Genomic DNA, 288,358 nt, shown 5'->3' on the forward strand with positions numbered 1-288,358 from the left:
TCTTCATTAAATTACTAATTTTTCTTAACCTCTGTGCCACACACAGCCCCGTATGTATATAAACCATTGGGACGGAGGGAGTAAGTGTTGTGTTTGGTTGGGTTGAATGGAATGGAATTAGTAAAATTATTTGAAACAAGTAGAGATAGGAGGGAAGTTTTGAAATAAATTTAAGTGAGTGCAAAATTGCTATGATGAGATTTGAGAAGAAATTAGGGGTAGGAGAGAATAGAGCTTTTTATCTCAAATTGAAGATATGATCTCTAGCACTTAATGTAAGAAATGGAAGGAATGAAATTTGTTAACAATTCCCCGTAATATAGTTCATTTATCATTCTATTTCTTCCGGAATTATTCACCTCAATCAAAAGTGTTTTTACCTTGACTCAATAAAATTCTTGAGATTAATATTATGCGATTAATCTCTCGCGATGTTTTGATTCGATTTATAAAATTTGATTAATTATTATAATTTTTTAAGATAGTTATTATAACTTTTTTAAACAATATATTATATAATAAATTAAAATGATATCTCAAATATTATTATAATATTATAAAATATCCGTAATCCGATTAATCTTTATGATTAATGCATATATCATCCCATTAATTATCTTCAATTACCATCTCCGCCGATTAATCCTAGTTCCCCATTTCTTACAATTATACTTATAAATATCAATATATTTCTTATTAACGTCATCTATTTTACTTATATTAAATTAATTTTAAAAAAATAACATAAAATTTAAATTTATAATCGGAATTGCAACTCAGTTGGCTGAATTATAACAAATTTCTTAACCAGCCCTAGAAAAATCCATTAATTATATAATCTGTCACCACTTTTTAGCTAAAGCTAGAAGATTACTGTATGTAATTAATGAAGGAAACTATCTTAGCAAAATTTGAGAGGTAACCAAAAATGAAATGGGCAATGGGTAATAGGAAAAAGTTGTCACTAGTAAATCAATTATTAGATTAAAATAAATAAAGCGCATGCCATCACAAATGAATCCAAGGAGTATGATTCCGCCTTAGCCGCCACTTCGCTGTACATCAAATCCAATCAAAGAAAGGAAGCTCTTGCATCAATCATTTCTAAAAAGGTTAAACACTGTTATCTATCGACTATCGTCACATTATATGAGCAGGTGCTATATGGTCCCAAGTCCCAACTCCCACTCCCATTGTCCCTCATGTATATGTTCATGTCTGCCCAAGGGTAAGCATGAAAAACCGAAACCGCAAAAAAAACCTAAAAAATTTGAAAAATCACACCGAAAAAAATCAAACCGCAAATAAAACCGAAAATAACCGAGATAAAAAACCGAAATTAATGGTGCGGTTTTATTTTCGGTTTTATACTAAAATCGCACCGAAATTAACCGAACCGAAATATATACTCCCTCCGTCCCACCCATTTCTTTACACTTTCTTTTTTGGGGTGTCCCATCCAATTCTTTACATTTCAAAACTTACCAAAAATAGTCAATAGGTCCCACCACTTGTCCACTTTTTTTTTCTTTTCACACTACTTTTACTCCACTATCTACTTTTTATACATTAAAAATCAATGGGTCCCACCACTTTACCTACTTTTCTTCCTCTTTTCCATTATTTTATACATATTTCTTAACCTCCGTGCCCAACCCATTCGATAAGAAATGGGTGGGACGGAGGGAGTATATATTAATAGTAATAAAGCATTTTAGTCATTTTAAAACTTCACATCTAATTTTATATGGAGGTTCTTCTTCGTACTTGCATACTTGGTGAGTCACTTAAATAACCGGGCACCCAAATATTTGGAGGAGCGCTTGATCGAAAACTAGGGCTATTGTGATTTGCCACAAAGCAGAAATATTTCTGCTGTTAATCTGCTGATCAAATTTTATTATGAAACCTATTCTACTTTTTTTATTTATGTACTTTTTGAACATTTTTTATTTGAATTTCATGATTAGTTGATTTTGGGTAATTTTATTGACTTGACATCATCTAATTTCTTGTCAAAATACGTATGTTTTAGTTTTTATTGTGTATTAAGGTTTTTTTAGATGAAAGTATGTAATGTTTCCTATATCCTCATATAGAAACAATAGTAAATAGTAACCGAACATATTGTACATGTTCATGAAAATTTTATATATTTTTTAAAAAATTCATTATGCACAAGAGTAGCAAATAATAGTGGAAAAACCGAAAAAAAACCGCAACCGACTAATGGTTAACCGCAACCGAAAAACCATTTTAATTGGTGTGGTTACGGTTAATGATGATTAACCGAACCAAACCGCATTCATCAGTTTGGTAACGGTTAATGTCCGGAACCGCACCAAACCGCACCATGCACACCCCTATGTCTGCCATCACATTTCTAAACAATTACTCTCTTTGTTCCTCTAAATTCCTTACCATTTCCTCTTTTGGACATCCCATTCATTTTTTTCATTACAAAACTTTTCTAAAATAGCTAATGGGTCTCACCACTTTTCCACTTTTTCTTCCTTTTCACACTACTTTTACTCCACTATTTTTTTATATATTAAAAATCAATGAGTCCTACCACTTCACACACTTTTCTTTCTCTTTTCCGCTACTTTATACATATTTGTTAACTTCCGTACCCAAACTCAATGTAAAGAATTGAGGTGACGGAAGTAGTAGTAACTACATCTAGCTAGCTTCTACTATTGTACGCAATATTAAAAATCAATGAGTCCCACCGCTTCACTCACTTTTCTTTCTCTATTCTGCTACTTTATACATACTTCTTAACCTTCGTGCTCAAACTCAATGTAAAGAATTGAGGGAACGGAGGGAGTAGTAACCGCATCTAGCTGGTACTATTGTACGCACTTTTTAAAAAAAAATATTCATTCCATTTTTTATTTGACCTGTTGACTTTTGACACATATTTTTAGGTGAGTTGATTAAATAACGAAAATTAATGTTTTTGGTTGAATTTTTTCTAAGTAAAAATTTTGTTTATGGAAGTATATTTTTATTCAATAAGAGAAATTTAAAAAATAATATTTTTAACATATCCGGTCAAAACACTTGAAAGTCAAAGTATCAAACGAAAAAACAGAAGGAATATGATATTAATTTTGATTAATCATCATTTCATAACTTGACGAATTCATTAAATTTTTAATTATTAAACTTACTATCTAGTTATATTTTAATTGATTTCATAAATTTTTATCAAGTATCTTCATTAGTTCAATCTGATTAATACTCCCTCCGTCCCTCCCATTTCTTATCCAATGGGTTGGGCACGGAGGTTAAGAAAAATGTATAAAGTAGTGGAAAAGGGAAAGAAAAGTGGGTGAAGTGGTGGGACCCACTGATTTTTAATGTATAAAAAGAAGATAGTGGAGTAAAGGTAGTGTGAAAAGGAAAGAAAAGTGGAGAAGTGGTGGGATCCATTGACTATTTTTGGTAAGTTTTGAAATGTAAATAATTGGATGGGACACCCAAAAAAAGAAAGTGTAAAGAAATGGAAGGGACGGGGGAGTACTTTTTACAACACTTATCATAGTCTTTAATTTGTCCATGATCAGGCAACACTTGTATTTAACCTCTGAGAGCATCTATAAGAGTCTTCTTGTTGGCTCCTAAATATAATATAAAAAATGTGGCTCTTAGTAATTTAGGACAAAATTAAGAGTGTAAACACCAACAATACTCTCTACATCTCTTCTCTATTTCATATTTTTTTCATATATTGGGCTCCACTATAACAAAAGAGAAGGAAAGATGGAGGTGAATTGGAGGGAAGGATTTTTTTATTGTGAAAAAATAAGTTAGGAGCCATGTGGTGGCTCTTAACTTTGAGGAGAGAGGAGAGAGAAACAAGAGGCTCTTAGAGCAAGTCCAAGAGATGCCCTTTATGATGTCTTAGATCATAATTTAGGGCATTTGATAAAAAGACTTGATCCAACAATGTCCTAGTGATGCCTTATATCACTAGGACAAGCTATTCAAGCCTTATTTTTGAGGCACATCTTTGCTTGCCCTATCCTATATTTTATAGTAAAATATTACACACCCTCTCTTTCTCTCTCTTCTTTTTATTGTCCTTTAATGATGAAAGAAAACTTTTAATAATAAAATATTAAATATGTAATGAGGATAAGGCACATTGTTGGAGTTGAAATTAGTTAAGTATGTCCTAAATCACTAAGACATAATCTTAAGAGTCTCTTGAAGCAACATTTTTCCTCTCCCTCCTCAAATCTCAAGTTAGGAGCCTAAATGAAGAGCCTCTTGGAGATGCTCTAAGAACGAAATTTGTTAGAATTAGAGAGTTGGTGCATGGTTAAATATTCATTCCATTTTTTATTTGACATGTTGATTTTTGACAGATATTTTTAGGTGAGTTGATTAAATAGTAAAAATTAATGTTTTTGGTTGAATTTTTTCTAAGTAAAAATTTTGTTTATGGAAGTATATTTTTATTCAACAAAAAAAAATTTAGAAAATAATATTTTTAACACATCCGGTCAAAACACTTAAAAATATGGGTCGAAAGTCAAAGCATCAAACGAAAAAACAGAAGGAATATGATATTAATTTTGATTAATCATTATTTCATAACTTGACGTATTAATTAAATTTTTAATTATTAAACTTACTATCTAGTTATATTTTAATTGATTTCATAAATTTTTATCAAGTATCTTCATTAGTGCAATCTGATTAATACTTTTTACAACACTTGTCATAGTCTTTAATTTGTCCATGATCAGGCAACACTTGTATTTAACCTCTAAGAACGAAATTTGTTAGAATTAGAGAGTTGGTGCATGGTTGGTCAACACGTGAAAAACGTGGACAAAGGACCAAAAAAATTGCTACAGTCGTTTGTTGGCGTGAAGTCAACATTTGTTTGCTACTCCTATTGCCTACCGCAAGTCTGCAACATGTCAAGTGTCAGATACATTGTGCCTCTCTCGTAGATCAGCAGTGGAGTTAAAACTGTATTGTGTGCCTCTGATTTGGTTTCGCCTGGTTGATCTGTATGTGTACTTGCGTTTTAGGCGGCGAATAGATATTGGCTAGTTTTTCACAGCCTCCAAGGGGAGAGTAAAAATCAGAAAACCCAACACTCTATAAAATAAAATAATGATATATTTTGTTTAATACTTCCTTCGTCCTTCGCACGTATTTTAATATTTTTATAAAATATATTTTAAATTATATTCACTTTTTTCTTTTAATAAAAATCTAATTTTTGAATTTTATATAAACACGAAAGTTTAAAAAAAAGTTATGAAGCTTTACCATTTTTTGCTAAATATGTAATTATACTTCATATGCATCTTAAAATATGTGTCAAACAGTTCAAACTTTTATAAAGAAATAAAATTTAGTGAGAGAATATCTAAAATAAGATATATAGTGTTTTGTAATTGTCGTATCATTAAAAAAATGAAAACGAGAAGAAATTGATAAAAAGAGGAGACGTATTAAGAAGGAAAATATTATATTTTTTACGTAATCATAAAAATAGTATTTTTAGATAAATATATAACAAAATATTTGAATGATGTCTAATTTACAACTAAAAATCGTTTTTTACTTAAATTATAGAAATAATCACAAAATTTTTTATATTATCATTGACCTTACCTAAAAACGCCTCTTCGGACAACAATGTACATGTCGTTGATAATTTTGTCAATTAGCTTCCCTTTTTCACCACAGAATTCATGTCCCGTCTAAAAAAGTAGAAGCACCTTTTAGAATTTATAAATATTATCTTTTTTCTGATAGCTTCTACTACTTTTTCAAACACTTTCAATGATTTATAAATATTAATCTTATGCTCCTTTCTCAAACACTTTCATTACTCTATAAAAATTAACCTGCTTTTGAAATCCAGTCCATTTATTTATTTTTTTAAAAAAAATCACTTTTTTAAAATTTATCCAAACTACCCCCAATAACTTAACTACACAAATTTTTATATATTTAAAGCACACTTATTAACGGAGGAATCTGGTGATAACAAGATTCGGGCATGGTTGCTGGAATTAGTGGTGGTTGATGACAAGATCGAAGAAGTATTCGTTCTTTCAAGGGTTGTGTCTTATCCCCAAATGATATGCCTACGTACCTTATTTATAGGGATCAAGCGAGACTTAGTTCTTGGGGAACAAGTAACCTAATCAAAATATGCTTCTCATTCCTTGACTCCAATGATGGGCCACCGCCTTAGATTAGACGGATATGGACCTCCGAAACCCAACCTCTTCCAAGGAGTATGGTACTAGGTGGGATGACTAGCTCTAGCCCACGTACCTTCCCAAAATAAAACAATAATAATAAGGCTTGGGAACCATATATGGTTGGCCCTTCCAGTATCAGGCGAGAACTGAGCGTTCCAGACGAGGTCCGATCACTAAGGGCGAGGACTCACCCTGGGCAAGGACTCAATCGAAGACCTGGGCTACTAGATACTGGGCTGCGAGGCTCGACCCATGTCGAGGGCAAGGACACATGTCGGGCGAGGGTCTACATCGGGCGAAGACCCTATTGAAGACTGATGTTGCTTCACACTGGACCTCAGGCTTCGAGCCAAGCTGAGGGCTGAGGGCGAGGGTCTACATCGGGCGAGGACCCTATTGAAGACCTTCATGTTTATATCGCGAGATTTACGCAATCATCATCCGAGTTGATATTTTGCCGTAACAACTACCCCCCAAGCCCTTGAAGCATAAGTGCGAAAGGGTTTAAAGAAGCTTCAAGCGAGGATGATGTTTAGTGCTCGCCCTCTGTTGCTCATCATATATAAAAATTTTCGTCCTGGGTCATAGATTCCTAGAAAAATAGTGAAAAAATCGTACCAGTTTCCTAAAAGACGCGACTGGAATTGGAGCTTCGCGCCTCGAAGCACGAGAAAACTGTCCAATCGTGAGCTGCCGTGTGTTCTTGAAAGTTGTTCCCCATTCGCTTTTTCCCACTCCTATATAAAGCAAACTTTTCAGGTACGCATCTCTGCTTCCATTTTTCTCTACTATTTTCTTTCTACTTCACTTTGTTGATTCATAATTTGTATCATACGCTAGCCCCTTTAGGATTTAACATCTCCACATAACTAACAATCGTATCTCTAAAAATGATATTGTTGCGGGCGAGGACTCGTAGACGTCAATGACTGGGTCGAGGACTCTAAGTCATCGTCCTGGGCGAGGATTCCGTTATGTTGTCGCCTTCATATCCAACTTATCTCTTTTTATTTCCTCCTTTTACTTTGTAGACTGGCCCCATTGATCCAACTCTTCACCATCTTTCTTTTAGATGACGAACTCCCAACAGTCACTTCCGAACAACGATGTCCAGGCCGACTTATGGTCGCCTCTTGAAGTCAACCCTGGTGCGGGCGAAGAATTAAACCAAGCATAGTTAAAGGCCCATCAATGCGAGGTTGATATTCCGAACCAACAAAATCCTATCGAAATTAGAAGCAGTGCGTCGGGCGACGAAGAAAGTTTTTATAAACCACAGAAGGATAATGATTCTTTCGATGCTTTTCTCAAGGAACTGGATGAACCTGAACCCTCCTCTCGCCCAAGATTGGGCATAGGTAAAGGAAAATAGTTGCAAGTATGTCGAAATATTTACCACAACTTAGTCGAAGGCGAGGATGATATGGAAGGAGATGAAGGTTCGGAGGGCGATGACTCTGAGGAAGGGGGTTCTTCTGCGAGTAGCGAGGACGATGTAACAACTATCTCTGCTTTGCCCATTAGATATGTGATGGAATGTCCTTCGCCTCCCACCAATCCGTATGTTCCAGAGACATACGACCACGACTATGACTTTGATTTCCAGGAAAATCTCCCTGAGAAAGAAAGGAATTGACTTCTCCATGCTCATCAGACACTAACCTGTGCAGGCCTCTCCTCACAGATTTCTTCAGACGAGATGTGGATGATTGAGTATTACAACCTTCAGGGTAGATGGTATAGACCTCGTCGTTTCATGAGAATGCACAGATTTAACTTCGACGGTCTTCCATGTCCTCGCATGGTATTAACTAACAAACTTGTAGAGCTTGGTTTTGGGAGGCCTATGCACCCTTAGTTGTTTGAGTGGAAGTGATAAGTGGATTTTATATCCACTTGGAAGCCTTCGTTTTGACTTAAATGGATGATTTGGCCTCAAGCTTTTGATATTTTTGATATGTTTTAGTGTAATGTTGTGCAGGTTTCTTTGGAGGAGAACGAAGAGGAGATTCATAGCTTTCAGTGAAAAAAAACGGCGAAGCAATCGGATGCGCGAGTCAAAAGTTATGGACAAAGAAGTGGGCTGCGGAATTGGGGCACCCGCCCCAAATCTGGGGCACCCGCCCCAAACTGGCAGCGAAAATTAAGCCATTGGGCCGTTTCTGATCCGTTGCAAGGCCCGTTCGCTGGGGAAGTTTAAGAAAGGCTTTGGGGGATTAAAAACATAACCTAGAATCATTCCAAGGAGCACGTGACGGCTACGGAGAAGATCAAGATCGAATTTCATAGCTTTTACTTTTGTAATTCTTCGAAGTAGGCGTAACTTTGGATGCTCGTCTCGGATTTGTTTCGAAACTCTTAAATTACTCTTTTGATATTGTTTAGACTATTCCGTACCATGTTACATTCGAACCCATGATGATGAGAAGTTCGATTATGAACTAATCATTGTCATGGGATTTTAGCGGATTTATCGATGAATTTCAGTAGTTAATTTGCCTTGTTCATATGTGATGGTTTGATTTCCTCGTATTGGTTGTGCTTATTCGTCTTGGATGCGTAGCTAACATCTAAGATTGCTTGTTAATCTTTATTGAAGCGACAGTGAATATATTGATTTAGAACTTGCCATGCGAGCATAGGTTTCGTGTTCGATAACATGACTTGTGATGTGATTTTACCCATCTTGCATCGCCCTATGTAATCTTGATAGATAACTTGCTCTTCAACCATTATGTTTTCAAATTCTATAGACATATAGGGTCTAAGCATAATTGGTGTCTGTTTACCTTCTATCTTAGTTGTGGATGTGTAGCAGTATGGTGCACGTATAACGACAGTTAGCGTGTATCAGTCTCGTGTTATCTGATTAGTTATCAACCATTACAATCGAATAAGGTAGAACTCTGAATGAAGTTGTTAATGAAGCTAGAATCCCATGTTTTATTCTCATTAGTAAATCGTATTCTCTTAGTTGATAATTCTTAGTTTCATAATTCAATTAGGATTAGTTAAGTAGAAAACCAGAACCCAATTTGATACTTGTCCAAGCATTGAATAATAATCATACATTGGTGCATAAGTGCATATTTCTGAATACACCAGTCTCTGTGGGTACGAACTTGAATAATATTCTATATTACTTGTGACCACGTACACTTGCGTGATTTTGTGCGAACAAGTTTTTGGCGCCGCTGCCGGGGACTCGGTGTTTACTTTAGTTTATGTGCTTGTCATTAGTGGTCGTTAAAGTTCAGTGACTTGGATTCTTTTCTCACTTTAGTTCGTTGTGTGTGTTTCAGGTACTTAAGGGACGTGTATGCGAACACGTTCTCAGGCTCGTAAGGAAGCATTAATTAAGGAAGAATTGGAAGAGATTGATACGATGGGTGATCAACCACCAGCTGTGAATATTCCTAAGGCTCTGAAGGCTTTCTCTGAGCCTAAAATCAATGACATTCAATCGAGCATTGTCAGGCCAGCAATTCAGGCCAACACTTTCGAGATCAAACCGAGCACTATTCAGATGGTACAGAACTCAGTGCAGTTTGGGGGTTCTCCGACTGAGGATCCTAATACTCATATTCGGGACTTCATTGAGATCTGCGACACTTTCAAGTTCAATGGTGTTACGGACGATGCCATCAGATTGAGGTTGTTCCCATTTTCTCTGAGGGATAAGGCGAAAGGATGGTTGCATTCTCTTCCTGCAGGATCTATAACGACATGGGAGGATCTGGCTCAGAAATTTCTTACTAAGTTCTTCCCTATGGCTAAAACCGCTGCAATCAGGAATGCTATCACTCAATTCTCTCAGTTGTCTGGTGAAACTTTATGTGAAGCTTGGGAGCGCTACAAGGAGATGCTTCGAAAGTGCCCACATCATGGGATGCCTGATTGGATGGTGATAAATTGTTTTTACAATGGGTTGGGTCCTCAATCGAGGCCAATGCTCGATGCTGCATCAGGCGGAGCTCTATGGGCTAAGAGCTATGATGAGGCTTATGAGTTGATCGAGATGATGGCTGCTAATGAATATCAGAATCCTACTCAGCGTCTTCATCAGGGCAAAGCAGCAGGAATTCTAGATGTTGATGCTACTACAGCCATAGCTGCTCAGCTTAAGGCTCTTACTATGAAGGTGGATTCTTTGGCAAATCTAGGAAATCAGCAGCCACCTTCAGTCTGCGAGCTCTGTGCTGGAGCACATTCTTCGGATCAGTGTGCTATATCGAGCGAATCTGCTCAGTTTGTGAGCAACTTTCAGAGGTCGCAACAGCCAGCTCCGGCCACTTATCATCCCAATAATCGGAATCATCCGAATTTCAGCTGGAGCAATAATCAGAACTACATGCCTCAACAGCAGCAACAGTTTCAGCAGCAAGGAGCTAGACCTTTTAACCCTTCTGGTTTTCAACAACAGTTTGCACCGAGGCAGCAATTCCATCCACCTGGATTCCAGCAACAAAATCATGGGGTGGCTGGACAGTCTTCCAATGAAAGATCAGAATTGGAAGAATTAAGACTAATGGTGAAAAGCCAATCGGTGTCAATCAAGACTTTGGAGAATCAGATTGGACAAATTGCTAATGCGTTGATTAATAGACCACAAGGAACTCTTCCTAGTGATACTGAGGCCAATCCGGGCAAGAAGGAAGTGAAGGAACAGGTACAGGCTGTCACCTTGAGATCCGGAAAGGTTACGAAGGATAAAGATTCAGCAACAGAGCGAAACAAGGAAGAGAGTGATCAACAGGTTGAAACACCCGTGCTCTCATCTGAGTCTGATAGTGGAAAAACTGTTGTTGAGGCTGACAAGAATAAGGTCAACGAGGAAGCAAGCAAGGATTCAACAGAAAAGTCTAGCCCGAAAACTGATACTGGGGTCAAGCAAGTATATCCACCTCCACCTTTTCCGAAGAGACTGCAAAAACATAAGCTCGACAAACAATTCGCTAAGTTTCTAGAAGTTTTCAAGAAATTACAAATCAACATACCTTTTGCGGAAGCTCTAGAACAAATGCCGAGTTATGCTAAATTCATGAAAGGTATTCTATCGCGGAAACTCAAACTTGAGGAATTGGAGACTGTGGCTTTGACCGAGGAGTGTAGTGCTGTGTTGCAGCAGAAATTGCCCCCGAAGCTGAAAGATCCGGGAAGTTTCACAATCCCGTGTACTATTGGGCAATTGTCCTTCGACAAGTGCTTGTGTGACGTGGGAGCTAGCATTAATCTGATGCCATTATCTGTCTTCAAGAAACTTGGTCTGCCGGAGCCGAAACCTACAAACATGTACTTACAACTGGCTGATCGGTCTATCACATACCCGAGAGGTATAGTGGAAGACGTCTTGGTTAAAGTGGATAAGCTCATCTTCCCTGCTGATTTTGTCATTCTAGACTTCGAGGAGGATAAGAAGATTCCCATTATCTTGGGAAGGCCTTTCTTAGCTACAGGCCAAACTTTGATCGATGTGCAAAAAGGAGAGCTTACAATGAGAGTTCAAGATCAGAGTGTCACTTTTAAGGTGTTCAACGCAATGAAATTTCCAACCGACGAAGAAGAATGCTTTAAGGTGGAGCCACTAGAAGCTGTTCAAAATTCTGAGATGGAGCAAAAGCTAAGGCCAGGTACCTTAGAGAGAGTCTTATCACGGGATTCTGATTTCGAAGATGAAGGAGGAGCAGAGCTTAAGAATTTTAAGGAGCATCTTAAACCATCTATTGAAGAAGCTCCCAATCTCGAACTCAAACTACCACCGGATCTCTCAAGTGATGTGCAGTTTAGAAGGTTGTCACGGCGCATAGATGACATGCATGACATTCACCACCGTTTTGCAAAGGATTTGACTCAGGCTCTTGGGAGTGCTTTTCGAGCTATTGGTGTGGAGGTTGATTGGCCAGTGTTTGGAGATGGCATGATATATTCACCACCTGATCCTCCACCCGAGGAGGGTGATCCTCCCGACTTCTAGGTACATTCGATCCTTTTTATCACCTTCAATGAGGACATTGAATATTTTAAGTTTGGGGGTGGTAATCTAAGGACTAGTAGTAGTGTGTGTTCATATAGGTTGCATGTTGCATATAGTTTAGCATATTATCTCATAGTGTTTGCATATTAGTTCATTTTCGTTTTCGTTTTTTTTATGCTTATATGCTTGTGTTTAGTATGTGTTAGTAGTTTCATATAGTTGCATTTGCATGAATCTTGAAGTTGTTTCCCAAGTTGATGTCCTATGATGAGTTTATGTGCATAATTTCTTGGCTAATAGTTTCGATCATATGTGATGCATTGTTACTTGAAAGCTGCTTGTGTGGAAATTGTAATTACACTTATGCTCTAGAGATAGGACTTAGACTAACTTATTTCTTGAGTCCTTGCGTTGAGTCGGGCGTAGAGTTTGGAGTATTCCCTTTTTGAACTTAGAGTTTGTAAATCTTAAGTTTGGGGGAGTTAAGGGATGAATATGCCTTTCTAAAAAAAAGAAGAAAAAAAAAAGAGAACAAAAAGAGAACAAAAAAAAAAGAAATATATCAGGTACTCCTTTGAGATCAATGGGTAAATTGCAATGTCATGTGAAAGGGACGATCCATGTACTTGTGCTGGTATTAAGTGCAAATGTATTAGAATAAGCAATTTCTTGGTGACCTTTCACAACCTTTGATTACTGGAGAATTACTTGATTAAAAAAAAAAAGAGAGAAAAAAAAAGAAGAGAAAAGCGAAGTCGAATGGCGGTCGTGACTCACTTACACTGAGAAGCGTCCCAACCTTAGACTTAGCAAGAAAAGAAGAAAAAAAAATAGAAAAAAAAATAGGAGAGGCATAGGAATTCTTTAGTGATCCTAAGTGGTAGTTGACTCTTTAGTAAAGAAGTGTTTAAGCCTGATTCTGATTAACGGCTCATAGTGAGGACTCTGTTGAAGTTTGATAGTCTTTGTTTTGTTTCGCTAGAGAGCATGTTAGCACACACGATGCACTTCACATTAGTAGTGGAAGAGGACATGGCTAATGTGTGAAAGAGATGAAGGCCGAGAATGTTGCATATTTTGAGGATGTTATGTTAACAAGGATTACACTTCATGATTCACTTAGATGTAGGCATTTAGTTGCATTCATGCATTGCATTATTAGAAATTGTGTGTGTGTCTATGCTTGAGGACAAGCATCGGTTTAAGTTTGGGGGTGTGATAAGTGGATTTTATATCCACTTGGAAGCCTTCGTTTTGACTTAAATGGATGATTTGGCCTCAAGCTTTTGATATTTTTGATATGTTTTAGTGTAATGTTGTGCAGGTTTCTTTGGAGGAGAACGAAGAGGAGATTCATAGCTTTCAGTGAAAAAAAACGGCGAAGCAATCGGATGCGCGAGTCAAAAGTTATGGACAAAGAAGTGGGCTGCGGAATTGGGGCACCCGCCCCAAATCTGGGGCACCCGCCCCAAACTGGCAGCGAAAATTAAGCCATTGGGCCGTTTCTGATCCGTTGCAAGGCCCGTTCGCTGGGGAAGTTTAAGAAAGGCTTTGGGGGATTAAAAACATAACCTAGAATCATTCCAAGGAGCACGTGACGGCTACGGAGAAGATCAAGATCGAATTTCATAGCTTTTACTTTTGTAATTCTTCGAAGTAGGCGTAACTTTGGATGCTCGTCTCGGATTTGTTTCGAAACTCTTAAATTACTCTTTTGATATTGTTTAGACTATTCCGTACCATGTTACATTCGAACCCATGATGATGAGAAGTTCGATTATGAACTAATCATTGTCATGGGATTTTAGCGGATTTATCGATGAATTTCAGTAGTTAATTTGCCTTGTTCATATGTGATGGTTTGATTTCCTCGTATTGGTTGTGCTTATTCGTCTTGGATGCGTAGCTAACATCTAAGATTGCTTGTTAATCTTTATTGAAGCGACAGTGAATATATTGATTTAGAACTTGCCATGCGAGCATAGGTTTCGTGTTCGATAACATGACTTGTGATGTGATTTTACCCATCTTGCATCGCCCTATGTAATCTTGATAGATAACTTGCTCTTCAACCATTATGTTTTCAAATTCTATAGACATATAGGGTCTAAGCATAATTGGTGTCTGTTTACCTTCTATCTTAGTTGTGGATGTGTAGCAGTATGGTGCACGTATAACGACAGTTAGCGTGTATCAGTCTCGTGTTATCTGATTAGTTATCAACCATTACAATCGAATAAGGTAGAACTCTGAATGAAGTTGTTAATGAAGCTAGAATCCCATGTTTTATTCTCATTAGTAAATCGTATTCTCTTAGTTGATAATTCTTAGTTTCATAATTCAATTAGGATTAGTTAAGTAGAAAACCAGAACCCAATTTGATACTTGTCCAAGCATTGAATAATAATCATACATTGGTGCATAAGTGCATATTTCTGAATACACCAGTCTCTGTGGGTACGAACTTGAATAATATTCTATATTACTTGTGACCACGTACACTTGCGTGATTTTGTGCGAACAGGAAGGCGAGGACTACAACCTCGGGCGAGGTCCTTTCATTATACTTGACCAAACTTCTCGCCGAGGAAGGACTCTGGGCGAGGACTTTCTCCGAGTCACCGAAACGGTCAGCTATTATCTCGAAAAGCGACCTTTCCTGAAAACGAAGCTGGAATACAAAAAGTCGCAATTTCTCTATAAATGGTACTTTTTCACAGTCTATATTTTATTCTTCAAAATTATCATCCTTGCATAACTTTGTAATCATGTCTATTGAGGATCTCTTCGTCGAGTTCGATCGTGCTGTGGAGTCCGACCATCCACCTCTCATGCCAGACCCCAACCCTGTTCCCTCTTCTCCTCGCTCGTCTGTTGCCGAGCTCCAAGTGTTGATCACCGAGCTTTAAGCGAGGATTAGGATATTGGAGAGGCGCAATGCTCTCCTTGAGCTGAAAGTGGATGAGCTTTATGAGATCATTCGCGAGCTGAAAGCAGAGAACTCTTTTCTTAGGGATAAGACTGATAATGACTACTAAGTCGCCCACTTGTAATCTTCACCCTATTATGGTTTTTATTAATAAAATATTATCGTTATGTACTTTTTTGCTTTTGTCTTCGATTCATGTCTTTTCAATGGACAATTAGATGTCACTATCATATTGTGATTGTTGTCGATCATAATCGTCTAAACCAAGTATATATAACTAATAAAATACTGAAAGTTTAATACTTAAATCCCAGGCATTCAAGAAGGTAGGTCGTCGCCCTCCACCTTACTTGGAGAACAAAAAACAATCTCTGAGACAATAAGGACCTCGTCTACTTCATCCCGGGCATCCAAGAAGGTGGGTCGTCGCCCTTCACCTTATTTGGGGTAAAACAAATAACCTTTGGGACAGTAGGGACCTCGTCTACTTAAATCCCAGGCATCAAAGAAGGTGGGTCGTCTCCCTTCGCCTTACTTGGGGTAAAACAAACAACCTCTGGGATAGTAGGGACCTTGTCTACTTAAATCCTAGGCATCCAAGCATGTTTTCCGTCTATTTACTCCGACGCCCGTATTTATTCTCACGCTGGAGGCGCTGCAGGGCTCAAACCCCCCTCTAGTGTTGTTTTGCAGGCTCCCATCCAGTTTCAACACCACCAGACACCCGTACACGGCAGAGGAGGCACCGAAACGGAATCTGCAGTTATTACTATGAGAGATAAATATTAGCTGATAAAATAGTGCAAAAGATACATAAAATAACAACTTTTGTCTAACAACTGTTGTGTTAATGGTTCCATTTTACATGTGTTCCCTCCATACTTTCAATATCTCGATATTTTAACAGAATTGATCCAAAAATTCAGTTAAAAAAATTAATATATATAATATGATCATGGCAAGTCTCCTATCAATATATCCAGATTTTAAAAAAGATTATCAACTTGAAAAGATTACGTTTTTTACGATCTACCGTGGTACGTGTGACTTTAGACGGGGCGACTTGCGAGAATTTATGATTCAGGGGCCGTTTGGGTGAGTTTAAAATAAGTGTTTCTTGCTTATAATAAAAAAGTGGAATAGAAGTTAGAAGCAAGTTAGGACTTATAAGTGATTAAAGTGTTTGAGAAATAAGTAGAAGTCCTGAAATAAAAACTAGCATTCCTAGTTTTTTATAAGTACCTTTTGACTTTTTACATAAACAGTACTAAATAAGTACTTCTAACTTATAAACCCAGAAGCCGGCTTTTAAGCTGTCGCCAAACTGCCTCTCAGTCTTATATATGTAATTTTACGTGTCCTCGACTGATTTGAAAGAGTCGGGCACACAGTTCATTCGTTAACATGAGCGACCAAGCCAGCTTCAGCTCACATGTAGACTTCGGATCAGGACTGCGTCAATAATCCTACATAGTAGACTTCATATAATAAAACAAATTAGAAAATGAGTATTAGGCTGCGTGAATAAATTATAGGAAGACGTTCTTTCAAGTTACCACTAATTTTAAATTAATTTGTGTAGTATGATTAGTTTAATAGTCATTTGATTTCCATTTCTAAATAAAAACAATAGAAGTCTTTATGCTTTGTTTATGGCTGGGTAATATCATATTTGAAGCTAATTTGTGGAGATAAAATACAATAATAAACGCAAAAGTTGCTCGAACAAATCAAATATGTATCCCCAAATAATTAGTTGAATTATCTCTCTCTAGCTATGAACTTGAAAATTGATTTTTATCAATAATAATTTTACTCGATTTATATGTTCATTTACGAAGACAAATATTATTCTGTTATTCACGATATAATTTTATCACAATCGGTTTTTAATAATCGGTGAATGTTACATATGTTGAAAAGAAAAGTCAATGGTCCCTTGCTCCGTCTAAAAAATCACGAGACATCACATTTTACAATTCACAAATACGTGTCTTCGAAATATTGTTTTTATTCTCATGATCATACAGAGTCTCGGCGAGATGTTCGGTTATGATTGAAATAAAAAAAAAAATACAAATCTAAGGAGTGGTTTATACTCCTGCTGTCAGTCTCAATTTTTTAGATCGAGAAACAAATACTCGACACACAATTTTTTTTTTTTTGATAAAAAAAATGATCTTATAAAATATATTTTGATATATTATACTGATTTCTTTTATTTTGTTAATAAAAATTTAATATTTAAATTTCTATAAAAAAAACTTTTAAACATAATTTATCACAAATTATGTTTTATATATATCTTAAAATAGATACCGAATCATGAAAAAAACTCTTAAAAAATGGGAGGGATAAGGACGTATGACAGTGTTTATTTACTCTGACCAAGTTAATTAGATGTACGTATTTCTTAGAGGTGGAATCTAAGAATTGAATCGAATAATCAGAATTCATACCGAGATTTGACTCGTTAAAAAGAATGATCATATTCAAGTAAAAACAAACAAATTGAATTTTAGTTTGTGAAAACAAATTTATATAAGATTGAATTTTAATCCTTGTAAGGGGCACTAAATGTTTATAACTTCCTTGAATATTCTTTGACCACTTCAAAATTCTAATTGAAAAGTACGGACAAATTTTCGTTGGAAACTCTTTAAGTTGACACAACATTATTACAGTAATAGTTTATTCAACAGAAAAACACCATTAATAGTGAGAACGTTGTTTTAAATATGAAGTTCAATTAATTTTTATCATCATTTAAAATACCTCACAAGTTAATGGGCGGAATCACCGGATACCACCCTGTCCGGGATAACATATTATAAAAAAGGGATTTTCTATGGTGCCCAAGGGCACACAATAGTCTCTAACTTCAATAAAAATTTATTTTCTTATAAGATCTTGTTGAGTGGAGTATCTTATTATTAAGGTTGTGTTCATCGTTTTGGGATGTCAGTGTATTCATCTTTTTAAGATGTCAGTTATGTTTTTTATTCTTGTGTGTCTTCGTATGTGTTTCCGTTATCATTCTAAAAAAGATTTATACGGTATTTCAGGAGATCTATCAGACTCGCATCGATTTTGGAACGATAGTGCATACTGCAAAAATTCACATTTCATAATAAAAAATTGTTCATATTATGGGGGTATTTGGTACTCCACTGTTTGACTGATGGGTCTGAATATTGGGATATAGATGATGCTTATGTGACGTGCAATTGTGATGTTACTAGTTTCATAACTGAATGTAGGTTGGATTGCTCGAGATATCATTGTAATATCATTTAAATTAAAGAATATGAATATATTAACGATCTGAAAATAAAATGATTATTTATTTAGTTCGTTTGTTATTTTATAATCAGATTGTAGTTGAGAGTTTGAGGATTTGTCCAAATTGATTTTCAATATATGTTTTGTTAAATGTTTCGTGCTTATAAAATCATTTGTTTGTAAAAAAAAATGGATCAAAATTGTGTGGCATCTTGCCTGCACTAAATAAAAAGATTAAAATATTTGTCCATATTTAGAACGTGATAGTGGTGCAAAGTGCACTACTGCAATATGAATATAGGCATGGCAGTCCCTCCATGATATGTCTCGTGATTTAGAGAATACAGATTATTGTAAATTATATGTAGCGACAGGATATTTTTAAAAACTATTTTTTATTTATCTTAATTAAAATTTAGCGTTTGAATTTTTATTGAAAAATTATTTTTAAAAATAATTAATAAAAATTTTCACTAATAAATTTTAAAATCGATATATAGAATCAAAATGGATAAATATGCCGAAATAAAAACACACATAACTATAACTATAACGTAGCAATATTTTACCTGTTTTTAAAGAAAAAATTCGGTGTCTTAGAAATATTTCTGTAACTCATATTGGTATCCAGTCTTCCAGATAGAGATGGCGGCCAAGATACCTTGACTATTATAGAGTTTTCTAGAAGCGGTACCGTTAAATATCTCCTAACATTTCCGTGATATCCAAGGCTCCTAATAATTTCTTTCCATTACAAAAATTATAAAAAATCAAAAAATACTCTATAAAATAAAATCCGAATCATAAATTCTTGAATGAAAACGTCACTGTCAACGTACGTGTTAATGTCTGTTTGGTACTTGTAATAATCTCATCACAAACTCCACTCACTTTACATGTAATAAACAAACACACCTTAACAAAAAATTCTAAATTTGTCATTTTTACCGCCACGGTCAATATTTTTTCACCTTCTCACCAAAATCCATGCATATATAGACACATATATACATATAGTGAGAGAAAGTGAAAAAATAGGAGAGAGAGTAGGAGACGGAGAGGGAGACTTTGTCCTTTTCAATTCACATTCTTTGATTTTTCCTCGCAACATTTTTGCACTTCCAATGTTTTTTTAATTTTTACTTAATTTTTCTTCTTTTTTTTTTTACTGCAACTAAAGACACATACACATGGGCATGGCACAGACAGTGAGGCACAAAAAATTATGATTTAAATATTTATTTTTATTATAATATTATTTTCTCTTTCTGACTAGCTGTAGGAATCTCAATTTTTCACGTTCCAGAATAAAAAATCTAGAAAACCAGTTTGGTTTCTTGGTACAGAGTAGTAGTTGAATTTTGAAAATTTCATAATTTTGAGTCAAATGTGAGAGAGAGTTAGAGAGAGATCTATTGGACAGGTCTTTGGTCAAAGCTTTTGTGCCTAGAAAAAAAAATTATATACTTGAACAACAATCTTGATTGCATTTTATGTGTTTATAGTTATATAAGCATAAAGAATTCACCTTTTTGTTGAGATAATCATTTTTCTAATCTTGATTATTGGTGCCTTGTTTGTCATTGTATATTCTTTTAGCTTTTTGTTTGAATCTACTTGCCCTCTTCTTATTCTATAGCCCTCATAGTTTTCTGCACATATATACATACATGTGTGTGTATTCTCAATTATTCATTTCTTGATTTTTTTTCCAAGTTTCTGGGGCTTTGAGCTTTGAGCTTATTGGTTGTAATTCTTTCTGGGGTTTTGTTTTTTGCTTTTAGTGTAATTCTTTATTGTATATTTTGGAGGTTTGTTTTAGGCATTTGGGCATTCCTCAGGCTTGTTTTTCTTGAAGTAGCTGCACCTTTGAGTGCAAAGATTCAATCTTTTTGGTTTTTCTTGAGGCGGGCTTGCACTTTTGAGTGCAAAGATTGAATCTTTTTGGTGTTTCTTGAGGTGGGCTTGTTGAAATTGTTTGGTTAAATTGCAGTTGGAGTAGTGATTTTTAGACCAATGACTGGGAGGAGGAGAAAGATACATTTTAGTAAGATCTACACATTTAGATGTGGAAAATCTAGTGTCAAAGATGATCATCATCAGATTGGAGGGCCTGGATATTCAAGAGTAGTGTATTGTAATGAACCTAAGAGCTTTGAGGCTTCTTTAACTGAATATGCAGATAATTATGTTAAGTCTACAAAGTATACTCCTGCAACTTTCTTGCCAAAATCTTTGTTTGAGCAGTTCAGGAGAGTGGCAAATTTTTTCTTTCTTGTTACTGCAATCTTGTCATTCACAAAAATTGCTCCTTATTCTGCTGTGAGTTCTGTTTTGCCTCTGGTTATTGTTATTGGGGCAACCATGATCAAGGAAGGTGTTGAAGATTATCGACGAAAACGACAGGTATATTATTGATAAGTTTTTCATTTAGTGATCTTTGTTTTGCACTTTTTTAACTCCATGGCCTAGTTTAAGTTATTGCTTGCATATGAAAGAAAATTTATTGCTTTACATGTTTCGGTTGATTGTTAAGATTTGGCTGTTTAAAATGGTTGTTTATTTGAATAGCTCATTTTAGTTTTAGGTAGTTTGATAGCATTTATGTTGGTTGACTGTGCCTTAATACATGTAGATCCTGGAAAATTTAAGGAGCTTTTACAATATTTGGTGTTCAATTTCACATCTGTATTTGGTGTCTGATGACTTTAAGTTTCCTGACGTTAGAAGTTCTGATACCAAATATTAAACTGTGCCTTCCTGGTTTCCGGAATCTGGTTGTAAAGTCGTATTTGTCAAGCTAGCACAATATTAAAACTATGTTCATAATCTTTTTTATAGCAAGACATTAACTTGACAGCATAATTGAGTATGTGGAAACCTCTTTCAGGATGATGAGGTGAACAGCAGAAAGGTTAATGTACATCAGGGTGATGGAACCTTCAAACAGTGTGAATGGAAAGAGCTAAAAGTAGGTGATGTGGTTAAAGTGCAGAAGGATGAATTCTTTCCAGCTGACCTACTCTTACTTTCTTCTAGTTATGATGATGCAATCTGCTACGTTGAGACCATGAACCTTGATGGAGAAACAAATTTAAAACTAAAACAGGCGTTGGAGGTAACTTCTTCGCTTCACGAGGAATCGAGCTTTAAGGATTTTAAGGCTGTTGTTAAATGTGAAGATCCAAATGCAAATTTGTATACTTTTGTTGGAAGTATGGAGTTGGAAGAACAAAACCATCCCCTTGAACCTCAGCAGCTTCTTCTTAGAGACTCTAAACTTAGAAATACAGAATACATTTATGGAGTTGTTATCTTCACTGGCCATGAGACAAAGGTAATTCAAAACTCTACTGACCCCCCTTCGAAGAGAAGCAAAATTGAGAAGAAAATGGACAAAATTATATATTTTTTGTTCGGCGTCTTGTTCGTAATGGCATTTATTGGATCAATTGTCTTTGGAATTGTTACGAAAGATGACCTCCATGGCGAACGCATGAAAAGGTGGTATCTAAGACCTGATAATGCTAACATATTTTTTGATCCCGACCGAGCTCCATTGGCTGCAATTTATCACTTCCTGACTGCCCTGATGCTTTATAGTTACTTGATTCCAATTTCACTGTACGTGTCAATAGAAATTGTCAAAGTTCTTCAAAGCATTTTCATCAATCAAGATATTGAAATGTACCATGAGGAAACTGACACACCAGCTCATGCCCGCACCTCTAATCTAAATGAGGAACTTGGCCAAATTGACACGATACTTTCAGACAAAACAGGAACACTAACTTGCAATTCCATGGAATTTATCAAATGCTCTGTGGCAGGAACACCATATGGTCGAGGTGTCACTGAAGTTGAGAGGGCAATGGCCAAAAGATATGGAACAGCTCTATTAGGAACCAAGGATAAGAAGAATGATACTGTGGAGAATGATACAAAACCCCATATCAAAGGCTATAATTTTGAAGATGAAAGGATCACAGACGGAAATTGGGTTCATGAACCTCATTCAGAAGTCATACAGAAATTCTTGCGTCTATTGGCTATCTGCCACACAGCAATTCCTGATGTGGATGAAAATACTGGAAAGGTCACATATGAAGCTGAGTCGCCGGATGAAGCATCATTTGTCATTGCTGCCTCAGAACTTGGTTTTGAGTTTTATAAAAGGACACAAACAACTGTTTCAATTAATGAGTTTGATCCTGTGTCTCATACAAAAGTTCAAAGGTCAGTAGTATGTAGTGCTCAAAAGTCCAATTATGGTCTTTTGTGTTTTTATACAGTATACTCTATATATTGTATAAGATGAACAACCTTATATACTGCTTTGGTCACAATTTAAAAAGAAAATAAGCTGAATATATATTTTATTACTGTATTATGTATTTATGTGTCATAAAGACCTTACGCGTTGTAACTATTTGTTTGCAGGGATTATGACCTTTTGAATGTTTTAGAATTCAACAGTACGAGAAAGCGGATGTCTGTTATTGTGAGAAATGAAGAAGGACAACTATTGCTACTCTGCAAAGGTGCAGACAGGTTAGTGAAACTTGCTCTGCTTTTGTTAGATCAGTATAGCTTTTTCCCTGTATTGGCTGTGTTCTACTTTTAGTGGTAACATCCAGTTGACCTTTTTTTTAATTCTTTATTTCTTATGTCTTGTCAGCGTCATGCTTGAAAGGCTCGCGAAAAGTGGAAGGCAATTTGAAAATGAAACGAGGGAGCATGTGGATGAGTATGCTGATGCCGGCTTAAGAACATTACTGCTTGCTTATCGTGAACTCACTGAAGAAGAATACAAAGAATTTGATGAGAAATTTAAAGCGGCCAAGAATTCAGTAAGTGCAGATCGAGAGACACTGATTGATGATGCCACAGAGCTGGTTGAGAAGGACTTGATTCTTCTTGGTGCAACAGCAGTTGAGGACAAACTCCAACAAGGGGTGAGCAAAAAAGTCACTTACAGTGAAAAAGCAAAAAAAAATATGCAACTTCTTTTAATAACCAGAATTTATAGTCATCCCATCTTCTCTTCTGCATGGCAGGTCCCCGAATGTATTGACAAGCTTGCTCAAGCAGGAATAAAAATATGGGTTTTGACTGGAGATAAGATGGAGACCGCAATTAATATTGGGTAGGATTTTCTTGTTATAGTTCTTACATAATAATGTAACCTAGACTCTGCTCTTGTAATGCACTCTAATTTATAAATATACATTCTTCAGGTTTGCTTGCAGTTTGCTTAGACAAGGAATGAAGCAGATAATTGTTACCTTGGAGACACCAGAGATTAAACAATTAGAGAAAGTGGGAGAAAAGGGCCCAATAGCTGAGGTATAATTCATATATGGATCGTATTACAGTGAACAATTTAAAATAGGGATTGAGTTAATTGCTCGAATAAACAAAGTGACCCAGGGACTTAGGGAGTCATCAAGAAGAAGAGTCTATGACTCTATGTTCTTCATACACTTTTAGTTTAGAAATTTTGTTTTTGATATTAATCATCTATTTTATGGAAATAGAATGTTGTGATGTTGATGACATGTCCTCTTTTTAGGCCTCAAAGAAGAGTATCCTCCAACAGATAAGTGAAGGAAAGGATCTGATCGCGTCATCAGGCAATGAGGCATTTGCTCTGATCATTGATGGTAAATCACTTGTGTATGCTCTGGAAGACGACCTGAAGAAAATGTTCTTAGATCTTGCAGTTGCGTGTTCCTCAGTTATTTGCTGTCGCTCGTCACCTAAACAGAAGGCACTGGTAAGTGTTCTTATTCTTAAGTCTGTCTTCTGCTCCTTGGTTAGATTTCTCTAGTTTTGTTATAATAGAAAAGGTCTCTAGTTCTCTACTTCCTTTTGTGACTGTCAATGTTTCTTTACTACTCTATTATATGCTCTATTTAGGGTGTTGCTAATTATGTAGTGATCATTATACATAAAAACGTGCTCAGCTTCATGTATGATGAAATCTATACCATTTACTTACAAACAACTTTCAAGTTTACTTTTGTCTACCAGTCGAACTTAAAGTAGTACTTTTTAAATATAATGCAGGTTACTAGACTTGTAAAAGAAGAAACCGGAAAGACAACACTGGCAATTGGTGATGGAGCAAATGATGTGGGTATGCTTCAAGAGGCTGATATCGGAGTCGGAATCAGTGGAGTTGAAGGAATGCAGGTGCTTAAATGATTGTTAAACATACTTCTCATAATTAGTTATTTTTCATGTAATTAATTTTAAGCTATTATTTGTTTCTGTCCATTTTATCAGGCGGTGATGTCAAGTGATATTTCCATTGCTCAGTTTAAATATCTGGAACGCTTACTACTGGTGCATGGGCATTGGTGTTACCGAAGGATCTCATCAATGGTAATGACTATTCTAGACTTTATAGTCTTGTATATAGGCTTTAAATTTTGTTAATCCCAAGCAAGTTTGATGAAAATTAAGGTTTAATTATTAGAATGACAAATTTTGAAAAGAAATCCTCGAATATAAGCATGCGCAACTGATGATAGATGTAATCAAAATAGCAAACTTGTGTAATCTTTTAGGTTTGATATAATTAATGGCATATCCAACATGCAATACTAAAGCAAGACTTTTATGTCTGCAGATATGCTACTTTTTCTACAAAAACGTCGCGTTTGGTTTCACTCTCTTCTTCTATGAGGCATATGCCTCATTTACTGCCCAACCTGCATACAATGATTGGTTTCTGTCCCTCTACAATGTTTTCTTCACATCACTTCCCGTGATTGCTATGGGAGTTTTTGACCAGGATGTATCAGCTAGATTTTGTCTCAAGGTATTGTTTTAAAATTTCTCTAGAATGTATGATAACTATTTTGGCATCCATTTTAGTTTTCAGCTAGCTAAATGTCTCTAAAACTGTTTATATTCCAGATGATGTAATTAGTTCCTTCACATACATTCTTAATATTATTGTTTTTTGTGTCAGTTCTCTCTATTGTATCAAGAAGGTGTGCAAAATGTGCTTTTTAGCTGGCGAAGAATAATTGGCTGGATGCTCAATGGAGTTTGCAGTGCTGTTATAATATTCTTCCTCTGCACAAGAGCACTAGATGTCCAAGCCTTTAAAAAAGATGGGAAAACTGCAGGGTTGGATGTATTAGGGCCGACAATGTACACATGTGTAGTCTGGGTAGTTAACTGTCAAATGGCCCTTTCCATCAGTTACTTCACCTTGATTCAGCATATCTTCATCTGGGGCGGAATTTGTCTCTGGTATCTTTTCCTCCTGGCATATGGGGCCTTGCCACCGAGCTATTCAACAAATGCTTATAAAGTCTTCACTGAAGCCCTCGCTCCATCAGCCTCCTACTGGTTCATCACTCTATGTGTTGTGATCGCAGCATTGATACCTTACTTTTCATACAAATCTATTCAAATGCGGTTCTTCCCTATGTACCACGGCATGATACAGTGGATAAGACATGAAGGGCGTTCAGAGGACCCCGACTACTGCAACATGGTCAGACAAAGATCAATTAGACATACAACAGTAGGTTTTACAGCTCGGTCTATGGCCAGAACAAATCCTTTAACTGGCAGCATTCATTATCAGACATCGACCGCAAGGACTAATCCTTTAACAGGCAGCAACCATGGCCAGAGATGACGCGTTGTGTCCAGTTTTCGATTACCAACTCAAAGGGAATGAACTGGAGATCTGCCCCATGCACATGATTAAATGAGGGAATGCTCCACAGATTACAAGTACCTGAAATCTGTACAGCAGCATAAGATAAATGTACATTATGTTATATTGTCAGATAGAGGCCGCAAAATCTTGTCATTTCGCTTTGTAAATTTTTTTGGTTATATTTGTCTTGTCGCCATAATACTTTGTGGTGAAAGATGTAAAAGTTTTGTTGTAAATTACATTACGAATTCAGATTTTCTTAAAAACAATGATCATATTTATCATATACTCATGTATTCGACAACAATTGAGGGTAAAATATTTAAGCAATTAAACAAGTGCAGATCTCTGGTGCAAGTTAATTTAAATTTTAATTTGGCATAAAAAAGAAGGAAATAACCAAAAAAGGATCTCGAATTTATTCTCAAATTTCATGGTATCGGTGTCAATCAAATATTGAATCAAACCTTTTGACCGGATGCATTAAGATGGGCTTTTTGTGTAATATCAAGAGAAAAAGCCTCCAAAAATTACTATTTTAAGATAAATGGGTCAGTGTCATTAATCTGAAAAAATATTTCTAATTGTCACTTCAAAACATGATTTCACGTTTTGATTGAGACAGACATAACTTCAAGTTACGTTTTTGTAAACATGACATAAAATTATGTTTTGAATTGATTTTTTTGGGTACTTTTAGTGATAATAGAGACATTTTGATTCAAAACACGATTTCACATTTTGATTTCTGAGAAAAACAGGAGTTCAAGTTACGTTTTTGTAAACATAACATGAAATTTGTTTTGAATTCATATTTTGAGTACTTTTAGTGATAATAGAGATATTTTGATACTAAACAGTGATTTTTGAGACTGACATCCAGATATTAACATCATTAAGCAAAATAAATAAAACAATATTAAGACGGACAATACATACTCTCTCATCATCTGCGCGCAATCATTCGAGAATTTCAGGATCAAATTGTTTTGGGGCCTATGGCACTACTATAAATCTCATTTGGTGGAGGGGTGAAGTGAAAGGTGGGAATTGGGATATTTGAATACTTTAACCAAATCAGACAGAGAGAAAGAAAAAAGAATAGTAAGCATCCAAAAGCAGCAAAAGAAAGAGACAAACTGAGGCAACATTCACTTAGCACAAACTTGTGGAAAAACTCGTAAAAGCTTTGAATTGGATGCTCATATATGTTTATTTTCCACCGGGGCCGTTTAGATGTCGCGTTCTCTTGTTCCCTCTCCCATCCTTCAATAATTGAGCGCTTTTGCCGTACCTAGTGCACATGGTCTCCGCATTAACAAAAGCATACTCAAAAATCGTTTACGATTCGAACTCAACTGTTGACCCTCATTATCATTATATCCGATGTTAATGTCTAAGTGTCAGGATCGAAAAAATGGTTCCAAATATCATTTTACATCATATAAAATTTAGCGTTTTGAATATTCACCAAATATCATAACAGAAAGCTAGTTTATGTAGGATTTGGTTAGGTTAACCTTAACAAAACGCTAAACAGCAATGTAACCGAGAACAAATAAATAGTTGAAACGTGTTTTTTCCATTCATTCAGTCAGTAATATGGTCAAGAACAAAATCGGAGAAATAATCAAATTTACAACGTCGATGATCACGATAACAATAACAATTAACAACTACCAGACAGACTAATAGCTAAGACACAGTTATGCCGAGAAAATCAATAGCAGATTTTCCCATAATCGATGTAAACTCATTGAAACTAATCACCCCATCCCCATTCGCATCCGCTTCCCTCATCATTTCCGACAATTCGCGATACGTCAAGGGATGTCCCATTTTAGCCATCTGTTTCGCGAGCTCAGCAGCTGTAATAAACCCATTTCCATCACGATCAAACGATCGAAAAACCTCCATCAGCTGATCCTCGCTGATCATGACTTCCTCGTCGACATCAGGCATAATGGCCTCCACCAATTCTTCGAACTCTATTAAACCGTTCCCATTTCCATCCATGTTGGTTAACAATGCATGAATCTGATCACCCTTAGGCCTTAACCCTATGGACCGGAGCAGCGCCGCCAGCTCCAGCTGAGTCAAGCTGCCATCGGAGTCCATGTCGAAGCGCGTGAAAATTTCCTTGAGCTGGTTTACTTGCTCATTGCCTATTGCCATGATGGTGGAACAAAGAACAGTTCAAGAAATGAAATGCAAATAAAATGAAATGAAATTTAGTTGAAAAATATGAAATGTAGGGGGTGTATTGATTAGTACAAGAGTGGGATGAATGTGAATATGGGATGACTTGGTCTTAGTCATTGAAATTTATACTTGAGATTGACCTGTTCTAAGGAAGATTGCCGGAAGATTCATGGGGTTGAATTGTAAATGATTTTGATTGGATTATACAGTTGTTATTACATGGGATTAGGTGGCATTAAGAAGTAGTACAGGATGTGTTACTAATAATTTAAGGAATATTGTGCTTTTTAGCTAGGTTGTTGGGGAGAAATATAACGACAATTCGAAGAATTATTTACTATAAAAGCTTGGAGTTGAATGACTATTTTTATTTGCTAAATATATATTCTTAAATGTTTTCCTAAAATAGGGAAATGCACATACACTGCAATTCGGCGTCTGAATCAACTGAATGGAATGGAATGGAATAAAATGAGTAAAAATACTTGAAACTAATAGAGATAGGAAGAAAGTTTTGAATTTTTTTTGAGGGAGTGCAAAATTGCTATGATGAGATTTGAGAAGAAATTGAGGATGAGAGAGAATGGAGCATTCCATCTCAAATTGAAGGTGTGATATCTAGCACATGATGTAAGGAATGGAACGGAGAAAATAATGAAATTTCTTAACAATTCTCTATAATATAGTTCATTTTTCATTCCATTCCTTCCGGAATCATTCACCTCAACCAAACACAACATAAGTTTAATACTTGCCCCTCCCTCTTCTCAATTATATGAATCTTTTCGACATTTTTCAGTGAATATTAATATTAATATTCTTAATATTTATTATTTAAATATATGCAGAAAAATAATTAATCATTACTTTCAATTATTGAATCTGGATTTGGAGATATACATCATGATATAGGAGTAATGCTAAGTGCTCCAAATTTTATTATAGCAGACATATGACTAATAAAGCCATCATAATAGATTTGAATTTTTTTTTTTTTGAAAATACTTATTGAGGTATCTGGCATTTTTCATATTATAAACCAAAGCAGGGGATAAACCTGATTGAACTATTAATTGAATTATTCTTGTCAATTATTAGTGGTTGACTTGGTACTTAAACTTATAACAAAATTCTTCTTTATTGAACTCAAATAGGATACTAACATTTTCAAGTGGTTATTTGATTAGGACCTGTGGTTGTGTTGGTCAACAACCAAAAAAGAAAAACAAAAGAGAAAAGAGAAAAGAGGACCTGTGGTTGTAGGTGGTGACTGTTGTGGCAAATGTTGGTTCTCATGCAAAATACTAAGTGAAATGAGGATGTGAGCAAAATATGAAGTTGCTAGAATGCTAGTGCTAAGTTTATATGTAATCATGTTGTATTGCAATTTAGGGAGTTGAAGATTTGTACAACAAAAGCTGGGAAGCTCTCTTCCAAGTTGTCCCCCTTCCAAAAGCTTCCGAATGCAAACTCACCATTTCCAGACATGTCCTCCAAGGCCTTCTCGATTTCGTCCATGCAGTTACCACAACATTCCTCTGACAAAATGCTTTCGAATTTAATCCTAAACGACCCTGAGTGGCTTCTGAGGACCTCGTCGATGCTGAATCCACTCAACTGTCTTGTGATCGTGTTTGCTTCTTTCTTACTGTTCCTCAGCTTCTTGACGTACTGTTTGGCCTTTCGGATTAGCTTATAAGGAAGTTAGAGCAAGATGAACACGACAATCTGTAAAACCAAGCACTGGCAGCAACAGGATATGACAATACAGTCTGCAGCTATCATGTTCAAGTCTTCCATGGCTTGTTTAACGTCGTCTTGACAAAGGCAAATACAGAAAACATGTCATATCCTGCGGAGAAATGGATTCCTGGATTTTAGCAAGCGCGAAGCAATGCAAGTTAGAAACTTGTCAAGCTTCTAAAATCTAAACTAACCAAATCTGCGTGTGTGTTATTATAAATCCCAAAGCCAACATCCCAGGACATTTAACTAATGAAAGAAGAGTAGAGTACAAGAAAACATCAGCTGTCACCATTGTCTATGGCTTGCAGTTAACCTTATAAAGATACCTTGAGATCTTTTTATGATGTCTTGCAGCTCTGACTTTCCAAGAAAGATACCATGCGTATTAAAGTCTCTATCTGCCCTTTGCTTGTTTCCTTTTCATAAGCAACCAGCTAGCTCGGCTCCTGTTGAGATCATGCATTCAACTTCGGACTACTGCCATCTTAAACATGTCAGCAGCTACCCGGTTTTCAGACTTGACCAGGAAGAAAACAAGTAAAAGAAGCAAGAATTGACTAATATTACAAAATGTAAGGATCTGTCATAGTGTCATGACATAGGAAAACTGATTAATTGAATAAAAAGAACACCATATGCATTGTTGTAATCGAAATTTACACCAGTTTAATTACAGGAAGAATGAACTGGGACAAAGAATGATGCATGTAAACCGAACTAAAAAATGTAATCAAGTGCTGGAACATCAATCTCAATATTTGATCTGATCTAGTTCAGTCTAAAGAATATTATACCTCTCAGCTGAGTTTTCTTCTGAGCTTAAATGCAAAATAACTCAGTCTATGCCCTTTCAGGAATATAATTGAGCTAGGTCATATGTACTCTGTCCTACGAAAAATTCCAGCTACTACTAAAAGAATCTGTACTGTGATCTTTACTAGAAACTTGCATTCTCTGGAAAAATCTAATTTCAGCAGATTTAAATCCGGAGTTAAATATTTCACTTTCACCAACTTTCATCCCATTGCTCAGATCTGAAGCAGCCATACTATCAAACTCTCGCACGACCTACAAAGCACATACTAACTAGAATAAGAACATCCACACTTATTGAATATATGAATGGGAAAGTCTATAGGCATGCACACCATGTGATATGTAAAATTAACAGTGGGGCACTTGTGGCAGGAATGCAGGGTCAAAATAGCGGACAACAAACTGTACCTGCCCCATTCGTGGTCTCTTTGCAGCTGCATGTCGAACGCATGCTGCAGCAACTTCTACTAATTTAAACATTTCATGGTCAACATAGTCATTTCCAAGTCCTGGGTCAGCTAAACCTCTTAAATCCCCGTTGTCAAGTGCAGCACTAAGTAAAGGCCGAGCCTGAAAGGACAAAATTAAGAATTAAGGATTTATGGTAACAACTAATTTGTCTAGGAAGTTGAAATTAAGGGTTTTATAGAGTAGAATATGAAGTTAAATTCAGAAACATTACCCATTCAACTAAACTCTCGTTTCCTGAGGGTTGAGTTGCATCTACAGGCTTGCGTCCCGTAATGAGCTCCAGAAGCACAACACCAAAAGAGTAGACATCTGATTTCTCAGTCAACATTCCACTTGCAGCATATTCAGGTGCCATGTAGCTGAAATTAAATTTGATCATAAGCCTTTTACTTGGCACATATACAACTCCTGTACTGGCATGATATCAACTGCATGCTTTTATTTCATTGTTAGTTAAGCACCCATTATACATAGACAACATACCCAAAGGTCCCAATAACACGTGTTGTTACATGTGTTACATCCCAAGCTAGCTTAGCAAGCCCAAAATCAGACACCTGTAGATCAAGGAGAAACTATTAAATTACAAAATTTTAAATACTTATGAATGTGAAGAATTATGAAATTTGGAAAGGCAGCATACCTGTGCTTCAAAACTGTTATCTAAAAGAATATTTGATGATTTAATATCTCGATGTATAATGCGAGGATGGCCTGTGTACCAAAAATGATCATGCTATTAGCAATTGTTAAAATCTTCACTGCCCTTTATCTGCTTAGTTATTGATAACAAATAAGTGTCTATAGGATATTGGTCAGGTATGTTGTCACGATATAATCATTATACACTCTTTGAATTTAATGTTCTTGAAATAACTAAAAAAGGCAAGTTTCAATAATAAAACAATTGTAGCAACAATAATATGCAAAACAGTGACATCCTGCCCTGTTCAATACTGATAATTTTGTTTGTAAAGATAAAAGAAGCATTTAAAAGGTCTTCATGCAAATTTCAACATTATGTAGCCGTCAAATGAAGTAAATATAGATAAGGTTTGCAGCGAATTACAATCTTCATGGAGATAGGCGATTCCACGAGCTGCACCAGCAGCCACCTTTACTCGTTTTGTCCATTCCATTACTGGCCTACCTTCCTCTACAAAAGGTAAATGAATAAAATTTTGCAAAAAACAGGCTATTTAACATTTTCCCGCATCATAGCAATAGACACAAAATTTACCTTGAAGGTGAAAGTAAAGGTTATTGTTAGGGACATAATCATAGACGAGCAGCCTTTGATTTTCGGAAATGCAGTAACCAACTAGTGAAACCAGATGGCGGTGATGTACGCGACTTATAATTTCAACTTCAGCTTTAAATTCTCGTTCACCTTGTCCTCCCCCAACATTTAACTGCTTCACTGCTATCTCCCTTCCATCCACTAGGTATCCTTTGTAGACACACCCAAATCCACCTTCACCTAGTAGATTGTGTGGTGAAAACCCATTGGTAGCATCCACAATTTCTGCATAAGTAAACCAAGGCCTTGAATTTCCCAGTCTGCTAGACTCTGTTGGTGAATACACGACCTCATTGCCCATATAACTTCCACTGTGAGTTTCATTTGTTGGCACCTTTAATAAGGCGGAATCTGGGAACATCACAAACCAAACTGCTCAGTTTGAAGCAATCGATTAACCCAGAATCTTATGTACCTGATTTGCAATTAAGTCACAAATCATGATTTATATTTTCATATTCTTTTACCACTGGATCATTAAAATTCTAGGGGTACATTGCTGCCTAAAAAGCATAAAATGGTTAAGAAATGAGAAAAAAGTAACAGTCAAGTACCTGACTTTGGCGAACAGCTGAATGAGGTTGGTATAATGTGATCGCCCTTCATGAGAGAGAAATTTCTCTTCCTCTTTCTTATACAAAAAACAGCTGCTGCAATCAGGCTAATCAGTATGAGACCTAACACCAAAACAATGGCTACTGTACCGCCAGTGCCAATGCCGGCACTTTCTGTGGACTTCAACTTTGCTGATGTATTGGTAACCGGATTGATTGATGGCGGAGGAGATACATTAAGATTATATTTTGGGGATGGCGGAGGAGATACTTTGAGAGAAATATTTGAGGACACTGAAGAATCCGGAGGTGCTGAATGAGGGCTTTTAACAGGAGGTGGGGGCGAAGGACTTGAAATTTTAGGACGTTTAGTTTGCGCTGGTGGTGAATTTTCTGGAGGCAGGGAAGGTGGGCTTTGTGAATTATTTGAATGTTTGACAGGTTTTTGTGATGGACTTGGTGGAGGTTCTGGTGATGGCGATTTTACTGAAGGTGTTGGTTTGCTTGGTGAAACCGGTAAAGGTGATGGAGGGCTTGGGGGTGAAGCAACAAGAGGGACTGATGGAGGTAGTGGGGAAGTAGTCGGGGAAGTTGATCTAGGAGGTGTTTCAGAATTAGGTAATGGTGGTGGTGAAATTTCTGATGGGGGTGGGACATTACCTAAATGAGGTGGAGGGGCTGAAGTTACAGAGTTTTGTGGTGGTGCTGGTGGTGAAGTTATAGTTTGTTCTGGTGGTGGTGAAGTTAAAGGCTGTTCTGGTGGTGGTGTAGCTATAGGCTGTTCTGGTGGTGGTGTAGCTATAGGCTGTTCCGGTGGTGGTGTAGCTATAGGCTGTTCCGGTGGTGGTGTAGCTATAGGCTGTTCCGGTGGTGGTGTAGCTATAGGCTGTTCCGGTGGTGGTGTAGCTATAGGCTGTTCTGGTGGTGGTGATGTTATAGATTGCTCTGGTGGTGGTACAGGTTTTGATGGTTTCGGTGGTGGTGAAGCTCTAGATTGTGGTGGTGGTGTTGCAGCTACAGATTGTTCTGGAGGGGGAGATGGTAGTGAGCCTGGTGGAAGAGCTGTCGAATTTACGGAAGTAGGGGCTTGAGGTGGATTGTTTGGAGTTGCAGCTGGGGAAGTTGCACTGGGATCAGGCAAGGGAAATGAAGGGGCTGGTGGAGACAATTTAAGAGGTTGCGGAGAAGTGGTAGACACTGGTGGAACAGCAGATGGTTGAGGATTTGGAGATGTTGATGTTGCCATTAATCAGTAAAATACCCAAAAGCATCAAGATTCAGGTATTGCAATTCTACATCACCAGTATTCACAAAAGACTGTCCGAACTTACAAAAGTAAACATTTTTTGACCAAAACCCAAGATCACTAATTGCAAAACAACATCAAAAATTCTAAACTGCAAAGTTCTTGATAGCACTCCCAAGATTTACAAACGATTGTTTGACCCTACAGAATCAAACATTTTGAGCAAAACCCAAGATCACAATTGGAAAGCAACATCCAAAATCCAAACTTGCAAAATTCTTATCCGGACTCCCAAAATCTACAAAAGACTGTTTGAACCTGCAAAATTGACCATTTTGAGCAAAACCCAAGATCACTAATTGCAATGCAACATCTAATTTCCGAAATTCATAATACCACTCCCCAACTTTAAGTGAAACACAACATCATTAACCATGCATTCATCATTCATTAACCCATATTTACAATTTAATCTAATTACTAATTATATGCAATGAATTTCATCATTAAAATGTGCAGATAGTTCATTAGCATTTCAAGAATTTGGCAATGAAGATAAGCACAACTGAGGAAAAAGAAGATATGTTGACAAAAATGCTACCTTTTTGTTGATGAGTCTCTAACATTAGCAATTCCTTGACAGAGAGTGTTGAGGCAGACCAGAAGAAACTTGTTGAATCATTGAAACTCAACAAAGGGCTGTCAAGAAATGCAAAACTAAAGTGATAACAAGAGAATAAAGTCTTTTGTTGTAACATGTAAAAACCAGCTATATTTTTTTATGTTTAATGGGTCTACTGGTTTTGTTGACTAGCAGTGTAGCCTGTAGAGTGTGCTAGCATGAAGACATAATAAATGACTCCTAAATACTTGCAGTTTAACAAGTTTTGAGTTTTAGTTGAGCAATGTAGAAGCTTTTGTCTGATTGCATGTTTGCTAGCAATACTTTTATTGTTGTTTTAGCCTTGTTGGTGCATGTTGGACTTTTTTTGGCTTTCTTGTTTGTGTGTAAATATTTAAATGAGCTTACTGCACTTTGCAACCCTCTACTTTGCTCGAAAAACATTTTGGTACATAGACTTCTAAACGTGTCAGTTCGCCCTCCAAACTTCTAATCCGTTAGCAGTTTGCCCCATTCCGTTAAATTTTCCGTTAACTTTGATGTTAAAAATAGTTTACAGCAGTTTGCACCCCTAACTTTATATTTCGTTTTAGTTTGCATCCTTGAAACACTTTTTCATTAAAATCAATCATATTTCGTTAAAAACAGAATCAAGTATATTTTAATTTAATAGTTTGTATCTATAAAAAGAATTTTTATAATACAATAATATCAAAAAAAATAATATGCTTAAGTTTGCTAATTAACTAATTGAATAACTGAGCAAAAATATTTGAAGCAAAAAATCGTCACTAAAAGTACGAAATAAAGACTAAACTTTATTTTATTATATTATTTGACAATGCAGACTAAAATTTATCTGTTCTAATACTTTTCGGATGAGCCAGAGTCGAACCTGGGGTCTCCCGGGACATCAGAGGATAAACCCACCACTTGAGTTATCTAATTGTAGTCTCGTGTACATTTTCTCAAATCGTCTTTTTAGTGACTCAAGTGGTGGGTTTATCCTCTGTTGTCCCGGAAGACCCCAGGTTCGACTCTGGCTCATCCGAAAAGTATTAGAACAGATAAATTTTAGTCTGCATTGTCAAATAATATAATAAAATAAAGTTTAGTCTTTATTTCGTACTTTTAGTGACGATTTTTTGCTTCAAATATTTTGCTCAGTTATTCAATTAGTTAATTAGCAAACTTAAGCATATTATTTTTTTTGATATTATTGTATTATAAAAATTCTTTTTATAGATACAAACTATTAAATTAAAATATACTTGATTCTGTTTTTAACGAAATATGATTGATTTTAATGAAAAAGTGTTTCAAGGATGCAAACTAAAACGAAATATAAAGTTAGGGGTGCAAACTGCTGTAAACTATTTTTAACATCAAAGTTAACGGAAAATTTAACGGAATGGGGCAAACTGCTAACGGATTAGAAGTTTGGAGGGCGAACTGACACGTTTAGAAGTCTATGTACCAAAGTGTTTTTCGAGCAAAGTAGAGGGTTGCAAAGTGCAGTAAGCTCTATTTAAATTCATAATGCAATAAGATGATAAATAGAACTATCATATATATACACATTCCCTTTTAAATAAATATACACACACAAGTAGAGCAGGAGGAGAGGTATTGCAGATTTTTTTGAATGGTAGTGGGAGGGACCAAATGTTATATAATGGACATCAAAAGTTGCCATCTCCCATTATATGCAACATGCCTACTCCAGTACTCTCGTAATCACATTTAGTGGGTGTTTGGCAACCCATTTTAAGCCGGACTTATCGGCTTATAAGTTAAAAGCACTTATTCATACCGTTTGTGTAAAAAGTCAAGAAGCACTTATAAAAAGCTAGGAATGCTAGCTTTTGTTTCAGGATTTCTACTTATTTCCCGAACACTTTAATTACTTATAAGTCTTATCTTGCTTCTAACTTCTACTCCACTTATTTATTTCAAGCAATAAGCACTTATTTTAATCTCACCCAAACGGTCCCTTAATTTCCGAGTATCCATTCTAATAATTCTCGTGATGAACATGATTCGAAGAAAATAATATTCATTTTTCTTATTTTTGCGATAAATGATAACTGAATCTTGAACGTGTGACCAGGTAAATCCGTTTGTTATAAACGAATAAGAAACAAATGTATTATGAACTTGATTTTAGACATGCATTTGGGAATTTGTAATTGAATTGGACTAAATTTAGGAGCACCGTCTTGGCGACTTGGAAAGTGATCTTTTTCTTATGTTACTGGTGAGAGAATTGGGGTGGAGAGTGGAGTGGTGTTAATCATCTGAGAAACATGGGGGAGCCCACCTCTCCACTTAAAACACAATTTTCAGAATCCGTGACTTCTCTGTTTTTATTTATTTATAAAAGGTACATAAATGTAAAAAAATAAGCCTTTTTTAATAAATTTTTAGCCGGACGCCGGTATGAATTATTTTACAATGAGATAAGAGTTTTTCATACTATGAAGTGTTAAATTATGTACTTGATATTATAAAAAGTTGAATCGGATTTAATTGATAAATATATAAAATAAAAATTAATTGAATTGTTCGGAGATTAATCAAATTAAAAAATTAATATAATAATTTATGAAAAAAATTAAATATTGATTTTTATGATAATATATATAATTCCGCCGATATTATCAAGAACTAGTTTTTTAACCCGTGCCGTTTTAAATTATTTTTTCAATATATCTCATATTTTTTTGTTCATCTTTTCTAAATTAAGATTATTTGTATTATAAACGTAATTTAAATGTAATATTTGTTTGTATTTGAAGTCGTATATCATGTGTATGTTAGGTTGTCCCTGCTTCCGGCTTCCTTTTATAAGAAAGTCAGTTTCTACTTTTATTGACCCGTTTGTGTAAAAAGTTAGCACATATAAGAAATCGAAAATTCCATCTTTTTATCAGGACTTCTACTTTCTATTAAACACTTTAATAAACTTATAAGTCTAGACTTACTTCTCACTAATAGTTCACTTTTTTTTTAAAGAAAGAAATCACTTTTTTTAAGTTTATCCAAATGACCCCTATGTTGATGTATATATGTACACATATCCTCACTATAATAATATTTATTAAAATATAATTACAAAAAGTATACACTATTTAAAAATTTTATTATATAATTAAAATACCACTCACCTAAAATTATTGAAAATTTGTTACAAAAAATGAGATTCTTGCCGAATTAGAATCCTACTTCATTACGAACTCCTTATAGTACAAACATACAAACATATATAGTAATTAGCAGTTTTTAATTTAACAAATACATCCATCCATCACCACCACCACCCACTAGCACCACCGCCGAATACCAGTCATCTCTCTCTCTCTCTCTCTCTCTCTCGTTCTCTCCCCCTCTTCCTCTCCTTCGCCCCCGCCACCATTGATGGTTGTTCATCTTCTCCGACCTGTGCTATACACACGCACCCAATATCACCACTGCTTTTCTCCTCTCCCTCAATCGTGTTTCTGGCATTGCAGGCCGCGTTGGCGTAGCGGCTGCCGCCGACCGCACTGCACCACCATGCGGCCCTCCCCTCCCCTTATCTCTCCATCAAACCCCCCTCCTTAACTCGTGGATGGTGGATTTAATGATTATGTTCAAACATTAAGTGATTCTGTTCAACACATTTTGTAATTATTTCTACGTTTGTATTATAAGGAGTTTGTATTTGAGCACTTGATTATATATATATATATATATATATATATATATATATATATATGTGTGTGTGTGTGTGTGTGTCTACGAGTTTGTTCCGTAGCTGCTGGTAATTAATACATATCTGAATAATAATAAACTACTTTGATCATATTATTTATCGCAGGATGTTGGAGCTGATTCACTACCAAAGTCTGGTGGTGTTAGGAATATGTGATGCTTGATGATACAAAGTCATTTTATTCTGTACTTGGAATAAAATTCAATGTAGCTGATCAATGGCTAGCATGCTTATGCAGTAGCAATTGATCATATTCACCCATCAACGGCTGATGTGGTACTGTAACAAAGCCATAGTACCTAGCAATTGATAGGTTAATATTATGATCTTTTAGATTAACAATTGATCTATCAATGGATGAGCAGATAGGGTGATATAATTGTAAATATTTGAAGTCATGTAATCCACTCAAATGAAGTGAAGATCGATGGCTAGTCAAGAAGCATCGATGGCAAAATAAAACACACTATCAATCGCTACCTCAATTTCATCAATGGCTAGTCAAGTCAAGCTATGAATCGGTAACTCAAAGATCTATCAATGGCTGAATTCTTCTAGCAGTTGATGACTACCAATTGACAACAACAAGTCAAGTAAAGGACAAAAAGCACATGGGTTGATGTGAAAGGTGTTGCACCAGTTTTGGAAGCTAAACCAAAAGCAGATTACTCGAATATTGAGGACCTTGAAGCCTACCATTTCTGGCAAAGCAACAAGGATTTCAAGCTGCCATCTGCACAGTCAAGTCCAAGAAATTCTTTATTTGTATTTGACAGAAAAGGAGTAGGACAATGCTTTTGCAGACTATCCTAGTTTGTATTAGTATATATTCACATTGTAATTTTCATTTCAATGTATCCAAACACTTAGAATGAAGAGCAAAGCAATAGAGATAGCAAGAAAAATATTGTAATCTTCTGCTCTTCATTCTTTTGTTAGCAGCCAAGAAATCCTTACTTGGAAGGTTCTTAATATAAAAAATCTCTTAGGTGGATCAAGCAATCCACCTGAAATTTTCAAGATCCTTGTTTTTTTAATTTCTGTTTTCGCTTTAAATATCTCTTGAGTTTTGAATATGATCTGTTAAGCAAAAATTAGTTGAAAATTTTTGTAGATTGTATTCAACCTTTTGTAGATTGTATTCAACCCCCCTTCTACAATGTAACTTATTGTTTTCATTGTCAAATCTCAAGTTTCTAAACTCCTTGCCCAAAGAATGGAAGCCTATGACTGTTGCTTTGAGGCAAGCTCGGAATTTTAATGAATACTCTCTTGACAAACTCTATGGTTTTCTTAAAACTTATGAGCTTGAGATTCAGCAAGATGAGGAACTGAAAAAGAACTCCATGAAGGAAAAGACTGTGGCCCTTGTAGCTGAAAAAGAAGAAAAAGAGGAGAAGGCATTAAAATCTGCTATTGCTGGTAAATCTTCATCAAGCAGCAATGTTTGTGAAGGAAAGAATGAAGCTGGGAAAAACAAGGGCAAAATCATTGATGACAATGATGAATCCTCAACTCAAGAAGAGCTTGATGATCTTGATGAGCATCTAGCTTTTCTTGCCAGAAAATTCTCCAAACTCATGTTTAAGAGAAATGTTGCTAGCTCTAGACCTTTCAATAGAGGAAATCAATCAAAACCATCTGGCATGGTTGATAGATCAAAATTCAAGTGTTTCAGCTGTGGTCTAGCTGGGCACTTCTCTAATGAATGCAGAAGGCCTCCTGCTGAGAAAAAGGGGTCTTCATATGAAAATGTGGACTACATAAAGAAATATTTTGATCTACTCAAGCAGAACAAATAAAGGACATTTATAACTGAGGATGGTGATTGGGCAGCTGATGGAGAGGACTCTGACAATGAAGAACATGTCAATTTGGCCTTGATGGCAATTGGAGATGAAGTTGATTCTATCTCAACTAGCAATGGACAGGTAAAAACCACCAAAACATCTGATGGTAACTGAAAAAGATGTGTTCATTGAAGATTTGCAGAGGGAGATAAACAGGTTAGTAGAGAAGCAAAAGAAGAAATAGTTATGTGAGTTATGGAAAAAGATCTAAATTCAATATGCTCAGTGTGGAGGAGCACTCCATCTGTTCATTGTAATTATTCTTATCTTTTGTACTTTAACCTTTACAATCTTTATTTTATCTTTAAATTTTTATTTGTTTAGTGTTTTGTTATCATCAAGCACACCAGATTTATATATGAAATTCTTACAGATATAAATAGGGGGAGATTGTTAGGAATATGTGATGCTTGATGATACAAAGTCATTTTATTCTGTACTTAGAATAAAATTCAATGTAGTTGATCAATGGTTAGCATGCTTATGCAGTAGCAATTGATGAGATTCACCCATCAACGGCTGATGTGGTACTGTAACAAAGCTGTAGTACCTTAGCAATTGATAGGTTAATATTATGATCTTTTAGATTAGAAGTTGATCTATCAATGGATGAGTAGATAGGGTGACATAATTGTAAATATTTGAAGTCATGTAATCTACTCAAGTGAAGTGCAGATAGATGGCTAGTCAAGAAGCATCGATGGCTAAATAAAACACACTATCAATCACTACATCAATTTCATCAATGGCTAGTCAAGTCAAGCTATCAATCGGTAACTCAAAGAACTATCAACGGCTGAATTCTTCTAGCAGTTGATGACTACCAATTGATAGCAACAAGTCAAGTAAAGGACAAAAAGCACATGGGTTGATGTAAAAGGTGTTGCACTAGTTTTGGAAGCTAAACCAAAAGCAGTTTAGTCAAATATTGAGGACCTCGAAGCCTACAATTTCTGGCAAAGCAACAAGAATTTTAAGCTGCCATCTGCACAGTCAAGTCCAAGAAATTCTTTATTTTTATTTGACATAAAAGGAATAGGACAATGCTTTTGCAGACTACCCTAGTTTGTATTAGTATATATTCACATTGTAATTTTCATATCAATGTATCCAAACACTTAGAACTGAAGAGGAAAGTAATAGAGAAAGCAAGAATAATATTGTAAGCTTCTGCTCTTCATTCTTTTGTAAGCAACCAAGTAATTCTTACTTGAAAGGTTCTTAATATGAAAAATCTCTCGAGTGGATCAAACAATCCACCTGAAACTTTCAAGATCCTTGTTCTTTTAATTTCTGTTTTAGCTTTAAATATCTCTTGAGTTTTTAAGCAAAAATTAGTTGAAAATTTTTGTAGATTGTATTCAACCCCCCCTTCTACAATTTAACTTATTGTTTGCATTTAGGGATGGGCATTTACCCCGCCCCGCTCGACCCCGATCCGATCCCCGCCCCGAACTTCGGGGAATTTTTCGGGGTCGGGGCGGGGAGCGGGGAAAATTTTATAAAAAATTCGGGGATCGGGGCGGGGTCGGGGTTTCGTGTCTCCCCGCTCCGATACCCGACCCCGATTGTATATATATGTAAAAAAATAATTTTTTATATGTAAATAATAATATATTTATAAATATTATACTAAATATATTATTAAAAACATATATCTTTTATAATATTATTAAAATTAAAAAAAATCTTAATTTTATTGATTGATTATTATTATATTGTAATATAATATATTTAATAATTTTAAAATTGTCGTTTATTTATATTATAAATCAATTTTAATATGATTTGATGTTAAAAATATGAGATAATAATATTTTATCAATATATTATGAGTTAATAGTTTGTTTTTTATTGTAAAAGTATATTATATATTATAAAATTATTATTTTTATTAAAAACTAAAATTCTCCGAATCCCCGCGGGATCCCCGTTCCCCGTTCGGGGCGGGGATCAGGGAGGAAAAAAATCCCCGTTCGGAGTTCGGGGCGGGGTCGGGGATGGGCATTGAATTCGGGGATCGGGGGCGGGGATAGCACTCCCCGACCCCGAAGTGCCCCCGTGCCCATCCCTATTTGCATTGTCGAATAACAGGTGAGTTGAAAGAAACTTGTAAAAGGAGGCTTTTAGAGAATTAAATGCAAATGAAGTTAATAGATACGGTTGAAACTGAAAATGATGTTGATAAGTATTTACTTGAAGAACCTATCAATTCAATGATGTCTTCGTTTGATATACTACTTTGATGGAAGGAAAATTCGAGCAGGTATAAAATTTTATCGTTGATTGCTAGGGATGTGCTTGTTGTTCCTGTATTTACTGTGGCGTTTGAATCAGCATTTAGTACTAGTGGTTGAATATTAAATTATTTTCGAAGTTCTTTTAGTTCAAAAATGTTGGAAGTGCTTGTGTGCACTCAGAGTTGGTTGAAGGGGCGTCATGATAGGAAGAAATCTTCTGATTTTTTAGATGAAATCAATTCATACGCATTTCTTTTCTAGAAGAAGGTAAATGAATCTAGTAAAACTAATTGTAAATGTTCTTCTTTTCATATGTTAATCTATTTTCATGTTTTTTTTAATCAATTTATAAGTAACCTGGACAATGACAAAAGTAGTGGTGCAACAAATGACACAATGAAGGCAATCATTAATGTTATTGATGATTGAAATTATGTCATCGTGATTTTATTTAAGCTACAAAGCTGCTGTTAACTTAACTTAAACTAATTTATGTTTTTGATTCTAAGAACTTGTTGAAATATTTTGGCTAGACTTAATGGACTTGTATGAATTGTTAAGTATACTTGGATGTTGTGGCGGTATGTATTTCCTCTAATTAAGAGTTTTGTTATCTTAAACTGATGTGTATTTTTGTTTCGAGTTTTAATTTTGATTGGTAACATAAACCCAATTAACCTAAACCGACTCGAACCAACCCGACCTATAGATTGTAGGGTTGGGTTAGACATATTTTTGGATGATTAGTTTAAATTTTTTATAAAGCCATTAAATTGAGTTGGGTCTTTTTTTATCTCCAACCCGACTGACACAACCGGTGTTCAACCCTGTTTAGATTGTCCAAATTTGAATCCGAGATCATTTCATTCGAATACCAGGATATTTGAAGTCCGGATCTTAGCCGAAACTGAATATGACCCAATATCGTATTATTTATTTTCAAACCGGATAGTTCATGATCCATATTGAAAATGAGCCGAATATGATCCAGTAACATTAAATATAATTTTTATTTCAATTATTCAAATAATTATCATTTAATCTAAATAAACATAATACTATAAAAGTATAATAATTATAAATTAAAAGTCATAATTATATCACGTATGTAGAATTTATTAAATATATATGGAAATAATATGCATTATCATGAAGATTTGAACTTAAACAAAGAAATTAAAATTTTATAAAATGATGATTATTTACTTACAAATGTAATGCGTTAAAAATATAATATGTATTATCAGTTCGAATCGAATATAAACCATGAAACATATTCGGATAGAATCTTATTATGAAAAATAAATTGAAACATAGTGTGGGCAAGTATATAGATGCTCATATTTCATTCAGGTTTAATTTTTCCACCAGATCTGAATCGTATTCAAAATGAATATGATATATGTATCATATTTTAAAGCCGGAGCTGAACAAGCCGACACACCAAAAAGTAAGATACAGCCCTGATACACAGGGTGTTCTCTACGCTCCTTCTGCAAGATAACTTTATGGTTCTCAGGATCAAGATGCTTCAAGACCTTTAAAGGATTAAAAATTCTATTGAGCGTCGCATAGAAGATGCCCGGAAATATTGTTTTAGGATGTGGATATTTGATTGGATACAAACTACAATTTCTTACCCGCAGTATATATTGATCAAATACCAGGAGTATTTATCATTAGAAAAAGAAATCAATGATCTGTTTTTAAGTGGTCAAACTTATTGGCTAACTGTTGGCTGCAGAGGATATCAAGGATTTAAATGTTGGTGAAGGTATATGTTTCTGAACATATAAGTTGATGCAACCGACCATGATCCACGAAGAAAGAAAAACTTTGTTCAAGGATAAAGACTGGGAGGAGCAAGGAGGTATACTCATGCAAGTAAAACCTTTAGCTATCTATGATCACATTGCCAAATGAAGACAAAATAGAAAATATATGTAAATGCAAAGAATAAGTTGCTGATCCCCAATTACTCCATTCCATCACTAATTAATCTCCTCAAAAACTGATCTACTTAAAGGCACTCAAGGCCTATAACCATCCATCAGATAATATGGTATTCCCATTGAAATAGCTCAGTTTGATAATGATGGTTCTAGCAACTTTCATATAGAACATTTGTAAAAACCCAAAGAAAGAGCTAAATCAAAAAAACTCTACAAGAGTGAGTTTACAACCCTCTACTGGAACATACAGGCCTACTCCAGATGGGTACCTCGATTTTCAGCACCTCTTCTTTGTTTGTCTTAAATAAACAGTTGGAACTTCGTTTTCACCACATACGACTACCCCTGAAGGTAATCATCACAATCAACACCCCTATAATCTGCAAACAAATCAAGCACATGCATCAATATTTATGAAGTAAGTCGTCCATAACAAGAGCAACAGTAACAACAAGTAAATTGGTGGTATCTCTCTAGAAAGAAACCCAATTAACGTTATGCCTACATCCCAAGGAATCACAGAATATATTGTTTGAATATTATCATCTTACTTTACAAACTTTTAATTGTTTATTGAACTCTTTTAGAACCAACTGGTCATATTTATTCCAAGACAGTTTTTCAAGTGACTTGAACATTTTTAGGTCATGTTTACGTACCAGCAAGTATCAAGTAGTGTCTAGTCGGTGTGGTTGTTCCATATATTCACTGGTAGGGAGCAAATAAGATTGATGAGTTGTGACCACCAAATCCGAAAGAATTAGATAGTGCCACCTTGACCTTGAGTTTCTCTTTCTTCGGTCCAACCAGCACATTCATGTCCTGATTTGATGGTTAGCTATCGTCAGATACATGCATGCTATAAAGTATAAATAATATCTTACAATAAACAAGTAACATATATTAATAAAATAAATGATATATCTCAAAGATATATTAACTATTCAGGCACTTCATCAATCAACAATAATGGTGTAGAGATATGAGCAAATGGTGTAGCTGAGAGTTACAAGCCAGTAAGCCAATTCCAAAATCACATATAGAAACAATTTACTGTAGTTTCAAAACATACCATTCCCCACTTATTCTAATCAGCAATTTTTCTATTATGTAGAAAGGAATGGCCCTACTAGTAAAGAACTAAAGATACATAAAATCTACCAGCTAACCAATTTTAATGGCAAGCAGTGATAGTAACACACAATTCAAAGAAAATTATATATATGTATATGTATATATATATATTTCAACTATCAGCATAACATTATGTGGAAAAAAACATACCACTCTTTCATCAGGGCTGTCTAGATTGATATTTGGATGAACCCACCCTGTTCGAATTGCCTACAAGGACATACAAATCACGTCAATGATCAACTAAAAACATAGTGATACAATTTCTCATCAGTTACAGTTATTTTATTCAACAATACACCACATGTAGCGAAGAACAGACCTGAATCCAAAAAATGTGAAAGCAACATTGCCAGTGATTCTCTTAGCCAACTACCATAAATTCAGATAATTACATGCATGCAAGTGAACCACAAGCAGAAATGTGGTGGTGTTACAGAAATATTCAGGATTTTGTGCCAATAATTTAATTTGGAAAATGTTGAATGACAACTCACATGTTCTGGTCAAGCAGAAACTTTTATTTGATATGTCGAATCCATTTAAATAAGTAAAGAACACCAGAACATTGTTTATAGGTATGAACTATTAAGCCTTTCTTTTCTATCAGTAGATAAAGAGAACACATATAGTTGAAACAACAAAAAATAAATGAAAGTCGATTGGTAGATAGAGCACAAATTTTTTTATCGAATACTGGAGTGTATAGTTCATTAAAAGTGAATTACGGTTCACACAGCAGGGATAACAGAAAGAGGCTTTCAAGGAGTCCCTAAGCCGGGGTTCAAATGAACAGCTATCTAGGAAGGTAATCTACTTTTATAAAGTGATCCAAGCTATATGCTTGACAAATCAATAGGGTAAAGTACAATTTAAAAGCACTTGTGTATACTTCTCTTGCAAAAACCTATCCACTGGTCTTATCTTTCCATACATATCAGAATTCTTGCAAACATACAGAGAAGTTTCACCAGCTAAGTGCAAAAGGACGTCCAAGTTATAATCTAAAGTAAAAAGTCTGGACTCTGGAAACACTACGAGGAATTGTAGCAATTTATCATTCAGTCTGCTTACCAGAATTATATATTATGATAAAGAATAAATTTGCATATACTTCTGGCATCCAAGTGATTCTCCTTTTAGGGGAAAAATGAAGTAATAAAAATACTTAATTGCAAATCAGCTAAAATAACAAGTGCAGGTTATATGATGAATATTTATTAAGCAGTTCAAACAGGTTACAAATTAAAAGTAGGTCCAGCTTAAGTAAAAAAAACAACAGATGAAACAGATATATATCCTTTCCTAATTTACAGTATGTAACAGAGATAAAATTTGCATAATATACCTGAACGGTGGCAACAGCCTCAACAGCACCAGCTGCTCCTAGCAGATGACCGATCATAGATTTTGTGGAGTTAACTCGTAACTGCATAGCATAAGATCTCGCTTAACCTTAAGATATTACTTTTTACTGCATCGAAAATACAATAGGTAATGGGTACTAACATTAGCCCTTAAAGATGGCAATCTGTAAACAGAAAACCCAAAGTAACTTTGTGTATATCCCGACCCTATCTGTATATTAATTTTTCTTAAAATTTTATGCTTACTATTACAGGATAAATTAAAAGTAAAGTAAATTACTGTTGAAAGGTAATATTGGACAAAAGGGGATGTAATGTGTGCGATTGACATTCGTCAAGGTCCTGATTTAAATTTTTTTAATTTGAAGTTATATGTGTACAAATTGCCATACACTAAGGGCCAAATATGTTAATGACCCCGACTAAATTATCGTTAAAATAAACCTCTTTATTGTGGCCAAAACAGTGAAGGAGAGCCTGATACTCTTTCAAGTCCCCAGCTTGTGTAGATGTAGCATGTGCATTGATGTAGTTCACATCTTCTCTGGATACTCCAGATTGAGCCAAAGCTTTCTCTATGCATAGGATAACACCTGCCCCTGATCATGAAACATTAGGAAAGAGAATAAGCCCACTTATTATTCATTCTTTTCATCTCAACGTTCGGGCACACAGCATAAAGGAAAGAAATATTCCGCTATCCTTCTATTGATCGAAAAAAAAGAAAAATGCATTAATGTTTACTTAATGTCCTTACCCTTTGACTTCCTTGCAGAAATACCATATTGGTAACCTTTTTAGGCTTATAACACGACTTATCTATTGTAAAAAAGAAAATCTTTAATTTCTCCACAAAAACATCAAATTATATGCCACTTATTCATATAAAGAGCATGGCACATTGCTACAATTGAAGAAAATATATATGTACATTAACGTAATTACATTTGATGACAAAAAAATCCTTATGAAGGCAATATGGTATTCCCAGCTCATATCGTACACTTTCTAGATATAATAATGGGACACATAGAAATTCTGGAAAAAAAACTGGACATTTACCATCAGGATGAGGTTCTGTCATGTGATATGCATCACAAGTAAAGCTTCCACCAAGAAATTCTGCATAAATTGTAGCACCTCTAGCCTATTTATTGATAACAAAAGACATAATCAATATATGTGTCACTTAAAGTTACAATCATCTGGACAAGAGAACATCAAATTTATTTATTACAAATTAAGTAATTACAATTTCAGGTACCTTCGCATGCTCAAGTTCTTCAAGAAGCAAAACTCCAGCTCCTTCTCCCATAACGAAACCATCACGATTCTGGTATACCAAAACCATTTATTGAGTACTAGTCGATATTAATTGTGCATGATGCATATCAATATAAGAGATAATGCACGATGTATGAGGTTTAGAGTGGAATCATTCATCAACAATCATAAGAATCTTAAAGACTTGAACTTTGGTGCAACTATTGTATCATGTGCATAGACACTGATCAAGTAGAAAATTGGAACAAAACAAGTTCCTAGCAAAGCCTGAGACCTTTTATTTAATAATGAAACACTAACTGGAACAAAAAGATATGAAGATGAGGCAAAATATCTTAAACATTACATTATCCCAAGGACGAGAGGCTTTAGTTGGATCATTGTTTCTCTGGGAAAGTGCTCTGCATGCAACAAAACCACCCAATCCTGCACCAACATACATAGTAAGACACTACATCTTAAATCGTCCAGTCTAAAGTTAAAACTTAGACCCGCATGAGGAAAGCAGATTTGACCTACCAATAGGTATGATAACTGCATCTGAACCTCCACAAAGCATCAAATCCTGCATGTTTAAGTATCATAATACACATTAATGTAAACTCTGATTTAAGATATTCATATGGTTCAAGAGACGGCAATAATTTTCATATAAGGAAGAAATATTATTCATTACATTCAAAATAGAAAATTGATACGTACAGCTTCCCCTCTTATGATGTGGTTCGCTGCATTTAATATGCAGAAGTTGCTTGTGGCACAAGCAGTAGAGATTGAATAGTTTGGACCCATCCACCCCTGCAGTTCAACAGAACGGACACATTTATCGAAATTGATCAAGAACTTTAATGACTGTTATATGCTGCAAGCTTGCAACAACAAATTAGGCTCACCAGGTCCATAGCAAGCATAGCAGATCCCATATTTGTAGTTGCAAATGGAACACAAAAAGGATTCATCTTTTTGTATGATATCCTTAAAGCTTCTATAGCATCATTGAAGACCTGCTCAAATAAAGTTTATACAAGCAAGATAATATAACTATACATGTCACACCAGTGATAAGTAGTCACGTATAATGCAATACTGCCAAAAAGAGTCGGTCTTTTCCACGATTTTAACTGCTTTACAAGATTTTTAGGTTTGGATAATATTGTCCAAGCAACAAGACTAGCAAGTGACATCAATTACTTCCATATTATTTGTAAGAAATTTGAGTCTGTCTAGCTCTCTTGCTCACCAGATTAATCAAACCATATATGAAAAGTAGCTACATTTCATGATAAATTATTTGTAGGGTTTCGGTAATAGAAAAGGAAACTGTACCTTCATTCCACCCATGGCTGAGCCAATCAAAACTCCGCATTTAGTTTTATCCATTTGCTCCATAAAGTCCTCGGTAATGCCACTATCTGCCAATGCTTTTTTCCCTGCTGTTAACATGTACAACATAAATTTGTCCATCCTCTTGGACAATTTCGGTGCAACCCATCCTTCGGTCGAAAAGGACTTGATCTCTCCAGCAATTTTCTGTAATTAATATGTTACTGTCAGCATTCTAACATTAAGATCTTAACAATAGAAGAGCAAGTAAAAATATATACTCACAGTCGGATAGTTGGAAATATCAAAACCCTCTATCTCACTAATGCCACTGACACCTTCAAGCAGATTGTTGTAAAAGACATCTGGATCATGACCAATTGAAGTCTCCACACCCATTCCAGTCACAACAACTCGCCTGTGTTTTATAGGAGGCTTCTTCTTTATAGCACCCTCCATTGAAGGTTGCACAGCTACCGCCATTGCTTCACCTTGCATATTAAACACACCAAAATACTCAGTACTTGAGGTATAAATATATAGAGCAGTAAAGTAAGCAATTTTACTGCAGGTACAATTATATAATATATCTATGATAGAACAATGTGTTTTCAGATATTTATAATGCAAATGCGAAAAGTAGATCTCAAAATGAAATTTACCAAATATGCGCTATGCAAAGCAAAAGTATTCTATTGCCAAATGTATAACCATGCAGCCTATTTCCATTGCCAGAATAAGGGCAATGATAGAGGATAAGTGGGACCAACAATATGCTGGAGTTCTTTTTAGCACGTGATATCCTCTCACACAATTTAAAAGGTCGGCTTTGAATGTACAAGTTTCATTCCGGTTTCTTTTTCCACAAGATTTATAGGATCAAACAATTCATATGTAATAACAGAAAATGAACAATGTGACAAAATCAATTATTCCATTCCCGCAAACATTGTACTTAATTGCCCCTCTTAACCATTATACAGAACGACAAAACCCATTATTCCTTTCCCATAAGCAAAAAAGTTGATTGCTCAAATAACTTAATGACCCCACTTAAACACTATATGTTCTTGTTCCTAAAGCCCAAAAAATTCATTATGTTAGCCCTACCAATCAGTTACACTGTATTCCAGAAAAGCAGAAATGTAGCAACTACGTAAAAAAAATTAGTCATAATAACTAAACACATCTCACCTTTACCATACACTCAAGCATGTAATATATATTAACTAACACACGTCGAATACTGCATGCACTGGTAGAACCCTTAACAGAAGACAAAGCACTACTACTCAACAACCATCAATCCAGCATATACAAATTCACACCACTCAATGAACTTGATTCGATGGGAGAAGGTTACAAGGCCAAAAGATCAGGGAGGATTAGGATTGACCACATTAAAAATGAAAAACATGGCTCTCATTGCAAAGTGGCTGTGGAGATGTAGGCGAGAAAGAAGTAGAGGATGGAACACGCTTCTGGTGGATAAGTATGGCGCTGACATTTGGTTTCATCCGACGAAGATCAAAGTAAATTCGAGCTCGTCATACTTAATGAGGAGCCTGATAAACATTCATGTTGACACCGAAATCGGGCAATGGATTGGTGATGATCAATTCAACTGGAAAGTTGGTAATGGGGCCACAATAATGTTCTGGGAAGACAGATGGAGTATCATTCATGACAACAAGCCGCTGAAAGATATCTTTGCTAATCTGTATAGCTTGTCCAATTTAAAACTTCAAACACTTTCGAGAGTTCTGGAGCTTTGGAACCATGACTGCCATGCAGACTCGTTATGGATGCGGGGACTGGATAATCTTTTAGAACTTGATTTAGGTAAACTAACCTCAGAACTCAGTTCAGTTTCGTTGAAATGCATCGATGATCAGCTGATATGGCAACCCAGTACGGGTCACTTTTCCACTAGAAAATGCATTCAAATAATGCAGACTGCACCAGAAAATCATACAGAGTTGATCTGGAAGAAAATATGGTCCTCTAAAATCCCACCGAAGGTCACAATATTTATATGGAAGCTGAATTGGGGTATCCTTCCGACCAGAGTTTTTTTAAAGCGAAGAAACATGATCCAGATCACAAGGTGTCCAAGGTGCAATACGGCTGATGAAACAATAGACCACATTGTCTGGACATGTAAGTGGGCGATCAAAGTGTGGTGCTTTATAAAACACTGGTGATCAGAATCTCATTTACGACCACTCACAACTGGCTTTTCACTAAAACGCTTATTAGACCTCATGCAGGGCCCGATCTCGCATCAGACATGGAAGTGTGTTGTTGCGGCGACGCTCTGGACACTATGGCTGGATAGAAATGAATTGATTTTCAGCAAAAGTAACCAATCTCAGGATGTTTTGAGAGCTCTAATAATGCTTCGAGTAAAGCAGTGAGGGAAGGCTTCAGGTATTTTGTGTTTTGGAAATGACCCGCTGTGGATGGCCAATCCCAAAGGTGCATTAAGGGTTTATTATAACAGGCTATCAACTGAATATTGGAAATATAGAGAGAGTTCTTTTGATTTAGTTTGTGCTGTGGATGGAGCATGGGGAAGTTTTTGCTCAGGAGCAGTAGGTGGATACATATAAAACAAATCTGGTGATCTTGTTTATGTCTTTTCAGGCCCAATAAAAGTGTCAAATGCTCTATCTGCAGAAATAGAAGCAATTCTTCATGTTGTCCGCATGATTCTGTCTAGACAACTGAAACCTGGGAAGATTTTGATATGCTCTGATTCTTGTTGAGGCACTTGAATCAGTAAGAGAAGGTCTTCCGTCCTATCTGCCTGTGAAGGATTGGATCCAGGGTCTAAAAGAAATGGTAAACTCCACCTTCTTTCTGCACTATGTACAAAGGGAGCTTAACGAATCTGCGGATCATCTAGCAAAATCAGGCTTATCTAGGGGATGGTTCGCTGATTTCTGGGCCTGCCAAAGCCCAATGGGGTTGCTACAGTTGTGATGAGTATCATAGAGGACAATAGTACCATTCTTCGGCGTAGTTCAAAACTCCTACAGCATCTATTTAGACATGAACATTAAGTTCTACTGGTTATCATCATCCGGCTGATATCTTGTGTAAATGTGGGCAGGTCTCTATTTTCAAAAAGAAGCTTTTTGAGACCAGCACTAATATTAACAGTATATCAGCAAGGCGGAGGTAGTAAGTTAGGTTTTCAGTTAGAATGTTTTTAGGTGGTTCAGACGTAGATGAGGATGTATGCTTCCAGTGTTTTATTCCTAGTTGCTCTGGGAATCCTATATAATATTTATGGTTTAGCAAAAAAAAAAAACTAACAGTATCTAAAATCAGCCTACTTAAATATTACTCTAGTAAAATATATTAACAACCTCAACCTAATATTAAGTAGAATCATACAGGTCAGCAATTTGCTTAAAAAACAATATTCACAGATTCAGAAAACAAATAACAAGCATAAACATAACGAACTATCACACATAAATCAACTCAAACAAGAGCAAACATAATCAAACAGCTCTAATTCAGAAAACAAGTTCAACTAACACGAAATAAAAATGTAACTAATAATATCTATAACAACACACAAGACACAATCAAATAGCTCAAATTGAACACACACACACTATCTGACAACATAATCAAACAGCTCAAATTCAACACACACACGGACAATTTGAAAACCTAATCAAACAGCTCAAATTCAACACACAGACAGACACACATTATTCGAAGCCGTAATTAAACCGCTCAAATTCAGAAATATTCAGGAAAAAAAAAAAGCACAATCACATAAGTTCGAGATTTCGTGCAAATTAACTAATCCGAGAAAAATATGTGCTAACTAACAAAATCTACAACAATGCACAAAAACACAATCAAACACAGCTCAAACTCAACACACACCGGACCAAGAAGCAGCAGGTTGAATCCGCCTGCGCCGCGGAACATCTCGAGATCCAAAAATCGAATCGCCAAACAGAAAATCAGACGAAGACAATCCTCTCGAACTATAAAACTCATTACACGGCTCGAACGAACTCATTAAACCCTGAATACTCGAAGATCCACACCACGCCGGTATCAACGAGCTCGCCAATTGCGCCCTGCCGCCGCCGCCGGATAAAAGCCGCCGGCGACGACTGGAGCCCCGCCGGCCCGATAAAATCGGGGACTGCTGGTCATTCTCGCAAGTCACTGATATACATGCCCCTACGAACCATGTGCAGAACATAGAAGACGTCGCCGCCGCCATATCTCACTGAGTCGCTACTGTGTTTATGTATACGTAGATTATATAGGTAGATTGTGTGTATATGTTGTGTATAGGCGGGGGCGATATAAAATTGGGGGAATAATAATCTAGAGTAGAGGAGAGAGAGAGAGAGAGATTACTTGGATCTTGTTTTTTTTGTTCAAATCTCTCTGTTTATAAAACGCTTGTGAGTGTATCAAATATTTTACAAAAATCTGATTCGTCCATCACAGATATGTGTGTGTTGTGACTTGTGAAGTTGTGAGTGAAACTGGAGAGCATCTTGACCAGAGAAGCGTAGTCACTGTACTAGCGTATCATTTTTTCAGGGAAATTATGAATGCTATTAATTGGCTTCTCTAAATCGTACCATTTTTTGTTTTTGATTTACAAGTGATACGACTTAGTTTATAATCCGTTAACGATATTATCATTCCGTCCGTCAAAACATTAAAAACATTAGTTGATCGTATTTATTTCGTATTTTTCATTTAAAAAACACATAAAATGATATCCGTATTTTTTCTTTGTGTTCTTGAGTTCTTGAAGATTAAACAACTTTTTGATCATGTTGCCGGTGTCCGTTTTAAGAGTATGAGTATCCAGATCGAATTTTGAGACGAGCTCTATCTATTTTGATCATCAATTTCATGATACAACATCCTTTGAAATTAGCACAGGCTAATTCGATGTTATGTTTACATCTGTCCGCATCTTGTTTCGAGGAATGGTGAGGCCGAGACGTATCAGACAGGGCCTGGGATGGTTTTCGATTTATTGGGAGGCCAAAGATAAGCAACAATGGGATTTATAATCATAGTTTGGTTTATACTAAACATGATGTTTATTACAGTTTTGAGTTGCTCAACAGCTCGGTTTATTCAAGATTTGTGTTGAATCAGAGTGGGGAAGGGCAGCGTTGGACATGGGTTGATCGGAACCATAAATGGGAGCTTTTTCTAAAATTACCAACTGATAATTGTGATACATTTAAACGTTGTGATCCTTGTTTAATGACAGCTTGAGTCTTCAGGAATGTCAAACAGTGTGCTTGAATAACTGCTCTTGTATGGCTTATTCAATTCTTCCTTGCCATTTTGGTTTCCAAAAGATGTTGTATCATGAAATTGATGATCAAAATAGATAGAGTTCGTATCAAGTTTCGATTTGGTTACTCATACTCTTAAAATGGACACCGGCAACATGATCAAAAAGTTGTTTAATCTTCAAGAACTCAAGAAAAAAAAATACGGATATCAGTTGTATTTTATGTGTGTTTTTAAAGGAAAATACGAAATAAATACGTTCAACTAACATTTTTAACGTTTTGATGGACGGAATGTTAGTATCATTAACGGATCATAAACTGAGTGGTACCACCTATAAGTCAAAAACACGAAATAGTACCATTTAAAGAAGCCAATTACACAATGGTACCATTCATAATTTCCCTTCTCATATTGAGGTACCAGCATCGAGATTAAATCCTTAAAAAGACAAAATGAGAAAAATGAGCTACAATTATACAAGTGACACAAAATGAAACTAAAAGCGGATCGTTATCTCTATCCGGATGTCTTCGATTGGAACAACAGGATCCTCACGAGCAATTGGTGTATTAGGATCCTCACCAAAATCTATTATCGGCCGATAATATTGATCATCAAATTGAGATTGACCAACTTCGTACTGAGGTGCACTGGGCCCGACATCATATTGTGTACTCTCGAAAGGAGCACTAGTAGCGAAATTTGTTTGATGTTGAGCTTGTTCATAGGCTTCATACTCTCTAAAGTATTCACTCTCAAACGGTTGACTTTCAGACTCCGTAGTCCTTCTTGCCTTCCATTTAGGAGGCACATTTTTTAAGTCGGGCCTCTCAGAGGTCGGTCCAAAAGTCTCTAGCATGAGCTCGTCATAACCCCTCACAAATGTTGGTAATATGGAATCATGGAAAACCGGGGGCATCATATGCAGACAGAGCTCACTCATACCTCGAGCAGTCGTGATGATCTATACAAAAAATATCAAAAGGCCACCATTAATCAACATATACACAATGCAATAAACTCAAAATGGTAATACGGTATTTTAACATACCAAATCTATCGCCTTGGACACCTCGCATTTGTTTCGGGGTTGTTGGTACACGGCCGGATCTTTCGTGGCCCTCGATGGTGGCACAATCTTCAATTTAGTGATATTGTAGTACTAATCCATATAGGTTTCCAGCGAAATCTCATTCTCTGTTGGTTCCACAATACCAACTCCATTCTAGACAAATCTATTCCACATGTCTACATACTGCTGATAGTAGCGAGGATCCACTTTCATGAAAGTATTTTCATTTCGAAACCTCATAGCTTGCATGTCTGTAGGGGGATTTGGCGGTATACACAAGCACAACTGCATGTTAAATTGCCTTGGAACCCTTTCTAGGAGTTGGTACTCTACATCCTCAAAAAAATGAGTGGTACGCGAGCAATGCCGGCAATCAGAGCTCTTTCGAAATGCTCATCATGCCTCTGAAACGTTCATATGGCATCGAACGCAGCCAATCCAAATTAAAATTATCGAACATAACTCTGTATGCATCGATATGGTGATGAATGTTGTAGCACTTTGACTTTCCTGCAGAGACCGGAGTATCCGCCCATGCTAATGCCCTAGGCCATATGTTCCTCGTACGTGATGCTAGCAAAAATCGTTCGGCATAACCGTTTTTGGCTTTGCAAACATCCCAAATCCCCATTGCTACAATAGGTAGACTTGATAGTCATGTAATATCCATTGGTTGAGATGAGCTGTACTCTGACCAATTGTCAGTTTTTCCCTTAGGATCCCGTTCTAAATTGATGTGCTTATGTGATTAGCTTGGCCATAGAGCACAGACTCATCAACTGGACCACAATGATCATTCGACATGTCCACAAATCAAATTAGATCATGTCATTATTTTCAACGTCAACAAACCACCAATTCTAAAATCAAGTGTTCAACATTCTACAATATTAAACTCCAAATCAAACTAAAAATATCCAACTTTACCAAAATCTACACTATCAAACTCAAAATCCAAATAAAATTGAACTAAAAGATTCAACTTTACCAAAATCTACACTATCAAACCCAAAATCAAACTCAATATCCAACTTTTCCAAAATCTACACTATCATACTAAAAAAATCCAACAAAAAATTGAACTCTAAAATTCAACTTTACCAAATTCTATAATATTAAACTCCAAATCAAAATAAAAATCCAACTTTTTCAAAATCTACACTATCATACTCAAAATCCAACAAAAAATTGAACTAAAAAATTCAACTTTACCAAAATCTACACTATCAAACCCAAAATCAAACTCAAAAACCAACTTTTCCAAAATCTACACTATCATACTCAAAATCCAACAAAAAATTGAACTAAAAAATTCAACTTTACCAAATTCTACAATATTAAACTCCAAATCAAACTAAAAATCCAAATTTTTCCAAAATATACACTATCAAACCCAAAATCAAACTCAAAATTAAACTAAATATTTCAACTTCACCAAATTTCACGTTCTTCGACCGAAAAACCCAACATCGAACAGAAAATCAAGCTAAAAAACTCAAACTTTACATACATCGATGTATATAAACATTCATAAAACAAAATTAAATCTTACATACAAGAAAACACAGACCTATACATACACAAATACGCACATATACATACAAATCGGAGATAATACTCACTAGATTGCGCATAAATCGGCTTCAATTAGCTTGAAATTGGTAGAAATCGCCTCAAGTTCGTGTTTTTGGTATGTGGTTTGGGTTTGTGGTAACTGATTTTGGGGTGTTTTTGTTTGATATCCACAATACGCTATACAATAAAAACGAACATGGTTCCGTTAAAAAAAACTGATATGTTGTATTGTATAACGTAAGAACAAAAGGAAAAGCGGGGGAGGGTTCTGCTAATTGGGCTTACGCTATATGATATAGCGTATACGCTATTTTAAATTGCAATCCTGGCCATCCGTTGCTGAATGGACGGTTATAAAGTAAGTTGGACATATTTTAATAGTTATCCACCTTTGGTTGTGGAACATCCCCCATATTTATATATATGTATATACATACATAGTATATATATATACTACGTATGTGTGTGTGTGTGTGTGTATAAGTATATATATATAGGCTCATGATCAAATAGAAACCACTCTTAAAATAAAAACTGAAAACCAATTCCTTTATGCTCCCTAACAACTCCACCTTATCTCTTTCATCAACCTCACTTTATCTCTCTCCTCTCCTTCCACCTCTATTATCACATCTCTGTCCACACACTTCTATCAACACTATCACCCATGTCATGGTTTCTGATTTCACCATCATCATCACCACCTGTTGCTGATATGCTTACAAAATCCGTTAATATTCTGATATATAATTTAGTGATATCAGCTATACATTTTAGTGGTATTCGCTTTAAAAATTAGTGTTATTCGTTGTAGAAATTAGTGATATTCGTAAAAATCTCCAGAAATTGATGCAAACTTCCAGATCTGTTTTTATTTGTTGATTTTGGTGATGATGGCGGGGATGAAGATGGAGGTGGTGGACATGAAGGGAGCGGGGGCATGGAGGATGCGGGGGTGAGGGTTGAGATGGTGGAGGTTGGAGTTATGGCGGAGGTAGGGGCTGAGATAGCGCGCGGATGAAAGTGGTGGTGGTAATAGTGTCAAGGTGGAGGTGATGATGGCAGAGGTCGAGATGAAGGTGGTGGAAGACGTGGAGGTGGGGTGGACGTTGGTGGTAGAGACGGTGGAGGCGGAAGGGAGGGATGGTGGACATGAACGGGATGGTAGGAGGCGACAAATGTGGGGGGAGCGGCGGACATGGTATTGCCTGAAGTGGAGGCGTCGCCGGAGAAGATGGAGGTGGAGGTGGTGTTGTTGCAAGATTTAGTGATATTGTGTTTAGAATTTAGTGATATTGCAGCTGGGTTTTTAGTTTCTAGAATAAGAGGGTTTGTATTGGAGTAGTACTATATATACGGTCCTACTCCAATGGAAACTAAATAGAAACCAATACGATTAAGTAGAAAGATGCGGGTTTTGGGTCCGGGGATGGATCCCGAGATGGGCCTAGACGGGATCTAAGTGGGGCCTAATAGGGTCGGTCAGGGTCTAGTGGGACCATGGTGGGGCGAAAGTTTGGCTCTTTAAGACTATCGGGAGCCTGTCCAGGGCCTGTGAGGGTGAGAGTGGCCTCTAGGTGGGTGATGACATATAGGGGGTGGGTGATGACATATAGGTGGTGAGTGATGTCATTTAGATATAGTTTCTCTTGGTTTCCATTTTAGTTTTTTTAAGTGGTTTCCATTTGAGCAATTGCCTACACACACACACAATACCCTCACTATACCTCTATAATATTTTTATTATACCCTTAGGGGCACTTTGAGGGTAATTATAAGTTTTAATTTTTAATTATTATATTATTATTTTATTATATTTATTTGGACAAAATAATAATTTTTCACCTGAATAATTGAGATAAAAACAGTATTTAGGGGGTGTTTGGAAGTTAGCTTTTTGAGATGAAATTAGCTTTTTGGATCAAATTAGATGTTTGACCAAATGAAAAAGCTAATGTTGGTGTTTGGTAGTTAGCTTATTGAAATAGCTTTTTGGATCCAAAAAGCTAATTTTGAAAAAGCTACTAGGATGAGCTTTTTCAATTAGATGATTGGCAATGTGTCTGCGTAAAGTACAAACAGCTAATTCAATCAGCTATTTACCAAACACTTTCTTCCAAAACAGCTCATTTTAATCAGCTAGTCAAAACAGCTAATTCAATCAGCTAGTCAAAACAGCTAATTCAATCAGCTACCGCTAACAGCTAACAACTAACTTCCAAACAGGGTCTTGGATCATATTCGATGGATCATGAACTATTCGGTCATGAAAAAGAAATTACAATACTGACTCATATTCAATTCAGATCCGGACTCCAAATACCTGTGTCCGGTTTATGTCCGAATAATATGATCCCGGATTCAAATATGGACAACCCAAAAATAATATGATTCGATATCTATAAGGTCTTGTAGGCTGTGAACTTTGACAGTCTTATAAAATGTGATATAGTATATCGTTATAATAGTAGACTCTTGATAAGTTTTTTCATCAAAATGAGCTATGTACATAATATTTCATGTATAAACTCTTCCGATAATTTTTTTTGACTAATATAGTATAATATTCAAATATTATAAACTTTATTTGTTCTACGCAGATTCGACACTAGATTTTGTTATAGTATTTTACATTTATTACTAAGAGTGTTCATCACATATTCACCTCAGTTTATATTTATAAAATTATAAATTAAATATATTATACAAAAATTAAATTAAAATCAAAATACATAATTTTAAAATAAATATTTATTATAAACTACGAGCTCGTGCATCGCACGGGATTTTATGCTAGTTATTGGTTAAATTAGAACCGCAAGATATTATGTAAAAATTTGTTAGACATTATGTTTTAATTGTATTGGTTATATTGATTGCTTATAACTTAAAAGTAATATGTTTATTAATATTTAGATTGTTAAAATAAAATATATCAGTTTGATATGATAATAAATGATGTGTAATTTTTCTACAAATTTCTTACATGCCTGTATAGGTTCCACAAATATAATCATTCATAGGAAGTTGACTAAAATTATAGAAAAGAGGTTAGTATGGTTGAAGTCTTAATTTTTCCATGAGATTTACTATATTTTTTATTTTTGATGGGCTGACTCACTTTTTAACTAACGGTTTTTTATAATTGGAGATGCTCTTACATTCTAAAAGAATATCTAAATGAAATTTTTTATTAGTGTAATTAATGTAAATATAAAAATGTCAACATCATTAATATTATTTTATTATTTAATCACCAATTAATATGTAATCAGTGTCATTTTTTTAATTATTCTGTCGAATGTGAGTTCAGTTTTGTTTTTGTTTTTTGAAAGTAGTGAGTTCAGTTTTTTAATTATTTTTCTGTAATCATTTTACAACGGTGACATTTTTCTTTGAAGAAAATTGGAAAGTAGGGCCATGCTTAATCTTTTGGCACTCGAGGAGTATAATTAAGTTCTTCCTCTGTCCCACCAGGTTCTTTACGTTATTTTTTGGCACGCATTTTGAGACTCCTATAAATTATAGTTTCATAATATTTTTTAATTTTTTTTTCTCAAATAAAAATTTAACGTTTAAAATTTTATTCAAAAAAAAAATAAATTAAAAAAACGTTATTGGACTATATACAGTGAACCTAAACTAGCTGACGGGGCCGAGGCATTACTTCACAGTCAATTTTGGAGTTCTTAACATTGGTCAAACCCACTCCACCATAGGTCAAGCCCGCCAGAAACACAAACGTTTATTTGCTTTTTCTGAAAGAGAATAAACTATACACAATTTTCTCCAAATTTAAAATATTAGTCTTGAAAAAATTATTAAATTATATCTCATTATAGCATATGCATGCATGTCGTGTGTATCTGTGGTATATGCTGCCAAGTCTTGTTTGTTTGTTTGGGTAAGACATCTCCATCTCTCCACGGCCTACAACATCAACTTTTCATATAACTACACGGCAACCCCACACCAAACTGGCGTTATTTACAAAGTTGGATTAGGCATCCAAGGTCTTTTTTTGTGTACACCACTTCTTTAACCATTATAATGAAACAATCTTAATTTTTGTCGTGCACTGTAGTCGTATTATGTTTGCTTAATTAAATCGCTAAACACATGTGAGGACATCACGTCTCGGAACACAAAATCATACCAAATCGATGAAATCTGCCTTCTACCTTAAGAAATCTACCTTAAGAAATCTGATGCCAGCTATTGTTATAATATGAAATCAAGAAATATATTTCGATGTTACAATAACTTTCATGCTCTAAATATATAATTTTAAGATAGAATGAAAAAGATGAAAAAATACAAAGACAAGTACAAAAAATTAAATTAAAATTATGTTTATATTTATGCTCCAAATTCCTACTTGCATTGGCGACCTGACAATTATAACTACATCTAGACTTGATTTTATATTTAAAATCAAGTATAACATTTTTCTATTATAGCATCTCATATATATAACATTATGCTGGAGTACAAAGTTTTATAAGTAATGTTATATTATAAAACACAACCTGCTTTAGCAGTGTATTGAGCTTGTTCAAATCAATTTAGAAAAAAACACCAACTCGTATACATAATTAGATTTTATGAAGTTCATATTTAAGTTAAAGTATTAGGATCTTAATTATAATTTTATACTTTAATCATAAATAATATCTTGGATCATCCAAATTTATATATAATTTATCATTTATAAATAGAATTTTGAACATAATTATCAATTAAGTATGTTGTTGGATATTTACAAAAAATTGTAGAAAAAATAATTTAAAATTAAACGATTAGATTATATTTTGTACAATTTTGGACGCTAATATTCCAATATTTTGTGGACTCCATCAAACTTGAACATATAGAGTTCCACCGCGTTCTAATATAGAGTTTCACAATACATCATTATAAATTTTATTATAAATTCGATTATAGAATACATATAAAATATGATTTGAATATAGAATAAAAGGACATTTATATGTTATAAATAATTTATCACTTAAAATGTGTTCCGAATTATTGTTCACAACTGAATAATTATAAATAATTATTGTTCTGTTATGGAATAATGTTGAAATATTTTTTTTAAAAAGTTGTATAATTTTGTTTAGTAATATATTACAGAACTTTTTTTTTTTTGAGAATAATATATTACAGAACTTAATTTAATATATATTTACACTAAAGTATATTCGTAATAATTTATAATACCTCTCAGAACGGATTTGTGATTCATCATTCATAATACAAACATATTTAAATATACCAATAACTAAACATATTTAAATATACCAATAACTAAGGCTGTGTTCACTTAGAAGGAATAGAATGAAGGGAGAATAGAATGGATTTTGTATTATAAATTGTGAGTGATTAGTGAAATTATTTATAATTTTCATTTCTTCAATCATTCCATTCTAATTTATTTAACTAAAAATCTTACGAAAGATCATTTCATTTGTTCTATCATTTTTTCCATCAGCATATCATCTTCATGAAAAGTTTTAACTCACTCATATTTAATTATTATTGCCTCATACTTTTTTCATTTTCTTAAAATTTCTCCATACATTTTCATTCAATTCTCCGCTCATTTCATTCAATTCAAGTGAACGCAGCATAAATGCTAATGACATGCATGATATAATGCAAATGTCATAATTGCTTGTCCAAATATGTTTTCGGACACCATAAGATTTGTATGAATTTTTTGTGTGTGATATATTGTAATATGTCAAATGAAAGAATTGTATATGTACTAATAGATTGTGTGACACCATGTGTAATTTCAACGTGTAGTTAACAAAAACGCATCTGTGAAGCTGTTATGGAGTAAGGTCGTTTAAGTCGAAAACAAGTACTACAGGACAACTACCACTTCATATCTACCAACATAAGTAGTACTCCCTCTGTCTCTTTAAGCTTTTCCTATTTGAAATGTCGGGATTGTTCATGACATGAGACAAATGCTTAATTTACGTCAAATTTATAAGACCAAATATAGTCATGAGTGATCTTGTTGGATTCGTATTTACGAGTATTTTAATATAATAAAGTTTTTTTATTTAATACTAATATGAAATTAAAGATATAAACGATAAAAAACGTGTGTTGGCAAACGTGTCCAAGGCAAACAGGAAAAGTAATAAGGGACGGAGGGAGTATACTAAAAAGACAACTGAAATAAACCTCAGGTTCCGTATTAAATATACCGTTCGATCGCTCTCGTCTTGCATACAAATCAACATCACACTCCACGTAAATGAACTCACATTACAGAATATGCGAATTTTCAGCTTAAATTTTGCATATGAAAATTGCTTAAATAATTGACAAAATTTAAAAAAATCAAACAAAATTACATCCATCACAAGAGTCCACTTCAAGCTTGGCATGCTGTAGTGGAGCGTACAATCCCCGTATAATATTTTTGTATTAATTAGATTAGATATATTATATTTAAACAGTGATTTTGATGAACCACAAATCTTCTTTATCGGTATTATAAAAAAAGGGAATCAGATTTAATCGATGAATTCACAGAACAATGATTAATCCGGGATTAATTGGATTGACCAGAAATTAATAGGATGATTAATTGAAGATTCAGATATTTAATCGGTTCGACGAGCTATGTAACATGGATTAATCGGTGATTAATCGTGATCAGTCACCGACTTTTATTAGAATATATCTTATAATCATATCAAGCATAATCAATTTATTAATATCCACTTATTACGATATTTGATATTAGGGGCTAAATCCAGAAATTAATCTAAGACCAGCTGGTCTTAAAAATTAAGGGAATGAATTTGTTCGAATTTTGCGAACTTATCCCCAACTTGAAAACAATTTTGCGATAGAATGCCATTTGCAAAAACCAAGTATAGGCCAACAATGTGTTGGTGTGGTGGTAGAGCTCTTGTATCCCTTTGCGGGAGGTCGGGAGTTCGGGAGTTCGACTGTAATCAATTAGCAAAAAAAAAAGAAAAAACCAAGGCTAGGAGATGAAAAACTGAAGACAAATCATAAAAAGGAAAGAGTCAATTATAAACTTGTGCAGATAGTACCTGCTATTCTACCAATCTTCAAACACATTGCATAAATGCGAAAGAGATAGGCAACTACCATTGCCATTCTCAACTACCTTCACCTCACCTCCCTAGTACTATTTCTTTATAGCAAGATTTTCTAGAAATTGAAAGTAAAGAAAGATCTAACTGAATGCCATAACATTCTAATGTTCATTAAATGGTTCATTTCTATGTGTTAAGAAATCAACAATAATTGCGGTTATAGACAGTACATCATAATAGATAGGCCCAGTGAACCCAGATTTAAGGGTTTATGCAGTTGCAAATATTTATTTGGATGCCTAGGTTACTACAGCGATGCATTCGTGTTGGAAAAAGAATGACCCTCTTCCAGACATCTCGAGATTTTAGGAGAATTTGTCTTTTAATAACATGTGTTTATTTCACCTTAAAATGCAGAAAAGAATCTAGAAATATACTTGATAGCTCACATTTGTTTCAAAATTCAGACTCGCAAGTCGCAGCATTTTGCAGAAAAAATTCCTCTCATAAAACGGAAAGCAGAAACACGGACTCTCTGTCTGCTTGTGGTTGTGATTAGGCTGCTGGTCAGGACAGAAGCTAAACAACTCTAACCAAGGGTAACATTCTGTTCAAGGATCCAGAAGCCTGGTCTGTTTTTTTTTTTTTTTTAATAAGTATCAATTCAATAATAAAAAGCCATACGGCATCTACAAAAATGTCGCGTCGAACAAACCATAAAACAAAAACAATAGCTGATTAACCCATTCTTGTTGGAGATACAATCACACCATTTGTTGGAGATGATATATCATATATTTACATGTACCCGCTTCACCATATCCAGTTGGAACTAATCCGGTTTGAGCTATCGACCATAATTGCGATCCCATAAAAACTCTTATCACCAAATCAAACACCATACTCTCACAAACAAAGGAGAGAAATACCAAAACTCTCACAAAGGAGAGAAATACCAAAACTCTCACTAAGGAGAGACTACAACGAAACTGAAATTGCAAATTAAATTAAAATTACAAAATAAAAGCAAACTTTAGATCCAGAAAACAAACCACAAAAATAAGAGAAACCGGACCCCTCTAAACCGTATAGCCATCCATTTGATCAGAGAAGACAAAAATCCGGATACTCCGATGGTCTGTTATCTCGTGTTTGTTAAAGCAATGATTTATTTCAAAAATTCTCTCAAGTTTGAATGATTATCAGCTACATGCCTACATAAATCTCTACAAAGCAACTCAACTCCATAAAATTACTGTATTAAAAGGAATCAGGTAGTATGTCATGCATGATCGAATCTTGAAGTTTCGATGTTTAAGGTTGAAACACTCTGCATCAGGCGTAACGATTACAAAAGAATAGATACTTACAAACTCCGAGTCCAAAAGAAATATCTGTGAATACATTGTTATCTTCAGTAAACTGCTGGTTGCTTAATTCCTCTAGATTACTATAGAGGAACTCGCATAGAACATATGGCGCAAGTCAATCTCTAATGTGAAAGCAATGGTTAGGGCTTTGTATTTGAGCCTGCATTCCTGATTTATTGAAAGACTTCAGTAAGAAACTATAAGAGACAGAATGAAGTCAGTAAATCATCTAATATTATGTAAAAACTATACATACTCTAAATGACTAGCAAGAATGAGCAAGTTCCAACCCTACCTAAACGAATCATAGACGTTGCCCTCAGGCCTCAGCAGTATTGTAGCCTAAGTGATAACCTCTTCTCTCGGTAACAAGAGGTTGATGGCAAGGGCGGACCCAGAATCATTTACTTATCCAGGCTAATTGCAAAGAGACATTTATACTAAATTTAGTAAAGAAACATGACTTATTTAGTTTATAAACTAAAAAATTGATGGAGAGAGTCTACAGATATGTAGGAGTAAAAGATATCTGCCATTGATCTTTGCTAATGAAAAAAGCTGTATGATGAGTAAGATAAAAGATGCAGAAGTTCAACTCTGTAAAGACCACGGAAAACATGCAAAAATCTGATGCTATAATAGTTATCTGACATAATAAAGCAGCTGGGTACTTCATACTTGACTGGTTTACAGGTGTGGAAACTCGTATGTGGCGGAATCTTGTTCAGAGCCTCTGATCTCATATTTCAGAGACGAGTTGGAACAACTTGGAATGCATGAGCATAAAACTCAAAAACAACAAATGCTTCTTTGTTCATAACTCCTAAAAGGGAGAGGGAAGTGACTGGCCTGGGTAGAATTGAGAGATTAATGATAATTGATAACCGTCTTTCAGTCCTCTTGTCAACAATTCATGATTCTATTATCCTCAAACCCACAAATTAAACAAGAACACTGGGTGAAACCATTCCCAGTACCATCATATAAGCTTCTCGTTATATCAATTCAAAACTATTACGAGTCTGCAGTTCCCTCGGAGAACAATCTTTCAATTGTGCCATGTACGTTACAAAAAATTCTACAATCACAACACTCAGCTATATGTCTATATCAATATATGTAATTATGTACTAGCCATAAACATGTTACATTTCCTCAAGAATAAACCTAAAACATTCGCTTCCAAATAATACTTGAAAAACAGAGAAAAAATTATTGATAGCAGAAACATAAGCATTCTTCTCTGCTCTACTGATATTGCAATACATAATCTAATCTTATGGGGGTAACATATTCAGTAATTGAATGTCATGGGCAATATAAATATCTTCGTTTCAGCAATAAAATTAAAAGAAACGCATAGAAAATCCATTGGATTCATCTAAAAGTTCAACAAATAACCACAAAGTGTCCCAACACTCTGATGGATAAGGCATTTAATTTTCATCCCCACTGATATCAGATGCTAGATCTGTCTCTGAAAAGGCGAATCTTAGGTAGAATTGTCAGAATCATAATAACTTAATTATATATAAATTCAAGTATCCGAGTCTGACATTAAACTTTCTTGATACCTAAAAAAAATAATTTTTCTCTGAGTGAGTAATTTATGAATGAAGATTGTCATTTTCTTAGCTGCATCATGTTGTACATCAAAATGCTCTACCCAGCGATGTCGTAGGCAAGGTCACTAAAATCACATAATTTTATTGATGTAATCATTATTAGACCATGAAGGCTCAGATGCATCAAATCTTCAAACAAACCGACACAAACACAAACATTAGCAGAAATTACCTAAACCACAAGGAAAAGGACCAATCGAATACTCAGCTCAAGAAGTTCAAAAAATCAGCTATGGACTTCACCAAAGCAAATTTATCAAAATTAACTCCAAAGTAATGCTTCTCCCATTTAGTAGCCTGGAGATTACTTGTACTTCCTGTTGGATTATTTTGATCCATCCATAGATCCATATAGTTCACATTTGCACTCCTAGGAATGCAGTAACTGATAGTTTTCATAATATATATGGGTTAATTATGAAATAGGACAGTCACTCCATACCAATATATATCATCCGGCTCACTCTCAAATTTTCGGTCTTGTTTAAAATATTGATTATTAACTGATACAGCCTGTTAAGTTTTTGAAAAGAAAATGTTAAAACATACAGGTACCGTTAAAGTCATCTACGTGTACAGTGACAAGGCAAAAAATTTATGGTGATTGGGCAACAATTGTAAAAGTCAAACAAGTCGATTAACAATTTAAAACATAACAAAATCAAAGATAAAAGATAAAAGAAACTACACTAAATGTAAATGATGTAAACCCCTTTGTGAGAGCTCTGAGAATCAAAGCCCTAACCCTTTGAGAGAGATCAGAGAATCGAAGCGGAGAAACGATTTGGGTGTGTAACAGCAATCCACTGCGAGGTGAGTTGAAAGGTATATTTTTTTCACCTTTATGATATATACATTTCATATCATAGGGCATGTATATATGTGTGTTGTGTTGTAATCGTATATTTACATTATTTTGCTTTCAGTGTGGTTAAATTTGATGTTTATGTGCACCATCGGGGGTATTTTGCACACCCACCCAATGGGACTGTCGGGTATGTTTGGGGTGTAGTTGATAACTTAGTGGAAGATACAGAGACCCTGGATTTTAGTGATTTAGAGCATTATACAGTTGCATTTGACTAATATCGTAAAAATTCCTTTATTTGTTATCAATGTGATGGTCATAGCTTTGAAAAAATGTTGGGGTTTTGTATGATGATAATTGCATTATGGAGATGATAGAATTCAGTAAGCCATATGGTAGTATATATTTGTATGTTGATCACTTTGATTTGGAAGATTTTGAAATAGAGCAGGAAATAAGATACGAGAAAAAGAACAGAGTATAGTGATGATAGTAGTGCGGATGGCCCTGATTTGTGGAAGATTTCGAGGATGAGGGGACTGATACTGAGGTTGAGGTAGCGAATGAAGGTGATGTAGAATTTGACGAGGATGGGAATGATGGTGAGTTGGTAGAAAATATGAAAGGTATGAAGATGAGAAAAGCTGTAGAGGCAAATAAAGTGAATGCTGCTTTGAGGAAGTCTATGGTTGAAAGAAGGAGATGATGGAAGTGGGGAGTCTGCATATCTTAGTGATGAAATGAGGTCACTGGCATCTTCAAGGGAAGATGAGCCAGTTAGGAAGGGCTAGAAAGAGCCATCGTCAACAAATAATAATAATAAAAAAATGCGGTGTATAATCCTAACAAATGTACAAATGGTACTAAGTTCAATCCAGGAATGAGGTTTGGCTCAATGGATGAATTTAGAAAGGCTGTTAGAGACCATGGAATTTCTGAGAGGAGAGTAATTTTGTTCAATCACAATGAAGTGGCAGGTGTCAAGTAGTTTGTGAGAAGAACTGCCCATTTTATATATAATGCAGAAAACTTAAAAATCATGAGACTGTTGACAATGAGGACATTGGTTGATCAACACATATGCACCAAGTCTTATAAAAACAAGTTAGCTTCGGTTAAGTATCTCACTGAGGTACATGGAGAGAGCATTAGAAAGAAGACTAACTTAGAAGATAAAGAACATGGTTGACACAATCAAGAATGATTTAGAACTAGAAGTGCTTAAGATAACAGTTATAAGGGTGAGAAAAGTAGCTGTTGAGGGTGTTTTTGACCGTTTGAAGGAACATTACTTTAGCGTGACGGATTTTGGCCATCAAGTCCTTAATAATCCATAAAACAGAGTTTTTGTAAGTACTACAAGGATTAATGAGAGTGATCTTAACAAGTTTAAGAGAATCTGTATTTGTTACTATGCACTCAAGGAGGGCTGAAAGCTTGGGTGTAAACCAGTGCTCGGGTGAGATGGGTGTTTTTTTAAGACAATTGTGGTGGTCAATTATTGTCAGCTGTTGGAAGGGATGATAATAACCAAATGTACCCAGTTGCATATGCAGTTGTAGAATTTGAAAATGGTTGGTTCGTTGAGCTACTGAAGGATAACTTCAATCTAGGGGATTGCAAGTAGGGGTGAGCATTCGGTTCAGTTAACCGAAAATCGAACCGATTAACCGAAAAAAATTCGATTTAGTTTTCGGTAAGCAAATTCTTCGATTTTGATTTTTCGTTTTTCAATTTTTTAACCGCGGTTAAGTGAAATATTTATACTTCTGCAGAATATTTATATTTTCATGAGAAGCATAGAGTAAACTTCTCCATATTTCGAATGTAAACTCTTGATGCATTTGAAAGTTTGTTATTTGGATGTTTTAAATTTGTAATTTAATAAGTATAAATTTGAATATTCTGAATTTTTTGCTTTAATTTCAAATTTTTTATATTTATGGTTAAATCTCGGTTTTATAATTCGATTTTTGGGAATAATTAAAATATTATTTTCGGTTCGGTTACAAAACCGAATTTATTTCGGTTCGGTTTTTGGTAGGCATTTTTCTGACATTTTGGTTTTGATTAGCTGAATTTTAATTTGGTTTTGTTCGGTTTTTACCGAATGCACACCCCTAATCGCAAGGGCTATACTATAATATTTGATCAACAAAGGTATGAGCTAACTTACTATATAATGTCAATTTATGCATTGACTCTAGGGATGAATGATGTAATTTTTAATAATTTTTAATAAGGACTTGAATTAGGGAATATTTTCCTAATGTAGAACTTAGAAACTGCGGAAGACATTGTGCTCCAATTTTAGAATGAGAAAAAGATTATGCTCTAACTGTTATTTGATATGTTTTCGTTCAAAGATTGAATAATGAGGTATATCTTCTATGCAGGTTCAAAGCTAATTTGCTTAGAAACCTGTTTTGGTCAATTTCAACAGCTACACATCCTGTAGCTTATTAGAAGGCCATGAAAAAAATGGAAAGAGCAAGCAAACCAGCCTACCAATATTTGATGACTAAAGACCCCAAGTCATGGTGTAAGGCCTTCTTTACCACACATTCAAACACTAAAAATGTGGAAAATAATATGTTAGAGTCATTCACTGCTTGGATTATTAATGAAAGGTTACATATCTTCAATTGATCATTTATTTGTTGTTTTGATATATGTTTTGATATGCTTTGTAGACACCCTTACTTGACTTGTCAGGTATATGCCTTTACCCGATATGCTTCAGGAGATTCATTTTAAGTAATGAATAGAATTACTGAATTAAGAAGAATAGAGAGAATACGGAACTGAATGAGTTGCAAACTTGTCCAAAGATTAAGGGAAAACTTGATCTTTCTGTGACAAAATCAAGAGATTGGAGGGCAACTTGGGATGGATTGAGGACATTTGTGGTATGGTTTCTATTTGATATATTTATTTGTTCTAATAATTGTTATTTTATTTGTGCTAACTATTTATGGAATTTTTCAGGTGAAAAATGGTATTGGGACCTTGATAGGTGACTTGACAGAAATAAAGACTGCAGGGTGTTTGACTTGACTAGTATTCCATTTGAACATGTAGTAGCAACATATAATAGACACAAAGGAGCACAGATCTAATCTTCAATATGTATATAATTAATCACCTTGAACGCATATATAATCTTGTATATGTATATAATTCATCACCTTTTATCATTTCTCCCAAATCATGGCTTATCAAATTAGATTATTTGGTGCTCAGTGTGAAACAAAACTACTAATTTCTACAATGTCACTATATTATTATAGATGATTAAAAAGACACGAAATGCATAACCAAAATTTTCATATAAGGTTGATATCATTTCAGTTACTTACGAGGTACCATACAAAGCTTAATCAATCATGATTAAATTTAAATATGTCTGAAAAGTGAAAACAGATTAAACACAGTAAATTCGGAAGCTAAGTTATGAGTAGATCCTAGCCCCTCAGAGTGGAGAAACGTATGTGTAAAGATCTTTTGGAGGAGAAGAGTATACAAGGAGTAAAACAATACAGGTAAATATCGATAATAAAAATGAAATTAATAAAACAGTAAACAAAGCAAAGAATAAAGTTTTAATAGATATATTGCACAGTTTTAATAGATAAATGGCACATATAAGACAAAGCAAATAGACAGTACAATATCTAGGATGAAAATATAATCCAAGAAAACCGAATACTCCCTGTGGTACTTTGTCCATCTCCAAACGAGAGGGCCCACTACTCCAAATCATCGATCCCATGGGTTCCTAACTAAGATATAGGCCCTCAACCAGATTTAAAACTTCAGTCTAGCCTCACATTTTCAACCCACATCCTGACCGATGTGTACATTTAACTCTTACTGTACATTAACGTTACCAAATTTTTTACACAGGATACTTAAACCCAGGATCTTTTTCCTTCCTATTCTAACCAATAGGGGTAATGCATGGATCAATATATTGACGATACAAGAAAGGAACACCATCAACAGATTTTACAGAAATACAAGAATAAAGAATGGAAATCCGCATCATAAAAACCTTGACTTTACACTCAAATTATAACTTCATGCTCCAGTTCAACTAATCAATGTGTCCGACTTGCATGTTTTTTATCTGCTCAATACAAGCTCAAGAGCTTTGACTTGTGGCTGGGTCAAGCTCTGCATTAACAAGTAATTGGTTGGAAGTCGGACAAAATTATGCATATATCTATCAGAAAATTTAAAAATTGCAAGCCTACTGAATAAAAATACTACTCATATACCTGGCATAGATGATCAAAATATGGTTTGTCACTATGAGAGAACTTCACGATAAAATCCACTAGATAGCTTGTTAGATTAATCTGCCATGATTCAGTATAAAGGTCAAATACTCAAATCTATATGGAAGATTTGTCCACAATATTTATTATTTAATAAAGCTTCGGGGTCTAAAGAAGACACCTTATTTAAAGGATCAGCACTACTTAGCAATTCATCCTCGAAACCATCATCTTGGTCCTTTTAACAATGGCAGGGACAATAATGAATATTAGCTATAAATTTTTCCAGATATAAACATAAGACGAACATCGTCCGAGTGTATTAAAAGGATATATTATTTCTGCACACCTCATCAAAGGATTTTGCCATTGACTCAAGATAGCTGTTTTTGACTCTACCAGATATGTTGGCACCTGCCGAATATAGCATATTTTGATTGGTTTCAGTATCTTCGGCCTCAACTTCTTCCCATTCATCATCCTGAAACACAAATTGCTTTAGATTTAAGACATCCTTATCAATTGGTCAACTATTGTCATGAGCATTGAGAATCAGCAAGTACCTCGTCAGCACCAGCTACAAACTGTTCTCTCATCTCAATAAGTGTATCAGCCAGGATAGCAAGTATCTGCCATCCCCATGAAATAGTTTTTAGCCAGGCAGTTTTTAGAGCTAACTAAGCTCAGGTCTATCATATTACATATACATTCTCATCAATGGTATCCATATCTTTTTATGCTAGCTAATTTACAATTATTTTTTTTACATTCCTAATATTTCCCATCTTATATAAGAGTGCTGATGAAATTTTTAAAAGCAGTAGAGAGTAGAGACATATTTCCAGTCAAGCACAAAAGAAAGCAGGCATAAAAAAAAATGGAGTATATAGATGAAGAAAAATCATCAATAGAAGGAAAACAGGAATAATGGAAATTGCAAGTTTATTATTTAAACAGGGAAAATTACTGTGGCACAAGCACTGCACAGCATGTTGGCCGGACCTAATATGGACCAAATATAGCTATTCTTGGATAATGGTCTGTGCCTGTAATTCATATGACACAGACATGTAGGAGGTTAGTACATACCTTTGCAGGGAGAGGCATAATTGTCCACTGATCTGGAGCTAGTTTAGCTTTAGAGCGAGTGGTTATTCCTGAAGTGGACTTCATGATTTAAAGGAAACATTTTAATTGCTTGAAAGGAATCCAATACATGCCAAGTGCACAAGCAAATGAAACCACACCTTAATCAGATGTCCTTGAACATTAACTATTTCCAAATTTGCATGCCTGGTTGATAACAGTAAAGCCAAAGCAGTGGTGGTAACTATTATTTGGTATGCCCCCTGTATTTCTCCTGTATTAAGCAGTACTGAGACGATTATAATATTTCTTATATAGACATATTTTATGTATCTATGGTATATATACAACCAGACAGTCAACAGTTTAGGAAACCGATACTCATAAATATCGTTTCTTTCTTCTTTTTTAAAAGTTATCAAGCAACAACTACACAAATAAACTTTTGAGCAATGAGGTAGTTACTGCACTACTTCAGTAAGCAGATTTAGCATTTAAGAGATGGTAGAATAAAAATAAAAAATAACTGATAAATATACCCGTTTTGTGATTAACTATGAAACACCAAGTCACCAAGCACTAGAATGCCTAATTAAACTCATATAAACAACAATCAGCAAAAAATCAGTTGTATCATGAAAAAGTGATGGCCACTAGAATATTTATGTGTGAAACAGGATACTAAGAAGCAAGTTATCGAGGACACAGAATAAATAAAAATAACGATTTCATGAACAATGCTTGCCTTGCTGCTTTGACCATTCGGACATCACATATGCAAAAGCATTATAATGGCCCTCAACTGGGACTGAGATCATTAGATCAATAAATTGCTCCACTTGTGGTACACTTATATGAACCTGCAGAAATAGGGAAAGTTAAATATCGATTTTCTTAAATGCTTTAACATCCTATTGCAGATAGAAAGAAGGTTGGTACAAAATCCAGATCATTGTTCTTTTTCCGAAGAAGTCTCTTGTAAAGACCAAGTGTCTTCAAATTATTACTCTTACCACAGAACAAGTGGCAAGCCTAAAATAATAATCGGATAAGACAAAAAAAAATAAATTAAAATAGTACATAATGTACGGTAAATTACCTGTCCTCCTAAAACCTCAAGTTGGAGGAACTAACATGTTCATATTATATATTCTAACACTCCCCTTACTCGAAAGCCCATATTTGGGGTAAAGATACGATGTTATGATACCACTTTCCCAAGACCTCAAGGTGTCAGGAGTTAACTGGATGATTTATTATATTCTAACATGTATGATGTTCCGTTTTTATCAAATTAAGAATGGGATATCAGTGCTTCACGACAATTTAAGTTTAAATAACAGGAATTGAAGCTATCACAAAAAGTTGATAATATACCAGTCTAGCAAATATAAGTATTAATGAGCTTTTCAATCCTGCAATTTGACAAGATTGCATGCGCCTAACAAGAGCAGCTACCAGGTCTCTAATGTGCTGTGCCATTTGTGATGGCAGATGTAAAATTAGTTGCAGAATGTAACTTGCAACAAAGAGCGACCCTGAGCTTTCCAGATCAGGGTTGAGAAGCCTGCACAATCATATGTTGTCCTTGTTGATAAGCCAATAAATAACAATCAATATAAATTAAGAGATATATATTATAAACTGCAAAAATGATAATAAAAAACCTTGCTACTTATATTAGATTAAAATAGACTACTGTAAAAAAATCCATAAGATGAAATCCAAAAACGTCCTACAAAATTATGCATTCCAAACTTACAGAAAGAAGATCCAAGAATACCACCTCCTTGACATTAAATGCCAAGAAATGTTATATAAATACACACACACACACACACACACACACATAGGGATAGGATCAAATAAAAACTTTTTTAAGTTACAAACTTACAAACTTTTTTTTGAATTTTTTATTATTCTCCCATCGTGTTAATCCTTAGTTATAGAAAGTATCCATGTTGAAATTTCTTGAAAAAACATCAGAATTTTTATAAATTACGCATAAATAAATCGTGCATTCAACATATTTGTAACTCGTTAAATATAGGAAATGATACCAATTATATGTACAATAATATGACACTGAATGAGTGAGCGGCCAAAGCAAGTGTTGGATTCTGCTATTTAATTATGGCCAAACTCCACATCAAGCTTGAAAATTTCTTGATCCTAAATTCGGGTCTCGTAATTTAGAAAGACACACACAACATGAATCTACATCATTAACTTTTCTCAGAAAACGGAAAGAGTCAGAAAGACAGAAATCACCTTGAAGCTACATCAAGCAAACTCTTCATGGTAAATACCGGGTCACCTCCCCAAGAAAGCAAATCTTCTTTTCCGCAATACAAGAAGGCAGCTAAGCACTGAGTTGCATTCTGCCATCATTACAGGAACATAATGAATAATTACAATATAAAAAAAATATTCAATAATCACATCCCTGCCGTGAATTTAACAAATCTGTACACAGTACAAACAATAACCTGCATTTCACTATGGTCGTCACTTTGTAGGACTATGCGTACCACAGGATCAAAGGAAACATCATAAACTGCTTTGACAACATCACTAGGGGCATTCTGATGCATTTTACAGAAAATATTAATTAGTTCAAACTGAGAAAACAAGAAAGACGGCCATAAATATATCTAGAAACAAACATGGGTGTGAACTCCAATTATAAAAAAGCTAAGACATTGTATCTAGAAACACACGTAAGTGTGAACAACAGTTATGGTAAGTCTGAGTCACTGTTTAGCAATAAGAAAAGTGCAAATTCTAACTCACCTTCAACAACATTGCCACAAGGTCAAGTGAACCAGCAACCAAACCATCAGGTTGTTGTTGAGGCTGAAACAATGTCAACCAAATGCATTACAGACAACCCACTTTAAAAGAGATAGATTCAATCAAATTTGAGTAATATGAGAAACCATACACGATTAAGGATTGGTCCAATATAAGGCAAAATTCGAGAAACCAGGGGATGTATACATCCAGGAGCATTTTTTATTGCCTGGAAAAAAGAAAGATTAAACAAGTATTTAGTTCAATGAAACACAGAATATATAGTACCCCATTGAAAACCATGACTGCATATATACACAGAGATCCACGCAATCTCCCTCAAAAAGTAAAATAATCCAAACAATCTATTTAACTGAATATTTATAAACCGCCAGGTGGCGAGTATAGTAGTTCTTATAGGAAGATTACTTCATGAAGAAAAGAATAAACCTACGAGTAGAAGCAACAGAAAAGAATTATGAAGCTATCCCGAAATATAGCCAACTATATAAAATCTAAATGAAATATTTGTGTACACTGTTTTCCTTATAATTAAAATTTTGGAAATTATTAATGGTACCATTGTGGTATTGGCTTCTATGAATGGTACCATTTCGTGTTTTTGACTTACAAGCGGTACCACTCAGTTTATGATCCGTTAACGGTACTACCATTCCGTCCATTAAAAACGTTAGTTGACCATATTTATTTCGTATTTTCCTTTAAAAAACACAAAAAATACAACTGATATCCGTATTTTTTCTTTGCGTTCTTGAGTTCTTCAGCCCGGGATATGATGGTCTGGTGAAGGCCACAACAGCAGCAAGGCAGCACTTCAGCCCAGACCAACAAAGACAACTGGTCATTCAGGCCCTTGATAAAGCTTTCCTAAGCCCATCCTCTCTTTAGTGAGTTTCTTTTGGTCGCCAACCATCCTCATCTCTCTTTCTCTCCCCCCCCCCCCCCCCTTTTTCTCTCCCCCTCTCCCTCCCTCTCTCTACGTCTGTGCACGTAGACTAGCGGCTCGTTGGAAATAAAAGGGCCTGAGCAGTGGTATTGAGGCTACTGTGGGTGCTTGTGTTTATATATCAGTTGTGTTGTTTAATGTAATCGTGAAAGGTTAGATAGAGCTCGTCTGAAGCTTCGATTTGGTTACTCATACTCTTAAAACGGACACCGGCAACATGATCAAAAAGTTGTTTAATCTTCAAGAACTCAAGAACACAAAGAAAAAATACGGATATCAGTTGTATTTTTTTTTTAAAGAAAAATACGATATAAATACAGTCAACCAACGTTTTTAACGTTTTAATGGACGGAATGGTAGTATCGTTAACGGATCATAACCTGAGTGGTACCGCCTGTAAGTCAAAAACACAAAATGGTACCATTCATAAAAGCCATACCACAATGGTACCATTAATAATTTCCCTTCAAATTTTTGTTGCATTCAACAGAAACTATGAGGCAACAGTATGTGTAAACACTTTCTTGCAGATCTTAAAGCACAAAAAGAAATGTGAGAGCGGCATGTGAGGGCCTAAGGGGATATCTAAAAACTTAAAGACTGATATTATCGACAATTTCTATATTATGATCACCTCCAGTATCTCAAGAGCATCAATGCTAACGAAAGGGTCTGAAACATGCAAAGCCCACATGCCAAGGATGACAGGAGAGATAAGTGGCTCAATCGATGAGAACTCTGTTGACTCATGGCCTACAAGAATGAAAAGAGAGAAAAAAAAGGTAAATAGCAAGTAATGGCAATAAGCTAATAACTCGTGCAGCAAAAAACTAAGACAATGATATACAAAGAAAGATTATATTATCCAATACCGACCTGCCTCCACTCCAGCTTGCAGTGTTTCAAGTACCAGATGCATTGTTTCATCAGATGCCTAGGAAGCAGAGCAAGAGTTCAACAATTATCCCAAACAATAAGATGAAAATGAATAACAGCTATATCAAGGTGCCACACTAACCTGCTTGAGAAGATCTATAAGTGATGAAAATAGATTCACAAAATGAGGCAGAATAGTTACAATATTTGCATCAGGCAATAGCTGTGTAAGTGCTCGACAAGCACCTACTTTGACAGGAGGGGGCCTACAAGGATAGCATTAACTTATGAAGACTTGAACGACTTCCAATCCTACAAAACATAGTATTGAGATAGACACTTACACATCGAGGCCGATTGTCTTGATAGCAGCATAAAGGAACTGCTCAACAATATCATTATTGATCTGGAAAAATGGGTGGAAGATTTGAAAAAGTTTCTCAATACAACTTGATGGAAGAATAATTTAAGATGCTTACCACAGTTGAGAAGTTAGCAACAGTTGAAAACATGCGAGCATAGAGAAATGGATATTCATGTACCCCTGCATAGAAAACAATAAGTACTCCTCAAGGAGTTAACAATGTGAACATCTTAGTGGAACCAAAAAGAGCACCTGTTGCCATGTCCTCTGAAAGTATTTGCTCTAAGAGGTTCCCTAAAGTGCATCCCGGAAGCAGAGAAATCTGTACAGAATGACATTCACTAAGATTTTCAGAGACAACAAAACTTAATATACACCCTTCAAAAAGGGGAAAACTACTGTAAACTACGCTACCAATATTCAAAATTGAAGCTCACTATATCATAAAAATATTAATGCTTATAAAGATATTATCAATAAATGTCACACCTCTTGTTCAGACAGTGAAGTCAAAGCCAGAAGATTTGCCTCTCTCATCTGAAAAATACTTTTGGATGAGACAGAATAGAAATAATTCATGCTCATAAAAGATTGTCTATGTCAAGTAATCTAATACAAATCCAAGTGAGAGCTATATAAACTTACCGTGAACAAATGAGTCACTACCTTACTCCCCTCCTATTTATTATATCAATTTGGTATCTGTCCAATTATAAGCATTTTTGGGTTTCTAATTAAAGACCTTTATTCAAATTTGGGCTATGATAAAGTTTACTCCGCCACTAAGCTTTCAGACTTCAATTTCTCACCTTGTACACTATTAAAATCATTGAAGACTCAAAGTAAAGATATGACTATGCTACTTCAGTATTGTGATTGCTTGTTTTAAGGCACTATCAACAGCTTGAATAGAGAATAAATCATGTTGAGAAGTGTCCTTTTAAAGATTCAGGACACGCCAACAAGTCAACAACATAACCTAACGTTCAGGTTCTAAGATGATGTTTGTAAAATTAGTTTAATCTCGGTTCCTTTTGTGGATAAAGATGCCTGACGTCATCAGTAAAATGCGAAAAGTTTGAAAAAGCTATTTGGCCCGCATTAATGTTCTTATTTTATCTTTTAACTTACTCTCCACCAGCCAGAAGAACCAGAAGCCTTCTCCTGTTGAGATTCAACAAAGCGTTTTCTAGCTGCTTCCACTATAGCATGAATTCCCTCTGTACCACATGAGCTAATAATTTCTTCCAGTAAAAGGGAACCTGCAAAAAAGATATAAAAGCATTAGACATGTATATTTGCCATAAAAGCAACAGTAACCATCGGATAGAGGCAAGATATCCTGGTTATGACATGCATCTTACAGTGAGAAAACAAAAAAGGTTTTATCACTTATTAGTAAACTAAAATACTAGCTTCTTTCGTCAAAAAAAATAAAAAATACTAGCTTCTGGAGATACAATAAAACATACCACCTTATCTACTATGTCTTTCTAGTACTCCATTAAACCAAAACAAATCAAACAGGATTGTGGCCGAACTCATGTTAACTCTAATCCCACCTCAAGATAGCATTTAAATATTAAAAGGAGTTTATATCAAACTGGCCGCTCCTTGCACTCAAATGTCTCACTTGACTTGCTGTTCTCAACCGGAGCTCATTTAAACCACTTAATTACTATACATATCACTCCAATACATTGCTCGAAAAATAACTAAAAATATGATAAAATGGAGGCCATATGCTGATGTGGCACTTCAAGTATTACTATTTGACAGAGAAAACATAAATATAACAATTAATCTAGAGCACCAAGTGTCAGTTCTGTCACTTTTTCCGTTTTTTTAAGAAATTTAATTGAATATATATGTGGTGATTTAAGTGGTTTAAACAAGCTCCCATTGAGAACGGTGAGTTAAGTGAGACATTAGAGTGCAATGAGCGGCCATTTAATATAAACCCCAACATAAAATAAAATACCCTCAACTTTTGATAAATGCAAATACAGATAGTGTAAAAAAGCACTTCAACAACGTAGCCAAATTCCTTTTTGCTGCAACATTGTGACCCATAACCCACATAATACTCTGTGAATGTGAACAATCAAAGTGATATGGACTAATAGATAAAGCATAAACATGAAAATGTCAATGTCACATATCAAGAGATGGGAAAGATTCGATAAATGTCAAATAAATTCCAGGACAAAATAACATGAATTGCATAACCAAAGGAATCTCAAACGAAGGTAGAACAGATTTTGAACCGCAGACCTACTTTTGGAAAGATTAAAGTCATGCATTTACTTACCAGAAACACGGCAACTATAGGTATTTTCATCCTCATCTGCAACATACTGGTTCGCATCAAGTGACCAAGTATGAACCTGGAAAAGGGTATGACATTCATATGCTTTTAAATGGCATACCACATATTTGATGAAAACAGAAATGATATAAACATATGATCTATACCTGTTGTTCAGTCATTTGAAGAAAAGCTATAGTGTAATACACCAATTCACTGATATTGTTTCCAAGAATCTAGACAATATTTGTCATTATAAGTATTATTACATATATACGCCTGTAATGACAATATTAGATAAAAATCACTTGAGCAATTACTTCATTCAGTAGAAATTCAGAGACATACCTTTACAAATCTTGGACTACCCACAATGGTCAAGAGGAACTCAAATAACTGCATGATAAGGTCCTCAACAGTATAAGAACAGAACCCTAAGCAAAAAAACAGAAACAATTGTCGATTGCTAATGGCCAAAGCCATGCCAAAGCCATGAGTAACGCAACAAATTTTCTGCGTCAGTGGCAGGAGCATATAACCTCCAAGGTTATTTGAAGAGCTAGAAACGATAAAAATTTTCTAATATTTTATGCCTGTAATCTTAACAAATTTTATTCACAGAGGCAACTACACTGACCAAATAGAAGATTAATATCTTAAAAAAATCGACCCACCTGAATAATGAATGACTCGAGGCTTTTCTCAGCTCCATCAGAGTCATAACGCCCATCATAGGAATCATCTAAACCTTCAAGTGCTGATCGTTCATACACTCTAAGTGAGGACACAAATGTCTGCCATATTGGCCCCATAATTCCTGAGACAACATATTATCTCCAGGTATAAATTACTCCTATAGCTAGCAGAAGATTTTACTCCTAAATTAAAAATATGCTAAAGCCACGAGCTTACCCATAAATTGAGATTCAATAAGTCCTGGGAAATTCTGAACAAACTGATTCAAGCACTTTAAGACCTGATGTATACTTAACGTCAGAATCATGGTCCTGGTAAAATTACATAAATGAAGCTATCAGACACAACCTCCATTCTTATGCTCCAATCATCTGGATCTTCAGGTTGAACTGGTATGTCAAGAATAGAAGAAAACTGATCCATCCAAGGTTTAAGCATCGGTAACAATAATGCACTGGTTTCAGCCTACAAGTGTAGATTAACAAATTATAATTTATTAAGAAAGAATAGATTAATATAAACCCGAGAATTTCTAAACTAAATAGCAAGAGACAGTACCTTGTATACGCCACTCATAACCCCCAGCATAGAGGTACAAGAATAAATAATTGAAAGTGCCCTCGCACGCAATTGTTTATCATAAACCTGCATAAGGTATACATTCATGTATTAATAATAAGTAAAAGTATAATCTGATTTCACAAAATTTTGTTTTTATAAGCATTATAATGTGCTATTGTATTATTCTACAATTATAGTGTTCATACTCATTGTTATCAATCTATATATCTAGATATCAATATATAACAAAATTGATGATTACTTTCATTTTCTTTATTTCTGACCACCCTTACTAAATATTTCATTATAGATCTTAATCTACTCATTAAGAAGCACGAGTAGAATTTAAACGTATACTACCTCAGTTACTCTTATGATTACATCACTCCACAATATCTTATATAATTTAGTATCTCCTTACAAAGATGATGCATAATAGTTACACTTACCACAAACTCACTTTCCCTTCCTAGTCCACTTATTCATCTCATATTCTCTCTTAAATCATTTTAATCTTCCAAATATTATATTTGTAAATGTATTTTGTTATTTATCTCAATATTTTCTACATCAAAATATTAATAGTTATGATTCACTACATCTAATTATGAATTAATATTAAATGGCATTTTTTGATTTTTTGAATATCAAAGGTATAAATAACAAATATATTAAATTCTTCTCTCTATCAATCTCTACATGTTACAAACCAAATTAAGGGTAGTCCTTTATAAGGGCCTCAAATCCAGTCACTAAACAGAAAAAATTGCTTTAGTGGACCTACATATAATGAAGAGATAGATGCATATTAGACTGACCTGAGGAGATGATACAATTGTATACAAACACGGAAATAGAACTGGCACTAGTGTGGGGGCAACTGTATCATCCAAGTCTGATGAAAGAAGCGCCAAGCATCTTAGAGCCCCGTTAACTGTGTAAAGTTATCAATAGAGTTTATAAATGTTTCATGGATATCATCACCTTCATTATAATCATATGAAGCAACAGCGTGAAAAGACCAGAGTGAATTTATATCATGAAACCACATTTTACAACCTAAAGTCATCAAATGTAATATTCTTATACCGAGCTAAATTCTAATTTTCTTTAATCCCTACTTGGTTGTTAGTCAATTAATATAAAACAAAACACAAAATTAAAATATCTTTCCTATTAATGTTCAACAATATCATATAACATCATACTGTTGATATATGACCAGCCATGGGATAAAGCAAGCAGACACAACCTCATGATAAGAAGATAGGCATCATGTGAATATCTTCGGTTTATTACTTTATCGCATATAAAGAAACAATTAATTATTTTTCCACAAGAGATTACATATCTTCAACATCAAAAGGAGTGTGACATTTAAGATGGGTCATCTCCTAACTCCTGTCAATACCCAATAGTATACAGACGAATCAAATAAATTTTAGATAAAGTGTAGCGCTGCTACATCATAATGATGAAAAACACAAACAACCAATTACTCTTGTTTGATTTATTTTTTTTTAACTGAAGGATTGAGTTATGGTCATGCTAAAATGTTTCCTGAACACTTTTACACATCTAGCAGTACATTAAGTCATTCATATGGTCCAGAACTGATGTCAAAACAAACTGCCGAAGAGAGTTCATAACATAGACAAAAAAATAATCTCAACAAAAAATATTATGAATTTTTTTATAAACGGCTACAACAGATTATGCGGGACCAACACAAGGAAGAACAATACATATAATGTATACTCACGTGAGAGGGATAAAATCAGTGTTGTTCATGGAGAAAAATCCTAATAAGCGCAAGACCTAATTGTAAAGCGTGACTAGCAAAGCACCATTAATCGCGCAATTTTTTGACTTTAAAAAAAAGCAAAAAAAAAAAAAAGAGAAGATAATAACATATTTTATCAAGAATATATTACTTATTAAATTCGTAACTTCTAAACATAGCAGAGCATGTCTATTATAATAAAAATATCAATTGTAAACCATCAATCAATGATCTTCAACAATTCAAAAGCTTTGCAGTCATTTAGCTCAACTTCCGGCCCTTCAAATTCTCATTCTTCCTCTTCTCTTCTATGCTTGTTATGTACAATATTTGGGGAAGATTTGAAGATAGAGTTTATTTTATTCCCCCCTCCCCCTTTTAAGGGTACTCTTAACCTTGTGCACTTTTAGCGCAATTAAGCGCATCTAAGCACAAAGCGCAATTAATCGTGCAATCAAGCGTGCCTTTAACAACACTGGATAGAGTTAATGTATATATTGAAGCTTTATATTTAATCATTAAGTATTCATTTTTAAATATATTTGAAGAACTAGCATGCTTTATAGTCAAAGGGACACCAGAATAATTAATTTAATTTGATTTTTTGAAACAAAAAATATTTACATTAGATAAAAGATACCTGCATTTAAGTTAGTTTGGTCATTTATCAACTTCAAGAGGAACGGTAGCAAGTCCGGCCAATCTTCAGGCCAGTCATAATGTGCAACTGATGCAACAGCCATACTAATTGCCGTGCATATCTTCTTATGGTTATCGTCAAGTGACAGCAGGAGAAGACTTCTTATGGTTTCCTGTACAATGATTTAAACTCAAGGAAAGAATTTATGTTTCATAAAATAATAGCTCACCAGCCAATAGTTTAAGATAAACAAATAGAGAGTAGTAAAACTAAAAAAAATATCTAGCAATCAGCACTACCATGGATAATATTACCTTTTCTTGAATAGAGACCACTGGATGTTCGAAATTTTCCTCATTCTCCTGCCAATGTTTTTTAACGAACTGCTTTAAAAGAACTGCAGCTAGGTATAACATGTTAATTCTAACAAGGAACGGAAACGGAACAAAGAACATTAACCCTACAAGTTTTGTAACATTCCGGTTAACTATTTTCTATAAAACAAAATGCAACTAACTGAAATTTGAAATACATAAAAAGATTAAAATTCTTGTGGCCCTATGGAGAATTGGTCAGAAATCCACAATAGAGTCCGACCACAATTAATTGACAAAATCACAAAAGGATATCTGGCGTGCTCCTAAAGGAAGCTCCCTATTCCCGGCAATCCTGCACAATGCACTCCCAAAACCTTCAAAAGAAACAACAAACCTTAGCTCCAACTCATACCATCGGCCAGCTGTTTAGCTAATCAAGACGATCTTACTAAATTAACACGTCCTACAACACCAATTAGCCTTAAGAAACATTGTTACAACACAAATTTGGTAAAGTAAAATATACACAACAAGTACTCTACAGTCTTCACACAAACCATTTAATCAACAGTCCTCCAAAACTAGTTTAGCATAATAAGCGGTCCTCCGAAATTCATCAATTCGTAAACAATACAACACTAATTACACCTCATTATATATCCAATCTAAAATATTAACAATTAAACCAATATGCAGACCACGCGCAGTAAAATTACTAAACTAACAGTCTCGAGGACACGAGAATCTTTCTCAAATGTCTATGGCTAAAAATACACTGTGTTAGTTCCATTGGACCGATAATTTCATCGAAAAACCTGGTTGGACGGAGGCCTGATTGAGCGACGTCTCAGCGAAAGATCGAACTTGTTGATTAGTGTCAAGAGTAGCGTTTAAGCAGTTGAGTAGCCAGTGTTGATCTTGATCCACCATGATTGACTGAGAGTGTTGGTTTTAGTGTGTGTTTTTAGTGTGTGTTTTGGAGAAATGTGCGGCAAATTGGAGGGAGAGTGTTTGTAATTGGGGGAGTATATATAGAGTTAGGGCTTTTAGAGGGGATGATCGGACCGGATCCCGGTTCCAGTAATTAGCTTTTTGGCCGTTCCAGTATGTTCTGGTTTTGTTCGTCTAAACCCGGTTAAAATAGTGTGGAAAACAATTTTAATTAATAATTAATTTGTTGAATGGATATTACTAATTTAGAAAGAAAATTTATTTTGTTAATTAGATTTTACTAATTTATAAAATTTGGTGTTCAATTCTTGTTTGATTAGTTTAAAGTTTTTTTTAATCTTGTTTTGTTTACATTTCATATAGTATTATAAGATTTATTATATATTTGAATCATTTTAAGTTAATATAGAATTTTTTTGCGTTAGCCTTGGTCAAGATTCAAAGCGATGCTTAACTTAAATTAAAAAATATTTGTTTTTGATTTATCATGGAATAAATTGATGTCAAAACAATATTTTTAAATTAAAATTTTATATTTATATTTTTAAATAAAATTTATATCATAATATATTAAATTTATATGTTACTCTCTCCGTCCTCTTTTGCATGCCCATTTTGATTTTCAAGAGTCAAATTGACCCTTTTTTGATCAAACATTATAAATAATCTATTCATTATCTTTAAATATTAAAGTTGCATATTTATTTCCAAAAAAGTTGCATATTAAAATAGACTAAATATATTTTTTTATTATTTTTTAATTACATGGTACATACAAATTTCAGTTAATATATAGTCAATTTAGCCGGTCAAAAGTCGAAATGGACATGTAAAAGGGATCGGAGGAAAGAGTAATTTAAAGTCAAGATAAATATTATATATAAATTTAATTTTTTTGTTTATTGTAAATTATAAATCATTATTTTTAAATTAAAGTAAGTATATTAAAATTAAACAATATATGGAAAGAAAAAACGACTTATGTCTAACATTTCCAACTGTTAGGACACTAACTGAATAAAATAACAAAATTTATCAGCTAAATTCCAAGTTTGGACTTGTTTATGGGTAAAAGAATAGTGGATCAACATCTTAAAATTACTTAAAGCTATACATGAAAAAACCAAGTGCCTAAGAAAATCTGCAGAGTGCCAAACTACAACTCTTGTACTTAAAACTAACACAATTTCACTCCCACAAGCACTCAAGAGCCTTGCCTAGTTTATAGTTTCTTGGCATCTTGGCCTTGATACGCCACCCTGATTTTCTCCTCAAAAAGTGTGGAGGAAAAGCATTTTGCACTGAAGATTTAGCATAAAAACTACCCTTAGCTTTAGAATCAGCAATCTTAAATGGCTGATACGTGTCGTTAGGATGAAATGGTCTTGGATTTACGTCTTTAATATGACTGTAGCAACGGCAAGTAGTCATGTCTTTTTTCTTTGAACAAGCAATCTTCATGTTCTGAGGGAAAGGCAGAGCAGTAAGGTAAGGATTCCAGTCTCTGCACAATCCGAAGGTTCATCTTGGATGACCAAATAACCTGAATTTGGACCCTCGGGTAGTACTCTGAGAGATTCTGGATTATTTTTATAATGAGAGAAAGGCCTGGTCACATACATGGATACTTTTTTCTAATAATCCCTAGTGCTACCTTGATAATATATATGTAGTTTGCACAACAGATCTGTTCTATTCAAATTGTTTGAATAAGTAAAACAAGCTCTAAGAAAATGATGTTATATTGCTTCTCCTTTTTTTGATAATTACTTAACACAAGTCTTGACAATATATAACTGATCTTCTAATTTCGTATTATCAGTCAAAACCAACAATTTATCTTACATTTTAAAGCAAAATTGAATTCTCGACCTTTGGTTATCAACTAAGAACAAAGTGCATCGGCTAAATTATAATAGTGACCGTACAGGCACACACAATGACAGTTTGCTTAGACAGGCCTTGGCCTATGCAATTACACTCGTCAGAAATATGCTGCCAGTTATTACCAGTAATCCCGCGGCTAAATCCTTTTTGCCTCTTCAACGTGCAAAGACAATAAAAGATGTAGTTGCAAAGTGATTTTTCATTCTCAAAAGACTTCTTCATATGAATTATGAGGTTTACTAATCTAACCTCTAATATCTGTAATTTACTAGGCTCTGTAAAACAAATCCTGGACACCCTGTGTTTAAAAGAATCATAAGGCTCACACTGTGTTTTAGTCTTGAATGCAACATTTTTACTTATTTTAGATATGTTATATTGTCATAGCATTGCAATTGCAGTTAGATCCAGACTTTTAACATGTTACAAACTTTTAACATGTTAATAGAAGAGCAGTGGATCATTTAGCTAAAAGAACTAATAATATACAAAGCTAAAGATTGTATGACACTGCGAAATCAAGAGAAGGCAAATTAGTTAACTAGAAAGATCACAGAGACTTTAACTATGGCACATCAGATAAAGCAACTAACAGAACATCACTCCCACAGGCACTTGAGTTGTTGCGTATGCTTGAAATCATAAGTCATAACCAAACTTCCATTCATTCTTTTTAACACAAACCTCTCCACCAAAACATAGCATCCAAACTTCCTCCATCCTTCAGCACCTCCTCGAAACTCCTCCACTTTATGCACCCTCACTTACCTTTCACCTCCACCAACCCATCCAACCGTTTCTTCCTCCCATTTCATTCTTTCTATAATCTCTGAACTCAATCCGATGCTTACTTCTCTTTTGCTCCCAGAGCCTTTAAACCACTTAGTTTTACAGCTTCTATCCACCATTTTCTTTTCATCCCACACAGCCTTTGTGCCTCCAATCATTACAACTTCACTTTGAACAACGGCATTAACCATTACAACAATGCCATGATCAATATTGCTGCACTCAAATATCTGCTCCCAGCTTTGCTCTAGTGTCATCTCATAAAACATTGACTTTTCCATCTGATCTCTTGACGTCAACCTTCCATCCTTAATGAACATGAAAGGGCAATACCATCTCCCCACCACAACAGCTTCTGAACTCTTACGAGACAGTGGAAAGCTCATGACAGGAAGGTGTGCACGAAGAGTAGAGTCGACACCTAAAGCCTCGCCTAATTTATAGTGTTTTGGAGTTTTAGCACTTATATTCCATCCTCTAGTTCTCAAAAAGGATGGAGGAAAAGCACCCTGAGCTACAGATTTCGCATAAAAACTACCCTTAGTTTCATAATTAACAATCTTGAATTGCTGATATTTGTCGCAAGGATCAAATGGTCTTGGCTTTACATCTTTAACATGACTGCAGAAACAGCAAGTAGTCATGTCTTCTTCCGTTGAACAAGCATAAGCCTTCCTGAAAAATAAAAGGAGACAAATCAAACTATGAGCAAATATTATATTGACACAACCACACAAGATCAATTTTCTTGGTTTAAACACATACCCTTTATGCTTCCCATATGCATCAATCACGTAGTACCGCTTTTTGGACAATGGTTGATTAAGAACAGGAAAAAAGGCAAGATTGTGATGATATGTGTCCTCTCCTGATGAATATCTAGTAGTCAAGTTTTTGTCCTGAGGGAAAGGCAGATCATTAAGGTCTGTGTTCTTACACAACCCGAAGCAACTATACATCTCAGATTCTTCATCTTGTATTACTAAATAACCAGAATTTGGACCCTCAGGAGGCAATGAAAGAGACTTTGAATTATTTAGATAGTAGGAGAGAGGCCTGGTCACATACATTGTTACTCTTTCTACTAATCTTCAGTTAAGTGCTAGCTGAAATAGCATGTATACAAAAGGTTTGGGTCAATGATCAATACTAGCTGCAACGAAGCATAAAATAGACCTTAATCTTATTCGAAGATGTTTCTTTTCAATGATATTTAATTTTGCACACTTGACATTAGAATCAAGAAGATTTATTCAAATCTCATTGCATAAAGTCTTGAAAACCTACCCAGTGATTCTTTTCTATGCTTAATTATATGTTAGGTATCTTGTTTTTTTTTAGTAATTTAGCAGAAGACTACTTGGATGCTTCCTTTAAGTTGACTATTTTAATTTCCTCCAGTTTGTAGATAAATGCAAGATGGAGTAATTTCTGAAACAGTATCAACCAGAAGACTTCTGGGAAAACCGGTGACTTTCTTTTCTGTAAAATGTAAGGTCTATTTTTTTTTTGCATTACTGATCTCACTTTAACATAGATAATATAAAAAGGATCACTAGTGATTGTTGTATCAATCTGTCAGTGGTTTTTTATAGCTGAAAGACATTACACTTGATTTTTTATGTGAATGCAGGGGCCACAACACCCTATCCGCCGTTTAAACACCCATTTTAGGAATTTTCTCTTTAAGCTATAAAAAGGCTGGATGGATTGTTGTTAATGATCAATTGATAGGAACCATCTCCGTTGTAAATATAAATTTAAATGACTCGTTATTTTTTTAATTGAAAGTCAGACAGACCTGTAGCAATTTTTTTCCAAAATCAGGTTGTTGATTACAAAATATCAGCAGGTTCAAGCTTATCATGCATCCTAATGAGTCGGGTACCAATCCATTCAAGATTGCAGAGTCCTTTGAAGGGGTATACTGATTGTGGTTCGCTGCATTTGGTGGATAAAAATATCACAACACGCCGTTTGTGAAGTTCACAACCACACTCGAATGGTAACTGGCATTTTGACTTGCTAATACTGCTATTTGATAGATCAAATATCTTACAAATTGCTTAATGCAGTATTGGTGCTTTAATGCAATTTGTGAACTAAGAATTTTTTAGCTCGGTTTGGAATACCCCGCATCGACAGTATTCAAAATTCATGACCTAAGATTTGTAATTGTAAGTGTAACTACAGTTTCATGAAGTAGAAGGCCTTCTTCTAATTCTCACACAGATTGGTATATACAGTAACCCGAAAACTCCCAGTACATTTGCTCATACAAAGAGGCAACCTCACCTGACAACCTTAAGTATGACTTGTAAAGTGAAAGCAGATTATCCAAAATTCATGACCTAAGATTTGCAATCAAGAACAGTATAAGTTGAAAAGTAATCTTACAAGTGAATTTTTTACTCTGCATGTAATACATAAATTTACTTCACAATGAACTAAAGAAATAACGAACAAGCCAGTTAGTTAAATTCACTCCCACAAGCACTTGATTTGATGAGTATGCTTGAAATTATAAGTCATAACAACACTTCCATCCATTCTTTTCAGCACAAAGCTCTCCACCAAAACAAAGCATCCAAACTTTCTCCATCCTTCGGCACCTCTTTCAAACTCCTCCACTCTATCAACCCTCGTCATTCTATCATCACCGCCAAACCATCCAACTCTTTCCTCCTCCCATTTCATTCTCTCAACAATCTCCAAACTCAAACCTACACTCACTTCTTCTCCATCAATTCCAAAACTCTTGAACCACATCGTGTAATCAACCACATTGTTCTCATCCCACACAGCCTCCTTGCCTCCAACCCATACAACTTCTCTTTGAACAACTGCATTAACCATTACAATGTTGCCATGATCAATACCATCACGCTCAAATATCTGTTCCCATCTTTGCTCAAGGGTCATCTCGTAAAACACTGAATTTGCCATCTGATCTCTTGACGTTAGCATGTCATCTTTAATGAACATGAAAGGGCAATACCATTTTCCTATCACAACCACTTGTGAACTCTGGTGGGGCAGTGGAAAGTTTAAGTCAGGAAGGCGAGCACGAAGAGTAGAGTCAAGCCCTAGAGCCTCACCTAGTGTGTAGCTTCTTAGAGTATGGGATTCAACTTCCCATCCCTTCCTCCTTAAAAAGTAAGGAGGCAAAGCACCATGAGCCACAGATTTGGCCAAAAAACCCCCATTTTTGTAATTAGCAATCTCAAATTGCTGATATGTGTCACGAGGATCAAATGGTCTTGGCTTTACATCTTCAACTTCATCACAGCAACAAGTATTCATCATGTCTTCTTCTGTGGAACAAGCATAAGCCTTCCTGTGAAAAAAATATATAAATATTAGCTGACAAGATGTAAGAGCTTACATCTAAGAAAACACTTAATCTACGTAACTAAAGGAATAATGCTTACCCTTTATGCTTTCCATGTGACTCGATCACGTAGTACAGGTTGCTGGACAATGGCTGGTTAATAACAGGAAAAAAGATAACATCTTGGTAATGTCTATGCTTTCCTGAAGAATATGTAGTAGTTAAGTTCTTGTTCTGAGGGAAAGGCAGATCAATAAATTTTCGGTCCTTAGACATTCCAAAACAACTATAAGTCACAGAGTCTTCATCTTCAAGGACTACATAGCCAGAATTCGGACCATCAGGAGGTAATGACCAAGACTCTGGATTACTTCTATAGTAAGAGAGAGGTCTCGTTACATGCATGGTTACTCTTTTCTTGTTGTAATTCTCAGTTTGGTGCTACCAGAGATGGCATTTATATAGATTGCTCATACATTTAATTTAGTTTCCTTAAACAACTACACAACATGCTCTTCTTGGAATGTTTTAGCAGAAGACTTACTCGGATGGTTCCCTTTGGTTGACATTTTAATTTGCTTGATTAGTATCTTACATGCATGATACTCCACTAGACAAGCTATAAGACTTTCTGGAATGATTTGATTCGATTTACACATAAGTTCTACTCCAAATATATATATATATATATATATATATATATATATATATATATATATATATATATGAGTTGGGCTCAATGGAGACCAAAAATTTTGGAGTCATTAGAGACTACAAGATCTGCCGTTAAATAATATGGCAATTAATGGACATGATTAAATATTCTTTGTCCTGCATTTCTTATCCTGCATTTCTAATTTTGTAATATTAATAATTTACACTATTCTTGTCCTGCATTTCTAGTAATGTATTATTAATATTCTTGTCCTGCATTTCTTGTTTTTAGTTTTAATTCAAAACTATGTTTGTAATTTACACTATTCTTGTCCTGCATTTCTAGTAATGTAATATTAACAATTTGTCCCGCATATTTGTGATATATCTAAGTGTTATTTTGTCTTGCAACAAATTCAATTCGTTGCAGGATAATGACAATGAGTTCAGTGCCAATCATAGCAGTGTCCAACTACATCTTTGTTTTGTATGCAATTATTATTTTTATTTGTTAGGATTTCGGTGATTGAACATCAATATTATGGAATTATTATTTTATGTTATGCAAGATTTAGAAGTACTGCTTGTTGTTCACCGATTTAGAAGTGCAGGACAGGATAGGGAGAGAAAACAAATGTGCAGGACAAAAAATATGCAGTCGTTGGATGTTTAATGATTGGATGGCCAGGATTAGGTATCTACAGTCTCCAAATAATCCAGTCTACATAGAACTTTCTTATATATATATATACATATATTGGCCCTGTTCCACAACCAAAGGTGGATAACTAGTTAATTTTGTCCAACTGATCTATAACCATCCATTAAGTAGGCAACGGCTAGGATTAAAAAGTACTAAGCTACATAATATAGCGTTTACGCTATATGATATAACGTAAGAACAGTAAAAAATGAGTACCCAGCGTGGGGAGAAGCGGAGTCACAAGTCTTAAGAATCCTTTGAGAATGCAGCGTCACAAGCCTTAATAATCTCAAAAGCGAGCTTCAAAAAATGTGTCCCAAGTGTTCCGGTATAAACAGTAAAGTCCTGCACATTAAAGTCCTGCACATCTTGCCTGATAAATCCCCAGGAGGTCTTTTTTATATTTGAAATTTTTTTTATTTAAAATAATGTATATTTTAAATTATTATAAAATTATGCACAATAATTACACATATCACTAAAAAATTTAAAATCAATTAATTTATTTAATTCTCATTTTTTAAGTTAATCTTATTTATATTTATTAATATTTCATGTTATATATATTATTTGTTTAAAGTACAATAATTCATATTTGTTTTTAGATATTTTGTTTTTTTATATTAGCAAACAAAATAATATTAAATTCTTGTAACTATTTTATCTATTTTAATTTATATATCCACTTTTTTAAAATTAATATTATTTTCAATTCAACTTTCAAAAAATTTAATTTAAGATATTCCATTACTTAAATGATCAGTAATATATTTATACTTTCTATTTTCAAAATCAGTTATATATGATATATCATATTTATACTCTGTTAACTTAATTGCACAACGCATTCTAATCTAAATCCAAGAAAAACAAATTTACGTGCACATGCATGCATTATGCGCACGCACGTCACACTAAAATTTATATTATTTAGACACGGTGCAATCGAATGGAGGGATTTGATGATGCATGTGTGAGCAGCGAAGAAGTAAACACCGCAGAAGAGTCCGAGGGAAAATAGGGCGTATACGCTCTATTATATGACGTAAGTCTAGTTCATCTTGCCATTGGTTGCGTTTTCGGACGGTTACAGATGGGTTGGTTGTATAAGTTAATTTCACCAACTGTGGTTGGTGAACGGTTTCCATATATATATATATATATATATATATATATATATATATATATATTGTAAAGTTTTATGTGAACCAGCTGCTGACTTCTTTGTTCTTTGTAAAGAATTGGGCATGTTGGCTCGTTCAAAGTAGACTCTTGATTAAATTTCAGAAATTTTGTAGAGTCCGAAGTGAATCTTGACCTGCACCGCACAGATAGACAATCATGTGACTGGTAAGGTTGCTCATCTGATTCAACTGAATAGATAGACTATCATGTGCACTGGTAAGATTGCTCCTTTGATTCAACTGAGTAGATTATCTGTACATAGTTACAGAAAATACATAACACAATACATCTCAGATTCTTCGTCTTGAATGACTATATAACCTGAATTTGGACACTCTGGAGGTAACGAAAGAGATTCTGGATTCCTACTATACTGAGAGAGAGGCCTGGTCACATACATTGTTTTCTTTTTTAGTAATTCGTAGTTAAGTGCTACCCCAGACAGCATAAATATGTTGTTTGTACAAGAAGATTACTTCAAATCAGATAACTTGTACACGTTAAAACAAGCTATTCATTTTAATATTAATTTTTTGTTTGCTGAAAGTGATTATGAGATATTAATACTATGTAACATTCATCTATATGACTCACATTCATCTTTATTTTTATTTTTCCAGCATATCTTCTGTATGAGATATATAACAGTCCCTTGTACATCACACATGATCATTAGAACAGAAATTATAAAACTGAATTATGCAAAGTACTTGTTGATGTTTCCTGTAACTAGTTTAAAACCCGTGCAAGGCATCGACCTCAGTATCACACATAGTAAAGAATTTATCCATAACTTTAAACATCCTTGGATTTAATTAAGCTTTGATTAAACAGGTGCACAGACAAACAAACTACAATTTAATAGAATGCAAAGATAGATATTATTATGAAACAATGAAATTGAAAATATATAAGATTTACATAACACAACTAAATTAATAAGGCTTAATGACCTTTTAGCCCTCGAAGTATGGGTGGAAGTTCCGATGCGGTCTCGAAGTTTAAAAACGTACCTTTCAACCCTCAAAGTATCTTTGTCGTACCTTTTAGCCCTTATGGCGTATACCGGAATATAACGGGGTGGACAAAGTTGACATTTCACACGTGAGGGTTAAAAGGGGCATTAAACATTAAGGGTTAAAAAGAACATCTAATGTATTTTAATGTATTCTTTAGGGGTTAAAAAGAATGAGATGTATACTTTAAGGGTTAAAAGGTACGCCCAAACTTCACCCCGAATATGAATTGTCAAGTTTATCCCCCGATTTATACCGGTATTTTTAAAAAGGACTAAAAGGTACGATAAAGATAATTTGAGGGTCGAAAGGTACGTTTTTAAACTTCGAGGCCGCATCGGAACTTCCACCCATACTTCGAGGGCTAAAAGGCCACTAAGCCAATTAATAAATGACAAACAAACCAGTCTTTAGAAAGGATCAGTTAGACTTTAACTCTTGAATATTGAAATGAAGAAACTAAAAAAATTTCACATCCAAAGGCACTTGAGTTGCTGAGTGTGCTTGAAATCATAAGTCATGACCACACTTCCGTCCATTCTTTTCAACACGAAACTCTCCACCAAAACATAGCAGCCAAACTTCCTCCATCCTTCGACACTTCCTCCAAACTCCTCAACTCTTTTAACTCTCACTTCCCTTTCCCCTCCATCAACCCATCCAGCCCTTTCTTCCTCCCATTTCATTCTTTCGAATATCTGTGAACTCAATCCTATGCTCACTTCTTCTCCTTTACTCCCAGAACTCTTAAATTCTATAATATTGTGAACCACATTCTTCTTATCTGGCTCTCCCTCCCTGTCTCCAACAAATATAACTTCTCTTTGAACAACCGCGTCAACCATTACAACATTGCCATGATTCATATTGTTGCACTCAAATATCTGTTCCCATCTTTGCTCAAGTGTCATCTCATAAAACATTGAATTTGTCATTTGATCTCTTGAAGTTAACGCTAGCTCCATCTTTAATGAACATGAAAGGGCAATACCATTTCCCTATCACAACAGCTTTTGAACTCAAGTCAGGAAGACATGCACGGAGACTAGAGTTGAGCCCTAGAGCCTCGCCTAGAGTGTAGTTTTTTGGAGTCTTGGTGTTAATTTTCCATCCTTTTCTCCTCAAAAAGTGTGGAGGGAAAGAATCCTGAGCTACAGACTTGGCATAAAATCCACCCCCTTCATTGCATGCAGTTTCATAATTAGCAATCTCAAATTGCTGGTGTGTGTCAGAGGGATCAAATGGTCTTGGCTTTACATCACTAACACTACTGCAGAAACAGCAAGTAGTCATGTCTTCTTCCTTCGAAGAAGCATATGCCTTCCTGGAAATAGAATCAAATGGATCAACACATTAGCAAATACTTATTGTATATAACTTTAAAAATAATGTTAACTATAATAAATTTCAATTTTCATGATTTAGAACATACCCTTTGTGCTTTCCATGTGGCTTGATCGCGTAGTACCGGTTACTTGACAATGGTTGATTAAGAACAGGAAAAAAAGTTACATCATGGTAAGAAGTATGTTGTTCTTGTCTATGGTGGGTGCCTGTATATCTAGTTGTCAGGTTCTTGTTTTGAGGGAAAGGCAAATCAACAAGGTCCCGGTCTTTCCACAATCCGAAGCAGCAGAAAATCTCAGATTCTTCGTCTTGGATTACCAAATAACCTGAATTTGGACCCTCAGGAGGTAATGAGAGATCTTCTGGATTATTCAGATAATGAGAGAGAGGCCTGGTTACGTACATGGTTGCTCTTTTCTTGAAGCAAGTCTCAGTTTTGTGTACAGATTTTTTAGAACAAGAAGATTAAATTAGCTTTATTTGCTGCAACAACACCAGTTACCCTTTTCTATGGTAAATTGAATGCCAGTTGTTGTATTTTAAGTGTTTAGCAAAGACTTGCTTGGATGGTTCCTTTAGGTTGACATTTTTGTTTGCTCAGCTCTGTAAACTACATGCTCTCCGCTATACAAGCTAAAGACTTTCTGGCCTCATTGCTCAGATAAATGATGACCGGAGATTGCTTGCTTCTATACATCTTAACCTAGTTATTCTCTTTGATGTTGACTAATGGCATTTTAACAGATTTTTTTTATAAAAAAAATCTTGACTAGTTCAATATTACTTAGCATTGCCATTTCACAGCTCAATCAAATATTGCATAAACTTTTAGAAGTCTTTATGCTGAATCAAGTGGCTGCTAATGCTGGCTGTCATGAATACATTCAAATTAGAATCTTAAGAACTTAATACCGATGAAGTTCTGTCAGGTCTCAGATTCAAGTTCCATACATACGTCAAAAACTGCATATCAATTGTCGATACAGATTTTTTTTATATTTTTATAAAAAGTTATTCCACCTTATATTAGGCGGAGAATCTACCATACATATTCGAAAGCACTAGCTCTCCATAAAATTTGGGCTAGTCGTTTGATGAGGTTGTGAGAACAAGGGAATGCTTTCTTCTCATCCAATCTCTCTACCTTGTACATGTCGTTTCATTCAAGTTTTTTCATCATTAAAAGTGAATATCCTTCGTTATTCGTTAACAAATTTAGGGGTGCATACTGTCAAAAAAAATTGTTTGAGACCAAATCGAAAAAGCGCCTAAATATAAGGGGTGCAAAGTGGCAATCACTCAAATATATATGATAAAGTGCTTTGACGATGAGAGACCTTTCGGATATTATTCCTCGGCATTAACATCAAAACAAGAATTACTTAATTTCATTAATTCACCATTAACCAATGCACATATATAAAGGGTCACAAACAGATTGTCTGATTATTAAATAAGAGAATGTCTGATCATCAAATAAGAGAGCAATTACTTGGAGACCTATGGAACAAGGCTACTGCATCAGGGTCTGTGAAGGTTTCTGATGTATGCACATAGAGGCTAACAGTCTTGTAACACTAGAGAACAGGATAGAAACTACATATATCAATAATAGCAGGTCAGTTAGCATCAATTCATTCTCAAACAAAGTAATTTGTGTATTTTTTTGCGAGTCTGCAGAATACTCTATTTTCGGGTATGCTAATCAAACCACTAAAAAGTAGTGTACAGTGAAATATTAGAAGATGCTGGTGCATTGGAGTATCCTCATCGAAGGATGAGGATGACCTCAAGATTTCCTTTTTTGATACATAAAACCAAGACTGAAATGAAAATCTCTCTTTACAAAACATAACTAACAGATAACACACTGTCTTATATAAAAAAAAAAGAAAGAAAGATAACACAAGAAATAAAGAACAGGCAAACGTAATTCACTCCCACAGGCACTTGAGTTGATGAGTATGCTTAAATTCACGAGTCATTACCACACTTCCATCCATTCTCTTCAACAGAAACCTCTCCACCAAGACAAAGCATCGCAACTTCCTCCATCCTTCGACGCTTCCTCCAAACTCCTCCACTCTATTAACCCTCATCACTCTTTCATCTCCACCAACCCATCCAGCTCTTTCTTCCTCCCATTTCATTCTTTCAACAATTTCCACACTCAATCCTACACTAACTTCTTCTCCATTAGTCCCAAAACTCATAAACCATATAGCATTATCAACCACATTCTTCTCATCCCACACAGCTTCCCTGCCTCCAACCAATACAACTTCTCTTTGAACAACTGCATCAACTATTACAACATTGCCATGATCAATCATCTCGCGTTCAAATATCTGCTCCCATCTTTTGTCAAGTGTCATCTCATAAAACATTGAGTCTGCCATCTGATCTCTTGACGTCAACCTTCCCTCTTTAATGAACATGAAAGGGCAATACCATTTCCCCACCACTACAGCTTCTGAACTCTTCGAGGACAGTGGAAAGTTCAAGCCAGGAAGGAGTGCACGAAGAGTAGAATCAGTCCCCAGAGCCTCACCTAGTGTGTAGTTTCTTGGGGTTTTAGTCTGGATTTCCCAACCTTTTCTCCTTAGAAAGTGAGGAGGGAAAGCATCCCGAGCCACAGATTTGGCATAGAAACTACCCCCTTGATCGCATACGGTTTCATAATTAGCAATCTCAAATTGCTGATATATGTCATGAGAGTCAAATGGTCTTGGCTTTACATCTTTAACTACATCAGCGAAACAGCAAGTAATCATGTCTTCTTCCGTTGAACAAGCATATGCCTTCCTGGAAATAGAAGCAACAGATCAACAAATGATCGTACATCTGATTAGCAACTAAATAAACAGAGCATAAATATCTTGATTTTAACACTTACCCCTTATGTTTTCCATGTGGCTCAATCGCGTAGTACCGGTTACTGGACAAAGGTTGATTAAGAACAGGAAAAAAGGTAACGTCATGGTGAGAAGTATGTTTGTTTTTTCCGGTACCTGATGAATATCTAGTAGTCAAGTTTTTGTTCTGTGGAAAAGGCAGATCAATAAGTTCCCGGTTTTTGCACAATCCAAAGCAATAGTAAATCTCAGATTCTTCATCTTGGATTACAAGATAACCTGAATTTGGACCTTGGGGTGGTATCGAGAGATATTCTGGATAATTTATGTATTGAGAGAGACGCCTAGTCACATACATGGTTACTCCTAGCTTTCTAGTAATTCTGTTCTGCAGAGTTCTACCAGAAATATCACATGTCTATATATAATTTTTTAGAGAAGATTTTTCAATTCAGATTGCTTGGACAAGTATAACAAGTAAATCATTTCTATGTTAAATTATTTACTTGGTATACTATGTCTCTATCAAATAAACCAAAATATGCGACTCGTTCATTGAAAAACAAATGCTGAGATATTATTTTGAAATATCAACAGAAGACTTTGTGATGTAGCTTTAAATATTCTGATATTGTTAGATATTTTAGCTAGAAGAAGATTCCTTGGAAGATAAGGCTCCAAAGAAAGATCAATTACGCTATCTCTTATATATCAAATGAGAAACCTGATAGAATTTAATCCAACAGGCATGCACCTGATTTGATGAGTATGCTTGAAATCATAACTCTTAACCACACTGACCCATCCGACTCTTTCTTCCTCCCATTTCATTCTCTCGACGATCTCTAAACTGAATCCTACACTTACTTCTTCTCCTCTGCTCCCATAAGTCGTAAACATTATAGTGTTATCCACCACATTCTTCTCATCCCATGCAGCCTCCCTGCCTTCAACCAATACAACTTCTATTTGAACAACTGCCTCAACCATTATGACATTGTCATGATCATTATTGTATGTATTTGAATTTCAAGGGGAATTCAGTTGAACTGTCGTGTATCTTTTAGGTCTGATTTGGGTGACAACGTTCTATGCTAGTTGAAGCACTGCAGAACACAATGTTCTGCAGTACATGAAGAAGAACTTGCAGTCCAAGTTAGTACAAACCCATGTAAAACAAACACAGTCATTTTACAACATTTATACAGTACAACTAAAACACTTTTAAACACATAAAGGCTCCAAAGTCCCCTGATAAATATTTGCTGTAACATACCAAGCCACTGTAAATTGGTTCGTCTGTATAAAGCCGGTTCCTCCTACAATCACGTCAGGAACTAAAATTTACAGCGCAGCTTGTAATGTTACAGCAAACACTTGTTAGGAACATGAACTATCAAATATACAGCAAACAAGGGAGTGCTTGAGCTAAATCAAACAAGGAAAAACACGAATAAATTTATTCCCACGTGCAGTTGAGTTCATGAGTGTGCTTAAAATCATAAGTCATAACTAAACTTCCATCGGTTCTCTTCAACACAAACCTCTCCACCAAGACATAGCATCTTAATTTCCTCCATCCTTCAGCACCTCCTCCAAACTCCTCCACTTTATCAACTGTCACCACCCTTTCATCTCCACAAAGCCATCCACCTCTTTCTTCCTCCCATTTCATCCTCTCAACAATCTCTAACCTCAATCCTACACTTACTTCTTCTCCTGTGGTCCCAAAACTCGTAAACCTTATAGTTTTATCAACCACATTCTTCTCATCCCACACAGCCTCCCTGTCTCCAACCAATACAACTTCTCTCTGAACGACTGCATCAACCATTACAACATTGCTGTGATCATTATTGTTGCACTCAAATATCTGTTCCCATCTTTGCTCAAGTGTCATCTCATAAAATCTTGAATTTTCCATCTGATCCCTTGCTGTCAACGTACCATCTCTGATGAACATGAATGGACAGTACCACTTACCTATCACAACAGCTTCTGAACTCATACGAGACAGTGGAAAGCTTAAATCAGGAAGGCGTCCAGGAAGAGCAGTGTCAAGCCCTAAAGCCTCACCTAATATATACTTTGTGGAACTGGAATTTTTAGTTTGAACAGTCCATCCTCCCCTCCTCAATAACCATGGAGGGACACCATTATGAGCCACAGATTTGGCATAGAAACTACCCTCGGATGCATCATCAACAATTTCAAATTGCTGATATATGTTATCAGGATCTAATGGTCGTGGCTCTACATCAGCACCATGTCTGCAGAAACAACAAGTAAACACATCTTCTTCCTTTGAACAACAATATGCCTTCCTGAAAATAAAAGAACACGGATCAACACATGACAAAATCAATATCTGATCAACATGACTAAGATCAATTTTATTGATTTCAATACCTACCCTTTATCCCTTTTATGAGTATTAATCACATAATACTGGTTTGTGGACAATGGTTGATTGAGAACAGGAAAAAAGGCATAATGTGCGTGGTATGTATTCTCGCCTGAATGATACTTAGTGGTCAAGTTGATGTTCTGAGGGAAAGGCAGACGATTATAGCCCTGACTCAATATGAAGCAAGTAACAATTTCCTCAGGCTCTATATCTTGGATGACCAAATAACCTGAATTTGGACCATCAGGAGGTAATGAAAGAAACTCAGGATAACTTCTATAGTGAGAGATAGGCCTGGTCATGTACATAGTTGCTCTTTTCTAGCTAGTAGTATTTCACATTAGAGTGTTACCTAAGATACTAACATATATACAGATTGGCTGAAGAAGATTTATTCAATATATATTGCTCACAACTACATGAAGACAATTACTCGATCTATCATGAATTAAATGTCAGGCCGGCTCATTCCTATAGGCTGTGTGTTGCTGTAACTTGTATTTGTTTCCTAAGTTCTCTCCTAATTACTAATTACTTGGATGTTGGATGGTTCCCTCTGGCTTTGGCTGAATATATCATATTATATTTGCATGTCCTAATTAGCTCAGCTTTGTAAATAGTAACAATGTAAGTGCAACATTATAGATTTTTCCTCAGTGGCTACGACATTTTTGGAACTCTGCAATACTTCAGAATGAAAAAGACACACACACGAACCAAAAGAGGCATAAAAAAATATTAGTCACTAGGACATTAGTCGAAGGATCATGAGAAGAGATTAGTTGACTAGGATAGTGAGAATAGGACAGTGAGAATATGATCATGAGAAGAGATTAGTCGACTAGGACAGTGAATTCAACTTTACGAATAGGACAGTGAGCATGAATTTAGTCGAAGGATCATGAGAAGAGATTAGTCGACTAGGACATTGAGAGTTTGGATGGTTCCTTTTGGAGTTTTGGTTGAATATATGTTTGTCCTAATCCGAGAGGCTTGTATCGCTGGAAGTTGAATATACATTTGGCTCTTTCAAAAACAAACAATGAGGTTGCCAGTTTGCTAAGGTCCATGATACAACTGTACAGTGGTCATTCAGACAGACCAACTTCTCAACATACAGGACAAGATTACATTTTGAGTAATATACAAACTGCAGAGGCTATGAATGAAGAACGCAGACTTGATATATAAATTCACTTGGGCAAGAAAACAAAAATAGCTACATAATTTTCAAGAAAAACGAGATACAATGAAGATATATCAGACAAAAGATGATAAAAATTTAATGAAAATTACAAATTTGTGATTTTATACTGGAAAATTTACACTCACAACACGATGAATCAAACCTGTTAACTAATTTTAAAGTCCCCGAAATCTATGTAGATTTTTTTTTGTTAAGTTAGTTATTATCGGCTAAAACTGACTTTGAGCGTAGAATCATAGAGGATGCACAATCTCAGCATATAAGGAAAACGTTATTCTTGTACTCACTATAAACTATAACAGGTTCTATAAGCACACCAGCAGTACTTCTTTAATTAAACAATAATATTACAACCAAACATTTCCATATAAAATTACAAATTTTTGAAGAAACTAACAGAATTCATTCCCAGAAGCACTTAGTTGATGAGTTTAAGTGCTGGAAATCAAAATATCTGACCAAACTTAAGTTCACACAAGCCTCACAACTAGAACATAGCATCCGAACTTCTTCACTATATTTTAAACGGCAAACAATCCAGTGCCAAAGAAAGAACACATCAGTGACGGACATAATTTAGTACCACAAGCACTTGATCTGATGACAATGCTTAAAATCACAAGTCATAACCAAACTTCCGTCCATCCTTTTCAATACAAAGCTCTCCACCAATACATAGCATCCAAACTTCTTCCACCCTTCAGCACCTCCTCCAAACTCTTCAACTCTATTAACCCTCACTTTTCCTTCATCTCCACCAACCCATCCGACTCTTTCTTCCTCCCATTTCATTCTCTCAACAATCTCCAAACTCAATCCCACACTTACCTCTTTTTCACCTTGGCTCCTGAAACTCTTAAACCGTACAGTGTTATCAACCACATTCATTTTATTCCACACAGCCTCTCTTCCTCCAACCAATACAATCTCTGTTTGAACAACTGCATCAACCATTGCAACTTTGCCATCATCAATATTGTCGCGCTCAAATATCTGATCCCATCTTTGCTCAAGTGTCATCTCATAAAACATTGAATTTTCCATCTGATCTCTTGATGTTGATGTTCCATCTTTTATGAACATGAAAGGGGAATACCATTTCCCTACAACAACAGCTTTGGAACTCTTGCGGGACAATGGAAAGCTCAAGTCAGGAAGGCGTGCGTGAAGAGTAGTGTCAAGCCCTGAAGCCTCACCTAATACATAGTTTTTTGGAGTTTTAATATGCACGTTCCATCCTTTTCTCCTCAAAAAGTGTGGAGGAAAAGCATTAGGAACCACAGATTTGGCAACAAAATTACTTCCAGATATAAAATTAGCAATCTCAAAGTGCTGAAATGTGTCATGAGGATCAAACGGTCTTGGTTTTACATCTTGAACATGTCTGCAGAAACAGCAAGTAACCTTGTCCTCTTCGGTCGAACAAGCATATGCCATCCTGTAAAATAAAAATAGATGCAAATTGATCGACACAAGCAAATATTTATCAACTTTGATGATTCTAACACTTACCCTTTATCCTTTCCATCTCGCTCAATCACGTAGTAACGATTACTGGATAGTGATTGATTAAGAACAGGAATGAAGGAAACATCATTGTAATAAATTTGGCTATATTCTCCACCTGATATAAACATTGTTGTCAAGTTTTTGTTTTGAGAGAAAGGCAAAGTAACAGGGTACCCGCGTTTGCACAACCCAAAGCAAGAGTAAGTAGTAGGTTCTTCATCTCGGATGACTAAATAACCTAAATTTGGACCCTCCGGAGGTAATGAAAGGGATTCTGGATTATTTCTGTAGTGAGAGAGAGACCTTGTGACATACATTGTTAAATTTTCAGGTACAGGTACACCTCAGCTCTCAGATAGTCTATTTATTAGGGTAGAGCTATAGGCTCGAACCCGAATTATATACTTTTCTATATACTCGATCTATCTTGAATTAAATTTCAGGCCGGCTCATTCCTATAGGCTGACAGGTTCCTTATATGCCATTGAGATGTTGGATGGTTCCTTTTGGTTGAATATATGTTTGTCCGAAACCGAGAGGCTTGTATCACTGGAATTTAAATATACATTTGGCTCTTTCAAAAACAAACAATGAGGTTGCCAGTTTGCTAAGGTCCATGATACAACTGTACAGTGGTCATTCAGACACAGACCAACTTCTCAACATACAGGACAATATTACATTTTGAGTAATATACAAACTGCAGAGGCTATGAATGAAGAACACAGACTTGATATATAAATTCACTTGGGCAAGAAAACAAAATAGCTACATAATTTTCAAGAAAAACCAGATACTGTACAATGAAGATATATCAGATAGAAAATTATATAAATCTAATAAAAATTACAAATTTGTTAATTTATACTGGAAAATTTACACTCACAACAGCTTTTGAACTCATACGGGACAATGGAAAGCTTAAATCAGGAGGGCGGGCACGAAGAGCAGTGTCAAGCCCTAAAGCCTCACCTAGTATATAATTTGTGGGAGTTTTTATTCTGAACACTCCATCCTTCCCTCCTCAATAAGTATGGAGGGATACCATTATGAGCCAAAGATCTGGTATAAAACTACCCTCGGATAAGTGATTAGCCATTTCAAATTGCTGATATATATCATCAGGATCTAATGGTCTTGGATCTACCACAGATTGCTCATTGCACAGCTACGTAAGTTAACCCTTTCGATCTTGGATTAAATTTCAGACATATTTTTACATGAATTTTTATACAGAAGACAATAAGTTGGCTGTTGGAGGGTTCCCTTTGGTTGAATATATGTCCAAATCAGCTCAGCTTTGCAAGTACTACATACTTTTCTGATACTCGATCGTATAAAATAGCAAGCAGCATTTTCGAGACAATTCCACAGGTTTGCACCACTGTACTAGAATAAGCATGACAAGCTGCTGACTTCTTCTTTATATGTATATAATAGGGCTATTGTGGCCTGTGTGACTCTTTGACAGTATCTAAAGGCCATAGTCTAAACAGTCTCTTCCTGCCTTTCCATTCTCTCTAAGATGTCTAAACTCAAACCTACACTTAGTTCTCCTTGGTTCGTAAGACTCTTAGACCATATAATATCAACCACTTTCTTCTCACGGCCTCCCTGCCTCACCAATACGACTTCTCATTTAACAACAGCATCATCCATTACAACATTGCCATGATCAATATCGTCAAGCTCAAATATCTGCTCCCATTTCTGCTCAAGCAAAAACATTGAATTCAAAATCTGATTTCTTATCTGCCTTAAACACCTCTTAAGGTACATTTGAAAGTATAAAGTTCAAGTCAGGAAGGCGTGCACGAGGAATAAAATCAAGCCCAATAGTTTACCTGGTGTATAGTTTCTTGGAGTTTTAGTGCTCATATTCCATAATTTTACCCTAAAAAAGTATGGAGAGAAAGCTTCATGAGCTACAGCTGATTCAGTTTAGGTTTAACCAAAATTAAATTCAACTCAAAATGAATTGTGATTAAGCAAAATCACCAAAGCAGAAATTAGTATAAAACTTTCATTATTTGTTAAGACTCGGATAAAATTACAGATTGAAGAAAGTGCAATACTTAGAGGTTACCAAAGAAGTTAGATTTGACTCACTTGTCAATTATGGGTTCAACTCATAAATACTGAGATATAAGCCCATGTTAATGTATTAAGAGTAACCTTGATCAGAGCCTAGTACGTTGAAAGTTGAAACTGAGCTGATTAGATATGTATTTTGAAATACGACGGTGCTGATCTTTTCTAAATGAATCAAACCTGTTAACCAATTCAAAGTCCACGAACACTATGTAGATTTTTTTTGTGAAGTTAGTTATAATCGGCTAAAACTGACTTTGAGCGTAGAAAGAACAAGGATGCACAATCTCAGCATATAAGGAAAACGTTATTCTTTAACTCACTATAAACAGTAGGTTCTATAAGCACACCAGTAGTACTTTAATTAAACAATAATATTACAACCAAACATTTCTAAATAATACAAACTTACAAATTTTATGAAGAAACTAACCGAATTCATCCCCAGAAGCACTTAGTTGATGAGTTTAAGTGCTGGAAATCACAATATAAGACCAAACTTAATTTCACACAAGCCTCACTACTAAAACATAGCATCCAAAATTGATCACTATAATTTAAACGGCAAATAATCCAGTGCCAAAGAAAGAGTAATATGCATTCTCACCTAGTACATAGTTTTTTGGAGTTCTAATATGCATGCTTCATCCTTTTCTCCTCAAAAAGTATGGAGGAAAAGCATTAGGAACCACACTGGCAAAAACACTACTTCCAGATATATAATTAGCAATCTCAAAGTGCTGATGGTCTTGGTTCTACATCTTTAACATGTCTGCAGAAACAGCAAGTGACCTCGTCTTCTTCGGTCGAACAAGCATATGCCATCCTGTAAAATAAAAATAGAAGCAAATTGATCAACACAAGCAGATATTTATCAACTTTGATGATTCTAACACTTACCCTTTATGCTTTCCATCTCACTCAATCACGTAGTAACGGTTACTGGATAATGGTTGATTAAGAACAGGAATGAAGGAAACATCATTGCAACAATTTTGGCTATATTGTTCACTTGTTACAAGTTCTCTGATAGCATATCTATTAGGGTCGAGATTGGATTGGTTTTGGTTCGGTTTTTTTGGTTAACGGGAACTGGAATCATATATTTTCGATTTAAACTCAATTTGATTGTTTTTGTTTCTGTTTCGGTTAAAATATTGGATAAAAAAAAAAGAGCAAGTACCATAGTATTTTACAAAGAAAACTTAGATTAGAAAATTAGTCGAAAACTTCATATCCTCCACTATCTGAAAATGATTATAAAAATTCAAACTCCAGGACCCTTGATAACAAAAAACATACAGTCATTTTACACCATTTTTACATAGGCAAAAAGAAAAAGAAATAAAATAGTGAATAAAATATGGCTTTGCTTTGTTGCCAACAAAGGTTGGTGCGGTGGTTGAGCTCTTGTCTCTCTTGCGGGAGTTCTCCTGGCATGTTCGTGTGTAATCAATTAGCAAAATAAAATATGAATTTGTTTGTAGATATGGGGATAACTGATAACTCAGGGAGATAAATCAAACATAGGGAAACACACATAGTTTTTAGTCCCACATGCAGTTGAGTTGATGAGTGTGCTTAAAATCGTAAGTCATAACCAAACTTCCATCCATTCTCTTTAGCACAAACCTCTCCACCAAGACATAGCATCTCAGCTTCCTCCAGCCTTGAGCACCTCCTGCAAACTCCACCACTCTATTCACTCTCACCACCCTTTCTTCATTACCAACCCATCCAACTCTTTCTTCCTCCCATTTCATTCTCTCGAATATCTCAATCCTCAATCCTACACTCACCTCTTCTCTCCCCAAACTCGCAAACCATATAGTTTTATAGTCAACCGCATTCTTCTCATACCACACAGCCTCCCTGCCTCCAACCGACACAACTTCTCTTAGAACTACTGCATCAACCATTACCACATTCCCATGATCAACATTGTCGCGCTCAAATATCTGTTCCCATCTTTGCTCAAGTATCATCTCATAAATTATTGAATTTGTCATCTGATCACTTGGCGTCCACATACCATCTTTGATAAACATGAAAGGACAGTACCATTTTCCTACCACAACGGCTTGTGAACTCGTATTGGAAAGCCTCACCTATTACATATTCTTTAGAAGTTTCATATTGAACAGTCCATCCTTCCTTTCTCAATAAGTATGGAGGGATACCATTATGAGCCACGGATTTGGCATAGAAACTACCCTCGTGGTGATCATCAACAATTTCAAATTGCTGATATATGTCATCAGGATCTAATGTTCTTGGCTCTACATCATGAACCTGACTGCAAAAACAACAAGTAGTCACATCTTCTTCCTTGGAACAAGCATATGCCTTCCTGAAAATAAGAGGGCGCGGATCAACAAATGAGAGCATAATATTTAATCGACATCACAAAAATGGAATACCTTTTCTGCAAAAATTAAAGATCAATATTATTGGTTTTGTTATATACCCTTTACGCTTTTTATGTGATTCTATCACATAGTACAAGTTTCTGGACAATGGTTGATTGAGAACAGGAAAAAAGGCAAGATTGTCGTAAAAAGTATCTTCGCCTGTATAATATGCAGTAGTCAATTTGATGTTCTGAGGGAAAGGCAGATGAATATCGCCCTTATCTTTACTCAATCCGAAGCAACTAACAATCTCTTCAGGCTCTATATCTTGGATGACTAAATAACCTGAATTTGGACCTTCAGGAGGCAATGAAAGAGACTCCGGATGACTTCTGAAGTGAGACACAGGTCTGGTTATGTACATATTGCTCTTCTCTTATAGTCTTTCACATAAGTGTTACCTAAGATAGCATATATATATAAATTGGCTGAACAAGAAGATTTAGTCAATACAGATTGCTCATTGCACAGCTACACAAGTTACCCTTTCTATATCAAATTGAATGTCAAACATATAATCTTTCTGAGTATATGCTTTTGTAAATAGTAACAATTTAAGTACAAACACAACATCATAAATTTTTTATACTTACTTGTACAAACCAGCAAGAAGACTTTTCAAGATAATTTCTTCAGGTCTACACAAGAGAACTAAACTAGAACTTACAGATAAGGATGACACAGCTGTTGACTTCATCTTTAGTTGGAGATAATTAGGAATTGTTGCCTGTTTGGCTCTTCAAGGGTAGCTAAAGGGTGTAGTGCACCATTTCATTTGACCCCTTATATCTTTTTTTTTTCTGCAAGGAATAAATTCATTCCAAAAACAAAACATTATAGAGTAGAGAGTACTAATTGTCAAGTCGCAAGATACTTGGATCAAGCAACAGGGAACCAGTCTCTTAAGACAGTTATTTTGGCTAAACAATGTGTCATTCTGTTGGCGTCTCCTATCAACAGAGGCCTTATACATCACTATGAATAAGGGATTACGTAACACAGTGAAATTAAGAAAAAGGAAAACATTAAGCCGACGGCCTCAAGAAAGATCTGTCACACAGAACCCTGGAATATAATCTTTCACTCCCACCTGCACTTGCGTTAATGAGTTTGCTTGAAATCACAAGTTATCACCAGAGCCTCTCCACCAGAATATAGCACCCAGAATTTCTCCATCCTTCAGCACATCCTCCAAACACCTCTAATCTATTAACCCTCACTACCATTAGATTCTTTTACAACCCATCCAACTCTCTTTTCTTTGGAATTCATCCTCTAAACGATGTCTTGCATCCCAAGCAGCCTCCCTGCCAGCTCCAATGAATACGAGTTCTCATTTAACTACATCATCGAACATTACAACATTGCCTTGCATGATCAATATCATCGCACACAAAATATCTTTTCCCATTGTTGCTCAAGCAAAACATTGAATTGACATCTGATTTCTTATCTAGCTTAAACACCTCTTAATGTACATTGAAAAGTAAAAAAGTTCAAGTCAAGAAGGCGTGCACGAGAAATATAATCAAGCCCTACAGGATACCTAGTATATAGTTTTCTGGATTTTTAGTGCTAATATTCCATACTTTTACCCTCAAAAGGTATGGAGAGAAAGCGTCATGAGCTACAGCTGATTCAGTTTAGGTTTAACAAAATTCAAATTCAACTCAAACTGAATCGTGAATCGTGATTAAGCAAAATTACCAAAGCAGAAATTAGTGTAAAACATTCATTATTTGTTAAGACTCGGATAAAATTACAGATTGAAGAACCTGTATAAATGAGTTGGCTATATAGTAATACTATTTATAAAGGTTATCAAAGGAGTTCAACTCATAATTCGAGATGAAGTCCATGTTAATGTAAAAAGAGTAACCTTGATCAGAGCCTAATTCGTTGAAAATGAGCTAAGAATTTTGATATATTATGGTGTGTATGTTTTCTGAATGACTGTAGCCTGTTTCTAAAATCAAACCTGGTAACTAATTCAAAGTCCACAAAGGCTATGCTGATTTATTAATACTTTTGCCAGTATGTATATATGTGTTTGATGTTAGGAGTTGCTCTTTCCAAGCTGATTCACTTGTTGATTATGAGTTCAACTCATAATTCTATGTATGGAGTTCATTCCAGAAAACAATAAATTAATTATATTCGAGGTAAGGATCATGTGGATTTTTTCAGAATTAATGTAGCCTTTTGTGAAGGCTAGGATAAAACATTTTAAGCAATTCAAAATCCCTGCGCGTAAAAAAAATCAGGATGCATGATCTCAGTTCAATAAGAAAACGTCATTCTTGTACTCACCATAAACTTACAACAGATTCTACAAGAACACCATTAGTACTTCTCTTATCAAATAGATAATTCTGCAACCAAACATTTCTGCACATCATACAAATTTCAGCAACACAGTGCCTCAAATAAATATCACTTGCACTTCAACTCTTACACATCATATGAAGAAACTAACAGAATTCACCAATTCACAACACATAACCAAAACTTAACCTCTAGAAATAAATTTATGAAACCAGATATATTTTACTCCCACGTGCATTTGATTTGATGAGTATGCATAAAATCATAAGTCATGACCACACTTCCATTCATTCTTTTCAATACAAAGCTCTCCACCAAAACATAGCATCCAAACTTCTTCCATCCTTCGGCATCTCCTCTGAACTCTTCCACTCTATTTACCCTCACTTCTCTTTCATCCCCACCAGCCCATCCAACTCTTTCCTCTTCCCATTTCATTCTCTCCACAATCTCCAAACTCAATCCTACACTTGCATCTTCTCCTTGGCTCCCGAAACTCTTAAACCATATAGTGTTACCAACCACGTTTTTTTTATTCCACACAGCCTCCCTGCCTCCAACCAATACAGATTCTCTTGGAACAACAGCATCTACCATTACGACGTTGCCATGATCAGTATAGTCAAACTCAAATATTTTCTCCCACCTTTGCTCAAGTGTCATCTCATAAAACATTGAATTTGCCATTTGATCTCTTGGTGTTGACGTTCCATCTTTAATGAATATGAAAGGGCAATACCATTTCCCTACCACGACAGCTTTTGAACTCTTGTGGGACAATGGAAAATTCAAGCTAGGAAGGTGTGCACGAAGAGCAGAGTCAATCCCTAGAGCCTCACCTAGTGTGTAGTTTTTCGGAGTTTTGGTGCTAATCTGCCATCCTTTTGTCCTTAAAAAGCCAGGAGGGAAAGCATCCTGTGTTACAGATTTGGTATAGAAAGTACCCCTTTGACTGCATGCAGAATCACAATTAGCAATCTCAAATTGCTGATATACGTCTTGAGGGTCAAATGGTCTTGGCTTTACGTCTTTAACACATCTGCAGAAACAGCAAGTGGTCATGTCTTCTTCCTTGGAACAAGCATATGCCATCCTAAAATATAAAAGAAAATGGATTAACACATGTCCGACCAAATGTATAGAGAATAATTTCTTGATTTGAACACTTACCCTTTACGTTTTCCATGGGTCTCAATCACATAGTACCGCTTACTGGACAAGGGTTGATTTAGAACAGGAACAAAGGTGGCATCTTGGTAAGAAGTATGTCGGTGTTCTCCAGCACCGGAAGAATGTATAGTAGTTAAAATTTTGTTCTGAGGGAAGGGCAGATCAATAAGGATACGGTTTTTGCACAATCCGAAGCAAGAGTAAATCTCAGATTCTTCATCTTGGATTACTAAATAACCTGAGTTTGGACCCTGAAGAGGTAATGAGAGAAATTCTGGATTGTTTCTGTAATGAGAGAGGAGCCTGGTCACATACATGGTTACTCTTTTCGGATAATTCTGATCAGCTGAGTTCTATCTAACTGAGATATCACAGGTCTTATAAGAAAGTTATTCAATTCTGATTGCTTGTAAAAGTACAACAAGTTAAAGTATTTTTGTGTTTATATATCTTTCACATAGTTTTTGACTAATCTGATGATATATCGTGGATGATTCCCAAAGATTTTGCAAGAGTATTAAAATAAAAAAAATAATTTATAAATGGTTGTTTGATATTTCAGCTAGATGATTTCTAGGACGATTCCCTCAGGCTGACTAATCTAAATTTTTTAAATGAATGCACATCTGAAAGTAATTGCTTAGGTATTTCATTATAAAACAAGTACACACTGGAAAACAGACATCTATTATTGTATTATATCAGCACAGTGATAAGTTCTTATTATGTAGCACGATGAGTGGAAACCACATAGCCTTGTCACCACATTCTTCTCAGCTGAGACACACCAATGTTCCGTCCTTGATGAACATGAAAGGGGTGAGTCTTCCAAATTCAGAATTGCCTGCCGAGCTCAATTGCAAAGTACCTCCTACGTGATAATGATTGATTGAGCACAGGAACAAAAATAAAGGCATGGAAGTAAAATCAAAATTTTGGGCTGAAGTATGAATAGTTAAAATCTTGTTCTGAGGAAATAGAAGGGTTTTTAGGTAGTTACTCTTGCATATTTTGGATTACCAGGTGACCTGAATTTAGATCCACAGGTGGTAATTAGAGAGATTCGGGATCTTCTTTATTAGCACGGGAGGAGCCTGGTCACATACGTAAATAGACTCTTCTGTTTTCAGAGTTTTTATTAGTATTATGTGATGTATATAACTAATAAAGTTATTCTCTTTATTAGTGAAGGATTCTACTAATTATTCTTTCTCTAGATAATGGCTGGCTGAAGCAGTAAAAATGACTATTCTGATCTCAGTTTCATTCTGTAAACAATAAGAATACCAGAAAATACCTATATTTCAAGTGCAGAGCAAGGGAATATGCAGAATCATTAAACGGAAGTCCTTGTTGAGACCTTGGAAATCTATGGGACCTGACCCCAACCCTTTTCAATGAAGTTAGGAACCGGAACTAGTCTAAAGACCTCTTCATGGAAATCAAACGATGCTAAAGAAATACAGTACATAGTTTATAACATTAGTTGTACACCATTAGTACTACTATTATAAAATAGTTTATATTGCAACCAAACAGTTCTGCACATTATACAAATTTAAGCTAAATATCACTTGCACTTTAACACTTACACATCAAATGAAGAAACTAACAAAATTCACCAATTCACAACACATAACCAAAACTTGAACCCTAGAAATAAATTTATGAAATCAGATATATTTTACTCCCACATGCATTTGATTTGATGAGTATGCTTAAAATCATAAGTCATGACCACACTTCCATCCATTCTTTTCAATACAAAGCTCTCCACCAAAACATAGCATCCAAACTTCTTCCATCCTTCGGCATCTCCTCTGAACTCTTCCACTCTATTTACCCTCACTTCTCTTTCATCCCCACCAGCCCATCCAACTCTTTCTTCTTCCCATTTCATTCTCTCCACAATCTCTAAACTCAATCCTACACTTACTTCTTCTCCTTGGCTCCCGAAACTCTTAAACCATATAGCGTTATCAACCACATTCTTTTTATTCCACACAGCCTCCCTGCCTCCAACCAATACAGATTCTCTGGGAACAACAGCATCTACCATTACAACATTGCCCTGATCAGTATAGTCACACTCAAATATTTTCTCCCACCTTTGCTCAAGTGTCATCTCATAAAACATTGAATTTTCCATTTGATCTCTTGGTGTCTACGTTCCATCTTTAATGAATATGAAAGGGCTGTACCATTTTCCTACCACGACAGCTTTTGAACTCTTGTGGGACAATGGAAAATTCAAGCTGGGAAGGTGTGCACGAAGAGCAGAGTCAATCCCCAGAGCCTCACCTAGTGTGTAGTTTTTCGGAGTTTTGGTGCTAATCTGCCATCCTTTTGTCCTCAAAAAGCCAGGAGGGAAAGCATCATGTGTTACAGATTTGGTATAGAAAGTACCCCTTTGACTGCATGCAGAATCACAATTAGCAATCTCAAATTGCTGATATATTTCTAGAGGGTCAAATGGTCTTGGCTTTACGTCTTTAACACATCTGCAGAAACAGCAAGTAGTCATGTCTTCTTCCTTGGAACAAGCATATGCCATCCTAAAATATAATAGAAAATGGATTAACACATGTCCGACCAAATGTATAGAGAATAATTTTCTTGATTTTTACACTTACCCTTTACGTTTTCCATGGGGCTCAATCACATAGTACCGTTTACTGGACAAGGGTTGATTTAGAACAGGAACAAAGGTGGCATCATGGTAAGAAGTATGTCGGTGTTCTCCAGCACCTGAAGAATGTATAGTAGTTAAAATTTAGTTCTGAGGGAAGGGCAGATCAATAAGGATACGGTTTTTGCACAATCCGAAGCAAGAGTAAATCTCAGATTCTTCATCTTGGATTACTAAATAACCTGAGTTTGGACCCTGAGGAGGTATTGAGAGAGATTCTGGATTGTGTCTGTAGTGAGAGAGGAGCCTGGTCACATACATGGTTACTCTTTTCGGATAATTCTGATCAGTTGACTTCTATCTAACTGAGATATCACAGGTCTTATAAGAAAGTTATTCAATTCTGATTGCTTGTAAAAGTACAACAAGTTAAAGTATTTTTGTGTTTATATATCTTTCACATAGTTTTTGACTAATCTGATGATATTTCGTGGATGATTCCCAAAGATTCTGCAAGAGTATTAAAATAAAAAAAATAATTTATAAATGGTTGTTTGATATTTCAGCTAGATGATTTCTAGGACGATTCCCTCAGGCTGACTAATCTAAATTTTCTAAATGAATGCACATCTGAAAGTAATTGCTTAGGTATTTCGTTATAAAACAAGTACACACTGGAAAACAGACATCTAGTATTGTATTATATCAGCACAATAATAAGTTCTTATTATGTAGCACGATGAGTGGAAACCACATAGCCTTGTCACCACATTCTTCTCAGCTGAGACACACCAATGTTCCGTCCTTGATGAACATGAAAGGGGTGAGTCTTCCAAATCCAAAATTGCCTGCCGAGCTCAATTGCAAATTACCTCCTACGTGATAATGATTGATTGAGCACAGGAACAAAAATAAAGGCATGGAAGTAAAATCAAAATTTTGGGCTGGAGTATGAATAGTTAAAATCTTGTTCTGAGGAAATAGAAGGGTTTTTAGGTAGTTACTCTTGCATATTTTGGATTACCAGGTGACCTGAATTTAGATCCACAGGTGGTAATTAGAGAGATTCGGGATCTTCTTTATTAGCACGAGAGGAGCCTGGTCACATACGTAAATAGACTCTTCTGTTTTCAGAGTTTTTATTAGTATTATGTGATGTGATGTATATAACTAATAATGTTATTCTCTTTATTAGTGAAGGATTCTACTAATTATTCTTTCTCAGTTTCTCTAGATAATGGCTGGCTGAAGCAGTAAAAATGATTATTCTGATCTCAGTTTCATTCTGTAAACAATAAGAATACCAGAAAATACCTATATTTCAAGTGCAGAGCAAGGCAATATGCAGAATCATTAAACGGAAGTCCTTGTTGAGACCTTGGAAATCTATGGGACCTGACCCCAACCCTTTTCAATGAAGTTAGGAACCGGAACTAGTCTAAAGACCCCTTCATGGAAATCAAACGATGCTAAAGAAATACAGTACATAGTTTATAACATTAGTTGTACACCATTAGTACTACTATTATAAAATAGTTTATATTGCAACCAAACAGTTCTGCACAATATACAAATTTAAGCTAAATATCACTTGCACTTTAACACTTACACATCAAATGAAGAAACTAACAAAATTCACCAATTCACAACACATAACCAAAACTTTAACCCTAGAAATAAATTTATGAAACCAAATATATTTTACTCCCACATGCATTTGATTTGATGAGTATGCTTAAAATCATAAGTCATGACCACACTTCCATCCATTCTTTTCAATACAAAGCTCTCCACCAAAACATAGCATCCAAACTTCTTCCATCCTTCGGCATCTCCTCTGAACTCTTCCACTCTATTTACCCTCACTTCTCTTTCATCCCCACCAGCCCATCCAACTCTTTCTTCTTCCCATTTCATTCTCTCCACAATTTCTGAACTCAATCCTACACTTACTTCTTCTACTTGGCTCCCAAAACTCTTAAACCATATAATGTTATCAACCACGTTCTTATTATTCCACACAGCCTCCCTGCCTCCAACCAATACAGATTCTCTGGGAACAACAGCATCTACCATTACGACATTGCCCTGATCAGTATAGTCACACTCAAATATTTTCTCCCATCTTTGCTGAAGTGTCATCTCATAAAACACTGAATTTTCCATTTGATCTCTTGGTGTCGACGTTCCATCTTTAATGAATATGAAAGGGCTGTACCATTTTCCTACCACGACTGCTTTTGAACTCTTGTGGGACAATGGAAAGTTCCAGCTAGGAAGGCGTGCACGAAGAGCAGAGTCAATCCCCAGAGCCTCACCTAGTGTGTAGTTTTTAGGAGTTTTGGTGCTAATTCGCCATCCTTTTCTCCTTAGAAAGTCAGGAGGGAAAGCCTCCTGTGCTACAGATTTGGCATTGAAATAACCCTTTTGAATGCATGCACTTTCATAATTAGCAATCTCAAATTGCTGATATATGTCATGAGAGTCAAATGGTCTTGGCTTCACATCTTTAATATATCTGCCGAAACAGCAAGTAGTCTTGTCTTCTTCCTTTGAACAAGCATGGGCCATCCTAAAAAATAAAAGCACATGGATTAACAAATGTCCAAACGAATATATAGATAATAATTTTCCTGATCTCTACACTTACCCTTTACGTTTTCCATGTGGCTCAATCACGTAGTACCGATTACTGGACAAAGGTTGATTCAAAACAGGGAAAAAGATAGCATCATGTAAATAAGTCTGTTGGGTTTCTCCACCACCTGTTGAATATATAGTAGTTAAAATTTTGTTCTGAGGGAACGGCAAATCAAGAAGGTTCCGGTTTTTGCACAATCCGAAGCAAGAGTAAGTCTCAGATTCTTCATCTTGGATTACTAAATAACCTGAATGTGGACCTTGAGGTGGTAATAAGAGAGATTCTGGATTATTTCTGTATTGAGAGAGAGGCCTGGTCACATACATTGTTACTCCTTGAGTCTTTTTTGGGATTCTTTAGTATTCTGCTATATATATAGTTTGTACAGGAAGATTATTCAATTCAAATTACTTGGACAAGTACAACAAGTTAATCATATTTCTGTTGCCTTTTTTGACTTGATGTTTATACATCTTTCAAATAGTTTTTAACTAGTCTAATGATAATATGCATAAGGCTCCCATTCTGCCACCATAGCATAAATACAAAAAAAATGCAGCCACAAATAAAAAATGCAATATTGATAATTTTTGGATGATTTCTTGGAAGATTCCCTCAGGCTGACTAATCTAAAATTTCCATATGAATGTCACATCTCAGAGAAATTTCGCTGATGACACAATCTTATCAGTTATAATCTCTGATTGAGTAATCAATACGACTTCTGTCTGAACAGGTATACTGACGACTGCAGCATTTTTGTTATTGTGACCAATTTTAAACTCAAATATCTGCTCCCATCGTTGCTCGAGTGTCATCTGATACACAAAGGTTCCATCACGGATAAACATGAAAGGCCCCATCCCTACCTTGACAACTTCAGAACTCTAGTTGTTAACTCAAATATTTATGTCTGGAACGCAAGCACGGAGGGCCTAGCTAAATTCCAAATTCCATGCCTAGCTAAATTGCACAGTGCCTGCTATGTCATAATGGTTGATTGAGAATAGTAACAAAAATAGTATCGCGGAAGTAATCAACATTTAGGCCTGGAGTAGGAGTTCGAGTAGTCAAAATCTTATCCCGAGGAAAAGGAAGGCTTTTAAGGTAGCGACTCTACCAGGTAACCTAAATTTGGACCTTCAGGTGGTACTTGGGGAGATTTGGGATGATTTTAGATTGCTTTAACATCTCAATCAAGTTAATTATTCTCTTGCACGTTGACAAATTGCTATCTCAGAATCTTCTGAGAGCTTTCGCCTAGTTCATGATTACTTGGCACAACTTCCTTTACAACTTAATCAGCATGTTGACATTAACAGGTCTTTCTGAGAAGATTCAGAACTACTTTTTAAACTGATCCATGTAAATATTTAAGTATTAACAACAGAAAATAAAATTGTCAAATGTTGTTTCAAATAGTTTTCTGACACTTTAGAAGCATTTTACATAGTTTTCTCACACATAGATATCCAGATGAAACTGCATAATTTACATAACATATATTTTGTAAACAAATTGGCATGACATAAATATACAGATGAAACTGTGAAGGTCTCTTATTGAGGAACAAGAGGAAAGAAACTGCAGTCCTTAAATAGAAAACGAGCAGTGTAATTGCAACGGAAACTCATGAGAAATATCTATAAAACACAAAGAAAGGCCTTCTAAGAAGCACACGCAATACTTGATTCTTTGTAGCTCATTCCCAAATGCACCTAACCTGATGAGTGTGCTTAAAATCATAGGTCATGACCAAGCTTCCGTCCATTCTTCTCAACACGAATCTCTCCACCAATACATAGCACCCAAACTTCCTCCATCCTTCAGAACCTCCTCCAAACTTCTCCACTCTATTAAACGTCACTAGTCGTCTTCCTTCACCAACATATCCAGCTCTCTCTTGCTCCCAATTCATCCTTTCAAATATCTCTAAACTCAATCCAACGCTTACTTCTTCTCCTTTTGTCTCAATGGCCTTAAACCATATAGTCTTGTCGACCACATTCTTCGCATCCCAAACAGCTACACTGCCTCCCACTAATACGACTTCTTTCTGCACAGGTGCAGTGATCATTACAGCATTGCAGTTAATAGAATTATTTTTGCATTCAAATATCTGCTCCCATCGTTGCTCAAGTGTCATCTCATAATACATTGATTTTTTCATCTGATAAGCCAATGTTCGGTCCTTAATGAAAATGAAAGGGCAGTACCACATCCCCACTTTGACAGCCTCAGAACTCTTACAAGAAATTTGAATGCTTGTGTCTGCAATGCGTGCACGGAGGTCTGAGTCAAGACCTAAAGCTTCAGCTAACTTACTGTTTTTAGCCTTTCTCGTCCTGATGCACCAACGTTTCATCTTCAAGAAATCTGGAGGGAACGCATCATGTGCAACTGAATTGGCATAAAAGGAACCGTTGCCACCCTCTGTGGTTCCCCCAAGATATATATGAAACTGTTGATAGATGCCTAGCGGGTCAACTGGTCTTCTTGTCAAATCATAAATTGTTTTGCTTGGTGTTCTGGTTTTGCAGTGGGGGCACGTTACTTGTTCATCCTTCAAACAGGTGAATCCTTTCCTGAAATGATAGCAAGATGAATAAATTTCAAAGACCAGATTCCAGAAATAACATAACATAGTACCTGTTACAAGTAAAAAAAGTACCCTTTATAATTTTCCCTATGATTGCCTGCATCAATTGCATAGTACCTGTTACAAGACAATGGTTGATTTATAACAGGAATAAGGACAACTTTATCTACGGTTGATAAATCTTGTATGTTTTGAACATAAGTTCGAATGGTCAGAATATTGTTATAAGGAAAAGGCAAGCTTTTAAGGTAGTGGTTCTTGGATGATCCAAACCAACTAGATGTCTCAGCTTCTTCATCTTGGATCACCAAGTAACCAGAGTTTGGACCTTCTGGTAGTAACGAAAGAGATTCAGGATTTTTCGTATAATGTGAGAGGAGCCTGGCCACATACATTGTTAGACTTTAGTTTTCCTAAAGTACCATATGATTTATATATATGTGGAAAATAAGTGCTGCTTTTATATTCAGTAGGAATCTCCAACAAGTTATTTCTGCTAATTTATTCTTGAGTTTTATTGACTGGTTCGTGATTACAACCGACTAGCTAAATCGAATAACATATTTGCGACTACTTGAAGGTTATCCTGCTGATATGGCATCATTAATATTTTAATGTAATATATTGGGTTGACATTTGTAGTCTTTATGAGATGATACCTAATTAAACAATTAACATCAAACACTACTTGCTTATTTATATTGATCAGTGCAGAATATAAACAGGTACCTTTCCAGTAATTCTGTTTTGGTGTCTAGAATAAAGAGGGTCTGTGATCAAATTGGTAAATGAGTAACTTAGCGTTGAAATAAATTCCAGGTTCGGTATCCTGATCACGTCAAGTTTAAAAAATGTGCAATATTTAACAAACTAACTGTTGCGGCTTCAAAGAATAAAACAACTTGAGTTAAACAGAAACAGTTAACCTACTGGCCTCAGCACAAATAAGCTTACCACACTTAGCTTTTGCTCGATGCATCATATCCTGCAAATCAAAATTAGATAAGCGCCGGTCAATAGGTTCAAAATTATATACCTGCGGATTGAGATGCTCAAAGGGGATGTTTTTTAAACTAACATTAACTCCAACAAGTTGTTACAAAGGCAAAAACAGATTTAAGATTATATGTAATTGATTACAGTCTGAAACCAGAAATAAAATTACTGGCATTCTATTTGCAAAGCACATTTCAAAAGTAAATTAACATTAAGAGAATGATGCATCTGATATTCCTTCTCTAAATAATGGCTAGTTAAAGCACTAAAAAAGATTATGATAACCTTAATTTCATTCTGTAATACATGGGCACAAATACAAGACAATATGCAGAATCATTGAACAGAAGTCCTCCTTGAGATCTCGATATTCAGAAGTCACTCTACCTATTACTACAACCCAAGGCAACTTTTTGGTTTCAAAATGGATGTATTCCATTGAAAAAACTAAGATTTACATAACAGAAACTTTGTAAACAATATGGCATAGGCTTAATGACCTTTTAGCCCTTGAAGTTTGGGTGAAAGTTCCAATGCGGCCTCGAAGTTTAAAAACATAAATATACAGACGACAATGTGAAGTCTCTTATTGAGGAACATGATGAAAGAAACCAAAGTCCTTACACAGAAAATGAGTAGAGTAATTACAAGGGGAACTCGTGAGAAATATGTAAGAAAAGCACAAACAAAGGCCTTCTATGAAGCACACACAATATCTGATTCTTTGCAGCAAGAAATACAATCTCATTCCCATATGCACCTTACTTGATGAGTGTGCTTAAAATCATAGGTCATGACCAAGCTTCCGTCCATTCTTTTCAACACGAATCTCTCCACCAATACATAGCACCCAAACTTCCTCCATCCTCCAGCACCTCCTCCAAACTTCTCCACTCTAGTAAACGTCACTAATCGTTTTCCTCCACCAACATATCCAACTCTCTCTTGCTCCCATTGCATCCTTTCAACAATCTCTAAACTCAATCCAACACTGACTTCTCTTCCTTTTGTCTGAATGCCCTTAAACCATATAGCCTTGTCAACGACATTCTTCTCATCCCAAACAGCTACCCCGCCCTCAACTAAAACAACTTCTGTCTGAACAGGTGCATTGATCCTGATAGCATTGCTGTTAATGTGATTATTTTTGCATTCATATATCTGCTCCCATCGTTGCTCAAGGGTCATCTCATAATACATTGACTTTTTTATCTGAAAAACCAGTGTCCGGTCCTTGATGAACATGAATGGGCAGTACCACTTCCCTACCCTGACAGCCTCGGAACTCTTATCAGATATTTGAATGTTTATGTCCATGTTGCATTCACGGAGGGCTGAGTTGAGACCCAAAGCCTCAGCTAACTTGTACTTTCTAGACCTTACCGTACGAATCTTCCAACACTCCGTACTCAAAAAAGCTGGAGGACGCCCATCATGTGCAACTGATTTGGCATAAAAGTAACTCTTGGCACCCTCTTGAGTTTCAGTAAGAACTATCTTAAATTGTTGATAGATGTCTCGTGGGTCTACTGGTTTTGTTGTCAAATCTCCAATTATACTACCGGGTTTCCTGGTTTTGCAGTGGAGACACATAACTTGTTCATCCTTCAAACACGTAAATCCTTCCCTGAAAAGTTAACAATATACAAAAATCCCGAGCATTAAATTTCAGACATAATCAAGACTCTAAAACTTCAGCATACAAGGTACAAACAAGTCTATCTTGAGCATAAAAAGTTCATTATACCCTTTACGTCTTCCTGAGCATCCACCTGCCAGAATTGCATAGTACCTGCTACAAGATAGTGGCTGACTTATAACAGGTATTAGAACAACATCGTGTAGCTTTACAACACTGTCATGAGTATACGAGTAATCAGTTAACATATTGTTATAAGGGAAAGGCAGGCTTTTAAGGTAGCTGTTCTTGGATGATCCAAACCAACAGGATGTCTCAGCCTCTTCATCTTGGATTACTAAGTACCCGGAATTGGGACCTTCTGGTGGTATCGAAAGAGAATCAGGATTCTTTTTACAGTGAGAGAGGAGCCTGGTCACATACATGGTTTAGCTTGTACAAGATCAATATATGAAAAACATATGTTGACATTATATTTGGTTACCATCTATTACAGATTACTCTATACAGTTTGACCAGATCATGATTACTTAACATTGCTTGCAAACTTCACATTTGATTTAAATAAGTTTTGTAACTATTTGAAGATTATACTGCTGTGTCATGACAAGTTCTCTCCTTGAGGATTATTTTAACTTCAGACTTTCATTTCATTGAGATATAGGAGTTATATAATAAAATTGGATTGGCATAGAGGCATCAGAATAACATCAAATACTAATTGCTTGTTTTTATCACAACTCCAACAAGTTATAATAAGAGCAAAACAAGGTGAAGATTATAGGAAATCAATTACAGTCTGGAATCAGGAATAAAATTACTTGCGTTCTCTAGAACTTGCAAAGCCCGTTTATTTCTATAAAAATGGCTGGTTGAAGCAGTAAAAAATATTATGTTGACCTTAATTTCATTCTCTAAAGGGTAAAATGCCAGAAAATACTTGATAGGAGGTGATATGCAGAATCATTTGAACTTTTTGGGACTTGATTCATAGTTCTACAGATTGGCTTGGGGGGCCAAAGCAATCGACTTGCATCATAAACAAGGAGGATGAAAGGGGAACAATTCGACAGAGGATAAAAGGGATTATGTCAAGTGAGGTAAGAGGGTAATGGCAGCAACCACTTCATGGAAATCAAACGATGCTAATTTGTTATCACTAAAGAAATACAGTACACTATTTATAAAATTAATTAGTAGCAGGATACCATTCCAAATTTTTCAAAATAGGCTCTAAAAATTCTCTCCAGCAACCAGCATTTGTCATTTGGAGAATGTTACCAAAATCTTATATATATTTTTAGCCCAAAAATCTAAGAACCTTGTAGTCATTCGCCATAGAGTCGTAACCAAATTCTAATTCTATTTTATGCCTAAATGAGTTTCCAGTTGGAGAAGCAGTAACTTTCTTGAACTACCTGATTAATGGAGTCCAGAGGACAGCGCGCATCACCCATTAAACAAACTTAGTTTAAATTTGTACCCATGAGAGAAATGATACCATTACAACCAACAAGCACTACTACATCTTTGAGCTTAGGAGACACTACTTGCGTAGCACTTTTTTGCATGTGCTATACAAGAAAGATTCTTACATAGCGTTTTCAGAAAAAACGTTATACAAGATAAATAAAATAAAACTAAAAATAAACAAAACATCTTAAAAAATCGGGGTATAAAAGATTCGACAGAACACATTAACACGATCAAGGATGGTCAGAACGACCTGTTGTAGAACAATAAAAATCTGTATTGTATGAGAAATTAAAGAAAATATATATTAGAATTTTCAAAACAGAAAAAGAAAATATATTTGAAAGTTGAGGATTTCTATTTAACTGATCCCCTGGCAGGATATGTCGAAGATGATCTTGTTTTCTATTCTAATTTCGTCAGTATTTTTGATCGTCACACAAGTACTTTGATGCCGGAGGATTTTGTTGCCCCCATGATATCGGAAAAGTGCAAGAATCCGATTACTTTTGTCGCCAATGGACAAATCTTTGTGCTCTCCGTAGACATTAATGCTCCTCGGGGAATGGTTGTATTTGAGACAATTCATCTTGATAACTGGTTGATTTGGAAGCAACTAGAGGGACCTTCTAGAATATTCTTTAGTTGTAAATTGTTTTGCTCAGCTTTTGTCAATGGTAAATTTCTCATTACCTCTGATGATTGGGGTCAATTCTATATGTTTTCTTACGACGTTGTTTGTAACAAATGGTCTATTCATAGAATCAGTAGTTGTATACAGTGGCGGATCCACACCTCTGATGATTGGGTCATTCTATATGTTAATATTCTTTAGTTGTAAATTGCTTTGCTCAGCTTTTGTCAATGGTAAATTTCTCATTACCTCTAATGATTGGGGTCAATTCTATATGTTTTCTTACGACGTTGTTTGTAACAAATGGTCTATTCATAGAATCATATAGAATTGACAGATCACAATAGAGATCTTAACTCTTTCGGGGCCAAATATTATTTTACAAGAAGTGTATATAATTATATTATCATTATTACTTTATCAAAATAGAGATCTTAACTCTTTCGATTCACGAAAATCATCTATAATCGAATCTACAGTGATCGTACGAGCAATTTTTTTTTTTTTTCAAGATAATCAGTGAGATTCATCATGCATTTTGTTCCGAAGATTATTCTTAACGAAGTTCCTGGCTGAGAAAGATCGCTCTGTTATTATTGATGATTATTATCATAAAGAATATGATTTAGCATTAATCCTACTATTCTTACTGCTAGTTTCATTTCAACCTCATTATTTTCCACTTTTCCTGAGAATAAAGTGAAAGGCAATGATGACCGTAGCAGAACTAAGATAATAAGTTCTTCAGAACTTCGAAAGCTGATGAGATTGGTGAATGTTGAGGCTTTGAAGATGAAGTTGTTGGGGGTAATGATCAGGATAATCAAGGCGATAAAGAAGTGATTACTTACACAGGTTTCTAGAACTATGTCAAGGCTTATTTGTTTACACAAACGAGTAAAAAAACAGAAGTGAGAATCAGCTTCTGTTTCTTAAAAACAAACAAGCGCACAATTTTCATGTAGTTAAATATATTAATTAAAAATTCATTTAATAGATATTTAAGAACATAAAAAGTATATGTACGATTGTTTACAATTATTACTGAGTTCGAACAAAAAATCTCAATATAATATTCCAAATGTTATATATGAAATATTTTTGATTAAATCTTGTTCACTATTTAGTATTTTGAATAAAATTGGTGACTATTATGTATGATTAAAGTATATCTCAATGAGTATATATTATTTTAAAGTATATTTAAATGAGTATATTTTATTTCGATTAATATATTGGAATATCTAATAATTATTAAAAATTATCATAAGAGATAATCCTTTGGTTCCTCTGGTCTCTTTACATTGACTACGAAGGATTTAGCACGGATCGTAAGACTTTTAAAAAACATAATTTTATAGATTATTTTAGAAAAATCTCTAAATACAGATATAATATTTTATTTTTATAAAAAAATTAAAAAAATAAATTCTCAAACCATAGTTCATACATCTTTTTAAGCTCAAGCACCGGAAAATGAGAGGGCGGGGAGTACACTAGTAAATACAAATACAATATCCATGAAATTAAGTTTTTATGTGCAAGTCTCTCTGGTGAAGAACACATGTACACAAACTTCTAACTTTCCATGAATCTCTCGTCAAGGACCGAGATTCATGGCCTTCACCCCCACCCACATCCTCTTGCCCCCTCTCTCTCCCTACAAAAACCCTTTGTTTCTCTCTCTAAAACGCCCACTTTTTTGTCACCAAGAACCCATCTTTCCACCTCTGCACCCCACTACAAGCCAAGAAATTTCAGGGTTTTCAATGCCAAGCAAGCCTGGTTTCGAAACAATGAGCAACAGGGGGTGATCTACACCGATGACTTGTCGGAAGACGGAGAGGTGTACAAAAGCACTCTGAGATTAGTGGAGTGTTCTATGTTTGCTGCACTTGGGGGATTGAGTTATATTCTGAGTAGTTCTCTTGCAATTGAGGTAGTTGAAATGAAATGGAAGTAGTTGTATTGGTTTTCTTCGTTGCGGCATTTTGTCGAATGTTTGTGTGATGTTAGTTCAGCTAATTGACATTTTATTTTGTATGATATATAATCTTTTAGTGTGTTTATGTAAGTGCAAGTTAAATTAGATAATACATTTTGGTGATTGGTATTGGGGAAACTTGGCGATTGGTAATGTGACCATCGATTTTTAGAACTGTAATCAGCGTTTGTAGGAATTGCTAGGTGAAATAAGTTGTAGTTCAAGTCACCTTTTAGCATTGATAAGGTGATCGGGGATTAATTGGAGCTTAATAGGATGCATATTAATAATAATTTTGGTTAAAAAAATTTAATGTGTAGTTTTATAACCAAGGCCAGATTTCCTCCCTTTTTTCTAGTAAGACGCTTAATGGTCTTATTATCATAGAATAGGCCAATTGTTAGACCATGTGCTGTTGTGTGATGAATATTTTTATATTTAGTTTATGAAGATTTAATATTGCAGTTATGCTGATATACTTGAAAATTGTATATATGACAGAATTATTTTGGATGTTTCTTCGCATTGCCAATAGTATTCTCCTCTATAAGATGGGGTTTAGCTGCTGGAAGAAAAACTATGGTTTGTAGATACTGGTTTTTTTCTTTCCAGGAGATTAATTATTGGTGGAATATTTACTGTATATTTATGTTTATGTAACATCATATTATCTTCACAAATATGCAGGTGGCAACTGCTATACTGTTATTTGTTTTAGCTGGTCCATTAAAAGCTTTAACTTATCTGGTAAGCATTTCTTTCCTCATCAATAATGCAGAACGGGTGTTGCTAAAATGAAGAAGAGATATATTAAGGGATTTTGAGATAATCAGATGTTATTAAAGGCAACAGCCGTTTAGATGAAATTTGTCTCATAATCGATGATTCATTATAATTAAGAATGACCTCATTAGAATGAACTAAACTGTTTCTAATCAAGCTCAAACCCTCATACTTGATCCCCTGATCAGTCAGCTTCTTTGCTATCTAAAAGCTCTGTTGTTCTGCTCTTGTTTCTCAGTAAATTGTTGATCACTCTAATTGGTGAGCACTGACTTTCTTTGATTCCCTCGGTGTACAGAATTTTTAAATTTAATGAGATGGATCCTCTAGGCTCTAAGTTTGATCTTCTTATTTGTTTTGTTAGTAATCTGTATAGAATATGCTAGAACTGCTCTCGGATTTTATGATCTATCATCTAAGTGACTTTACAGTTTGCATGCTCTTGCAGTTGATGTACGGGTTGCTAGGTCTTACTATGGGTTCTTTGTGGAGGTATGCACAGACAGCATAACTGAACTTGTACTTGAACATATTGGTTGATTAAGATTTTGTGAATGTTGTGGCATGATTATTATTCATACCCTTTCTACATAGTTTGGATTGATTTATGAAAGTAAAAGTCAACTTGATGTGTGTGCAGTTTAAATAACTAGCTACATTAGAATAATGTAAAAAGTTGCTAGTTACAATCGCAAGATTAAACCACTAGCTACATTAGAATGAAGGAGTAGATTCCCTTTTTTATATTGGATTTAACTTAACAAACACTCTCCATTTGAAATTCTTGTTCCTTTAAAAAAACGCTAGGTAAATCTTCGAAAGTTGCAAAATTATATCTAATCATAAAATAAATGTATAGTTGGAACATGTTTTTCTTTACATTTTCTCCTTGTATATCCTTGTATACTATGAGATCCGTTTAGACCATGCTTTTTTTACATTGCCTCGTACAGTATGAGTTCCAGTTGCTAATTATTTATCAAGCTGATATGCATCCAAATTTTTAATTAACAGGTTAAGGGCAAGTTGGGGCATTTCTGTCTGTCTGACTGCAGTTGTAGTGTTTCTGCCCTACGCCATTAGTAATGCATTTGAAGCTGTTAACATTCTTAGTCATAAAATAATTCTTAATAAACTGTCAATTTAATTGCAGGCTCGGGCTTTGGGTGCCACATGTTATGTTGTGATGTACTCATTCTTAATTAGAGAAAATATTCTCTCTCTGGTAACTTGATAGCCTCTTGTCCCTAATTTATTTCCGGAGAGACCAGAATTTTACTTATTGACCTTTCCTCTAATTTGTAGATCACAATAAATATTCATGCTAGTCTCACATATATCCTTACAGCATTGGGATTTATCACAATTCCATCGATGAACACTATATATGCCATCTTCGGGATTCTGGTATGTTCGCCTGTATTATGACCTCTATCTTTCTCTTCACCACAGTCTCTAAATTTTAGGTAATAATGGATTCTGTCTTTTCCCTTTTGAACAGCTTTTGATGAACTGTGGTTTCTTTGTGTTCTTGCTGCATCTTCTTTATTCGGTATTCTTTACACGTCTTGGAATGAAAGAATCACTGAGGTTGCCAGGTTGGTTGGACAAGGCAATATAATGTAGACTGATTTACTCAAATTACTTGGGAAGTATAAATGATCGAATTGTCTGCGGAGCATGAATTAAGGTATCAAGAAAAGGAGTGCTCTGTGAAAAATTTTGGAATGTTAAAACACTACTTTTGTTTTACAGATTTTATCAAATCATTGATCTCGATGAAGTTATCCGACAAAAAAGTCAGAATAGAATCATGGTGCAATCAAATGCAACCGAGTACAACCTTTTGTTTCAAACAGTCTTAAAGAAGAGTTTTATTTGTATTTGGTTGCATATTATTAATACTAAACGTATTTAGCTGCAAAGTTGTACTTTTGAAAAAAAAACACGTTTTTCATCCCCAGCCATCCCTTTGCCCCTTGCCCTTTTCTGATGTATCTATATGCACAGCTCTAGAAGTATTAAAAAAAATTTAGACTAGCCATAATATATCTGAAATCACCTAATTTTAATAATGAAAGAACAATTTATAATTTCTCTGTCAATTTAACTATTAAAAAAGTCAAAATTTAATATAAACACATGAATTCATTGAAAAACACATGCTGCAGTGACAACCTATGCTGCTTTAGAAATTAGTCAGTGCTCTTGAATAAGATTCTTCTGCTTTGAGAAAACTATGTCGAAGGTAGTGAGTGATAAAAATTGCCTATAACTTTGATATAAGATTATAACTATTTCCGGTTTCACCGGAAGAGATTACAAAAGCTACCAGTTGCATTTGCCACTATATTTATCTTCACCACTATAATCTCCGCACCCCAAAACTGCCTGAACAATTACTGACAAGAGGTGTCGTACTATAAATGTAAATCCCATGTATATACTGAGAATGTATATACTAAGGACGAATAAATTTGATGAATAACAAACTCTTAAGGTTGCTGAATGCTATAGCGCATCCTGTAACAATTCACACTAGTCTCACAATCGACCAACTTTACATTTCCAGTTGGCTTCCTTGATGCACATAGAATCCAAGCCGCACCTATAGTTATAATAGCAAGCGAAGATGCATGATCTCTTGCTGGAGGAATAAAAGGTAACTGCGAAGTTGTGACAAGTTGCCATAGATACTTCTCAAGTATAAAGCACTATTACCTGACTGAGGTTTATAAAGTATTGAATGAATGCAGGCTCAAGCCTCTTTCCTTGTTATCCTGTGTATCAAATAGTAAGATATTCAGATTTTTGATACTAAATAGGGTGGTTCAGTAAAGAATCGTAATGTGATGAAATAAGATGCAAAGCACTATCAAGTTAACAAAAAGGTTCAGCACTAAGATTCTACGGGCAAAATACAAGTCTGTCTGCAAATTATGCAATAATCACCCTGTAGCAACATTTATTGATATCTTAAACACCACATTGCTTACCTGAAGCAGTAGATTCCCAGGGCAGTTGTAATTTCATGAATAACTGATGTTGCAAAATGCAGATAGAGTGCACCTACATTCAGATTCAACCTAAGTTATTTCTCAAGCCCATGACATATGAAATTTTAACAGGATAAAAAGAAGCATAAATATTCCTTCTTCTCCAAAGCAGCAAAAACATAATCTCACATATGCAACAGGTTAGGTTCAAGCATCTGTATTTTAAATAATATTATATGGTGAAAATATTAAACTTATACTTTAATTCACAAAAAGAAAATTTGAAAAATAATAATTCTAGCTAAGAGGTCAATGCACTTAGAAATGTGTGCCAAAAGTCAAACATCATTTATTTGAAAACAGAGGGAGTAGAAGCCTAAATATTCCTTTTTCTCCAAAGCAGCAAAAGTATAATCTCACATATGCACCAGGTTAAGTTCAAGCACCCGTATTTTAAATAATATTTATATGGTGAAAATCACCAGAAACGGGGAAGTAAATCGAGCAAGGAAAATTATTCATACCAGTGTATACACAGTAACCAAGGAGAACCCAATTTTCTTCAACCAAAGGAATTCTGCAACAAAAATAGACAATTCACTTGGTCTTTATTAACGTGTGGAACTTTAATATCTTCTGAATGACAAGTAAATTGAAACTTTCTTATTTGAGTTGAGGTTGCATTAGAACTTAAAAATATGTCATGTTAGCATACCCATCGTTCAGTCTGGCAGTGAGTGTATTTGCAATAGCAAAGGGGAGATATAACAGTGACTGCACATTTTACCAAAAAAACATATATACTCGGTTATTTCTGAAATAATGGCTATGGAATTCAAAAAATTGTTACATAAAATGATAGGGTATTAATAGTATGAAAAAGAAAATGATCTCAACCTAATATGATGAACTAACATCTTTGAGAGTGTAACCCAATTACACCAATCATAACAAGATAACACATGATCCCAACATAATGTAACATTTCTTCGAAGAAATTTGCATTCCCCATAAGCAACAGTTTATACTAAGCAACAGTTTACTCCTATAATGTGTAACGCATAAATTAGACACGACAAACTGTTCAAGAGATGGAGTTGATATGCAGAGTTGCTGCAATAAAAAATTAATTAAATTTTATGTGAGACGGTAGAGGTTTAAGAGATGGTTTTGATATATAAGTGCAGACGACACTAAAACCAAATAAACCTGGGGGCCACATTATTAGTTACAGATATAAAGTAATAAGGACTTTAATTGAATAAACTGTCGAATTTAAGCCAACAAGAAGAATAAATTTGGCCAAATTTTAATGCCTTTCAGACAATCAACATTCCATACAACTTCTATATCTAACTAACATGCAGCCGACCTAAACACATTTCCATCGAAATCAAGATTTAGACATGATTATGAATAATCATTTGTTAGACATCCCTGGTTAGAAAGAAGAACATACCATGCACATATTAGTTTTCAATCCCTTTGGTTCGTCACATAAGTGTGCCAGAATCATTCTCCCCTGCCAAAATAGTGACATGATGCCACATGAGTAATCTTGAACCATAATAAATGAAAATTCCACACAAAGAAATCTTGTGGACACAGTAAATACAGATCAGAAGAAAGTGAATGGCGTGTAATCAGTGTAGACCTAACAAAAAAAGATCTAAATAACACGTTCACAAGTTGATTTTGTTCTAGTTTGCACTGTACTTGTGCATCTGAGGGGCACAAAGCTGAACTCTTAAGGAATATGCGATACTTTTAGAAGCATATATATCTTACCACAAGAAATCCAAAAGCAAGTCCAGTTCCCATCACAACCATATGTGGATAGTTGACCATTATATTAAATGGTGACAAATAATCCCTGCACAAAAGATGATCCTTATCAAATCCAAATATGCATACATCTATACCAGATTATATAAATAATACATATATCACATTATAGCAAGGGAAGTCGCCTTTACAGGTTTGTAAATCTCACAAATGCATTGCTGAATCATACATAGATAAGCACCCAACTAACTTATTGTACATGTATATTTTCTGATTTGAAAACAACTCTGGTAACTCATGATTACTTATCTCAGTACTCTACTATTTAGATATGAGTTAAACGAGACTCGCAAACCTCAGTGCTAACTGCTAAGCATCTGCTGCATCTAATGTGTATGAGTCACACACATCACATGTAGATGGCTAGTACATTAATAAAGAAAATATCCCAGTAACTTCGGGCAATAGGGAACCAGCAAAGAGTGTCTTACCAGATCAAAATCCCTGCCATAAGCACCACAAATGGGTAAAGCTGGTAACAGAAAGATCAGATTCATATAAATATGAGCCGCATGACAAATAATGCTCTCTATAAAATAAACATACCATTGCTAAAGCCAGAAGCATGCTTCCTTTTCTTGCCTGGACAACTTTATAAACATTGTGCACACTGCACAGAGCGTAATACCATGTAAGAGACACATGAATCTCATGAACAAACAGTTTTGTAAGTCTACAAATAGACATTAAAGATTTTGCTATTATTCATTACTGACATCTAATCTCATTATGTCTGTGGTAATTATCTCTTTAAATAATGTGACAGAATCACTTACTTGAATGTTACTGTTGGAATAACCGCAAAAGCAATCATCAGATACAGTACAGCTCCATATGTAGGAACCTCTGGTACAAGAAGTCATACGATCAAGAGCATATATAACACTAATAATACAATTCTTTAGCGGTGACTACTGATTGAAATCGGCAGTGATAGTAACACACATATACTAATCAGTTGCTACTGCAAAGATGTTTAAGTATAATGTACAGAGAAAAAGAGAGTTGCTATATTGCACAGTACAGATTACTAAAGAAAGAATCTGATGCCTTACCACTTAGAATTGGGATCCAATTCAAGAATGGCAGAGATTTTCCAAACTGCTGGTCCCACCATTCAGCTCCTAAAAGAAATACAACAGACGATACATTGAAATGATGCAAGGGTGTACTGGAGTTCATTTAACTTCTTGTATGTCTATATGAATCTGAACATACTAGAAATCTGATCAAGTGAGCATACCAACTATAGCTGTAAAGCAATGCCCCACATATATCAGCATGAGACCCTCTGTAGGTCCATTAACTGCAGGGAGGATTAGTGTATTGGTGAAATAGCTGCAGAACAGAAGAATATCAAGTAAGCCAAAACTATTTAATGCTTGTGCAATTATAATACCCTCTTGCATCAAACAAACATATATGATGATAATGTACTTAAATATACTACAATACTAAGACATTAAAACCCACCAACAGAACAGTAACATACTTTTCTAAGTAGTAATAAGTTGAACACTTACTGTTCCCATGTGGCACCATAAAATGGAACAGCTGATATCACCCAAAACCAGAAAGTATATTTCCCACACATGGATGTGCTTCCAAACGCTAATGCTTCTAACTGAAAGTTGTTTGCAAAACATGAAGCGTTTGCTCTAACAAACGCTAGTTGCCTAAACGATTGAAAATGGTAACCATACTTTTTTCCTTGTAAAATGCCCTTTAGACAATTTCAGGTCAAACTAAGTAGAATTGAAATGTGAATATACAATTATATTCATAATATCTTGATATTTAAGAACCCTGTAAGTCTTAAGATGAAATATAATTTCTTGTAGTTATTATTCCTCAATCTCTGTTTATAATATATGAAAAATAGGTGACAAAAAGTCAATTACACAAAAAAAACTGTACAAGGAATAGAGGAATTATATCAGATATGTACTTACCGCACATGCAAGTGCATCGCATCCTGCAATATTTTTAAAAATTAGTACAAGGTGAAAAGCAAGCCAGGAAAAAAAAATTGTAGGCAAAGCAGCACAAAAAGACATTATTACCATGATCAAAAAGCTCTCCCAGTGGACTCGAGGAATTAGTTCGTCTTGCTTGCTTACCATCCACAGCATCAAAAGTCTAAAAGTAATTTCCCAGGTTAAATCATGAAAAGATGAAATACATTTCCTATCTTACTGTACCATTATAATACTAACCCGAATGGCATCAATACTAAATATGTACAAGTGGACAGTTAGCAAATGCAAAATACATAGACTTCAGCCCTCAACTTTGTAAAGACTACTGACTAGACATAAAATGGAAACAACAACTGTACATGTGCTTAAATGTAAAAGTGTTTAACAAACCTGGTAAAGGAAAAGTAGAAGTCCATGAGCAACATGAACCCATCTGGGTGGAGGCGAATCTAAGCGAGGTGAATATATCTGGAAACAATAAATATGATACAAGGTAAGTACATTTAACAGGGATGTTAGCAGATTACAGATCATCAAAAGCTACAGTAGAGAGTGAATAATGAGAACCAAAGAAAATGAAAATTGTGATAAGGAAGCAATAATATGCAGATATAGGCTTCCACTCACATAGCCTAAGGAAGCAGATATGCCCAAGAACACAAATCCCATTAGAGTAATCTGACAGATATAAAATGTGTGGTTAAGTAAACAAGAAGAAAGACGTCCTTAAGCTTGCAAATCACAGAAAGCTAACATAATTGTAAAGATGCATACCATATTGGGTCTGGAAAAGCAACCCATTCCATAGGAAACAAACAAGAACAAAGTAGTTAGTTACTTGGAATAAATAGAAAAGAAAAGAAAACTACACAATTTGTCATATGAAATAGATAAGCACCAAAGCCAGACAACAATAAGTAGAACATGTATAATTGAAGGAAGGAGATATCTTTAGCTCAAAGGAATGGTAATGTTATAACGTTTTTTGATTCTTATTTATAGTAAAAAGAATGTGTTCAACTACTATATTTTTTTTCAGTAAAATACTTGAAAATCGTAGAACAATTTTCACTGCCAAATAATGCTATAAACCTTTTAAAACAAAATTAAAGATATACATTGTAGTTAAGTCTTGTTGGTTAACTCATAGTTGAAGTGGATGTTTTGCATAGCAGGTTGTTTACAATTTTAGAAAATATCAGTTCACAGAGAAATCCTAAGACAGTTCACGAATAATAAAATTCAATACAACTCCAAGTTTAAATTTGTAAAGACTGAAGATTAACTACAATGAGAACACACTAATTTCTTATAGTGTCCATGTCCCTGTCAAGGTATGTGAGCAGTATATCAATACAGATTTAGACACTCTGTACACTCTTTATTGTTTATATTTTTCATTTAGTTGCTGCATGATTTTGTGATGCTAATAAAGACAACGTAAGCAGAGGGAAAGCGAATGCTTATCCCTTGGGACACCAGTCAAAGGAGTTTGAGCCGTCAGACTGACACAAATAAGATATATAACTTGGAATGTAAATTAGGCACATCTGTTATTATATAAGAATACATAAAACTAAGAAATTATTTGATTAATTTGATCAGATGGACGTATATTTGGAAATTATCTTATATTCGAACTAATTATAGCCAGTGTTCTAAAAGTCGGCGATTAATCGGGATTAATCGCCGATTAATCGCTGTTCGGTCGGCCACCGTCTCGATTAAGCGTTAATCGGGTAAAAAAGCGTTTTTCTGAAAAATCGGTAAAAAGCGGGATTAATCGGTCAAAAAGCGGTGAATCGGCAAAAATCGGTCAAAAAGCGGTCAAATTTGAAATTTTTAAAAATTTAAAAGATAAATGTTAAAAATCAAAAGATAAGAAAAAAATTATAAACTTAATTAATATTTTGAAAAAGCAAACAAACGGAGATCAAAAAGCAGCTGTAGTTGTGTTTGAGTAGTAGTCCTAAAGTTCTGATCATCTCATTCCACATAATCAACCAAGTTCAAGCACTGAATCTCAGAAAGTAACGACTTTGTCTTTAATTTAATCGCATCTTTTTGCACTTTGGTAATGTTTAATTGAATCAGCGATTGTATACAAAAGCTTTACAACGTAATTCTGCATTTTAAACTTATTACAAGTATATTATGATCTAATAGATTATTATATCTAATTATATAAATGATATAAATAGTTTGTTCTGTAACTTGTGGACTTGTAACTTGTGGACTTGTGGTAATTCATTGATATTTTGATTAAAAATATAAGAGTGAAATTCTATTATATATATATTTAATTAAAAAATAAATTAAATTGATTCCGATTAATGGTCCGATTAATCATTCCGATTAATCCCCGATTATCCGATTAATCGCTGGACGGTCCCTTCACCGACTAAGTCCGATTCCCGCTTTTTACAACACTGATTATAGCTATATTTATATTTATAATAATGAGATGTTATTTTTATATTTTTAGAAGTTGGGTGACCCTCAATTCAAAATTAGATGACCCTAAATAAAATTTTAAAACAAAAGGATCAAAAATGTAAGAAACGAAACAATTGATCAAACTCGAATCATTAACAATAAAGAACAGTGGAATCGAATGTAGTGCACTTACGGCATCCAAAGAGGGAAAATGTTAACACAGTTCCTCCAAAAGGGCTGCAAGACATACTTGGCGAGATACGAGTGATCCACCCCACTGTACTTATATCTATGCAATGAAGCAACACCATGAGCTCCTATATAACCCATTTCTTACTTCTTGCTTATATCAGTCACTCTTCCACTACAAAACCTGCCCATAATCAATATTATCAAGTTTATCATTAATTCCAACTAGGTTTACACATGGGATAACATTATAACATCAAAACAACGTTATGCAAAATGATATTAGAACTGACATTGAATAAAATAATAGACAGATCTGTGAATCTACGGAGAAATAGTGGGTGAGGATATACCTGGGAATGCAGATATGGGGTTGGATCAAAGTGTTGGATGTTTATGTGGGGTTTTAATTATATTAAATCTCCGGCCTGCCTTGTAAATAATGGAGTGTGAAACTGTGGAACTGATCAGTGAAAACTGAAAGAGAAATGGCCGGCATGGTTGCGAGATAAATTTAACCTTCAATGGCATATTAAAACGGAACTTGGTACAGAGGTTTTGCTTTAAGCGACATTTTTAATAGATTATTTTTAGTTTGCGATTTTTATTTTTTATTTTGAGCAAAGTTTACGATTTTAATGGATTGTATCTCATTTTGATTTTGTGTCAATTCTTGATAAAATGTCACATAGTTGATTTAGATTTTTTAGGATTTAAGTACAATATTTAAAAATCTCTTTAATTTTGATGAGATTTCGGAAAAAACTTAAGATATACTAAATAATCTCACAAAATCCATCATTATATGAATCTGAAAAAATCTATCATGATTTTAATACCATTAGATATTAATGGATTGTAAACAATCCCAATTGAGTATCATTAAATTTTAAAGCATGATTTAAAATCATGATTGAACACCACCATATTTTGTAACATAATTTAAAATCTCAATTGAATACCCCAAGATTCTGTTACATTTTTTAAAATCCGAATTGAATACATTCGGATTTCATTAATGAAAAAAAAAACCCCATTTCCGATCTTTTCGGCCACGACCGAAAGAAAGGGGAACCCTTTGAATATAATAGTTGGAATATGTTTGGTTTTAATTCATTCAATATTCACACGCACTCAATAATACTTGTAGTACTCTCTTTAATCACAAAGATCAACTAACTTATTCTCACACCGGAGGTAAAATCGGGGGAACATCCCTTGCATTCTTCTCTTTGCAGGCATCACCAATCAATGTCTCAGGCAGAAAACTAGTTCCAAACATTGGCGCCTTCTATGGGAACTACAAGCAAACTCTTGAAAAACTAAACAATAAATAAGAACAACCATGCCTACCCCGATAATGTATCAACAATTATTCCCCTAAATCCTAATGAACAAATCAGCCTCTCAAACTCCCATGCCATAGTCATAACTACTTTGCGATTGGATTTTGGCGAGAGTATAGCGGGAGAACTCATGTCGATTCCTGAAAAACAATGCCTGATGCTTCAAAAATAGAGAGAGGGGATGGCTACAAAGTCCGAAGAGAAGGAGAAGCAGTCTTCTAAGCTAGTTGAATGGGAATGGGCCTTATATCAGTTGGAGCCGGCCCTGAGTGTGAGGGCGATTAGTTGAGGTTGAGAGACCTCTAGCTATATAGGGTAGATATTGAGTTGTAGGTGAAAGTCCTCTGGAGGTGTGGAGGCCAAAGCGATTGTGACCTGTGCTGAGTCGGAGGCACATCGGGGAAAGAGGTCCCAAGAGTGAAGGCGATTAGTTGAGGTTGAGAGACCTCTAGCTATATAGGGTAGATATTGAGTTGTAGGTGAAAGTCCTCTGGAGGTGTGGAGGCCAAAGCGATTGTGACCTGTGCTGAGTCGGAGGCACATCGGGGAAAGAGGTCCCAAGAGGACCAAGACCAGTCTTTGTACTCTAAGTCATACTCCCGAAGGGCGAAAATGAAGGAGATGACTCCGTCAGATTCTGAAGAAGAAGGACCCCACATGAAGGATCGCCTACGTAGGGTCGAGAAAGCAATGTTTGGGAGAAAAAAGCTCCATCATGAACCGGTGGTGGTGTAAGAGATCGAGCAGTATCGAGCACCGTCCGAGAGGCAGTTCATGAAAAATGTACTAATTCAATGGTAAAGGCTATCCGATCGACCACTATGAGAAATACGAGTCCCTAATAATAGGTATGGACCACTATGATAGTTTATAATATATATGAATGGTTCGACGACTATGTGGTATTGGTCATTGAGGCCCTGATCGATCAGCTCCTATGAGCGAGTAAAGAGGTTGTTCTTAAAGTATTCCTCCCACCTATGCCGAAGAGAGAAGGATACCGAGGCCCTGATCCATTATAGATAGAGAATGAATGAGAAGATGAGAGATTATTTGGTTCGATTCAAGGAAGAGGTTGGAATAGTCACTAATTTGTAGTAGAGCAGCCGAAATGGCATGTGTACGCTTCTTGTGCTGCATCCACACACACTCCTAACCCCGTGTATACAATGGAAATGTTCATGACTTCTTTGGACAGGGACAAGGCATCTATCCTCTATAAAACTAGTTCAAGCTCTGCGACTCTAGTGACTGAGGACTCTGGCATACGAAACATTCTTCCAAACTCGAAGATATGTGGTTTTGAATTTGACCCATGTGGTTATTTCATGTATGCAATTGAAGGCCTTGTTGTCTCTACTATTCACATTACACCTGAACATGGCTTTAGTTATGCAAAATTTAGAGCTGTTGGATATGATCCAAACTCTGTTAGTCTTGACCGGCTTGTTGTCAGGGTCTTGAACTGTTTTGAACCCAAGGAGTTATCAATAGCTCTGCAGGCTAATTTTGCATCTAAACTACTTGAAAAGACCAGCTCTGTGGATGTTAAGGGCTATTGTTTGGAAGAGAGAACTTGTGAATATCTTGGAATGGATGGTTCAATTGTTTACCAGAAGTTTGTTAAGAATCAAAGCTGTGAATCTCTTAGATCAGTTCCGAAAAGCTGCTGGAAGGAGGAAGAGAAAGAGGAAAAGGAGTATGAGTAAATCAAGGGTATTTTTTTCTATATGTTCATTTCGTATCGTATTACTACATTCAATAAGTAATAACATCTAATGGTAGGTGGTGGTTGCCATTCGGTAGGCACCTTACATATTTTAGTTCATGTTGAAGTCATTTTATGTTGAACCTTTCTTAAATTGTACGGTGGATGTTGCTCTGTTTCAGTGGCTTATATTATAATTGTTGAATTATGTTTTCTCAGACAATTGTTATTTCTATTATTTTTGTTGGGAAAGCGTTAGTCTAATCAATGTTTTAGTTATAAGCAATTGCTATAAGTATTATGCATATATAGGACCAAAGTCACTAGCTTCAAGCCTTAAATTGTTCCACCAAATCATATTTACTGGTATCTGCAATTAATGAAGGAAGAAGATATCAAAAATGACAAAGCTGGGAAGGGACTCATTGAAATTATGAAAACCCTTGAAGGGAGTGATAAGAAGTCAGTGGTTAACATAATTTGAGTCTCAATCCTTGAAATGGATACAAGGATAATCAGGTGTGGCTATGGATTTGAGAACCAAGAGGAAAGGTTCTTTTTGGAAGAAGTTTCATGTGATAAAATACACTTCCTAAAAATGTGGGAGAAAGTGGATCTCTACCAAACTATTTTTACTAGTAGAAATTGTTTGCCTTGTAGACACCTGTTTGTCTAGAATTCGAAAATGGACGTTTTTTAATTACTCAAGTTCCTCGGTCAAACCATCTTCAAATAGAAAATTTATTGTGGACTGTAATGTTAAAATAGACCTTAGGTTGAACTGTGTCATTTTGAATTACAGATGGCACTAGTTCTTTCTAACATCAACTTATTAATTTAATAATGTAGCAATATATTTTGGCACCTAGCCGATATCTAGAAGTGTTTAATTGCTTGTTGATTGTAGAATCAAGATTTTAACATCAAAAAAATTTATTAATTTTATAATATTTGGAAGTTAAGTCGTAGAATGGAGATGTCAATAAAGAGTTTGGTTTATATTAACAAAATAATCAAGAAATATCTGAACAGCGTAAAGAAATGACTGAGTAGATAAATTGATCGATCTGTTTTTTTGTAAAATCCAGATTTAAACCTAAATATATATTTAAGACCCAATCTCAGATTCTTTAATATCATAATACCCTATTTCAAAAATAACTTATTCGATTTGACTTTTAAACGGGCCATAAATTATTTCTAAAATAAATAATCAACCTAAATTTGTTTGTTTAAATGACAAATAAATAATAAGAAAATAAATGGTTTAATATTACATACCAAACAAACTCTTACTCATATTTGATCGTTTCAACAAACAATAGACTGATGAAAGAATAATTATGTACATGAATCGTAAGGTACTTTTTGTGTGTCTAAGATTCGAGGTTGAATGGGTTAAAATTTCGGATTAATAGAATTGGAATTGAAATTTGGTATTGTGAAATTATATTATTGATATATTAGAGTTATGCTCAATATATGATAGCATTGTTAATATTAGTGATATATATATATATATATATATATATATATATATATATATATTATATGTAATATATTATTCCCCCACACTTATATATAACTGTTTCATAGAGAATTATTTGATTTTACTCTAAAATCTCATTAATATTTGTAAAATTTATCATATTTATATATATAAATCGATTCTAGTATAAAATATTAATCGCACAAAACATGTACAAATAATTTCACACTTATAAATTTGAGAAAAAAATTGAGTTTTAAATATGGTGAACTGCAAACCATTTTGGATGAATATAGAACATTAGAACCAGTTTGTATATTACAATTAATTATCAACGTTTTTTAGTGATAAATATTAAAATTTAATTTTTTTAATTTAATAATTAAATATTTGATGAATAATGAAGTTGATATATGTGTTTTTTGAGTATGTATAATTGTTCTTTAAGAGACTCGATATAAGGCGATTTTTCGTGGAGTGAAACTATATAAATATATGAACATAGGTAATGGAGACCAACAATTTAACCATTTATTATTTTTAATCCAACGATCATTAATATTCTTATTTTAATATTTTTATCATCATGCATCTGCATGATTAGTTTTTGACTTAATTATCAAATTCACAGCATCTGAAGTAGTATGTATGCATTCAAGATGGTTAAGTCATGGATGATTGTGCAACTTACCTCTATACATAACAGACGGCGATGAAGAATAATCCGGTGAATCTATGGCTCTAAACTCTAAACACGAATGACAAAATGAGCGTCCTGTAGTCCTCTTTAAATTGAAATATTTGATTTGTAACCGACAATATTTTAGACGGATATGCAGGATAGTATTTTCGATATGCACGATTGCACTTGACTAGTTATATGCTCCTACATCTACGTATAAGGAATAGTATTCTAAAAAAATTATTGTATTCCCTAAAGAATCTCAGTCATTCATTAGTTTAATAATCCAACCATAAATTATTTGGTCTTCAAGGATTTTAATAATCCAACCATAAACTAAGATTTTTATACATGTATAGAACCGTCACTATTAATATGGTCTAGAAATAAAATTAAAGACGGTTTCAGATCCAAGAAATCGAATTAAAACAGATCATCCCACGAGCCGGGGACAATAACAAGAACAATGACGCTCCATCAATTTAGAAACTATAGCATTTGAACTAAACTCCATTACCAACTAAACTCATTTAGCAATACCATTAAAAAACAAACTAAAATCCACCTAAACTAAGTTATTACAAACTTAGCTAATTGAAAACATGGTATAGAAAATAAGATGCACACCAAAGATTTCCACTATATATAATCAAATTGTTTATCCAACCAAAAACTAAATTGAGATTAGTGGGCCAAATATTGTTTTTATTTTATACAAAAAATTTCAACCCAAAGAACAACTAAGATTGAGATTCCTATTCATAATAATTATGCTCATTAGTCATGAACCAAACCTTTCTTAACATAAACCTTTTTATATACATGAGCTGCTAATTAAAAAAACAAAACATGAAAGCCAGTGTTAAACATCCGTTATGATTCACCAAATCCTGATATTGACCTCTAAATGTTGTATATGGATGGAGGAAAACAAATATCTCCACATCTAGGATCCTTCATATATGATGATGATAAGAGAAGCATACAAGGAAAATTATAAAGATCTTCAAGAGTTAATCTAAATAAACTGGCTCAGTTTCGTTCACTAATAATTTATTCGGAAAATGTCATGAAAAAACACATTTTTCCAGAACCGCAAAAACCCTTTAAACGTACAAAATTTAGTATAATAAGTAAACTCTTCTCAGATACTAAAGAGAATTCAGAAGTTTTGCCTTCTAATATCTCAAAACATTAAATTTCCCGAACCAGAAGGGTTGTGTTGTACTATTCATTTTTTTCAAGGAAGGCTGAAGATGTAGGCAATGCGAAAATATCTCTGTCAACGAATTAATAGGGTGTTGATCAAATGCGGGATACGTAACCTCTAAACAAGAAGATTCCAACACCACCAATTGCCAATGTTAGGATCACTGAACCGCTAATGCGCTCATAATCAACAAATAAGCTTTTCCGGACGCTCTTTGTTTGATGAAACACCTCTCCCAAGTTATGGAGGTTATTTGTAAGATTTTCCAACTGGTGCAAGATTTGACGTTGTCCACGAGCAATGCTTAATATCTGTTTCATTATATAATACATAAATAAAACATCAATGACAAAATTATGGTAATATATTCTAGCACTACAAAAACAATTATATATTCTAGCACTACAAACAATTATATTTTCTAGCACTGCAAAAAATAAAAAATGAGTGATGTTAGATTAGCAAAACAATAAGAAAGAATGATTTTATTTTAGGTTTTACATTTATTTGAGGCATAAATCTAGTCAAGAAAACAAAAAGCTTTTTGAACTGCCTGGAAATAAAGATCGATGTTCATGCTAAGATTGGCGATTCATTTACATATCACAGGCTTCCTGAGAAGTTAAGAGCAAATATATATAATAAAAATGAGGTCAGTTATCGTACCTCTTCCATGAAGGCAGTTTCCTTTGCTAGCTGAGATGAAGAACTAGAAGAAAGTAATGCAGACCCATTGCGTGGATCATAAGTAAGGTATGAGGTCGAAGCTGATCCATTACAAGCTTCAGGTTGTTGGGAGCTAGACAAAACTCTTTTAATGCTAAAATTGGAATTTAATTCATCCATTTTAGATGCAAACTCATCAATCCTATCATTTAGTGTAAAAATTTGTTCCGAGAGCTGGGTAATGGCACCCTTCAAAAACAGGAAGTAATAGAATATCAGACAAGTACGTACCACCTTGGAAAAGGTAAACAATAGCATAAAAAAAAGTTGCCTCAAATTACCTCACTTTCAATGGTTGGTGGCGGCTCTGTGGATCCATCATCAAAATTTTGACCGCAGAAGGCTAAATTAGTAAGCTTGTATAAATTTTTGTCCCTCCGTGTAGAGTAGGAATGTGACATTCCACTGCTCATGACAATCATATAGCACAAACAAATTCAATTTCTGAAGGTAGAAAGAAAAGTAAGCAAACGAAATTACAAAATAAAACACACGTCCACACGGCCATGCCTTCAGAGTTGGATCTTTTCTAATGCTCAGTAAACTACAAAATAGGCAAGTGACAGTTAATCTGATTATTTATCATTAGTGTCAAAATAAAAGCAATGTAATCAACCAACTTGTACCGATAGCTTTATAGTTTCAACTCACAAGACATATTGATCTTACGAAACATAAATAATGCAAACAGTTACAAGTAGCAGTATAGAACATAATCCATTCCTAGATTAACTATAAATGTAACTGTTGTCATATTTTTTTCAGAATAATAGTATTATTATTCTTATAATTTAATTGAATATATGAGATACATTGAAAATACATACAGAAAACACTAAAAGTAATTGTCACAATAGACACAATTCTCTTAGTTTTTAGTTCGCTTGTGTCTAAGAATCTGTCGTGCTCACAATTCTTAGAACGATAATCCGTTTAATCGTGTGAAGCCACTGCCATCTTTCACTAAAGCACCGGTTGGAAGGCATAGCTTCTTTTAACACAAACTAGGATCAGGTTCTTTCAACATCATAATTCAGAAACAGGTTCTTCCTCTTTGTTGTATGATACATAATTTGGATCATATATATAATGTGTGTATATACGTTTAATACTTCTATTTTACTTTCAATTGTTTTACAAATTTATTTAATGTAATTTAGGATTAAATACGTATATGCATCTATATAATTAATACGTACAAACATTGTGGAGTAAAAATATTATATTGCCCAGTTTATGATCACTCTGTTTTTATCGTTGTTCTTGATTGTATTATAGATATAATAATTGTTAAGATATTGTACATAATAATTTTCATACAATTATAGCCTCCTAAATAACAATAAGAAGATTCTCAAATCATGCATTACTACAGGCAGAGAAGCTGTACCTTTTAATGTTTTTATTTCTCAATGTGACCCTCTTTGATGAAGCTCGAGAAAGTGAATCACTAGGGCTTGACCCCAGATCCTCATCTATGCTCAGTTTTGTCCTCAAATCATCAGGTACAGCCTACAACATATGTTGATTACGATCATAATGTAAGAAGCCAAAGAAAAAAGTAAATAAATACAAATATTGACTTACCATAACTTCATTTACTATCTTCTCAAGCTGAATTTGTTCTATGTAAGTACGAGGAATGTATGAACCCTCCAATCCTAGTTGCTCTGCCACTCCCTTCACAACTGCACGATCTCTTCCTTGCACCTGTTTATTATTTTTAGAACAAATAGAAAAAAGAAACAGACATTAGCATAACACCTAACCAAGCTAGAACTTTAAAAAGGTCGACAATGAAGAAACTAAAATTTGATACTAAGAAAGCATGGAATGGTAAGTAAAAGTGCAGTATACAGTAGTCACATTAATAAGGAGATAGCAATTGAGATAAAATAGAGACAAAAACAAAAAAAATTCAACCATCACCTGAACATAATGGCGGTTCAGTTGTTCCAACCAATCAATTTTCACAGACACTCTTTCATCAGAGAACACATGGCTACTTCTTTTCAGGATTGCTGCTATTGTATACCCCAAAGCCATAAGCCCACCGAGAAGTCTCACACTGACTTCGAAGGTTATCCTTGGTGATATAACAAATGGAGAATCCGTAACCCATTCCTAAATTTCGAAAGCATAGACAGATCAGGCAAAAAACTATATGTTATTATTTGTGTTATAGCATTTTCTGAGAGGAAAAATCTGAATGAAGTAGCTCATCAACACAAAAGGCATAAATTAAGATATCAGGTTGGAGCTACTGTGGCATGATGCTCTTAAAGTTGCAGGTTTTACCCCCTATACTTTGTTGTCAGTATGTGGATACTGAAACTTTTGTTGTGATAAACCTAAAGCTTGCTAATGGAAAGCTGTAATGACCCTTATGAAAGATTAACAGTTAATTAACATCCTGTCAACTAAAGTCTACAGAGCAAAACATTTTATTATTTTGGTTACACCCAAGTCCCAACATATGCAAAAAGTACTTGGCAAAATAAACACATTAAGTGCTTATCCTAGAAAAAAACCCTAAAGCTTTCACAAGAAATCCGTATTATAAAGGCCTACAAATTAAGGTTAGGTAACAGTAAATATTTAGACCTTTTCCTGATCACAGGATTACCTAATAGTTAGAGCCTAAATAAAATGAATACGGTGCACCTTAGTACGGTACAAACATGCACGCGGATAACACCTCAAATAAAGGCGGGAATGTAACCACCAAACGCCAAAACCAATTCACATCAAGAGCTAATATTAGATATATTTGTGTTAAAAATAATCATACACAATAAGGGCTAGGGGTTCATCTATAAAATTTTGCAGTTAATTTAGTTTCACATTTGCATGTAACATATAACATATTTTGTATTTCTTTGATTTGAACTTCCCTAACAATTCTGCCTTTCTGTAACATGGTTTCACTTGAAGGAGTCTTCACTCTTTACTATTTAATAAAGTCTTTACTCTTTAGTGCTGAATGCTTGATGCATTAATATATGTCTTTAGATGATACAATACACGATTGTGAATTTCCCTACCAATTCTTAGGGAAGATACATGTCAACAAGGGTAAAAGACAAACCTCAAACATGAGATTGTATTTTCCATCTCTATTTCGCATCCTCAAGTATGATTGACATGATTCAGGATCTTCTCCTGGAGGTAATAGATATATATCGTAAGTCTGTTCCATAGTTTCAGTATGCTCTTCAGGCATGACAAGCTTGATTTGATCAACTGTAACATCCCTTCGTGACTAAGAGATCAAGTACAATACAGTTATTGAGAAAGTTAATTACTAGCAAAATGTTCTAGCCGACATCCACCAACACACATAAAAAAAAGAAAATTGAAGCTAACCTTTAAGATATAAGTGGGACACTGGAATCCAGTGAATGGATTAAATTTGTTAATAATTCTAATATGAGCCATTTGAAGATCTGGTTCGATGAAAGCCTTGTACATCGGATATACCTGTTTCATAGAATGCAGGAGATATTGATTAGAGAAGGTCTTCTACCATATAGAATATTAGCTCAGGTAGGCAAGAGTTAACCGTTTCTGATATCTGGTGGATGATCTCTTGAGGTGCTTGTCCAGCACGTTGAATGTCCCGAAAGACCCTTTTAACAAGATCAAAGTGAACTCCACCTGTCACAGATACTCGGAGATCCAGGAGGGGACGCAATTTTTCACTCAGAGCATAAATTCCTTCAATAATTACAATACGGGAGCTTGGAACTTCAATCGTCCTGCTTTCAGCACATAAAATACAAGTCCAAAGAAATTATGCATGGAGTAAATGATCATTGATTATACAATGGCAGCATATTCAACTTTAACTAAGAAAGACATGCCCCAATTTTAAATGATTCAAGTTAGGATATTTTCGATGAAGAACATAGAATCCGGAATCTAGTTGTTGGGGGTGAGAATATGCAACAATATTTAAAGACCTCAGTTGATAGCACAAAACATATACAAGTGGTTTGGTTAAAAATGATCGAACAAATTGATATTCTGAATGATAAAGGAAGTTCCTGGCAAAAAGAACTATATAGAGGATTAAATATAAATAAATTAAATTACTATATAGATGATAAAAGTTGTATATCGAGTTTATCAAGCGAATGAGAGAATCTGCATAGAACACAGAAGAAATTTAAGACTCAAAACTCCAAAACTACCAACTGAATGATAAGCGCAAAATATATATACAGAATGACTTGCATCTAGAGCAATGTAGAGAAATCCAAACCTGTATCCTGTGCGCATACTGGCCTTGAAATCATATATTGGAACTTCCACAGGTTTCCCCGCCTTCAAATCATGGATGTTCTTTAGCAACGTGTCATAGTCTGTCAAGCGTGGGTCTGCTCCAGTATATAAACCCAATTAAAAATGTCTCTCGAATTGAAAACATATTATATGATTGACTTCACATGGAAAAGGAAGACAAACAACAAAAAGATTCATAACTACTAGTTCAATTTCATCAAGACATCAAGTTACTAGTCTCGACAGCAAGCTTGACACAATTTTCGCTAAAAAATATACATAGGCTACAGAGGATTATTCATTGAGCACATTGAAGAAAGATATCAATCTCGTTTAGTTCAAAAGACTAAAAAACTGAAATTCCAACTATTTTAGACACCTAGTATTATGAGACGTAAGGTAATAATGATTCATAGACAATGTAAATATTAATAATCTAACTAATGTTGGGTTATTGGATGCAAAAAGTCTGCTGATGCCTAAATGAAACATCCCAATGATATTTTCTTTGTAACACTAAGCAAAAAAGTAGAGCTACAAAACAGAATTTCACAATTCCCCGCATAATATGGCGCATTGAGGAAAACTTTACAAGAAGTATATCAGAAGATTCCTACACATAACCTGCTCCACACCATATATAGGGTATCCATGTAGATACAATCCATGGTCAGAGTCGTTTGCTTTTACAAAACCAATTCAGTATGGAAAGAAACTAACTGATTATAAGTGTTTCTGCTACATCCACTCAAACATAATAAAGATCATTGGTATAAGAATGCTCATGGCTAGAGATGATATCATAGATACAGTCTCAAGCATAAAAAAAAGGCTTACCATCAAAGTTTCCATCAATTACCCGTGTAGCATCATTGTAGTTGTCCATCGATATCACAGCCACGCTAGGCATAAAGTTCAATATTTTTTCCGTAAAAATAGTCTTCCCAGCACCAGAAGGACCAGCAATCCCTACTAATATAAGCCCATCATTCTTTTGGACAAGTAACTGGCATGCACGGATGGCAACAAAGAAACCTTTCTCATATGAAAGCTTATCTCGAATAGATACAATCTCATAACGATCCAAATCTTTCCTCTTAACTAGGCGTACTTGATCCTTTAACAGACCAGTCCTTCGTTGTATTAACTCCCCACTAAAATTATCTTTTGCCATCACGAGTAACACCGAATGTGTCTGAATTTCAAAGCATTAAAAAGAAAAACACACAGGGTCGACGTTAGATGATGAATCATCCTGTGCAGTTGCATGCAATAATAATATAATAAAACAGCTATAAACTTAATAAGACAACTATAAACTGCACATAGCATTATAAAAGGACTTTTTTTTTGCTAGATAAGATTGTCTATATCAAGACCACCAACAAAAAGCACCTCAGTTTAAACCAATTATTTCAACCTCTCTCTATTTAACAATATCCCTATAGCTCCCACAATTCACAAGATAAACCCATAAAAGTCCCACTTTTGGACATTCTATACGAAAGATTGCAATTACAAAACACCTCCGAACATTCACTATCCAAACTCTACGTATAAACCAACTAATCAAAGAACATCCATCAAACTACAAAACAACATAAAATCATTACACATCATTCATAAACAATCAAATAAATTCAACACTACCCCATATCAAACACACAAACAAACAACAAACCAACTAGCCAAATTATCAGCAAAAACCAAATCTTGAACAAAGAAACCACAAAACAAGCAAAAAGCATGAATCTTGAAACCCAATGCTACAAAATCACGAACCAATTCATAACACGCATAATAAACCAAAACAAAAAATATCCACTACAATATAGACTAAAACAAGAACACCCAACAAGAAAAAAGATCAAATTCAATCAAAATGTGCATAAAAACACATACCCAGGTGGTGAAAGAGGAGTTGCAGTGGGTTCTTAACAAACAAACCAAAGACACCGACTCAGTTTGTGTATTATATATAGTCTCCGCCCTCATATATATCATTTTACATATGTTTTCTTGCTTCTCTTCTAAGCTCTCTGTTTGTAACATGGCTTCTTTACACGATTCTTTTTATATTTTTTTTAAGATTTTTTTATTGTGCAAGTGTTTGTTTTTTACGGAGTTACGGTTTGTAGTTTTTACTAAATAAATAGTGTTGAATGTGTCTATAATAAGAGATTGTGCAGCTTGGTTTGGTTTTATGTGCGTTTGTTTTGTGTAAAATTTCACATTGAATATAATAATTGTTAGTGCAATCATATTTATCAATTAATATGATCTAAGAATTTAATCTTCAGAATGAGTGTGACATAAATGTGCTCGGTATTTATGTGATGATTTATATTTATTATATTATTATGTTTAGGAATCTACCTTTTATCAAAATAAATCGTGATTTTACTGCTACATAAATGATTACCGAGTTAATTGAACGAATGAACGATCACCTATTTAATTTTAACAAATTTGATAAATAATCATTTTTGTGCAAAATAGATTGGCATCAACTCACATAGTAGTTATATTAATAAAAAATATTTGGTTCAGGTAGAGTACAACGAATAAATTTATGAAAGAAGGTAAAGAGAAAGATGGAGAACAAATTTTTAAAAGAAAGGGGAGATCAATAATGATCCTCGATTGTTCGCTTGTCTGATTAGGATTATAAAAAGAACACATAATGAAATTTTTGATTGTACACAAGTATAAAAATGTTGAGATGAATGATAGATAAGAATTAGTTTTGATTATCGGTCATACCTTGTCAATTTACAGTTGTGATATCAGTTGCTTGATGATCGGTGGTGGTGATTGTGAATTGTGATACTAGTTGTTGATGATCGGTGGTGGTAATTGTTAAAGATAGGTATGTCGTGACTTCGAATATATGAGATTGTAGTACCGGATGTTGATTTGACGGTGATCGTGAGTGATATTTATGATGTGTCTTCCACGGATTTTGTCATCATCGGTTGTTGATCAACACTAGTTGTCAGTGGTGATGGTTATCGGATAACAATGAGTAATGGTTATCGGATAACAATGAGTAATGGTTAAATAGTTATCATTGATGACGAAATTGGTAGTGAAATTGGAAAAGGAAATACAAATACTTGACCGATGACCGAAGTGTAAATGAGAATAAAAGGTTATTGAGTAAGAAAATAGGATGAAGAGAATGATAATTCCTTTTGAAAAAATAATAATGATGAATAAATAAATTTTATTGATTCATATATTTAAACAAATATTTGTGAATCTAATCAAATTTACAAGAAACATGCTCGGGATTAAATAATTATATATATATATAGATACATATATATATATATATATATATATATATATATATATATATAATCTTACGCCAATATATACTATTAAAAGAAAAATTAAATATAAAAGAATGCAATCAAGGAGAACTTGAAAACTTGTGGATTTGGATTGGACTCCAAAATGAGCCTAGATGAGGCCTACTAGCGTCGGGGTGGGGAAAGTTTGGGCTTTTGTGTTGTCCAAAACATGTTTAGAATTTGTCAATAATTTTAGAGAAGCTCTACTAGGCCAGGCGTGTGGATTGAGGGTGGACCATGAATGGGTAACGTGGGTGATGTCATATAAAGGCTGGATGATGTGATATAGAGATGGTTTTATTTGTTTTATAATTTCATTTTTATTTTAGTGGTTTGTATTTGAGTAATTGTTAAATATTTAAATCATACATACGTGTGCACACACGTGTGTGTAGGTACCATATGAGTTTGGATCAGAGGAAACTGAGATTCAAGATAATACAATGACTTCTCCGGAAAATGGAATTATTCATACGCATGAAGAAAAAAGTGACGACAACATTGCTACTATATGTGCCAGCAATCAGAAGCCATTAGCACTATCATTAGCGAAACAACAATGTACTTCGTCCACCAATGATATCTTGGTCTCAACGATGACAATGATGGGTTCAGAACTCCAACATCACTCGATCACAGAATCCCAGTAATGAAACAGTGCCCACCACCACCAAGAAAAAGAAGCGTCTCTTCAAGAAAACGAAAATGATCATCTCCAAAAGCTAAGCATGTATGTATCTCTTCGTTTTTTTGTTTGTTACTTTCATTTTCTGATTTATATTGAGTAGAATTGCGAAAAGATGTTGACTTTAATCTTGTTTGTTTGTTTAATTTTTGCGTTTTGTTTGATTTTGGTGTTCATTTCGCAGACGACGAGGTAACCTGACCGATAGCATAGCGGTGGAGGCCGATGGTGGAGGTGACGGCGGTTTCGGGACGGGATCCGGTTTCAGAAAGGAAAGCACCAATTGTGCCTTAATTGAGGGCGTTAATTGTGCCTCGTAATTGAGGGCGTTAATTGTGCCTCGTAATTGAGGGTGTTAATTGTGCCTCTTTATCGAGGGCGTAAATTGTGCCTATTTATTGAAGGCGTTAATTATGCCTTAATTAAGGACATTAATATTTTTTTATTATGCCTTAATTAAGAGCTTAATTGTCTCAATCATGAGTTATCATGATTGTGGGAATATTTTAATATAATCTGTTAAATATATCGACTTATATTCTTCTTGTTTCTCTTGTTTAATTTTCAGGATTATTGGAAGAAGACCGGTTTTTCTTTTCGGACATTAAAGTTTTATTGTCTAAATTTCCCCGGTCATCTTGCATGTCCGACGGTTAGATAATAAGATTTCTTGAATGAAAGAATTATCATGGTGAATTGCCGATGCTCGTTGAGATTTATTCTCATTTTCAAAAAAAAAAAAATTTATCTTGCACTTGTATGTATTTCTTTTCTTTTTTTTTTTTTGCTAAGTCACTTGTATGTATTTCTTACTAACAAGATTAAGATGATCTACTCTTTCTACATAGAGTAACTCTCAAACTCATTTTGAAGGATTTAAACTTCTTTTTTCGTCAGGATTTAGGAAAGAATTTAAACTTTAGAAGAGTGCATCTATCTAACAAACACAAAATTAATATAATTGTATAATGTCTATTACTGACTAACCAATATGATCATGCCAGCTTTAATTTTCAAACTCGAAAATATAACGTATTGGTTACACAATTCCTGTGATTTCACTTCTGCACTTGAAAAACAAATATTTTAGTACAATTTTAGTAGTATGAGAATTAGTATCTATGTGTTCACAAATCTGCAGTTTTTCCTGACTTCCCCATCCACAAAACTTTGATCATTTGTGATGTTTCCCATCTTCACCATTGACTCAGAGAATTGTTCAAAGAAAGCAACAGGGTTTTCAGCATATTTCTGTACAAGCTTTTTGGTTTCGATCCCCCAGATGCTGGAATAAAGTTCTTGATCCGAGTTGAGTAGTCCCTGTCCTTTTAATAGTAAATGGTAGAAAGAATTGTCGAAAAGATTAGGAGTTACACTGTCCATGGCTGATTCTTTGTTGTCTTCTCCCCCTGTTGCTGGACATATAGTTCTTAAGTTGTTAAGATTTGAGTCTGACACCGGACTCATTCCAGAGGTTGTTTCATAGTCTCCGTAAATCCTGTCCCTGAAGTTCACACAACGCGCCATGCCTATTGTATGTGCACCTGCAGGTAGTTCTAGTATTTTAGCTTAAGCTTAACATTTGAATTCAAATTGAGAAGATGGTGGTTAATTCAAAGTTTACCTGAAAGAGCTACTAAATCAGTGACCGAAAGTCCTTGATACAAGAACTTAGAAATCATAGACAGAAGGCCTTCATTTGCTCCAGGTAAATTTGATGTTGCAAGTTCATAGCCTGCAGTCTTAGAGTCTTTTCTGCCTAGAGGTACATCCCAGTAAGGTCCACCAACCTGCACAGAATGCACAAGTGAAATATATGGTTTCATATGATTACTGACAGTGGCTTCATTTATTTTTTAGCATAAAGGTTTAAAGTGTTCTTGATTACCAGAATAGTTGCATCTCGCGCAGCTACAGTGAGAATATCGGCACAAGAGACTGTTCCAGGGCACTCTGATTCAAGCTTATTCTTGATCCTGTCAATGATGTTAAAGCCCTTCAATGCATGGTCATTAATGGAAGCTTTCTTTTCTCCTTTAAGCGTGTACGTATCATCCAGCAAAACTGACCCATCACACCCCTGCAAGTATTCAGGTTATTAAGCCATTAGCTTAATGCACATTATGATAGAAAGAGCTGATGAATGCCAAAACTAATGCAAGTTCACCTGAACAAAACAATCATGGAAATGTAAACGCAGAATCAAAGCTGCATTGCGCGGATCAGAAAGCACAGCGCACTCCATTTCTTTCCTCACAATCTCAAGAACTGATGGACAAGTTGATTCATAATAATCCAACTTTAAAGGAGGGTCTTGGCTTGCATGCAAGCTGACACTAAAATCATCGAGAAAAACCACTAAAACTAGCAAGAAACATTGCAGAAAACGCGGTGCCATTGTTCTGCTTGTGAATAAAGATGGTTGAGACTGCAGGGGCATGCTAATTGAAATGCAACAAGATGCAAGATATGAATATATAATGAACAAACTGGACATTTTTCACATGTTTATTTGGTCATGCTGACCAGCTGGGTAATACAAAATTGTGTTAGTCAAGAGAAGATACAACTACTATAGTAGTCAGGTTGGTAGGGACTTCCAAACCAATTGATAAGAGATTTACACGAAATTACAAGTTTTATTATATAAAGAACTTGTCTTCACATATAAGCCAAATTTGTTTAGCTTAAAAATGAAAATATAAGTTTTGAGTCTTTTGACTATTCTTATTAAGATTAAGGTGGCTAGGTAATTAGACCATCTAATTAACCCCCTAAAGAGATCTGTGATGATATACTTGTCTGTTTATGCTTAAATTTTAGTATCTTCAGTCATCACCTGCTTTATGATTTTTTTTTTTTTTTTGCTTTATACAGAGGTATAAACAAAAGGGTTAACCAACCTTACCAGGTACAGATGTTCACACAGACGAATCCATTAATCTTTGGTTTTATCCGGTAACTACCTAATCCGTCCAAAAAAAAATCCCATAACTACCTAGTTTAAAGTTCTTAGTTTAAATCCGTCTTCAAAATAGTTGCTCCCTTCGTTTCAAAATATTTATTTCCTTTTCATTTTTTACTGGTGAAATTGAGTCAACTTTGACCGAACTTTACTTAAATTTGAAATTTTATAAAATTAATTTATAAATTTTAGTTATATTTTGATCAATTTGACCTGTCAAAATTCAAAAGTGGACAAGAAATACAAAATGAAGGTAGTGTTTGTATGGATCGGATCATAAAACAGGTAGTGTTTGTATGGATCGGATCATAAAACATCTTTGATGAATTATATTGACTTTTATATGTGGTATATAAAATGTTTGATACACGAAATTGGATACAAAATCATTATCAAGTTTTGATTAGAATGAGTCTCTTTGTATATGCATTAGTAAGCACCAATTAAAACATTCCATTTTAATTGTCATATTATTTTGTGCAAAATTTCGTATCCAATTTTGTGCATGTAGCGTTCTTAATGCTAAAACTATATTTTTATTCTAATACTAAATTATATTTTATATTTTCATATTTCCTCGATTTTGAAATATAAGTAACTTGATTTTTTTCACATATTTTTAAGTTTTTTGACCGCATAACTCAAATTATTATTTCAAAAATTTTCTTCTTTTAAATTATAAATATTCAAATATTTTTACTTGAAAAAAAAAAAGAAAACTTTCAAAAATTCTAACTACGATTAAGGGACTTAGAAATGCTGTGTAAAAAATAGAAACACCTATATTTAAAAAAGAACAGACTGTGTAAGAACAGTTTTCGTAATTGAATTTGTGAACACAGCTGCTGGCCGTTTTTTACTACTTGAACTTGTATTTCAAGATACAGCCACTTCAGTAACCATCTTGATACCGTTTTGAGTTCAGTGACCAATTTGATACATTAAACCCACTTCAGTGACCAAATTGAAAATTAACCCGTTTTTGTTACACAACGGAAAACAAAGAATAGCATTTGCTTGTAAATCTTTGGTGCAGAGTCACATTCTTGAAGCACAAGAAAGCCATCTATTCAAAGGCTGAATACAGAAAAGGTAGTTGAATGACAGGCCTGGCTGATAATGTAGACTTAAACCAAAGATTAATGGTACCACAGCTGGATTAATACAACCACAGTTGTTATAGGACCTGAAATATTTGCGTGCTTGAAATCCTGTTCTTCACTCATTGCATGTTAGTCCAAATTAAATTTTTCAAAAATGCTGATAAACTAAAAATACTTGCGGAAAAGATAAGAAAATGGTAGCTTCTTTATCACTTGCCATTGTTATTTTTCTGATAAAGGAGACTTATAGGATAGATCTATATGAGTTGAGCTTCATTGGTTTTGGTTCTTATAGCATTCCAGATCGACCATATCAGTTTTTTCATCACTTCTCACAAAAGTTTGATGACAATGTAACGTTTATAAAAAAGATATATAATTATGAATATTATCCTTCTCTTAGGGCAAAAGTTCCTGAGAGCTCGCTAAGCAAATATATGGATGTTGTGCAGGAATTTGTTAAATGTTTGAGGGATTGGAAAATCCAGTAATAAGGTCGATGCTCTGTATTGGTGGTGTTGATATGCGTTCTAAGTTAGAGGTTTTGCAGAGAGGTGTGCATTTTCTGTTGCTACACCGGGGAGGTTCAAGGACAAAGATGAATCTTGATATCTCTAGGTACTTGGTTTTGGACGAGGCAGATCATTTAGTGGATTTAGGTTTTGAAGATGAGATTCACGATGTCATTAATCACTTCAAAGATCAAAGGCAAAGTATGCAAACCAAGATTAGGAATTTTGCTAGAACTGCACTGGGTTAAGCCTGTCATTGTTAATGTTGGAAGGTCAGGAGCAGCCAATCTTGATGTTATTCAAGCAGTGGCATTTGTGAAGCAAGAAGTGAAATATGTCTACCTTCTTGAATGCCTGCAAAAGACTCCACCGCCAGTTTTGGTATTTAGTGAGAACAAAGATGAAGTTGATGAAATACACGAATATCTCATCTTAAAAGGAGTCAAGGGGTGTCAATTTATGGTGGTAAGGATCAAAGAGAGGCAGTAAGCAATCTCCTCCTTCAAAGCTGGCACGAAAGATGTGCTGGTTGCCACTGATGTGGCCTCAAAGGGTTTGGATTTTGCTGATATTCAGCATGTTATCATTTTCAATATGCCAGCTGAAATTGAAAACTATGTTCATAGGATTGGCAAAGGGAAACGATTTTTCTTGATCTCAAGCATGTACTAATTGACGCCAAACAGAGACTTCTCCCTCTGCTGGCCGAGATATCAACTGAAACAACAGACGTAAGAGAAGCCTGTGGCAATTGTGGGGGTCATCGCATTCACGATTGTCCTAAGCTACAGCATCAGAATATGCAACTTGCAGCTAGGTTCAAGACGGATACTTTTGTGATGGGGGTTACAAAGCGGAATTCTAGTTCATTAATTGTAGAAGGCACTGGAGTACAATGTATCTTGAGGTTAAGTTGTAATTTTACTTTCTAAATAAAAATATTACAAGTTGCTTCAATGGTCTTCTCAGCATAAATAAAAGCTTAATACATAACACATGTTTATAGGTACTTGACATTTTTATTACTTATCTATTGCCAGTCCCGGCTTACAAAAGCTTGAATTATATCAAAATTGAAGTCTGAGCAATCTTTTGTAAGGCTGGTGACTATGATCAAGTAGATCATATGGACAGACTAATCTTACAAGCATTATATTCTCATTTAAAACATCGGAAGGACAAAAAAGTACAGAACACAAAACTGAAAGCTGCATAGCTAACTATATATAAGTTCATTTCTCTCAGTTATTCTTAGGTGGATGATGTCTTGGTTTGCCGTAATCTGCACTGTAAGCAACAAAACCAGACTCATTCTTCTTCTCCTTGACAATTAGACTTCTTCGTCCAACTTTCAGCTCACGTTTCCTATCTGCAATCTCTGCTGGGCTTTCAACCTTTTCTCTAGCAGTACTTGAGCTTCTCTGGGTTGGACTTAAGAAACTGTCACGTCTGCTATGAACTTTGTCAACCGCTATTTTCCAGCCAGTTTTCAACTTCAGTTCTCTAACGGCTGCTGTATGCACATTATTAACAAGAACCTGCAGGAAATTTCACTAAATTGCTTAAACAGGCACGAGATCAAACTTGGTATTCGTTTTTCATCTCAGCTAGGATGTAGCATTTAACGAACTAACTTATACATTTGCTACTAAATTTTTAATCAATTAGGCGTTAATTAATTGGTTTCTCCTCTGCGAATACCCCTTCTTTTTCTTAAGCCTAAACAATCCCATAAGCAAACATGAATGTCAAACGACGCTGATCAGTGATCATGATTAGTAATAGCGAAAAATGGAGGACGTTACCGCTTCTTCACTAGCATCATTTTTCTGCAACAGTTCTGCTGAACCCCTGACACCTGAAAAAAATCAAAGCATTTGTAAGAGTTTCAATGAGTGAAAATGTGAAAATACAAACATAGGAATCTTTATCGAAACGGATGAGCACCTTTACAAGAAACTACTATTGTCAAGTGACTTCCAGTAACTATAAACAAAACTACTAGAATTAAGCTTAGCAACAATACTAGTATCTGCTGCAACATTGTTCCTTGATGGCTAAGTCTGCTTTCTTAAACACAAACCAGGAAACAAAAGAGAAGAATTACACACACTGACATGTTAATTTATAGACACACAATTTATCAGTAGTTTTTTACTCCCACTGTTTTGAACTATAGGCCGCTTGACTTTTTGGCACACACTTCCAAGTCTTTTGACCGCTTAGTTAAAATTATTATTTTAAAATTTTCTTTTTCCGAATTATAATATTAATCGTATACTTTTATTCAATTATTTTTTTAAATAATGATTTTAACTATGCGATCAAAATACTTAGAAATATGTGCTAAAAAGTCAAACAACTTATATTTCAAAACAGATGGGTAAGAAATTAGGGGTCAAATCTAGGGACTAGCTAGGTTTCCAAGATGGTACTACTAGTATAGTACTAAATTTACTTGAGATTTACTAAAACTTGTTAAGTTTCTTGGAACAAACTAAACTGAAGACAAGTGTGGAGACTGGTACATGAACATTCGTGTCAACCCATGTGTCAGTAGTCTTGATTACAAGGATCTCGAGATTTTCTAGGATTACTTATGGAATTTGGAAGTCGACACATTGGAAACTCGAAAGTGTTGTAAAGAAAACGGTGCAGCAACGGGTTTGCAGACTTAATGGTCATTACACACTGTTTTCGAGTTAATTGAGTAATAGAAAAATGAAAATGTCACATGCAGAGTAATATTTGTCTCTTCAAATTGAAGACAAGTTGGGAGTTCGGTTTAAACAGCTACTTGTGTGCTGATTTGACATTTTGCATAAGCGAGAGTTGTGTAGCTGGTGCAACTGTGAGCCGAAGTTGACGAGGGCGGAACCAGGATTCTAGCAGGGGGGATCAAGAAAATATTAATGAGGACTGATTCAAATCGTTCTGAAATTAAATTTAATTTTAAAAAAATTTACATTAAATTTTCTATGCTCAAGAACAGTTGGCCAGGACTGCGGACTATTGTGGTCCACCAATTCGACCTGTTCTGAGTCCTGACCCCAAATGTTGTTATGGGTCCAGCCCAAATAACTAAGGTTTGGTCCACTAAGTTTTGGCCCAATATATGTGATATGTTTATCACTTAAGTGCTGAGTTTTGTTCTCAGCAGACAGAGTAGACTAAGGAATACAAAAGGTCAGAGAAAGAGGGAAAACACAGTTTTAAAAATACTACTGAGCTCAGCTGCTTCAGGTGTTCGGATCAAGGAGCAAACGTGGTCCGTTTTGGCTGAAATTTGGACAGCTTGTTGGGGACTCACAGTGCTATATTCTGAACGGTTGGATCGTTGTTTTGAGCTTCTGGTCGAGAGTTATGGTCAACTGATTGCTGCTGGCAGACTTTCAATTATTTGGTGATTTCTTTCTCATTCTAGTTACTATGATGTTGTCTCTTATGTATGAACTTGTTGGTGGGTTGTGAACCTTTGTAAGACTGATTTGGGTTTCTTTATCCCTCAATTTTATCATAATAAGAGAAGAACAAAGGGTGGACTCCTCACACGTCCCGTGGTTTTTACTCTTCACATTGAAGAGGTTTTCCACGTATAAATCTTTTTGTCGTTTGATTTATGTTGGTTAATTTTCTGCATTATATAGTTTGTCATTGGTGAATATTTGTGGTGACTTGAGTTGAGCTGTTTTTGGTTGATTGTTTAGAAGTACTGTAGCTTGTGTTTTTGACTACTTAAATCCCTGCAAATGTTGCATAAGCTGAGTGTGCAGAATCATGCGGGACAAGAGGGAGAGGGTCTGTTGTTGAGCGGAGTCAGAGACTCTGAGTGTTGTTCGCGAACAAGCTTTGTATAAGGGAGTATATTTAGGAACCGATCATTAAAAATTACTCCTTCCGTTTCAATTTGCATGTCCAATTTCAAAAAAAAAAAATTGTTTCAATTTACATGTCCAATTTCAAAAAAAAAAAAATTTGATTCAAATTACTTGTCCACTTCAACTTTCAATGCATCTAATTTGAAACGGAGGGAGTACCAGTTAAAAAGTGAGTTGTGATAAAAAAAATAAAAAATATAGTTACTTAAAATTCACATTTCAAGTTCCAACAATTCTCACCGTTTATAATTATAATCAGGATCTTATAGATCACTATATTTATCGAACCACTACAGATTTGTAGCAAATGTCACGTCATCTGTTACCATATTAAAACAATACATTTTATTTATAACAACTTTTAAAATATAATCAATCAATATAGCTAATATCATCGAAACAAAATGTCTTACTGGTTCAAAAAATTTTAAATAATGTCTCACATGTTTAATTTAGCCAACAACTACAACCAACCCCATTGTAGATGCTCTAACAAAATTTAGTTATCAGTATATATTTTTTATTTAACAATAATTTTTATAATACTATGAAAAGACTTCCATAAATCCGTAATATAATGATTATCCGAGCAACATAGTTATATTATCAACAAAATTATTCATATTGAATTATAAAACTCAAATAATTTAATTTACGAAACAACTATGATTTAGTTTCATATAATTTTTTATTAACAATAATTGGTATTATTATATTACTATAAAAAAAAAATTCTATATTGATCGGGACTTTTCTATGTAACGATTATGATACCAACAGAACTACATTGCAAACAATCTATTTTTTATAATTTTCAAAATTCATACAATTTAACTAACGAGACAACTCTAATTTGATCATATAATTTTTTATTTAATTATTATACTACTATGAAAATAGTTTCATATTGATCAGGATTTTATAGTATAACGATTATCCCACCAACTTAATTACATTATATACAAAATTAATCATTTTAATTTTTAAAATTCAGACAATATAATTTTACCAAACAACTCTAGAATTTTTTTATCATATTTCAAAATTTAAATAAATAAGAAGTCAAGGTTGATATCATACCAAAATGTATTTATCAACATATATTTTTTTAGAGAATTTACCAAAATATCACTTTTTCTATGTTTTTTTACGATTATACTATCATTTGAAAATATTTACAAAAATACTAATTTTTTACTAGTTATTTGTGAAAATACGGTGCAACAAGATGCAACCATATGCAATTCAGTTAACTGGCCCCGCATGGGTTGCAACTATGGCCGCATCTAATTGCAAGTATGGTTAATTGCTTGTCGTTGTAACTGGTTGCATACAGTATTTTTGCAAATATTTTCAAAATTTTAGTATTTTTTCAAAATATTTAAAAAAAGATGTAGTATTTTTGCAAAACAATTTGGACTTGGGTATTTATGAGAAAATATTTGAAAAAGATATTGTATTTTTAGGAATGTCACATGGTCTGTGTTCTGTAAAGTAACCGCAAAAGCAAAAGCTAACTTTATAGATCTACAGAACCCATGGTGGCCAAGTAAGGTTAAACATTGATATAAGTATGGGAACCAAGCTTGAGCTGAGTAAGTGCAAAAACAGAGAGATCAAACAGCGAGAACACCGAGGGAGTGAAACACAAGTGTATTCCTCGAGAAACGAAGCTCGAGAATAATTCTTCGAGGTTGTAGCAAAACAGCAAAATAAATAAACTATTTATTTTGTGAAGTTAAACTACAAGTGTTCATAACTTAGTTTGCATCTCACTTTACTGATATAATTAAATCTTCTATTTGTTGTGAAATTAAGATTTAAATTTATCAGTATTGCATTCAACCCCCTTCTGCAATACATTCAAGGACCAACAACGACTCTATGATGTTTTTACATGCTACTGAATCTGCGGCAATAATTATCCAGCTTCTTCTTTATCGTCTAGCCTCTTGTCAGAAGATTAATTTTTCTAAATCTTCAGTTGTTTAACCCAAATACTAATTCGGAGCTTAAACATAAAGTTACTGATATTTCGGGAATTTTAGAATCCTCTAGGAAAGATAAGTATTTGGTTCTTCCGGCTACTCTTGGTAAAAATAAATTAGAGGTTTTTGCTTATATTTTTGAAAGAGTTCTAAAAAAGATGGAAGGTTGGAAGAGTAAGCTTTTATCGCAGGCAGGAAGAGAAATCTTACTAAAAACTGTCGTCCAGGCAATTCCCTCATATGCTATGCACTGTTTTCTTCTTTCTCAGAGTATGATTCAAAAAATTATGACTGCGGTTAGAAGATTTTGGTGGGGAGGTGATTCAGATAAAAACTGTATCTGTTGGTGAAAATGGGATCTTCTTTTATAGACAAAATGAGAAGGTGGAATGGGGTTTAGAGATTTAAAATCTTTTAATCTTGCTTTGGTGGCCAAGCAAGGCTAAAGGCTTCTTGTAAATCCTTTTTATTCTTGGGCTCGTATTTTGAAAGGCATTTATTTTCTGCGATCTTCTTTCGTGGGTGCTAAATAGGGTCTGAAAGCTTCTTGGCTTTGGCATAGTTTGCTTCAGGGTAGAGATATTTTGTTAGTTGGTATTCGTTGGCAAGTGGGTAATGGCAGAAGTATAAACTTTTGGTGCGATCGTTGGATTCCCAATAATCAGGGCTTTTTCGTTTGAGATGCTAAGGGTCCTTTTAATGTTAATTCTTCTGTAGCTGATTTTTTTTCATCGGGTAAATGGAATCTGAGTAAACTTAAAGAATGTGTCTCTGATCAATCAGTTTCGGAAATCTCTGCTATTCCGATTAGCCGAACGAATGATAATGATCGTCTTGTCTGGCACTTTGACTATAAAGGTAACTATACCGTCAAATCTAGCTATTACGTTGCTCCAGCCTTAAAGATTCATCTACTCAGCATGGTTCTTGTTCTTCGAATCCAAGAAAATCTTTCTGGATGCTCTTATGGTCCATCTCTGCTCAGCCAAAATTAAAACATTTCTTGTGGAGAATTTGTTCGAATGCTTTGGCAACAAAGGAAAACCTTTTCAGAAGAAAATGTTCTCACTCTCCTTTACGTCCAATTTGTAACACCAAGGTCGAAAGTGTGGAGCATATACTTTTTGAGTGTGAATGGACTCGCCCAGTTTGGTTTTCATCTTCGTTAGGTCTTCTAAGATCTTCTTCGCCTTCAATTTCTGTTATTCAGTGGTTATCTTCTACGATATAAATGCTTGAGTCAAAGAAGGATGTGTTGTTTTTCCTTTCAAAATTTGCTTTTATGGGATGGTTTGTGTGGGTATCCAGAAATAAGTTTGTTTATGAACATGTTCCAGTCAGCCCCGTTTCGACTATAAAGGCTAGTGTTCAAGCTCAGACAGAGGTTTTATCTTTATTAGAAACTTCATGTTTAGAGTCTAGAAGCTCCAGACTTGATTCTTCACTACAGTGGATCCATCCCCACTGAATAAGGTGAAGTTTAATTGCTATGGAGCTTTTAAAAATGGCTCAATAGCTATTGAAGTTATTGGGAGAGACCATGTGGGGCTGCTTGTTGATGGTCTGGGTTGTTCTGTTAAAGCTGTCTCCGCACTTCAAGTGGAATTAATAGCAATTCGAGAAGCATGTCAAATCATCAAAAGTCAACAATTATCTTCCGCAATTCTAGAATGTGATTGCAAAATTGATGTTGACTTTTTATCTTCGAGCCTAGATCCTCCTTGGAGTTGCGCTGTTTTAGTTGAAGACATCAAAGTTATAGCTTCTCAATTTTCTACCTTCTTTTCGTTTGTGCCTCGTCGTTATAATGCTCCTGCCCATTGGATTGCAAAACAAGTTTTTTATGATCTGCTCCCTCTTGATTGGGTTTCTAGCCCTCCAGCTGATTTACTCTCTTTATTAAGCAGTAAATTCTCTCGTGTTGTTTCTTGAGCTGGTAGCCAGCTCTTCTGTCCTGTCAAAAAAAAGGACAAGGATCTACTTAAGCAAGGAACTTTGTCGCAAATTAATGTTATCTTGCCTTCAGACTTGATTAATTAGGCTCTACTTAATAGTGCCTCCAACACTATTAAGTCAGATCATTAGTCTTATATGATCTTATTGATGAATTCGAAACTTGTTTTTATCTTTGTCGGATTTTCCAATTCAAGCTAGCTTGCATTTCTTCTTTTCAGTGTACTTTGATATCTTCTAGTTGGAAACACTTCTCCAGATTTTGTGAAGATTCAACCTCATATCCGGCCTTCAATTTTTGATTCGGGTGCTCATGCGCAACAATACCAGACTCACGGATATCGCTTACAAGATACACAGAAAAATATGTGCCACATTCATCTACGTCGCATATATTTCTGATGCGTATTCAATTTAGTACGTGCCACAAAATTTGAAGTTTGGTTACCGGGTCCTCAACTTGTCTTGTAGTAAGCGAGCAGGCCATGTTAAATGATAAAGGCCAGATACATATGTGTGCATATCATCTCTGAGCAATATATCAGCTGTTACCCTACTCACCTTGTATGGTTCTGATTCATTAAAAAGACTTCACATGTAGCTAGTGGGCTTACATTTATTATTTTTGGTGCCACAAGTTTTATGTTTCTTTTCTCCTTTACACGTAATAGCTTATAGCCAGTGACGAAATCAGGATTTTGAAATAACTAAGACCAAAATAATGGAACGTTAACTTAAAATATTTTTTCTGCTGATTTTTGAAGATCACCCGGGATTTTAACCTAAGCTGACCCCCGTTGGATCAAGCTTGTGTCACTTGCCTGAGTCCTAACGAACACTTCTGGAGAATTGTTATTGTTTCTTCAATTAATCTCGGAACAATTTCAATGATATAACACCCTTTCGGCTCCTCCCTTAGCTGGTAGGTCGAGGGATTCGAGTATCAATGAAAGACTTGACTAGAGATAAGTACTGATTTTGGAAATTTGGCCGGCACTATGAAAATAGTAACAGCTTTGCCATATCAAGTTATCAACTGCTTAAATAATCTTCACACCTGTATACTATAAAATTGTAACTGTGGTCTTCTCAGGAGTGTCATTGTATCAGTAGTTCGATCTTTTCTTTACCTGTTCTTGTTTTTTCTACTCTATTTTAGTTCCTGGCAGCTCTTGCCGTCTCATTATATTCTACATCTGCCAATTTGTTTGTCAGTACTCGTTTGTAGTTTTGCGTTCTATTTTCTTATTCAGCAAAGACTTATTTTCTTAACTCGACAAGCTCACAAGTGTCGTCGTTGGATCTTTGGCATGCTTGATCGACTGACAAAAATATGAAAAACTCCGTAAGTTCAAATAGTGAACAAGAGTTTAACAATATTATGCTGGTCCGTATGTTTTTTTTACGAAAAATTGATAATAATGACAGGGTGCATATAATGGATGCATGACCTGATTTGTGCACTGGATACGACTTTTTATGGAAGACAATCACCTAATGCATTTACGAAACCAGTACAATTTCATTCCCATTTGTTCTCTTTTAACTTCTTCTAGCTAAAAGGCATCTCTGAGATTCAGTAAGCATTTAGAAACATAAACTGACAACAAAAATTTCCACTGCAATTTATCAGATATGACAAGGTAGGTGTTGATTTGACTTGTAACAAAGAAATGGTATTGGTTCATTAATAAAAAATGATTGTTTGCCGATTTGGTTTGAATGGGTTATTGTGGGGAGATTAAGCTAATGAGTCATTAGGAGAGGCTGTATAAATAGAAGTGAGCTTTGTTTCAGCTCTATCCGGATCATCTCCAGCTGCAGGCCTTTAGGTTCTGAAGACTTTAAAATGGCTTCTTTTTCCGTGGAGGATTTTGTTGGCGATGGATGTCTGAAAGAATTGCTTCCGAAGCTGTTAGAAGAAGGCTGGGATGATGTCCCAACTTTGAAGATTATGAATTCGGATGATATGAAAGTCATAAACATGACTCAACAACAAAAGGTCGGTTCACTATTTTGCATATGTACTTTTATTTTGTCGATATGATCAGTTTCTTGATTTTTGCCAGTTCTGCAAGTTAACACAATTTGTGTCTTTGTTCTACTGAAGGATGCACTAGAATTAAGATCATATGTTCATGATCGCGCCTTGATGCAATATGCAGACAAGCTGGAGGCCTCGCAAAAATGTCTCCCAGAGCTACTAAATTTGAGTTCAGCAGATCTGTACTTACAATTTGGCATGAAAAGAGGTCATCTTGCACGTTTCTTACAAAGAACCAGTAATGAATATGCAGCAGATCCTCTGCCAGCGTCAATGACACGTCCGAGTAGACAAAGAACTATAACGCCATCTAGGAATGATAGTATTTACAAGAGCGGACTTATGTCTATCAACTCCAGAAAATTGCAGAGTATGGTAAGATCAGGACCCGCAGGCAATAGTGTGGCTTATGATGTAACGATTGAACAGTCCTTATCTGATTTTAAAATGAAAGACGGACAAATCTTTAAGGGAATTGTGGCCGCGGTACCTGATGAACCTAGAGGATGTGGTTGTGTACAGTCCCCACCTATTATTGAAACTGTTGCGCCATACTCTGTGATTGATAATATCTCCGTCCAAAAGTTAACTCCAGAATACAAAATTGGGATGGAGCGTCTGGTAAAAACAAAGACACCTCCGATGAAAGCCTCAGAACTTTGGCGTAGCAAACCAGCTGTGCTTCTCTGCCTTCGGAGGCCTGGGTAAATTATGTCATATTTCATTCTTATTCTGCATTCTGATCATAAATCTAAGACATAGGAAGCAAACAAGTTCTTAATGCATGCATAATCAACTAAGCAAACGAAACCAATAGATTAGAAGCCCTACTAACCTGGAGATTTGAGGCCACCGGAACTTATGAAGTCATATGCATTTCTGTTTATGAGATTTCTGTTTTTAATGATAATTGCTGTCTGATATGGAAATCCAGGTGCATCATGTGCCGAGCTGAAGCACACAAGCTATATGCAAGAAAACCAATATTCGACGCACTTGGGATTCAGTTATATGCAGTTCTTCACGAGCACATAGAAGCCGAGGTATGTAGTGAACTTCTAAAGGCCTCAGAGCTGTTCAGTTTTCTGTCGCAGTCCCTGACACAAGAGATTGTAGCTATTAAAAAGCTAAAATTTTCTCTTCTTTGCAATACTAATATCCATTCTTATTTGTTGAGGTCAGGTTAAGGATTTCTGGCCAAGATATTGGGGTGGCGTCGTACTTCTTGACAAGAGCAGGGAATTTTTCAAGGCCTTAGGTGGTGGGAGGCTGTTGAAAGACAAGTTTGTCTCCGGATTTCTGCTCAACCCTCGAGCCATCGCGAACTACAAGCGTGCAAAGGCAATGGGAATGGACTCGAACTTCAGAGGAGAAGGCGAGATCAAGGGAGGACTATTTATTGTTGGCAAAGGCAAAAGTGGAATCGCATACCAGTTCATAGAAAGGAATTTTGGAGACTGGGCACCTATTGCAGAAGTCATCGAAATCTGTGCTCGGCTTCAGGTACGGCCCGTAAGCTTCTTTAGTCCTTGACTGGTGAGCTTTCAGATTCTCATAAATTTTTTCTTGTTACTGCAGAATCAACACCACAGTCATGAAGGGGAGTCTACCAGATCACTGCAGGAATCTGAATATGTTTAATTTATATCTTTGTATCTTAACTACTATACTATTGAATTATTTGTTATCATTACATGAGGGATTGTGTGAGACTGTAATTCTTGCGCTGTGCGGAGAAAGATGATTGTGATTCTATTCATACAATACGTTTGAGACCTTGTCAAAATAGATTGCAGAGGAGCATTCATCTAGAAATGACTGTTCTTTCGGCTTTACACAGTGGCCGATCCGTTTAATGGGTTTCTTTTGGCTTTACACAGTGTATGATCCAAAAATCCGTTTAATGCATCCTGGTCCTAGGCATAGGACCCCTTAACCAACAGCCCTGTCCCGCTAAACGTATTAAACTTTTATTATAATCCTAACACCGTCGGAGCGGAGATTCATCCAACGATCTTGTATGTTCTTGTATGTTATGTTGGTTAAAGGCCCCTGACATACATATGCCAGCGGCCAGGACCCTTAAAAATGTCATGCGGATCCAAAAACCCATTTAGGGGCTTCTTGATATAGGAAAATCTATATGATCAGTTAATTTCATGTAATGACATATTAATATAACTAAAAAATCTTGTATTGGTTAAAATTTCACAATGAACTTCACAAAAGTTAGCATACACATAAATCCGAAGAACGCATTAGAGGATGAGTAGATACATAATCTGAATGGTATTATAATCAAATCAAAAGGATTGCCACATATTAATCAGTAAATACATTATTAAACACGAATTTCACCTCCTCTGCGCTAGATTATGCAGGCTTTGCCACTGGTTAATGCATTGTGTAAAATCTAGCCGGTTCTGCTGTAAAAAATTAACAACAAAACCCTTTTCATTACAGATACGCACATCTGGCTCGGACATAGAGATTAACGGCAGCTCTGCGTGAAAGTCGCTTGTTCAGAGACCAACTACAACCTCATTGCAAATGAAACTTCACTTCCTGAATCTAAATACAAAGAGCTTGGTATATAACCACGAAGTGTTGTAGAGATCTTTAGCAAAATCATGGTGATGTCTTACTCCATAATCATCGTGCTAATCTCGAAGAAGCTTTCATGTGCATGTACGAATGACGAATCTCATAGTTGTAATGGGATATTATCGAACGAAGTACTTCAGTTAGAGGACAAAACTACAATCAGAGTTCAGCTTTCATATGGGCTGTTTGCAGAGGCCCTACATGTATTAAAAAGATAATTAACTAGCAAATCAGAAACAGGTCCAAAAGTTGGGTACAGAGGCTGTGCAGCTATACCTTGTAAATCTTCTTCATCCAGGGTAATATTAGAATTAAGGCCCATTTGCACTATATTGTGGAGCTCATCCTCCCAGACATTTGGTACCTGCAGTTATATGAAACAAATTACAATTTTGATTGTAACAGACGAGATTTAATAATTGCAACATATTATCTATGGGGCGCTAAGAATTTTGAAGCTTGCTCATCCTCCCATAACTATTTTTTTTTCCCAATGATATTTAAGAATTATAATCCTTGGATACATACATATTAATTTTATAAGTTTTAAGTAATAGGGAGCTGCAGAAGGAGATAAATTACATAATAGCAAATAAACATATATATAGTGTGTGAACGAAGATCAAACATGACTCAAGGTAACCTGAGGATTAGGCTCTTTGTATCCCCCATTCATGGAAGTCAAATGGGAAGTAAGGCTTCTCCGGAGTTCATCTGGAGATGGTCCCATGCCAGAGAGACCAGCTGGAATTAGTCCAGTTTGTGGCAGATGCATCGGAGCATAAGGCATAGACATGCCAGGATGAAAGCCAAGTGTAGATGAAGGACCAGCTCGGGAGTGAAGGATCTGCGTCAAATTTCAAATACTTTGTGAATCACATCTAGTTAAGTGATAGTGATGCATCAATCAATGCCAAATGATTTTACGGTGTATCATGTGTGCTGGTGTGGTTGCTCTTACATCTTTCGCTAAAAGCCCTTCAATGTTAAAATCCAGCCGAGGATTAACTGTTGCAAGCTTCATAGAGAGAAACTGATGCAAATGGGGAACATATTAATACATATATCAGTTTCAAGTTTTGCAAACTTCAACAATTTTAACAAGAATTACAGTCATAAACAATTTGACTACATACCTCAACTTGTCGTTGTAGTGATTGAACATAATTAATGATTTCATCCAGCATTACTGCTTTACCAGTGACCTGAATAAAATCATCAGTTTTCATGAGTGAACCTTAAAGGAAGCACCTTTTTTATGCATCTATCTTTATATCAAGATTTCTAGATAACGTGTATTCTATTGAATTTTAAATTTGACTAACCTTGCTGCAACCTGGTACAAGATCCTGAAGAAACTTCATTCTTTCACTAATCTTCTCCCTTCTCACCTGTTTAAAAAGTCAATATTAAAACATTGTACCAGATAATAACCTTAATTTTGAATAATCATATTGATACAGAATGAAATATTACTCTTTCGGCAAGACTATGACTATTGGTTGCCTGCCCTCTTCTTGCTCGAACATGTATGTATTCTTCCTTGTTTGAATCAGAAGCCTGAGATCCCTGTTTACCATGTTTACCACCAGGCTTACTAATAGTTGAAGTTGGATTCTGGTCACCCTTCCGTTGAATATCTGAGTCATCATTTGTAGCTTCAGGTGTAACTGAAGCACCCCTGACTTGGTCAAGCTCAGATTCCTGCTAAATACATGTATTAACAGTCATTTAAGAAGGCACAGAATGCGTCCAAAGCAATTTAAATTAATTTTTACAAAACAATAGTAACCTACTATATTGCTAATTATAATACAATAGTAAAGATTGTCTACCTGGCCAATTCTTTTCCTTTTTTTGAAGCCATGTGTCTTGGCAGGAGTTCCTCCACTTCCCAATGCTGAAGGCTCAGCTTGAGCACCCCCACCACTAAACTCAGCTTCATCTGACTCATTACCGGGCTCACACAAAGCTTGCTTTGCTTGATCATTAGACCTCAGAAAGCTGTTACTTCTCTCAATATTAATCGGGCTCCCTCTTCTAGGTCCATGCTCTATAGGCATTATATCATCCTTGGAGAGTTCAGCCGTACTCATCTCATTTATCTGGGACTGCCCTACAGATAATGAGTTCAGTCTACTGCCTGCAAGAACTTCCTGTGTTCCTTGCATCGGTGCCGGTCCTCTAGTATAAGGACTCATGGATTCTGGAATGGTAAATGGGTTTGCTAAATTACTAAAATTTCCTCCACTGAAACATGAGAACCTGGCTGCCCGCTCAATGAACCCGGAATCTGTTGGAAACTGAGATAAGCTCTGAGGAACCATCCTAGTGGACGTTGGTAAAAGCATGGTCTCTTTCAACGTTGGATTATTTGGATTCCAGCCCATATCTATGGCCTGCTCTAGATCAGTTCTTGGAGGGCCCAGATTGTCTTTCCTAAATTCAAATCTACTCGATGAGCTGGTAATATTTTGCACATTCACATCACAAAATCCCATGTTCTGCGAATCAGTTGTTGGTTGATCCCAAATAGTAGCACAAAATGAATCCACCATAGATGCAGTGGAACACGAAGAAGACTCCATTAGATCTGCCTTACAAATTCCCATGCGATTTTCAGCGGGAATCAATCCCATTGATGCATTCGTTAGATTTGCACCACTAAGTCGCCAATCTGTTGGCACCTCTGCTGCATTATACTTCCTAGAATCCTCATTCCTTTCCTCAGCCTTATTTTTATCTGGGCTCCCCCTATCCATATCTCCCCTTACAGAAAGCGGAAAAAGAAGCCAAACCCAAATATGCTTCACTTAAGTTGTCTAACAACTATCAACAATTACCCTATGAACAAAATAGTTGCAGATTAATACCCAAAAGAAGACCTAATTCAAAAGAAGAAGAGGGGCGGTGTGGATTCTAACCCTAAAAAACACTTCAACTTCACTTCAAGAAACTCAAGTCCTAATCAGAGACCAATTGCACAATCCAGCTACCCCATCAACAAATCATAAGCTGAATCAAAATGTAAGGCATTAAATGGAGAAAGCCAAGACCCCATGATTATACACCAAACTCTACCCACTACTTCCAAAGCATTCACCAAAATCACACACAGAATCATTACTCCATTTCATAAATGAGCCTACAATTATAACATTAATCAAACAAACCCATTAAATTCAACATCATAAATAAGCATTCAAAGCCCAAAATTACCAGCAATAAATAAATAAATAACACCCCTTTAACTCAAAAACAAGAAAAGACCAAACCAAAAGTAGGAAAAGAAAAATACCCATTTCAGATTCTGTGCTACTACTTCTGCAACCCTGCTGTACACCATTCTGCAAAGCCTTCTTTTTCACTGATAAAACCTTTTGCTTGAATTTAGGGACTTCTCTTACAAACCCTTCTTTTTTCAGCTCAACTCAAACAAACAATTTGTACTATGACTCACTTCTCAGAGCTTCTGAACCAAGAAAATAAGAATAAAAATTAAAGGGTGTCTCAAGAACCTGAAAAAGAAGACTAATATCAATGGTCCTGCATTTATACCCACGCCTGCATCAAAAAAAGAGCTCTTGATGATTAACCACCGTCACTGCTACTGTAAACAAATACCAAAAGATATGCTATTATAATTATGTAAATTTATTAAAAATTTTCCGAATTCTGATAAATAATTGATAAAATCATTTGTATACGATCTTTATTGTTCTTTTCAGAATTTTTGTTTATCAGTGATAAAAAAAAGCTCAAAAATACTTAAGAATGATAATTTAACTGGGACAGGCTTCCTATATAAAATAGCATAAGATTAAAAATAAAGTTGCAAACTTTACCAACTAATCTTTAAAATATTTATTACTACTAATTATCAAAGATCTTGAGTTTAAGTTAGTTTAGTTGGGCTAACTTTACTTTAAGGCTACTGCTACTACAATAATTTACATGACAGTACAATAATTATACAAGGTTGAGCTAGCAACTGACATTGCCAACTCTCTTTGGACTTTTCTTTCATCTTTTTATTAAATTGTCCTTGATTACACATTGAAAACTGAGCTAATACTCCCTCCGTCCCGGTCATTTCTATACAGTTTCCTCTTTGGGACGTCCCATCATTTCTATACATTCTTAAAATAGCAACTTTTAATAATATAAAACACTATTACACCAACTACTTCTTTCCACTATCTTCATTTTATAATAATATAAACACTATTACACCCACTACTTTCCCCCACTATCACACATCTATAATTAAATATAAATGGGTCCCGCCACTTTACTCATTTTTTACACTTTTTCTTGGTCTCTGTGTCCACACCAAATGTATACTACCTATTGGGACGGAGGGAGTAGTCTTTAAGTGGTTAAGTTTCCTAGATACACTCCATCTTTTTTAAATGTTTGTTTCACTGTTTTGAGTAGTCTTGCTTATTGCTTTGCTTAAACTTGAAGTTGTCCAGTGGCATTTCCTTCTTTGATAGCTTCATTTGCTTATCCATGTTATTCATATTCTTGTTTTAGAGTCACCAATTCAAGGTTTTCTCACTCAAAATTTTAGTGTTTTAGGCTGTGTTCACTTCATGGAATGGAATGAGGGGAGAATGGAATGAAAAATTATATAGAAGTTTCAAGGAGGAAGAAGTAAGTATGAGCTAATGGTGACAAAATATGAATGTAGTTAATTTTTTTGTGAGAAAGATTGTGAAGAAACATAATGTTCAAATGGAATGAGCATTCCTTCCAAAACATGTGGGTTAGAGTTATAGTTAAAATAGTAAGGTTGGAATGATTGAAGGAATGAAAATTATATACATTTTCTTTGATCAACACCATTTTAGAGTACAAAATTCATTCCATTCCCCCTCCATCCCAAGTGAACACAACCTTAGTGAAAACAACCAAATATTTCTCAAAAAGTTTAGGAGATCCGTTTGCTTTAGTAAACAGCAATGTCTACTTATTTGATATCACTCAAATTGAAATGTCGGTGTCCGTCTTTTAACTCAGTATTAATATGATATTATTTATTGTTATAAAAATTATATAAATTATTTCCAACAAAAGAATTTATTAACTCAATTATTTTTTTATATTTTATATTTTTTAAAAGCGTAAAAACCCGAAATCATCAGATAAACCCACAAACTCACGTGTCTAAGTAGATTAGTATATTTTGACATATCATAATCTTTTTTAAATTTTGTGGCTCCCACTATTTTAACAGCAATGTCTAAGCAGAGGAGTGAACAGTGCCTAGCTAAAAGAGTGTGCTTTAACCAAGTTCAATGATCCAAAACAATATGTTTGGTAAATATTTAGCAAACAAAAATGTTTGGTAAACATAAACTCTCAAGTGTATGTCATAATCTATATGGTCCACACTCGACAGAGACATGTAGCTCTCAAATCTATTTTCTGCAGACAAAGAGCTCTCAAATCAATAATTTGAATGCATCAGTCACATAACCATGTCCATATGTACATATTGGTGTTATTATACTCCCTCCGTCCCAATGAATTATATACATTGGGATCGGACACGGACACCAAGAAAAAATGTAAGAAATGAGTAAAGTTAGATGGAAGTGGGTAAAGTGGTGGGACCCACATATTTTTTAATAATAGATTTGAGATAGTGGAGTAAAGTAGCGGGTGTAATAGTGTTTTTATTATTATATACTCCCTCCGTCCCAGTCAATAGTATACATTGGGGGACGGGGGCGCGGCACGGACTTTAATGCTTCAATATAGTATAGTTCTGTAAATTATTTTTAAGATTTTCTTTTTTTGTATAAAAGTATAACATTTATATTTTTATACAAAAAAAGAAAATCTTAAAAATAAGTTGTGGAACTATGTTTTATAAGAGCCTTAAAAAGCGTGTCGAGCAGTGAAAAAGAAACGTATACAATTGACTGGGACAGAGGGAGTAATGGAGATAGTGGGAGAATGTAGTGGATGTAGTAGTGTTTTATATTATAAAAAGTTGCTATTTTGAGAATGTATAGAAATGATGGGACATCCCAGAAAGGAAACTGTATAGAATTGATTGGGACGGAGGAAGTAGTAATTACTTGTCATTAATAATCATAATCCTCAAGTTAAAAGTCAGGGTAATCCCAGCTGATATTTAAAAATTAATATTCCTTTCGTCCGTCTCATTTTATTACACTTTTTTCATTACTCGACACGCATTTTAAGACGAATATAAAATATATTTTCATAACATTTTTTCAAAATTTTCTTTTTTAGTATAAAAATTTAGATAGTAAATATTTATTCAGAGAACAAAAAGAAATTCAAAATAATTTATCAAATTATATTTTATGAGAGCATTAGAATGCATGCCGAGCTCACGTCCCCAAAAACAATTAAGTGGGATGGAGGGAATATAATTTTTCTTTCATAAATTATGATTTTTTGTTAATCTTAGTAAATATTTGGTTGACAATCAGGATAACTTTCTAAGTTTAATGAATTTTATTTTAGTTTTAATTATTTTTATAATTTTTTCTATATACCAGTTTAATAATACTCCCTCCGTTTCTTTTTTCTTTTCTTGTTTGTGATGTCGGTACTGTTCATAACATGAGACAAATTACTAATTTAAATCTAATCTATAAAACTAAATATAGCCATGAGTGATCTTGTTAGATTCGTATTCACGAGTACTTTAATACAGTGAAGTTTTTATATTTAATACTACTACGAAATGAAAGATATTAACGATTAAAAATATGTGTTGGCAAACGTGAAAAGTACAAACAGGAAAAGTATTTAGGGACGGAGGGAGTAACATATACATGACATGTCAATATTGATAATTACATGCAGACATGCAAGGCAGCAAGGGGTTTACTAGTTTACTGGATTATATGCTTACTGTTGATGCAGTAAGTGTGTACAGTGTTCGTGTGAAGAACATAAGGACATTGATGAGTTATATCTGTGTCAGAAAAGTTGGTTAGGGTGAAAATATACTGTAAATCTTGAACTCACATGTCAAGAATCTGAGGAGTACTTGTGCTGCTCTACCCAGAAGGCAGAGCCAACTACTAACCATAGCTATACAAAACCTGCTATGGAAGAGTCAAACTGCCAAATGCTTTTCACATCATCATCATATATATGCTCCCTAGTACTCCTATTTCTCATGCTCATTCAAATATGCTTCTTTGACTGTATATTTCAAATGCTGGTAAGATGCATAACATGTGATTTAAGTAATCTCATCCAATGGCCAGGATTTGCTTTCATAGTTGACCCTTGCTCATTGTGTTCCATATATATCATGTAATATCGGTCCAAATCTCCTGTATATGCACGTCAGCAAGTGATTAAATAACATATATTTTCCTGACCGTTAAATAAATAGCAGGATCATATTAGGATTATAACAAAAAGTTTAATACATCCTGCATTTTTTAACCGCTCGACAGGAAAAAAATCATGTCCAGCAGTTAAAAAAGTGTCGTACATGTCTTGCCGAAACACCGGACGTAAGTTATAATCCTGATGATCGGATATTCATCCAACGGGCAGAAGGTTGGATGTTATTTAACCGATCCCTTACATATGTAATCTCATAGCATCTGGAAAAGGATGGTTATGTGATATACTCCCCCATGTCCATTTTTATACACTTTTTTTTAAATGGTCCATCTAATTATTTTTATCATAGAACTTATCAAATGTAGTAAAATTTTATAATATAAAAATTAATTAGTTGCACTACTTTCTTCAATATGCTTTTTTTTACATATTAAATATCAACAGGTTATACCCAACCAAAATATAAACAGGGACGAAGGGAATACGAGATTTTAAATTAACCAATATGTTTAAAAATATTCAATTCAAAGAAATCTAGGCATTCTTTAAATATTAAAAAAAAATTCATTTCTCATACATAGATAGGTAATTACTAGTCCAATTCTCGTTTATTTTTTAATAATTAAATATCCACATTTCATCTTTTGCACGCTCTTTTTCATATTTTTCATTATTTTTTGTTAATAGATTTGAAATTTAATATTATAAAAACAATAGAGAATACAGATAGAGATTATCATTGAAGTTTTCATTCAATATAAGTCCTATTTTTGGAAAATTAAATTATTTATTATTAGTTAAAAAAACTTCCTAGCACCATTGCAGAGTTCTCTTAGCTGGCATGTCCGTGACACGTGTAATATCTTTTCGTTTTAAAAATGTGAATCAGACTTAAAATTATGGAAAAAAAATTGATTCAATTTATTGAAATAATCACATATTTATCGGTTCGATCCGTTACAAAATTAAACACCGCGGGTTTTAGAATAACGATTATAGCACACATCCGGAGAGAGGCAAGCAAATGATTACTACCTCGATTCTTAAATATGTGCATTTTGACTTTTAGATACGTATGTTAAAATGTTTTGTCTAAAAAACCGTTTTATTGAGTTTAAAATAAGTGATTATTGCTTCCAGTAAAAAAAAGTGAAGTAAAGTTAAAAAATAGTGAAGACTTATAAGGTTTTTTTTTTTTGACAGAATTCCACTTGCACGTAGTGATATACACCAATACTCCGAGTAGTTTTTTTCATTCAAAAAGCTTATTATCTAACCGAAAGACATGAAAATGTCTCCGAAAGTTTAGACGATACAACTTAATGTACGAAATAAAACCTCCCAAGCTTTTAATCCACCTCATCCCTGAAATATAAAAACAAAAATGCTCTATTAATAATTGAAAATCACCGGTAATTATTAAAATCTCAACATCAATATAAATTTATAAAAATATAAAAGATGAATACTAAATAGTATAAGAACAATATCTAACCAAAGGTTTCACCTTTGGTTAGACACTAATCAAGACTACGTGGCCATAATTGGTAGCATATATTTTGGATCATTATGGGTAGTAAAGACTTATAAGTGATTGAGAAAAAAATAGCATCATAACCTTTTATAAGTGTTTCTCGACTTTTTACACAAACAGTACGAATAAGTGTTTATAACTTAAAACTCCAGAATCGGGGCTTAAGCCCGCTCAAACACCCACTATACAGTTAAAAATATTATTCTTGAAATTTTCTTTTTCTAAATAAAAATATTATATCAATACTTTTATTAAAAAAATACTTGAACAAAACATTTCTAGTTATGTGGTCAAAACATCTTAAGAGGTGTGCTAAAAAGTCAAAGACAGATAATAAATGATGGAATTAACTAATTTTTAACAGTATAAATATGAGAAAATGATTAAATGATTGAATATTCTGAAAGATGATAAAAACAGTATCACACCATCTGAAATCTGTATGAGCAAATTTTTTACTAGCATGTTGAATTTTTTTACTAGCATGTTGAATTTTAATTTAGCAGGAGTGGTACAATATGCTTGCTGTTGATGGACTGTCAATCCATCATTCCATTTCTCTCATGTCATTATTAGTTGGCCTTGGGACTTGCAATCACCAAGACCTAAGCTTTAAATAATGAAAACTTTAATTTAACAATCTTTTCCATGGTTAAGCCTTAACAGGTCCAGTAATGATTTGCATTGATTGGGTTGATTCTGCAAGATACTTGTTTAATTCATTAGGGTTGGTTCCCCCATTTTTATACAATTCTTTATAGAATATTCATCAATAATATATTATTAAAATTTATAATAAAAATTCAATTGCATCTCATTTTATACATTAAAAATTAATAATTAGTTAATTCCATCATTTAATCTATTTTATCATATTTATCCATTAAATTATATTTTATCTTAATTATCTTGCCCGCCCAAGCTCAACAATGTACGGTTCTTATTATTGTTATGATGGACTTTTCTAATGTGTCTCCTTAATACTCATTTTTTAGTGAATGTCATAATTTTTTTTTGGTTTTAATTCCTTTCATTAATATTATTGTCCTCTTACATACACAAAATTCTCTATCTAAATATAATGTCTACTCGTCGGACACACCAGAAAGTCCTTTAGTTTATAACCAAATTTTTTGGTAAAAGTTAAATATTTATTATTAAAATTATTGTAAAAACAACTTATAAAAAGATAAAAGGAGCATGCAAATATATTATTACATCTGAGCTTGCATTCACCTTGATGAAAAGAAATAAAAATAACCAGGCACGGAATGAAAATTGCACACTAAGTAGGGGGGTGGTGGGAGAAAATTTCTATGATTTTTTTTAATTGTCCACTTTTAATCACAATTCACTAATTTTTCCTCATAAATTTTTTTGATTCGCTAAAATTTTTATCATAAAAATTTAAATTTACTCATATTTAATTACTCTTATTTCATATATTAATCTTTTTTTCCCATAATTCTTTTAAATTTTTTATTTTCAATTCTCAGCTCCTATTTTATTATATATATGTAAGTGAATGAAATTTTTATACATAATGTTTGTATCAAAAATTTATGGTCCAATCAACAATGCAGAGGTGAGTAATTCTAAGAAGAAAACGATAAAATATAGGGGCCGTTTGACTGAGTTTAAAATAAGTGCTTTTTGCTTAAAATAAAAAAGTGAAGTAGAAGTCAGAAGCAAGTTAAGACTTATAAGTGATTAAACTGTTTGGGAAATAAGCAGAAGTCCTGAAACAAAAGCTAGCAATCCTAACTTCTTTTAAGTGCTTCTTAACTTTTTACACAAACGGTACAAATAAGTACTTATAACTTATAAGCCCAAAAGTCGACTTATACTGGGCAACCAAACACCACCATAGACCTACCACTCATGATTCTTAAATTAATAAGATATTTGTAAGAATTTTAGTGACAAGATGCAGCCTAATAGCAAATGGACACATAAGCTGGTGTGAAAATGAATACTATTTCAATTTAATATTGATTATTTCATGGGCTGGCATTGGCTCTTCTTTTTGGAAAAGCTAAACAAAACACCAAATCCCTCCAAAGCAACATGGGATGAGAGTTGGGTATTCGAGATCTCATAACAAGAGCTTTTTAATTTTTTTAATCACCTTAATACAAGACTGCGTAATTATATTTTATTTTGATGATGTACTACTTTGCATAGAAATGCGTTTATTATATTATATATGTGTGCATGCCCCGGACATGTTAATTAAAACGGTTTGTCTACTGTGCCATGAGCACATGCTAAGAGCATCTCCAACGACGTTGACTATAATCGTTGGCTAAATTGGACCTGTAAGGTATTATGTAAAATTTGCTGAATCTGTAAGACATTTTGCTTCAATGGTACTAGCTATATTGGTTGGATATAATTTAAAAATAGTATGTTATTAATATTTTAAATTGTTAAAATAGAATATATCAGTTCATTATGGTAATAAATGATGTACAATCTTTCTACAGATTTTCTTACAGACCTGTAGAGGTTCGACAAATTTAGTCATCCATAGGAGGTTGATTAAATTTATAGACAACAGCTAAGCATGGTTGGAGTTGGGTTTTTGGAGCTGTTGGCTAAATTTTTTTATTTTAGGTATGTCATATCACTTTTTAGCTAAGGGTTTTAGATGGTTGGAGATGCTCTAAGCGGGAAAATTTTTGAATTTGGATCATTTTTATTGGTGTGGTTGGTGTATATGCAGGGAATCCATCATTATTAAGTAGGAGCCAATCAAAATAATCTAAATACAAAAATTTCCGCGCTTCACTCGGTGCTTCAAAACACCAGCTCGTGTAACATTTTGTAAGATTTTTTAGACTTAAATGCAGTACGATATAGTGTTTTTTCAAAAATAAAATCGTTGGAACATTTGTCATTAATAAGTAATAAGAAAATACAGACACTCCAAAAAGTGTTTAAAATTATTATTTTTACATCTAGTTGATAATGTATAATCGGTTCCAACACACTACTAATAATAGATCAATCATCTGTCAGCCTTGTCATTTTCTAAAAATAAAATTGAACGTAGCATTACTTTAAATGATATTTGATCCTTTTCTCCCACCCTAGTATTTCACTAATTTTTTGGGATATCTTGATAAATTAATATAAATTATAATCTACTTATATATATAGTAGCCCAACAGGTTCGTGTCAAGCATCCCTCCTGAGCAAATAAATTACCTAGCTCCGAACCTGAGCCTAACTCCGAACCTAACATCTTCTCATATATATAAAAAAAAAATGTTATTCATGAGGCTCGAACTCGGGATCTCTCCAATACAAACACATCACTCAAACCACTTGAGCTACGCAAACAATTAGTTTATTACTCAAAAGCATTAATCACATACTTTAAAACTTTTGTATTTATATTCGTCTCAATATCTTATTTATTTGAGATGAGTTATTATTTCAGTTAAGTCTCATATATTGTTTACATGATAGATTAATATCTATAAATTAATTATTTACATAAATAAATTTAAAATTAAAAAAAAATATGAATAATCGGGTTCGTGCCATGATTCGGATTTCAAAAAATAGATATAATTCGTATTCGAATTCAAATCTAACTTAATAGTTTAAACGAGCACCGATACAATATTATAGAAATTTTAAGTCATGAATGTGAGAAATAAGTACAAAAACTGAGGTTTAAGCGAGCATCTTTGAAAGGAAAAATTGATGGGCTTTCAACATGGGCTATGTCATATTAATTTCTTTTATTATAAAAGGCAATTTACAAAGAGATTACAATATTTTGGAGAACACGAAATAAGGTGACTGAAAGAATATTCCTATGTAGAATATTTTTTTATTTTAAACTTATGAATTCAGAATTTGATGTGTAACTAAATCTTTTTTTAAAAAAATTATAGATATAAGGATAGTGACAATACATCAAATTTGGTGTCGGAAAATATATCTAAATGATATAATTTTGATGATATATGTATTTGAAATACTATAACTTGTGATATGAAGGTGAATTTAAGGAAATATTATATTGTTAATCAAAAGTCAACCACATAATAATAAAACGCGTTTACGAGAACTACTAAAAAGATTTGAGTTATAAATTTTACTTTGTTAAATAAAATAACGCAGAGAAATAAGTTATATATATTAAAGTCTTAAAACTATAATTTTTAATATGCCATCATCCAATATATAACATACCAGTTAAATAAAATGATTCAAACTACAGTTAAATTAATCATTTACAAATTAAACTAATAAAATATAATTAATTCTGAACCGGATAATCTGATGCGATACGGTGAAACTAATATCTGGTTAAACGGGACTAGAACAAGAATAGTTTTTTCATGATTCAAAATATCGAATATATAACTTGATATTTAACAATTGAACATGATATGCCACATTGATCACTCCTAATAAATACGAGTATCAAAATATTAAAAATGTGAGTTTGCACAAAGCTAAAAAAGTAACTACACGACTAATTGAACTAAATATTTTATGGTTTTATGAACTTCATGATGCCTAACTCATATCTACTCTCTTTTTGCTATTTGAAATTCCATAAAATCATTTGTTTGAGATCTGTTTTATAACGATTACATGAAAAATCATTAAAAGTCTTAATAGACAAGCTCAAAAAACTAATTATAGAAAATTAAAATTTTATAACGAGATAATGTTATAACATACTGTATCAAAGTAATATTCATCAAATATTTTTAAATTAAAAATAAAAATATAATACATTGAAGTACTATATAATTGATATGAAAAATAAAAGGATAAGACACATCAAAGGTGTCAGAAATTTTTGGGGTGCAATTATATGGTTAGTAGTTCAATTGATACTTTTATAATAAAATAAGGTACATGTCTTTTTACGTACAACACATGTTTCAATTTTTATTTATACAAAATGTGTGCAACATATGCTAAAAAGAATGTGTTGATGATCTGCTCCATCATGTATCACTTTAATAATTATGCAAACGTACGCTCAAAAAAGAAGAAATAAATGTAGGGCAACGCGGACCACACATCTTCATTTAATCATGATTTAGGATATCGTAATTCACATATCAAAAATTGGTTTTTATCAAAATCATGGTATATTAGTTGAAATAATTTAATAATTTCAACAATAAATTACAGATTCTTTTAATGAGGTATAATATATTTAAAATTTAAAATTTCAGTATTAATTTCGAATATAATTTTGAACATTGATAATATGATGATGGTCTCTATATCCTAACGAATTTGAATATAGAAATATCAGTTCAAATGTAGTTTTTGATCTATAATTTATTTTAAAAATATACTCCCTTCGTCCTATTTTAGGTGACCATATTTGACTTTCACGGAGATTAAGAAAAAAGTAGTAAAAAAGAGGAAATTTAGTTGGAAAGTGGGTAAAGTGGTGGAATATATCAAAATTTAATAATAGATTTGAGATAGTGATGGTAAGTAGTGAGTGTAATAGTGTTTATTTAATATAAAAGAGTATAAAATAGAGAAGTATTGTGTGTAATAGTGATAAGTAGTGTTTAAAAATAGTAAGTATAGTAAGTTCATTATTTTAGAGATGTCTCAAAAAAGAATAAGGGTCATATAAAATGGAATGGAGGGAATAGTACTTATTATTTTTATTAATGCTATTAGCTTACATATATTACATTTTTCATGTTTACATATTTTGTCAAAAAGTAAAACGTAATAGTTACGCTCGAAACAATATGATGACACACGGATATTATTTAAAACATAATACAAACTCAAGGTCCGTACAAGAACAATATAATGACATATGAATATTATTTAAAATACAGCAAAAACTAGAGCCCCGTGCCTCGCACGGGCTTTTATGCTAGTTTATTAATTTAAAATTTTGAAATAGACTCTAAATTAACACTAAAATATATACGAGTAATAGTCGCATAAAATTTGAAAATCACATGAGCTATATAAGTCAAAACTAATACCTAGCTTGGGTAAGAATAATAGTTGCTTAAATTTTGAAAAGTAACTATTCTTTTTGAATCATATAATAAAAGGATAATATAATCGAAACTAATTTTAATGAATAAAAATTCAATATATGTTAAAAACAATATTAATCTTAACAGAATAAGGTGCGGTATGAATGTATTAATTGCGTGCCAAGTTCCGATAGATACACAGACAGTACATCCCTATTTTATCCGGTCAAACCGACTATATAGATACTATACTATGGTCTATGAGACAGAGTAGTAGTACGATTGATTTAATATAGATCGAATAATATACTCCATCTGTTTTTTTACAGTAATACATAACGTTTGATTTTTTGACATACATTTTTTAGTTATTTGACTGGGTATATTGTATTTTAAATTTTCTTTTGTTGAATAAAAATATATAACCAAAATTTTAATTCACAAAAAATCAATATTTCTGTTTTTTTAATATATAACGTTTGATTTTTTGACACACATTTTTTAGTTATTTGATTGGGTAGTAAAAAATATTATTTTTTAAATTTTTTTTGTTGAATAAAAATATATAATCAAAATTTCAATTTACAAAAAAAATCAATTAAAATCAATAATTTTTATTAGCCGATCAATTTACCTAAAAGTACATGACGAAGTCAAAAGTGACTTATAAAAAAACGATAGGGAGTAGTATAACAGCTATGCCATCGGTCCATCACCGTTTAGTCGTTTTACATTTCATTTTATATGAGTTAGAAGATATACTTCTCGATATACAAATATCTAAAGACAAATCGGAATAGATAAATCACTCCCCTCAAGAATAAAAAAAATTGAAAAAAATATATAAATATTTAGTCTCACTTGCATGGGCCAACAATAACACGTACACATGTGTGCGTAATTTCATATCTCATAGCTACTGTCAACCATGTGTCTTTGTTGTTTTTTTTTTTATTTTGATTATCTGAAAATTATTAAATATACACGTATATAAGTTAAATATTAATTATGTTCATATATTTCTATATTTTAGTAAAATTTTGAAATACATATAATTTAACGGGACAAAAAAAAGTATCTTATTCTACGTGAGTGAATAAAAAGTACATTCCTGATTTTGAATAAATGAGCACTGAGCTGGACAGCGAAAGTGTATTTTTTATATCTGATGATGTAAAATTATATTAATATAAATAATTATATAAATATTAAAATACTATATATTAGGAAACATTCTCCAAATTATAAATTATAAATTATATATATTATAGAATATTACAAATAATTTAATATTATAAATAAATATATATGTTATATAAATATAATTATTAATCAGGTGCGGCCCGGAGCGGGGAAAGAGGCAACCGCCAGGAGGCCGGGATCAAAAATTTCTAAATTGTTTTTGAGTATCTGAAAAATTGTGTTTTCTTATAACTATTTTTCTATTTTTGAAATAAAATTTAATTTTTGATCATTATTTTGATTTATTAATGAATGTTGAAGATGAATTGTTTCGTGGACTATTTTCGTACGATCCGATCTCTTATGTAGAAATGATAATTTAATACACGACATGAAACCGACACGAAACCAACGAACAAGACACAACAATTTAGAGTTTGAGTTTTTATTTTTGTATGATAAGAAGAAGCATATTTTGCTTTTTCTGTCTAACAATGAAATGAAAAACTAAAACTGCTTGTATCGCCAGAGATGAAATGTTTATATATAAAGTAGGAAATGAAAGCTAACAAAATGGAGAATGTACGTAACTAACTAACTAACTTGACAGGCAATATCAAAACTATTTACAATATTTACATATCAGTTTAATACCCCCAAAATTGAATCACTATGGATGATCAAACTGCAAACCAAGCTTGACAATAAGGAATTTATAATGAACCAAGCTTGACAATAAGGAATTTATAATGAGCAGTATCCACTGGTTTAGTCAAAATAACAGCAAGTTGAAGGAAAGTACTGATGTGACTAATCTGAATGAACTGAGAATCAACATACTCTCGAATAAAATGACAATAAATTTTCAGGTGTTTTGTTCTTTATTGAAAAATTTGGTTTTCTGCAATGTGCGGAGCAGAATATTATCACAGTAAAGATTAATTGGTAATGGAATCGGAATATGCAAATCTTGATGAAGTCCTTCAAGCCAAATCAACTTAGAAGTAATATAGCTCATGCTACGATATTCAGACTCAGCACTACTCTTGTACATAATTTTCTATTTCTTAGTCTTCCAAGAGATTAAGGAAGAATAACATATATTCGAGTTACAATAACAAGAGGGATAGTGGCAAGCGAGATGGATAATTTGAGTGGTTAGACATTAAATTAGAAAAGAATAACATGTGAAAGAAGAAATACTCCCTTTGTTTACACTCACACGCTCTCAAACAAACAATCAGCCAATTTTCATCTTTTCAAAGACTTCCGGCCAGTCTCCGGCACCAGCTCCGACTGTCGGTGGCATTTGTTTGATATCTGCAGTGCTCTCTCAGTCTGGAGATCGCGCCAACAACAAAAGCCGAACACAAAGATGAGGTTTTGGGTTGATCCGGTGGTGGAAAATTCAGATCGAACAGGAACACTAGTTCTTCGCTTACTTTCCTCCCCTTAGGTAGAATTGTTCGGGTAAAGTAGGAGATGATTTGTCAATAATCCTCTCATGCTTTTCATTCATATGGAAGGATCACGCCACTCTGCTCCGGAATCAAGACTCAAGGAAAAGGAAAACAGGTGTGATCTTTCCAAAATATAAAATTACATGATTATGTGATTTTTCATTGATTTATGGTATATATGATTGTGAGTTGATTCATATTTCATTTTTCATGATTCGGTATAATTGTGGGCTTAAATCTATTTTTGTATGGATTAGTTTGTATCCTACCTCATCTTTTTCATCCGTTTTAGTCCGATTTTGAGGAGTTTTGGATATGTGTTTTTAATCTTGTATTATATGATCAGTTATTTTTTTATGTGTTCTATATCTTTTTTTATTCTTTGTTTCGCTAGTGTTCATGATAAATGTTTGCCATTCTTGGGTGGTGGTGGCGGTGGCGGAGATGGTGACTTAATTAGTGGGCGTGGTGTAATTAGATTATTCTGATTAACTAATTTTATTGCTTGTTTTTGGTTTTAGTTTTGTAATTTTGAATATTGTTTGGTTTAAATAGATCATAATTTTAGTTATTTTTTGAATGGTAAGTTGACTTTTTTAAATTCATTTATATGTTGAGTTTGACTTTTCTCTTAATGATATGATTTGAATTTTTGTTTCCTCATTAAAGATTAATTGATAGCTTTAATTATTGTACATGAATTTCATTATTCACGGGGGCCATAAAGATGGCTTTATCGTGCCTTAATGAGGTATTATTGCTGTGACATCCCTCAAATCCGGGGGTCTGGATTTGGTGCCACTAAAAGAAAAATAATTTAATACTTGTATTTGCGGAAGAAGATAAAACAGATATTTAAAATATCTGGACATTTTACAAGGGATTTAAATCAAAATCACTTTGACCCCCTAAAAACAGGATCGCTAATAGGTTACAACACTGAAATCTGAAATCAAAACTAATAAATCTCATTACAACTTAAACTACATTATCAGCTAAACCTCGATAAGAAGAATAACTGATAACCAATAAATAAATCTATCATACAACTAAACTGAAATAGAATAGTTCTAACCGGAGCTATTCTTTTAAACATCTCCCTGGCAATCTCGCCTAGCATTACTTACTCCTACGCGCAGCTTGACAAACGAATCATCTTAATCCCTAGCTGAAAGGGTTAAAAGGAATAGCAAGGGTGAGCAATAATGCTCAGCAAGCATATAAAAAGAACAATTGTAATAAATAAAAGGAGAATGAAATATATCAGATTTTGTATGTAACTTGCCAGTTATTCTCAACAATGGAGAACAACAGTTATAATTCTATAAAAGTATGGCAATTACAAGAGAATATAATTATTCAAAACTATTCTGTGAAAAATCATTCGCTTACGGTGCGTTGTGCTGACACGGTGATCAGCTGAGCATCAAGCACCGGGCTACCTGTCCCAAAAACAAAGAGGCCCAAGGCACACATTGGCCTTAAATAATGTAACATGTAACTCATGACCGGCACCACGGTCCAGCAAATGAATTCCGATTGGTTAACAGTTTATAAATAATACTTCTATATTAGAAGTCTTTTAACACCATTTTCATGTTACCAAACCCAAAAGGCATCCAACCTTTTTAAATCAAAACCTGCAGAGTAATACTCTGTATACCACATTTCACTGTTAACCAAGTTTGAAATCATATATAGTTGGCTATGCTCAACATTCTTAAAAGATGTAATATCAAGAGAATATTGAACAAAATAACCAATTGCCACAAGGAGAAGGTAAACCATGAAATACATTTGACAATAAAGAATTCCAAAAAGTCTCAAAATTTTTCTTGAATAAATAGAAGAAACCGGGAACTTGCTTTTATCCACAAGAGGAAAACAAAAATACTTGCTTTTAAATATAAAAGTTGAATAGGAACACTTGCCTTAACTCCGGTGTCTAACTCAGATTTCTAATAGTACTATCTACTGAACTGTTCCCTTCTGCTTACTCTCTTACAGACTTAATAGAGTATCCATAGCGCAGCTTCACTTTATTGGTTTATGACAGCCTCGCTCCACGATACGATTCAACTAATTCTGAACATCCCGGTCGACTCTGTACAAGACAATACTTCAATCGTCGGATCAGACGAAACTAATTACTTCTAAATGCTATTAGAATTCACAACTAACTACCCTTCGCATATCCATATATAGTAAATAGAAATATATATATATATATATATATATATATATATATATATATATACACATACTCCAGATATAATATAATCAAGAAACATACATTCCATCCAGATATAATATAATGCTACTAACTATCAAATATCTATTCATAGACAGCATACACTTGATTTCTAAAGAAAATTCGGCAGCATATCCTCTGTTTATTGGACTATCCACCTGTTTTTAAACTAATACCAACAACCAACTAATCAACTTTTAAATCAAATAAATTAAAAGTTAATGACTGACATCAACTAAGACACCATGATAATCCATTAAATCACCTCGCAACCAATATCCACATATTTCAATTAAAACACTATTTGAAATCTAATTCTAGATGCAAGTCCCTAAAACAATGCATATAATCTATACCATTTTAATCAAATAATAGACTTGCAATATTTTAAATATTAGTTGTCATCTTTCTCTAACACATATAAATATCTCCAGATAATCAAAGAATTCAAGTAAAACAACTAGCAAAATTCTTATTTTTATACCCACTACATTAGCATACTATTCGATTCATAATTGCAAGTTGAATTAGATAAGCATAGCACTTCAATTCTACACGCGACAATCATGTATTAGTAGGCACAACATTTTAACTATTTAAGATCTCGCTTATTTATATTATTAATATTATTATTTACTATTATTAATACCCGTAAAGGTAATAAAAATAATAAAGAATAATACAAATAGATATCAATATTCGATATCCTAAAATTACCAAGTAATCACAATGTCACACATTAGCATCAATTATAATACTATATATTATTGCCACTCTCCTCTATTAGGCAACATACCAAACCACACCTTTCACTTCCATTCCCTATATTATAGCTTTCCCGCTGCACAACCTTCGGTAGTCCTTGTCCCGAGCTATTGCTTTAGTCCGGTAGACTACCTACATCCCCTCATATTTCAATCCCATACACTCTCTCCTTTGTCCAACCCTCCTCTATCAGTTTCCATCACACCAGTCCCATAGACTGCCTAATCAATAGCCTTAAATCAGCCTTCTTATTCATTTTCGATTAACACTCGCACGTGCCCTGCTAACAACTCCGACAAACCTACCCGGACTGTTTACACTTACACACGAATCAATCATGCAGCCTACTAGAACACACACAGAAGCGACAAGACATACCTATAGGCTGTTGTACACACCAGTACACACATCACAACCACGTACTCTATGGCCAGCAGCCTCTCCGCAACCCCCTGCTTTGTTTACACACACAAAACAGTACACCTGTACAGGGCAGTTATACACACACCACGCACACAGCAGGACACACGCACACAATCTCCAGCAGCCCTCTGCAATAGCTCTATCTGATCACTTTTATACTCCTCAAACTCATCAAATCACACACCCCAATCACAGCCTATATCCCCCACCTGTAATTGCACTACCCTTCCCTTGTTTTCATCGAACCAGCCACCCAACCTCACCTTAACCCAACCTCACCTTATTACTCCCTTACCTTGCTACCACACATCTACCCACCTCTGCCGGCGGCCAAACAAACCACCGCCTGTACTGATTACAAGCTCCAAACCAACAACTATCGCAAGCAAGCATGTATCAATATCTATGAATACACACAACTACACGCACAAGAACATATATACAAGAAGTTTAAAAGAATCAGCGAGTGATCACCTTGGTTACTCGCTTGAAATCGCCTGCTGAAAAATACCTAACCCCCAATTCTATTGCTCGTGTGTTTTGTTTGTTAATCGAAAGGAAAGAAACTGTATATTTATATTTTTAAAGAGCTTACTGCACTTTGTAACCACACACTTTGGCTGATTAGCAAATCAGACCCCACACTTTGAAACGTGACAGTTTGTAACCCTAAATTTCATTTAGCTTTCGGTTTGTAACCCTGGCCCACACATCCGTTAAAAACAGCCGTTAACTTTAACTGTTTGAGAGGTAAAGTTTCTAACAGCTACTTTACTCCACGTGACCCTTCAAAATTTATGTATCATATTTGGAAATTATTTCTGAACACACACAACAATATATATTAAATTACAAATAATTTTTAAAATATGTATTTATTTTAAAATTTTAAAAATACACACTGTTACCTCTCAAACTAACAGTTGTTTTTAACGGATGTTTGGGCCAGGGTTACAAACCGAAAGCTAAATGAAACTTCGGGTTACTAACTGTCACGTTTCAAAGTGTGGGGTCTGATTTGCTAATCAGCCAAAGTGTGGGGTTACAAAGTGCAATAAGCTCATTTTTAAAACGTGTAGCCCCCAGTTTGAGAAAAAATGCTACTTTAATCATTTTATTAAATTTTGGGGCTTTAAAACATTTTCGAAAACAAAAAGTAAAATTTCCTAAAATCTTTAAAAATCCGAAATATAGCGAATGTGCAAAAAAAATAATTTTTAGACACCCTCTAATTTTACAATTAATTACTGAAGTTCTCACTAATTTAAAAATAATAAAAATATTCATTTGCAAAACTATCGAATACTTTTGGAACCCGCAGAAATATAAAAATATCAAAATTGGAATATTTTGATAATTTTTATTGGATAAAATTTTTGGGTATAAATAAATACTGTTTGATTTAAAATAAAAAGACAGACTCGATTTATTAAAATAATAAAATAAATCGAGTTTCTAATCTACCGGCTCGAACAAAATAAACAATAAAGTACACATATAACAGTTACCACAATTAATCCAAATAATTGCACCAATTCACATTTTGCACGTAAAATATATTAATTCACATAATTGCAGTAACTCATAAAATCATTTTTGAAAACCAATAAATTAGAATAAAATATAAAATTTTATTCCTCTTTTAGAAAATTAATACCAAACTAATAAATAATTGCCGAAAAACCCGAGTTGTTACAATTGCGCCATTAATGACTGTATGTTTTATTGGTGTATACCAAATATATACTGTGTTGATAATGATTTTGAGCTAAAATTTTGTTTCATGACAAGATTTTTGTCATTTATTTGAATAGATATATCTTAGCCATGTTTTTAATTTTTGTTTTATTTTCTTATTTATATTTTAAATATTTATTATTATATCCATCAATTATTTTTAGATGGGATTTATATTTTAGATTATATTATTTTCTTAGGTATCTAAAATCTCATTGTCTCTTTGGTGTAGATTTTTTTGTTTTGTTTTACATATATTTTCATTTTATTTTCCCAATTTTTTAGAGTTATATTATTTTCATATCTTTTTCTAAATTATGAGTTTGTTTGACTTTTTCCATTATATCATTTTTAAGAATTTTATTATTGTATGTATGAACTTATTATGTTCTTTTATTTTGTTGTATTTTTTCAGGGTATGTGAGTGGAAGAAAGGATGGTAGCAGAACCTCTATGGGTGTTTTCTTAGCGAACATTAAAACTTTATTGTCTAAGTGTCCTCGGTCATCTTTGCATGTCCGAGGGTTAAATGGTAAACTTTCTTGAACGAAAGGAACTCCTGGCAGCAGTTCTTGTATTCTGATACAATTCGTTATACGAGAAAGTATATTGTGACAAAAAAAGAGATTAAGGAAGAATCTAAGAAGACTGCATAACCAGACAAGGATTTTGTAGTTCCCCAGTCAACATCTGAATATGTTGTGAGATGAAAAGGTGAATCATCCGTGTAAAAGAGACCAACATTCAAGCTCCCCTTCAAATATTTCAAAACATGTAATTCACCATCATAATGAGGCTGTGCAGGAGCCTCAAGAAATTGAGACAATTGCTGAACATCATAAGAAATGTCTGGTCTTGTGAGATTCAGATATAGTAACTTTCCTATAATCCTTCTGTATTTTTCTGGATCGGGCAATTTTGGCACATCATTTGTGCTCAAATGCAAACCTTTTGATAACAGAAAATCTGCAAGATTGCAATCAGAAAGATGAGCTGCAGCAAGCAAATCAAGGATGTACTTTCTCTGGTTCAAATGAATACCAAAAGCAATTCTGAGCACTTCAACTCCCAAAAAGTACTTAAGATCACCAACATCTTTTATAGTACTTTTCTGATGCAAAAAAGCCTTGATAGCATTAGTAGCATCCAAATCATTTCCCGTGACAAAAAGATCATCCACATAAACTACAATGGCTATGAAAGATTTACCAAATGTTTGGTAAAAAGGGAATAATCCTGAGAAGATTCCACAAAATGTTGGCTAATAAGAAATTTCGATAACTCTTTGTTCCATTCCCTTAAATCTTGTCTAAGGCCATACAAAGACCTTCTCAATTTACAAACCATACTAGGTGCAGCCTTGAAATAACCAGGTGGTGGATACATGTAAATTTCTTTAATAAGAAAGCCATGCAAAAATGCATTATTGATATCAACTTGCTTTAAAAACCAACCAGAACAAGTTGCTATAACAATAAGAGTTCTGATAGTTGTAAACTTAACAACAAGAATTAAAGTGTGCTTAAAATACCTGCCTTTTATCTGCTTATCACCTCTGGCAACTAACCTTGCCTTACATCTTTCTACAGTTCCATCTGGATTGTATTTGGTTTTGAAAACCTATTTACAACTAATAGCATGTTGTCCAGGTGGCAAAGAGATCAAATCCCATGTGTGATTGGCTTCCAAAGCCTTTAATTCTGCATGCATAGCAACAATCCATTGAGGATCATGTCTAGCATCTTCATAGCAAGAAGGCTCAACTGATGAAGTTAAAACATTATTCAAAATGACAGAGTAATCAGCAAAATGAGCATGAGAAGGTTTAGAAACAATGAAATAATCAAAATTCTTTGGAAACACTAGAGCTATGGAACTTCCTCTCAAAATCATGTCATTCTGAGGTGGATTAGAGGAAGATGCAGTAGAATCAACAGAATCAAAGGATGAATTATGACTATCAGATGGTAGATGAACATCAAAATGTGGAATGAAATGATCGGTGCCATTTGAAGAATTTTTACTATAATGTACTGTAGAAAATCACCTGAATCATTATGTGTAGGGTTAACCAGTCTGTTAGTATTTATGGGTGATAGACAGCAGTCAACTTAACGTTTTGATGTACTTAGATTTATCTAAGTAGAACATACTGTCACAGCCAGAGTATGTTTTTGCAGTGTCATTTTATCACTATCAATTGTAACGTTTGCACACTTGGAAGAAGTTAAATTCACAATTGTTCATGCCCCAAGGCGCGAAGATATAATACAACAAGAATAAAAGACTGCTACTATCAAGATGGTTGACAGCAGTGCTACACAAGACAAACAGTTGCAAGGTCACGACAACAAGTTTGCATCTGACAACAACATTGGCTGAAACTCCGCAGACAGCAAGTTTCCGCTCGCATGACAGCAGAACACTTGCGATTCTACCTAAAACGTATTCAGGAAGCCACTGTCATTCCGGTTTTGTTACAATTCAAATTGATTTGAATTTTGGAGATTGAGCCCCGAAATTGTTGGGATTAGCCTTATCACAAGCTATCGTAACGCACGCGGGAAACTAAAGAGGCGGAAATGGATTTGTGAAAGCTTGGATACGATTTTTGAAAATGGTTTTAATTATTTTTTTTGGAACAAATATTCAAGGCTTACGGTGGTTGCAGTAAATTAATATAATTGGTTCTATAATCATGTATGAGGTATATCTTAATTGTTTCTTGTTTCTTACACCGGGCTACACCCACGTAAGCTTAGAAATAATTTACGATTAACCCCTAACATGATTCGAGGGCTTGTAGCTGGGAAGTTGAGGGTTACCGTTCTTAGGTTCCTCTCGTATTTAATACTTTAAGGAACCGGGGGTAGTTGTTGTGCCATAAAATCTCCCTGGGCTTATTTTATAGCCCATCATATTATTTGGACTTTACTTGGGCTTACTGGAGTTATTTGGTGAATGGTATTGGGATTCACCATGGCTAGGTGAACCATGGAAGGCATACAAAAGGGTATAAGGACTTGCACTGGAAGCATAATGGAGGCTGCCATCAGAATGGGGTTGCACTTGAAAGCGCTTTAAGGGTTACCTCTGTTAGGGGTTACCACTAAGTGCATTCTGGCTTACAGCCACAGGGCTGCAGTTAGGGGATGCCGCTGGCAGGGCTTCTGCCGCCTGGGCAGAACGGCAGGCAGACTCTAAGCATGACTCTTCTTCCTTGTTTCTAGGAGGGCGAATTGGAGGTGGATCGGGAGTATATCATCTGTCATTTGTCCACCACTTAAAATATAATCATGCTTATTTTGGAGATAATTATGACCGGAGAAGATAATTCATGAATAACTCGGATAATCATGGAGGATGAAGGCTCAAGTGACCTACTTGGAGTGGGATACCGCTAGATAACTACAAGAGGAAGTTGTTTTATCCTAAACTAGAGGGGATAAGAGCTTATCTCTTCAGAGTCCTAAATCGAGAACTACATGGGCTTGATCCCTATAAATAGGGTATGTAGGCACCTTGCAAAGGGAAGTATTCGGATTCATAAACTCACGAATTCTACACTCTAAAGAGAGGCATGTGTAACCTTTGTGACGTACATTTTCGGGCAATTGCAGGACGAAATTCCATGATTCCGGCCTCGTTGTTTGGTTCTTTGCAAGCTCAGCCCTCAAACACATTTGTTTTTCTTTAGTTTATGTTAACGGTCGCCCCTAAGAGCTAGCCGTGATTTTCGTAGTTGTAACAAATATCTCTATAATTGTGCTATACGGTTCTGGGGGTGTTGTATCAATTCCTCTCACAACACCTGGATTTTAAATAACTAAAATACCTTTGTTGATTCCTTTGAACCGCATTGCGGTGGATTTTTAAATTGTACTCAGAATTTAATAAATTGATTTTGACAGTGTTTTGAAATTGAAAACTAAAGAGTTTTCAGAAAGTTTTGAAAGGATGATTGTATGGCATAAGGAACTAATTAATTGTCCTTGCATAAAGGCCAACAAAAATATTTTGTTTTGATTGGATATATGGTTTGCGTAAGAGGCCTCCAGTGAAGGGCTATTTGGGTATTATTGAAATATGATAATACTTTGCTGCCAAAGGCCAATGTGTTGCCTTCTATTTGGTACCTGTGAATTAGGACATGCTTCTACGAAGTGTGGTCCCGTGCTATCACATGGTCTGATCAGTTGTGATAGTGCACCCGTCAGTTGAGGATTCCAATCCAAAAACTGGTCATTACTGTTTAAGCTTATGATATCTTATGTTTACTGTCAAATTTATTTTGTGATTATTTTCAGGCATATTGATTTATATGTTTGATAAAATTATGAGTTACAACTGTTATTATTTACTTCAAAAGTTTGCTTTATTTCAAATACTCTGATTTAATCCAAGAAAAATTATATCTTGTGACTCTTGCCTTTTATATTATCTTGCTGAGCATTTTCGGTCACTCTTGCTATTATTTCTAACCCTTTCAGCTAGGGATTAAGAAGATAACCTGCATAAGCTGCGCGTAAGGTTGATGCTAGGTGAGACTGCCATGGAGAATCTGTGAGACCAGTATGGTTAGATAATTATCTAGATGTCTCAATATACGTGAAAGCCAGATATTTTGATTATTATATTTCTTTTTATCGAAATACGTGCAAATGGGACCCGCAGACCAATCATTGATCTAAAATGCACTGTTTTGATAATTATCTCGAAAACCGGTACCGAATGGACCCGCTTTATTAAGATAAAGCGATTATATATCGTATTTTCATAACATAAACGATCCAAAGGGTTACCGATTATTCGTAAATATAAATAGACATTTCTATAGATTATTTTCACCCGTAAATTGATTTCACCAGTTTATTTTCACGATTATCGAGAGAAAATGAACGGTGTTCTTCGTGTTCTTCGCAATGAAACGAGAATTTGAAGACGTTATTGGAATCCGATGGAGGCGTATGAATAGTCAAATCGAAGCTCTCGACGCGTAGAATTTATTTTAGTCATTCATATCAGTGCAGATTAAACAGGTGATTTTACATTATTTTTACAAAATTCAAAATTATATGGATTAAATGATGAATTTTTACAGATGAAGTTTTTTGATTGTTTTGTTGATTCCATGTTGTAGAGTATCTCCTGCCATTCGTTTTCATATATCATATGATAGATTTAGAGCTCAGAATCATTGAGAAAAAGAGGTTTAATTTTCGAAAATTATGTGTTCTTCATGTTCTTGAGTGTTTGTCGGAAAAGTTTATATTTTTGGCCGGAATCTTTATCCGTTTGATCTGGGTAGAAGAAAAGGGTACCAACATGTTCATTTTGTGGTGTAGAATCGATTGGTGTGGTTTATTTGATTGTTGGAGCTGGTTTGGCCTCGCCGGTTTTTGGAAAAGAAACGGCGGCGACGCCGTTTCTCGAACAGTTTTCGGCCGAATGGCCCTTTGGTTGCAAGATTTGAAGTCACAGATAGATTCAGGGAGAGATATTCTTGAGTTCGGGAGGTTTTGATGCGGGTCTGAGCGCCGTAACGCTGCCTTCGGCAAGCGGAGGAGGTCGCCGGCGAGAAATTGCGGTTTGATCCCCATAGTTTTAAAGATGGTGACTTTAAGTCACCATGGTTTTAGCACTTACATTTTCGACACCCAACTTTCAAAATGTTACAGTTTTAACCTTGCGTAAAAGTTTTTAAAACTCTAGTACAAACCTTTTTATTTTATTTTTATAAAATAATTTTTAAATGTTTATATTAATTCCAAAATTGGTTTTTAATTATTTTTGTTTATCCAAAACTAAATCTACATTAATTTTTTAATTAATTTTAATTAGTATTTAATTATTATAATTGATAAATTAATTCAAATATTAATTGATTAATTATTTTAATTATTTATTAATTGATTTTAATTGATTACTTAATTGGATTTAATTATTCTTCTTTATTTAATATTTCGAAAAATAGTTTCCAGCTTTTAAAGTTTTTCCTAAATTATTTCCAAGGCACATCAGTTGTTTATAAATGATTTCAAGTCCAATTTCTAGTATCCAGACTTGATTATTAATTAAAAAATGGATTCTTTTACCCGTTTTAATTCCGAAAAATGTTTAAAAATTCAAGAAAATTTTCGAAAAAATCATTTGTAACCCGAGACTTGATCTGACACTAGACGGGATGGGAAACTTGATGTGTAATGTGTTGTCTGTTATCGGTGTGCTGTATTATATGTCGATAGGGGAGTTAGAAAATAGTTTTAATCATAACTTTTGATCCGTAAATCGGAATCAAGCGATACGAAAAAGAGATAAAAGATTATAAAGTGTAGTTTGATATGACATGATGATATGATCGAGTCTAGAATGTGACTTTATGTTTTTCAATGTGAAGAATATGATATTATGTGATTTGATTGCTATTAATTGATGACTACGTGAAATACGTGTTCATTTCTAATGTAATAAATGACTTTTATGACATAGTATTGTGTCTTGATTGATATTGGATGAAAGCATATGGATTATAGGAACTTGATTTGGTTGATTGGTTGTTGATTGGAATAGGTTGACAGATGGATAGTCTTATAAATAGACGAGACGCTGTCAGATTATCGATAGGATTTTTATGATTAATTGATTGTAATATGTTATGTGGAATATGATTTGACTTTATGATAGTCAAAATATGATTATGTTTTAAGTGATATCTGATAGGTTTAAAGGGATATATAAGTGGGTATCGATATACGTGATATGTATATGTGATAGATTGTTTAATGATTATAGTATTATCTTATTCTCGTAAATGATTATGTTTAATATTTTTTTTTTAAAAAAAAGTGCAAGTATTCTGATCCTTTCTTTCTACACCTCAAGATTCAGAAATTTTCAGTTTTAAAAATTAATTCGAAGTTCAGATTGTCATTGAAGCATGTGTTGCTCAATGATAGTTAGCGCTTTGAATGAATTGAGATCTTCTTGATTATTTAACCCACCATCGTCATGCTGGTTTAGCAGGCTAAATACAGTAAACTTAGCCGACAATGGAGGATACTGAATAGTTAGGGATTTCCTGAACTATGATTTATGAAAGAATGGACCGTGGTTTATGAAAAGTTGATTATCAAAAGTTTGAATTGGAATTATTCTATTATCGATATTGATTATGATTTCATTCTGTTGATTTACATTGGCTTTTTGAATTGAATTATAGAATTGGATTTTTGTTTTTATAAAAAGATGTGGACCAGATGAGTGGTCAGACCAGATGAGTGGTCATGTTAGGCCAATGAGTGCCTTGGATCCAGTAATAGAGCATGGCGGGGCCTGCTCGGGGTTAGTGCATGACTGATCTGCAGCCTAACCTTGGTTTTAATTAAAAGTATGACAGTCCAATTTAGTAATTCTTGTGGGTGATTAAATTCTCTAGTTTTCCATTGCTGCAAGGTATTGTAAATCATTCTACACAATACCCCGATCTTATAAATTTATATCGAATCTTTTATTAAAGTATCTTGAGGTTGTGAACCTATGCCATCTTATTCAGAATTATTATTGTTTATTACTACTTGCTGAGCATTGTTGCTCACTCTTGCTGTTCCTTTCTAACCATTTCAGAAAGGCTGAAAGATGAATGGCTTGATTGAGATCGTGAATAAGGCTAAGGCTAGGAGAGGAGTCAGAGTTGAGGATCCAGTGGTCAAGGAGTATTCAGGGAGATTAGTAAGGTTGGTGCTGGACAGAGTTGTATTATTGTGATCAGTTGCAAGTATAGCTGTAATAGATTGAAAGTGATCCTTCATATCGAAGATGATCTGATATGGTAATATAGTGTTTATTTATAGTGGTTGATTCTAATTTCAATACTGTAACCTGGATGTGATCCTGTTGTTTTAGGAGGTTAAAATGTTCTCTTTTAAATCTTTTATTAAATCTTTCAAGTTTTTAAATGCTTTGGTTTTCTTATCCTTTAAAATAAATTATACCGGTTTTCAAAGTGTTTTAAAAATGGTTTTTATGTGACATATCATCAATGATTTGTTTGCATTAAATCTTAGTAAGATTAGATGTGTTGGTGGTTTTTACCTGTCCATTGCTGGTTGAAATAGAATCAGCTTCATCCCCAATTGCCATCAAGGCCAAGTTGACATGTTCTTCATTGTCAGAGTCACCTTCATCAACTGCACAGTCACCATCCTCAGTTATGAATGCCCTTTCTTTATTCTATTTAAGCTAATCAAAATATTTCTTTCTGTAATCTACATTTTCAGATGAAGATCCCTTCTTCTCAGCAGAGGGCCTTCTGCATTCATTAGAGAAGTTCCCAGCTAGACCATAATTGAAGCATTTGAATTTTGATCTATCAACCATACCAGATGGTTTGGATTGATTTCCTCTATTGAAGGGTCTAGAGCTAACAGCATTTCTCCTAAACTTGAGTTTGGAGAATTTTCTGGCAAGAAAAGCTAGATGTCATCAAGATCATCAAGCTCATCTTGAGTTGAAGATTATTTATTATCTTCAATGATTTTGCCTTTGTCTTTCCAGCTTCATTCTTTCCTTCTAGAGCATTGCTGCTTGAAGCCTTACCAGCAATCACAAATTTTAATGCCTTCTCCTCTTCTTCTTCTTTTTCAGCTACAAGAGCCACAGTCTTTTCCTTCTTGGAGCTATTTTCAAGTTCCTCATCTCGTTGAATCTCAAGATCATAGGTTTTAAGAATACCATAAAGTTTGTCAAAAGAGTATTCATTATAATTTTGAGCTTGCCTTAAAGCAACAGTCATAGGTTTCCAATCCTTGGGCAAGGCTCTTAGGAACTTGAGATTTGGATTTTTAACAAGATAGATTCTCCCATAAAGTTTTAATCCATTTAATAGTTTTTGATATCTGTTAAACAAATCATTTAAAGATTCACTAGACATGGAATGAAAACTTTCATATTGTTGGACAAACAACTGCATCTTATTTTCTCTGACTTGGTCAGTGCCTTCATAGAGAATCTGAATAGTTTCCCACACTTCCTTAGTAGTAGTGCAGTTAATAAAACTATCAAACATATCATCATCAATACCATTATACAGTATGTTCATGGCTTTCTTGTCTTTGTGCACTTCTTTTTCATCTTCTTCTGTAAACTCAGAGACAGGCTTGGGGACTTCAATGTCTTCAGCTTCATTGCCATCAAGTCCAATAGAGGTGTTGATTTTTGCTGGCACATGAGGTCCTTTCTCAATGCAGTTGATGTAGCTTGAATCAAGAGAGAGAAGATGCATCCTCAATTTTACTTTCCAGTGAAAGTAGTGTTCCTTAATCAGCATTGGAATTTTGACTCCTTCATCTCTTCTTCCCATTGTTGATTGTCTTTTAGATCATTGACTTCTTGTATGTTAAAAGACCATCTCTTATACTAATTGTTATTCAGACAATGCAAACAATAAGTAAGATTGTAGAGGGGGGGGGGGGGTTGAATACAATCTACAAAAATTTCAACCAAATTTTGCTTAACAGATTATATTCAAGCTTACAAGAAAAATAATCACTAAAACAGAAATTAAAAGAACAAGGATCTTTAAAATTTTGGGTGGATTGTTTGATGCACCTGAGAGATTTTTATATTAGGAATCTTCCAAGTAAGAATTACATGACTACTTACAAAAGAATGAAGAGCAGAAGCTTACAATTTCTTGGTTTCTATCTCTAATGCTTTGCTCTTCAGTTCTCAGTGTTTGGATACTTTGAAATGAAAATTACAAGGTGAATATATACTACAACAAACAAAACTAGTCTGCAAAAGTATTTTCCTACTCCTTTTCTAGCTATTACAAATGTAGAATTTCTTGGACTTGATTGAACATTTGGAAGCTTGAAATTCTTGTTGCTTTGCCAAAAATGGTAGGCTTCGAGGTTCTCAATATTTGACTAAACCGTTTTTGGTTTAGCTTCCAAAAATGGTGTAGCATCTGTCACATCAACCCATGTATTTTCTGTCCTTTACTTGACTTGTAGCTTTCAACTGCTAACCATCAATTGCTAAAACAGTTAGCGATTGATGACTTTTTGAATCAGCGATTGATAGCCTTTCATGTTTAGCCATTGATGGGATTGATAAAATGTTCATTTAGCGATTGATGCTTCTTGACTAGCCATCGATCTTCACTTCACTTGTATAGATTACATGACATCAAATATTTACAATTATGTCACCCTATCTACTCATCCATTGATAGATCAACTGCTAAACTAAAAGCATATATTATTAACCTATCAATCGCTAAGATGTCCCAGCTTTGTTACAGTACCACATCAGCCGTTCATGGGTGAATCTGATCAATAGCTACTGCATTAGCATGCTAGCAATCGATCACATACATACACTTTTATTCTAAGTAAGAATAATATAACTTTGTATCATCAAACATCACATATTCCTAACACATACAACTCATTGTAACAGGCCATCATGTCCTTGTCTGCAAGCTTCATTTTTTGATAGTTTCTGTAGGCCAAAATATTGATAGAACTCCCTTTATCCACAAGAAGCTTGTGCACATTATTGTTCCCAATAACTATTGTTATCACCAAAGCATCACTGCGGGGATGGTAAAATGTATGTGTATCCTCCTTGGTGAAGGTTATATCCATGGTTTCCCCCTTAAACATCTTTGGTGGCCTTTTTGACAGGTGGCACACATTAGGTAGGGGCTACCCTTGGGCTTCCCGCACGTACCTCCTCATAGCAATCCTTTATTGGCCTCCCACAAAGGATCCTCAAATGATGGTTCGCACACTTCCATACCCGGTGTTATGGGAGGCTCCATGATAATTAGGCTTTTCGCTCCTTGTACTTTTTGTCCTCTTGGGCTACAAACTCTGTTAAGTACCCATTCCTGATAAGATCCTCAATGTGATCCTTCAGATGCACGCACTCTGCAGTGTCATGCCCATTTAGATCATGAAAAACACAATATTTCCCTTGGTCTTTCTTCCTTGGGGGTCCGCTTCGATAAGGCTTCCTGAACAACCTAGCCTTATCTCCAACCTCGAAGATATGCTTGATTGAGGCTGTATAAGAGGTGTGTACTCGATGTACCTCGGATCCCAGGGTTTCCTTGGAGTTAGCCTCCATTTGTCGAAACCCTGCGTGCTAGTAGTATTCACCGAGATGGGTGAAGTTTTGTCATCACGAGCTGAGGGCTTCTCACCAGCAGGCTTCGTACATGGGTTTGTCTTGTAAGCACCCCTCCTTTCAGGCTGTAAGACCTATCTCTCTTACTTTTCCTACTGCGACGGTTATCAAATCTTGATTCCTTCCTTTATTTTTCCAAGGACTCCTCAATAACCTTACGGGGCTCTGCCCTGACAAAGAAGTCGACCAAGGTCTCGGGCTCCCGCCCTTGTAGTTCCTTCCAAAACTCAGTTTCGGGCCTTCACTAGTACAAACCGCACTTTCAGCGTCTCATGCAACGTAATCCCGAGCAATAATCTTGACGTCTCTCCATTTATTACTATTCTCGTTCATATATATATATATATATGTGTGTGTGTATGTATTATGAATGTGTGTGTATGTATGTGTGTGTGCGTGTGTGTGTGTATGCTAGTTATCAAATACAAACCAAAAGTAAAATACAAATTACAAACTAATCTAAGCCCTAAAGGCCTCCCCCCCAGAATTTATTTGCACATAAATATTCATTAAATTGCTCGCAGACATATCTCAGATCACAATAATTAATAAATTTTCATCTTACTATATATATTTATATATGTAAATTAAGTATCTCTTAGAGTCACTTGTTAATATATAAGTAAATAAGTCGTTCAACTATTTCATACGTTCATCTGTAATCAATAAAATATTGCTCAAATAAATTAATATCAATTGAATAATAAATATTCATACGTACTTGAAATTTCACTTACCATTTATGGGAAATTTAGATTAGTTTGCATATATACCATCTCTGTAATGATATATGCTGCATTTAGTTTATTTTTTCTGGTCTATTGTAAGAAATTTGATGGTAATTTCAGTATTTTTAGGCTTTTGTATTGAGTTGTGATATATATATAACTAATTATCATTTCAATTGATATAGTACATTTTGCATATGAAATTTTCCGTTTTTAGGGGTCTGGAAACTCCTTTGATCGTTTTACCAGTATAATTTGTAAAGGAGAATAAGTTTACACGAAATGCATGATACCTTTCTTCTGTCAATACTTCAATATATATGTTTCTCTTTTTTCGTTATAAGAGATCGAAAGTTCAAACATCAAATGTCTATCGGCACTTCTATATCCTTCATTGGGATAGCCATGGAGAAGAGGAAACTAGTTCCTATTGCTTTGATTGGAAACCTTTGTCAATGTTCCTTGATTTTTTTTTGTTTTTTTGTAAGGTCAGTGTTCTTTGATTTAATAAATGAAATGTGGTATATTTCCTCACGTCTAACCTTAAACTACTAGCTAGGCAGTTGAGTATGAAAACATCAGTGCCATACACATCATTTAAACCGAAAATGAGGGTTAATTTGATTCACATTTTAACGACTTAATAATGATTTATAAATTCCTAGTCTAACAAAGTTGAGGTAGAATCTCTGTTATCTTCTTATGGGGATTTGAGGGCAATCTTCTAAAATTTACACTACAAGAAAAATGTTAATAGACATCACACATTTGACATCGGTCACTGATTCCACTGATGTGTAAAGGATAATAGACATCATCCCGCTTTAACTCGATGTCTTTTTAGTTTTAAAACATCGTTTATTTTGAAACTGATGTTTTAGGTTCATTTTTTAATATTTTAACGCGTGGCTTCCCGAATTATTTTCCCCCTTAGTTAAATATTCACCCTTTAACCAAATTTTTACTCCCTCCTTAGCAATTTTTTGTTTTCCCCTTCGAAACATTCTTATCTCTTATCTCTATCACCACTCTCTCTCGCGTCTCGACTACCCCTCTCTCTCTCGATTCTCTCTTTCACAGCTCTCTCTGTCAAGAACACTTCTGCTCTTGGCTTTCTCTTGCTCCTCACCGCCCCGGCTTTCCTCACCGCTGCATACCTCTGCTTTTCTCACCGCTTTGCTCTACTCTCTTCCTTTACGTTTAGCTCTCTCCGCTCGGCTCTCTCTCTATTTCAGTTAAGTTTCTCTCTTCTCTTGTTAATATATTGGAAAGTGGAATTGATCTTTTCTTCTTATAATCGAGCCCTAGTTTTTTAAATCAAAACCCTAGTTCTTCTTTGTTGTGTGTTGGGGTAGATAGCGGTTATCTAGTAAAGTATATCCTCTTCCCAGAACTATATAAATCACGAGAGTATATGGAGGCAGAGGAAACGGGAGGCCTAGATCCGCTTCTCGGGATCTGCCATCTCTTCACTTAGATGCTCGAATCTGCTACTTGGGCATGCCTGTAAAACAACTCCTGCACTCTCTACTTTCTGTTAGTAGTGAATATGTACCCTGCTCTCTTGTGATCTAATATTTCATGCATTTATATCTGTGTTGTAGATTGTACCAGCAGTTACGGAGCTTCTTGTTGCTCAGTTTATGTGTGGATTATGATAATCTATAAAAGCCTATATATCTTTACATTAATTCATCAGGGACATAGGTAATTTCTTTAGTTTTTTGCACTAATCTTTTCCTTTAATGACTATAAGCTGACATTTGAGGATTTTTCCTGTTAAAGCCAAATCCAAATGGACCTGTCTACTTAGGAGCTTCTGTTTTGGACCGTCAAGTTTTCTTTCCATATGGTACTGGTACTTGATAGGGGTGGCAGTATTATTTGGATTAGTATTTGTCTTTAACGGATTCTTCTTAATGGCACTTCAGTTTCTCAACCGTAAACATACTCTTTATTTAAGTACTGATATTTTGGACAGGCTTTAATCTCAGCATATTTAATTACTCATGTGCTTGTGTTCCAGTTTGCGTTTTGATCAATTAAGATGGAGACTAATGGATGGAACGTTTTTACCACAGATTCCTCCTAACACAACATAGCCAGTCTACTAGGAATCATAACTTTGAAATCACGAGTGTTCTTCACCAGCGCATCTTGCTATTAGATAAGAGTTGGGACATTTTTGGATTTGTATGATCAAGTTCTATTGTTAGTAATATTTTAAGTTACTAGTGTCTTAATAGTTTGGTATATTTTTGTTAAGTGATGTAGTAATTAATATTGCTCGATTTATGTATATGATTTTGCGGATTGAATTTATAGATTTGTATAGGTGGTTTTTCAAATACTTGTAGTTATTTGGTTTGTTTTTTGGATTGAAGTGGATGAGTATGTTGAATGATAATTATTATATAAAAACTGATGTCTAAAAACATATGTACATCAATTATTGTAGCAAAACTGATGTCTAAAAAAAGATATACATCCATTTTATTGTACATAAACTGATGTCTAAAGCAAAAATATACATCACTTTCTTGTGTAAAAATTCATGTCTAAAACATATATACATATCAGTTTTTTTAGTGCAAACTGATGTCTCAAACTAAATATATATATCAGGGAGAATTGATGTCTATGAAACAAATACAAATCACTTTTTAGTTTAAATACTAATGTCTAAGGCTTTAACTACTTGGTGCAATTATATGTTTAAAAGCATAAAATGGAAGTAATTTTATTATGAATTTAATTATGTCTTATATATTTTATAAAAAATGATGGCATAGACATCTTAATTTAAGTTAAAAACGATGTGTAATTTGATAAAAGACATCAGTTTCTGGGTGATGTCTAGAATAGACATCACCGACATCAACATCAGTCGAAAAAAAGAAAGACATCGGCCAGAAACTGATGTCTATTAACTTTTTTCTTGTAGTGTTAATGGGTTGCAGAGAAGTGTAAAAGATACATTAATAAATGTCTCATGATCCAAGATTCTATATAGGGGATTTTTTATGGTGTGTCCAAGAATCTAAGTGCACACAATAGTCACTTAGGGGACGTTTGGTTTGCTTTGGAAAACGAAATTGGAATTCAGAAAGGGAAACGTAGAGAAAGGAAAGAAAGGAGATGAATGATCCTGAATTGTTTTACCCGTCTGATTTTGATCCAGAATCAGAATGAAAATTAGTGTGATTAATTTTATATTCGATTTTTTTTAACATTATATAAATTCAAAAGAGTCAAATGTATCAATTATATTCATAACAAAAAAATTTATTTACATTTTAATAAATTAATATAGTTTATTATTTAACAATACTATTAATTTTTTAAAATAATTTAACATGTGAATTATATCACAATTATATCTAATTTAAAAACCTAAATTAATTTATTTTTAATTTTTAAAATACTTTATTTATTTTAATCAATATACTTATATAGAGGAGAAGCGAGGAGCGTGTATGTGGCGCTTCTCAGATAGCTCCGTTCTATTTTTCTGATTTTCTGTAATTTTTGGATGAAAAATATCAAAAATTAAAACTACCTCTTTTACTTTCGAATATATTGAAAGCAAGTTTCAGAATTATCTTTTGCAATATATCAAAAATAAAAACTACCTGCCTTAATAAATATCAAATCAGAAATTGAAACTTCTTTTCAATTATTTTGATATAAAAAAAGGCTTAGTTCTCTTCGAAGATTTTGACCATATTTTTTGAAAAGTTGTATATCAAAAACAAAAAATATTTTTGATTAGCCGGTCTTTCCCAGAAATAAACCCCTATAAATTGAGGTCACGCATCATAAAATTTAACATAACAACTTTTTTTGCATATTTATCTTCTCTCTCTAATACAATAATAAATTACACTATGCTAGATGCTTTGAATAGCTATAGAGATGATTGGCAGTTGAGAGTAAGAGTTTGTCGAATGTGGGAGTCGACAAATCCAAACACGGGAGAAGAATATAGTCTTGACCTGATATTGATGGATGAAAATGTTAATACATTAACTTTTAGTGATATATGTTTATTAGTTATTCTTTTATAATATTTGTTTTGTTCATCGGACATGTTTGTTGTTGTTAATTTTTATATGGCTTTGTATAGATGGGAAAATATTATTCATGCAATACTTCCACAATATCTGTTTGCTTGGTTCAAGCATCTTTTAAGTGAAGGCTGTTTATATAGTATTAAAAAAAATAAAGGTTGTTGCAAGCAAGGGAAGTTACAGACCGATATCTCATGGATTTAAATTGATGTTTCTGTGCACAACTAATTAAGAAAAAGAGAAAAAGAAAAAAGAATAAAAATTACCAGGTACTCCTTTGAGATCAATGGGTAAAATGCAATGTCATGTGAAAGGGACGATCCATGTACTTGTGCTGGTATTAAGTGCAAATGTATTAGAATAAGCAATTTCTTGGTGACTTTTCACAACCCTTGATTACTGGAGAATTACTTGATTAAAAAAAAGAATAATAAATTAGCGAAGTCGAATGGCGGTCGTGACTCACTTACACTGAGAAGCGTCCCAACCTTAGACTTAGCAAGAAAAAGAAAAAAGAAGAGTAGAAAAGTAGGAGAGGCATAAAATTCCTTTGGTGATCCTAAATTGTAGTTAACTCATTAGTAAAGAAGTGCTTAAACCTTATTCAGATTAACGGCTCATAGTGAGGATTCTGTTGAAGTTTGATAGTCTTTGTTTTGTTTCACTAGAGAGCATGCGAGCACACATGATGCACTTCACACTTGTAGTGGAAGAGAACATGGCTAATGTGTGAAAGAGATGAATGCCGAGAATGTTGCATATTCTGAGGATGCTGTGTTAACAAGGATTACACTTCATGATTCGAGTAGATGTAGGCATTTAGTTGCACTCATGCATTGCATTAGTGTTTGTGCGTGTGTCTATCCACTTGGAAGCCTTCGTTTTACCTTAAATCGATGATCTGGCCTCAAGCTTTTGATGTTTTTGATATGTTTTAGTGTTGTGATGTGTAGGTTTCTTGGGAGGAGGACGAAGTGGAGATTCATAGCTTTCATTGAAAAAAAACGGCGAAGCAATCGGATGCGCGAGTCAAAAGTTATGGACAAAGTAGCGGGCTGCTGCATTGGCGCACCCGCCCCACTGGGGCGCACCTGCCCCACAATCTGTGCACAAAATTTGGCCCGTTATGCCCGTTTTTGATCTGTTTCAAGGCCCATTCGCTGGGGAAGTTAAAGAAAGGTTTGGGGGACTAAAAACATTACCTAGAAACATTCCAAGGAGCACGTGACGGCTACAGAGAAGATCTAGATTCATAGTAATCACTTTTGTAATTCTTCGAAGGAGGCGTAACTTTGGATGCTCATTCGGATTTGTTTCGAAACTCTTGTTTTACTCTTTTGATATTGTCTAGACTATTCAGTACCATGTTTACTCTTATTCCCATGATGATGATGATAAGTTCGATTATGAACTAATCATTATCGTGGGATTCTAGCGGATTTATATATGGATTTCAGTAGTTGATTTGCCTTAATTATTTGTGTGATGAATGTTTGATTTCTTCGTATTGGTTGTGCTTATTCTTCTTGGATGCGTAGCTAACATCTTAGATTGTTTGTTAATCTTTATTGAAGCGACAGTGGATATATTGATTTAGAACTTGCCATGTGAACATAGGATTATGTATTCGATATACATGATTAGTGGTGTGATTTTAACCATCTTGCATCGCCCTATGTAATCTTGATAAATAACTTGTTCTTCAACCATTATGTTTTCAAATTCTATAGACATATAGGGTCTAAGAATAATGGGTGTCTGTTTACCTTCTATCTTAATTGTGGAATTGTGGATGTATAGCAGTATGGTGCACGTATAACGACAGTTAGCGTGTATCAGTTTCGTGTTATCTGATTAGTTATCAACCATCACATATCGATAAGGCATAACTCTGAAGGAAGTATATAATGAAGTTAGAATCTCATGTTTTTATTATCATTGGTAAATCGTTATTCTCTTAGTTTATAATTCTTAGTTCCACAATTCGAATTGAATTAGTTAATTTAGATAAAACCAACCAAATTGTTATTTGTACGAGCATTGAATAATAATCATACATTGGTGCATAAATGCATATTCTTGAATACACCAGTCTCTGTGGGTACGAACTGAATTGAATTTCTATACTACTTGTGACCACGTACGCTTGCGTGATTTTGTGCGAACACTAATCCAAAAAAATTGGAGGATGGTGACAATGTGAGTGAATAAAATGATAACTTTTCAAAGAAATCACAACTAAAATTAAGATTCGTTGTGCTTTAAATCATTAATCATGTAGAAATTTATTTTCATTTTTTCACTTATGAATTATAGTACCCCTTTGCAATTTTATATATTAGTATTGGTATTGCATCAAGATGTCTATAATATAAAATTTATTTTATTCTACAAATATTAATTTAGAATCATTAATATAATTTTTATAGGCCTCCACAAATTTATTATATTCTACAAATATTAATATTAAACCATTAATATAATTTTTAAAGACCGCCACAACGAGCGGCTTCTCAACTAGTTGTTTAAAATTGAAAATATGCATTATAACTAATAATAGAAAAAAAGTAGGGAAAGTAAAATCGTTACTTAAAAAAGGGAATGGGAATGATGATTTTTACAAAACAAATACTTACAAAAGGGATGAATCATGTTGATTCTCTTTCTCTTTGCTAGTTATCCTAACCAAACGGTCCCTAGCTTTAATGAGAATGGTAAATTTTGATTGGGGATGAATAATATGTATTAATGAGTTTCCTCCATTCACACCAATTCCATCCGTAAGAATAAGTCATTTTCATGAGAATTGGTGCTTGTTGTGTGCCATTGGACACATTAGAAAGACCGTTTACATATTCCAAATTTTCTTTAAAAAAATATTCCGAATTAAATTACAGCACATTTTAAAACATAACTAAAAGTCCCAACCACCAGAAATTTAAGAACCCGAATTGAATATTCTTGAATTTTTTGAATAAAAAACCCCCGAAGATTCGGATTGAATACACTAATATAATTACAGGATAGTATAAATACACTGGAAAACATATGCTAGTTGGCTTAGGCAAAATAGACTGAATTGTCAAATATGAAGAAAACCAGAGCTCCATCCCAGTTCATAATTGTTGCAATGGCACTAGCATTCATTTTATCTGGTATTCTTTACTCTTTTTACATTTAGTTTTATTCTTCATCTTATGGCCAAAAGCTTTTAAGATAATAACGAAATCTTGTTATTTTCAGGTACATTTGTTGAAATTACAGAAGCAAAACTACCACTACCAAGATGCGAAAAGGATGAGGATTGCTATGTTTTATGCACACACTGCTACGTTTGTGTTTGTGGTGGTGGAATCTGCATCCGTGGCTGCCCTCCTCCTCCTCTCTCTAGAAACATCATATTTGAGGCATCAAGTGTGAACTAGTTTTTATAAACTTTGGTGTAATATATTCGAGATTTTCGAACAGAGTAATATTATAATGTGAAAAATCAAACATAGAGTATTTCATTTATGATGATTCCATCATATATCATGCTTACCTTTATTTTAAGCGTAAGAGACTGTTACCATTGCATTGATCTAATTTTAATAGAAGATTAGGTAATTAATTAATTAGTTTGATCTGCAAGTAATAGGAGTATCGGGGTGGGATTTGAATGGATGATAGAGATTTTATTGAATTGTATTCGATTTTGATCTCACACGGGTCTTACGTAAAATGTGGCGTGTTGATGTTGAGCTTTAGGATTTATAAGTATAATTATTCAAAATCCCATTAATTATGATGGAATTTCAAAAAACAAAAAATATACAAAACAATCCCAATAAATTCATGATTTTATCAAGTCCAGAAAGATCCTCCAACACTTGATGAATACCATCAAATTTTTGTGGTTTTTTAAATAATCCTTGTTATTATCATCAGACTTTTAAACATAATGTAAGATCCTATTTGAATATTACCGAATTTTATAATATAATTTAAAATCTCAATTCAATATCATAAGATTTTGAGACATTTTATAAAATCCAAATTGAATACATTCGAATTTCCGATACTTTTTAAAATCTCAAGTGCATATAACCCTCCCAGAAAAAGGACAATATATTGTCACAAATTAAATGCATAAATTCTGTGAATAAGTAATACATATCGATACGGAAAATACTTTACAAAAATTAAATATACCGAGAATCTGAAATTCTTGATCGTATGCTGAATCGTGCTATATAATAAGCTAAAATGGCTTGGTCCTTTTCACCCATAGTCGAGTCGAATCAAATCGAAATCACTCAAAATATTTCACTAAGCCACACGAACATTTTTTAGATATAATGGAGTCATCGTCTTCAGCAAAAACGACTCTCTGTCTTGAAACAATTACGCGTGTTTTTTTCTTATGTCATGAATTTATATGCGATGATTTTCAGGTACATTGTTGGGAGTCACAAAAGCGAAGCTACCTTTACCAAGATGCGAAAAAAACGAAGATTGCTTTGTGATATGTGGACACTGCGGTATATGTTTCTGCGGTAGTGGAATCTGTGTTCATGGATGCCCTGCTCCTCCTCCTCCGCGAAAACTCAAATTCAACTGAGGCAGCTACGGTACCTGTTCCGATCGATCATCCAATCAAATATATCATTTGCATAATCTTTAATTTTTGTCACGAGTATGTTGAGTATTGTACCAAGTATTTCACTTCGAACATTCTTATAAAATTAAATCTTGAAAGGGAGAGGTGCACTCTAATTTCTTGTTTGTTTATGTTGATCGGGATGCACAGTTTCACAAATTTGTTTATGTTATTCAACTATCGGTTTTTCTATGGTGTGCCCATGACATATGATGCTAAGCATCAAATTTCATGTATTTAACTCACTTTGATTGGCTAATACTTATTAATAATTGTGGATCCCCTGCATATACAAAAGCTCCACCAATCAAAATAAGCTAAATACATCAAATTCAGCACTTAGCATGTGTTCATAAGCACAAGCCAAATCCTTAAACTATATGTTGCATACTTGCAATCTTCTGAAGATCAATTCCATGACATATTTAGAATATTTATGGATGAGTATTTTCCTTTAATAAGAAGACTAATTGATTGTAATTTGGTAAGTAATATCAGAAAATATATTCATGGCCTGGCTTATCTATATAATTGAAATTTTTGCATTTCCCGAGTAAGACGGGCTTGGTGTTGGACTATCATTAGATATTAAAGTGTTATTCTATGTTCTTCGATTAAAAGATAAATTTCCTTCTTTCAGAGTATATCCCGTATGAATATGTATCATGACAAAAAAGAAGAAGAAGCATATAGTTCTCAATTTGGCTTTCAAAATGACTAAAACAAAGCAATAACAAAGAACACAAGTAGTCCTCACAAAAAAAAAGGAAAAGAAAGAAAAAGAACGCAAGTAGTATGGCGAAAATCATATCCACATATTTTGTTTTCTAATTTTTTTACAAAGTAATTTAAATTCATTTACCGGAAATGACCGAGACTAAAGCAAGGAGAGCCCCAAAGTGACTCATAAACACCCAAAAATATGCTCAATGACGAGTATTGAAAGCACCTCTATGAATATTTGAGCGAACTTGACACAACACGTTTACTCAATCAGTGACACAGAAAAGAACAAATGTCAAAAATTATTTTGTTTTGCGTGTTTTGAATCCAAGGCCTCTAACTATTGTCTGTAAAAACAATACATAATTGAATATATCAAAATCAATCTAAAATTGATTAATTAATTTACTATACAGAAATGTAACATAGTTGTTGTTGTGCCATAAAATCTCCCTGGGCTTATTTTATAGCCCATCATATTATTTGGGCTTTACTTGGGCTTACTGGAGTCATCTGGTTAAGGATAATGGGCTTCACCATGGCTGGGTGAACCACAGAAGACATACAAGAAGGTATACGGACTTGCATTGGGGGCATAGTGGAGGCTTCCATCAGAATGGGGTCGCACCTGAAGGCGCTTTAGGGGTTACCTCTGCGAGGGGTTACCACTAAGTGCATCCTGGCTTGCAGCCACAGGGCTGCTGTTAGGGGATGCCGCTGGCAGGGCTTCCGCCGCCTGGGCAGGATGGCAGGCAGACTCCAAGCAGGACTCTTCTTCATTGTTTCTAGGAGGACGAATTGGAGGTGAATTGGGAGTATATCAGCTATTTTTTATCTACGAATTAAGGGATAAATACGTGCATTATGAAGATAATTACGATCAAGTGGGGATAATTCAAGAATATTCGGATAATCATGCAAGATGAAGGCTTCAAGTGACCTACTTGGAGTGGGATGCCGCTAGATGACCACAAGAGGAAGTTGTTTTATCCTAAACTAGAGGGGATAAGAACTTATCCCTTCAGAGTCCTAAATCGAGAACTACATGGGCTTGATCTCTATAAATAGGGTATGTAGGCACCTTGCAAAGGGGACGAACGAATTCAGATTCATTTACTCACGAGTTCTACACTCTAAAGAGAGGCACGTGTAACCTTTGTGACGTACATTTCCGGGCAATTGCAGGACGGAATTCCACAATTCCGGCCTCGTTGTTTGGTTCTTTGCAAGCTCAGCCCTTAAACACATTTGTTTTTTCTTTAGTTTATGTTAACGCTAGCCCCTAAAAGCTACCCGTATTTTACGTAGTTGTAACGAATATCCCTATAATTGTGCAATATAGTTCTGGGGGTGTTGTATCAATTCCTCTCACAGCAATTGTCATTGCATTACGAATTTAAGTTGGAGATCAGGGTTGGATTTCTTTAGGATTCAAGAATATATCAACGTCTGATTTGCGTACGTAGTGTCCACTACAATAAAAGCGGCTAATTTAGTAATTAACTTTTTTATTTTTGAATTTTGGCATCACTGGCCTTTGGGTTCGCGAATATGCCCGATGCCTAAACGTATTATTTGCATTGTTCTAACAATAACCGTTGCCTAAAATTATTATTTACATTGGTTTATATAAAACCGATGCCAATAACTGGTATTTACGTCGGTTTAGTTATAAGATAATGCCAAATCACCTAAACAGGCATCGGTGCCTGATTGGACCGATGCCTAAAATTAAGATAGGCATCGAGTACCTTTAAAACCGATGCCAATAACCCGATGCCTAAAGCAGTTTTTGTACTAGTGTGTATTATATTTCAGGTCCCTGTCACCATGTATTAATTGGTTGTGAATATTAGATATTAAATTCAATTTAGTTTTATTAAATACAATATACAATTAACATTTATTGGATGAAGTATCCAACAACCACGATTCTAACAAAATTTTGTCATTCATAGTATTTTTTTCTCGGAATAGGGAAAATAATATTTTCGATCCTCTAGCATAAAAAGATCAACAAACAGATAAATACCCATTTTGGTGTCCAAAGGAAAAAATATTGATGATATTAGTAATAAACCTGGTCGTTGGATACATCATCCAACGATTATAAAGCTGTACGTTTGATAAGTCCTCCCCGACATACATATACTTGGCACAAGAATCCTCATATTCAAAAATTATAATAAAATTATATTAAAAAAAATACTTTTCATCACCTATTCCATAATCGTGTTCATCTCAACATTTATTGAATCTAATATTAAATTATAATCATTTTTTTTGAAACTAACAATTTAAATTATAATCATTAAAAAGCAGTTCTACATAAGCACGAGTTACCAACAAAGATGTTAATATAATACTGAAAATCATTTATTGTAACTGAATTAAGAGTTTCCCTCATACAAAATGTATAAATAGTTTTAAATTTTATTATATATATTTTTAACTTTTACCTAACTCTACACGATAAATATTTTAACTACTTTGTTATTGCTTAATTAAATTAGATTTTCTGTATTTATATTCGTCAACGCATGATAAACGATTTAAAAAATTTAGTGGGAAAAATTCTTACTCGCACAACATAAATGGGCTTAGAATAACCAAAAATAACATTAATTATGTAGTATTAATCATTGTGTACCATGATCTACGTTATACAACCACAAACATGCAACTGAATCTATTAGTTTCTCAATCCTGGTTGCAGAGTTTTTGACTCGGCATGTTTTGTGTCTGGATCTCTTATCACACAATAACCCCAAATACATTTAAAATTTGGGACCTTGTATTTCGCGCAATCCGCATCAGTTTTACACTTAATTGGTTGTACCTCTCCACACGTAATCATGGAAAAACCTGCAAAACATACATTGATCATTCAATTAGGTTTGAAATATGTATTAAGAGATAATAATTATTTGCATATATAATAAGAAAAGTTGAGATGATTACTAACTGGATGCAAAAACAATAAGGGTGAAAAGGAAAATGATTTTTGCAGAATTAGACTCCATGGTTATGACTACTAATTTGTGAGGAGATAGCTAGAGGTTTTATAGGTGAAAAAGCATCCTCCTCGTTATTGTCTCTTATTGGAATAAGTTATTAAGATGTAACCTTTATTAAAATTGGATTTTATTATTTAATATTTTATTACAAGTTATTCTCATAATAAATAATTTATACTATTCTGGAGACACTTTTCTTTATTTTGTTCATATACATTCAGTTGGAAATAAGTGTCACTTGTAGTCACATGTTTAAATATGTATGTGGTGCCATAAAATCTTCCTCGGATTATTTTATAGCACATTAGGTAATTTAGGCTTTGTTTGGGCTGTTTGATATCACTACAAGAAATTTGGCTTTTACCAACCAATTACAAGTGTAGGTAAAACTAAATCATTACTCCCTCTGTCCCATTTAATTCTATACGTTTCTTTTTCACTACTCGACACGCACTTCAATGCTCTTATAAAACATAGTTCTACAACTTATTTTTAAAATTTTCTTTTTCTGAATAAAAATATAACATTCAAACTTTTATACAGAGAAGAAAAATCTTAAAAACAAGTTATAGAACTATATTTTACGGGAGCATTAAAGTCCGTGCCGCGTCCCCGTCCTCCAATGTATATAACTCAGGGGGACGGAGGGAGTAATAGATAAAAACTATTTACCTACAAACATGAAATTGGTAGTGGTTAGTAGGCAAAGGTTGGTGGAGAAAGAGTCTTTAGCTACATATATTTATTTTGGTAGATACTCCCTCCGTCCCATTGAGATATATACATTTGTATCGGGCACGGAGACTAAGAAAAGTGTATAAAGTAATGTAAAGTAATAAGAAAGAGGAAGAAAAATAGGTAAAGTGGTGGGACCCATTAATATTTAAGTGATAGATTTGGAAAAGTATATAAAGTTAGTGGGTGTGGGGATTTTTATATTATAAAAGTTTACTATTTTAGGAAAGTTTTGAAATGTATAGAATTGAATGGGACATCCCGAAAAGGAAAGTGTATAGAAATCAGAGGGACGGAGGGAGTATATATTATGTGGGCCCTATTATAAAAAATAATGAAAATTGAGTCAGCAAATGACATGTAATTATCTTGTATGGCCATATTGATCCATATGGCATCTCATCATTAGTCCAAATGTCATTATACAATTTGTCCACATGGCATCTCATCATTAGTCCACATGTCACCAAACTATTTGTCCACATGACATATGATCATTGGTCCACACGTCACTATACTATTCATAGACATTGCACTAATACAAGTGGTCCAAGTGTCAATCCAAATGTGGTCTACGTGGCACCTTCTGGGCAATATATCCATGAGCATTTACAATGAATTTAATTTTGTAATGGCAAATAAAATTTATTTAATTAATTTTTTCCATAGAATTAAAAAATTAAAAATAACAATTAGAAGATAATCACAATCATATTGTTAAGAATTTCATTTAAAAAAATCTAACTCTAAAAGAATATTACAGTACAAGATTCTTGATCTATATCTCGAGAATTATACATGGAAAATTACATCAAACAAAAATAATATTATACATGTGAAAAAATTGATACTACAATTTTAAACTCCTCATAATCCCCATTGACGATTCTTCTCAACATTGAAAACGTTTAACCTCCAATTAATTTCATGATCATCCATTAACAAAGCAAACAAGCAAGAAACAAATATTCCTGGAAAAAAAAATTTAATTAACACAAGGTACACTATGAATAGATAAAGAAACAATTAGATGGAGGTTCAAAAAAACTGTACATACAACACATGATAATGGTACAAAACAACCTGCTCTCGACACCATTTGTAACGTAACTGCCGCAGCCTCAGCCTCAGATGTGATTATAAGTTCACCTTAATTTATTCAAATGAAGTAGCTCCCAAGCACTCTTATATATGTCAGACATATAAGTCATCTGTCAATATTTTTTTCTACTTTGTGCTGTAGAAGTCTGCCAAAAAAAAAAATCCAAGAACTTCCATAAGAAAGTTTAAGAAATGGTTGTCTTTGATTTAGTAATATCATCAAACACCTTGTAAGTGTGTATCTCCATATACTTTAGCAAAAAAAAATATTGTCTACGCAGATATGGATCAAATATAAGTGAAGGGAATAAATTATATCAAAAGAAATCAATATAATTATATATACATTATACATAGAGAGAGAGGAATATGATACCATTAGAAAGAAGCGTTCAAAGACACCGAGAGAAGTGATTTAATTAACTAAAAGGATTCAGACTAGTTGGAGAATACTAATGTGATAGGATGAGATAAAGAACTATTTCAGGTTGAAAATTTGATGACGGGGTAATGGGTATATGAATCTTTTAGCCCAATTGTCAAAACTAGCTAGATTTAATGGACCAAACGTCCCATTACCTTTATCTTATTACTCCGAGGCAGTTTAAAAATATTTAAATTTGACCAGGAAGTTGTAAAAAATATAGCGGCAAACCCCAATTGGTTAAAAACAACAAAAACTACTAAAATAAGTAATTATGTTTTTATGTTTGATTTAATCTATTTTTCTTAATCCCCTTAAAATAAATTTAGTAATAAATCTTTTAAGATAGAGTAAAGTAAAATTAACTTCTACTGAAATTATGTTGTTTTAATGTGTTTTAAATAGAAAATTTTTGTTAAAATATGTTTTAAGATAAACAAATCCTGTCATTAAATATCGATCGATAATTGAACAATCAAAATTTATAATATTTTATTTAATAATATTATAAAAATATGGTTGGTGATATTTATAATGTTAAAATATTTTATGAATTATAATTTCTTATGATACAAATCAAGAATTAACTTTGATTTTCAGTATTTATATTCGTCAACGCATGATAAACGATTTAAAAAATTTAGTGGGAAAAATTCTTACTCGCACAACATAAATGGGCTTAGAATAACCAAAAATAACATTAATTATGTATTATTAATCATTGTGTACCATGATCTACGTTATACAACCACAAACATGCAACTGAATCTATTAGTTTCTCAATCCTGGTTGCAGAGTTTTTGACTCAGCATGTTTTGTGTCTGGATCTCTTATCACACAATAACCCCAAATACATTTAAAATTTGGGATCTTGTATTTCGCGCAGTCCGCATCAGTTTTACACTTAATTGGTTGTACCTCTCCACACTTAATCATGGAAAAACCTGCAAAACATACATTGATCAATCAATTAAGTTTGAATTATGTATTAAGAGATAATAATTATTTGCATATATGATAAAAAAAAGTTGAGATGATTACTAACTGGATGCAAAAACAATAAGGGTGAAAATGAAAATGATTTTTGCTGAATTAGACTCCATGGTTATGACTACTAATTTGTGAGGAGAGAGCTAGAGGTTTTATAGGTGAAAAAGCATCGTCCTCGTTATTGTCACTTGTTGGAGTAAGTTATTAAGATGTAACCTTTATTAAAATTGGATTTTATCATTTAATACTTTATTATAAGTTATAATCATAATAAATAAATTATACTATTCTAAAGACACTTTTCTTTATTTTGTTCATATACATTCACTTGGAAATAAGTGTCACTTGTAGTCACATGTTTAAATATGTATGTGGTGCCATAAAATCTCCCAGGGATTATTTTATAGCACATTAGGTAATTTGGGCTTTGTTTGGGCTGTTTGATATCACTACAAGAAATTTGGCTTTTACAAACCAATTACAAGTGTAGGTAAAACTAAATCATTAATAGATAAAAGCTATTAACCTACAAATATGAAATTGGTAGTGGTTGGTAGGCAAAGGTTGGTGGGTAAAGAGTCTTTAGCTACATATATTTATTTTGGTAGATATATATATTATGTGGGCCCTATTATAAAAAATAATGAAAATTGAGTCAGCAAATGACATGTAATTATCTTGTTTGGCCATATTGATCCATATGGCATCTTATCATTAGTCCAAATGTCATTATACAATTTGTCCACATGACATCTCATCATTAGTCCACATGTCACCAAACTATTTGTCCACATGACATATCATCATTGGTCCACACATCACTACACTATTCATAGACATTGCACCAATACAAGTGGTCGGAGTGTCAATCCAAATGTGGTCTAAGTGGCACCTTCTGGGCAATCCATGAGCATTTACAATGAATTTAATTTTGTAATGGCAAATAAAATTTATTTAATTAATTTTTTCATAGAATTAAAAAATTAAAAATAACAATTAGTAGATAATCACAATCATATTGTTAAGAATTTCATATAAAAAAATCTAAGTCTAAAAGAATATTACAGTACAAGATTCTTGATCTATATCTCGAGAATTATACATGGAAAATTACATCAAACAAAAATCATATTATACATGTGAAAAAAATGATACCACAATTTTAAACTCCTCATAATCCCCATTGACGATTCTTCTCAACATTGAAAACGTTTAACCTCTAATTAATTTCATGATCATCCATGAACAAAGAAAACAAGTATTCTTGGAGAAAAAAAATTAATTAACACAAGGTACACTATGAATAGATAAAGAAACAGTTACATGGAGGTTCAAAAAAACTGTACATACAACACATGATAATGGTACAAAACAACCTGCTCTCGACACCATTTGTAACGTAACTGCCGCAGCCTCAGCCTCAGATGTGATTATAAGTTCACCTTAATTTATTCAAATGAAGTAGCTTCAAAGCACTCTTATATATGTCAGACATATAAGTTATCTATCAATGTTTTTTCTACTTTGTGCTGTAGAAGTCTGCCAAAAAATAATCCAAGAACTTCCATAAGAAAGTTTAAGAAATGGTTGTCTTTGATTTAGTAATATCATCAAACACCTTGTAAGTGTGTATCTCCATATACTTTAGCAAAAATATATATTGTCTACACAGCTATGGATCAAATATAAGTGAAGAGAATAAATTATATCAAAAGAAATCTATATAATTATATATACATTATACATAGAGAGAGAGAGAGAGAGAGAGAGAGGAAGATGATACCATTAGAAAGAAGTGTTCAAAGACAACGAGAGAAGTGGGTACGCCAATTCTGAGTCCTCAATAAGATTGGAGTTGGTGAATTTAATTAACTAAAAGGATTCAGACTAGTTGGAGAATACTAATATGATGGGATGAGATTAAGAACTATTTCAGGTTGATGGGGTAATGGGTATATGAGTCTTTTAGCCCAATTGTCAAAACTAGATAGATTTAACGGACCAAACATCCCATTACCTTTATCCAATTACTCCGAGGCAGTTTAAAAATATTTAAAATATTTGACCGGGAAGTTGTAAAAAATATAGCGGCAAACCCTAATTGGTTAAAAACAACAAAAACTACTAAAATTAGTAATTATGTTTTTATGTTTGATTTAATCTATTTTTCTTAATTCCCTCAAAATAAATTTAGTAATAAATCTTTTAAGATAGAGTAAAGTAAAATTAATTTCTACTGAAATTATGTTGTTTTAATGTATTTTAAATTGGAAAATTTTGTTAAAATATGTTTTAAGATAAACAAATCTTGTCACTAAATATCGATCGATAATTGAACAATTAAAATTTATAATATTTTAATTAATAATATTATAAAAATATCATTATGTTTTTTCCTTGATCTATATTTTCAAAATAATTTTTAATTTTGAAAATAGAAATAAAATTAAATATAAATTTTTTAATATTTTCTAAGTAAATTAAAATTTGAAGTCCAACAAATACATCAAATTTGTATCCATGAAAATATTCTAAATAATATTTTGTTTTACTTTATAATAAATATTTTTTAAATTGTTATTAAATTTGTTAGATAATGAAATGAATCAGTGTTTAAATTGAAAATGAAGAATCAATGTGAACATAAAATGCCATATATCTGTTAACAATATATGATATAATGGTATTTCATATCACTTTAATATAAAAAGATTATAACTACAAATCGTTTTATAATTGAGTGATAATGGTTTACCTTTGTAACATAATTAGTTAGACTAAGTTATAGGCCAATTTAATGGGATAAGTGTTTGCTTATTGATTAACATAATTTTTGTTTTTACAATTCTTGACACGTAATTGGGGGCGGTAAAAAATATAAAAAATTCTTGACACGTAAGCGTGTCGTTACAAGGATAAAAATGTTAAAAATTTCTGCGAAAAATAAGTACGACCCATTACTAACCAAAAAAACTTCCCACTCAAACCAGAATTGCCTACACGTAAGCATGGTTTTAAGTATAAATTGTAACTTTCAAAAGATTAAGTTTTAACTATATATTATCGTCTAATATATATTAGTAGTTATAAGTTGTTTTTACCTACTAATACGCAATAGTAGATAAATTATTAGTAAGTAAAGGTTAGATTTCTTGTAGTGATAAAATATGTTGGGTTGCACCTAGGCTGGGTGAGCCCCTGAGATCATAAAAGGAGGCTCATAGGCTTGTGTTGAAAACATAAGGAAGGCTGCCTTCAGGATGAGGCTTCATCTGGGAGAATTCTAGGGGCTACCCTGCTAGGGGATACAGCTAGGTGCACCCCGGGCGGCAACTATAGGGCTGCAATTAGGGGATGCAGTAGGCAGGGCTGCACCCGCCTGAGCAGGAGCCTAGCAGAATTATGCTAGGACTCTTCTTCCTTATTTTTAGGAATATGAGTTAGAGATGGATTCGGAGTGTCCTGGCTATCATTTATCCATAAATCAAGGGATAAATACTCCTAGTTTAAGGATAATTCACACATATAATGTTAAGTTATACTAAATCATTTGATCATAGAATTTAGCAATTGATCAAACAAATTAAATAGTGAAGAGGATAAATGCTTCTTAAAATAAGCAGATAAAAAGAATTTTCACTTAGATCATTTTTTAGCTTTTCTTTCTCCTTTGGCTTTCTGTTCTTCTCTCTTTCGTTCATCCACTAAGAGATTTAGATCAGCAATCAAAGCAGCTTCTTGTAGAGTTTCGATAAAATCTTCAATTTCTTCAATTCTCTTCTGTAAGGCAAAAGAACCGAAGTCTCTAGCTCCATCAAGAGTAAACCATAACTTATGTCCACTATTACAGCATCTGAATTCCATTTCATTTCGATTCATCCGAAATTTCCTTCCAGGGACACTGTATAAGGTTTCTCTTCTCTTTTCATCCAACTCTAGATCTTCATTCTCTCTGCTTTCCAGAACAACTTCGCATTCTTCAGCAAACTGAGCTTCCAGATTTTTTAAAGATCCAATGACCCTGGTGTACATTCCTTTCACAATAATGGTCTTCAATTCCTTCAGACTATTGATGTGAATTTCTTGATCAAAATCTTTGTACCTTATGGGATTATCAAGAACTCGAGAGACATGATCAAGTTTCATTGATCGATACCTGTCAGCACTCTCTGCATATTTATCACTTCTTCCCTTTGTTCTTGGTAGCTGGGAGGATTGTATTGATGTTGTTGAGTTGTGGACGGATTACCTTGTGAGGTTTGTTGAAGCATATTAATTTCATCATCCGCATTTAGATCATCATCATCATCAGACGACTCATCAATTTGAACATCTTCTTCTTCTTCTTCTTCTTCTTCTTCAGGATAGTCTGAGATATTGATCTTGTTGAGTTGTGGACGGATTACCTTGTGAGGTTTGTTGAGGCAGATTAATTTCATCATCCGCAGTCAGATCATCATCATCATCAGACGACTCATCAATTTGAACATCTTCTTCTTCTTCTTCAGGATAGTTTAAGTCATCATGCATCACCCAGTTTGGTCCATATCTTTCATCAAACTCCCTTTTTCTAAGAGTATGATTGTTGAGAATTGGCTCCATTGTTTTCATTGACACAGATGGATCATCCATCATAAATTCAATCATTCTTTCCAATTCAAAGAAGTAAATTGATCGAGTGTCTGTCTCTCTTTGATTCTTGAACTCAGTATTAAAGAAGTTTCACTTACATGACCTTAATTGACGGGATGAAATAGCTTATATGATATGACATTACCTTCTTCGTCATAATCAACTCTAGCATTAGTAACTCGAGATAACAAGAGTCTATTTATCGCAGCAAAACTGTTCTCTTTAGCTGTTTGAATTGTAGTCTCTACAGTTTTGTTATGAAGTCTCTTGAAGTGGTCATTTGCAGGATGCTTAGTTCTAGACCACAGACGTGATATCCACCTTGATGCTCTTTTCTCAAGAGAATTTTTGAATTCTTCCCTTTTTCTCATTTTAGCATATCTAACAGTAGATATGGCGATGTTTTCAAATTCCTTAAGAATAGCTTCATTTACTTTAGTAGGCATGACATTAGATTATGTTCCAGTAGGACTAGTTTGATTGACAGTAGCTTCTGTTTCCGTAGGGATTCCTTCGTTGACAATAGCTCCTGTATTGACAGTAACTTCTACTTCCATGGGATCAGCTTCACGGTTATTAGTTTCACCAGTTGTGACAGCAGCTTCATTGACAGTAGGTTCCATGAGAGTATCTTCTGTTCTGCTTACAACAGCTTCACTACCAGTAACTTCTGGGTTGTTTACAATATCTTCAGTGACAGAAGTATTGACAGTAACTTTTGTTTCACTTTCATTTTCTATACCTGTCTCACCAGCTTCTTGTCCACCTACTATAGCTTCATTAACATTTTCATCAAAAGCTAAGTAGATTAGGCTTCCTCCTCTTTCTTCCCTTGCAGCATTAGCTCGACTTATCCATCTTCTCACATGCCTGTCCTGAGATCTTTCTTTATGGATAATGATAGCATGGAGTTTCTATACTTCTGCAATTCTTTCTTGACTGATGGGTGAAGAGAGAATCTACTTCAGGATGAATTTAAGTCCAGGAACACCCATACTTGTTTTGTTCAAGTTTATGGTGCCAAACTTTTCGGAGTACTCTGCAGATTTCGTTTTGTAGAATACACTAAATGGATTCATGTGAACTGCAAGAGCTTTTTCATCGACGAGATGCAAGATATTTTCTCTCAAGATTTGATTGCATGGAATCTCGTTTCTCTTCATTAAAGAAATTTGAGTGAACAGAACAATGGCTGGCTGTTGTTGAAGACATTCCATTGTGACGTACAATGTGTGTAAAGTCTTCAAGTAAATGTATACAGACCATCTGTGCTTTTCATCGATCTTGACACAGAAATATGCAATTTGGTCCTTGATATTGTCAAAGCAGTTCATCAATCTATTTTCACTTCCAGTTCTTGCGTTCTGAATGAGCTTCTCAAACTGTTCATCTTGATGAAACATAACACTTTCTCTGTTACTAGTCATGATGACAGCAGCTTGCTCCAAGTCAAATTCTCCACCATCTGTGTAGTGATGAACTTAATCAACATACTCAGCATGTTTTTTCTTTCCCTTTACTTTAGCAATTTCTTCTTCTCTCTGCTTGAAACTCCTTTCCAAGGTAGAGCTTCCGGATGTGGGCTCCCTGATTCTGAGTGGAGGCAAGACTGTTCTTCTTACAGATACACTCCTTCTTGCATCTTCACTACTGTTCATTTCTTCAGCCAGGGATTATTTGCCAACACCCTTTCACCATCAATCATCATCACAACTATACCGGGCTCCCCCTGAGTTGCTTCACCATACCCCCCCCCCCGAGTAGATGCTTCATGTTCCCCAGATCTTTCCTTATTCAGATCCTCCTTTGTTGCTTCACCTCGCTCCCCCTGAGCAGATGCTCCTTGGTTTCTTTTTCTTGTCCCACTAGCTCCCTTTATCTCATTCTGACTTATATTTCCTTGACTCTCCTTAGAGGGTTGATCTTGAGGTTGAACTTAATCACCAGGTTGATTACCTTGTACTGGATCATCATCTAACTCTCTTTCATCTGATCTATCACTTTTCACCCCCTTAGGTAAGTTGGCAGCATGAATGAGTTTGGATAAGGAATCAAGTGCAGCGTGAATATTGGAGAAATCATTAGCAACAGGCTGAGAAAGGCTGTTCATATTGTCATTCATGACAACTACTTTCTCTTCCAAAGAAGATAATCTGTCGGATGTTTGAATAGCAGGGACACAAGTTCTCAACCTTTTAGGAATTGAAGGATGAAACTGGGGCCTGAAGGCTATTAGGGTTCTTCCACTCTCAGGGTGTTTTAAAGTGAACTCATCACTTCTCACAGTTGAAATCTCAAGGCCTAGTGCCTTTAAAATTATGGCTCCCTCAAGTTCACTCTGGACATGCTCAAGTCCCTCTCCTTTTGGCAGCACATTTGGCTGCCTCTCATTTTGTTCACTGACTCTCTGTTCTTTTATCTCTCTTTTCTTTTTTTCTCCCCCACTCATCCTAAATGCATGAGTATGAGTAGTATTGAAATGCATTAAAGAGGAAGGTTTAGATGTACCTTTGATAAAAGATTAGATGAGAACATTGTCATCATCAGAATCATCCTCAACAAGGACTATAGAAGGATGCTGCATTTGAGGGACAACATATTGTGTAGATACTATATTGTCAGTCTGTGTGAAGACAACAGTATAAGCTTTGCCAGCAGGAGTGCTTGTGACAGCAAGTGAAGTCCTCACAGCAGGTATGGACTCGACAACAAGAGGAGCTGTTGTACCCGCGGGGTCATTAACAGCTACAGAGGTTGTGACAGCAACTTTTATGGAAAAAGTTGTAGAGGGGAGAGTAACCAAGGTAGTGGCTTTTTCATTTTCTGACTGGATTCTACCTTGATTAAACTCATTGTTTGGAGGTGTGGTGTCCATTATACTTTGAGCAATGGGCTTTTGTGGACCACTTGATGAGGGCTCTTCCATGGTTTGAAATGGAAGATCAACATCTAAGAGGTTTGGTCTGTTCTCTGCTCTAGATGTTAAAGAAAAAACAAGTGATGTAGGACAAGTAGAAGATAAAATCTCATAAATGAATGGGGGCTGAGTCACATATGTAAGTTGTGGCTCATCAATAGTCATAGGAGAAGATATCTCACTGTGTCCTAGACCTATGTGTGTTTCTTCAAGTGTAGGCTTCTCAGAAGTGTGTTTTTGAGTTTGTGCAGACTCTTTACAGGGTGCCTTGGGAGACATGCCAACTTTAATTGATGACTCTTTGTGAAGATACACCCAGAGATAAGTTTTCTTCCCGTGTAATGTCTCCAACCTTTTGGGAGGATGCAGCATGGCTGACAGTAACTTTTTTCCTCCTAGCTCTCTTAGCCTTAGGCACAGAAGGAGTTACTGTGGGTTCTATGATATTGCCATCCTTATTTGCTGCATCTTGTGCAGTTTCTCCCTCTACACTCTCACTATCCACTTCTTCGGCTTCTATGGTTCTTTTCTGAGGAACTGTTTGGGCCTTTTGAAGGGATTTAGGTAGTCTTGACATTCTGGGTAGTGTGTATGGGGTAGAATTCAGGTTAGCTTGAGTTCGGTCTACTCCAGCTTCATCCTCGAGAGAAAAGATAACGGGGTCATCTTCGAATGAGGAACCAAGGTTGGACACTTGATCACCCATGTGCTTTGTGTACTGTAGTCTCAAGTCACCGTGTGGATTCGAATTGATAAGTTTAGTGTGTGTATTCTTTTTCAAAACAAAACACTTCCTGGTGTTGGAAGCATTTGCACCAATACCACAAACATCATTCAAAAACATAGTGACAAAGCGAGGGTAGATCTGTACCTTTCTGATGATGGTAGAACGAAGTTGAGCCATTATCGTCTTACCCACGTTCACCTTATACCCGTGAACCATTGAGTGAGTAAGCTTCCTAATGTAAGAGGGCATGGCATTCCATCCAGATTCTTGGCAGAGAAAATCTTCACCATGGCATCGAATAGAATATTTTATTCCTTAGGTATTTTATATTATTTCACCGGTTGGATACCAATCGGTTGAATCTTCTTTAAGAACTTGACCAACATACCCAATCTTTCGAAAAAACCTTGTTAGAGTTGCATCATTAGCAAGATCCCTATAGGATTCATCATCTGCAAGAGTATTTCCAAAAGCTTCATTAATTTTTGCGACGGTTAAGATGTGTTCTTTGCCGTCAACCTCGAATTCAACACTGGAATCCTCATCAGTGCCTTTGTTCTTAGCAGTTCTCCAGAATTGCTCAAGTCTATCCAAGTCAATCAATCGGCTTGTAGTGATTCGAATCTTATGGTTAGAGTTATTCATGAATAACACTATCTTCTGAAAACATCCAATCGCTTCTTGAGCACTTAAATACTGGCATAGTTGGTAGGAACATTAGCAACTTTGGGCGCCATTGTTGTGTTAATTTCAAGCTTTGAAAAGTATAAGTTTGAGTAGGGGAGAGAGATTTAAAGTTGAAAAAGAATAAGCAAGAGTGTCGATTGGAATTAGGAAGGAAGTTATGAAGGATGTTTTTGTTTTTGTTATTTGTGTAGTATTTTTGGTAACCGTTGGATTGAGAGTCGTGATTCGTTACTTTTGTTGGAGAGAGAAAAATACGGCTTGCTCGTGGGGATGGTAACTTGTCAGACCTCGTAAGGCGATTTTTCTTTTAGTCCTTGACAATTTCGCATATATTCAACAAATCTTCCTGCACACTTCATTAAAGCATTACTAACACAAGGATTTGACAGCATGTTTTCATGAGAGTGGAAGGGTCATGGAAAGTTGTTGTCATGACTTAATTATTTAAATGTAAAATCCTTTAAATTTTCTTTGATAATACCTTTGAAACTTGCTGTCAGGCATACGACTGTCATGCATAAAATGAGCAGACATTGTATGGCTGATAGTAATTTCAATGTTATATATCCGACTATCTTAGATTAATTTTATGGATTAATTTCATTTAAATGTTTAAGTCATTTTTTTAAATCGGTTTAAAAACAGTTACTATTATGCATGCTTGAACAGTGTAGAAGATGTGAGAATATGAACAGTCGAATAATCTCAAACAAAACAAGCAAAAATATCACACAAGATCTAATCATAAAGATTTTAGCAACAAAAACATAGATCATTTTATTGATAATGAAAAGATTGTTATGGACAATGAGCATCATTGAAATAATATTCAGTATCCTTAACATTTCAAAACTATCTAGACCTAGGCAACTAGACTAACTAGCTCAGCTTTGGTTTCTTCCCAAGATTTTCCATTTTCACAGAAGAGATCTTCTACAAGCTTCTTCTCGAATGCTTCTCATTTCATGTCCTCCTCGGCCTCTTTATCCATGGCAAGTTTTATTTCCTTCAGACCAATCTCCAAGTCCATGAAAAGCTTTTCGGTAGCGACCCTTATGCATGTCTTTTCATATTCTAGGTTGCTTATGAACTTCTTTTCGATCTAGACCTTTCGAGCGTGACGAGGGCGCCACACTTGATAGGGCTTCTTACAAAGACGAGGGCCATGGACGATTAGTCTTCTATACATTTTCTTTCTAGTGGGTATGGGAACAGTGAAGTAAGTGTTGACATATGTGTGAGGTCTCTAGTGATTTATATAGACAAAGCACATGAAAGGTTTTACAAATTGGATAATAGAGTGCATCAACCTTTCAACTTCCTAGATACCACTAAAGGGATTTACCTCGAATCTCACAAACAACTGACATACAAGGCCAAATAGAAATACGCATGATATCAAATCAATCAAAAACGCCTTTCCAAAAATGTATCATTATGTCTATAAGGACAAAATATTCAAAACTCGAACAGATGAATTCAAAAGATATTCATATAATCATTTATCATACTGCCAAATAATCAAATATTTTACTCAAGACATAAAGAGAGTATCTCGTAACAGCAAGTTCCCAAGTTGCTGTCATAAGCTTCAAAAAAAATACAGACTAGTGAGTTTAACATACCCTATTCAGCATTCCAAGATCACTCACCAATCTGTTGAAGGTGGTTTCATCCAATGGCTTTGTGAAGATGTCTACAAGTTGATTTTCTGTAGGAACATAGATCAACTTGACAATTCCCTTTTCAACATGCTCCCGGATAAAATGATGTCTCACATCTATATGCTTCGTCCTTAAGTGTTGAACAGGATTGTCAGAGATAGCTATGGCACTTGTGTTATCACAGAAGATAGGAATTCAATTTATCACAAGACCATAATCCATTAGCTGATTCCGCATCCATAGAATTTGTGCACAGCAACTTCCAGCAGCAATGTATTCAGCTTCTGCAGTTGATTGAGAAACTGAATGTTGCTTCTTACTAAACCATGAAACCAGTCTTCCACCAAGAAATTGACAGCTCCCAGTTGTGCTCTTTCTATCAATTCTACAGCCAGCATAGTCTGAATTTGAATAACCAATTAATTCAAACCAACCGCCCTTAGGATACCATAAACCCATGTTAGGAGTGCTGTTTAGATATCTGAAGATTCTCTTCACAGCCATCAGGTGTGATTCTTCGGGGTCATCCTGAAATCTTGCACAGAGACATGTTGCAAACATGATATCTGGTCTACTTACAGTTAAGTAGAGCAGTGATCCAATCATTCCTCTAACCAAGCTTGAATCTATCCTTTTTCCTTTAGGGTCTTGATCTAGCTTGGTTGTAATAGCTATATGAGTCTTTGCAGGAGATGAATCTTCAAACTTAAACTTCTTCAGAAGTTCCTTTACATATTTTTCTTGACTTATGAAGATTCCATCTTCTTTTTGGTAAACTTGTAATCCCATAAAGAATGACAATTCTCCCATCATGCTCATCTCATACTTGTTTCTCATTAAGGATGAGAACTTTTTACGGAGCACTTCATTTGTTGACCCAAAAATGATGTCGTCAACATAGATTTGAACCAAGATGATGTCCTCACCATGATGCTTGTAGAATAACATCTTATCCACAACAACTCTGGTAAATTTGTTTTCCAGCAAGAAGGTTGATAAAGTGTCATACCACGCTCTAGGTGTTTGCTTTAAGCCAGAAAGAGCCTTGAACAACTTGTACAAAAAATCAGCCATTTTTGAGTCTTCAAAGCCTGGTGGCTGTTCAACATACACTTCTTCTTCCAACTCTCCATTTAATTAGAAAAGCACTTTTGACATCCATCTGGAATACCTTGAAATTGCAATGACCTGCAAAAGCAAGAAAGATTCTTATTGTCTCTAGTCTTGCCACAGGAGCAAATGTTTCATCATAATCAATGTCCTCTTGTTGACAGTATCCTTTGGCAACAAGTATTGCTTTGTTCCTTGTCACATTCCCACTTTCATCCAATTTATTTCTAAATACCCATTTAGTTTCTATCACAGATTTGCCTTTAGGCCTAGGAACAAACTTCCATACTTTGTTCCTCTCAAATTGATTGAGCTCCTCCTGCATGGCTATCACCCAATCTGAATCCAACAATGCTTCATCAATTGATTTCGGTTCATTCTGTCATAAGAAACATGAGAACATGCTGTCAGCCGAAATGTTCCTCCTTGTCTTTACTCTAGTGGAAGGATTACCAATTATAAGATCGTTGGTATGGTCTCTGTTCCACTTGGTAGCTCTTGGAAGATCTCTAACTTGATCAGTTGAGTTCGTTTTGACTGAATGAGAGGTGCTTTCATTGCAATCATCCATGTTTCCACAATCACTATTGGTTGGATGATTTGTAGAAACTTCTTGCGATTGAGCAGCATCTCCATTCAATTTGTTGACAGCAACTTCTCCATCTTCGACAGTATGGGTAAAAGTAGGTTTATCAGTGACAATCTCCTCATTTTCAAGGAATCCTTGATTTTATAATCTGAGTAGCTCCATCTGGCCTTCTGTTAGGTCCGGAAACGATTGTAGAAGGGGGGGGGGGGGTTGAATACAATCGTCACTAAAAAATCGCGGCGGAATAATCTGATTTGAGTTTAACTTGATAATCAGATTTTAATTAATTAATATAAAAATGTGTAAGTCGTTATATAATTAATATGGTTCAGTTTTAAAGTCCCCTAGTTCGTAGAATAAATTTGACAGGAAGTATTCTAACTTAGCGGTTTCAAACAACCGAATGATCAAAGCACAGTAAACTGTGGATTTAACGAATAACAAGTTTAGCACAATTTGAAAGCTTTACAATACTTTGAACACTTACAAATGAAGATGGATGGCCATATTTATAGGTTAATCCACGAGAATAAGGCAAGACAATGCAAAGCTTGCCAAGACAAAAAAACACTTTGTCTTGCCAAAATAAGCAAGGCAAGACAATCTTACCTTCGGTAAGGCAATTTCTAGCAAGGTAAGACAATCTCTAGCTTGGCAAGACAATCTTTGAGATTGTCTTGCAAGCTGTTGAGAGACAATCTTCCAATCGGCAAGACAATCCTTTGGATTGTATTGCAAGCTAAAGATTAGACAACCTTTGGTGCGGCAAGACAATCCATTGGATTGTCTTACCATGTCCAGGTGGGGTCAAATGACTTGGCAAGACAATCCTTTTGATTGTCTTGCCGAGTTCAATATATATAAAACAATTGAATTTCCTTTTAAATAATTAACCAATTAATATTCATTTAATTATATTCAATGCATAAATTCGTAAATTATATAAATTCGAGATAGAATTAATTTAATAAATAAATTACACATCCAATATAATTATTTTGAGAAGTGAAATAATTAATTAGATAATCATTTAACCATTTCCCTCTGCAGTAGAGTCTTCGGTCTTCTTTAAACAATTACGATCTTCGACTTGATTGAACGGCCACCTTCTTTTTACAGAGAATATTTAATCGGATAAACTGATACACAAATGTACTGTCTGGTTCATCTGTAACAAGCTGAATCAAATATTCCTTGTCAATTAAACAATTAAGCTGTGGCTTGTTCGTGGATTCTTCGTCTTCTGAGTTCTTCTTCATTTGTAGACACAATATGGAATCTTCTGAATAAATAAAGTATTTAAACTTTATACCTTCTGATCTTCTGGATGTGCTACAAATGATTATTTGTACATTGAGACTTGAACATATTAATGAACTTCTTTCAGTGGTTTGCAGCAGCATCCTGAAATTCTTCTGACATAAAATCTTCAATAAATCATTTGACGTTCTTCGTACAGATTCCGATTAACAGTACTTGCTATTTACTTGCTTTCTTATCAGAGTTGAGTTGATACCTCTAAATTACAAATAGGCTTAACATATGCCTTTCAATCTCCCCCTATTTGTTTGTTAACATAACATGTAAATTATCGAGAGGATAACTCAACTAACTGATAAGACAAAGGATTAAACATGGAAAGATAAATAGCAAAAAGTTTCTGGTATTTAATTAAACATTCATCAGAATTCAAACATAAACGATAGATTACAAAAGGGGTGTTCTTTTAGAACATATATTACAATGCCCTATATAATCTATAGATCAACTTCTCCTTCCTCAGTGTCTGAGCTATGAAGGATAGGAGTTGAGGGTTCATTTCTGGTTGGTTGTTCTGCAGTAGTGGCTTCACCATGCTTCTTTTTTTCCCGAGCTAGAGCCAACTGGTGCATCACTTCCAAATCTACTGGGTCCTCCTTAAAGTCAGCAGGCTGAGTTTTCGTGACTTGCTTCATCTTCCTTGTATATATAGAAATACCGTTCCGAAGACAATAATCAGCAATAACATTATCAGCATCAGCCTTGGCTTTAGAAGCGAATCCCTTGGTTCTTAGGAGAGTGGATGCAAGAATCAGTTGGTTCACAGGATACTTGGGAAAAGCTTCATCATTCAAGTAAACGGAGTTTAAGATGTCCTCATTGATGAACTTCATACAATAAGGATTCTTGACAACTTGAGGACTATTAAATTCAGCATGTTCCATCAGCTTGTCTCGAAGAAGTTCGTTCAAATTGGAGCTTCTCTTGACTTTATTACAAAGCACCCAGAGCTCAGTTACAGTAAACGATTTGAGAAAGTCAACTGAGAGTATGAATTAATGTTCCGTTTCTCCTTATGTAAATGATAAGCTCCCATTCATCCAATAAGTTCTTAACAACAACTGTTATGTACCACAGTTCCAGAGAAAGGGCATGCATAAAAACATCCTCATCGGGGTTTACCTCCCTTAGATCATAGATTAAAGACATGAATTTCCTGTCATCGAAGGTTTCCCTCTGAGGTCCATTGATATTTCTCCGTGCAATGTCCCAGCTCTTTCCAACTTTCCTTTTTATATCAAGATTTTTTTGCAAACAGGCAGTATCATAGATTTTCTGCTTTTCGTTCTTGATTTCTTCTTCAGTAATGAGCTTGTCTTCTAGAAGCTTCTGAAAGTCTCTAAGCTTTCGCTTCCTAGCTTCATTCTCCATCTTGAACTTTCTCACCAACTCTTCATGTTCAAGATCTACAGCCTCCTCCTCAGTCTAGAACAGATAGGCTTCATCAAACACTCCATCTTCTTGATTCTGACAGTAAGTGGCATCAAACACGTCACCATCATCCATTTCTTTAGGATAAGCATCATAGTTATCAGAATTGAAGACATCTTCCTGTTGATGCATGGGTTGTTTGCCTTTTGACTTTTCAGTATCTCTGCCAGGTGTAGAATCAGAAGTGTTTGTATTTATGTTCCCTTTGTTGCTTTGGTTGGAGCTGTTTCCTTTGTCGTCTCCACCTTTGTCCCTATTCTCCCCCTTAGTTAAGGGATCCTCTCCAGTTTCCTGAGCTGTTGACTTTGAAGATTGCAAATGATTGAGCACTTGAGCTAGAGTTTGCTCAACTGCATCAAACTTTGCCATATAAAGCTCATGATTTGACTTCATCAGGATGGACAATTCATGAATCTCCTCTTTCAGCTCATCTTTATAAGTACTAGATGGCTCCTCCTCAACTTTCTTTTCTAAGGTGACCAACTGTCCACCTTTCAATCTTTCATTCTCAACTATCATCCGGGAAAGTTTAGCTTGTAACTTAGACATTTGTTCCTCAAACAGAGCCGGGTCAGTGTGTGCACTCACCTCACATACACTCAGATCTGTTTCACTCTCCTCACGTGCATGTGTATCGCTTAGTGTTTTCCTTACATCACTCATTTCATTCACACGGCTAGCTATACCTGTATATACTACCAATGTTCCCTGAGATGGGTTCAAAAGTAGTGGAGGAACAAATTGTCCTCCGGATGCCATTGACGGAAGGTGTACTTACACGTTGCCAAGTTGATCCTGATCAGAAAAGAAAGAGTGATCAGAAAAGTTTTCATACATAGCTACTTTATTTTGAAAATCTGTGCTCTCAGAAAGTGTAGTAACCTGTGTATTGGCTTGATTTTGCACTAGCGTGAGTGCTAGAGCAGTGCTAGACTCTGTACAGGGCACCGTGGCTGGACGGTCTAAAAATCCCAAAAACTCCACAAAAATCCGAAAACCCTAATCTCAAGAACACAAGGGTTTCCATTGCATCCATCCAACTCACTGATTAGAGACAACTAATCCAGAAATCGCTTGAAAACACTGATTAAACCCAATAAACCGAACATAAATAAGGCAAATAGAGTCGAAAATCTTGAGAAATTTCGGCAGCAATTAAGTACAAATCCGAGTTAAATAACCAAACCAGCAAGTTTACGTTACTTGAAAATGAATCAACATCAAGTTTTACGAACTTGAAAACAAAGAGCGAGCAATGCGTGTATGTATATGCGTGTGTATGTAATGGCAGTGGAGAAGATGAAGTAAAAAGATGGAGAGGAAGTTATATATATGTGGAAAGACAATCGGCTGAATTTTCTTAGAGAGATTTAAATCTCGGTAAGACAATCGGCTGGATTGTCTTGTCGAGAATTAGTAAAGTAGTAGGTGAGGGGTTTTCGCTCGGTAAGACAATTAAAGGAATTGTCTTGCTGAGTGAAACGAAGCGTATGGAGGAAGCTAATAGATTTCGGTAAGACAATTTCGAAATTGTCTTGCCGAGTTATTTAAAAAGAAAATACAAATTCGGTAAGACAATATTACGGATCGTCTTGCCGATTTAAATAAAATAGAAAAACCATCGAAAAAGCTCGGTAATACAATTATATTGATTGTCTTGCCGAGTTTTTCAACAGAAAACTAATATATAAAATTATAATTTTTGATTTATTTTTAAAATGAAACCTTTTGCACATTAAATTAGAAATCTATAATACAACAATATTATATATTATACATATATTTTTTTAAAATTCAACTTTAATTTAATATAAATACTTATGAATTTAACTTTAATTCATAAAAATGAATTAACGTAAATTCAAATATTTATGCTTAATTAATTTTGAAAAATACAAAATAAATACAAATAATAATCTAAATGCTTAAAGATTGATACAGGGGAGTATGCAGGCATTTAGAAAATTACAGATAAACATATAAGCATGCATAATTACACCGATAATTATCAAATAATATACAGACAATTATATAAAATCTAATAAAATATCTATGATTACACAGAAAATTTATAAAATTATATAATAATATATAAAGCATATTAAAAATATATACAGTGAGAATCATGTCATATTTAGCATCCCTAGCTCACAAACCAACATAGAGAAAGTGGATTCATCAAGTGGTTTAGTGAAGATGTCAGCGATTTGATCAGCCGTGGGTACAAAATGTAAAACCACCGTACCATTCATGACATGTTCTCGAATAAAATGATACCTGATATCTATGTGCTTGGTTTTGTAATGTTGAACCGGATTTTTGGACATGGCTATGGCACTTGTGTTGTCACAAATATTAGAATTTTGTCGACAAAAATACCATAATCATTTAATTGGTTTCTGATCCACAGTATTTGAGCACAACAGCTACCAGCGGCGATATACTCAGTTTCAGCAGTAGAAGTAGACACTGAGTGCTGCTTCTTGCTGGGCCAGGAAACCAATCAACGTCCTAGAAATTGACAGCTTCCAGACGTACTTTTCCTATCAATCCTGCATCCTGCATAATCAGAATCTGTATAGCTGGTTAAGTCAAAACCAGTATTCTTAGGGTACCAAATACCTAAACCATGTGTACCCTTAAGATATCTAAAGATTCTTTTGACGGCTATAAGATGTAATTCTTTAGGATCAGCTTGGAACCTAACACACAAGCATGTTGCAAACATAATATCTGGTCTACTAGTAGTGACAGAGTAATGAGCCAATCATACCTCGATAGCGAGATATCAACTTTCTTACCAGATTTATCCTGGTCAAGCTTTGTGGCAGTGGCCATGGGTGTCTTTGCCGGAGAAGAGTCTTCTAGATTGTACTTTCGCAGAAGATCTCTGACATACTTTGACTGGCAAATGAAAATGCCATCTTCCTTTTGGATTACTTGAAGATCAAGAAAGTAAGATAGCTCACCCATCATACTTATTTCATAATTGCTCTACATTAACTTAGCAAACCTCTTGCACAAGTTATCGTTAGTAGAACCAAATATAATATCATCAATATAAATTTGTACAAATATCATATTATTATCATGCAATTTGTAAAAGAGAGTTTTGTCTATGACACCTCTAGTGAAGTTGTTTTCAATCAAAAACTCAAAGAGAGTGTCATACCATGTCCTTGGTGACTGCTTGAGCCCATAGACAGCTTTGAATAAAAAGTACACAAAATCAGCAAACTCTGGATTTTCAAAGCCAAGGGGCTGTTCCAGATATACTTCTTCTTCTAGCTTTCCATTCGTAAATGGACTCTTCACATCCATCTGATAAACTTTGAAGTTGGAATGTGCAGCAAATGCAAGAAATATTCTGATGGCTTCAAGACGAGCAACTAGAGCATAGGTTTCATCGTAATCAATTCCTTCTTTTTGAGAAAAACTTTTGCGACCAGTCTGGCTTTGTTTCTCACAACAATGCCATCACCATCTAACTTGTTACGGAAGACCCATCTAGTTCGAATCACAGAATTTCCCTTTGGCCTTGGTACCTCTAAAAAAGAGATTACATGTCATATTTAAAAACAAACGTACTTGACTCCTAACAGTACTCTCCTACTTCTAATAAATCTCTTAAAACAAGATAGACCCAAATAGACTTCGTACCTCCTACAAATTCAATCTAAAATTAATGCTCAAAATAAATAACTAAACAAATAATAATACTAACTAAATTTAAGATTATTCCAACAATCACCCCCATAATCTTAAATTTACTTAACAGAGTTTATGAAGCACTTCTCTTCATCTGTGATGCACTTGTCACCACCACCAATTTGTTGATGCCATTCTCATCAACACCAAATTCACTGGAGCACTTCCCTCCCGGCGCACATAATCACCCGTAATTCTAAAGTAGAGGTTCTGCCTCCATCAGTTGTGCCATGATTTCTTCATCACCTTGAAATCTACAATTCTTTTCCAAGTGCCCATATCTTTTGTATTTGAAGCATTGTGGCTTTTCTTTGTTCCAGCAGTCCTTTTCTTCGTGATCTCATGGCAGTGGTTGCATTGAACTTTGTTACATGTGGCTTTTGCAAAAGAACTTTTCGCTAATAGGAGTCCCTCAATTTTTCCTCCATTTTCTTCCTCCCTCATGAATCTCCTTTGATCTAAGGCACTAAGAGCATTGAATAACTCCACTAGGGATATTTTGGATAGGTCTTTGGAATCTTCAAGTGAGGATATTTTAGACTCATATTTTTCAGGAACACTCACCAGAATTTTATCAACAACCCTCTCGCTGGCAAATGTTTCACCAAACAACCTTATATGATTAACAATGCTCATAAGCTTACTCACATATTCCTTAATAGTTTCATTCCCCCTTCATCCGCTGCATCTCGAATTCTTGTTTGAGATTCAAAACTTGCATCAACTTTGTTTTAGCATTTCCTTCAAACTCTTCCTTTAACGTGTTCCATGCCTCTTTTGGTGACTCGCAAGTCATGATACTTGTGAAGATTCCATCCGACACCGCCGAATGAATACATGAGAGTGCCTTTGCTTCTCTTGCCGCTTCTTCGTCACATTTCTTGATTTGAGATGCTGTTGGATTTTGTGGAAGAAGGGTTAATTCCACATCATTTTCAATTGTTTCCCATAGACTCATAGCTTTCAAATATGATTTCATTTTGATAGCCCATGAATTATAGTGATCTCCTTTGAATGTAGGTATCGAAAGAGAAAAATTATTTGACGCCATTTGGAAAAAAAATACAAAGACTGCTTATATATATATATATATATAGAGAGAGAGAGAGTCCTACTCCAATAGAAACCAAATTAGGCTAAAAACTAAAAACCAGTTTCTGGACAGTTTTTTATCACTATTTTTAACTAAAGAAATCACTAATTTGTACATAACATATCACTAATTTGTATATAGCATATCTCACGAATATAAATATATATATGTACATATATGCAACGTATATGATCATCATCTTCACCCAAATCGTAATAATGGACCTCTTACCACCATTACCAGACGTTTCCATGACTTGCCACCATTGTCTATCATCACCAATAGTCACATACACTTTTCATCATAGCTTACAAAACTAACGACTACTTCCCATCATCATACAACTTCTCTTGCGGCTTCCTACCGCCAAGAACCTTCCTACGGATGAAATTGATCATCTATAATCGATTATCAATAGTTTAGATAAGTAGATTTTCTCAATTTTGATAATAAAAATCGCTGTTTACATACTATATAAAAACAGTGATTAGTGCAGTATAAATTAGTGGTACCCGTAGTTATAAATAGTGGTAGGGAAACTGGTTTCTAGTTTTTATTTTAAGAGTGGTTTCTATTTGATCATCAGCCTATATATATATATATATATATATATATATATATTCATAACTTTACAAGACCTTTAAACCTAGCTCTGATGCCAAGTGTAGAATATAAAACTGATTTTTATTAATTCTTGTACCTCCAAAAAAGAAATTACATGCCATATTTAAAAACAAACGTACTTGACTCCTAACAGTACTCTCCTACTTCTAATAAATCTCTTAAAACAAGATAGACCCAAATAGACTTCATACCTCCTACAAATTCTCTAGGACTCCAACAAACATCCAACTACTTCAATCTAAAATTAATCCTCAAAATGAATAACTAATCAAATAATAATAACAACCAAAATTTAAGATTATTCCAACAGTATCTGGGGTGTAATCTTTCTTTTCTTTGAGGATCATCTTCTGAGGCTAATCTGCAACTGCAACAGAAAGCTTGGTTGGCATGTGAGGACCATTATAGAATATGTCTAGGTATTCTAAATCAGTTGCCTCCTAAAACATAGACATCTTCACCTTCCAAAGAGGATACTCAGATGCCCCGAGCATGGGAACTCTAATAGATTCATGCATACTGTTTGTTTGGGTTTGTGATTTCTCAAACATGATTTTATATGATTTTTGGATCTAACTGTTTGTATATCAACAAGACTGTTCTGATACCACTTGTTAGGTCACAGAAAACAATATAGAAAAGGGGTTGAATATATTGGATAAATCAATCCGACTAAGAACACAGTATATATCAAACCAAATCAGATTTTATTAGCTCTTATAAAAACTGTTCACAGTAGAATAAAACTACTCTCTTAGTGATTTATAATTTATCAGTATAAGTTTCTAGGTTACCATGAATGATATTCGTACATAAGATAACTCATCTAGAGTAAATCTATTCTGTGTTTATATATACACATTTACATGATATCTCCTAATTGATATGATATAATAAGTATCCTAAAATATATCACATAAATTATCTTCTACAGTCCTCAGCTGTCCAATCTTCTTGATGTATATCTTCTTTGTTTAGTCCGGATCCTCTCGTGAAAATCAGCCGCCTCGAAGCTCTGAAGAATATTCTTTCTGAGTAAACTCTGATATGTTCTGTCGTAAGTAAACCCTGATTTCCAGACTATACTCTGATATGTAATCTAAAACTAAGTCAGTCAGTTAGACATGATATCATCAAATATGTAACAACACACACACACACACACACACACACACACACACACACACACACACACATATATGCTATATATATAATCAGTTTAATGTTATAATATGTGTAATTTCACTAAAAAGTTTGTATCGATAAATATAGGCATCGACTAAAATTTTAGAGAAGAGGAATGTGTGGTTTGAGTGTAGAATTTTTTGTATTTTCTCTTCAATTTCAATTCCAGATATTATTTATTCAAGACTTGTATGCATTTTGCACCTTTGTGGTTTTAACTCAATATACATACTTTGCACCTAATAATATTGCGATAAGCACTTTCGATCTCTTAACTTCAAAAACCGCTACATTTTGGACCATTAGACATTTTTTCCGTCAAAATTTGACTGTTAGTGTTAGTCAACTAGGGGTATTTTAGATCTTTCATAATAAAAAAGATTTATTTACATTTTGCATCCATTAATATTGATAGAGTTTTCATTTATAATCATTAACCATTTTCTCTATTAATGTTGATGAGGTATTGCGTTTATATGCGTTGAGTAATGTCAATTAATTAATTTCACATACGATTAAGTAATGTCACATGTAATTAATTAATACACTAATCGTAGAAAAATTTATATAATGTTAACATATGTTATTACCATCATAACTTTATTAAAATAAAACAATAAAGATGATATAATTTTATAAAATTTCCTAATATAACTATATTTGTTAATTGTATGCGATATAAATTAATTTTATATGACATTAATTAATTGAAAGTACTTAGTGGTTATAAACAATTGATTATTGTGCTTGTTACTCACATTGAATTGTATAATTTTTTGGATGCGATTAGTCCGCTAGTTAAATTGCAAAAGCAATACATCATCAATGTTGATAGAGAAAACTACCGGGTCCATAATGCATTTAGCTGAAATTAGATGCAAAATCTAAATAAATATTTTTAAATATAAAATATCTAAAATACCCTTGTAACGGTCAAAGTCTGACAAAAAAGTGTCTAAAATATCCAAAGTGTGGTGTATGTTGAATTTAAGGGATGCCACGTGTTTATCGTAAAACTATTGGGTGGAACGCGAATTTATCTAAAATCAAAGGAGTGCAAAATGCATATAAAAATCTTTATTCAATTTGAGGCTTTTCAGCTATGAATTTTAGAGGATCGAAGAAGCTCTAAATTGACAGGATGATCTCGCCAAATATTTTAATGCACATTTATTCATGTTGATGTAGGAAGTGTCTGCCAATATCTTATATGACAACTAACATGCACTCTTATTCTCAAATATTTATTAACATTAATACTGATGCATGAAGGGCCCACAAATTTATTTATTTTTATAAAAGGACCCACTAATTTTTAATATAACAATGATGCATGAAGGGCCCACAAATTTATTTATTTCTGTAAGAGGACCCACTAATTTTTAATATAACAAATAACACGTAGATGCACTATTTTTCTTTTCAAATACGTCCAAAATTTGGTCTGTTGCTTTTGGGTTATTGATGAGAGCATGTACAACCATGTACAACTCTTAGCTAAAAAATACTAATACATACTATACATAAAAAAAAAATATAGAGATCTAGGCAAGAAAAACTCAATTCACTGATCATATTGAAGTGATATACTATTCATAACAACCTAAAATCTTAATGGCACACTGTTTTTAAAATATATCAAACTAATATAGCCAATATCAGAGCATCTCCAACTAGTTGGCTAAAATTGATTGGATAAATTAAACTCATAGGGCATATTGTAAAATTTGTTGAACCAGTAAGATATTGTGCTTCGATAGTATTGGCTAAATTGGTTCACTATATTTTAAATATAGTATATTATTAATATTTTAGGTTGTTAGAAATATAATATATATCACATCAATATACCAATAAATAATTACAAACCTGTAAAGGTTCGACAAATATATCCAACATGAAGACGTTGACTATATTTATAAACAAGGGAAATAGTTCTTTTTATATAATCTATATTTTACATTAATGATTTTTAGTTAAAGGTTTTACATGGTTGCAGATGCTCTCCTCGAGCACACAGTTTCAACAAATTTTACATAATATCTTATAGATCGAATTTGCCAAACCAATATTAGCCAGACACGTTGTGGATACTCTCGTCTTCTCGAAATTTGATTAAATTTTATTACAAATCAAATAAAAAGTTTAATCTTATTAATCAAAGTTTGATATAAAAATATTTAAAAATATCTTGTTTTTAGCAATTTTTTGTAAATTTAAGAATTAATTAAAAAATTTGTTAACAAATTGATAATTTTTGAAGCATTGATCAAATCAAATCCGTTTTCATACAAGAGTAAAAAGCGGTGGATGAGTTTAAGAGTGTGTTGGCTAGTTTAATAGCTTTTATATCCTAGCTTCAAACCCAGTTTTGGCTTTAAACTAAATATCGTTGTTTTGTGTAATTTATCAAAAATAAGTCTAAAATTAGAAATAGTCCACAAATTGACTTAAAAGTAGAAGTTAGTAAAATGTACTTCTTTAATCAGTTTATTTTATTTGTATGAATTTCAAATAAAAGTCAATTCTAACACTAAAAAAAATTATCAAAATTTATTAATAATGATGCATGAAGGATTCCCAAATTCTTAATAAAACCAAAAATTTGAACTATCTACTATATTATATACGAACTATGTGCTAGATATAAAGTAATTAATCACAAGAAAAAAATTTAATGGAAAAAAAAATGAAAACTAAAATCAAATGTGATATATTTATTTAGAGCTTCACAGCCGATAACAGTACAGAAATACATTTCGGAGACATCAGATGTAACTTATTTAGAAGTTTCCTTTGCTTTATGCTAACCACAAACACAGTAACAGTCGGAATCACAATAATAATGTGGACATGGATCTTCCCATCCAGGCATGCAGTCATCGTCTTTAACACAGTGGAGGATCATAAACGACTTAGCAATATGCCTTGCTTCACCTACCATGAACATTAATCCTGTGTACGAATGTAGAAAACAGAATCACTATGTGTAATATTATTTAGTAAATATTTGTTTAATTACTTCTTGAGATCTGACAAATCTCAATTATTGGTGTAAATCTCATTAATAACTATAAAGAAAATAGATCATAAGTTACCAAATGCAAAAGTGAGCAAGATGAGGAAAAGGAGGATTTGAACTCGTGGTGTCACCATTGTATATGAGATATTTGTTGTTTGTGTAGGTATCACACTTGTGAGTTGTGATTTGATGAGGAGGAGGCCTATTCTATTTATAGGTGAAAATCATGACAGGCTCCTTGTAATTATCATCTTGTAAAATCACGAATATACCCTCATAATTATTATAGGTGAAAATGACAACACATTCCTCGTAATTATCATTCTGAAATTTACAACTATGCCCACCTAATTATTATCATGAAATATGATTATCTCTATATTATCAAGATACACAATTAAGATTTTTCAAAATAAAAAGATATGCAATTATAAGATATTATGATATATAGCATATCAAAAATGAATTTTATTAGTTAATATTTAGTTACCCTCTTAAAACAATAAATAGACTTATAAATGCAAATTTTAAATTAGTGCTGCTAGTATCGAGGAGATAACAAATACTCAAAATATATTTTTCTCTAAGGAGAAAGACAAGAAAAATCATCTACCGAGAACTACTAAGTATAAATTTGTTTATATTTCTGTATCAGTTATAACTAATTAACTTAGAGCTCTCTTTACAAAGATAAATTTTCATATTTTTTAAAATTCTAGTAAACTATTCTATCATGTATTATATACTTATATATAATAAGCGTAAGGGAGATAATTTGGTCGCGTGGTCATGTTACTACCAAAAGTTTATCATTCTTTGGATCATCCAAAAATTTTTAAGCACATTTATTCATGTTGATGTAGGAAGTGTCTGCCAATATCTTATTGACAACTAACATGCACACTTATTCTCAAATATTTATTAACATTAATACTGATGCATGAAGGGCCCACATATTTATTTATTCTTATAAAAGGACCCACTAATTTTAATATAACAATGATGCATGAAGGGCCCACAAATTTATTTATTTCTGTAAGAGGACCCACTAATTTTTAATATAACAAATATCACGTAGATACACTATTTTTCTTTTCAAATACATCCAAAATTTAGTGTTTTGCTTTTTGGGTAATTGATGAGAGCGTGTACAACCCATGTACAACTCTTAGCTAAAAAATATTAATACATACTATACATAAAAAAATATAGAGATCTAGTCAAGAAAAACTCAATTACAATTACATTCCCCTTCTCTATAAATATAGTCAACCTATTGATGTTGGTTATATTTGTGGAAACTAAGAAATCTCAAAAAAAAAATACACTGATCATTTTGAAGTGATATACTATTCATAACAACCTAAAATCTTAATGGCACACTGTTTTTAAAATATATCCAACTAATGTAGCCAATATCGGAGCATCTCCAACGAGTTGGCTAAAATTGATTGGATATATTAAACTCGTAGGGCATATTGTAAAATTTGTTGAACTAGTAAGATATTGTGCTTTGATAGTATTGGCTATATTGGTTTGCTATATTTTAAAAATAGTATATTATTATTATTTTAGGTTGTTAGAAATATAATATATATCACATCAATACACCAATAGATGATGACAAACCTGTAAAGGTTGGACAAATATATCCAACATGAAGAGGTTGACTATATATATAGACAAGGGAAAGAGTTCTTTTTATATAACTCTATATTTTATAATAATGATTTTTAGTTAAAGGTTTCACATGGTTGCAGATGCTCTCATCGAGCACACGGTTTCAACAAATTTTACATAATATCTTATAGATCGAATTTGGCAAACCAATATTAGCCAGACACGTTGTGGATACTCTCGTCTTCTCAAAATTTGATTAAATTTTATTACAAATCAAATAAAAAGTTGTATCTTATTAATCAAAGTTTGATTTAAAAATACCTTGGTTTTGGTAATTTTTAGTAAATTTAAGAATTAATTAAATAATTTGTTAACAAATTGATAGTTTTTGAAACTTTGATCAAATATGAGAATTTTTACATAAAACTAAATTATTTTATAAATTAGTTTGATTGGTCACTTTTAATATTATTTTGATCTTTCAAACTAAGTTTTGATTTTGCATTTATTTAAATTCATAATGATGTCGGCTTTATACTAATATGGAATTGTTTTCTTAGTTATGATTGGAGAAATAAGCCGATTTTACCTTTTTGAAATGTGTAAGAAATATATATGAACTATCTACTAGATTATATTATTTATATACGAACTATGTGCTAGCTATAAAGTAATTAATCACAAGAAAAAAATTTAATGGAAAAAAAATGAAAACTAAAATCAAATGTGATATATTTATTTAGAGCTTCACAGCCGATAACAGTACAGAAATACATTTCGGAGACATCAGATGTAACTTATTTAGAAGTTTCCTTTGCTTTATGCTAACCACAAACACAGTAACAGTCGGAATCACAATAATAATGTGGACATGGATCTTCCCATCCAGGCATGCAGTCATCGTCTTTAACACAGTGGAGGATCATAAACGACTTAGCAATATGCCTTGCTTCACCTACCATGAACATTAATCCTGTGTACGAATAAGATAAAACGGAATCACTATATGTAATATTATTTAGTAAATATTTGTTTAATTACTTCTTGAGATCTGACGAATCTCAATTATTGGTGTAAATCTCATTAATAACTATAAAGAAAATAGATCATATGTTACCAAATGCAAAAGTGAGCAAGATGAGGAAAACGAGGACTTGAACTCGTGATGTCGCCATTGTATATGAGATATTTGTTGTTTGTATAGGTATCTCACTTGTGAGTTGTGAGTTGATGAGGAGGAGACCTATTCTATTTATAGGTGAAAATCATGACAGGCTCCTTGTAATTATCATCTTGTATAATCACGAATATACCCTCATAATTATCATAGGTGAAAATGACAACACATTCCTCGTAATTATCATTCTGAAAATTACAACTATGCCCACCTATTTATTATCATGAAATATGATTATCTCTATGTTATCAAGATATGCAATTAAGAGTTTTCAAAATAAAAAGATATGCAATTATAAGATATTATGATATAAAGTATATCAAAAATGGATTTTATTAGTTAATATTTATTTACCCTCTTAAAAATATAAATAGGCTTATAAATGCAAATTTTAAATTAGCGCTTCTAGTATCGAGGAGATTACAAATATTCAAAGGGGGAATTATCTTGTATACTGTTTTTTCAATCTTATTTTCAAAAATACTACCTTCTCCAATCTTATTTTCAAAAGTACTACCTTCTCTAAAATATTTTCAAAAATACTATCTTTTTGAAAATATTTTCCAAAAATACGGTAGTTGCATATGCAACCATATATGCAACTACAATTCCTCATTTCAAGTTTCAGTTTTCACATGTCATTTTCAAATGTCATATATATATATATATATATATATATATATATATATATATATATAGGCAAACATTCAAGAGAGGGACTCCTTATATGGAGTTACATAGCGCGCCACTATAAATCATCAATTTTATTATAAATTCTGTTATAGAATACATATAAAACGTGATTCTAATATAAAATACTATAAAATAAATCTATTTTAAGTAATTTAACACTTGAAATTTGATTAAAAAAAGTATATTTTCGAAACTGAATCTACAACAGAATAATTCTGGATGATTATTATTCTGTTATAGAACCATGTTGAGATATTGCATAATTTTAGATGATCTTTGGAATAAAAAAATTGTATAACTTCGTTTTCGGTTTAATAATCAAAATTTGCAATTATATTTCATAAAAAATATAATAGAATATATATTATGTATATATTTATAATGGTGTGCTACGTAACTCCATATAAGAGGGTATGCTATGGAGTGCTACCCTATATATATATATATATATATATATATATATATATATATATATATATATATATATATATATATATATATATATATATATATATATATTGATTCTATTGTAATTTAATGGCCCCGCAAGGGGCACACCATACATCCGTTGTAACTTACAGTTTTCAGTTGCATATGAGGTTGCATTTAGTTGCATATGAGGTTGCATTCAGTTGATTCTATTGCAATCTAATGGCCCCGCCAGGGGCACCCATACATCAGTTGTAACTTACAGTTTTCAGTTGCATTTAGTTGCATATGAGGTTGCATTCAGTTGATTCTATTGCAATCTAATAGCCCTGCAAGGGGCACCCATACATCAGTTGCAACTTACAGTTTTCAGTTGCATTTAGTTGCATTTAGTTGCATATGAGGTTGCATATGAGGTTGCATGCAACCTCATATGCAACGGAAAACTGTAAGTTGGAACTGATGTATGGGTGCCCCTGGCGGACATGCGGAAAACTGTAAGTTGCAACTGATGTATGGGTGCCCCTGGCGGGGCCATTAGATTACAATAGAATCAACTGAATACAACCTCATATGCAACCATATATACAACTGAATTCCTGATTTCAAGTTCCAGTTTTCAAATGTCATATGACATTTGAAAACTGGAACTTGAAATCAGGATTTGTAGTTGCATATATGATTGCATATGCAACCACGGTATTTTTGAAAATATTTTAGAGAAGGTAATATGAAAATAAGATTGGAGAAGATAGTATTTTTGAAAATAAGATTGAAAACGTGGTTATGAATAAAAAAAGCCCATATTCAAAATATATTTTTCCCTATGGCGAAAGACAAGAAAAATCATCTACCGAGAACTAAGTATAAATTTGTTTATATTTCTGTATCAGTTATAACTAATTAACTTAAAGCTCGCTTTTCAAAGATAAATTTTAATTTTTTTTTAAATTTTAGTAAAATATTCTATTATATATTATATACTTATATATAATAAGCGTATGGGAGATAATTTGGTCGTATGGTCATGTTACTACCAAAAGCTTATCATCCGTTGGATCATATACAGGACGAATAAGCAGCGTTAGATTAGAAAAAAAAGAAAATATAAGCCAACTGATATCTACTTGCATATTTATGATTCTTTTCCCTAATCCAAAACAAATATTACCAATCAATTTTAATTGTAGAAGAATATAATTCTCACCATTAAAAATTAATTTTAACTAATATGTTTTCTTCACCAATATATTATATAAAAATAATATCGTTCATAATATTAAAATTAAAAAGACGAATTTTATCCCCAAATAATAAATAAAAAAGCATATGTTTTAGAAAAATTATTATTTGACTAGCACATACGGGAAAAAGCTTAACTTGACTAAGCGGAAAAAATAAATAAAAAGATATTGATCTTAAAAAAAACTCCACAAAGGAAGAATGTGTTCATACGTGTGATTATAGATGGAATTCCAAACGTGACAAGTGTAGCACCGGCTATTTCAGCCTTCTACTTGCATGTTTATGATTATTTTTCTTAATCCAATACAAATTACGACTACCAATTTCCATTCTAGAACCATATAAATTTTAGAAAAACAAATAACTTACATTAGATATCATATTTCTAATATAAAAAACATTTATATATATATATAGGCCAACATTCAAAAGAGGGACTCCTTATATGGAGTTACATAGTGCGCCACTATAAATCATCAATTTTATTATAAATTCTGTTATAGAATACATATAAAATGTGATTCTAATATAAAATACTATAAAATAAATCTATTTTCAGTAATTTAACACTTAAAATTTGATTAAAAAAAGTATATTTTTGAAACTGATTCTACAACAGAATAATTCTGGATGATTATTATTCTGTTATAGAATATGTTGAGATATTGCATAATTTTAGATGATCTTTGGAATAAAAAAATTGTATAACTTCATTTTCGGTTTAATAATCAAAATTTGCAATTATATTTCATAAAAAATATAATAGAATATATATTATGTATATATTTATAATGATGTGCTACGTAACTCCATATAAGAGGATATGTTATGGAGTGTTATAATCTAACAGAAGTTTGCGTCACATATACAAAACCCTTTCATACAAATACATATAAATAAAACAAATTAAGTGAAAGGCGTACGTGAAGATACCATGATAAAAGTTGATATTATATATAGAAACCTCCCATACAAATACAAATTAACCCAAATATATTATAGAGAGTAGGATCTTCAACTTCTGCTACAACACCAAAATCTTTCAAAAAGTAGTCAATATCTTGAACCTCAACCACTCCACATCAGGCTTATCAATTTTTCTTCTCATATTTGTAAAAAGTGTTAGGATTTATGGGTGATAGACAGCAGTCAACTTAACATTTTCATGTACTTAGATTTATCTAAGTAAGAACATACTGTCACCGCCAAAAAATGTCTTTGTAGTGTCTTGTTACTATTGTCAGTTGTAATACTTGTATACTTCAAAGAAGTTCATGATGTGCTAAAAATATTACCTTTATTATCGCAAGCGCACGATCACCGTTTTAATATTTGAGATTCGTCCACAGAGAATAAATCAATTTTCACAATTCTTTACTTAAAATCTAGACGGAATAGAACAATTTGTGAGAGTGGGTTTCAAAATTAATTCTAGAATTTTTATGAAAACTACTACCTTCGTCCCATTTTATGTGACCTCATTTCCTTTTTAGGACGTCCCAAAAAGAATGAACCCATAATACTTACTATTTTTGAACACTACTTTTCACTATTACACCCACTACCTCTATATTTTATACTCTCTTTTTAATAAATAAACACTACTACACCCACTATTTTCCTCCACTATCTCAAATCTATTATTAAATATTGATAGGTCCCACCACTTTACCCACTTTTCAACTACATTTACTACCTTTTTCTTAATCTCCGTGAAAGTCAAACCAGCTCATACAAAATGGGACGGAGGGAGTAATTAATTATTAACAAGTCACTTTAATCTATTTCATTAATCTAATTAAATTACTAATTGAAAATTTAACAACTTAATTATACAAACTAGTTCTCGGTAATCAAACTAAATCGTAATTATGATACTGGAGTCCTAAGAGCATCTCCAACCATACAAAGCCCTTGGCTAAAAAATGAGTTGGCATTCCAAAATTAAAAAATATAGCCAACGTCCTGAAAAAACAGCACTCCAACCACACTAATCTGTTGTCTATAATTTTAGCCAACCTCCTAGGGATGACTATATTTGTCGAAACTCTACAGGTCTGTAAGAAATCTGTAGGAAGATTACACATCATTTATTACCATATTAAACTGATATATTCTATTTTAACAATTTAAAAATATTAATAACATACTATTTTTAAATTATAGCCAACCAGTATAGCCAATACCATTGAAGCAAAATGTCTTACAGGTTCAGCAAATTTTAGATAATGTTTTACAAATCCAATTTAGCCAACGAATATAGCCAACACCGTTGGAGATGCTTTAACTTACAAATAACAAAATGTATTACCACGTGAAATGAATAAACCAGAAATCCAGAATGCTAATCACAAAAACAGAAAATTAGTTGCTATCCAGGTGACAACAAAACTTAAATTAATATTCCAAATGTAAATGTTAAGCCACGACTAAAAACCAGCCACTGTAACTAAGTTAATTAGCAAAATTCGTCACTTAAAAACGAAATACAAGTTATACTTTCTTAAAGAAAAACAACAGAAAACGAGGGTGAGTTATGCTTTAACCAAAACCAAGTGGAAACTAAAACATTCAGCCAAATATACTGCTACCCAGTGCTCGACTCGGACGAAAACAACTCAATCCATTACAGAAGACAACCCAAAACGCAGCAGAAAAACTCAGCATTTACGAACAGAAATCTAACACCCTGCTCCCGAGTTTTAAAAAGGTGTTGAGTGGGTTCAACCCAAGTCCCACATCGGAAAGATAAAGAAGATTTATCTTGAATATAAGCAGCCAAAGAACTCCATTAGTATGAGGCCTTTTGGGAGGAGCCCGAAAGCAAATCCGTGCGGGCTTGGCCACAACCCAAAGCGGACAATATCATACTAATGTGGGGTGTTGCGCGGCCCAACAAGTGGTATCAGAGCGAGGTTAAGAAGTTGATCTTGGGGTTGCGGGCTGCAGTTGTGTGATGTGGGGAGGCTCTCCAGAACTACGATTGGAGGTCTTGGACGGTTTGTGTCGAAAGTCTTTTCGACAAAGGTGGTCGGACGGCGTGTCCCGCAAGATGAGGAGTCAATGAGTAGCGTCGGTATAAAGGTCACAAGATTGGTGGTTCTTGGATTGAGGGGAGATTGTTGAGTGGGTTCAACCCAAGTCCCACATCGGAAAGATAAAGAAGATTTATCTTGAATATAAGCAGCCAAAGAACTCCATTAGTATGAGGCCTTTTGGGAGGAGCCCGAAAGCAAATCCGTGCGGGCTTGGCCACAGCCCAGAGCGGACAATATCATACTAATGTGGGGTGTTGCGCGGCCCAACAAAAGGGAGGAAAGCAAGTGAATGCAAGTGAAAGCACACTGCTTTCACTTGCATTCACTTGCTTTCTCTCCTAAAAAAACTCGGGAGCAAGGCCTAAGCTAGCACTACTCAGACTCGCGACTCAGAAGAACAAACTCGGTATAGCTACTCGACATTGACTGAAAACAGAACCCCGAACGCAGACATTGACTCGGCGAAGCTACTCTTGACTCAGCTGAAACCATCAAGAATCAGACTCAGCAATGGTGACTAAAACGAATTTACAACCCAGCTATTTGATTCAACAAAACAAGACTCAAAAACTAAAAAAAAGCAGAGTGCCTCGGAAACGAAACTGAAAACCAACAGCAACAATCGACGCAGCAAAATAAAACTTAAAACTAAACCGAGACTCGGCAAGAATCAATCAGCAAACTGAAAACCTAGAAAACGGCAACTACAAACTGCTTAATTAATATTTTATTAACAAGATCAATATTGTTTTAACAAGATTCGAGTAAGAAGATTAAAATAAAGAGTTGCTAAAAACTGCTTAATTAATATTTTATAGTCTGGAAATTTAGAGCTAAACCCCACACAAATTACTTTTGTGCTGGAGTTCAAGTCTCTTCTAAAAGTGGCCATTATTTATTGAATTATCTCCTTTTTTTTTCAAAAAAAAAAAAGTCTCTTCTAAAAGTTAAATCTAAATATGAAGAGAGCTACCAAGTTAGATGGCTTCTTCCAATCTACAAACAACTTTGAACTTTTTGTAGTTAGAGGAAGATTTCATAGCTAAAGAAAACATAAAGAACGAAAATGTAAGAATAAAGATAAAATCTTGCATTGAAATATTATAGTGTTTACAAAATAAGGAGAGATTTTACACATTAAAACTAGATCTAGACAATAAAAGAGAGGCTACACTAAATTTGTGGTGAACTAAAAATAGAAAATCCTAGGTGCTTGAAACATGATGGGGAGATGTGTATTTATAAGGGGGAATTAGGATAGAGGGGGGTGTAGTGTCCCATCTAGATCCTTCCTTGTAGAATATTCGTTTATGATCCTTTTCTTCCCATCTTTTTCTCCTTTTTGCTTTATTCTTTTATTTCTTCAAGCATTTGCAATATTCCTAAAAAAAAGACAAACAAACAAATAAATAAGTGAGAACAAGCAATAACTAGGCATTTAAAATATTAAAAATATTAAATATCACGTAAGCAGCCCTGCCACATCGTAAATTGATATTAAATATTTTTATACTAAATATTTAATTTCAAATCCAACTATTATCACAGAATTATTTTTCTTGCTGACGGAGCACCTATCACATAAGCAGCCCTGCCACATCATAAATTGATATTAAATATTTTTATACTAAATATTTAATTTCAAATCCAACTATTATCATTGAATTATTTTTGAGCCTTTTACATCCATTCAATTAATAAATTTTAGTAGATGATTAATATATAATTTTTACTTAATATTATAAATTATCATTGTTTATTTTCCATATATTATAAATATTAAAATACTTAAAATTAATTATTTAATTTTGCAATTTGAATGTTTCCACACCGGTCTTGAAAAAGCTGAAACACAGTGAAGTAGAACAACTTATCTTATCCATGCTCTTCTTGCTACGATTCTCTCATCCAAAATGATTTTCCTTCCTGTCCAAACTCACTCACTTTCATTCCCATTTCACTTTCCTTGTAATTTTCATGACCAGCAACAATGCAACACAAGAATAAGCATCACGCTTCCCAACCACACTTTCTCATCCCCACGCTCCTCTCGTTTCCTTCCTCTTCATCGCCCTGCCACTCGCCATTTTAAGGTACATACAAAAATTAATATACAGTTTTTTCTGCAAGTTATTTATCGCGTGATTCAATAATTTTGAGTCTGTTTGAGTGTTGATTTACTCAGGTGATGGCAAATGCGAGGAAAGAAAACAAGGTTTTGGAAGCTGGTGAAGTTGAATTACTTATGGCCACTTGCATAACTCGCACTCTTTCACCTGCATTGACGCTTGAGCATGGTCTCGATCAAATCGACAACGCTATTCGCCATTTGAAGTCCAATCCTCCTTTTACTACGATTGGAATGTACAGGTTTGAGGTAAATCGGGTATATCATGTGCTTTTGGATTACTAATTTTAAAATGTATGGTTTAGGGAGAAATTGAATTCATAGAGATTGTATGCGTGTTTTTAATGAATAAGGCGTTGCTTGTTTATCTAAATTTCATTTGAAATTGTAGGTTCTGGTGTCTCCCAGTACAAGAGCTTTGAATTGGTTTTCTTCTCAACCTGAATCATCTACGATATATCCTCAATTTTTTATGTCCAATGAGATTGAAAACTCCACAAGTGTGTCATTTCGTTTGGATACAATCCGAGGGGTTTTTGGAATAGGCACAGCGGTTTCCTTTAAGGGATCTTATTCTTCTGCCTCAGCTCATTGTGCCTCTTTTAAAAGGTTAGTTCTTTTCTACAAAAATTTAAATTGTGGTAGGTGTTCGGAGAGTCTAGTGGAAAGTTTTCTAGTGAGTAATAGCTTAATTATGTCTAGTGTATTTACTTTAAATGTGTTTTTTCACACATTTTGTGAGGTTTTTAGTGATTGTCTGTCCACCCAAACAAAATATACTTGGTGTATCCTACTTGAAATAGGATCCAGGGATAATTCCTCTTCTGAATTAAGGAGTAGAGGAACTGTTTCTGATTCTGAGACACGTAAAGAAAATCTTGGAAAGTTACAAAATATTGTCAATGAATAAAAATATATGAAGTTACTGGAAAGTCTAAAAAGTCATGAAGTTAGTGTGAATGTAAGTGTGTGCTCCATAATTTCATGAAACTATGTTTATGAGTGCAGTTGAAAGAAGTGCTAGCACAAATAAAAAAGATATAGCTAGGTACACTTCCATGTTTTCAAGTACTCTTTAACTGATGCTCTAGAGTCAAGAATCCCTTTATTAGGTTACGCATTTGGTTCACTTTGCATGAAGGATAAGGTATTTAATAACTGTTTTCTCATATGTAACATCAAAAATATATATTATACATCGGTAAAGACTTTATACTTGTCAAGGACCTCTGGGCAGAAAACTCATCCTCCTGGGTATCATCGTTCCGACTATATGGATGGGAAGATCATACAAAATTATGTGTATATACAATAGCATTCAAAAGTTCATCTAACATAACATGAACATAGTAAATCTGAGTTATTTTATGATATATGTGTAACGGATTAGAATTATTATGTTATTATGATTTTAAATTGCCTTTATACATTGTAAAAATGTGTGTATCCATCTATTTTTTGTTTGATATTTTAATCTCATTGGTTGGATGGGTGAAAAAAATTGTTGAAAATGTGAATTTTAAGATTTTAGGATAGATTTTTTATTTAAGTAGATGCCGTGCCCCATGCATCCTCCTGAATTTTCGCACTAAGCACCTGCACCTGCACCCCACACCCATATCCTAGTTTCTCAGTGGCTCCCTATTGTGTCTGTATGCATTGTAAAAACTGCAAATGGAACATACACGAGAGATGGTGGCATTGGAATTGTGCTTGGTCAAGTTATTCTCGGTAACTTTTATCACAAATGTCAATAACGCCATTGATGCAGTAAGGAAATGAAGCTCTAAAAGATAAGATTGTATAAAGTTGCAGTAAACAAGCTTGAAGAAAATGACTACATCATGATCCTACTTATAAGTCCTAAGCTACTCTCTAGGATATTCTGGATCCTTCTGAATAATAGCTACATATAGAGTTTGTATGTACAGAGAGGCAGTATGGAGATGGAGCCGACTGTGACAGTTGTACAGCTAAGCTGTAACTGACTTTGGCGCTATTTCTACTTGCTTTGTTCCTGTGTTCTGCTGTGCACTCTTGTGTTCTGTGGTGCACTCCTGTGCATCACCTCGTTATACATCTAACAACTTTGTCTTGGGTTTTTTTAATGATGCTTCCTGCATGACTATGTATACGGTACACTTTAAAAATTAGCTGAAGAATGTTTATGTGGTGTTTCTGTAGTTATTTTTCAGATTATTCAACACTCGTTGCGGCTTATGGGTATATGGATCTGAGGTCTGATCCTGGGTTCTATGGGACAGGTTTATCATATTTTTTCGTTCCTCAGGTAAGCATACCTTTCGTGATGCTATCTTGCAATTGCATCTCTACCACTTCTTCTCTATGATTTATTTAATGACCTAAGGTTTTGCTGAGTTTATATTATATGCCTTATTCTGACAGCTTGAATTAATTGAGCTCGATGGGATTTCTATTTTATCTATGACACTTGCGTGGAATGATTCTTCCCTTTGTAAGTTCAAGGAGGCTGTTGAAGCTAATGAGTTATCACTGTACCAGGTATCCTGAGGTTGTCATCTTCTCCTGTTGATGTTTTTCTTTCAGTTCTACCCTTCTACTATCTACATAATAATGTATGATGTGGACTCGGGAACTTAAGCTCTCTGGTCTGGATTTAAACAAGAATGGACAGATCTGTTCGACTTGTGTGGCATATCTATGATTTAACAATATCTACATCCAATTTATATTTTAAATAACCAAAATTTTAACTTTCTTCATAGTTGTGTATTATACAATTAATACGTTTCTTCAATTTAGGCCAGAGATTATTTATGGCCCAGAACAGGGGAAAGCGACAAGAAATTTATCAACTCGACTCTTACAAGACCTGAAGTGCTTACAAATGACAATGCTCAGATGGTGAATTGCATGGCTTATTATATGTACAGTAATAACTGTCAGGAAAAATGCACTCATATTTCTAACTGTTTTTCTTACTGTCTGCCATTCTTGTTTTATTTTGCATGATACTATATGTTGCCATTGTGCTGCAATTTTACTTTTGCATTCTAGCATGGTGACTTTGCGATTTATATGATAGTTTATAAAGATTTTTTTTTGTGACTAATTGTCAATTTGCTACTTCCTGACTCCTGTAAATTGAGCGTGCCATTTATAAACCATGGGAAGACTCTCCTGGACATAGATTAAGTTTATCAGACAGACTGTTGATCACCATTATGTTTATTAAATTTTAAATATATTCTCCAGGTTTGAAGCTTATAACTTTCTATTGACATTATAAATGTGCCAGTTATATAATCATATTGAAAAAAGGAACTATACATGTATAAGATTCCTTGGCTTGAAATGTAGTAATTTATGAAGTTAACTTAGATTGAACTTGTGCTATAAACAATTTAATTGTGCCAAATCTTATTACCGACTGTTTAGCTGTAGTCTTTGTTCTTTTGATATTTTCTATGTTTATTATGTGCAATCCTGCATTCCCATATCCTATGGTTAATCCTTCTAACACTACATTTGAGGTCTCGGATCCAACTGCTTCGAGCTAATCAATGTATCCAACTTTTTCAGGTTTACTAATTTAAAGCAACTTGAATTTATAGGTGGCCCTGAATGCTTTGTCTGTGTCTGAAAGGGATCTTATGCATGATCCCACCGAAATGGTATTCCCTTTATCCTGGTAATTTTCTACCTTTTGAAGATCTTAAGAAAGTGCATGCACGAAGGTGCCACTTGGTTTATTTTATTCATTATTTTCTGATGGTCATTAATCGAATAATACAAGTTCCATGACCCTCTCTGTTTGCAGAAAAATGGTGCCCACTCTCATCAATTCACTGTTCGATTTTCTCCTACTATTACTATTTCTTGCAACATGGTAAGGCACAATTGTTTCTTTATATTAATAAATGTACAATATGTACTCTCTTTTTTATGCGCTTTACATATTGACGGCCTTATGCTGCAAAAGATCAGAGTTCATGCAGATAGGTCAAGATACTTTGTGTTTCTCGTTGTATGTTATATCTTAATGTAGTAATGTCTTAGCATAGCAACGAGAGCCTCCATTGAGGGGAGAGATAAGTGAATATCATTAGAACTAACCCATACGCCTGCTCAATTTTAAAATAAATTGTGACTGTATTTCATATTAATTTCATACTCAGTGATAACAACAACTTCACTGCTTGAAACATAGGTAATTTTGTAAGAGCAAACTAGATCGTGAGAGGCAATTATTAAGGCACCCTAATAACCACCAACTGAGTATAAGTGAAATGCTTGAGGGCATGAGTTTGTGTGCTACTCCACTGATTTTCAATTGTTTTCAACTTGGATGCTTTTACCTGGTACAGGAACAGACAATTTTGTTTTACTACTCCCCTGAAAACCTTTTGAATTTTAAAACCATTACTAAAATGATATTCTGTAATTAATGCTCAATATGGTATTCATTTTCAGTATCCATCAAATTATGTTGCTAAAACGAGTAATGCTTTCCAAGACTATGCGAACATCAATACCTTGTGGGCGTCCCTTATTATTGAAGAATGTTCACGACTTGGTTTAACGGTGAGGTTACATGATGGAATAAAATGCCAGTCTTAAGAGTACACTTGTCTAATTTTTTCCTGTTGTAGTACTTTTGCGTAGCTCCTGGATCACGATCATCTCCGCTGGCCCTTGCTGCTTCTGCTCACCCGCTTACAAATTGTACTGTATGCTATGATGAGAGATCACTTGCATTTCACGCTATTGGTTATTCAAAAGGTTCTCATATACCAGCAGTAGTAATTACATCATCAGGAACGGCAGTTTCTAATCTTCTTCCTGCTGTGAGTTCTATAGCTATTATGGAGTATTTTGTCTTATTTGTACGGTTACATATTTTTCTCCTAATTTCTTCTGTCAAATATCTGATCTTGCTTGTGAGGAAGTTTGAGCTCAACATATGAAAATGTGCAGGTTGTGGAGGCGAGTCAAGATTATGTGCCACTTCTATTACTCACAGCTGATCGTCCTCCAGAGCTTCAAGATGCTGGGGCAAATCAATCAATTAATCAGGTACTTGATATGACTGATTAATAGTTCCCTTTCTTTTTTGTAATGTCCACTGTATCTTGGAATATAAAGATGCTGAATTTGTGAAAAATTTCTTGCCAACAGAAACCCTTTCTGGATTGGTTTCTTTCTATGCCTATAATTTATGTAGATATATAAGAGTTAAGACCTCGCGCAACCTCCTCATACTTGAATTACCTCAAGATCAGTTTGTTTCTCATCTAATGGAGATACAATGTCAATCATGTATGTGAGCGAGAACTTAGTATATTTTCTCTAATATCTTACAAATTCTTTTGTAAAAATGTTGGCATAGGACTACAAATTGTTCTCTAGCATCATGGTTCCCTACTTGAGAACTTGGGACTAATAAGTGTTGGAACGATTCTGGTGTCTTCCTACACTATAAGTGAATAAGCATAAAACGTCTGCATTTTTTTTTTTTGAATTTTGTTGTGCTGGAGGTTCTAATTGACCGAGTAACTGACACAGTCCAAAAAATCAAGCTACAAGAGGTTTCTGTCATATAGAGTGCTCTTTTGCATTTTTAATTCCTTAAATGTAACAATGCTTACAAGGGAAGGAGCCCTAATGGTGGACCATTCACTTATCTAAGTGTAAGGTCAAGTGTCTAAAACTTGTACGTGGTGTGTGATTAATAATCTATGTTAAGTATTACAAAATTACAGTACTTTCACAATATGTTTGTTCTATATCTGTCTCTGTTACAAAGATTTATCTATATATTTATACTAGTAAAACCTGCTAAAGCAGAAACAATCTTCATCTGTGCATTAAATGATGATTTCCTTCAATACAATTTTTTATTTTTCTTCACATGCTAGGTTAACCATTTTGCTCCGTTTGTGAGGCACTTCTATGGTCTTCCAGTACCTACAGATATTATACCTGCAAGGATGGTACTTACTTCAGTTGACTCGGCAGTATATTGGGCAACTTCTTCGCCTTGTGGTCCAGTTCATATAAATTGTCCTTTTAGGGAACCACTGGACAGTAGTCCAAAAAATTGGATGCTGAGTTGTTTGAAAGGATTGAATTCTTGGATGATGAGTGCTGACCCATTTACTAACTACGTAAATATACAACATACGTTTCCATCGAATGAGGCACATGGCTCTCTGAGAGAAATTGTAAATATTATGAAAGGAGCCAAAAGAGGTGTTTTGGTACTAGGCGCCATCTCTTCAGAGGATGACATATGGGCTGCACTTCTTCTGGCCAAACACCTTCTTTGGCCCGTTGTAGCTGATATCTTGTCAGGTTTACGAATGAGGATGTATACGAGTTCATTTTCTGAAATACGAGGGAATTTTGTTTTTGTTGATCATCTTGATCATACCCTACTATCAGATGCAGTCCGGGATTGGGCACAGGCTGATGTTTTTGTTCAGGTATATAATACTTTGGATGTGGCGATGTTTATATAAAGTTTAGATTTAAAAAGGTTCGTTAAAAGACATATTGTTACCCCTCCAGTGAAACTGAGCTGGCTATATAGAATTTTTGTGCAGGAAGCACAGGACATTTTTAGTTTCTGTTTACTTATTTGCTTTAATTTGTAACCAGCAAACTGTTCATACTACAAATCTACAATAGAAAGACTTTTAAAGTTATATATTTTTAAACGTCTAGATTTGCGACTTGTGGGGTATGCAAATTAATATGCTCTTACTAACATATTGCTCTCCTTATATTCTGAGTCAATATTATTAGTTGGTTACTGTTAGTCCATCATCCTGTGCAACAATACACACTCACACATATCTATACCAGATTGGAAGCAGGATTACGAGCAAGCGCATTTCACAAATGCTAGAAGATTGCTTCCCATGCTCATATATACTAGTTGACAAGCATCCAAATCGTCATGATCCTTCACACATTGTAACACATAGGATCCAATGTACTGCTGCTCAGTTTGCTGATCATGTGCTTAAAGCTTCAATAAATGGGATCAGCAGTAACTGGACTAGTTTTCTCTGTGCATTAGACACAATGGTATGTGTTTTCTAAAATTAATTGATTTTTTAATTCAATTACCGTGATTGAATTTTTTCACCTTTCAAAATATTCAATAGTTTATGAATTGGGTCAGTTTAGCCTGATAAATCTGTTAGGATTGGTGTGTAGTAAGGAATATAATAGTTGTATGTCACATTGGTGGACATTCAATTTGAAACCACATGTGAAATTTAAATTGATTTTGTTTGTTTTCTCGTCTCCTCCACAGCCTAAGTATGTAAGTGCTGTAGTGAACTGGTTTTGAAGCACTTTTAAGATGGCATCCAAAATATAGGTTCACTCGCCTTCTTATTCATGATTGTGGTCATTGGTAGATTTAAATGTTCAAACTAAGTGATAGAGCTATCACACTTTACTGAGTATAAGATTTATTGGTGGTAATGTCAAAAACATACGTACATGCATATCTTCATATATAATTATCAAGTCAAATGTAGGTTAATATAGTCGATACCTCTATCCCTTAAGTCAGTACAGCTAGTTTATTGTCTATCCTTGCAACACTATGTGACAATCTGTTTACTGTTTACCTGATATTACTTTGAGTAGGCTAGTAGGTGTGTTTAACTGATTCAACAAGAGTTTTTTCAAAATACACTTAATATGTAGTCTATCAATTATATCGTAAAGTAAAACCAAAAAATGATTTGGGTGCTCCTTACTTGGCTGTTTCAGGTTCTACCCAATGTTTTTTTACATTGATTCTAGTTAATCTTTTTTCTTGTTCCATAGGTTTCTCGGGAAATTTCATTTTTAATTCATCAGGAGCAGTCATTGACGGAACCCTATATTGCACATGTTATTCTTGAAGCTCTTAACTGTGGATCAGCAGTGTTTGTTGGAAACAGCATGCCTATACGTGACGCGGACATGTATGGATCTAACTGGACAAATTGCACACATAGTAATGACATTCTATTAAGCTCAGGATTGCCGTGTCATGGGATACGAGTGTCTGGAAATAGGGGAGCTAGTGGTATTGATGGTTTGCTTAGCACTGCTGTTGGATTTGCTGTGGGATGTAAAAAAAGAGTGAGTACTTCCAATTTGCTTAAAAGATTTGGTCACTTGTCTCAAGTTGATTGATGTATAAATAGTCACATGGCAGTACCTTGCTTCTTATTTCTAAATTTATTAAGGTGCTTTGTGTGATTGGAGATGTTTCTTTTCTGCATGATACAAATGGATTAGCACTACTGAAACAAAGGTAATATATTGTTCCTTTAACCAGTAGCTACATATTTGAAGAGATCAATGTTTTACATTTTTACCTGGTTTTAATTTTTGCATTTTAATTCTATTTGAGGAAACTATTAACTTTGACCTCCTGGTAAAAATTTATGGGGGTGAGCAGAAGCAGCAAAGCCCAGGAGGTTACTGTTGCATAAGTTGGCTGCATATCCTCGTATCGTAGTTCTGACATTATACTGAATTGTCATTATGACTCATTTATCTTATTTCCAATGTCATAGGATACCCCGGAAACCAATCACAATACTGGTGATAAACAACCATGGTGGTGCAATTTTCAGCTTCCTTCCTGTTGCGGCAACAACAGAGAAGAGAGTACTAGAGCAGTTTTTCTACACTTCTCATGATGTGTCAATTCAGAACTTGTGCTTGGCACATGGGTTAGAACTAATAAGCCTTGTTCACAGTTGTTATTTTTTTATATGCTTTTCTTTTCAGCTCAATAATTGTTAGTGATGATCTGACAACTTTGCTCCTTGAAAAAGTCTTCTCGTCATAATTCAAGACTGATTGATCTTTAAGCACAATCATGACTGCAGGCTCACACTGACAAGATGTCACTGAACCTTTATGAATTACTATCTGACATCGGATTATGACAAGCAAACACCTGAAACGTTTTCTTGATTTCAGAAGATAAAATTACTGATTTTGATCCTTTACGAAAATTCGAAGTATGAATAGCCCCATATATACATATATAAAATATTTCTTTTGCATGACCTTATGGAATTTCGGAATCATATTCCATTCCCCCTTAATTTCTCCAGCTAGTATTAAAAATATCCTAATGGCAGTTTGATTATTTTTAGGTGTTCTATAATTGTATTTGTTATTGTGGAAGCTGCTATAGGTGAAGATGTCATATATTAAATTTAAAATTATCCCCGGAGAAAATCTACACAAGCTAGATGATAATAATTTGGTTCTTATTAACACAAATCTCTTTGTGCAGCATAAAACACGTGCATGTTAACAGAAAAGTGGATCTGCAAGATGCTTTAATTAGTGCTCAACACGAAGCCCTTGATAGTGTAATAGAAGTTGAAAGTTGTATAGAAGGAAACACATCCTTTCACAGGTAGTCTGCATCTTCTTGCTTCAGTGTTGAAATTATACATTTCATAAACATGCTATTCTAACGCGACTTTATCTGCATCTCAGCTGTTTGAAAAAATTTGCAAGTCATGCAGCAGATCACTCTTTCAATGTCCTAACAAAACTTTCACTCTCCAATTCAGCCTTAAGAGGATCTACCTATTGTACAATTCAGAAGTTGGAGTATTCCTTGTATAGGTGTGTGTAAATTGATTAGCATTATATCCTATATATTATTAGAGCAAGGGACTTCAGGTGGTTGGTCGTCTGTCTTCACCTGTTCCCACAAAGCTAAAAAGAAGGATTGAAGTACTAATATAGACTCCATAAAGAAAAACTAAATAGAAAATATTTTATAACAGTATTTTTATATTGTTATAATATATTGCGCTCAAGAGAGAACCAATTCTTAAAATGGAACCTTACAACCACTAAGGTTCTGCTGCAGAACCCTAAATTCTAAAAAGATTTTCAGGATCTAATTCTAAATACATGTTTTTTGCATCGTTGTTTATGTTCAAAAATAATTTTACATGTTTTTTGCATCGTGTGTGTTCAAAAATATTTTCAAAATATAATACATAAACACGACATTTTTTGCATGTGCAGTTCTGCTGGAGAATCCTAACTAATACTAGAAATAAGGTTAAGGGTTCTAAAGGTTCTTAGGCTAAGGGTTCTAAGAGGAACATGACCTATTTAAGTAACAAAGTAACAAAAACTTAAAATGTAAATGACTAAATATGTTATTAAACTACTAAAAGTACATATATTTATACACTAGTTTACTGTAATAACTGAAAGTTAGCATTTTTTAACTTAACCTAAAATGCTAACAAATTCTTTTACATTACTATGGCAGAATTAGGCTATGTGCTCCACCTACTTCAGCTCGTGTTACTCGTGACAGTACTACATTTTACAGAGAAGGATTTGTTTTAGCTTTGTTTCTTAAAGATGGAAATGCTGGTTTTGGCGAGGCAAGCTTGTGTTTTAGTTTCTCGATATGTTAGCATATTGAAACACAAAATAATTATTTTATATATATATATATGTGTGTGTGTGTGTGTGTGTGTGTGTGTGTATCTTCTTTGAATTTAGTTTTTTTATCAGGTTGCACCTCTTGAAATTCACAAAGAAAATCTGCTAGATGTGGAAGAGCAACTTCGATTTCTTATGCATGTCATCAAAGGAGTTAATATTGAATTTATGCTTCCCCTTTTAAATGGCTCGTTTTCTTCTTGGATATGGAACAACTTAGGGATTCCGGTAGGCGTCTTGGCTAATGTCTCTAATTTTTGAATATCTGCAATGCAACTTTTATTCCTCAATATTTTGCTTATCATTGTACTGAAGTTTCCGATGCCTTCCTTCCCTTGATATATAGCCAGGTTATATTTTTCCAAGTGTTCGATGTGGTCTGGAGATGGCAATACTCAATGCCATTGCAGCTACAGAAGGTTCTAGTTTGTTAAATATACTCCAGCCACTGACAGAGAGTGAAAAACAAACGTCTGCAGTACCACCAAATGTGAGAATATGTGCTCTTCTTGATGTGAAAGGAACTCCCTCGGAGGTGGCTTATGTTGCTGGCACACTTGTCAAAGAAGGATTTACTGCAATAAAGCTAAAAGTGAGCATTGTTTGAGAATACAGTCGCTCAAAAATTCGTCTATGATAAATTTATGATCCTCTTTCTAGCAGCTTGTTTCCTACCATATTATTAGGCCACAAATGCTGAAGAACTAAATTTGGGTTTATCCACAGGTTGCACGGAGAGCAGACCCTACTGAAGATGCTGATGTCATAAAGGAAGTAAGAAAGATAGTTGGAAGCCAAATTCAACTGCGTGCTGATGCAAATCGAAAGTGGATCTACGAAGATGCAATACGTTTTGGTTCTTCTGTTAAGGACTGTGACCTGCAATATATAGAGGTCATCTAGAGCTTTTTTTTACCCTAATCTTTGGTCTACCTCCTATCCATAAATTTTTAATCATCATCACCTGATGTGTTCATTAGTGACATCATATATGCTTCGTGCGATCGAAGTAATGAATAAGTAGTAATATATTACCATATGATCTATTATTTCTGAGTTGTAGACTATGCTCATTTATTTTAAAAATGCTAACATTCCACCATGTTCAGGAGCCTGTTAGGGATGGAGATGATATAGTTAGATTTTGTGAAGAGACTGGTTTACCTGTAGCACTTGACGAAACCATCGATAACATTCAGGGAAATCCTCTCAAAACTCTTGAGAAGTTCAGTCATGCTGGAATAGTTGCCATTGTAAGTAAGCATATATTTCAATTTTCTTTCGAGTCTACAGGTTATAGGTTTATCTAATTAAGGTGAAAGTAGATTACTAGATATATGAATTTTTAAAAAAAAAATGGTGTTTAGAAAGTTTTATAACTCAACGACTATTAACGTATCTCATGTCCAAACGTGGTTGCACAATTTTACTGGGGTTGTTTGAAGATCTTTCGCAGGTTCCTAAGTTTGCTTATGATTATTATGTTTCTAGGTTATCAAACCAAGTGTTGTCGGAGGATTTGAAAATGCAGCATTGATTGCAAGATGGGCTCAGCAGCAGGGGAAGATGGCTGTTGTCAGTGCTGCATTTGAAAGTGGCCTTGGTTTGTCAGCCTATATACAATTTTCTTGCTATCTCGATTTGAAAAGTGCAGAAATATATAGACTGATGAATAAGGAAGCACCAGTACCTGTAGCACATGGTCTTGGAACTTATCGTTGGTTAACACAAGATGTGATTACAGAGCCTTTAAGTATAACTCGTAATCCTTTTAATGGCTTCATGGAAGCCTCTTCTGCAGATGCTGGCCGACTCTTGCGAAATATTCGACTTGATCAGAATTATATCGTCAGTAGGAACTCTGAGGAGAAAGTTCGTCCTTACCAGTTACAAGTTCACTCAAAGGGTTTCTCCATGTCCATTAATGTGCATGAGATTGGAAAAGATACTAATGTAAGAATTTAACAAATTTTGTTAGTAATATAATATTCCTTTTTCTGTTTTGATTAGTTATCCAGCTGTCCACCTCATGTTATGGAGAAGCAGTCTTCCCTAAATACTTAAAAAATGTGTTACTTTATTGTTACTATTTTCATGTTTATGTCCCAATTTATAGTTTGTAGTCGAAATGCACTCCTAAAATATATACAAATTATCTACATTCTTACTTCCCTGATTTTCTTAAGCAGGAAAATGTCGTCGTGTTTCTTCATGGCTTCCTCGGAACTAGTGAGGAATGGATTCCTGTCATGGAGGCCATCTCAGGATTTTCAAGATGCATTGCGTTTGACCTACCTGGACATGGAAAATCAAAGATTGAAGTTGACACTGTTACTGAACCTGCAAAAGAACATATTTTCTCAATTGAGGCAGTGTCAGATATTATTTGCGAGTTGCTTTCTTCTATCAACGCACCCAAAGTAACTTTAGTTGGTTACTCAATGGGGGCAAGGGTTGCTCTATACATGGCCCTAAGATGCGTTGATATGGTAAATAAACTTGATGGATCTTGACTTTATCTAAACAGAATAAACCGAGGAGTGAAGTAATGTTGAATCTACCTCTTTGTTTATGTTAGGTTGAAGGAGCTGTTGTAATATCTGGAAGCCCTGGGTTGAAAGATGAGCCTGCTAGAAATATTCGTAGGATGAAAGATGATTCCAGGGCTTGTTCGCTTACTTCATATGGTTTAAAATGCTTTCTAGACACTTGGTATGCAGGAGACCTGTGGAATAGGTATTGTCGGGATTCTCCTTATTGTTTTTCTTTCGCATTCTTCATATCTGAATCACATGTCTAATTTCCTTAGTACTTTGTTGCATTTTGCAGCTTAAGATGCCATCCGAATTTTAAGGCGATAGTCACCAGTCGCATGAGACACAATGATGTTCATGGTCTTGCAAAAGTGCTTTCTGATTTAAGTGTTGGAAGACAACCGTAAGTTTATATAACCTTTTCCTAAATAAACATTTCCCACTAAGAGCATTTTTCAAGTTATTATTTCACAGAATGCAACTTAATTATTCTATCGTTTTTACATATGGCATGCCAGACCTTTGTGGGAAGACCTGAAACACTGCAAATCACCACTTCTGTTGATTGTGGGTGAAAAAGATGATAAATTTAAGCGACTTGCTCAAGAGATGTGTTCTACAATCAGTCAAGAATCTAGGGGCAACAGGAAGTCCACAACTTGTGAAACAGTAGAAATCCCGGGTTGCGGGCATGCTGTCCATTTAGAAAATCCTCTTCCAGTTGTTAAAGCAATTAGAAGCTTTCTAACGAATAAAAGAGTCTGATCAGGTCTTATTTCCTTACCAAAAGAAGAAGAGATATATGACTCGTAACTGTAATTCTTATACCAAGTGGTTTTGATTTGAAGGAAATACTGAGTTTCAGTGTGACATTAAACTATTTTTCATAGGCATGCACAATTTGACTGGTATAAAGAGATTTTATTGTAATCATGTCAATGAGAGATTTCAATTTAACACCACGATGAGAGAACTGAGTATAAAAAGTGGTAAAATCAAGAAATAATACTCACTAAATTTGATTTAGTACTTGCAAGTTCCATGCATAACCTTAAAACATGATTATCTGCGACTGGTACTTGTCGCAGATGCGCTCCCCATTCACACAGCAATTCGCAAAACCTTGACAAACTTGTGTACATTTGATCATTTGTGGACAACGAAATGTTCCCCTTGCATATGTTCCTCGCATCCTCTCTGCCTCTGCATTACAAAAAATATAATGGTCATTATATGTCACTGAAACCAAATCAAACCAAACTAAACCAAACGTGGATATTAAAAGAACAGAGTCTGGTGACCAACATATATACCATGAGATAGAATAGCTAAGAAAGCTAGCAAGAAGAAGGGTTTGAATGTAGAATATAGTTTCATGGCTCTCACTATTTCTTTGCACAATGTTTGGTTTGTCCCCATTTTACTTGTTAAATAGATTTTAATTAATTAATATAACAATGTTTAGAGTCGTTATATAATTAAAGGGGTTCAGTTTTAATGTCCACTAATGTTCGTAAAATAAATTCGACATTGATGTATTCTCGATTAGTGATTAAAACAAACGAGTTATCAAAGCACAAAACTTCTGTGAATATAACAATACGCCAATTTAGCAACTTGATCAAGGTTTTACAAGTGATGAAAACTTAGAAATGAAGAATGGTGACCATATTTATAGGCAAACCATTTGAACTTGTAAGACAATGAAAGATAAGATAATTACACACAAGGTAAGACAAAACAAAGCAAGGTAAGACAATCTAATGGTTTGGAAAGACAAAACTAAGAAGAGCGAGATAAAAAGAGAAGGGGTAAGACAATATTTCAAGAGGTAGGACAATCAATAGCCCGGTAGGACAATCTAACAGATTGTCTGCCAAGCTATTGATGATTCGGTAGGACAAAGGAAGTCTCTGTCTTGGCAGTTCCCTTGAATCTTCGGTAGGACAATGTATCACATTGTCTTGGTATTCCTTTGGCACACACGGCAGGACAATCTTTCATATTGGCTTCCTGTGTCCTTAAGGGGAGCGAGCAAAACAACTCGGGAAGACAAATGAATTCTTTGCCTTGCCGAGTTGTTATATATGTATATAAAAAGGATTTCTTTTGTAAATAACCAATAGAATATAATTCACTTAATTAAGTTAATTGTGTGTATTCATAAGTTAAATCAATTCAAGAGTGAATTAATTTAACAAATAAAACACACAACTAATATAATTATTTGAGAAGTGAACATATAAACTATTAAATATTTAATCATTTTTCTTCTACAGCAAAGATTATGTCCTCTTTAAAACTTTTATATCTTTGTCTTGAATTGTCAATCGATTGAACGACCACCTTTACTTGATGTTGAATATTTAATATGAACAGCTGACACACAAATGTACTGTCAGGTTCATCTGTGTATAGCTGTATCAAATATTCTCCGTCAATAAAACAATTAAGTTGTGGCTTTTTCGTTGAGTCTTCGTCTTAAAAGTTCTTCTTCATAAGTAGAAACAAATTGGAATCTTCTGAATATTAATTATTCAAATATTTGTATTCAAATTTTATAACATACATATTATACACACTAGGATCAAATATCAATGTTATAACAAATTATAAATAAAATTCTATCAAATTTTTTTATCTTATTTATTCAGATTCTGTAACAAAGGAGGACATATTTGATACACTAGGATCAAGTATCAATATTATAAAAAAAATTTAAATAAATTTGTAACAAATTTTTATCTTATTTTTTATTCAAATTCGTAACATCCGAGGACATATTTGATACAGTAGGATCAAGTATCAATATTATAAAAAATTATAGAAAAAAATCTATCAATTTTAATAATTAATTAGCATATAAATGTATTCATACCATTTCAAAAATCAAATTATATTATAAATAAAGAGGCATAAGGTATATTACTATGATAATAATAATAATAATGCATTATAAAAATTAAAATTTATAACATATATATGTGAACGTATTTCGATCAAAGTCCACACTAGAAAATACACCAATAATTTATCATATGTGAATGATTAAGTATATTATTACAATAATGTTAGGAATCAATAAGTTTGTTGATAACATAAACACTTTGTAACTTGTTCAATTGTATTCTTTATCATTTTATCAGTTGTAATTATTATCTTATTTATCTTGAGAATCATCAACGGATGGATAGAATAGGATGGCTAATTGTAAATATCCAATGCCATGTAATTTGGTCTAAGTGAAGGATGTTCAACGGATGAATCAGTAATTCAACTGATGAAGGCTGCACTACTTTCGATGGATGAAAATCAAAGCCTTCAACTGCTAAAGCTGTTACAGTGTTCGATCGATAAAGTTTGTAAATCAATCGATGGATGAAGCAACTTTCAACGGATGAAGCAAACAGCCGTTGAAAATGACTAGAGCTTAATTCTGACAGAATACATGGGTTAATTACACTAATTTGGACATGGTAGCCTTTTTGGGACAATAAAAAAGAAACAAAAACACATCTGTCTTATGCAATGCAACTTGGATTATTTAGAGAAGATTAGTCAAAGATAATGACAATCTAGAAGACATGCATAAAGACAAACGTGGTGCAACAAAGTTTAGCTTAGAGTGCAAATTTGTATTCTAGTTAACTTTGTAAACTTGGGATCTATACCCAAGTTAGAAGCAACAATAGTTCTTGTTTGAAACATTAGAAAAGCTTGAGTGAGTTTGAGAGAACTAGTATTGAACCAGCAGCTGTGAGAATTGTAATCAATCCACAGATTTCTTCTTAATATAAAATATCTCGGGTAGATAAAACAATCCACCCGTAATTTTAAAAACTGGTGTTATTTCCTTTCTCCTATTTACTTTGTGTTTTGTTCTTGATCCTTTAAATTTTTGAATGATTGTATTCAACCCCCCTTTTACAGTCTTTCTGCTAGTTTGTGTAAAATAACAATTGGTATCAGAGCCAGGTTCCCAACATACAAGGAAAAAGATCAACACGGCTAAAATAAAGATGGGAAAGAAGGATGCTGGAGTGAAGATTCATGTTCTTGACAAAGACAATTACTTTCACTGGAAAGTAAGGATGCAATTGCACTTGATGTCAATTTAACAATGTGATCACATATGTGAACATATTCTATATACTAGAATCAATATACACACCGAAAAATAAAACGAATAAAGGATTTAACATATTTTATAAATAATTAAATAAATTATGCATAAAATTTATTACTACAATTATAATGATGTGATCACAAGATACACATTTTTTTGATAACATTAGAGTATGATCATGTAGATATAAATTATATTTTAAATACTATATCACTTAAATATGAATAATTATAGAATTTATGATATAGTGAATATATATTTGTTAATGAATATATAGAATTTATTAAAATAGTGAATTACACACAATTTTCTAATTGTAACATTTTTTTAGCCTAGCACATTTGGTGTACCAATTTTTAAATACTGTAACAATTTTTTAAACTTCACAACAAAGAGAGCAATTAACGTACATAAAAGATTTTTTTTTCTAGAAACTTGCACCAATAATCACTTGATTTATTCAGTTTCCATAACCACATTAAACCCTACAAACTAAGGTTACATATGCCACATTCACATTAATAAAATACCTAAACATACTCTGTATTTCTCATTCCCCTGAGTCATGCTTAGCCTCTATAACCACTAGCCATGCCTTCTCCAAACACAAGAATGCTAAACCTTCAATCAAACTCCTCAGAACCAACAAGGCCAAACACTACACAATCGACACCCTTTGATGCAGCACCTTTATGGAGTCATGAAACAGTCGACAAACCCCCTCAATGTGGTGGTGAAAATCGAGTATAGGTCTACAACTACTGTAACAAATAAGTCACCGGATCCTATACAAAAGTGAAAAGTCATCTCTTGCATTTAAAAGGTTATGGTGTTGATCTATGCAACACGATTTCTGATCAAACACGAGAAGAGCTAAGAAGAGAGCATGAAGCTGCTGAGAATCGAAAGTCCAAGCAAGCGCTGGAAGCAACAAGAAAACAAGATTACATGTCACTGCCCTCTGGTTCGGATCTAAAACAGCTGAAAAGAAATAAAGGAACTTTGGAATCATGTTTTAGTGTGGTGGATAGAGATGAGGTTGACAAAGAGATGGCTCACATGATTTATGCTTCAACTCTGCCATTTTCTTTAGTGAAAAATCCATATTTCAGACGCTTTTGTTTAAGACTATCAAATAGCAGGGTGGCCGACTACGTCCCTCCAACATATAACAGGATGAGGACTACATTACTAGAGAATGAAAAGAGTCATGTGAATTTCTTACTTCAATCATTTCGAGATTCTTGGAAGAAAAAGGTGTCTCGTTGTGCTCTGATGGATGGGGTGATAAGCAGAAACGACCTCTTATCAATGTTATGGCTGCTTCGGGAGGGATTTCTATGTTTGTGAAATCATTTGACATAAGCGGCAACATCAAGGATGTTGAATATGTTGCAAGCTTAGTCTTGGATGTCATTGAGCAAGAAGGGCCTGACAACATGGTACAGATCATCACTAACAATGCTAGCAACTTCAAGGCAGAATGGACTCCGTGTGTGGTTCACTCACTTAATTTGGCTTTAAAGTCCATGCGCGAACAAAATGCCAACTCCAGCCATTACCTGTAAGTGGATTTCAAATTTGATATTTGATTGTGATGAATTACAATGTTCATCTTGAATCACAGTAGAGCACTTACAATTTATCAAACACATTCACAACACATGTTGATGAAAATAGCAGAAACACATTTTGCATCACATGTTATCATGGGTCAGCGGTTGTTGTTGGTTAGAAGTGCTCTTGAAAAAACTGTTTTGGATCCTAATTGGAAAGCTTTTAGGAAGACAAACTTAGAGGCAAAAGCAGATCATGTGAAAGAGTGTGTTATTTCCGATCGTTGGTGGGATAAATTAGAATATTTTGTCGCTTTCGCATCTCCTACATACAACATGATTTACAACATGATTAGGCTTGCTAACACAAACACTCATTGCTTTCATCTTGTTTACGACATGTGGGATTCAATGATAGAAGAAGCGAGGGAAAAAATTTTCAATGAGGAAGGAAAAGATCCAAAAATGGTGAATCTGAATTTTTTAATGATGTGCAATATGTTTTAGAAAATCGGTGGAATAAAAGCAATACCCCACTGCATTGTATGGCTCATTACCTCGTTCCCAAATACTATAGTGATGCATGGTTAAATAGTGGCAGTGGTGTAATTGCTCAAGTTGCACCAAATGAGGATCGTGAGGTTTCACTGAACAGGGCAAAATGTTTTAAAAAAATGTTTCCAAATCAAGATGATTTAAGAAAAATAAATGCTGAGTATGGGAAATTTTCGGGAGCTTTGGGATTTTTTTCGGAACCTCATGTATTTAAAGTAAGAGTTCACCAAGAGCCTATTAGTTGGTGGGCTAACTATGGTTCAGAAACTCCAATGTTGCAAAGCTTAGCTATAAAACTCCTTTCACAACCGGCATCTTCCTCTTGTTGTGAAAGAATTTGGAGTTCTTTTTCAAACATTCAAAATATTCAGCGAAACAAATTGGCCTGCCTCTAAGAGAACCGAAGATCTTGTTTTTGTGCAAAATAATTGAGAGCTGCTATCTCATAAGAGTGAGGAGTACACTGAAGGACCATCCAAGTACTGGGATGTCGGTAATATTCTAATCTTACATATTTTTTAAATATTAAATCTGGTTTGGTAATATATTTTTTTGTAATAAAATTTGAACTTCTGTGTTAGATGGAAATTCCATTCATTTCGATGATGATTATGTTGAAGCACTTGCAAATATTGTTATTGATGATCCTGATGTTGAAGGGAGGATATTCAGCGGAAATGGTGAAGAAGATCGCGAAACAGAGGAGTAAAAAAGAGGCTTTGATGCAATGACGCTGAGTTGTGATGGATTGATGCGTTGTGTTTGATGTTTCCAGACTTTGCGACTATTTACTTAAAACCGGTTGTTAACTATTAAGATTTTATTTTTTTGGTCAAAATATTTTGCTACTTTTGCGGGTGTTTTGAAAGATTTGCTAATATGCTGCTGTTTAATTTATCAAATCTGAATTCTGAACTAAATTGCATATGATTTGTGATTGATTGATTCTATGAGTTTGTTTAGTGATAATCCATAAGAGTAAGTGTTAGGTCCAGATACGATTGTAGAAGGGGGGGTTGAATACAATCGTCACAAAATAATCGCGGCGGAATAAATCTGATTGGAATGTAACTTGTTAATCAGATTAAGATTAATTAATATAACAATGTTTTAAGTCGTTATATAATTAATATGGTTCGTTTTAATGTCCACTAGTTCGTAGAATAAATTTGACAGAAAGTATTCTAACTCAGCGGAACAAAACAACCGAATGATCAAAGCACAGTAAACTGCGGATTTAACGAATAGCAAGTTTAGCACAACTTGAAAGCTTTACAATACTTTGAACAAGAAGAAATGAATGAGGGAGAGCCATATTTATAGGCAAAACCCTTGAACTAGTAAGACAATGGTGGCAAAGACAATCCCTAGCTTGCTAAGACAATTTGGCACTTTGTCTTGCTATTTTAGAGCTTGTAAGACAATTAAATTAATTGTCTACAACTAGTAAGACAATGAAATCCGTGGGCAAGACAATCTAGGGGTCGGTAAGACAATTGAGAAGTGCGGTAAGACAATCTGGGAGATTGTCTTACTGTTCTACAATCGGCAAGACAATCACGAGGATTGTCTTGCAAGCTACCAAGGCAAGACAATGCAACAATCGGTAAGACAATCTCAGAGATTGTCTTCCCGTGTCAAGGAGGGGGATAAATGCGGTAAGACAATCTAGGAGATTGTCTTGCCGTGTTGTGAGAGTGCAACAGGCGGTAAGACAATCCTTTGGATTGTCTTACCTTGCTTAAAACAGCAAGACAATCCATTGGATTGTCTTACCTTGCTTGTTTTAGCAAGACAATGCCTTGGATTGTCTTTCCTTTTGATTAAACACTTAGACAATCAACTAGATTGTCTTTCCTTGTGTATTTCAAGTAGACAATCCATTTTCCCTTTAATTAATTAACCAATTAATATTCACTTAATTATTTTAAATGCATAAATTCATAAATTAAATTAATTCGAGATAGAATTAATTTAATAAATAAATTACACATCCAATATAATTATTTTGAGAAGTGAAATAATTAATTAGATAATTAATTATCCTTTTCCTTCTTCAGTAGAGTCTTCAGTCTTCTTTAAATAATTATGATCTTCGACTTGATTGAACGACCACCTTCTCTTGACTCAGAATATTTAACCGGATGAGCTGATACACAAATGTACTGTCTGGTTCATCTGTAACTAGCTGAATTAAATATTCCTTGTCAATTAAACAATTAGGCGGTGGCTTGTTCGTCGATTCTTCGTCTTCTTAGTTCATCTTCATTTGATGACACAATATGGAATCTTCTGAATAAATAAAGTATTTAAACTTTATACCTTCTGATCTTCTGGACGTGCTACAAAAGATTATTTGTACACTGAGGCTTGATCATATTAATGAACTTCTTCCAGTGGTTTGCAGCAGCATCCTGAAATTCTTCTGACATAAAATCTTCAATAAATCATTTGACGTTCTTCGTACGGATTCCGGATAACAGTACTTGCTATTTACTTGCTTTCTTATCAGAGTTGAGTTGATTCCTCTTAAATACAAATAGGCTTAACATATGCCTTTCAGTAAGGCACTGAAACATAAGTTGGATAACTGGGAACTTGAATTTTATTGCTTCTGTTCTTATAATAGCATTACAAATCAGATCTTAAACATATACAAAAAATTGAAAATACTGTAGTGTCCATATCCCCGTATCCAAATCCCGGTGTCCATATCCGCGTGTCCGATCCTCATGAAATGTGTCCCCGGATCTATGATATCATGGTTTGGCGTATCGGATACCAGGATATGTGTCCGTGTCGGATCCTTCCAGACGAGTCTGAGCATCCTAGATAATGATGACAGGTCACTGATTCTCTATCAAATTTTAGTATTATATAAAGATTCTTCATCCTACTATCTAGAACAGGTACTCTGACAAGCCGATGATATGAGCTCATCCACTAAAGGCATGCGAAAATTGGTACAACATATAACTTAAGTAATTTAGAGTAGTTTTTTATTATCTACTTAGGGGTATTAAGAATTATCATCGAGATATATTATTCAGATCAAATTTATATACTCAGAATAAATTTTAAAGAAAATAAATGTAATATATTGTTCTCTTGGCGATAACAATTTACCAAGAACCTAATATTCACTTACTGAAAACTTCTATGGAAAATTAAAATGCTTAACTTTAGTTTGAATTTATATCATTGAGTCTAATTTTAGGCAAAGCCGAAATAAATAAAGAGCGCCCAACATGACTGATAGCCAATAGTGCACGAGAATTGTTAATGTTGCTACAGAGAAGGTTTGTATATGTCATTGTGAAATCATTAACATGAGATATGACAGTTGAGTCTCAAGATGAATATATCATTCTGAAAATTATAATTCATGTGCAAATATATTGGCAAACATTTACGCCAAGGGTTCGGTGAGACTATAAAAACTAATGCAATGTTGCAGAAGACTAATAGGAGTATATGTTGGATGCTACAATTCTTGATTAAATAGAGGCAAAACAAAAAACAATTGCTTTAGTTTTTGCTGTACTCTGATAGTGATGGACTTGACCAATTTGAGTAGAGGTACACAGTTAATTCCTTGGTTATCCAATATCATTGTTCTGAATTGACTCGTAGATTGAGGTCTATTGTTGCAAATGATTAATTATCAATTGAGAGAATAAAGTTGCAGAAATAATGTAATGCTTGCCCCTAAAAGAGATAAGAATGAGGCAGTGGCTCGAAATTTTGAAATTCTACGACAACAAGACACACTGTAGGACTGTCCAGATTTCTAGCTCATCCTGGTGCTGCCATCTTGTGAGCAACTCTCAGTTGGGTCCATGCTAATTCTGATGACTTTATTTTAGGTTTTTGTTGGTTGGATTATTAAGTACTTGAAATTTACCTCTGCTCAGCTACTAATACTGCTAGACTTAACTTCAACTTCTGCCCGTTGATCATGCCCGAGTAATACAAAAATTACAAAATACATAATTAACGTGGAGCTTAGGCCTTAGAGCATCTACATTGCAGGGTCACTTTATATATAAAAAGTACAAAATATCACTTATTACCAATTATATATAACAAAAAAAATAGCGGGAAGTAAATTTTCTACATCACTATACAAAAATAGTTCATACTGTAGTTTTCAGTTTTCACACACACAAAAAAAAGAACTTTTAAATTTTTTTACAGAAAAAAGTTCCTTTTTTTAAAAATGACAACAAACTAGAGAGTTCCTACTTATTATTTGGACTATGAAGTAGGAATTATGAAACAACTTAAAACTAATCATACTCATCTCATGGAAAAAATCATAATAAAATAAAATTCATAGCTAATAATCCAGTTAGGCCATAATAAGATAAAAATCGTCGACAATTACTTTATTACATTGGAGGTGTCCAGCTATCCAGGTTAGCATCCCAACGCAGGTCCAACCGCTGCGTTGGAAGATGTGAAAAGGACCGGGTTTAAAATTTTACTAGTTGAGCAATTCAGAAATCTTGTCTCTGTGCCGAGCCTAACTCGCAACTTCTCTTTAATATATATATTCTCTCCATCCCAAATTAGATGACTTTTTTGAGAAAAAAGTTTATCCCAAAATAGTTGAGCATCTCTCTTTTCAATGCATTTTTATCAATAATTTTCCATCTTTGCCCCCTCTTATTTACTCCCTCCGTCTCAATTTATAAGTCCATTTTGGAATAAACACACATATTAAGAAAAAAGTTGGTTAGATAGAATCTTATCTCATGTGTCATTAATTAGTGCATTGATAAGTGAAAATATAGTTAAGTTTCAAAAAAATCACAATAAATATAGAGAATTAGTGCATTGAGAAATGAGAATAATGTTGAGTTTCAAAAAAATCACAATTGATATGTAGATAAATTTCTATTGAAAGAAGAGAGGGACAAGTATTTTGGGACAATTTTTTTTTGCAAAATGGACCTATAAATTGAGACGGAGGGAGTATCATTTTCAATGCACCATCCAACTAATACTATAGAAAGTCAACACAATTAATATGGGTAGAGATGGAAAAATGAACAATCATTTAATACTTCTTAATATGTGTGAAATGAGCAAAAAGCTGATATAATTTGGGATTAATATAATTTATATTTATATTTATATAATATGAATAAATTGTGAGTCCAGCTCATCATTTCTGTTTCAACTTTGTCTTGGGATAATGTAGTCAAGTACTCAAGTCCAGTTTTTATCAATTTGACATGCCGGTAAGACCCAAATAAAAGTAGAAATGGGCTTGTTCAACAATTGGGTTGGGTCACAGCCTAACTTTATCCTGATTATCCATTCATCTTTCCCGAGACAAATTTGTCACACTCTTTCCGCCATTATCAGATACTACAACAATACCACATCTCTCTTTCTCTCTCTAGATATCCCTCTCTCACGGTCTCTTTGTATACTGTATGCATCTCCTCATGAATATCTCGAGAACCCATTTGTTTTCAAGGAGCTGTTGTGGAAATAAATAAAGTTTTGAGCTTTAAATACAAGAAACAAAGAGAGAAAGAAGAATAAGAAGAGAAAATGGTATTGATGGGAGTGAGCTTAACATGTATAATGGACTTGGTGGTAGCTGGGATTTCTTTGATGATTGGGTTGGGCCTGTTTGTGTTCATAGCTTCTATTCTTTGCTCTGCTGCCTTTTTTCAGAATGCTAAGGATGTTTCTTGATTACCCTTCTCATCAGTACTAGGTAAAATTTCTTGTTCTTCCTCAAGTTCTTTTTGTATGGAATGGATTAAAGGTTGAATCTTTTTGCATTTTTATGTATGACTGTTAATTGGTCTCGGTTCATTTCATTAATATCCAATGTTACTGATGATCATTTGGTGAATTTTGTTCAGTTATTATATTTTTTAATTTAGGGGTGGAAGGGGGAATGGGAATTTGAAACAAACCTTGCCACTAGGCTATTATCGAGTCCTCATGGTTTCAGGTCCTGGTAAATTTGAAAGCCCATATCAGGGAGCTGATTTAGATGTGAGACAAGTCCAACAATGTCCTAAAATGATATCATCAGCTAAAATCTAATAAATTTGGAAGAAATGAGTGTTCCAACAGTGTCCTAGTGGTGCCTTAAAAGTTAAAACACTAGGACATCGATCAAGTGTCTTATTTTTAAACCAGTTTAATCAATAAAAATTAAATTCCCTCCATTTCAACATATCGCTCTCTTCTCACTTCGCTCTAATAGCAATTCAAATATATTATTACTTAAATAATAAGGCACAATTACAAGGCATGTTGTTGGTGTTCATACATCAAAATGATGTCCTCAATCGCTAAGCCACCATTTTTTACTATTTATATAAGGCATTTAGTAGGACATGTTGGACTTGCTCTTTTGTCATATCGTTGTACTCGTTTCTTTGGGAGCTTCTACGCTCATACTATAGAACACCAATCTTGGTGAGAGAGAGGTAGTAGGAATGGCCTAGGCTTTTGGAGTAGCGCCCTTTTTGTCTGTTCAAGATGCGTCAAGCAGAAATATGCTTCAATTTATACTAGTCATGAATATGAAGAAGCAAGGAACCTAGTTGCAAGTTGATCTTAAAACCTACTGCCCTATTTCTATTTTTGGGTGTTCAAAATGAAACTCTAATTTTACTGATATAGATAATGTGATAATGGAGGATTTTGATGCGCAGACTATCTTTCACATCAGGGCACACCTACTGTGTGTTATTGGATCGTTGTTTCCAGATAGCAGCGGGAACTATGTGAATCTCAACCTCCTTTGGATGCTACGTGACTTGCAGAGCGTGGTTGGTTATAGCTGGGGGAGTGCTGTTCTTGCATACCTTTATAGGAAGATGTGCGATTCCACCCATAAAGTCATAACTAACTTCGCTGGATACGCCACGTTAGTACAAGTACGCATTTACTATCATTTTATTTTTCTCAAGTTTTTCTTCATATATATTTTGATGTGCACATATATGTATGTACCTTCACACTAGGTGTGGATATACGAGCGGTTCCCTACATTAGCTCCCCGACACACGGCCACACCCCTGATTATCTACCCACTTGCGCTAAGGTTTGTAATATGCTACTCTTCTCGTAATCACAATAAGTTTGTATATCCTCCAGTTTGTGCACATGTACTAGTTCACACGTATAATATAAACATTTTGTTGTAGGTGGACAGGGCCGTTTACCCGTACTGAGGTGCCGCACGGTCAGCGTCGTATCACCCGGTACGAGCTGGATAACATGATTGAGGCAAATTTTCGGTGGAGGCCGTATGCAGATTTAGATGACGAGCATCAGCCTGAGTATGATTTGTACCTGCGTTGGACTGCTCCTACGCCTTTGTTGTACATGGCCTATGTCGAGTGGTGTTATACTGATAGGGTGACGAGGCAGTTCGGGTTCGTGCAGGACATACCCACATCCTCTCCACGTGCGAATCATAGTAACCTGCACACCATTGTCAACGAGGCCATTAACTGGGAGGGCGCCAGGGAGTCTTACACTCGTCTATGGGATAGGTCCCTTGAGCGAGCTCTTACATCTCCCCCACTCATGTTTGGCGAGGGTTGCACTGCGGCATACATGCCTTGGTTTCTTGCAGTGACACGTAGATACATTGTAAACCCCGTCTATTGGAGGACTGCAGAGGCTTTCCAGGGCACACAGGGCGCCACACAGGCACTGGTAAACTCCCTTGTAACTGTTCTTCTAACTTCCTTCCATTACTATGCTAGCTTATTTTCTATATGTTCTGTTATAACTATTCTTCATCTGATTATGTCTTCACATGGCTGTTAACAGGAGGATCAGCTTCTAGATATGGAGAGTGCCATTGACCCTGCTACCCTGGATCTTGCTCGGGCACAGAGGATTGTACAGGGGTTGTTAGGACGTTTTAGGGGTTCAAGCAACCCTAGCAGACACAGAGGACGGCCACCAGTTACACCAGTTGAGCCGGAGCCAGGCACGTACTACACTCACGTGGCCAGTGGTAGCTCAGACACGGGAGGTTGGTCACACCTGGTTGGCACTTCTTCTTTGCCGGTTGGGGATGTAGCGGGTACTTCTAGGGCGGATGGATGGGAGTCCTGGCCCGCGTCGACGGTCGGGCCATCTACATATGCAGGGGATGACTACGAGGGTGGTCCACGTGGCTTTACGGTCAGATTAGAGGATGACCAGGACATGTCTGCTGAGGGTCAGTCGCAGGAGTCATACCAGTTCCAGGATGCAGATGCTTATCGTCCTGACATGTCTTTCCTGAGGGATCAGTACACCACACCTCCGCCACAGGTCCCGGTGCCGTCATTTGCTAGCCAGTCCTACATCTTCGGGGCACCCGCGTTTCCATTCGCACCGTCACCAGAGAGGTCCACTCCTACTCCTATACAGATGTCCACTTTTGCTTCGTACACTGGTGAGAGTAGTCCATGGGCGCCCCCCAGCACAGCAATACCAGGGCACTCCGAGGCCGAGGAGCAACCTGAGGATGAGCATCGACAGCAGCCACCTAGAGCTGCGAAGGGAAAGGGTCGAAGATGTCACACTGGAAGCCACATCTTCGGCCATAAGAAGAAGTAGGATTTCCCTCGTATGTAGTTTGTTTATGGTTATGTACCTGACCATGTACTCGTACGTTTTTATTTCTTGATCTGATTATGTACTCTTAGTCTAGTAGATCGGTTGTTACGTTATTATGCAGTTCTTGTGCATTCTTATGTCATAATGTTTTATAATGATTCAAGCATTGAAATTCATAAGGACAATAAAGGAAACCTACCATAACATAATAAACGACAGAACACTAAAACACATACACGTTGATCTTTCTCGAAACCAGTAAAACTGACTTTATTTTGACTAAACTTTACATATATCAAATAACTGAAAAAAATAATATAAAATTTGAATTACTTGAACAACAAAAGTTGAGACATTACATATAAGATACAATACATATAGTAATGGGGGTGATCTTGTGGAGAAAATACCTAACTCAAAGGGATTTCTTCAAAGAATTTGAGATGGGTCAGAGCTTCAAGAATCTGTGTACTCTGCTTTTACAAGTACAAAGTGGGAAAAAGTGAGACAAATAAAAATTTGGTTTAACAATCGTGTGACTTTTGAGATGTACCCACTATAGGTAAACGGCATTCTATTTAGATATTGTTTGTTCGAATTTTCCTTTTTTATGTATTTTGTTTACTTATTATCGGTAAAGTCCTTGGAACCTTCAAAACATGATAATCTGTTTTCTATTCGAGATAATTGTTGGACGATTTTTAAATCTTCGTTTGATTAAAATTTTGCTGCTACTAGGTTCTAAGTGAATCGTAAAATAAAAATTTTAAGAAATTAAATTTCCAATTGAGCGAGGTTTTATTATATTGTCAAAAGAAAAGTTTTATTATTTGTTTTCGATCTATTTGTACTTAACTCTAATAACTAAATATATAGATAATTTTTAGTAATTAAAAATAGAATAAAAACAGATAGACTAACATGTATATGTACTACACTATAATAACTTAATTTATAATGACAAATAGACCAATATGACTATTAACGTATCTACTCCAATTCATCATGTAAAGGATAGAAGATTAATAAATTCAACTTTTTATATATATAAAAATAAAATATATGATTCAAAATTAGTAAAAAGGAGAAAGTAAAACTAACTTAATTTCATATTAATATTTTGAAGATATTAGCATAGAATGATAAATATACATTTCTACTACCCATTTATAAAAGAAATATTATAAAATATAAATCTCTACGCAAAAAGATAATTAATCAGTTAATAAGATTTAATCAAATCAATATACTGTAAGAAAACATTCTTATGCAAAATTTAAAATTACTTTTTAATTTTAAATTTTAAAAAATTTCCCGATTAATCCGCGACCGAACAACGATTAATCGGCGATTAATCCCGATTAATCGCCGACTTTTAGAACGCTGGTGCTAAGATATATATTATTTCATGTTATTAATTATATTTATTTCACAAATTTATATATATATAATAAAATGATTTAAAATAACATGATAAACATATAATAAAATAATGCAACAATTTCAAAAAAAAAAAGTAAATCAGTAGAGGTCGCCCCTGCCAAGGGCGACCCCCACCGGGTGAAGATGAGAGTACGGGTCGCCCTTGGCAGGGGCGACCCCTGAAGCAAAAAAAATGTAGTTAGGGTCGCCCGACTTCGAATGAATTAGGCTGGTTAGTTTTGAAAAGTTGAACGTAGGCTGGTTAGTTTTGAAAATTTTACGTTCAAACTGGTTACAAATGTAAGGGAGCCAACAATTGGGTTGGGTCACAGCCTAAGTTTATCCTGATTATCCATTCATCTTTCCCGAGACAAATTTGTCACACTCTTTCCGCCATTATCAGATACAACAATACCACATCTCTCTTTCTCTCTCTAGATATCCCTCTCTCACGGTCTCTTTGTATACTGTATGTATCTCCTCATGAATATCTCGAGAACCCATTTGTTTTCAAGGAGCTGTTGTGGAAATAAATAAAGTTTTGAGCTTTAAATACAAGAAACAAAGAGAGAAAGAAGAATAAGAAGAGAAAATGGTATTGATGGGAGTGAGCTTAACATGTATAATGGACTTGGTGGTAGCTGGGATTTCTTTGATGATTGGGTTGGGCCTGTTTGTGTTCATAGCTTCTATTCTTTGCTCTGCTGCCTTTTTTCAGAATGCTAAGGATGTTTCTTGATTACCCTTCTCATCAGTACTAGGTAAAATTTCTTGTTCTTCCTCAAGTTCTTTTTGTATGGAATGGATTAAAGGTTGAATCTTTTTGCATTTTTATGTATGACTGTTAATTGGTCTCGGTTCATTTCATTAATATCCAATGTTACTGATGATCATTTGGTGAATTTTGTTCAGTTATTATATTTTTTAATTTAGGGGTGGAAGGGGGAATGGGAATTTGAAACAAACCTTGCCACTAGGCTATTATCGAGTCCTCATGGTTTCAGGTCCTGGTAAATTTGAAAGCCCATATCAGGGAGCTGATTTAGATGTGAGACAAGTCCAACAATGTCCTAAAATGATATCATCAGCTAAAATCTAATAAATTTGGAAGAAATGAGTGTTCCAACAGTGTCCTAGTGGTGCCTTAAAAGTTAAAACACTAGGACATCGATCAAGTGTCTTATTTTTAAACCAGTTTAATCAATAAAAATTAAATTCCCTCCATTTCAACATATCGCTCTCTTCTCACTTCGCTCTAATAGCAATTCAAATATATTATTACTTAAATAATAAGGCACAATTACAAGGCATGTTGTTGGTGTTCATACATCAAAATGATGTCCTCAATCGCTAAGCCACCATTTTTTACTATTTATATAAGGCATTTAGTAGGACATGTTGGACTTGCTCTTTTGTCATATCGTTGTACTCGTTTCTTTGGGAGCTTCTACGCTCATACTATAGAACACCAATCTTGGTGAGAGAGAGGTAGTAGGAATGGCCTAGGCTTTTGGAGTAGCGCCCTTTTTGTCTGTTCAAGATGCGTCAAGCAGAAATATGCTTCAATTTATACTAGTCATGAATATGAAGAAGCAAGGAACCTAGTTGCAAGTTGATCTTAAAACCTACTGCCCTATTTCTATTTTTGGGTGTTCAAAATGAAACTCTAATTTTACTGATATAGATAATGTGATACAAAATATAAAGTTGGTATGTAAACATTAGAGTTTGGGATCAGGTATTAATATGAAGAGAATAATTCATGCTAAAATCAGATTCGACTCTGTCTAGTATTAAACAAAAAGCATTTGTCCAAGTACAATTTGCATGTTATCATAAAAAATCTAGAATTGTTGCAAATAACAAACTATATTTTTATCATTATTATCGGTGCTACTCAATCTATGTAAGCCAATGCTAGCCTCGTCGCAAAGGTTTGAAATGACTGGATTGGTTGTATATAATGTTACTACAACAACTATGTTTGATGACTTGAGCTATGTAGAGCCACAACAACTTTTTTACATTTCTTAGGAGGAATATGCTTCTTGTCTTGTGTAGTCATGCTATTCGCTAGACACTTTTTAAGACAATTGGATATTATTGATAATATCATCTTTTGTGCTATGAACTCTAATGATTTGCGCTACAAAAAATTCATCTATAGATGAAAAAAGAAACATGAAATCTAAAACTCAAATTCAACTTGCTTGTAGAATCATCATAAGCTGCACAACTATGTTACTCGGACTCTTCATTTTGCCTCGAAGTACCTGTGTCGGCACTCGACACTCGGAAGACACTAGGACTCGGACACTTATTTAAAGCCAAAAAAATGTACATTTTTCAAAATATTACCGAGTCCGACACATAAACAAGTATCCCTATCGGACACTTCTAGCCGAGTCCAAGTAACATAGCTGCACAGTACCAGAGGCCCACAACCAAGCAAAACTTTCTTTCCAAAAACCTGGAAAATTTATAGTTATAGATAGTAGGTATAATAGTACACACTACTCAACTTGGTTACATGGCATTTCACTATTTTGTAAGTAGGAACTTGTTAATATAGCATATGTTTAGATGTTGTTCTTCGAACCTAAAATTGTTGTCCTTCCACTAATTCTTTCAAGAACAATTGACCTTAAAAAGATGCCTGGTATGGTTCATGTAAGTGGATTGATCCACTTCCCCTTGTGCGTCCGCTTGGTATATAATTCTTTTTAAGAAAATTTTGTTTTTATAACATGATTATTTGAGAAAAGTGGCCCAGAAGTCAATGAAATTAATTTGTTTCAACTCTGGTTTCTAATAACAAGGCCTATATAGGTTTAAACTTTGTTTTTCATGAATTATTTTAGACGTGAGCGAGTTAAGCCTAATTGATTTATACCTAGGGATGTAAACAGACGAACTGTGGTCAATTCGACTCTGTACAATAATCAAAGAGTTCTGGTTTGAACAAGTTTTAACATTTGGTAGTTTAATGAATGAAGCCGAGCTTTGCAAGTATAGCAATATATGTAATAAATCTCATTCA

At 34.3% G+C, this 288,358-nt stretch overlaps 24 protein-coding genes, 6 long non-coding RNA genes, 1 other non-coding gene and 2 pseudogenes across 60 annotated transcripts in view; 9 read left to right on the forward strand and 24 right to left on the reverse strand.

The window, feature by feature from the left end:
• Positions 1 to 10,026: 10,026 nt before the first annotated feature.
• Positions 10,027 to 10,133, reverse strand: LOC135148157 (small nucleolar RNA R71). Its single transcript, XR_010286049.1, has one exon. It is a non-coding gene; the product is annotated as a small nucleolar RNA R71 (small nucleolar RNA).
• Positions 10,134 to 19,835: 9,702 nt separating this feature from the next.
• LOC108195996 (putative phospholipid-transporting ATPase 9) lies at positions 19,836 to 26,399 on the forward strand. The gene is made up of 11 exons (XM_017363041.2): positions 19,836 to 20,833; positions 21,318 to 22,663; positions 22,868 to 22,978; positions 23,106 to 23,382; positions 23,485 to 23,573; positions 23,665 to 23,773; positions 24,000 to 24,203; positions 24,497 to 24,622; positions 24,716 to 24,814; positions 25,062 to 25,253; positions 25,407 to 26,399. The coding sequence occupies exons 1-11, from the start codon at positions 20,444 to 20,446 to the stop codon at positions 26,085 to 26,087; spliced, it is 3,624 nt and encodes a 1,207-aa protein (XP_017218530.1). The 5' UTR covers positions 19,836 to 20,443; the 3' UTR covers positions 26,088 to 26,399.
• A 1,275-nt stretch (positions 26,400 to 27,674) lies between these two features.
• Positions 27,675 to 28,543, reverse strand: LOC108195271 (probable calcium-binding protein CML16). Its single transcript, XM_017362231.2, has one exon. It carries the CDS (start codon positions 28,284 to 28,286, stop codon positions 27,807 to 27,809), a length of 480 nt encoding a protein of 159 aa, XP_017217720.1. The 5' UTR covers positions 28,287 to 28,543; the 3' UTR covers positions 27,675 to 27,806.
• Positions 28,544 to 29,635: 1,092 nt separating this feature from the next.
• Positions 29,636 to 35,294, reverse strand: LOC108196511 (proline-rich receptor-like protein kinase PERK9). Of its 5 annotated transcripts, none has more exons than XR_010285541.1 (11): positions 35,048 to 35,294; positions 33,201 to 34,764; positions 32,587 to 32,997; positions 32,416 to 32,502; positions 31,990 to 32,060; positions 31,830 to 31,903; positions 31,558 to 31,705; positions 31,284 to 31,445; positions 30,854 to 31,127; positions 30,386 to 30,536; positions 29,636 to 30,130 (listed from the first exon to the last, which is right to left on the reverse strand). XR_010285541.1 is itself a non-coding variant. In XM_064081078.1 (9 exons), the coding sequence occupies exons 2-9, from the start codon at positions 34,444 to 34,446 to the stop codon at positions 30,948 to 30,950; spliced, it is 2,379 nt and encodes a 792-aa protein (XP_063937148.1). In that variant the 5' UTR covers positions 34,447 to 34,764; positions 35,048 to 35,294; the 3' UTR covers positions 30,675 to 30,947. The 5 variants fall into 5 exon arrangements, 1 of the variants encoding a protein (XP_063937148.1); XR_010285540.1 differs by having other exon boundaries at positions 29,636 to 30,165; XR_010285539.1 differs by having other exon boundaries at positions 29,636 to 30,183.
• A 9,538-nt stretch (positions 35,295 to 44,832) lies between these two features.
• Positions 44,833 to 54,548, reverse strand: LOC108196187 (3-oxoacyl-[acyl-carrier-protein] synthase II, chloroplastic). Its single transcript, XM_017363355.2, has 14 exons — positions 53,882 to 54,548; positions 50,258 to 50,463; positions 49,976 to 50,179; positions 49,543 to 49,653; positions 49,352 to 49,447; positions 49,169 to 49,214; positions 48,996 to 49,075; positions 48,630 to 48,698; positions 48,428 to 48,512; positions 47,810 to 47,964; positions 47,347 to 47,427; positions 46,149 to 46,208; positions 45,524 to 45,686; positions 44,833 to 45,244 (listed from the first exon to the last, which is right to left on the reverse strand). The coding sequence occupies exons 1-13, from the start codon at positions 54,228 to 54,230 to the stop codon at positions 45,570 to 45,572; spliced, it is 1,659 nt and encodes a 552-aa protein (XP_017218844.1). The 5' UTR covers positions 54,231 to 54,548; the 3' UTR covers positions 44,833 to 45,244; positions 45,524 to 45,569.
• An 11,707-nt stretch (positions 54,549 to 66,255) lies between these two features.
• Positions 66,256 to 68,505, reverse strand: LOC108193432 (uncharacterized). 2 transcript variants are annotated; one of them, XR_010285336.1, is made up of 2 exons: positions 66,683 to 68,505; positions 66,256 to 66,555 (listed from the first exon to the last, which is right to left on the reverse strand). It is a non-coding gene; the product is annotated as an uncharacterized LOC108193432 (long non-coding RNA). The 2 variants fall into 2 exon arrangements; XR_010285335.1 differs by having other exon boundaries at positions 66,644 to 68,505.
• Positions 68,506 to 68,679: 174 nt separating this feature from the next.
• LOC108193431 (uncharacterized) lies at positions 68,680 to 72,017 on the forward strand. Of its 3 annotated transcripts, none has more exons than XR_010285333.1 (4): positions 68,680 to 68,837; positions 68,939 to 69,007; positions 71,217 to 71,729; positions 71,809 to 72,017. It is a non-coding gene; the product is annotated as an uncharacterized LOC108193431 (long non-coding RNA). The 3 variants fall into 3 exon arrangements; XR_010285334.1 differs by lacking the exon at positions 68,939 to 69,007 and having other exon boundaries at positions 68,681 to 68,837; positions 71,217 to 71,450; positions 71,536 to 71,729; XR_001801182.2 differs by lacking the exon at positions 68,939 to 69,007 and having other exon boundaries at positions 68,681 to 68,837.
• A 388-nt stretch (positions 72,018 to 72,405) lies between these two features.
• LOC108196614 (uncharacterized) lies at positions 72,406 to 86,584 on the reverse strand. Of its 2 annotated transcripts, XM_017363973.2 has the most exons (33): positions 86,307 to 86,582; positions 85,804 to 85,865; positions 85,489 to 85,581; positions 85,175 to 85,346; positions 83,570 to 83,685; positions 82,749 to 82,835; positions 82,539 to 82,655; positions 82,407 to 82,470; positions 82,169 to 82,311; positions 81,843 to 81,890; positions 81,662 to 81,730; positions 81,498 to 81,573; positions 80,318 to 80,448; positions 79,676 to 79,723; positions 79,439 to 79,508; positions 79,302 to 79,366; positions 79,167 to 79,228; positions 78,965 to 79,088; positions 78,823 to 78,880; positions 78,581 to 78,699; positions 77,131 to 77,208; positions 76,980 to 77,042; positions 76,676 to 76,771; positions 76,458 to 76,567; positions 75,564 to 75,753; positions 74,932 to 75,046; positions 74,348 to 74,460; positions 74,190 to 74,267; positions 73,664 to 73,729; positions 73,450 to 73,581; positions 73,282 to 73,338; positions 73,101 to 73,181; positions 72,406 to 72,996 (listed from the first exon to the last, which is right to left on the reverse strand). In XM_017363973.2, exons 1-33 carry the CDS (start codon positions 86,419 to 86,421, stop codon positions 72,946 to 72,948), a joined length of 3,069 nt encoding a protein of 1,022 aa, XP_017219462.1. In that variant the 5' UTR covers positions 86,422 to 86,582; the 3' UTR covers positions 72,406 to 72,945. The 2 variants fall into 2 exon arrangements, 1 of the variants encoding a protein (XP_017219462.1); XR_010285332.1 differs by lacking the exons at positions 72,406 to 72,996; positions 73,101 to 73,181; positions 73,282 to 73,338; positions 73,450 to 73,581 and having other exon boundaries at positions 74,190 to 74,257; positions 86,307 to 86,584.
• Positions 86,585 to 88,926: 2,342 nt separating this feature from the next.
• LOC108195644 (uncharacterized) lies at positions 88,927 to 90,303 on the reverse strand. Its single transcript, XM_017362627.2, has 2 exons — positions 89,884 to 90,303; positions 88,927 to 89,793 (listed from the first exon to the last, which is right to left on the reverse strand). The coding sequence occupies exons 1-2, from the start codon at positions 90,186 to 90,188 to the stop codon at positions 89,094 to 89,096; spliced, it is 1,005 nt and encodes a 334-aa protein (XP_017218116.1). The 5' UTR covers positions 90,189 to 90,303; the 3' UTR covers positions 88,927 to 89,093.
• Positions 90,304 to 91,388: 1,085 nt separating this feature from the next.
• LOC108194455 (uncharacterized) lies at positions 91,389 to 92,931 on the reverse strand. The gene is made up of 2 exons (XM_017361396.2): positions 92,550 to 92,931; positions 91,389 to 92,455 (listed from the first exon to the last, which is right to left on the reverse strand). The coding sequence occupies exons 1-2, from the start codon at positions 92,852 to 92,854 to the stop codon at positions 91,600 to 91,602; spliced, it is 1,161 nt and encodes a 386-aa protein (XP_017216885.1). The 5' UTR covers positions 92,855 to 92,931; the 3' UTR covers positions 91,389 to 91,599.
• A 3,464-nt stretch (positions 92,932 to 96,395) lies between these two features.
• Positions 96,396 to 98,016, reverse strand: LOC108194456 (uncharacterized; annotated as a pseudogene).
• Positions 98,017 to 99,100: 1,084 nt separating this feature from the next.
• Positions 99,101 to 100,633, reverse strand: LOC108195405 (uncharacterized). Its single transcript, XM_017362364.2, has 2 exons — positions 100,251 to 100,633; positions 99,101 to 100,159 (listed from the first exon to the last, which is right to left on the reverse strand). Exons 1-2 carry the CDS (start codon positions 100,565 to 100,567, stop codon positions 99,289 to 99,291), a joined length of 1,188 nt encoding a protein of 395 aa, XP_017217853.1. The 5' UTR covers positions 100,568 to 100,633; the 3' UTR covers positions 99,101 to 99,288.
• Positions 100,634 to 101,381: 748 nt separating this feature from the next.
• On the reverse strand, positions 101,382 to 102,960 carry LOC108194513 (uncharacterized). Its single transcript, XM_017361474.2, has 2 exons — positions 102,623 to 102,960; positions 101,382 to 102,533 (listed from the first exon to the last, which is right to left on the reverse strand). Exons 1-2 carry the CDS (start codon positions 102,922 to 102,924, stop codon positions 101,669 to 101,671), a joined length of 1,167 nt encoding a protein of 388 aa, XP_017216963.2. The 5' UTR covers positions 102,925 to 102,960; the 3' UTR covers positions 101,382 to 101,668.
• Positions 102,961 to 104,126: 1,166 nt separating this feature from the next.
• Positions 104,127 to 105,717, reverse strand: LOC108194514 (uncharacterized). Its single transcript, XM_064081769.1, has 2 exons — positions 105,336 to 105,717; positions 104,127 to 105,261 (listed from the first exon to the last, which is right to left on the reverse strand). The coding sequence occupies exons 1-2, from the start codon at positions 105,647 to 105,649 to the stop codon at positions 104,400 to 104,402; spliced, it is 1,176 nt and encodes a 391-aa protein (XP_063937839.1). The 5' UTR covers positions 105,650 to 105,717; the 3' UTR covers positions 104,127 to 104,399.
• A 2,924-nt stretch (positions 105,718 to 108,641) lies between these two features.
• LOC108195568 (uncharacterized) lies at positions 108,642 to 110,413 on the reverse strand. The gene is made up of 2 exons (XR_010285496.1): positions 109,891 to 110,413; positions 108,642 to 109,773 (listed from the first exon to the last, which is right to left on the reverse strand). It is a non-coding gene; the product is annotated as an uncharacterized LOC108195568 (long non-coding RNA).
• Positions 110,414 to 112,113: 1,700 nt separating this feature from the next.
• On the reverse strand, positions 112,114 to 113,730 carry LOC108195410 (uncharacterized). 2 transcript variants are annotated; one of them, XM_017362369.2, is made up of 2 exons: positions 113,330 to 113,730; positions 112,114 to 113,198 (listed from the first exon to the last, which is right to left on the reverse strand). In XM_017362369.2, the coding sequence occupies exons 1-2, from the start codon at positions 113,644 to 113,646 to the stop codon at positions 112,382 to 112,384; spliced, it is 1,134 nt and encodes a 377-aa protein (XP_017217858.2). In that variant the 5' UTR covers positions 113,647 to 113,730; the 3' UTR covers positions 112,114 to 112,381. The 2 variants fall into 2 exon arrangements, with proteins under 2 accessions (XP_017217858.2, XP_017217857.2); XM_017362368.2 differs by having other exon boundaries at positions 112,114 to 113,252; positions 113,330 to 113,728.
• A 1,068-nt stretch (positions 113,731 to 114,798) lies between these two features.
• On the reverse strand, positions 114,799 to 116,336 carry LOC108193660 (uncharacterized; annotated as a pseudogene).
• Positions 116,337 to 117,475: 1,139 nt separating this feature from the next.
• Positions 117,476 to 118,950, reverse strand: LOC108193659 (uncharacterized). Its single transcript, XM_017360411.2, has 2 exons — positions 118,609 to 118,950; positions 117,476 to 118,530 (listed from the first exon to the last, which is right to left on the reverse strand). The coding sequence occupies exons 1-2, from the start codon at positions 118,923 to 118,925 to the stop codon at positions 117,660 to 117,662; spliced, it is 1,188 nt and encodes a 395-aa protein (XP_017215900.1). The 5' UTR covers positions 118,926 to 118,950; the 3' UTR covers positions 117,476 to 117,659.
• Positions 118,951 to 120,047: 1,097 nt separating this feature from the next.
• Positions 120,048 to 121,630, reverse strand: LOC108195491 (uncharacterized). 2 transcript variants are annotated; one of them, XM_017362454.2, is made up of 2 exons: positions 121,316 to 121,630; positions 120,048 to 121,184 (listed from the first exon to the last, which is right to left on the reverse strand). In XM_017362454.2, exons 1-2 carry the CDS (start codon positions 121,591 to 121,593, stop codon positions 120,302 to 120,304), a joined length of 1,161 nt encoding a protein of 386 aa, XP_017217943.1. In that variant the 5' UTR covers positions 121,594 to 121,630; the 3' UTR covers positions 120,048 to 120,301. The 2 variants fall into 2 exon arrangements, with proteins under 2 accessions (XP_017217943.1, XP_017217942.1); XM_017362453.2 differs by having other exon boundaries at positions 120,052 to 121,184; positions 121,271 to 121,630.
• Positions 121,631 to 122,796: 1,166 nt separating this feature from the next.
• LOC108194515 (uncharacterized) lies at positions 122,797 to 124,286 on the reverse strand. Its single transcript, XM_017361476.2, has 2 exons — positions 123,942 to 124,286; positions 122,797 to 123,821 (listed from the first exon to the last, which is right to left on the reverse strand). The coding sequence occupies exons 1-2, from the start codon at positions 124,256 to 124,258 to the stop codon at positions 122,939 to 122,941; spliced, it is 1,200 nt and encodes a 399-aa protein (XP_017216965.1). The 5' UTR covers positions 124,259 to 124,286; the 3' UTR covers positions 122,797 to 122,938.
• Positions 124,287 to 127,411: 3,125 nt separating this feature from the next.
• LOC108194126 (uncharacterized) lies at positions 127,412 to 130,590 on the forward strand. Of its 3 annotated transcripts, none has more exons than XM_017361025.2 (8): positions 127,412 to 127,879; positions 128,426 to 128,506; positions 128,612 to 128,671; positions 129,156 to 129,199; positions 129,722 to 129,764; positions 129,861 to 129,932; positions 130,013 to 130,114; positions 130,209 to 130,590. In XM_017361025.2, exons 1-8 carry the CDS (start codon positions 127,529 to 127,531, stop codon positions 130,326 to 130,328), a joined length of 873 nt encoding a protein of 290 aa, XP_017216514.1. In that variant the 5' UTR covers positions 127,412 to 127,528; the 3' UTR covers positions 130,329 to 130,590. The 3 variants fall into 3 exon arrangements, with proteins under 3 accessions (XP_017216514.1, XP_063937525.1, XP_063937526.1); XM_064081455.1 differs by having other exon boundaries at positions 130,056 to 130,114; XM_064081456.1 differs by lacking the exon at positions 127,412 to 127,879 and having other exon boundaries at positions 128,441 to 128,506; positions 129,139 to 129,199.
• Positions 130,591 to 130,963: 373 nt separating this feature from the next.
• On the reverse strand, positions 130,964 to 138,684 carry LOC108193658 (choline/ethanolaminephosphotransferase 1). Its single transcript, XM_017360409.2, has 20 exons — positions 138,506 to 138,684; positions 138,157 to 138,336; positions 136,302 to 136,311; positions 136,155 to 136,205; positions 135,918 to 135,995; positions 135,612 to 135,687; positions 135,501 to 135,523; positions 135,072 to 135,172; positions 134,792 to 134,886; positions 134,604 to 134,672; positions 134,325 to 134,394; positions 134,095 to 134,158; positions 133,980 to 134,020; positions 133,492 to 133,576; positions 133,163 to 133,225; positions 132,419 to 132,477; positions 132,228 to 132,280; positions 131,704 to 131,776; positions 131,429 to 131,487; positions 130,964 to 131,315 (listed from the first exon to the last, which is right to left on the reverse strand). The coding sequence occupies exons 2-19, from the start codon at positions 138,291 to 138,293 to the stop codon at positions 131,466 to 131,468; spliced, it is 1,170 nt and encodes a 389-aa protein (XP_017215898.1). The 5' UTR covers positions 138,294 to 138,336; positions 138,506 to 138,684; the 3' UTR covers positions 130,964 to 131,315; positions 131,429 to 131,465.
• A 1,426-nt stretch (positions 138,685 to 140,110) lies between these two features.
• On the forward strand, positions 140,111 to 141,207 carry LOC108194516 (S-adenosylmethionine decarboxylase proenzyme). The gene is made up of 2 exons (XM_017361478.1): positions 140,111 to 140,171; positions 140,597 to 141,207. Exons 1-2 carry the CDS (start codon positions 140,111 to 140,113, stop codon positions 141,205 to 141,207), a joined length of 672 nt encoding a protein of 223 aa, XP_017216967.1.
• Positions 141,208 to 144,390: 3,183 nt separating this feature from the next.
• Positions 144,391 to 150,787, reverse strand: LOC108195415 (inorganic pyrophosphatase TTM2). Its single transcript, XM_064082178.1, has 11 exons — positions 150,435 to 150,787; positions 149,578 to 149,692; positions 148,876 to 149,071; positions 148,680 to 148,793; positions 148,402 to 148,575; positions 147,243 to 147,437; positions 146,901 to 147,023; positions 146,704 to 146,825; positions 145,595 to 145,718; positions 145,254 to 145,502; positions 144,391 to 144,898 (listed from the first exon to the last, which is right to left on the reverse strand). The coding sequence occupies exons 1-11, from the start codon at positions 150,769 to 150,771 to the stop codon at positions 144,683 to 144,685; spliced, it is 1,965 nt and encodes a 654-aa protein (XP_063938248.1). The 5' UTR covers positions 150,772 to 150,787; the 3' UTR covers positions 144,391 to 144,682.
• Positions 150,788 to 154,572: 3,785 nt separating this feature from the next.
• LOC108194458 (peroxidase 11) lies at positions 154,573 to 156,098 on the reverse strand. Its single transcript, XM_017361399.2, has 4 exons — positions 155,806 to 156,098; positions 155,527 to 155,718; positions 155,263 to 155,428; positions 154,573 to 155,182 (listed from the first exon to the last, which is right to left on the reverse strand). Exons 1-4 carry the CDS (start codon positions 156,076 to 156,078, stop codon positions 154,758 to 154,760), a joined length of 1,056 nt encoding a protein of 351 aa, XP_017216888.2. The 5' UTR covers positions 156,079 to 156,098; the 3' UTR covers positions 154,573 to 154,757.
• A 3,109-nt stretch (positions 156,099 to 159,207) lies between these two features.
• LOC108194459 (uncharacterized) lies at positions 159,208 to 160,332 on the reverse strand. Its single transcript, XM_017361400.2, has 3 exons — positions 160,166 to 160,332; positions 160,024 to 160,076; positions 159,208 to 159,756 (listed from the first exon to the last, which is right to left on the reverse strand). The coding sequence occupies exons 1-3, from the start codon at positions 160,260 to 160,262 to the stop codon at positions 159,460 to 159,462; spliced, it is 447 nt and encodes a 148-aa protein (XP_017216889.1). The 5' UTR covers positions 160,263 to 160,332; the 3' UTR covers positions 159,208 to 159,459.
• A 7,254-nt stretch (positions 160,333 to 167,586) lies between these two features.
• Positions 167,587 to 169,931, forward strand: LOC108195411 (uncharacterized). The gene is made up of 5 exons (XM_017362370.2): positions 167,587 to 168,039; positions 168,148 to 168,785; positions 169,016 to 169,124; positions 169,264 to 169,584; positions 169,660 to 169,931. The coding sequence occupies exons 1-5, from the start codon at positions 167,887 to 167,889 to the stop codon at positions 169,720 to 169,722; spliced, it is 1,284 nt and encodes a 427-aa protein (XP_017217859.1). The 5' UTR covers positions 167,587 to 167,886; the 3' UTR covers positions 169,723 to 169,931.
• Positions 169,932 to 170,353: 422 nt separating this feature from the next.
• Positions 170,354 to 174,455, reverse strand: LOC108196815 (transcription factor bHLH49). 6 transcript variants are annotated; one of them, XM_064081413.1, is made up of 10 exons: positions 173,984 to 174,455; positions 173,610 to 173,700; positions 172,521 to 173,529; positions 172,162 to 172,392; positions 172,011 to 172,076; positions 171,822 to 171,890; positions 171,647 to 171,718; positions 171,329 to 171,532; positions 170,962 to 171,049; positions 170,354 to 170,882 (listed from the first exon to the last, which is right to left on the reverse strand). In XM_064081413.1, exons 3-10 carry the CDS (start codon positions 173,445 to 173,447, stop codon positions 170,845 to 170,847), a joined length of 1,695 nt encoding a protein of 564 aa, XP_063937483.1. In that variant the 5' UTR covers positions 173,448 to 173,529; positions 173,610 to 173,700; positions 173,984 to 174,455; the 3' UTR covers positions 170,354 to 170,844. The 6 variants fall into 6 exon arrangements, with proteins under 6 accessions (XP_063937483.1, XP_017219742.1, XP_017219740.1 ...); XM_017364253.2 differs by having other exon boundaries at positions 173,610 to 173,830; XM_017364251.2 differs by having other exon boundaries at positions 172,521 to 173,830; positions 173,984 to 174,157; positions 174,244 to 174,454.
• A 14,632-nt stretch (positions 174,456 to 189,087) lies between these two features.
• On the reverse strand, positions 189,088 to 192,214 carry LOC108193195 (uncharacterized). The gene is made up of 3 exons (XR_001801117.2): positions 192,118 to 192,214; positions 190,136 to 190,308; positions 189,088 to 189,372 (listed from the first exon to the last, which is right to left on the reverse strand). It is a non-coding gene; the product is annotated as an uncharacterized LOC108193195 (long non-coding RNA).
• Positions 192,215 to 206,261: 14,047 nt separating this feature from the next.
• Positions 206,262 to 207,684, forward strand: LOC108195577 (uncharacterized). Of its 2 annotated transcripts, XR_001801540.2 has the most exons (3): positions 206,262 to 206,807; positions 206,906 to 207,008; positions 207,087 to 207,684. It is a non-coding gene; the product is annotated as an uncharacterized LOC108195577 (long non-coding RNA). The 2 variants fall into 2 exon arrangements; XR_001801539.2 differs by having other exon boundaries at positions 206,906 to 207,684.
• A 48,091-nt stretch (positions 207,685 to 255,775) lies between these two features.
• Positions 255,776 to 269,976, forward strand: LOC108196102 (protein PHYLLO, chloroplastic). 12 transcript variants are annotated; one of them, XM_064081127.1, is made up of 28 exons: positions 255,776 to 256,004; positions 256,097 to 256,297; positions 256,431 to 256,648; positions 258,224 to 258,329; positions 258,446 to 258,562; positions 258,824 to 258,925; positions 259,636 to 259,695; positions 259,842 to 259,910; positions 260,495 to 260,605; positions 260,674 to 260,907; positions 260,999 to 261,097; positions 261,940 to 262,506; positions 262,889 to 263,113; positions 263,870 to 264,169; positions 264,277 to 264,344; positions 264,610 to 264,768; positions 265,344 to 265,469; positions 265,553 to 265,684; positions 266,349 to 266,466; positions 266,600 to 266,755; positions 266,874 to 267,119; positions 267,254 to 267,421; positions 267,637 to 267,780; positions 268,019 to 268,480; positions 268,717 to 269,016; positions 269,106 to 269,263; positions 269,357 to 269,464; positions 269,580 to 269,976. In XM_064081127.1, exons 1-28 carry the CDS (start codon positions 255,825 to 255,827, stop codon positions 269,824 to 269,826), a joined length of 5,181 nt encoding a protein of 1,726 aa, XP_063937197.1. In that variant the 5' UTR covers positions 255,776 to 255,824; the 3' UTR covers positions 269,827 to 269,976. The 12 variants fall into 12 exon arrangements, with proteins under 12 accessions (XP_063937197.1, XP_063937198.1, XP_017218694.1 ...); XM_064081128.1 differs by having other exon boundaries at positions 260,674 to 260,868; XM_017363205.2 differs by having other exon boundaries at positions 256,097 to 256,288.
• A 10,582-nt stretch (positions 269,977 to 280,558) lies between these two features.
• Positions 280,559 to 284,054, forward strand: LOC108196534 (uncharacterized). Its single transcript, XM_017363857.2, has 5 exons — positions 280,559 to 281,032; positions 281,988 to 282,212; positions 282,300 to 282,379; positions 282,483 to 282,999; positions 283,117 to 284,054. The coding sequence occupies exons 2-5, from the start codon at positions 282,081 to 282,083 to the stop codon at positions 283,894 to 283,896; spliced, it is 1,509 nt and encodes a 502-aa protein (XP_017219346.2). The 5' UTR covers positions 280,559 to 281,032; positions 281,988 to 282,080; the 3' UTR covers positions 283,897 to 284,054.
• A 1,584-nt stretch (positions 284,055 to 285,638) lies between these two features.
• Positions 285,639 to 288,358, forward strand: part of LOC108196535 (uncharacterized) — a 3,622-nt gene continuing 902 nt past the window's right edge. Inside the window, exon 1 of the long non-coding RNA XR_001801820.2 lies at positions 285,639 to 286,079. This is a non-coding gene — a long non-coding RNA (uncharacterized LOC108196535). The remainder of the gene's footprint in view (positions 286,080 to 288,358) is intronic.

Source organism: Daucus carota, chromosome 7 (genome assembly GCF_001625215.2).
Source record: "Daucus carota subsp. sativus chromosome 7, DH1 v3.0, whole genome shotgun sequence".
Classification (NCBI taxonomy): domain Eukaryota; kingdom Viridiplantae; phylum Streptophyta; class Magnoliopsida; order Apiales; family Apiaceae; genus Daucus; species Daucus carota.

Coding starts and splice junctions, on each gene's coding strand:
- LOC108195996 (XM_017363041.2), top strand. CDS start 20,444: ATGACTGGGAGGAGGAGAAAGATACATTTTAGTAAGATCTACACATTT. Junction 22,664..22,867: donor TCTCATACAAAAGTTCAAAG/GTCAGTAGTATG, acceptor ATTTGTTTGCAG/GGATTATGACCTTTTGAATG. Junction 23,574..23,664: donor GAGACCGCAATTAATATTGG/GTAGGATTTTCT, acceptor TACATTCTTCAG/GTTTGCTTGCAGTTTGCTTA.
- LOC108195271 (XM_017362231.2), bottom strand. CDS start 28,286: ATGGCAATAGGCAATGAGCAAGTAAACCAGCTCAAGGAAATTTTCACG.
- LOC108196511 (XM_064081078.1), bottom strand. CDS start 34,446: ATGGCAACATCAACATCTCCAAATCCTCAACCATCTGCTGTTCCACCA. Junction 32,998..33,200: donor CAGCTGTTCGCCAAAGTCAG/GTACTTGACTGT, acceptor TGATGTTCCCAG/ATTCCGCCTTATTAAAGGTG. Junction 32,061..32,415: donor CGCCTATCTCCATGAAGATT/GTAATTCGCTGC, acceptor TTTGGTACACAG/GCCATCCTCGCATTATACAT.
- LOC108196187 (XM_017363355.2), bottom strand. CDS start 54,230: ATGGCGGCGGCGACGTCTTCTATGTTCTGCACATGGTTCGTAGGGGCA. Junction 50,180..50,257: donor ATATTTCCAACTATCCGACT/GTGAGTATATAT, acceptor TATTAATTACAG/AAAATTGCTGGAGAGATCAA. Junction 49,654..49,975: donor CAGCCATGGGTGGAATGAAG/GTACAGTTTCCT, acceptor TTATTTGAGCAG/GTCTTCAATGATGCTATAGA.
- LOC108196614 (XM_017363973.2), bottom strand. CDS start 86,421: ATGGTGGATCAAGATCAACACTGGCTACTCAACTGCTTAAACGCTACT. Junction 81,891..82,168: donor TCGAGTCATTCATTATTCAG/GTGGGTCGATTT, acceptor CTTATCATGCAG/TTATTTGAGTTCCTCTTGAC. Junction 77,209..78,580: donor ATGCTCTTGAGATACTGGAG/GTGATCATAATA, acceptor TCTTTTTTCCAG/GCAATAAAAAATGCTCCTGG.
- LOC108195644 (XM_017362627.2), bottom strand. CDS start 90,188: ATGTATGTGACCAGGCCTCTCTCCTACTATCTAAATAATTCAAAGTCT. Junction 89,794..89,883: donor GCATATGGGAAGCATAAAGG/GTATGTGTTTAA, acceptor TTTATTTTTCAG/GAAGGCTTATGCTTGTTCAA.
- LOC108194455 (XM_017361396.2), bottom strand. CDS start 92,854: ATGCATGTAACGAGACCTCTCTCTTACTATAGAAGTAATCCAGAGTCT. Junction 92,456..92,549: donor TCACATGGAAAGCATAAAGG/GTAAGCATTATT, acceptor TTTTTTTCACAG/GAAGGCTTATGCTTGTTCCA.
- LOC108195405 (XM_017362364.2), bottom strand. CDS start 100,567: ATGTATGTGACTAGGCGTCTCTCTCAATACATAAATTATCCAGAATAT. Junction 100,160..100,250: donor CCACATGGAAAACATAAGGG/GTAAGTGTTAAA, acceptor TTCTATTTCCAG/GAAGGCATATGCTTGTTCAA.
- LOC108194513 (XM_017361474.2), bottom strand. CDS start 102,924: ATGTACATGACCAGGCCTATCTCTCACTATAGAAGTTATCCTGAGTTT. Junction 102,534..102,622: donor ACTCATAAAAGGGATAAAGG/GTAGGTATTGAA, acceptor TTTTATTTTCAG/GAAGGCATATTGTTGTTCAA.
- LOC108194514 (XM_064081769.1), bottom strand. CDS start 105,649: ATGTATGTCACAAGGTCTCTCTCTCACTACAGAAATAATCCAGAATCC. Junction 105,262..105,335: donor CGAGATGGAAAGGATAAAGG/GTAAGTGTTAGA, acceptor TTTATTTTACAG/GATGGCATATGCTTGTTCGA.
- LOC108195410 (XM_017362368.2), bottom strand. CDS start 113,646: ATGTATGTGACCAGGCTCCTCTCTCATTACAGAAACAATCCAGAATTT. Junction 113,253..113,329: donor ACCCATGGAAAACGTAAAGG/GTAAGTGTTCAA, acceptor TTTATATTTTAG/GATGGCATATGCTTGTTCCA.
- LOC108193659 (XM_017360411.2), bottom strand. CDS start 118,925: ATGTATGTGACCAGGCCTCTCTCTCAATACAGAAATAATCCAGAATCT. Junction 118,531..118,608: donor CCACATGGAAAACGTAAAGG/GTAAGTGTAGAG, acceptor TTTATTTTTTAG/GATGGCCCATGCTTGTTCAA.
- LOC108195491 (XM_017362453.2), bottom strand. CDS start 121,593: ATGTATGTGGCCAGGCTCCTCTCACATTATACGAAAAATCCTGAATCT. Junction 121,185..121,270: donor CATAGGGAAAATTATAAAGG/GTACTTTTTTTA, acceptor CTATCATTTCAG/GAAAGGATTCACCTGTTTGA.
- LOC108194515 (XM_017361476.2), bottom strand. CDS start 124,258: ATGTATGTGACCAGGCTCCTCTCTCACTGTAAAAAGAATCCTGATTCT. Junction 123,822..123,941: donor TGCTCAGGAAGACGTAAAGG/GTATAATGAACT, acceptor TTAACTTTTCAG/GGAAGGATTTACGTGTTTGA.
- LOC108194126 (XM_017361025.2), top strand. CDS start 127,529: ATGAATCTCTCGTCAAGGACCGAGATTCATGGCCTTCACCCCCACCCA. Junction 129,200..129,721: donor ACTATGGGTTCTTTGTGGAG/GTATGCACAGAC, acceptor TTTAATTAACAG/GTTAAGGGCAAGTTGGGGCA. Junction 130,115..130,208: donor ATGCCATCTTCGGGATTCTG/GTATGTTCGCCT, acceptor CCTTTTGAACAG/CTTTTGATGAACTGTGGTTT.
- LOC108193658 (XM_017360409.2), bottom strand. CDS start 138,293: ATGGGTTATATAGGAGCTCATGGTGTTGCTTCATTGCATAGATATAAG. Junction 134,887..135,071: donor TATGGTGCCACATGGGAACA/GTAAGTGTTCAA, acceptor TCTGTTCTGCAG/CTATTTCACCAATACACTAA. Junction 133,226..133,491: donor TTGCTTTTGGATTTCTTGTG/GTAAGATATATA, acceptor CTATTTTGGCAG/GGGAGAATGATTCTGGCACA.
- LOC108194516 (XM_017361478.1), top strand. CDS start 140,111: ATGAAGGAGATGACTCCGTCAGATTCTGAAGAAGAAGGACCCCACATG. Junction 140,172..140,596: donor CCACATGAAGGATCGCCTAC/GTAGGGTCGAGA, acceptor ACTAATTTGTAG/TAGAGCAGCCGAAATGGCAT.
- LOC108195415 (XM_064082178.1), bottom strand. CDS start 150,771: ATGGCAAAAGATAATTTTAGTGGGGAGTTAATACAACGAAGGACTGGT. Junction 147,438..148,401: donor AATACAATCTCATGTTTGAG/GTTTGTCTTTTA, acceptor TTCGAAATTTAG/GAATGGGTTACGGATTCTCC. Junction 145,719..146,703: donor AGAAATAAAAACATTAAAAG/GTACAGCTTCTC, acceptor TGTCATGAGCAG/TGGAATGTCACATTCCTACT.
- LOC108194458 (XM_017361399.2), bottom strand. CDS start 156,078: ATGCCCCTGCAGTCTCAACCATCTTTATTCACAAGCAGAACAATGGCA. Junction 155,719..155,805: donor TCCATGATTGTTTTGTTCAG/GTGAACTTGCAT, acceptor GAATACTTGCAG/GGGTGTGATGGGTCAGTTTT. Junction 155,429..155,526: donor CGCGAGATGCAACTATTCTG/GTAATCAAGAAC, acceptor CATTCTGTGCAG/GTTGGTGGACCTTACTGGGA.
- LOC108194459 (XM_017361400.2), bottom strand. CDS start 160,262: ATGTTGCAGCAGATACTAGTATTGTTGCTAAGCTTAATTCTAGTAGTT. Junction 160,077..160,165: donor AATAGTAGTTTCTTGTAAAG/GTGCTCATCCGT, acceptor GATTTTTTTCAG/GTGTCAGGGGTTCAGCAGAA. Junction 159,757..160,023: donor ATGATGCTAGTGAAGAAGCG/GTAACGTCCTCC, acceptor AATTTCCTGCAG/GTTCTTGTTAATAATGTGCA.
- LOC108195411 (XM_017362370.2), top strand. CDS start 167,887: ATGGCTTCTTTTTCCGTGGAGGATTTTGTTGGCGATGGATGTCTGAAA. Junction 168,040..168,147: donor ACATGACTCAACAACAAAAG/GTCGGTTCACTA, acceptor GTTCTACTGAAG/GATGCACTAGAATTAAGATC. Junction 169,585..169,659: donor AAATCTGTGCTCGGCTTCAG/GTACGGCCCGTA, acceptor TTGTTACTGCAG/AATCAACACCACAGTCATGA.
- LOC108196815 (XM_064081412.1), bottom strand. CDS start 173,447: ATGGATAGGGGGAGCCCAGATAAAAATAAGGCTGAGGAAAGGAATGAG. Junction 172,393..172,520: donor AAAGGAAAAGAATTGGCCAG/GTAGACAATCTT, acceptor ACATGTATTTAG/CAGGAATCTGAGCTTGACCA. Junction 171,533..171,646: donor AAGGGCTTTTAGCGAAAGAT/GTAAGAGCAACC, acceptor AATTTGACGCAG/ATCCTTCACTCCCGAGCTGG.
- LOC108196102 (XM_064081127.1), top strand. CDS start 255,825: ATGATTTTCCTTCCTGTCCAAACTCACTCACTTTCATTCCCATTTCAC. Junction 259,696..259,841: donor TGCATGATCCCACCGAAATG/GTATTCCCTTTA, acceptor CTCTGTTTGCAG/AAAAATGGTGCCCACTCTCA. Junction 260,606..260,673: donor GTTCACGACTTGGTTTAACG/GTGAGGTTACAT, acceptor TTCCTGTTGTAG/TACTTTTGCGTAGCTCCTGG.
- LOC108196534 (XM_017363857.2), top strand. CDS start 282,081: ATGCTACGTGACTTGCAGAGCGTGGTTGGTTATAGCTGGGGGAGTGCT. Junction 282,213..282,299: donor GATACGCCACGTTAGTACAA/GTACGCATTTAC, acceptor CCTTCACACTAG/GTGTGGATATACGAGCGGTT. Junction 283,000..283,116: donor AGGGCGCCACACAGGCACTG/GTAAACTCCCTT, acceptor GGCTGTTAACAG/GAGGATCAGCTTCTAGATAT.